The 288,358-nt window shown below is 45.8% G+C and overlaps 2 protein-coding genes across 6 annotated transcripts; both read right to left on the reverse strand.

The window, feature by feature from the left end:
• Positions 1-77,041: 77,041 nt before the first annotated feature.
• TRAPPC8 (trafficking protein particle complex subunit 8) lies at positions 77,042-203,367 on the reverse strand. 5 transcript variants are annotated; one of them, XM_069731249.1, is made up of 30 exons: positions 202,731-203,075; positions 198,780-198,974; positions 168,275-168,358; positions 165,474-165,563; positions 164,466-164,640; positions 162,651-162,804; positions 150,899-150,989; positions 144,372-144,616; positions 144,013-144,128; positions 140,632-140,782; positions 139,718-139,818; positions 138,695-138,800; positions 131,193-131,324; positions 122,738-122,959; positions 121,266-121,374; positions 120,710-120,904; positions 118,444-118,604; positions 101,748-101,822; positions 101,444-101,570; positions 100,561-100,718; positions 99,256-99,698; positions 98,947-99,094; positions 94,090-94,186; positions 89,347-89,418; positions 88,845-88,903; positions 88,525-88,698; positions 84,374-84,475; positions 83,771-83,916; positions 79,425-79,514; positions 77,042-77,907 (listed from the first exon to the last, which is right to left on the reverse strand). In XM_069731249.1, exons 1-30 carry the CDS (start codon positions 202,885-202,887, stop codon positions 77,673-77,675), a joined length of 4,410 nt encoding a protein of 1,469 aa, XP_069587350.1. In that variant the 5' UTR covers positions 202,888-203,075; the 3' UTR covers positions 77,042-77,672. The 5 variants fall into 5 exon arrangements, with proteins under 5 accessions (XP_069587350.1, XP_069587348.1, XP_069587353.1 ...); XM_069731247.1 differs by having other exon boundaries at positions 122,738-122,962; positions 202,731-203,008; XM_069731252.1 differs by lacking the exon at positions 202,731-203,075 and adding an exon at positions 199,889-200,026 and having other exon boundaries at positions 122,738-122,962.
• Positions 156,735-159,186, reverse strand: LOC138642779 (uncharacterized). Its single transcript, XM_069731246.1, has 2 exons — positions 158,356-159,186; positions 156,735-158,266 (listed from the first exon to the last, which is right to left on the reverse strand). Exons 1-2 carry the CDS (start codon positions 158,545-158,547, stop codon positions 157,514-157,516), a joined length of 945 nt encoding a protein of 314 aa, XP_069587347.1. The 5' UTR covers positions 158,548-159,186; the 3' UTR covers positions 156,735-157,513.
• Positions 203,368-288,358: the final 84,991 nt, after the last annotated feature.

Below are 288,358 nucleotides of genomic sequence, written 5' to 3' on the forward strand. Positions count from 1 at the left end.
TTGTCAAGCTCCCTCCTGTGGTCATGAATGTTACTTCGGCTAGTTCTGTCCATGAACTTCCTTTGGTGGCGGTGAGTGGTGCTGCTGCTTCTGAGTTTCCTTTCACAGGTGACGAGGCTAATTCGTTGGCTGGCTGCTCTATTTAACTCCACTTAGTTCATTGCTCCATGCCACCTGTCAATGTTTCAGTATTGGTCTAGTCCGCTCCAGGATCTTGCTGGTGACCTGCTACTATATCAGAAGCTAAGTTCCTGCTTGAATTTTACTGTTTGCTATTTTCCTGTCCAGCTTGCTATTTGATTTTTGTCCTGCTTGCTGGAAGCTCTGGGACGCCGAGGGGGCGCCTTCGCCCCGTGAGTCGGTGCGGAGGTCTTGTACCCTCGGCGTGGTTTTTTGTAGGGTTTTGTGTTGACCGCAAAGTTACCTTTCCTATCCTCTCTCTGTTCAGTAAGTTGGGCCTCTCTTTGCTAAATCTATTTCATCTCTGTGTTTGTGATTTTCGTCTTGTTTCACAGTCAATATATGTGGGGGGCTGCCTTTTCCTTTGGGGAATTTTCTCTGAGGCAAGGTAGGCTTTGTTTTCCTCCTTTAGGGCTAGCTAGTTCTTAGGCTGTGCCGAGTTGCATAGGGAGCGTTAGGCGCAAACCACAGCTATTTCTAGTGTGTGCGATAGGATTAGGGATTGCGGTCAGCAGAGTTTCCACTTCCCAGAGCTTGGATTGCTTTATGATGAACCTAATTCAGTGGATCAGGCAGAGAAAATCTTGCTGGCTTTGTGTCAGGGTCAGGATGAGGCAGAGATATATTGTCAGAAATTTAGGAAGTGGTCTGTGCTCACTCAGTGGAATGAGTCTGCCCTGGCAGCAATTTTTAGAAAGGGTCTCTCTGAAGCCCTTAAGGATGTCATGGTGGGATTTCCCATGCCTGCTGGTCTGAATGAGTCTATGTCTTTGGCTATTCAGATCGATCGACGCTTGCGTGAGCGTAAAGCTGTGCACCATTTGGCGGTATTATCTGAGCGTAGTCCGGAGCCTATGCAATGTGATAGGACTTTGACCAGAGCTGAACGTCAAGAGTACAGACGTCGGAATGGGCTGTGTTTTTACTGTGGTGATTCCACTCATTCCATCTCCGATTGTCCTAAGCGCAATAAGCGGTTCGCTAGGTCTGCCACCATTGGTACTGTGCAGTCTAAATTTCTTTTGTCCGTTACTCTGATTTGCTCTCTGTCGTCCTATTCTGTAATGGCATTTGTGGACTCAGGCGCTGCCCTGAATTTGATGGACTTGGAGTTTGCTCGGCGCTGTGGTTTTTCCTTGGAGCCCTTGCAGTATCCCATTCCATTGAGAGGAATTCATGCTACGCCTTTGGCCAAGAATAAGCCTCAGTACTGGACCCAATTGACCATGTGCATGGCTCCTGCACATCAGGAGGATATTCGCTTTTTGGTGTTGCATAATCTGCATGATGTGGTTGTTTTGGGGTTGCCATGGCTACAGGTCCATAATCCAGTATTGGATTGGAAGTCTATGTCTTTGTCCAGCTGGGGTTGTCAGGGGGTACATGGTGATGTTCCCTTTTTGTCAATTTCGTCTTCCACTTCTTCTGAAGTTCCGGAGTTTTTGTCGGATTACCGGGATGTATTTGATGAGCCTAAGTCCAGTGCTCTACCTCCTCATAGGGACTGTGATTTGATTCCTGGTAGTAAGTTTCCTAAAGGCCGTTTGTTCAATTTATCTGTGCCAGAACACGCCGCTATGCGGAGTTATATAAAGGAATCCTTGGAGAAAGGTCATATTCGCCCGTCGTCATCACCGTTGGGAGCAGGGTTCTTTTTTGTGGGCAAGAAGGATGGTTCTTTGAGACCTTGCATTGATTACCACCTTCTTAATAAAATTACAGTTAAATTTCAGTACCCCTTGCCACTGCTCTCTGATTTGTTTGCTCGTATCAAAGGGGCTAGTTGGTTCACCAAGATAGATCTTCGAGGGGCGTATAATCTTGTGCGCATTAAACAGGGCGATGAATGGAAAACCACATCTTCCGAGAGTATCTGGATAAATTCCTGATTGTATATTTGGATGACATTTTGGTCTTTTCGGATGATTGGGAGTCTCATGTGAAGCAGGTCAGAATGGTGTTTCAGGTCCTTCGTGCTAATTCCTTGTTTGTGAAGGGGTCAAAGTGTCTCTTTGGTGTTCAGATGGTTTCATTTTTGGGTTTCATTTTTTCCCCTTCTACTATCGAGATGGACCCTGTTAAAGTCCAGGCCATTCATGATTGGACTCAGCCGACATCTGTGAAGAGCCTGCAAAAGTTCCTGGGCTTTGCTAATTTTTACCGTCGCTTCATCGCTAATTTTCCGGTATTGCTAAACCGTTGACTGATTTGACCAAGAAGGGTGCTGATGTTGTCAATTGGTCTTCTGCGGCTGTGGAAGCTTTTCAGGAGTTGAAGCATCGTTTTTCTTCTGCTCCTGTGTTGTGCCAGCCAAATGTTTCGCTTCCGTTTCAGGTTGAGGTTGATGCTTCTGAGATTGGAGCAGGGGCTGTTTTGTCACAAAGAAGTTCTGACGGCTCGGTGATGAAGCCATGTGCTTTCTTTTCTAGAAAGTTTTCGCCTGCTGAGCGCAATTATAATGTTGGCAATAGAGAGTTGTTGGCCATGAAGTGGGCATTTGAGGAGTGGCGTCATTGGCTTGAGGGAGCCAAGCATCGCGTGGTGGTCTTGACGGATCACAAGAATTTGACTTATCTCGAGTCTGCCAAACGGTTGAATCCTAGACAGGCTCGATGGTCGCTATTTTTCTCCCATTTTGATTTTGTGGTTTCATACCTTCCGGGCTCTAAGAATGTGAAGGCTGATGCCCTTGTCTAGGAGTTTTGTGCCTGACTCTTCGGGTGTTTCTGAGCCGGCGGGTATTCTCAAAGAGGGGGTAATTTTGTCTGCCATCTCCCCTGATTTGCGGTGGGTGCTGCAAAAATTTCAGGCTGATAGACCTGACCGTTGCCCAGCGGAGAAACTGTTTGTCCCTGATAAATGGACTAGTAGAGTTATCTCGGAGATTCATTGTTCAGTATTGGCTGGTCATCCTGGACTCTTTGGTACCAGAGATTTGGTGGCTAGATCCTTTTGGTGGCCTTCTTTGTCACGGGATGTGCGTTCTTTTGTGCAGTCCTGTGGGATTTGTGCTCGGGCTAAGCCCTGCTGTTCTCGTGCCAGTGGGTTGCTTTTGCCCTTGCCGATCCCGAAGAGGCCCTGGATGCATATTTCCATGGATTTTATTTCTGATCTCCCTGTTTCTCAAAAGATGTCGGTCATTTGGGTGGTTTGTGATCGCTTCTCTAAGATGGTCCATTTGGTACCCTTATCTAAACTGCCTTCCTCCTCTGATTTGGTGCCATTGTTTTTCCAGCATGTGGTTCGTTTGCATGGCATTCCAGAGAATATCGTCTCGGACAGAGGTTCCCAGTTTGTTTCGAGGTTTTGGCGGTCCTTTTGCGCTAAGATGGGCATTGATTTGTCTTTTTCTTCGGCTTTCCATCCTCAGACTAATGGCCAAACCGAACGAACTAATCAGACTTTGGAGACATATCTGAGATGCTTTGTTTCTGCTGATCAGGATGATTGGGTGTCTTTCTTGCCTTTGGCTGAGTTCGCCCTTAATAATCGGGCCAGCTCGGCTACTTTAGTTTCTCCTTTTTTCTGTAATTCTGGTTTCCATCCTCGTTTCTCTTCAGGGCAGGTTGAGCCTTCGGACTGTCCTGGTGTGGATGCGGTGGTGGACAGGTTGCAGCAGATTTGGACTCATGTGGTGGACAATTTGACATTGTCCCAGGAGAAGGCTCAACGTTTCGCTAACCGCCGGCGTTGTGTTGGTCCCCGACTTCATGTTGGGGATTTGGTTTGGTTGTCATCTCGTCACGTTCCTATGAAGGTTTCCGCTCCTAAGTTTAAGCCTCGTTTCATTGGACCATATAAGATTTCTGAAGTTCTTAATCCTGTGTCATTTCGTTTGGATCTTCCAGCTTCTTTTGCCATCCATAATGTGTTCCATAGGTCGTTGTTGCGGAGATACGTGGCGCCTATGGTTCCCTCCGTTGATCCTCCTGCCCCGGTGTTGGTCGAGGGGGAGTTGGAGTATGTGGTGGAGAAGATTTTGGATTCTCGTGTTTCGAGACGGAAACTCCAGTACCTGGTCAATGCAAGGGTTATGGTCAGGAAGATAATTCCTGGGTTTTTGCCTCTGATGTTCATGCTGCCGATCTTGTTCGTGCCTTTCATTTGGCGCATCCTGATCGGCCTGGGGGCTCTGGTGAGGGTTCGGTGACCCCTCCTCAATGGGGGAGTACTGTTGTGAATTCTGTTGCCGAACTCCCTCCTGTGGTCGTGAATGGTACTTCGGCGAGTTCTGTCTATGGGCTCCCTCTGGTGGCTGTGAGTGGAGCTGCTGCTTCTGAGGTTCCTTACACAGGTGACGTGGTTTATCCTTTGGTTGACTGCTCTATTTAACTCCTCTCAGATCGTTACTCCATGCCAGCTGTCAATGTTTTTGCATTGGTTCAGTTCGCTCCTGGATCTCTCTGGTGACCTGCCTTCTCCTGCAGAAGCTAAGTTCCTGATAGTCATTATTTGTTCATTGTTTTCTTGTCCAGCTGGTTTTCATGATTTTGTCTTGCTAGCTGGAAGCTCTGGGATGCAGAGTGGCCCCTCCGCACCGTGAGTCGGTGCGGAGGTCTTTTTTGCACACTCTGCGTGGTCTTTTGTAGGTTTTTGTGCTGATCACAAAGTTACCTTTCCTATCCTCTGTCTATTTAGTAAGTCTGGCCTCCCTTTGCTGAAACTTGTTTCATTTCTGCGTTTGTGACTTTCATCTTTACTCACAGTCAATATATGTGGGGGGCTTCCTTTACCTTTGGGGAATTTCTCTGAGGCAAGGTAGGCTTTATTTTCTATCTCTAGGGCTAGATAGTTCTTAGGCTGTGACGAGGCACCTAGGTCTGGTCAGGAGCGCTCCACGGCTATTTCTAGTGTTTGTGATAGGATTAGGGCTTGCGGTCAGCAGAGCTCCCACATCCCAGAGCTCGTCCTGTATGAGGTTTAACTATCAGGTCATTCCGGGTGCTCCTAACCACCAGGTCATAACACAGTGGTCTTGTATGTCTTCTATTTTCTTATCATTGCTCCCACAGTTGATTTCATCACACCAAGCTGCTTGCCTATTGCAGATTCAGTCTTCCCAGCCTGATGCAGGGCTACAATTTTGTTTCTGGTGTCCTTCGACAGCTCATTGGTCTTCACCACAGTGGAGTTTGGAGTGTGACTGTTTGAGGTTGTGGACAGGTGTCTTTTATACTGATAACAAGTTCAAACAGGTGCCATTACTACAGGTAATGTGTGGAGGACAGAGGAGCTTCTTAAAATAGAAATTACAGGTCTATGAGAGCCAGACATCTTGCATGCTTTAAGGTGACCAAATACTTATCCTCCACCATATTTTGCTAAATAAATCTTGCCAAATCAGACAAGGTAATTTTCTGGATTTGTTTTCTCATTTTGACTCTCATAGTTGTGGTCTACCTATGATGTCAATTACAGGCCTCTCTCATATTTTTAAGTGGGAGAACTTGCACAATCGGTTGCTGACTAAATACTTTTTTCCCCACTGTAAATGGGGTTGCAGGATGGAGACATATGGGGGGCAGGATGGAGTTATATGAAGAAGGCAGGATGGAGATATATAAGAACAGGATGGAGACAGATGGAGGGCAGGATGGAGACAATGGGCTCCGGATGGAGACATGGGGAATGGATGAAAACATGGGGCAGGATGGAGACATATGGGGCAGGATGGGAGAACATATGGGGGCAGAACGGAGACATATGGGGTGAGGATGGAGACATAAGGTTTGGATGGAGACATTTGGGGCAGGATAGAAACATGAAGGCGCATGATGGAGACATATGGAGCAGGATGGGAGAAGATATGGGGGCAGGTTGGAGACATACAGCTCTGGCTAAAATTAAGAGACCACCACATCAAAACCCTGTCATGGCCAGCCCAATCTCCAGACCTGAACCCCATTGAAAACCTCTGGAATGTAATCAAGAGGATGATGGATAGTCACAAGCCATCAAACAAAGAAGAATTACATTTTTGTGCCAGGAGCAGTGTGAAAGACTGGTGGAAAACATGCCACGACGCATGAAAGCTGTGATTAAAAATCATGATTATTTCACAAAATATTGATTTCTGAAATCTTTCTGAGTTAAAACATTAGTATTGTTTCTAAATGATTATGAACTGGTTTTCTTTGCATTATTTGAGGTCTGAAAGCACTGTTTTTTTATTTTGACCATTTTTCTTTGTCAGAAAAAAAATACAAAATTTATTGCTTGGAAATTCTGAGACATGCTGTCAGAAGTTTATAGACTAAAAAAAACAATTTACTTTTTACTCAAAAATATACCTATAAAGAGAAAAATCAGACAAACTGAAAATTTTGTAGTGGTCTCTTAATTTTTACTAGAGCTGTATGAGGGGGCATGAGGGAGACATGGGTGGGCTGGATGGAGACATATGGGGCAGGAGGGAGGCATATGGGGCTGTATGAAAACATAGGGAGGCAGGATGAAAACATGAGAGGACATAAATGGGGGGCATGATGGAGACATATGAGGGGCTGAATGGGAGAACATAATGGGGGGCAGGATAAAGACATATGGAGGAAGGATGCAGACAAATGGAGGAAGGATGGAGACATATGAGGGAGGAGGATGGAAACATATGGGGTAGCAGGATAAAGACATATGGGGCAGAATGGAAACATATGGGGCGAGGATGAGAGGACATATATGGTGGCAGGATGGAGACATATGGGGGCAGAATGGAGACAAATGGGGGTAGAATGGAGAATTATTGGGCAAGGATGAGAGAACATAAATGGGGTGCAGGATGGAGACATATGGGAAGGCAAGATGGAGACATATGGTGGGCCAGTATGGATTCATATGAGGGGAAGGATGTATAGGAGGACATAAATGGAGCCCGGATGTGAGTACATATGGGAGCATTATTGCTGTAGGAGCTAATTAAGGGATATTATTACTGCTGTTATGCATTTTATTTTTTAGGATACTGTTTTCAGTGAGTGGGAGGGTTCTGTTACTGTGCAGGGTGGCACTATGTCGGTTTATTTTCTTCATGTGGCATAATGAAGAAGTGGAAAAATTGGGGAATGTACTATGGAAGCAATGCTCTAGATAACTGTGTTATTTTCTGCAGAGACAAGTCCTGTCTGGAAGATGTGATGGCGGTCTTCGCTGGATGAAGAAGCAAGGCAAAAACATTTTCAACTAGAGATGTCACTAGTAAGTCAGTATGTTACCTGTACACTAATGCTATACACTATATACTATCTATAGAGCTCCTGTGTGTAATTTCACTAGTGAGTCACTATAACCTGTACCCTAACACTATACACTATATACTATATACAGAGCTCCTGTGTATAATGGCACTTATGGTTATGTAAGTGCAGCGCCCCAGAGTCCTGGTTCGTTGCAGTAATGTTATTCTTCCACCAGGGGGAGTGATATTACGTCTGATGGCACTAAAGGAGTTCACCCTGCCAGGTATCACAAACCATACACTACACTTCACACTCCAGTCCACCAGGGGGAGCCTTGCTCCTATCTACTAGGGCACTCCTCACATTAGGGTAAAACTGGTGGGTTGGATAGAAAGTGAGTCAGAAGCTGACTGGGCTTGGCCCAGGCAACACCTTTCAGGCAGACAGTGGGAAAGGAGGAACACCACAAAGCTGCAGACAGAGGGCCCCAGACAGGGGTGGGATCTTGTCAGAGGCCTAGACAGAAAGATACGGTGCTGCGCCTGCCCCACGTGCGGCAGCATCCTAAGAAAGGATATGAAGATAATTGTATTGTAGAAAGTGAGACACGAAGTCATAGCACAAGGAGAAAACCAGAAGGAGTTCTGACCTGAGAGAGGCTGCCTCCTTCTGAGGCGCGTAGCCGGTGGCCAGAACACCGAGGGAGTAATAGACTCTACGCTTTACTTCAGAGACTGGCAGGACAGTCAATTCCAAGTTGGCTGCCCAACCTTAATACCTAAGAAGACACGGTGGCAAATTGTGGGAGTTGGGGCGTCTCTAGGGTCCCTATAAACAAGCCTCAGGCCATCAGTCATACGAGTTGTCCTATCCACACCATCTGGGGGACAGAGAGGAAGAAAGAACATCTACAACAGTTGTGAGGACCTTACCGAGTTGCTCAGCAGGGAGGTACTACAACACCCAGGCTCTAGTAGGAAGGCTACTGAATTCCACCTGGATAAGGGGACTCTGGATTTGCCTTCGGACCGGCCGGACTCTGCCTACCCTGTGGTCTGGTGCCCTGGAATGTGGATGCTGAAGCCTTCAGTAAAGGTAAAGAGACTGCAACCTTGTGTCCTCGTTATTCCCTGCACCTTACAACATCCACCATCTACCAACTACACTCTGGGAAGCCCTGGGGACACACTTCACCTGTGGGAAGGGGTACCATCTAGCTGCCATAACATCACCCCAGCGGACCCCTAAGCAGCGTCGGTCACCCTGACTGAATACCACAGGTGGCGTCACGAACATTATCCTATAAACTATTGTCCTTTTATTGGACGCCCCTCAAAGGGCCACGGACCGGGTCAAGCCACCGTTACATCCCCACCGAGAACAGAAGGGCCCGGATCCGAGTACCCCATTGCCCTGACGTGGGGGCGATCCATTAGTATTGTATTTTTTTATTTCTGATAAGTATTGTAATATTCAGTCACTATATGGTGGTAATATGTGGTCTGGTCATGGTGTGGAAGTATTTGTTCCTTGTTTGTAGTATTATTCGGTCATTATGTGGTGGTATTATGTGGTCTGGTCATGTTGTCAAACAATTCAAAATATTGAAGCAGTTACAGAAGAAGAAGTAAGCAGGCTCCTTGCATCTTCGCGCCCGACCACTTGCACCAGTGACCCCATTCCGTCACATCTCCTCCAGTCCCTTTCCCCGGCTATCACCTCTCACCTAACAAAAATATTCAACCTTTCCCTCACTTCCGGTATTTTTCCCTCCTCATTTAAGCATGCCATCATACATCCATTACTTAAAAAACCATCCCTCGATCAAAACTGTGCCGCTAATTATAGACCTGTCTCTAATCTTCCCTTCATCTCTAAACTCCTCGAACGCCTGGTCCACTCCCGTCTTACCCGCTATCTCTCAGATAACTCTCTTCTCGACCCTCTTCAATCTGGCTTCCGCTCTTTACACTCTACTGAAACTGCCCTCATTAAAGTCTCTAATGACCTACTAACAGCTAAATCTAATGGTCACTACTCCATGCTAATTCTCTTGGATCTCTCTGCAGCATTTGACACTGTGGATCATCAGCTCCTCCTCACTATGCTCCGCTCCATCGGCCTCAAGGACACCGTTCTCTCCTGGTTCTCCTCCTATCTCTCTGACCGATCCTTCACTGTATGTTTTGCTGGTTCCTCCTCCTCTCACCTTCCCCTTACTGTTGGGGTTCCTCAAGGATCAGTCCTAGGCCCCCTACTCTTCTCGTTGTATACTGCCCCTATTGGACAAACAATCAGTAGATTTGGTTTCCAGTACCATCTCTATGCTGACGACACCCAATTATACACTTCTGCTCCCGATATCACACCGACCTTTTTAGAAAACACCAGTGATTGTCTTACCGCTGTCTCTAACATCATGTCCTCCCTCTATCTGAAACTAAACCTGTCAAAAACTGAACTCCTCGTGTTCTCTCCCTCTACTAACCTACCTTTGCCTGACATTGCCATCTCCGTGTGCGGTTCCACCATTACTCCAAAGCAACATGCCCGCTGCCTTGGGGTCATCCTTGATTCTGACCTTTCATTCACCCCCTACATCCGATCACTGGCTCGCTCTTCTTACCTGCATCTCAAAAACATTTCTAGAATTCGCCCTTTTCTTAATTTCGACTCTGCAAAAACTCTGACTGTTTCACTTATTCATTCTCGTCTGGACTATTGTAACTCTCTACTAATCGGTCTCCCTCTTGCAAAACTCTCCCCGCTCCAATCTGTCCTGAATGCTGCAGCCAGGATCATATTCCTCACCAACCGTTACACCAATGCCTCTACCCTGTGCCAGTCATTACACTGGCTACCCATCCACTCCAGAATCCAGTACAAAACTACTACCCTCATCCACAAAGCACTCCATGGCTCAGCACCACCCTACATCTCCTCCCTGGTATCAGTCTACCACCCTACCCGTGCCCTCCGCTCCGCTAATGACCTCAGGTTAGCATCCTCAATAATCAGAACCTCCCACTCCCGTCTCCAAGACTTTACACGTGCTGCGCCGATTCTTTGGAATGCACTACCTAGGTTAATACGATTAATCCCCAATCCCCACAGTTTTAAGCGTGCCCTAAAAACTCATTTGTTCAGACTGGCCTACCGCCTCAATGCATTAACCTAACGATCCCTGTGTGGCCTATTTATAATAAAAAAAAAAAAAAAAAAAAAAAAAGGTTCCTCGCATCATGTTCTCATACACTTTATGCAGTATTAGCCCTCTGTGTCTGTACTGCTACATACTTAGGCAGGTAACTGGTTCATGCAGCTCTACATGAACACCTGAGCCTTACACTATAGCTGGTCCGAATAACTAAAGCAATTGTTACCATCCACCTCTCGTGTCTCCCCTTTTCCCCATAGTTTGTAAGCTTGCGAGCAGGGCCCTCACTCCTCCTGGTATCTGTTTTGAACTGTATTTCTGTTATGCTGTAATGTTTATTGTCTGTACAAGTCCCCTCTATAATTTGTAAAGCGCTGCGGAATATGTTGGCGCTATATAAATAAAATTATTATTATTATTATTATTATTATTGAAGGAAATCTAACTTAGTGTGTATATATATATTTCCATTAAAATTTAACCTTTAATCATTCAATAAAAGCACTAACCCAGTGTAAAAGGTATATACCAAAAAATATGTGACCTAACAATAAATTAAACTGCAGATATTCTACACTAGGCCTAGTTTATACCTGCCTAGCTGTGGAGGTCGGCACCCTAAAAAACGATTTTGGCGCTCCCACTCACCGTGGGCTATCCCTCACTGCCCTATTCTAACCCTTTTGATAAAGGTGGGAAAACAATTTAATGATAGTGCAGAGATGAAGAAATTTTCTTATACTAATCCCTGCAACTCATAAATGGGTATCCAAACAGGCAGCAAAATAGAGAAAATCATCCAATTTCATGATTAAAACTCCACAATCGCAATAATTTGCCACATGATGCTTTTGACAAATGGGCTCAGATGTATCTCCTCATTGGGTGACCATCACACATGATTGAGAGGAAAAAAAGTATAATAATATTATTTAGAGTCCCCTCAAAAACCGTTTTTTTTAATATACTTATAATACCCACAGCAACCTGCCATACAAACCATGCCATAAAAATAGCCCAGAAATCATTCAATGAACATGATAATACAGCTAAGAGTATACTCAGCATGAATCAGATGCACCCGATGCGTTTACCTGTCAGTAACATAGTTCATCAGGACCATGTCCTGCGTTCACAGGGGGATGTCACGGTGGCGACCCGGTCGGTGGCCCTGGGCACCCATGTACAAGGAGGAAAGGTCTTTAAAGGGAATAAAGTTTATGTTCGTGACACCACCTGTGGTATTCGGTCAGTGGGGACCGACGCTGCTTTAAGGGGTCCTCTGGGGTGATGTTATGGCTGCTAGATGGTATAAATTCCCACAGGTGAAGTGTATCCCCAGGGCTCCCGCTGTGTAGATGGAAGATGGTGAATGGCACAGTAAAGAACGAGGACACAGGGTTGCAGTGTCTTTACCTTGTTTACTGTCGACTTCAGACAGCCACAGTCCAGGGTACCAGATCACAGAGCAGGCAGGGTCCGGCCGGCTTGGAGGCAAGTTAGGAGTCCCCTTATCCAGGTGGAAATCAAAGCCTTCCTCTAGCGCCATGGTGTTGTAGTCCCTTACTGCCTATGGCTTCAGATAAGGTACTCACAGATGTTCTCTCTCTCTGTCCCCCGTATAGGATAGGACATAACCCATATGACTGGTGACTTGAGTCTGTTTATAGGGACTCTAGCACGCCCTGGGCTCTAAAGTTGTCACCGTGTCTCCTGGGTATTAAGGCGGGCAGGCATCGTGAAGCTCAGCTGTCCTGCCGGTCTCTGCTGTAAGTCATGGAGGGCTTTACAACCTCGGTGTCCAGGCTACCGGCCTCTGCGCCTCAGAACAAGGCAGCTTACTCGGGACTGGTCTCCACTGATATTCTTTCTTTTTATTTACTTTCTCTTATGCTTGCTGGGCCAGGAATTGCTGTTTCTCCATATCAGAGTTCTGGTCCCAGGGAATGTTATCATGGCCCCAACCAGGTCTGGGGACTGATGGTGCTGGAAGCTGGCCTATCAGTGACTCTTTGGCCTGCAGCGTGGCACAGTAAGGTCAGTCACAGGAGCAAGGTTAGTAGCTGGGGCAGGAGCAGTCGCTGGAGCGGGGTCAGTCACGGGGGCAGGGTCGTTCCTCATACCTGCTTCAAAGGCGTCCCTCCTGTGCCGGTCTGGTCCTGTGCTGGGGTCAGGGGTCAGGATCACTTGTTGCGGTGCCTGGTCAGCGGGCTGCAGGGCCCTGTGCTGTGATGTTGTCATCTCCGTGTGCAGCATCTCACTTTCCGGCGGTGTCTTACTTTCTGGCTCCGTCGGGGTTGTGAGCGCTGGTAGTAAGTTTTGTCGCTGTGTGGTCGTCATCTTTTTGATCAGGGACTCCTTCCGTGCGGTCACCGCTGTCATCTGGGTCCGCAGGAGTTGTCAGGCCAGCTCCTCCATCTCTCCCAGGAGGTCCGGGCTCATCGTCGGTGACGGGTGCAGTTCTTGCAGGTCCTGGCTGGGATAGTCCTCTTGCTCCATCCCACGCTCCGGGGTCCGCTCACATCCCTCCACCATCTTGATTACTGGTTCTGCCTCCTCCCTCACATCACTGTGCTGGCAGGGGGCAGGCATACTCTTCGTGCCGCTGTACTGGACCCTCCCACGATGGCACGCCGTCTCCGGCGCTCCTCGTGGCGCTGTAATGGCGGCGGTTTTGGCGGCAATTTTGGCGGTATTTTACAATGCACAGTCTCACAATTAAGCACAGTCTCTTAGGCGCACATGACCCGATTTGCTGGGTCAGTCCATCCTGTTCGTGACGCCAATATGAGTCACCCGCCAGGGCTGTGGGGTACTTGGAACCGGGTCCTGTGTTCACAGAGGGATGTCACGGTGGCGACCCGGTCCGTGGCCCTGGGTGCCCATGTATAAGGGGGAAAGGTATTTAAAGGGAATATAGCTTCTGTTCATGACGCCACCTGTGGTATTCGGTCAGTGGGGTCTGACGCTGCTTTAAGGGGTCTTCTGGGGTGACGTCATGGCAGCTAGATGGTACTGTATAACTTCCCACAGGTGAAGTGTATCCCCAGGGCTCCCGGTGTGTAGATGGAAGATGGTGAATGGCGCAGTAAAGAACGAGGACACAGGGTTGCAGTGTCTTTACCTTGTTTACTGTCGACTTCAGGCAGCCACCTCCAGGGCACCAGATCACAGAGAAGGCAGGGTCCAGCCGGCTAGGAGGCAAGTTAGGAGTCCCCTTATCCAGGTGGAAATCAAAGCCTTCCTCTAGCACCGTGGTGTTGTAGTCCATTACTGCCTATGGCTTCAGATAAGGTCCTCACAGATGTTCTCTCTCTCTGTCCCCCGTAAAGGATAGGACATAACCCATATAACTGGTGACTTGAGTCTGTATATAGGGGCTCTAGCACGCCCCGGGCTCTAAAGTTGTCACCGCGTCTCCTGGGTATTAAGGCGGACAGGTAACATGAAGTTCAGCTGTCCTGCCGGTCTCTGCTGTAAGTCGTGGAGGGCCTTACAACCTCGGTGTCCTGGCTACCGGTCTCTGCGCCTCAGAAGGAGGCAGCCTACTCAGGGCTGGTCTCCCCCTGGTATCCTCTCCTGTGCATTGCTCTCCTGCACTGATCCAGTCTCTTTCCTGGCAAGAACTGTTCTAAGCTTTCCCTCCTAAACTACTATATATGGGGAGTCACCTAGTAAATAGGATTAAAAGCTCCCCCTGGTGGCCTGGAGTGTGAATGTGCCGCATGCTTGTGTTTACCTGGTTCCAGTTATCCCTTTTTGCCTTCAAGCGTAACATCACTCTCCCCATGAGAAAAGCAATGCTACTGTGACGACCAGGACCCTGGGGCGCCACACTCACCTTTCTCCTCCGTGCCGAAAGTCCCTGCATCCCTGTCCCGGCGCAGCAGCTTCTTCCTGTGTGAACGGTCATGTGGTACCGCTCATTAAGGTCATGAATATGACCCGGGGTCTTACCACGGGTGTCTGGGACTCATGTAGTCACGCCCTCTTCAGAGCCCCCCCAGACCGTGGTCCCGAGGTTCCATGTTAAATTACAAACATAAATGAATGTGAACTTCAACATCTGTGCCTTCGTTTCCATTCATTACAGATTGCTCCGGCCATGGAACCCGCTGGATCCCAGGCACCTCCGGCCTTGGAGCTATGTCAAGAGGTTACCCATCTGAGGGGTCAACAGGACAAGATCACAACTTTTCTGCACAAGTTGTCTACTCGTATGGATACCCTGGTTTCTTCGTCTGCACTTGTCTCTGCCATCGGCATCCAGGTATCTAACTGCACAGCAAGTAAAGGTCCTCGTCCAGCGGCTCCCACCCGCTTCCTTGGTGATCCCGTTCAGTGTCGGGGGTTCATTAACCAGTGCATGCTGCACTTTGAACTCCTGGGGCATATCTTTTCTAGTGGCATTCCACAGGATCTTTGATGAACCTGGTCATGCTACGTCGACAGCTTCGGCTCTTCTTCGACTACGTCAGGAGGCTCGTACTGTGGCCCAGTATGAATTGCAGTTCCGTACCCTTTCATCTGAATTATCCTGGAACAATGAAGCCTTGGTGGCCATCTTCTGGGAGGGTCTTTCAGGAAGAATTAAGGATGACCTGGCAGGACGGGACGTGCCTTCTACTCTGGATGTCTTGATTTCCCTTGCAGTCCACATAGAACTACTTTTTCAAGAACGATCCAAGGATGGCATACACCCACGAGTACTAAAAGAACTAAGTAATGTAATAGATAAACCATTATTTCTTATTTTTAGGGACTCTATAGCGACAGGGTCTGTTCCGCAGGACTGGCGCATAGCAAATATGGTGCCAATATTCAAAAAGGGCTCTAAAAGTGAACCTGGAAATTATAGGCCAATAAGTCTAACCTCTATTGTTGGTAAAATATTTGAAGGGTTTCTGAGGGATGTTATTCTGGATTATCTCAATGAGAATAACTGTTTAACTCCATATCAGCATGGGTTTATGAGAAATCGCTCCTGTCAAACCAATCTAATCAGTTTTTATGAAGAGGTAAGCTATAGGCTGGACCACGGTGAGTCATTGGACGTGGTATATCTCGATTTTTCCAAAGCGTTTCATACCGTGCCGCACAAGAGGTTGGTACACAAAATGAGAATGCTTGGTCTGGGGGAAAATGTGTGTAAATGGGTTAGTAACTGGCTTAGTGATAGAAAGCAGAGGGTGGTTATAAATGGTATAGTCTCTAACTGGGTCGCTGTGACCAGTGGGGTACCGCAGGGGTCAGTATTGGGACCTGTTCTCTTCAACATATTCATTAATGATCTGGTAGAAGGTTTACACAGTAAAATATCGATATTTGCAGATGATACAAAACTATGTAAAGCAGTTAATACAAGAGAAGATAGTATTCTGCTACAGATGGATCTGGATAAGTTGGAAACTTGGGCTGAAAGGTGGCAGATGAGGTTTAACAATGATAAATGTAAGGTTATACACATGGGAAGAAGGAATCAATGTCACCATTACACACTGAATGGGAAACCACTGGGTAAATCGGACAGGGAGAAGGACTTGGGGATCCTAGTTAATGATAAACTTACCTGGAGCAGCCAGTGCCAGGCAGCAGCTGCCAAGGCAAACAGGATCATGGGGTGCATTAAAAGAGGTCTGGATACACATGATGAGAGCATTATACTGCCTCTGTACAAATCCCTAGTTAGACCGCACATGGAGTACTGTGTCCAGTTTTGGGCACCGGTGCTCAGGAAGGATATAATGGAACTAGAGAGAGTACAAAGGAGGGCAACAAAATTAATAAAGGGGATGGGAGAACTACAATACCCAGATAGATTAGCGAAATTAGGATTATTTAGTCTAGAAAAAAGACGACTGAGGGGCGATCTAATAACCATGTATAAGTATATAAGGGGACAATACAAATATCTCGCGGAGGATCTGTTTATACCAAGGAAGGTGACGGGCACAAGGGGGCATTCTTTGCGTCTGGAGGAGAGAAGGTTTTTCCACCAACATAGAAGAGGATTCTTTACTGTTAGGGCAGTGAGAATCTGGAATTGCTTGCCTGAGGAGGTGGTGATGGCGAACTCAGTCGAGGGGTTCAAGAGAGGCCTGGATGTCTTCCTGGAGCAGAACAATATTGTATCATACAATTAGGTTCTGTAGAAGGACGTAGATCTGGGGATTTATTATGATGGAATATAGGCTGAACTGGATGGACAAATGTCTTTTTTCGGCCTTACTAACTATGTTACTATGTTACTATGTTACTATGTAGATCAGACGCAAAAAGGGGTCCTACCACCCGGTTGCTAGTACTTCTAAACCAGCGACCTCCCCGATTTCGTTCCCCTCACCTATGGCTATGGAACTAGATCGAGTAAGCTTGGGTAACTGCCGCCAGGAGGCATGTCACCAGGAGGGGAGCTGTTTCTACTGTGTCAGTTCTGAGCATTTTATCCGCTCCTGTCCAAGGAAGTCGAGAAACTCCAGTGCCTAGGGTCTGTAGGAGAGGCAGCCCTAGGTAAGGATCATCTCTCTCCACCTCTGCAAATAGCAGTCTCCGTGGTCTTTGGTAAGGTAAAATTTTTGTAACTCTGTCACCTGGATTATGGAGCCGCTGGGAATCTCATTCAGCAGGCGGTCGTAGATCATTATCAGATACCAGTCCAGCGCCTTCCAGAACCGTTGCAGGTGACATCTGTGGATGGCAAACCCCTGTCCGAGTCAATTAGGTTCCAGACTGTGCCTATGGAACTCCAGGTAGGTTTAACGCATTCAGAAAAAATTTGCTTATTATGTGTTGCCTGGTTCGTCTCACCCCTTGCTTTTAGGTCTACCCAGGCTCCGGATGCATGAACCAGTCTTAAATTGGAAGACAGGAGAGGTTCTGCGCTAGGGAGACTCCTGCATGGATAGGTGTATCATCCCTGTTCAACCTGTACTTCCTCCAGCCCAGTCCACTGCCCTGCCGGGCCTAGCCTCCTCTTACTGGGCCTTCGCTGACGTCTTTGGGAAAAAGGATGCAGAGAAATTACCTCCGCACAAGTCGTATGTCTATCCTCTTTCTCAAGCAGAGACTCAGACCATGTCTGACTACATTCAGGAGAACCTGGCCATAGGATTTATCCGGAAGTCATCCTCGCCAGCTGGAGCAGGATTTTTCTTTGTGAAGAAAAAAGATGGATCTCTTCGGCCCTGTATCGATTACAGGGGGCTGAACAAGATTACGGTAAAGAATAGGTATCCATTGCAGCTTATCTCAGAGTTGTATGATCGTCTTAGGGGTTCTAAAATCTTCACAAAACTGGACCTCAGAGGGGCCTACAATCTAATGCGTATTCGTAAAGGAGATGAGTGGAAAACCGCTTTTAACACCCAGGACGGACACTACGAGTACCTGGTTATGCCCTTCGGCCTAAGTAATGCGCCTGCAGTTTTTCAGAAATTCGTAAATTATATTTTCAGAGATCTGCTCTATTCGTGTGTTATTGTTTACCTGGACAACATTCTGATCTCTGCAGATTTAGCCTCCCACCGGAGACAAGTACGTCTGGTCTTACAAAGACTCAGGGAGAACAGACTTTATGCTAAATTTGAAAAATGTCTCTTTGAACAATCCTCTTTGCCTTTCTTTGGTTATATTGTCTCATCCACAGGATTAAAGATGGATCAGGAGAAGGTATATGCCATCTTTAAGTGGCCTCGCCCATCTGGTCTGAAGGCCATACAATGGTTCCTGAGGTTCGCCAACTATTACCTTTTTTTTATACCACACTTTTCCACCTGAGTGACAGCCATCTCGGCCTTGACCCGGAAAGGCGCTAACGTCAAGAATTGGACTCCTGAGGCAGAGGAGGCTTTTGTTTCTCTAAAACAGGCCTTCTCCTCCGCACCAGTCTTCATCGACCGGATTCAGATAAACAATTCTTGCAAGAGGTAGACACGTCTTCCATAGGTGCTGGTGCGGTTCTCGCCCAGAAGTCATCCATCGGTCCAATGGTCACCTGTGGTTTCTTCTCAAAGGTCTTTTCTACCTCAGAAAGGAACTATTCCGTGGAAGATCGAAAATTGTTGGCAATCAAGTTAGCCCTGCAAGAGTGGCGACATCTCCTCGAGGGAACGGTCCATCAGGCTGTCATCTTCACTGATCATAAGAACCTCGCTTATCTCCAATCCGCACAAAGACTGAATCCTCATCAGGCCCGTTGGGCCTTGTTTTTTTGCCCAATTTAATTTTGTTCTTCATTTCCGTCCGGATGATAGGAACTTTTGAAGCCGATGCACTCTCTAGAGCAGGGGTGTCAAACTGCATTCCTCAAGGGCCGCAAACAGGTCATGTTTTCCGGATTTCCTTGTATTGCACAGGTGATAATTTAATCACCTGCACAGAGAATGATTCGAGCACCTTGCGCAATGCTAAGGAGATCTTGAAGACATGCACGGTTTGCGGCCCTCGAGGAATGCAGTTTGACACTCCTGCTCTAGAGCGTTCCTGCCTCCCGATTTTGAGGAAGAACTGCAACACATCATTGAACCGTCTAGGTTTGTGTCCGTAGCCGCAGTTAAACTTGCTCGACTTAATCCAGGAAAGACTCTTGTATCTACTTCATATCAGAGCCGTGTCCTCCGGTTGGGTCATTCTTCCAAGTTGGCTGGCCATGTTGGTCAGAAAAAGACTCTGCAACTCATCTCCCGTTACTACTGGTGGTCCATCATGGGCAAAGATGTCCAGGAATATGTTGCTGCCTGTCCTTCGTGTGCTCGCAACAAGACTTTTAAGCATCTGCCCTCCGGGCAGCTATTACCTCTCTCAGTTCCTTCAATTCCCTGGCAGCACATCGCGATAGACTTCATTACTGCTCTTACCGTCCCTTCCGGCTGTTCCGTCATCTGGGTAGTGGTGGATCGTTTCTCGAAGAAGCACCATTTCGTTACGTTACCTGGTCTTCCGTCTGCTCCTGAGCTCACTGACCATTTCATACAGCACATCTTCCGTCTTCATGGGTTTCCTCTCCACATTGTGTCCGATGGGGCGTCCAGTTCACCTCCAAGTTCTGGAGAGTGGTTTGTAAATCGGTTCAAGTGGAACTGGACTTCTCTTCTGCATACCATCCTCAATCCAATGGGCAAGTAGAGAGGATTAATCAAATCCTGACTGGATTCCTGCGTCACTTTGTCAATGTGCATCATGATGACTGGATCAAATTGCTGCCTTGGGCAGAATTCTCGTACAATAATCAAGTAAGTGAATCCTCTGGAAAATCTCCATTTCAGACTGTGTTTCGACTCCAACCCGGGATCCCTCTTCCCATCTCTGGGTCTTCAGGTGTCCCTGCAGTTGACATCTTTACTGGGGAATTCTTGAAGGTATGGAGCGACACCAAGGTCGCCTAGGAGAAAGCCCCACAATGTATGAAGAGGCATGCAGACAAAAGATATCTGGATGCACCTATCTTTTGGCCCGGAGATAAGGTGTGGCTCTCCTCCAGGTATATCCATCTGAAGGTGCCCTCATACAAACTGGTTCCCCGTTTCATCGGTCCATTTGAAGTCTTGAAACAGATCAATTCAGTTTCGTACAAATTGAAATTGTCTGCTTCTTTGCATGTGCCTCACTCTTTCCATGTTTCCCTCCTCAAACCAGTAGTTTTGAGCTCCTTCTTTAAAGACCCAGGTTCCACTCCTGAGCCCATCAGTGAGGAGGGTGTTTTTGAGGTAAAGAACATCTTGGCCACTAAAAGAGTAAGGGGTAAGATTTTTTATTTGGTGGATTGGAGAGGCTTTAGTCCTGAGGAGAGGTCATGGGACCCTAAAGAAAATATCCAGGCCCCTCTCCTTCCGAAAAGATTTTATGCAGGCTTGAAAAAGAGGGGGCATAAAGAGGGGGATACTGTTACACCCGGTCCGGTCCATGTACCTTTGCGAGGTCCTGGTCGGGACTCCCGCTCTGTGTCGGCTCCATGCTGTCCTGACAGGCATGAAGCCAGCAGGTCCTCGGACTGTGTGCTTAGGTCACGCTCGCTCCCGGTCTCTTAAAGGGACAGCGCACATTTTCCAAAAAGTGCTTCTGACTAATGGTATGTTAATGGATATGTATAGAGAAGGGGTGCACCCCTATGTCAATAATGATGCAGGGTGCAAAACCTAGTCTGTAGGGCAAACCTAGTACAACACAAAAGAAAAAAGACTAGACTAATAATGGCAAGCACACCCATGAATAGTATGAAAAAATAAAAAACATGTTTATTACACCTCAAGAAAAGACAGACACAGAATAAAACCATTTAACCCCTTCCCGACCTGTGACACAGCGTATGCGTCATGAAAGTCGGTGCCAATCCGACTTGTGACGCATATGCTGTGTCACAGAAAGATCGCGTCCCTGCAGATCGGGTGAAAGGGTTAACTCCCATTTCACCCGGCCTGCAGGGACAGGGGGAGTGGTAGTTTAGCCCAGGGGGGGTGGCTTCACCCCCCCCGTGGTTACGATCGCTCTGATTGGCTGTTGAAAGTGAAACTGCCAATCAGAGCGATTTGTAATATTTCACCTAAAAAACTGGTGAAATATTACAATCCAGCCATGGCCGATGCTGCAATATCATCGGCCACGGCTGGAAACACTTATGTGCACCCACCCCACCCCACCGATCGCCCCCCAGCCCTCCGATCTGTGGTCCGCTCCCCTCCATCCTGTGCTCCGCTCCCCCGTCCTCCTGTCCGCTCCCCCCGTGCTCCAATCACACCCCCCGTGCTCCAATCAAACCCCCCGCACTCCGATCCCCCACCCTGTGCTCCAATCCACCCCCCGTGCTCCAATCCACCCCCCGTGTTCCGATCCACCCCCCATGCTCCGACGCCCCCCCGTGCCCTGATCTCCCCCCCCTTATACTTACCGAGCCTCCCGGTGTGCGTCCGTCTTCTTTCCTGGGCGCCGCCATCTTCCAAAATGGCGGGCGCATGTGCAGTGCGCCCGCCGAATCTGCCGGCTGGCAGATTCGTTCCAGAGTGAATTTTGATCACTGAGATGGGTTATATCTCAGTGATCAAAATAAAAAAAATAGTAAATGACCCCCCCCCCCCCTTTGTCACCCCCATAGGTAGGGACAATAAAAAGAATAAAGAATTTTTTTTTCCACTAAGTTTGGGGTAAGAACTAGGGTTAGGGGTAGGGTTAGGGTTAGGGGTAGGGGTTAGGGGTAGGGGTTAGGGTTAGGGGTAGAGTTAGGGGTAGGGTTAGGGTTCGGGATGTGCACACGTATTCTGGTCCTCTGCGGATTTTTCCGCAGAGGATTTGATAAATCCGCAGTGCTAAACCGCTGTGGATTTACTGCGGTTTTTCTGCGCATTTCACTGCGGTTTTACAACTGCGATTTTCTATTGGAGCAATTGTAAAACCGCTGCGGAATCCGCAGAAAGAAGTGACATGCTACGGAATGTAAACCGCTGCGTTTCCGTGCAGTTTTTCTGCAGCATGTGTACAGCGATTTTTATTTTCCATAGGTTTACATTGAACTGTAAACTCATGGGAAACTGCTGCGGATCCGCAGCGTTTTCCGCAGCGTGTGCACATACCTTTAGAATTAGGCTATGTGCACACGGTACGGATTTGGCTGAGGATTCTCAGCAGTGTTTCATCAGGTTTACAGTACCATGTAAATATATGGAAAACCAAATCCGCTGTGCCCATAGTGCGGAAAATACCGCGCGGGAACGCTGCGTTGTATTTTCTGCAGCATGTCAATTCTTTGTGTGGATTCCGCAGCGTTTTACACCTGTTCCTCAATAGGAATCCACAGGTGAAATCCGCACAAAAAACACTGGCAATCCGCGGTAAATCCGCAGGTAAAACGCAGTGCCTTTTACCCGCGGATTTTTCAAAAATGGTGCTGAAAAATCTCATACGAATCCGCAACGTTGGCACATAGCCTTAGGGTTGGGTTGGAATTAGGGTTGTGGTTAGGGGTGTGTTGGGGTTAGGGTTGTCATTAGGGTTACGGCTACAGTTGGGATAAGGTTTAGGGGTGTGTTGGAGTTAGAATTGAGGGGTTTCCACTGTTTAGGCACATCAGGGGGTCTCCAAACGCAACATGGCGCCACCATTGATTCCAGCCAATCTTGTATTCAAAAAGTCAAATGGTGCTCCCTCACTTCCGAGCCCCGACGTGTGCCCAAACAGTGGTTTACCCCCACATATGGGGTACCAGCATACTCAGGTCAAACTGCGCAACAATTACTGGGGTCCAATTTCTCCTGTTACCCTTGAGAAAATAAAAAATTGCTTGCTAAAACATCATTTTTGAGGAAAGAAAAATGATTTTTTATTTTCACGGCTCTGCGTTGTAAACGTCTGTGCAGCACTTGGGGGTTCAAAGTACTCACCACATATCTAGATAAGTTCCTTGGGGGGTCTAGTTTCCAAAATGGGGTCACTTGTGGGGGGTTTCTACTGTTTAGGCACACCAGGGGCTCTGCAAACGCAACGTGACGCCCGTAGAGCATTCCATCACAGTCTGTATTTCAAAACGTCACTACTTCACTTCCGAGCCCCGGCAAGTGCCCAAATAGTAGTTTACCCCCACATATGGGGTATCACCGTACTCAGGAGAAACTGGACAACAAATATTGGGGTCAAATTTCTCCTGTTACCCTTGGGAAAATTAAAAAATTCCGGGCTAAAAAATTATTTTTAAGGAAAGAAAACGTATTTATTATTTTCACTGCTCTGTGTTATGAACTTCTGTGAAGCACTTGGGGGTTCAAAGTGCTCACCTCACATCTATATAAGTTCCTTTCGGGGTCTTGTTTCCAAAATGGGGTCACTTGTGGGGGGTTTCTACTGTTTAGCCACATCAGGGGCTCTGCAAACGCAACGTGACGCCCGCAGAGCATTCCATCAAAGTCTGCATTTCAAAACGTCACTACTTCACTTCCGAGCCCCAGCATGTGCCTAAACAGTGGTTTACCCCCACATATGGGGTATCAGCGTACTCAGGAGAAACTGGACAACAACTTTGGGGTCAAATTTCTCCTGTTACCCTTGGGAAAATAAAAAATTGCGGGCTAAAAAATCATTTTTGAGAAAAGAAATGTTTTATTTTATTTTCATGGCTCTGCGTTATAAACTCCTGTGTAGCACTTGAGGGTTCAAAGTGCTCACCACACATCTAGATTAGTTCCTTTGGGGGTCTAGTTTCCAAAATGGGGTCATTTGTGGGGGATCTTCAATGTTTAGGCACACAGGGGCTCTCCAAACGCGACATGGTGTCCGCTAATGATTGGAGCTAATTTTCCATTTAAAAAGCCAAATGGCGTGCCTTCCCTTCTGAGCCCTGCCGTGCGCCCAAACAGTGGTTTACCCCCACATATGGGGTATCTGCGTACTCAGGACAAACTGGACAACAACATTTGTGGTCCAATTTCTCCTATTACCATTGGCAAAATAGGAAATTCCTGGCTAAAAAATCATTTTTGAGAAAAGAAAAATTATTTTTTATTTTCATGGCTCTGCATTATAAACTTCTGTGAAGCACCTGGGGGTTTAAAGTGCTCAGTATGCATCTAGATAAGTTCCTTGGGGGGTCTAGTTTCCAAAATGGGGTCACTTGTGGGGGAGCTCCAATGCATAGGCACACAGGGGCTCTCCAAATGCGACATGGTGTCCGCTAACAATTGGAGCTAATTTTCCATTCAAAAAGTCAAAAGGCGCGCCTTCCCTTCCGAGCCCTGCCGTGTGCCCAAACAGTGGTTTACCCCCACATATGAGGTATCGGCGTACTCGGGAGAAATTGCTCAACAAATTTTAGGATCCATTTTATCCTATTGCCCATGTGAAAATGAAAAATTTGAGGCGAAAAGAAATTTTTTGTGAAAAAAAAAGTACTTTTTCATTTTTACGGATCAATTTGTGAAGCACCTGAGGGTTTAAAGTGCACACTAGGCATCTAGATAAGTTCCTTGGGGGGTCCAGTTTCCAAAATGGGGTCACTTGTGGGGGAGCTCCAATGTTTAGGCACACAGGGTCTCTCCAAACGCGACAAGGTGTCCGCTAACGATGGAGATAATTTTTCATTCAAAAAGTCAAATGGCGCTCCTTCCCTTCCGAGCCTTACCATGTGCCCAAACAGTGGTTTACCCCCACATGTGAGGTATCGGTGTACTCAGGAGAAATTGCCCAACAAATTCTAGGATCCATTTTATCCTGTTGTCAATGTGAAAATGAAAAAATTGAGGCTAAAAGAATTTTTTTGTGAAAAAAAAGTACTTTTTCATTTTTACGGATCAATTTGTGAAGCACCTGGGGGTTTAAAGGGCTCACTATGCATCTAGATAAGTTCCTTGGGGCGTCTAGTTTCCAAAATGGGGTCACTTGTGGGGGAGCTCCAATTTTTAGGCACACGGGGCTCTCCAAACGTGACATGGTGTCCGCTAAAGAGTGCAGCCAATTTTTCATTCAAAAAGTCAAATGGCGCTCCTTCCCTTCCAAGCCCTGCCGTGCGCCCAAACAGTGGTTTACCCCCACATATGAGGTATCAGCGTACTCAGGACAAATTGGACAACAACTTTCGTTGTTCAGTTTCTCCTTTTACCATTGGGAAAATAAAAAAATTGTTGCTGAAAAACCATTTTTGTGACTAAAAAGTTAAATGTTCATTTTTTCCTTCCATGTTGCTTCTGCTGCTGTGAAGCACCTGAAGGGTTAATAAACTTCTTGAATGTGGTTTTGTGCACCTTGAGGGGTGCAGTTTTTAGAATGGTGTCACTTTTGGGTATTTTCAGCCATATAGACCCCTCAAACTGACTTCAAATGTGAGGTGGTCCCTAATAAAAATGGTTTTGTAAATTTCGTTGTAAAAATGAGAAATCGCTGGTCAAATTTTAACTTTTATAACTTCCTAGCAAAAAAAAATTTTGTTTCCAAAATTGTGCTGATGTAAAGTAGACATGTGGGAAATGTTATTTATTAACTATTTTGTGTCACATAACTCTCTGGTTTAACAGAATAAAAATTCAAAATGTGAAAATTGCGAAATTTTCAAAATTTTCGCCAAATTTCCATTTTTATCACAAATAAACACAGAATTTATTGACCTAAATTTACCACTAACACGAAGCCCAATATGTCACGAAAAAACATTCTCAGAACCGCTAGGATCCATTGAAGCATTCCTGAGTTATTACCTCATAAAGGGACACTGGTCAGAATTGCAAAAAACGGCAAGGTCTTTAAGGTCAAAATAGGCTGGGTCATGAAGGGGTTAAAAGGCCTAAGTATAGGACCAGTGACCATCACCCCTACATAGGTCATACATAGTGTAACATAACCAAGGCATAAATCACAAATATAAAATAAAATGAGAAATACAGTTGGTTACACAGATGTAAATACAAAATATCTCTTGCTCATGGGCCTAATAGGTCAAATATCATGACGATATGCTAGAACAAACGCAAAAATGCAAATACAAAAGAGAAATTAAATAATAATATACAGTGCACTGCGGTCATGCATGGGCATTATAGTGGCCCCATATGATAAACACAGCTGTATGATAGATTGCAGTGTGATCTAAGCATGCTCAATGCCGAAAAAATCCTAAGCCCCAATATCAATATTGCAGTATAAACCCAAGATGTAAACACAGACCCCAAGAAGATCTGTGATGACTAGGTCCAATAAGGAACAAGGGTAATCTGCCAATTGTAATGAGAGACGCACAAACCCACAAAGTTGAGCGAGGTAACCCAAGGTATAAGATGCAGCGCCAACTGCTGGCTAAGGCGCCCAGAGGAGACAAGAGAGAAGGTAAGGGGTGAGGCAAGAGCCCTTTTCTTGAGGTGTAATAAACATGTTTTTGATTTTTTTCATACTATTCATGGGTGTGCATGCCATTATTAGTCTAGTCTTTTTACAATGGGATGTTAATGATCAATATTTCTAGCCCCTCCATCATAGGGAGGGTGCCGAAGCAACAAGTATCCTCAGTTGCTAACTTCCGGTTCCTGCTAGCATGTGCTTCTGTTTCTGAAGTTCTCTGCCAGTGCTCCGCTTACACAGTTACCCGTTACCTGGCTTTCCTAGACGACCTCCGATCTGCCTACACCAGTTCCGTCTCGTCCTGCCATTCAGTTACCAGAACCTCTGGACAACATCTGTATCACTGGAACCAGCTTCTACCCATACCCCCAGTACTCACCGGTTAGCTCTACGTCACCCGCTAACCCTGCTTGTCCATCTGTCCCGCAGGGTCAGCTACCACGAGTCCGGGGTCTGAGAGTTAGATTTTAATTATTGCACTTATGTCACTTTCACTTAAGGGTAGCTTTTATATAATTTGTGTATTAAAGGTTATGCTTTAATATTATCTCTTTGCTGGTATCCTACATATATGAGGGATTTTGACCCAATTGTGCTGGTTTACTACATGTCCATGCTTGACAGTGGGGATGGTGTTCTTTCAGTCATAGGCAGCATTTCTCTTCCTCCAAACACGGCGAGTTGAGTTAATGACAAAGTGCTCATCTGACTCTCATCTGACCACAGCACCTTCTCCAAACCACTTACAGAATCATCCAGGTGTTCACTGGCAAACTTCAGATAGGCCTGCACATGTGCCTTAAACCTTTAAGGCGTAATGTGTTAGCAATGGTTTTCTTGGTGACTGTGCTCCCAGCTGCGTTGAGATCATTAACCCCTTAAGCCCTGAGGGTGGTTTGCACGTTAATGACCGGGCCAATTTTTACAATTCTGACCACTGTCCCTTTATGAGGTTATAACTCTGGAACGCTTCAACAGATCCCAGTGATTCTGACATTTTCTTGGGACATATTGTACTTCCTGATAGTGGTAAAAAAATTTTGATAGTACCTGCGTTTGTTTGTGAAAAAAACGGAAATTTGGCGAAAATTATGAAAATTTCGCAATTTTCCAACTTTAAATTTTTATGCAATTAAATCACAGAGATATGTCACACAAAATACTTAATAAGTAACATTTCCCACATGTTTACTTTACATCAGCACAATTTTGGAACCAACATTTTTTTTGTTAGGGAGTTATAAGGGTTAAAAGTTGACCAGCAATTTCTCATGTTTACAACACCATTTTTTTTTAGGGACCACATCTCATTTGAAGTCATTTTGAGGGGTCTATATGATAGAAAATACCCAAGTGTGACACCATTCTAAAAACTGCACCCCTCAAGGTGCTCAAAACCATATTCAAGAAGTTTAACCCTTCTGGTGCTTCACAGGAATTTTTGGAATGTTTAAATAAAAATGAACATTTAACTTTTTTTCACAAAAAATTTAATTCAGCTCCAATTTGTTTTATTTTACCAAGGGTAACAGGAGAAAATGGACCCCAAAAGTTGTTGTACAATTTGTCCTGAGTACACCGATACCCCAAATGTGGGGGTAAACCACTGTTTGGGCACATGACAGAGCTCGGAAGCGAAGGAGCGCCATTTGACATTTCAATGCAAAATTGACAGGAATTGAGATGGGACACCATGTTGCGTTTGGAGAGCCACTGATGTGCCTAAACATTGAAACCCCCCACAAGTGACACCATTTTGGAAAGTAGACCCCCTAAGGAACTTATGTAAAGGTGTGGTGAGCACTTTGACCCACCAAGTGTTTCAAAGAAGTTTATAATGCAGAACAGTAAAAATAAAAAATCATATTTTTTCGCAAAAATTATCTTTTCGCCCCCAATTTTTTATTTTCCCAATGGTAAGAGAAGAAATTGGACCCCAAAAGTTGTGGTACAATTTGTTCTGAGTACGCTGATACCCCATATGTGGGGGTAAACCACTGTTTGGGCGCATGGGAGAGCTCGGAAGGGAAGGAGCGCCGTTTGACTTTTCAATGCAAAATTGACAGGAATTGAGATGGGACGCCATGTTGCGTTTGGAGAGCCACTGTTGTGCCTAAACATTGAAACCCCCCACAAGTGACACCATTTTGGAAAGTAGACCCCCTAAGGAACTTATCTAGAGGTGTGGTGAGCGCTTTGACCCACCAAGGGCTTCACAGAAGTTTATAATGCAGAGCCGTAAAAATAAAACAAAAATTTTTTCCCACAAAAATTATTTTTTAGCCCCCAGTTTTGTATTTTCCCGAGGGTAACAGGAGAAATTGGACCCCAAAATTTGTTGTACAATTTGTCTTGAGTGCGCTGATACCCCATATGTGGGGGGGGGGACCACTGTTTGGCCGCATGGGAGGGCTCGGAAGGGAAGGAGCGCCATTTGGAATGCAGACTTAGATGGAATGGTCTGCAGGTGTCACAATGCGTTTGCAGAGCCCCTAATGTACCTAAACAGTAGAAACCCCCCACAAGTGACACCATTTTGGAAAGTAGACCCCCTAAGGAACTCATCTAGATGTGTTGTGAGAGCTTTGAACCCCCAAGTGTTTCACTACAGTTTGTAACGCAGAGCCGTGAAAGTAAAAAAAAAAAATGTCCCCAAAAAATTATTTTTTAGCCCCCAGTTTTGTAGTTTCCGGAGGGTAAGAGGAGAAATTCGACCCCAAAAGTTGTTTTCAAATTTGTCCTGAGTACGCTGATACCCCATATGTGGGGGGGACCACTGTTTAGCCGCATGGGAGGGCTCGGAAGGGAAGGAGTGCCATTTGGAATGCAGACTTAGATGGAATGGTCTGCAGGTGTCACATTGCGTTTGCAGAGCCCCTAATGTACCTAAACAGTAGAAACCCCCCACAAAAGACCCCATATTGGAAACTAGACCCCCCAGGGAACTAATCCAGATGTGTTGTGAGAACTTTGAACCCCCAAGTGTTTCACTACAGTTTATAACGCAGAGCCATGAAAATAAAAAATCTTTTTTTTCCCACAAAAATTATTTTTTAGCCCCCAGTTTTGTATTTTCCCAAGGGTAACAGGAGAAATTGGACCCCAAAAGTTGTTGTCCTATTTGTCCTGAGTACGCTGATACCCCATATGTTGGGGTAAACCCCTGTTTGGGCACACGGTAGAGCTCGGAAGGGAAGGAGCACTGTTTTACTTTAGCTCGGAAGGGAAGGAGCACTGTTTTACTTTTTCAACGCAGAATTGGCTGGAATTGAGACGGACGCCATGTCGCGTTTGGAGAGCCCCTGATGTACCTAAACAGTGGAAACCCCCCAATTATAACTGAAACCCTAATCCAAACACACCCCTAACCCTAATCCCAACGGTAACCCTAACCACACCTCTAACCCAGACACACCCCTAACCCTAATCCCAACCCTATTCCCAACCGTAAATGTAATCTAAACCCTAACCCTAACTTTAGCCCCAACCCTAACTGTAGCCTTAACCCTAGCCCTAACCCTAGCCCTAACCCTAACCCTAGCCCTAACCCTAGCCCTAACCCTATCGGGAAAATGGAAATATATACATTTTTTTAATTTTTCCCTAACTAAGGGGGTGATGAAGGGGGTTTGATTTACTTTTATAGCGGGTTTTTTAGCAGATTTTTATGATTGGCAGCCATCACACACTGAAAGACGCTTTTTATTGCAAAAAATATTTTTGGCGTTACCACATTTTGAGAGCTATAATTTTTCTATATTTTGGTCCACAGAGTCATGTGAGGTCTTGTTTTTTGCGGGACGAGTTGACATTTTTATTGGTAACATTTTCGGGCACGTGACATTTTTAGATCGCTTTTTATTACGATTTTTGTGAGGCAGAATGACCAAAAACCAGCTATTCATGAATTTCTTTTGGGGGAGGCGTTTATACCATTCCACGTTTGGTAAAATTGATAAAGCAGTTTTATTCTTCGGGTCAGTACAATTACAGCGATACCTCATTTATATCATTTTTTTATGTTTTGGCGCTTTTATACAATAAAAACTATTTTATAGAAAAAATAATTATTTTTGCATCGCTTTATTCTCAGGACTATAACTTTTTTATTTTTTCGCTGATGATGCTGTGTGGCAGCTCGTTTTTTGTGGGACAAGATGACGTTTTCAGTGGTATGATGGTTATTTATATCTGTCTTTTTGATCGCGTGTTATTCCACTTTTTGTTCGGCGGTATGATAATAAAGCGTTGTTTTTTGCCTCGTTTTTTTTTTTTCTTACGGTGTTTACTGAAGGGGTTAACTAGTGGGCCAGTTTTATAGGTCGGGTCGTTACGGACGCGGCGATACTAAATATGTGTACTTTTATTGTTTTTTTTATTGTTTAGATAAAGAAATGTATTTATGGGAATAATATTTTTTTTTTTTCATTATTTAGGAATATTTTTTTAAATTTTTTTTACACATTTGGAAAATTTTTTTTTAACTTTTTTACTTTGTCCCAGGGGGGGACATCACAGATCGGTGATCTGACAGTTTGCACAGCACTCTGTCAGATCACCGATCTGACATGCAGCACTGCAGGCTTCACAGTGCCTGCTCTGAGCAGGCTCTGTGAAGCCACCTCCCTCCCTGCTGGACCCAGATGCTGCGGCCATCTTGGATCCGGGTCCAGCAAGGAGGAAGGAGGTAGGAGACCCTCACAGCAATGCAATCACATCGCGTTGCTGCTGGGGGCTCAGGGAAGCCCGCAGGGAGCCCCCTCCCTGCGCGATGCTTCCCTATACCGCCGGCAAATCGCGATCATGTTTGATCGCGGTGTGCCGGGGGTTAATGTGCCGGGGGCGGTCCGTGACCGCTCCTGGCACATAGTGCCGGATGTCAGCTGCGATAGGCAGCTGACACCCGGCCGCGATCTGCCGCGCTCCCCCCGTGAGCGCAGCCGATCGCATATGACGTACTATCCCGTCGGTGGGAATTAAAGCCCACCCCACCTCGACGGGATAGTACGTCATATGGGATTAAGGGGTTAACAAATTCCCCATGTGTAGTTTTAGGCTGATTTATCACCTTCCTCATGATCAAGGATACCCCATAATGTGAGATTTTGCATGGTGCCACAGATTGATGTCGATTGACAGCCTAAAACTACACGGGGGAAACTTGTTAATGATCACAAGGCAGCCGGGACCACAGTATGATCATTTTTGTAGACACAGAATATTCAGTGTTCCTGTGACGTATAATCCACTCTTTCACATCCACTTCTAACTGTGGCCATTTTGCAGCATGCCCACAAAAACATTTTTTCTCTTTACTCATTTTTTGCAGCTGATCCTCATGTTTCCTCCATTCCTGTATCATTTTTTTTAGCTGGAGGTGGCCTAAAGTGTCTCTCTGCTGCTCAGTTCCCATGTTCTCTGGCATACTTCACTAACTCCAGTTTAAAATAAAAATAGATTTTATATGAAATCCTTTTCAGTATTGACATCTTTCCAGGAGAGTCCGGTACACTATCATATCTTTCTGCAAGAAATTACAGAATTACAGTATCTGTATGGTACACTATTGTATCTTTCTGCAACAAAATACAGACTTACGGAATCAGTACGGTACTTTGCCCTGCTGCTGACACTGTTATGGGAGGGATCTGTTGCTGGAGGGCCACAGGTTGTGCAACACTGTTGTATGGGACAACATCCCAGCAAGGACAAGATGTGCAAGGAGTTTGTATGTTTGCGTGGGTTTCACCGGAGTTCTTCAGTTTTGTCCCACACTCCAAAGACATACTGATAGATTGTGAGCCCCAATGGGGACAGTGATGGTAATGTCTGTAAAATGCTGTGGAATATGATAGTGCAATATACCAATGTAGTATTGCCGCTATCGGTGGTGGATAGCGGTGTCGCCAGCCAGATGGGAACGCGGTGTCCACCGCTTGTTCCAGGGCCGCGTTCCCATCTGGCAGGTGACACCGCTATTCACCACCGATAGCGGCGATACTACATTGGTCCACTACCTAGATCCGAGCAATACATACAGTAATATAGGGTCCTATCATTCATAGGTGCATGAAGCCAATTTGTCTTCAACAAATTAATTTGGACTTCAATCCTCACATTCTATAGAGGATCAAGACTGGACCATTATATTAGGTTACCACTGACCAATACTAAGCTATAGGATTCAGTCTAGGTCCCTCTTCTATCCATGGTGTGAGCCACATACTCTCGGCCTTACTTCTCCTGTACTGCAATGAGTGTACTGAGGAAGGTCAGTTGTATTGACCAAAACGTTTACCAGTGACTGCCAATAAAACTCATTCATTCTACAATTCGAGTGCCAAAGTTTATTATGGGGTCTAAGGGGTATCGTTTCTCGTTATGCAGAGTGACATACCATCTCTGGCTTGTCAAGGTAAGGAGGCTTATTCGCCGTGCAATGCTCCTCTGGGAAATATAATATGCAAATTGCCTCTTCTGAGAAAAAGAGGACTTAAACTCTATAGCGCCACCTGTTGGAAGTAGCGATCCTACAAGTCACAATCAACCCTTTAACGATATCATCAGCTCCCCTGATAGCGACGCATGGTGGAACATTCTTTGTTACAAATTATTTTCATTATACTCACAAGATAATTACCGTACTTAAAACAGCACATATGAAAAACACAACATTATGAAAGTTATCCAAACGACTTCACAGCGGTGCTGTATAATTTCTTCCATGTTACTTCCGCTTCTTAAGATGAGCTACATGGAGACAGGATAGCAGGAATCCTTCATGTCTCTGTGGACTTTGTATTGGAGACATTACAGCAGCTAGTCTTCACCCACTAGCTCAGAGACAACTAGAAGTTATTCAAATTGGTAAAAATACAGGATACATAATGGTAAGATATTGCAATATTTCTCAAATATATGACTATTAATTTTGAAAAGCTGCCAAAACACAACAGTTACATTTTAAAAAGGTCTTTAGTTCGTGTCATATGGACTTTATTTGATGACATTTGTTTCTCAATAAGCTTGTTTTACAGATCCTTCAAGGATAAATTGAGCAAGCACCACGGCGCATCTTTGGGATTGCAGAGGTGATAGTCAAAACCACCCCCACTGACATTAGCACTTCTTGGCTATGGGCTGATGGCGCTGAACACTGACATGATCATTTCTGAGTTCACTCCGCACATGATAATAATGATCAGCGTTCAAAACAACTTTTGCTCTGAACCTGCTAGAAATTACTTAGGTGAAAGGGATATAAGATGATTCATTCGATACATAGTCAAAGTTAATCATTTATGGAGCTTCATGTTTAAGACTAACATGCCATATGGCATATGGGTGAGATCTGGTTTCACGTTGAGATGTATGTGCACTCTCAGACCAGGTATGCCTCGGATAAGCATGAGCAGAGGAGGACATGGACACATCTTGACTTGTGGCACTTTTGGGTGTAACAAATAAACATGACAATAGGCTAACTCAGCGTTCATGGCTTTGGTACAACATCTGGTACTAATGAAAACTCATGTTATTTGTAAAGCAATTAGGTGCAGCATGGGTGTAGCCACTTGCGAAGGCTTCTTGGGATAACTATGTATTGACAATCTTGCTTCAACATGTTTATTGCATTACACTCCGATTGTAGTTTGGCCTTTTATTCTGTACTAGGTCGGGCAGCTGATCAAAAGCCTATTGCCACTGAGTAAATAAATAGATGGTCCAGAAATTTGTACATTTGTGTGAATCTTACATTATCCCGTCCCAATATTGCAATCCTCATTATCCTCAGCAGTAAACACAGTATTCTGTCCTACCCTTGCTGTAAAAAAGAAGGGAGGAACATATCACATAAATGGGTAACACACTGTTACCACTAAGTTAACGGCACCCATCAAAGAGAAATGCTATTGTTTTTTATTTTGCCCAACCCAGGAAAGGTATAAACATCACCCGAGAGACAATGTCATGGGACAAAAGGCCCATATGCAGAATTAAATCATTTTTTTTTTAATTGGAAAATTTCTATTAAAAGTGAGCTTGTGACTCAAGCAGAGATATCAATCGGTAGGAAGTTACAGTGGACAGAATTCAAGTATAAATGTATACACGCTAAGGAGACACTGGAATAACATTTCATTATATTATTTATTATTTATTATTATTTATTATTATAGTGCCATTTATTCCATGGCGCTTTACATGTGAGGAGGGGTATACATAATAAACAAGTACAATAATCTTGAACAATACAAGTCACAACTGGTACAGGAGGAGAGAGGACCCTATAAAAGACACATACGAATGTTTTTCTCAATATTTGACATGAAATCAGAATAAACCTTTCTTATTTTAGGTCAATTAGGATTACCATAATTATTAATATTTGCCAAATGCCAGAATAATGAGAGAGACAGAATGTTTTAAGGCATTTTTATTACTTTTTTGTCCGGAGGGCCGTGTTTACTTTTTTCCATCTTAGCTTATGCTGCACTTAATAAACCAAGCACATTCTAAGGCTACTTTCACACTAGCGTCATACGACGCACGTCGCAATGCATCGTTTTGCAGAAAAGTTGGCTGCAGGATACGTTTTTCTCCATAGGCTTGTATTAGCGACGCATTGCGACGCATTGCCACACGTCGCAACCGTCATGCGACGGTTTCGTCCTGTTGTGGTAGACCGTCGGCAACAAAAAATGTTGCTTGTAACTTTTTTGGTGCATTGTGTCTGCCATTTCCGACCGCGCATGCGTGGCCGGAACACCGCCCCCTCCTCCCCGCAACTCACAATGGGGCAGCGGATGCGTTGTAATAATGCATCCGCTGCCCCCGTTGTGCTGCGTTGGCACAGGATGCGTCGGTACGTCGGCCCGACGCTAGTGTGAAATTAGCCTTAAAGAGACAGTTTTCGGCTTCAACCTGTGTGTCCAGCCGAGTGAGCTAAGGTTGTTACATCACGTGAGCCCCGCATACAATCAGCACTGGCTTCACTGTCTCCACCTTCAGACATATAAGTAATCAAGGGGAAGTGAGCGCTGTGGCTGGTTGCTCACATTTTTATTTTAACAGAGTCAAACATGCAGAATAAGAAGGGGCTGTCCAGGTTTTCAATAGCCGTTTGTCAACACAGGCATCATGTTGCCAGCAGTGGATCTTCATGATTTGTCAAAATGCATTTAGAGAGGCAGAACATTCTCGTTATAACCAATATTTGATAGCTGTTAAGACATACAAGTATGGGAATTTCTGTATGTGGCACTAAATTCTAAAACTCACCTGCCATTATGATACTCCAGGTCATTACGAATTTGCAGATACAAAACATGAATAGGTTCTTTCCTATTTACATAGTGAAAAAAAAATTCCAAAGTTTGAAAGAAAAAAAAAAAAAAGTGTCATTTTCTGAGACCCGTAGCATCTACACTTGCATACACTATATAAAAGACACATATGCATGTTTTTCTCAATATTTGACATGAAATCAGAAGAAACCTTTCTCATTTTAGGTCAATTAGGATTACCATAATTATTAGTATTTGCCAAATGCCAGAATAATGAGAGGGACAGAATGTTTTAAGGCATTTTTATTACTTACTGCAAAGTCAAAAGTTTATATACACTAAGAATACTATGCCTTTAAACAATTCTGGACTGCACATATGATGTCATGTGTTTGGATGCTTCTGATAGTTTTTTTTTTTTGTTGCAACATCTGAGCTAAATAGAGACACACCGTTGGATGTATTTTAATGCACACCTGAAACACACTGCTTGTGTAGCATCATTGGAAAGTCTAAAAGAATTAGCCAAGATATCAGGAAGAGAATTGTGGAATTGCTCAAGTCTGGCTCATCCTTGGGTACAATTTCAAGATGCCTGAAGGTGCCTTGTTCACCTGTTCAAATCATTATACACAAGTACAAACAAGATGGGAATGTCCAGCCATCATATCGCTCAGGAGGGAGAGACGGGTTTTGTGTCCCAGAGATGAACGTGCTTTGGTCCAACGTGTATATCAACCCAAGGACAAAAGCAAAATACCTTGTGAAGATGATGGCAGAAGCTGGTAAGATTGTGTCAATATCCACAGTGAAATGAGAACTGTGTCAACATGGGCTGAAAGGCCACTCTACCAGGAAGAAGCCATTACTCCAAAAGAAACATAAAAAAGCCAGATTAATGTTTGCAAATGCACATAGGAACAAAGACCTTAATTTCTGGAGTCATGTCCTGTGGTCTGATGAGACTAAAATTTGAACTTTTTGGGTAGAATTACCATCATTACATTTGGAAGAAAAAGGGAGAAGCTTGGAAGCCTAAGAACACCATCCCAACTGTCAAGCACAGGGGTGGCAACATCATGTTGTGGGATTGTTTTGCTGCAGGAGGGACTGGTACACTTCACAAAATAGATGGCATCATGAGAAAAGGAGATTAGGTGGCAATACTGAGGCAACATAATAATAATTTTATGTATATAGCGCCAACATATCTCGCAGCATTTTATATTATAGAGGGGACTACAGCCAATATATATTACAGCATAACAATAAATACAGATCAAAACAGTTACCAAGAGGAATGAGGGCCCTGCTCACAAGCTTACAAACTATGAGGAAGAAGGGGAGACACGAGAGGTGGATGGTAACAATTGCTTTAGTTATTCGGACCAGCCATAGTGTAAGGCTCGGGTGTTCATGTAAAGCTGCATGAACCAGATAACTGCCTAAATATGTAACAGTACAGACACAGAGGGCTATTAACTGTATGAAGCGTATGAGAACATGATGCGAGGAACCTGATTATGGTTTAAGTTTTTTGAATGGGCCACACAGGGATAGTTAGGTTAATGCGTTGAGGCGGTAGGCCAGTCTGAACAAATGCGTTTTTAGGGCACGCTTAAAACTGTGGGGATTGGGGATTAATCATACTAACCTGGGTACTACATTCCAAAGAATTGGCGCAGCACGTGAAAAGTCTTGGAGACGGGAGTGGGAGGTTCTGATTATTGAGGATTCAAGGCATTAGCAGAACGGAGGGCACTGGTAGGGTGGTACTCTGAGACCAGGGAGGAGATGTAGGTGGTGCTTTGTGGATGAGGGTAATAGGTTGGTACTAGATTCTGGAGTGGATGGGTAACCTGTGTAATGACTGGCACAAGGTAGAGGCATCGGTATAATGATTGGTTAGGAATATGATCCTGGCTGCAGCATTCAGGACAGATTGGAGAGGGGAGAGTTTGGCAAGAGGGAGGCCGATTAGTGGAGAGTTACATATCAAGCCATCAGCAAGGAAGTTAAAGCTTGGGTGGAAATGGGTCTTCCAAATGGCCAATGGCCCTAAGCATACTGCAAAAATGTTAACAAAGTGGCTTAAGGATAACAAAGTCAATGTTTTGATTTGACCATCACAAAGCCCTGATCTCAATCCTATTAAAAATGTATGGGCACAGCTGAAAAGGCAGGTGCAAGCAAGGCAACCTAAAAAAGTATTCTGGCATTAGGCAAATAATAATTATGGTAATCCTAATTGACCTAAAATGGGAAAGGTTATTCTGATTTCATGTCAGAAATTGAGAAAAACATATATTTGTGTCTTTTTATATAGTTTATGTAAACTTCTGGTTTCAACTCTATGTAAGATTAGAATAGCCAGATCAAACCAGTATCAAAAGTGTAAACAGAAAAATATACAGAATACAGGTATATACTGTATCCTCCATCCCATAGTCCCGTGCCCATATACCCATCATACACATTCTCCATCCCATAGTCCAGTGCCCATATAGCCATCATACACATCTTCCATCCCATAGTCGTGCCCATATACCCATCAGACATCCACCATCCCATAGTCCCGTGCCCATATACCCATCACACATCCACCATACTATAGTTCTGTCCCCATATACCCATCATAAATATCCTCCATCCCATAGTCCTGTGCCCATATACCCATCATAGATATCCTCCATCCCATAGTCCAGTGCCCATATACCATCACACATCCTCCATCCCACATTTCAGTGCCCATATACCCATCATATACATTCTCCATCCCATAGTCCAGTGTCCATATACCCATCATACATATTCTCCATCCCATATAGATGAGTGCCCATATACCCATCATACATATCCTCCATCACATAGTCCAGTGCCCATATACCCATCACACACCCTCTGTCCCATAGCCCTGTGCCCATATACCCATCACACATCCCCCATCCCATAGTCCTGAGCCCATATACCCATCATACACATTCTTCATCCCAGTCCAGTGTCCATATACTCATCACACACTCTATCCCATAGTCCCTTGCCCATATACCCATCATACATATCCTCCATCCCATAGTCCCGAGCCCATATACCCATCATACATATCCTCCATCTCATAGTCCTGTGCCCATATACATCACACATCCTCCATCCCATAGTTCAGTGCCCATATACCCATCCTCCATCCCATTGTCCGATGCCCATATACCCATCCTCCATCCCATAGTCTAGTGTCCATATACCCATCCTGCATCCCATAGTATAATTATTATTATTTTATTATTATTATACATTTTTATAGCGCCATTTATTCCATGGCGCTTTACATGTGAATACGAGGCAAATATAGACAAATACATTAAACATGAGCAGATAACAGGCACACGGGTACATAAGGAGGGAGGACCCTGCCCGCGAGGGCTCACAATCTGCAGGGGAGGGGTGATGAAACACTAGGAGAGGGTAGGGCAGGTTGCGCGGCGGTTCAGTAACTTCAGGATCACTGCAGGCTGTAGGTTTGTCGGAAGAGGTGGGTCTTCAGGTTCTATTTGAAGGTTTCTATGGTAGGCGAGAGTCTGATGTGTTGGGGTAGAGAGTTCCAGAGTATGGGGCAAGCACGGGAGAAGTCTTGGATGCGGTTGTGGGAAGAAGAGATGAGAGGGGAGTAGAGAAGGAGGTCTTGAGAGGATCGGAGGTTGCGTGTAGGTAGGTACCGGGAGACCATGTCACAGATGTATGGAGGAGAAAGGTTGTGGATGGCTTTGTATGTCAGTGTGAGGGTTTTGAACTGGAGTCTCTGGGCGATAGGAAGCCAGTGAAGGGCTTGACATATAGCCTCTCCCCTAATGCCCATATACCAATCATATGCATCGTCCATCCATGGTACCGTGCACATATACCCATCATGAACATCCTCCATCCCATAGTCCCATGTGATATGGAAATTTGGGCTGGATAAATCTACCCCGTGTGTGCTGCGGCCGTTCCCAATAAGACTGAGTATTTTAAGCGCTCAAGAATGAGTCTGTACACCATTGTGACAGGAAAGCATTCCATCAATACTGATCCTTTATTTCATGATACATAGTTTTATAATTGCGTATAGAAAGGAGTGGTTAGGGGTGGTTACTTAATTACCATATTGTCTAGCTCCTCTGTTATTGGTTATCTGAATATATATGGAATATTGTGATTAATGCACATATGATTGCTGATTAAGCAACTAAAATGTATCTCTGCATCTAGGACAAAGTTGAGACATCTCATCAGCACTTAAGACATCTGGAGTTCTTCCGCTTTTTTGGGTGGAAATCACCGAACAGTCTGTCTGGCTTATATCAGTTTATGTCAGCCATTTTAACCCCTTCATGACCCAGCCTATTTTGACCTTAAAGACCTGGCCGTTTTTTGCAATTCTGACCAGTGTCCCTTTATGAGGTAATAACTCAGGAAAGCTTCAATGGATCCTAGCGGTTCTGAGATTGTTTTTTTCGTGACATATTGGGCTTCATGTTAGTGGTAAATTTAGGTCAATAAATTCTGTGTTTATTTGTGATAAAAACGGAAATTTGGCGAAAATTTTGAAAATTTCGCAATTTTCACATTTTGAATTTTTATTCTGTTAAACCAGAGAGTTATGTGACACAAAATAGTTAATAAATAACATTTCCCACATGTCTACTTTACATCAGCACAATTTTGGAAACAAAATTTTATTTTGCTAGGAAGTTATAAGGGTTAAAATTTGACCAGCGATTTCTCATTTTTACAACGAAATTTACAAAACCATTTTTTTTTAGGGACCACCTCACATTTGAAGTCAGTTTGAGGGGTCTATATGGCTGAAAATACCCAAAAGTGACACCATTCTAAAAACTGCACCCCTCAAGGTGCACAAAACCACATTCAAGAAGTTTATTAACCCTTCAGGTGCTTCACAGCAGCAGAAGCAACATGGAAGGAAAAAATGAACATTTAACTTTTTAGTCACAAACATGATCTTTCAGCAACAATTTTTTTATTTTCCCAATGGTAAAAAGAGAAACTGAACCACGAAAGTTGTTGACCAATTTGTCCTGAGTACGCTGATACCTCATATGTGGGGGGAAACCACTTTTTGTGCGCACGGCAGGGCTTGGAAGGGAAGGAGAGCCATTTGACTTTTTGAATGAAAAATTGGCTGCACTCTTTAGCAGACACCATGTCACATTTGGAGAGCCCCCGTGTGCCTAAAAATTGGAGCTCCCCCACAAGTGACCCCATTTTGGAAACTAGACACCCCAAGGAACTTATCTAGATGCATAGTGAGCACTTTAAACCCTCAGGTGCTTCACAAATTGGTCCGTAAAAATGAAAAAGTACTTTTTTTTCACAAAAAAATTCTTTTAGCCTCAATTTTTTCATTTTCACATGGGCAACAGGATAAAATGGATCCTAGAAATTGTTGGGCAATTTCTCCTGAGTACACCGATACCTCACATGTGGGGGTAAACCACTGTTTGGGCACATGGTAAGGCTCGGAAGGGAAGGAGCGCCATTTGACTTTTTGAATGAAAAATTATCTCCATCGTTAGCGGACACCATGTCGCATTTGGAGAGACCCTGTGTGCCTAAACATTAGAGCTCCCCCACAAGTGACCCCATTTTGGAAACTGGACCCCCCAAGGAACTTATCTAGATGCCTAGTGAGCACTTTAAACCCTCAGGTGCTTCACAAATTGATCCGTAAAAATGAAAAAGTACTTTTTTTTTCACAAAAAATTTCTTTTCGCCTCAATTTTTTCATTTTCACATCGGCAATAGGATAAAATGGATCCTAAAATTTGTTGGGCAATTTCTCCCTAGTACGCCGATACCTCATATGTGGGGGTAAACCACTGTTTGGGCACACGGCAGGGCTCGGAAGGGAAGGCGCGCCTTTTGACTTTTTGAATGGAAAATTAGCTCCAATTGTTAGCGGACACCATGTCGCGTTTGGAGAGCCCCTGTGTGCCTATGCATTGGAGCTCCCCCACAAGTGACCCTATTTTGGAAACTAGACCCCCCAAGGAACTTATCTAGATGCATACTGAGCATTTTAAACCCCCAGGTGCTTCACAGAAGTTTATAACGCAGAGCCATGAAAATAAAAAATAATTTTTCTTTCCTCAAAAATGATTTTTTAGCCAGGAATTTCCTATTTTGCCAACGGTAATAGGAGAAATTGGATGATAAATGTTGTTGTCCAGTTTGTCCTGAGTACGCAGATACCCCATATGTGGGGGTAAACCACTGTTTGGGCGCACGGCAGGGCTCGGAAGGGAAGGAACGCCATTTGGCTTTTTAAATGGAAAATTAGCTCCAATCATTAGCGGACACCATGTCGCGTTTGGAGAGCCCCTGTGTGCCTAAACATTGGAGATCCCCCACAAATGACCCCATTTTGGAAACTAGACCCCCAAAGGAACTAATCTAGATGTGTGGTGAGCACTTTGAACCCTCAAGTGCTTCACAGAAGTTTATAACGCAGAGCCATGAAAATAAAAAAAAAAAATTATTTTCTCAAAAATGATTTTTTAGCCCGCAATTTTTTATTTTCCCAAGGGTAACAGGAGAAATTTGACCCCAAAAGTTGTTGTCCAGTTTCTCCTGAGTACGCTGATACCCCATATGTGGGGGTAAACCACTGTTTGGGCACATGCTGGGGCTCGGAAGTGAAGTAGTGACGTTTTGAAATGCAGACTTTGATGGAATGCTCTGCGGGCGTCACGTTGCGTTTGCAAAGCCCCTGATGTAGCTAAACAGTAGAAACCCCCCACAAGTGACCCTATTTTGGAAACTACACCCCGAAAGGAACTTATCTAGATGTGAGGTGAGCACTTTGAACCCCCAAGTGCTTTACAGAAGTTTATAACACAGAGCAGTGAAAATAATAAATATATTTTCTTTCCTCAAAAATAATTATTTAGCCCAGAATTCTTTAATTTTCCCAAGGGTAACAGGAGAAATTTGACCCGAATATTTGTTGTCCAGTTTCTCCTGAGTACGGTGATACCCCATATGTGGGGGTAAACTACTGTTTGGGCACATGCCGGGGCTCGGAAGTGAAGTAGTGACGTTTTGAAATGCAGACTTTGATGGAATGCTCTACGGGCGTCACGTTGCGTTTGCAGAGCCCCTGATGTGGCTAAACAGTAGAAACCCCCCACAAGTGACCCTATTTTGGAAACTAGACCCCGAAAGGAACTTATCTAGATATGTGGTGAGCACTTTCAACCCCCAAGTGCTTCACAGAAGTTTATAACGCAGAGCCGTGAAAATAATAAATACGTTTTCTTTCCTCAAAAATAATTTTTAGCCCAGAATTTTTTATTTTCCCAAGGGTTACAGGAGGAATTGGACGGCAAAAGTTGTTGTCCCGTTTCTCCTGAGTACGCTGATACCCCATGTGTTGGGGTAAACCACTGTTTGGGCACACGTCGGGGCTCAGAAGGGAAGTAGTGACTTTTGAAATGCAAACTTTGATGGAATGGTCTGCGGGCGTCACGTTGCGTTTGCAGAGCCCCTGGTGTGCCTAAACAGTAGAAACCCCCCACAAGTGACCCCATTTTAGAAACTATACCCCCCAAGGAACTTATCTAGATATGTGGTGAGCACTTTGAACCCCCAAGTGCTGCACAGACGTTTACAACGCAGAGCCGTGAAAATAAAAAATCATTTTTCTTTCCTCAAAAATGATGTTTTAGCAAGCAATTTTTTATTTTCTCAAGGGTAACAGGAGAAATTGGACCCCAGTAATTGTTGCGCAGTTTGTCCTGAGTATGCTGGTACCCCATATGTGGGGGTAAACCACTATTTGGGCACACGTTGGGGATCGGAAGGGAGGGAGCACCATTTGACTTTTTGAATAAAAGATTAGCTGGAATCAATGGTGGCGCCATGTTGCGTTTGGAGACCCCCTGATGTGCCTAAACAGTGGAAACCCCTCAATTCTAACTCCAACACTAACCCAACACACCCCTAACCCTTATCCCAACTGTAGCCGTAACCATAACCACAACCCTAACCCCAACACACCCCTAACCCTAACCACAACTCTAATTCCAACCCAACCCTAAGGCTATGTGCCCACTTTGCGGATTCGTGTGAGATTTTTCAGCACCATTTTTGAAAAATCCGCGGGTAAAAGGCACTGTGTTTTACCTGCGGATTTACCGCGGATTTCCAGTGTTTTTTGTGCGGATTTCACCTGCGGATTCCTATTGAGGAATAGGAGTAAAACGCTGCGGAATCCGCACAAAGAATTGACATGCTGCGGAAAATACAACGCAGCGTTTCCGCGCGGTATTTTCCGCACCATGGGCACAGCGGATTTGGTTTTCCTTATGTTTACATGGTACTGTAAACCTGATGGAACACTGCTGCGAATCCGCAGCAGCCAATCCGCTGCGGATCCGCAGCCAAATCCGCATCTTGTGCACATAGCCTAATTCTAAAGGTATGTGCACACGCTGCGGAAAACGCTGCGGATCCGCAGCAGTTTCCCATGAGTTTACATTTCAATGTAAACCTATGGGAAACAAAAATCGCTGTACACATGCTGCAGAAAAAGTGCACGGAAACGCAGCGGTTTACATTCCGCAGCATGTCACTTCTTTCTGCGGATTCCGCAGCGGTTTTACAACTGCTCCAATAGAAAATCGCAGTTGTAAAACCGCAGTGAAATGCGCAGAAAAACCGCGGGTAAATCCGCAATAAATCCACAGCGGTTTAGCACTGCGGATTTATCAAATCCGCTGCGAAAAAATCCGCAGAGGACCAGAATACGTGTGCACATACCAAACCCTAACCCTAACCCTAACCTAGTTCTAACTCCAACCTTAGTGGGAAAAAAAAATAATTCTTTATTTTATTATGGTCCCTACCTATGGGGGTGACAAAGGGGGGGAGGGGGGGGGTCATTTACTGTTTTTTTTTTTTATTTTGATCACTGTGATAGGTTTTATCACAGTGATCAAAATTCACATTGGAACGAATCTGCCGGCCGGCAGATTCGGTGGGCGCACTACGCATGCGCCCGCCATTTTGGAAGATGGCGGCACCCAGGAAAGAAGACGGACGGACCCCGGGAGGCTAGGTAAGTATAAGGGGGAAAACCAGGGCATGGGGGGGGGGGGGGGCGTCGGAGCACGGGAAGGTGGATCGGAGCACGGGGGGTGGATCGGTGTGCGGGGGGGTGGATCGGAGCACGGGGGGGTGGATCGGTGGGCGGGGGGGTGGATCGGTGTGCGGGGGGGTGGATCGGTGTGTGGGGGGGTGGATCGGAGTGCAGGGGGGGTGGATTGGAGCACGGGGGGTGGGATTGCAGCACGGGGGGAGCGGACAAGAGGACGGGGGAGCGGAGCACAGGATGGAGGGGAGCGGACCTCAGATCGGAGGGCTGGGGGGGGCGATCGGTGGGGTGGGGGCACATCAGTGTTTCCGGCCATGGCCGATGATAGTGCAGCATTGGCCAAGGCTGGATTGTAATATTTCACCAGTTTTTTAGGTGAAATATTACAAATTGCTCTGATTGGCAGTTTCACTTTCAACAGCCAATCAGAGCGATCGTAGCCACGGGGGGGGGGGGAGGTGAAGCCACCCCCCCTGGGCTAAAGTACAACTCCTCCTGTCCCTGCAGGCCGGGTGAAATTACAGTTAACCCTTTCTGTTGTGAGTTCTGTTTTTGGGCTCCCTCTGGTGGTTACTGATGGTACTGGGTGATTTGTGTTCTGCTGTCTCTGGTGTCCACCTGTTCTATTAGGATTTGGGAGTTTCCTATTTAACCGGGCTTTCTTGTCATTTCCCCGCCGGCTATCAAGGTTATCAGAGTGTTTTGTTACCTCAGCTTCTGGCTTCAGTAATCTTCAGGACAAGCTAAGTTTTTGATTTTCTTGTTCCACGTTTTGATTTATTTTTGTCTTGTCCAGCTTGCATATAATTGTTTCTTTGCTGCTGGTTGCTCTAGCGGGCTGTAATTGCTCCTCATGTTCCATGAGTTGGAACATGAGTTCAAGTAATTACAGGATGGTTTTTTGAAGGGTTTTTTGCTGACCACGCAGTTTACTTTTGTATCCTCTGCTATCTAGTTTTAGCGGGCCTCATTTTGCTGAATCTGATTTCATACTGTGTATGTGCCTTCCTCTCATTTCACCGTCATTATATGTGGGGGGCTGCTATTTCTGTGGGAGATTTCTCTGGAGGCAAGAGAGGTCTGTGTTTCTTCTAATAGGGGAAGTTAGATCTTCGGCTGGTGCGAGACGTCTAGGATCAACGTAGGCACGTTCCCCGGCTATTGTTATTTGTGTGTTCAGGTTTAGGGTCGCGGTCAGCTCAGGTTCCATCACCCTAGAGCTCGTTGGTGCTTGTCCTTTTGTGATTCCCTGCCATTGGAATCATGACAGAATAGCCGGCCCAAAATGTTTGGGCTGAAGTAGGAGGAAAAGTAGTCTGAGGAAGTTTTTTTTTTTTTTCTCCTCTGAGGTTGCTGCCTAGCCCTAATTGCAGCCTGGCTGATTTTTTTTTTTTTTTTCCTCCTCTTAATCCTTGAATGGCTCTGACCTTAGCTGTTTATCATGGACGTCCAGAGTTTAGCTTCCAGCTTGAATAATCTTGCTGCTAAGGTTCAAAATATACAAGATTTTGTTGTACATGCTCCTATGTCTGAACCTAGAATTCCTATTCCAGAGTTCTTTGCTGGAGATAGATCTAGTTTTCTGAATTTTAGGAACAATTGCAAGCTGTTCCTTTCTTTGAAATCTCGCTCTTCTGGAGACCCTGCTCAGCAGGTTAAGATTATTATATCTTTCCTGCGGGGTGACCCTCAAAATTGGGCATTTGCATTGGCACCAGGGGATCCTGCGTTGCTTAATGTGGATGCGTTTTTTCTGGCATTGGGTTTGCTCTATGAGGAACCTAACCAAGAGATTCAGGCTGAAAAAGCTTTATTAGCTCTCTCTCAGGGGCAAGATGAAGCAGAAATATATTGTCAAAAATTTCGGAAATGGTCAGTGCTTACTCAGTGGAATGAGTGCGCCCTGGCTGCAAAGTTCAGAGATGGCCTTTCTGAGGCCATTAAAGATGTTATGGTGGGGTTCCCTGCGCCTACGGGTCTGAATGAGTCTATGACTATGGCTATTCAGATTGATCGGCGTTTACGGGAGCGCAAACCTGTGCACCATTTGGCGGTGTCTTCTGAACAGGCACTTGAGACAATGCAATGTGATAGAGTTCAGTCTAGAAGTGAACGGCAAAACTATAGGCGGAAAAATGGGTTGTGCTTTTATTGTGGTGATTCAGCTCATGTTATATCAGCATGCTCTAAACGCACAAAAAAGGTTGATAAGTCTGTTGCCATTAGTACGTTACAGTCTAAGTTCATTCTGTCTGTGACTCTGATTTGCTCATTATCATCCATTTCCGTCGATGCCTATGTAGATTCAGGCGCTGCCCTGAGTCTTATGGATTGGTCATTTGCCAAGCGATGTGGGTTTAGTCTTGAGCCTCTGGAAGTCCCTATTCCTTTGAAGGGAATTGTCTCTACACCTTTAGCTATGAATAAACCTCAGTACTGGACACAAGTGACCATGCGTATGACTCCCGTTCATCAGGAGGTGATTCGCTTCCTGGTGTTGTATAATTTACATGATGTTCTAGTACTTGGTCTGCCATGGTTACAAACTCATAATCCAGTCCTTGACTGGAAAACAATGTCTGTGTTAAGCTGGGGATGTCAGGGGGTTCATGATGATGCACCTCCGATTTCTATCGCTTCATCTACTCCTTCTGAGGTTCCTGTATTTTTGTCGGATTATCGGGATGTTTTTGAGGAGCCTAAGCTCAGTTCGCTTCCTCCTCACAGGGATTGCAATTGTGCTATAGATTTAATTCCTGGTAGTAAATTTCCTAAAGGTCGTTTGTTCAATCTGTCAGTGCCAGAGCATACTGCTATGCGGGATTATGTTAAGGAGTCCTTGGAAAAGGGACATATCCGTCCATCTTCGTCCCCTTTGGGAGCAGGTTTTTTTTTCGTGGCCAAGAAAGATGGGTCCTTGAGACCTTGTATAGATTATCGTCTTTTGAATAAGATTACCGTAAAATATCAGTATCCTTTGCCTTTGTTGACTGATTTGTTTGCTCGCATTAAGGGGGCTAAATGGTTCACTAAGATTGATCTCCGGGGTGCGTATAATCTTATACGAATAAAGCAAGGTGATGAGTGGAAAACCGCATTTAATACGCCTGAGGGCCATTTTGAGTATTTGGTAATGCCTTTCGGACTTTCTAATGCTCCTTCAGTCTTCCAGTCCTTTATGCACGATATTTTCCGTGAATATCTGGATAAATTTATGATTGTGTATTTGGATGATATTTTGTTTTTTTCTGATGACTGGGAGTCTCATGTTCAGCAGGTCAGGAAGGTGTTTCAGGTCCTGCGGGCTAATTCCTTGTTTGTAAAGGGCTCAAAGTGTCTCTTTGGAGTCCAGAAGATTTCTTTCTTGGGGTATATTTTTTCCCCTTCTACTATTGAGATGGATCCCGTCAAGGTTCGGGCTATTTGTGACTGGACGCAGCCTGCATCTCTTAAGAGTTTGCAGAAGTTCTTGGGCTTTGCTAATTTCTATCGTCGTTTTATAACTAATTTTTCTAGTGTTGTTAAGCCTTTGACGGATTTGACTAAGAAGGGTGCTGATGTTGCTGATTGGTCTCCTGCAGCTGTGGAGGCCTTTCAGGAACTTAAACGCCGGTTTTCTTCTGCTCCTGTGTTGCGTCAGCCTGATGTTTCGCTTCCTTTCCAAGTTGAGGTTGATGCTTCCGAGATTGGAGCGGGGGCGGTTTTGTCACAGAGAAGCTCCGATTGCTCGGTGATGAAGCCATGTGCGTTCTTTTCTAGAAAATTTTCGCCCGCTGAGCGGAATTATGATGTGGGTAATCGGGAACTTTTGGCCATGAAGTGGGCATTTGAGGAGTGGTGTCATTGGCTGGAGGGTGCTAGACATCGTGTGGTGGTCTTGACTGATCACAAAAATCTGATTTACCTTGAGTCTGCCAGGCGTCTGAATCCTAGACAGGCTCGTTGGTCACTGTTTTTCTCTCGTTTCAATTTTGTGGTTTCATACCTGCCAGGTTCAAAGAATGTGAAGGCGGATGCTCTTTCTAGGAGTTTTGTGCCTGACTCCCCTGGAAATTCTGAGCCCACTGGTATCCTTAGGGATGGGGTGATTTTGTCGGCCGTCTTCCCAGACTTGCGACGTGCTTTGCAGGAGTTTCAGGCGGGTAAACCTGATCGTTGTCCGCCTGAGAGACTGTTTGTTCCGGATAGCTGGACCAGTAGAGTCATCTCTGAGGTCCATTCTTCTGCGTTGGCAGGTCATCCTGGAATATTTGGTACTAGAGACTTGGTGGCCAGGTCTTTTTGGTGGCCTTCCTTGTCTAGGGATGTGCGTTCTTTTGTGCAGTCTTGTGAGGTTTGTGCTCGGGCTAAGCCTTGCTGTTCTCGAGCCAGTGGATTGTTGTCACCTTTGCCTATCCCGAAGAGGCCTTGGACGCACATTTCCATGGATTTTATTTCGGATCTCCCTGTCTCTCAAAAAATGTCCGTCATCTGGGTTGTGTGTGACCGCTTTTCTAAAATGGTTCATCTTGTACCCTTGCCTAAGTTGCCTTCCTCCTCTGAGTTGGTCCCTCTGTTTTTCCAGAACGTGGTTCGTTTGCATGGGATTCCGGAGAACATCATTTCTGACAGGGGATCCCAGTTTGTGTCTAGATTTTGGCGGACGTTCTGTGCTAAGATGGGCATTGATTTGTCCTTTTCGTCTGCATTCCACCCTCAGACGAATGGCCAGACGGAGCGAACTAATCAGACCTTGGAAACTTATTTGAGGTGTTTTGTTTCTGCTGATCAGGATGACTGGGTTACCTTTTTGCCGCTGGCCGAGTTTGCCCTTAATAATCGGGCTAGTTCTGCTACCTTGGTTTCTCCTTTCTTTTGTAATTCGGGGTTTCATCCTCGTTTTTCCTCTGGTCAGGTGGAGCCTTCTGATTGTCCTGGAGTGGACATGGTGGTGGATAGGTTGCATCAGATTTGAAGTCATGTGGTGGACAATTTGAAGTTGTCCCAGGAGAGGGCTCAGCAGTTTGCTAATCGCCGTCGCCGCATGGGTCCTCGACTTCGTGTTGGGGACTTGGTGTGGTTGTCTTCTCGTTTTGTTCCTATGAAGGTCTCTTCTCCTAAGTTCAAGCCTCGGTTCATCGGTCCTTATAGGATCTTGGAAATTCTTAACCCTGTGTCGTTTCGTTTGGATCTCCCGGCATCGTTTGCTATTCATAATGTGTTCCATCGGTCGTTGTTGTGGAGGTATGAGGTACCTGTTGTTCCTTCGCCTGAGCCTCCTGCTCCGGTGCTGGTGGAGGGAGAATTGGAGTATGTTGTGGAGAAGATCTTGGATTCTCGTGTTTCCAGATGGAAACTCCAATATTTGGTCAATTGGAAGGGTTATGGTCAGGAGGATAATTCTTGGGTGGTTGCCTCTGATGTTCATGCTGATGATTTGGTCCGCGCTTTTCATAGGGCTCATCCTGGTCACCCTGGTGGTTCTCGTGAGGGTTCGGTGACCCTCCTCAAGGGGGGGTACTGTTGTGAGTTCTGTTTTTGGGCTCCCTCTGGTGGTTACTGATGGTACTGGGTGATTTGTGTTCTGCTGTCTCTGGTGTCCACCTGTTCTATTAGGATTTGGGAGTTTCCTATTTAACCGGGCTTTCTTGTCATTTCCCCGCCGGCTATCAAGGTTATCAGAGTGTTTTGTTACCTCAGCTTCTGGCTTCAGTAATCTTCAGGACAAGCTAAGTTTTTGATTTTCTTGTTCCACGTTTTGATTTATTTTTGTCTTGTCCAGCTTGCATATAATTGTTTCTTTGCTGCTGGTTGCTCTAGCGGGCTGTAATTGCTCCTCATGTTCCATGAGTTGGAACATGAGTTCAAGTAATTACAGGATGGTTTTTTGAAGGGTTTTTTGCTGACCGCGCAGTTTACTTTTGTATCCTCTGCTATCTAGTTTTAGCGGGCCTCATTTTGCTGAATCTGATTTCATACTGTGTATGTGCCTTCCTCTCATTTCACCGTCATTATATGTGGGGGGCTGCTATTTCTGTGGGGGATTTCTCTGGAGGCAAGAGAGGTCTGTGTTTCTTCTAATAGGGGAAGTTAGATCTTCGGCTGGTGCGAGACGTCTAGGATCAACGTAGGCACGTTCCCCGGCTATTGTTATTTGAGTGTTCAGGTTTAGGGTCGCGGTCAGCTCAGGTTCCATCACCCTAGAGCTCGTTGGTGCTTGTCCTTTTGTGATTCCCTGCCATTGGAATCATGACACCTTTCACCCGGCCTGCAGGAGCCCAATCCGGCCATGACGCATATGCTGCGTCACAGGTCGGATTGGCACGGGTTTTCATGACGCATACGGTGCGTCAAAGATCGGGAAGGGGTTAAGCAATTGATTATAGTGTATATATATATATATAGATATATTTGCGTTTATATGAGTATATATGATTATAGAGGAGTATACATGCAAGTGAGATCTACATGATAGAAATATTTATATCACACATGCCCATATACCCATCCTCCATCCAATAGTCGTGCCCATATACCCATCAAGCATCCTCCATCCCACAGTCCAGTGCCCATATACCCATCACACATCCACCATTCCATAGTCCCGTCCCCATATACCCATCATATATATCCTCCATCCCATAGTCCCATGCCCATATACCCATCATACATATCTTCCATCCCATAGCCCTGTGCCCATATACCCATCATATATATCCTCCATCCCATAGTCGCGTGCCCATATACCCATCATACACATCCTTCATCCCATAGTCCAGTGTCCATATATCCATCACACACCCTTCATCCCATAGTCTTGTGCCCACATACCCATCACACACCCTTCATCCCATAGTCCTGTGCCCACATACCCATCACACATCCTCCATCCCATAGTCCCAAGCCCATATACCCAGCATGCACATCCTCCATCCCATAGTGCAGCGCCCATATACCCATCATACACCCTCCATCCCATAGCCCTGTTCCCATATACCCATCACACATCCCCATCACACACCCTTCATCCCATAGTCCTTTGCCCACATACCCATCACACATCCTCCATCCCATAGTCCCAAGCCCATATACCCAGCATGCATATCCTCCATCCCATAGTGCAGCGCTCATATACCCATCACATATCCCCATCCCAAAGTCCGGAGCCCATATACCCATCATACACATCCTTCATCCCATAGTCCAGTGTCCATATACGCATCACACACACTCCATCCTATAGTCCCTTGCCCATAAACCCATCATACATATCCTCTATCCCATAGTCCAGTGCCCATATAGCCATTATACACATCCTCCATCCCATAGTCGAGTGTCCATATACCTATCATACATATTCTCCATCCCATAGTCCAGTGCCCATATACCCATCATACATATCTCCTCCATCCCATAGTCTAGTGTCCATATACCCATCCTCCATTCCATAGTCCAGTGTCCATATACCCATTACACACCCTCCATCCCATAGCCCTGTGCCCATATACCCATCACACATCCCCATCCTATAGTCCCGAGCCCATATACCCATCATACACATCCTTCATCCCATAGTCCAGTGTCCATATACCCATCACACACCCTCCATCCCATAGTCCTGTGCCCACATACCCATCACACATCCTCCATCCCATATACCCATCATACACATCCTTCATCTCAGTCCAGTGTCCATATACGCATCACACACACTCCATCCCATAGTCCCTTGCCCATATACCCATCATACATATCCTCCATCCTATAGTCCTGTGCCCATATACCCATCACACATCCTCCATTCCATAGTCCCGAGCCCATATACCCATCCTCCATCCCATTGTCCCGTGCCCATATACCCATCCTCCATCCCATAGTCCAATGTCCATATACCTATCATACATATCCTCTATCCCATAGTCCAGTGCCCATATACCCATTATACACATCCTCCATCCCATAGTCCAGTGTCCATATACCCATCATGCGTATCTCCTCCATCCCATAGTCCTGTGCCCATATACCAATCACACATCCTCCATCCCATAGTCCCTTGCCCACATACTCATCATACCCATCCTCCATCCCATAGTCTAGTGTCCATATACCCATCACACATCCTCAATCCCATAGTCTAGTGTCCATATACCCATCACACATCCTCCATCCCATAGTCCCTGTCAGGATTCCCCTGACCGCTGTCACCAATTGGTCCGGATTCACACCGTGACCGTCACCCCTACGTCACGGATTGAGGTGACTTTAGGCCAACAGACGGCTATCACATGTGCAGGGGGGCTTATCTTAGTTATCCCTCCACTCCACGATGTGATGAAAAACCACACACAAGGCTATTGACCTCTTAGTTTACAGCCGGGGCTTATTCTAGGTATCCCACTGCTTTTCTATATACCACGAACTGCAGGGATTTATGTATATCCCGCTTACAGTTCCACTTAACACTTGCAGCTCTCTGGCGCCCCCCTTACTCTCAGATCAGATTAGGTACTGCACCCTGGGTAATTAGTCGCCAGAAAGGCTGCCTGCTATGTATTGGCTATTGGGCACGCTGCAGCGACGTGATAACTACTCCCACTCAGGCAGGAACAATAATTATCAACGCCGCAGTCGCTACAGCATCACTCAACAGTCTGCACACGGTATCGCCGCCACCAGTTTCGATTAAACGGGTCTGAAGCTAACCCAACACAACAGTAACAGTAGCATATTTCCCTTCAGAAGACTTAGGGTACGGTTTAGAACAGGAGAACGAACTAATATTAAATATTATATCCCATAAAAAATTAGGCAGTGCTTTATCAAAAAATATTTTATAAAGATGTTACAAATGAGACAATTGCAAATATGTACAAGGGTAATTATAACATAAAGGGAATAAATGAGAAAAAGTAACACTCACATGTTCAAAGCATGACAGGCACCCAGGCTAGGGCAGTTTTCCATAAGTCCCAGTTCATGGGATGTACTCAGCTCTTCCAGGAAAATAGGACAAGAAGAAAGCTGGGGATGTGTGCAGACAGTTATAGCTTAAGCCTGTAACATCCCAGAAAGGGGTTGGATCACCTCGTCCCTCCTACCTCTTCAGTTAACTCATTTTTTCTAATCTATATCTAATTTCGATAACTCCGCTACAAAACATGTTATAGTCCTAACAAAGCCATCATTCATCTCGGATTAACGTGAGCATTCTAATGAGATCAAATATGTCCTATCTGGGATACATATTTACAGAGAAATCCCTACTTCTTTACCAGATGGAGTTAGAAGCCCGTGTTTCGCGGGATGGGTAGATACACCGAGTGAGAATAAGAATATATATTTTCGTATTTCTAGCTTAAATCGTTTGCCTAATATCTAACAAAAACTAAACAAAGAATCTTTCATGGATCCTCGAAGTTTCTACTTCACTTATAGCTGAACAAGAGCTTACACAGGAAATGCCGGTCGTAAATACTTTTGGCTCTCCTAACCCCCACACTCTCTGAGAAGGAAAGCCAGGAATTTGCAGCTACAAACTGTTGCAGTATCACTCCAAGAAGGGGGGCTTAGCCCACGCAGGCTAGCAAGAGAACTACTTATGATATTTCATACCATATCGTGACACCTCCCCCTTTTGGTGTGCGCTAGGGAGGCAGTACCCCACGGTATGCCTCCATGGGCACCTCAGTAGGTTCACCCTGGCGGGAGAGTCCATCTGCATTCCCATGCTCTTTGCCCGTTTTGTGTTCAATGGTGAAGTCAAACTGCTGAAGGGCAAGGCTCCAGCGTAGCAACCTGCCGTTGGTTCCACACATGGCGTTTAGCCAGCGCAGAGGGTCGTGGTTGGTCACCACAGTGAAGGGGCAACCGTACAAGTAGGGCTGCAAACGCTGCAGGGCCCAGACTATGGCCAGGCACTCCTTCTCGATGGTGGAGTAGGCCACTTCCCTCGGCAAATGCTTCCGGCTCAGGCATTACACGGGGTGCTCTTGGTCCTCCGAGTCAACCTGGCTGAGCACAGCACCAAGGCCAAACTCGCTGGCGTCGGTCTGCATCAAGTACGGTCGACTGCTGTCGACTGCTTTCAACACAGGGGCGTTGCACAGTGCGGTTTTCAACGCCTGGAAGGCCCCCTCACAGCCTTCTGTCCAGTTGACGATGTGGGGTAGCTTCTTCCTGGTGAGGTCCGTCAAAGGTTTTGCCAGGCTACTATAGTGCTGTACGAAGCGCCTATAGTACCCTGCAGTGCCCAGGAAGGAAATCACCTGTTTCTTGGTCACGGGAGTGGGCCAGTTCACGATCACTCCCACTTTGTCAGGCTCTGGCTTCAGGGTGTTCCCGCCTACCCGGTGCCCCAGGTAGTGAACCTCCCTCATGCCCATCTGACACTTTCCCGGCTTGATAGTCAGTCCTGCTTGGTGAATTCGCCTGAGCACCTCCTTGAGATGCTGCAGGTGTTCCTTCCAGGAGGGACTGAAGATGGCAATGTCATCCAAGTACGCCACAACGTACTTCTCCAGTCCCTGAAGCAGGAGGTTGACGATCCACTGGAAAGTGGCAGGGGCATTCTTCATGCCGAAGGGCATGACCGTGGACTCGTACAGTCCGAAGGGCGTGATAAAGGCGGACTTCTCCTGCGCCTCGGGGCTCAGGGGAATCTGCAAGTATCCTCTACTCAAATCCATTATTGTCAGGTATTTTGCGCCAGCTAACTTCTCAAGCAGCTCCTCGATGCACGGCATGGGGTGCGCGTCAGAGGCTGTAATGGCGTTGAGCCCCCTGTAGTCCACGCAGAACCGGGTGGTCCGGTCCTTCTTTGGCAGGTCCTTCTTTGGCACGAGAACTACAGGTGAGGCCCACGCACTCTTTGACCGTCGAATCACCCCCAGCTGTAACATCTCATCGATCTCTTGGCGCATAATCTGCTGCACCTGGTCAGAGATTCGATAGGGTGTTCGCCGTAGTGGGGCGTGATTCCCGGTGTCCACCTCGTGGACTGCTAACTGAGTCCTCCCAGGTCGGTTGGAGAACACGACCCGGAAGGGTTCCAGTGTGGTTTTCAACTGCAACCGCTGGGATTCAGTTAACGAGGCGCTTACCTCCACGTCCTCGATGGACCCATTGGCCTTGGCTTGGGCCAGCATGTCCAGGAGGGTGTCTTCCTCCCCGTCTTCGGGCAAGCTGCAGACCGGTAGGACGAAAGGTTCACGTTCGTGATGAGCCTTCATCATGTTGACGTGAAAGGCCTTTCGCCTACCCCGAGTGTGGTCAAGCGTGACCACGTAAGTGACCGGGTTGAGCTGTTGGTGGACGACGTACGGGCTCTCCCAGGCTGCCTGAAGCTTATCCGTTGGTACGGGGACCAGCACCCACACCTTTTGACCCACGTGGTAGGTCCGCTCCCGGGCGTTCTGGTCGTACCAGTGCTTCTGATCAGCCTGAGCCTGCGTCATGTTGTCATGCACCAACTGCGTCAAGGTCTGCATCTTGTCACGGAAGCGCATGACATACTCTACTATAGACACTTCAGAAGGGTTCGGCTCCTCTTCCCAGGATTCTCTTACCAAACCGAGGGGTCCCCGGACTCGCCTGCCATACAGGAGCTCGAAGGGGGAGAACCCCGTCGAGGCCTGCGGAACCTCTCGGTAAGCGAACAGCAAGTGTGGGAGGTACCGCTCCCAGTCGCGCCCTTGAGTCTCAACCAGCATGCGTAGCATCTGTTTGAGGGTACCATTGAAGCGTTCACACAGGCCATTGGTCTGTGGGTGATACGCACTCGATACCAGGTGCTTCACCTGCATTCTCTTACAGAGAGCCTCCATTAGGCGAGACATAAATTGGGTCCCTTGATCAGTAAGCATTTCCCTGGGAAACCCTACACGTGAAAAGATGGCCAACAGGGCATCCGCCACCTTATCTGCCCTAGTTGATGACAGAGCTACTGCCTCTGGGTACCGGGTAGCGTAGTCTACCACAGTAAGGATGTATTGCTTTCCAGAGCTGCTGGGGACGGCCAGCGGGCCCACAATGTCCACCGCGATCCTCTGGAAAGGCTCCTCTATCACTGGCAAAGGGATCAGGGGAGCCTTAATAGCAGGCCCCGCCTTCCCCACTCTTTGACAGGTGACACAGAAGCGGCAGTAGTTTGACACATCTGTCCCCATCTTAGGCCAATAGAAGTGTTGAGACAGCCGGGCCTTAGTTTTGCTGATCCCCAAGTGTCCAGCTAGCGGGATCTCATGGGCAATCCGCAACAACTCACCCCGGAATTGCTGCGGGACGACCAGCTGTCTTTCCCTCAACCAGTCCTTTTGTGATTCTCCGGGTACTGTCTCCCGGTACAACCTTCCTCGTTCCCAGAACACCTTCTCCTTATCAGTCTCGGAGAAGTGCCTCCCGGCAAGTTGTCTCAAACTCTCTAGGCTCGCATCTGTGTGCAGAGCGGCCTGAAACTCCTGGCTAGGGGAAGCCAGAAGCGACGTCAGGGTCCATTCCCCACAGGAACCCTCTTGGACCTGCTCTGGGTCCACCTCTGGTTCAGTCACAGTGATGACTGAGGAGGGTCCGGAAGGCAGACAGTTATCTGCGTTCCGGGCACTCTGACTGCGGGTGACAGCAGCTACGTAGGCTGTCTCCCCGGGGGTTTCTACAGACCCATCAGCCGGCGCTGCTATGGGCTCTACCTCCCCATCCACCCCCCAACACTCCAGGGGCAGCGCTACTTATGGGCCAGTTACCTTCCTCGGTGGCACTGGTCACTTTCATGGCGTCACCTTCCTCACGGTTCCCATGCATCTCCCCATTTCCTGTAGCACCAACACTTGCCCCTGTTAGGGGTTCCTCAGCCGTCTCACTCCGCAGAGCGACGTGGCTGGGCACGCCTGTACCTATAGACACATTACCCTTCACAGAAAAATCATTATCAGGTTCAGTTGGCACAGGTAAAACATTTTCACCATCAATCCTAGGAAAAAAAATGGTTATTGGATGCATCATTACAAGATAAAGCATGGTCAGGTAACACATGCGATTTCCCATCATTATCATCATTATCATCAGGGTTAACGTTACCCTTATTAGTAGATTGGGGAGGGGTGTCAGGGACATAGTATGCAACCAACCTCCCCAAATCAGTCCCCAACAAAACATCAGTGGGCAAATTATCAGACAGCCCCACTTCCTTCACCCCGCTCCCAGCACCCCAATCAATAAAAACCCGGGCCATCGGTAAGGGACAGCTGATGCCCCCAATCCCAGTGACAGTTAGGGTTTTCCCCGGAATGATTTCTTCAGGGGCTGCCAGTTCGGGTAGGATGAGGGTTCGTTCAGCCCCGGTGTCCTTGAGGCCTGTAGTAACATGGCCTCCCACAGTGACGTACTGTACGTTGTCACACACCCTCCCAACCACACCACCCACCAAAAGAACTGCTGCATTAGGCCCTGGGGCCTTGGCTGGGGTGTTCTTCTGCTTGGTTGGGCAGGAGGGACTGATATGACCAGTCTGATGGCAGGTGAAACACTTGCGAGGTTCGGTGGTAGGTTTGGTGCTGTTGGCTACGGGGCCAGGACCTCTGGTGTGTTGGCTGGCAGGGGTACTGGCGTTGGTTGCAGGCTTACCCCCTCTCCAGCTGGTGGTGACTGGCTTCGGCACTTCCGATCTACGGTTGGCCTCATAGGCATCGGCAATCTGCGCTGCTTTCGTCACGTCTTTGGGTTCTCTGTCCATCACGAACTGTCGCACCTCAGCTGGGCAAAGATGAAAGAACTGGTCTTGGATCATCAGGTCTCGCAGCTGTGCGAAGGTGGTCACTGACAGTCCTTGGGTCCACTGGTCAAAGTGGGTCCCCAGTCCATGCACCACATCACTGTAACTGTCGTGTGGGCCACGTTGGAGGGTCCGGAACTTTCTACGGTACACCTCGGGTGTAAGCTGGTACTTGGCTATCAGAGCCTGCTTGATGGCCTCATAGTCACCATCTTGTTCTTGAGGGAGGGCAGCAAACGCCTCCAGAGCTTTACCTCTCAGCCCTGGTGTCAGGTATCGGGCCCATTCATCTGTAGGCAGCCGGTACTGTCTGCAGGCTTTCTCAAAGGCCCGCAGAAAAGTGTCCAAGTCTCCGTCCTTCTCCATAACAGGGAAGTGATCGGGCCGGGGCTTAGGTATCTGAGCGCTGCTGGGCTCACGGCTGGACTGGGACGACCCCTGCATTTGCAGTTGGGCTAACTGCAGCTGGTACTCCCGCTCCGCTTGCCGCTCGGCTCGCTGGGCCTGGGCCTCTCGCTCATGGTATTGCTGAATCAGCTGCCGATGTCCCTCTAGGTCATCTGCGGCGCATTGTTGCAGAGCCAGCTGCAGGAGGAGGTCTGCACCCCCCTGGTTGCCAGTAGGGCCCGTATTCAGTGGTTGGACCTCTGCTGCAGCACCATGTTCGTTTGTGCTGGCTTCTGCGGCCTGGCTTGGTCTGCTTCAAATTACACCAGTTCTGCGACCATTTGAGTCTTGGTCTTACCCTGGGGGTTCAGGCCATGGCACATGCATATCCCAGCAAGAAAGTCCTTCTTCTGGTGGTTGTACCAGGCTTCCCCTTTCGCAGCCATGGTTGCCAAATAAAAGATAGGATAGAAAAACGAAGAGAAGGGAGGGGATAATTACCAGTACGCAATTGTCTCAAGACTAATAAAACACTGAGTTCGTTCTCCAAACTTATTTGCGCAGAGTCCTCGCAAGAACTTTCTGCAAGTTTTTAGTGAGAGGAATGATTGCTCAAACCAAATCACTAATGCTCTAATATCCCACCGCCTTGCCACCAAATGTCAGGATTCCCCTGACCGCTGTCACCAATTGGTCTGGATTCACACCGTGATCGTCACCCCTACGTCACGGATTGAGGTGACTTTAGGCCAACAGACGGCTATCACATGTGCAGGGGGGCTTATCTTAGTTATCCCTCCACTCCACGATGTGATGAAAAACCACACACAAGGCTATTGACCTCTTAGTTTACAGCAGGGGCTTATTCTAGGTATCCCACTGCTTTTCTATATACCACGAACTGCAGGGATTTATGTATATCCCGCTTACAGTTCCACTTAACACTTGCAGCTCTCTGGCGCCCCCCTTACTCTCAGGTCAGATTAGGTACTGCACCCTGGGTAATTAGTCGCCAGAAAGGCTGCCTGCTATGTACTGGCTATTGGGCACGCTGCAGTGACGCGATAACTACTCCCACTCAGGCAGGAACAATAATTATCAACGCCGCAGTCGCTACAGCATCACTCAACAGTCTGCACACGGTATCGCCGCCACCAGCTTCGATTAAACGGGTCTGAAGCTAACCCAACACAACAGTAACAGTAGCATATTTCCCTTCAGAAGACTTAGGGTACGGTTTAGAACAGGAGAACGAACTAATATTAAATATTACATCCCATAAAAAATTAGGCAGTGCTTTATCAAAAAATATTTTATAAAGATGTTACAAATGAGACAATTGCAAATATGTACAAGGGTAATTATAACATAAAGGGAATAAATGAGAAAAAGTAACACTCACATGTTCAAAGCATGACAGGCACCCAGGCTAGGGCAGTTTTCCATATGTCCCAGCTCATGGGATGTACTCAGCTCTTCCAGGAAAATAGGACAAGAAGAAAGCTGGGGATGTGTGCAGACAGTTATAGCTTAAGCCTGTAACATCCCAGAAAGGGGTTGGATCACCTCGTCCCTCCTACCTCTTCAGTTAACTCATTTTTTCTAATCTATATCTAATTTCGATAACTCCGCTACAAAACATGTTATAGTCCTAACGAATCCATCATTCATCTCGGATTAACGTGAGCATTCTAATTAGATCAAATATGTCCTATCTGGGATACATATTTACAGAGAAATCCCTACTTCTTTTACTTCGCGGGATGGGTAGATACACCGAGTGAGAATAAGAATATATATTTTCGTATTTCTAGCTTAAATCGTTTGCCTAATATCTAACAAAAACTAAACAAAGAATCTTTCATGGATCCTCGAAGTTTCTACTTCACTTATAGCTGAACAAGAGCTTACACAGGAAATGCCGGTCGTAAATACCTTTGGCTCTCCTAACCCCCACACTCTCTGAGAAGGAAAGCCAGGAATTTGCAACTACAAACTGTTGCAGTATCACTCCAAGAAGGGGGGCTTAGCCCACGCAGGCTAGCAAGAGAACTACTTATGATATTTCATACCATATCGTGACAGTCCCGAGCTGGGTGGCGCTGAGCAGGGAGTTCCTGGAGATGTGCTGTTGTTACCTGGCAGTGCAGCTGCTGATGATGCGATTTTCTACGCCGGTAACAATAGAGTGCGGCAGTAATAGAGGATGGGGTAATTCATTTCTGTCATGTCCGGGGGGGTGGGAGGATGGGGGCATACAATGGCTGGGAGCTTATGTTCCCGGGGATGCTTGATTTCTCCCACCTAGTCAGTCTGCTGAGGTGTTGTGGAGTGGGAAAACTGTTGCTCATAGCAACCAATCACAGCTCAGCTTCTTTTTAAACAGCTCTGGTGAAATGAAAGATGCTTAGTGATTGGGTCGGGCTGTGTGGAGTGGGCATGGCTGATACACAAACTCATTTTCATATACCATCTATATATATAATTGTCTAAGGGTTTGTCTGTCTGTCTGTCCTGGAAATCCCGCGTCTCTGATTTGTCGAGGCCTTGTGGCCACAAGGCCTCGACCAATCAGCGACGGGCACAGCATAGCGACGATGTCATAAAGGTTGCCTCGACCAATCAGCGATGGGCACAGTCTGCCGCGAATTCGCCTCGACCAATCAGCGACGGGCACAGTATCGACGTAGATGTCATAAAGGTTGCCTCGACCAATCAGCGACGGGCACAGTCTGCCGCGAATTCTGGAATCATCATTGTCCATATACTACGGGGACATGCATATTCTAGAATACCCGATGCTTTAGAATCGGGCCACAATCTAGTATATCTATAAATATAATTGTCTAAGGGTTTTTCTGTCTGTCTGTCCTGGAAATCCCGTGTCTCTGATTGGTCGAGGCCTCGACCAATCAGCGACGGGCACAGCATGGCGACGATGATGTCATAAAGGTTGCCTCGACCAATCAGCGACGGGCACAGTCTGCCGCGAATTCGCCTCGACCAATCAGCGACGGGCACAGTATCGACGTAGATGTCATAATGGTTGCCATGGCGACGATGATGTCATAAAGGTTGCCTCGACCAATCAGCGATGGGCATAGTCTGCTGCGAATTCGCCTCGACCAATCAGCGACGGGCACAGTATCGACGTAGATGTCATAATGGTTGCAATGGCGATGATGATGTCATAAAGGTTGCCCCGACCAATCAGCGACGGGCATAGTCTGCAGCGAATTCTGGAATCATCCTACGGGGACATGCATATTCTAGAATACCCGATGCGTTAGAATTGGGCCACAATCTAGTATATGTGATTATATATATATATATATATATATATATATATATATATATATATATATATATACACATACTAGATTGTGGCCCGATTCTAACGCATCGGGTATTCTAGAATATGCATGTCCCCGTAGTATATGGACAATGATGATTCCAGAATTCGCGGCAGACTGTGCCCGTTGCTGATTGGTCGAGGCAACCTTTATGACATCATCGTCGCCATGGCAACCATTATGACATCATCGTCGCTGTGCCCGTCGCTGATTGGTCGAGGCAACCTTTATGACATCATTGTCGCCATGGCAACCATTATGACATCATCATCGCTGTGCCCGTTGCTGATTGGTCAAGGCCGCCAGGCCTCGACCAATCAGAGACGCGGGATTTCCAGGACAGACAGACAGACGGAAAAACCCTTAGACAATTATATATATAGATATATATATATATCTATATATAGAGAGAGAGATTACTGGTGTACAATTATCAGCACCTCATATTTTTTACTTTTTTTTGGAAAATACGTAAAGTGTACGTAAAGACTCAATAGTTAGTATTGTCCATTATTATTATTTTTTTAAGACTTTTGCCCTTCTCACTACCATGCTGAATATTACATTCTGAGCCCAAGTCTGACTTATAGCCACCCATTCTTGCCTAATTAGTGCTTGGAGTTGATCACAATTCCCGTGTTTTTATTTGTTCATTCTGTTTTTGAGTATTCACCTCAGGTTCGCTATAGGCTTAAGATTTGAGGAGTTTCCTGCCATGGTCTCAAAATTTCAAGGTTTTGTTTCAACAAGCAACTTGGCTATCACTTTTGCCTTGTGACATTGTCACCATCATGCTTGACAAAGCATCGTTCATCATCACCAAATTGCTCCTGGACCCTTGGGAGAAGTTACTCTTGGAGAAGGTTGGATGAAAAGTAACCAGGCACAAGTAGTCTCTGGCTGCTTTAATGTTGGTGTGACAAGATTCATGGTAGTGGTCAGCCTTTTTTCTCCAGATATCCAATCTTCCAGATATCCCAAACAATCTAAAAGGCTGACTGGTATTCCAGTGTCAACCAAACCCCAAATTTCATTGTACGACCTCACAAATGTTCTTTAGGCTGAGGGGGCATACATTTTCAAAGACACAATCAAAAAGCCTGTGCTATCTCCTGTGTGGACAAGAGGCCTTCTCCTGACTTAAATACAACCTAGATAGACTCCTATAGGCCAGGGGTCACTCTTGCGTGTGTAATGGGCGAGTCTCATCAATTGCCGGCACTAGGGACCAGAGTGTGCGGCTGCATGCATTTCTATGCAGCTGAATGCTTCGGTCCAAACTGACAGCAGCAGTGCCAGGAATTGGCACAAGTTTCTCACATTACACACACAAGTGTAACTCTGGGCCATATAGTGAAAAGCAATACATTATCATTGCTATCATTAGAATACAATTTATTAAGACTTTATTCTGAAATTATTTACATATGAAGTCTGAAGCTACCTTCCCTTTTTGCACGTTTGCATTGCAGAGTTGTGTATTTATGCCAAGAAGCCGGATGTTGTAACACAAGTCTTATCTCACGTAACTGTAACCGGGCAGATGAGGCAGTATTCAGGTTCTACATCTGAAGTCCACTTTACGTGGTGGGTAAACCAACAGTGATCTAGCTGACTTTTCCTATAAGAGTATCAGCATCAGCACAAATGGAAGCTCTGCCAGGGCAGAAACCCGACAGCATAAATGATAGGATACATGGAATTATACGACAGTACAACATCACCCATGCTCCTGCCAACTCATACAACAAAGCTTCATTCTAAGCATTTGTTAACAAATGGTCTCATTAAAGTAGGAAAACACACAAACTCTTTCCTTCCTTTACATTAGACATGCTGTGTATATTGCCAAACACATTATTTCATAAAATCTCCATTATGTCTTTTATGATAATTGTCAATGACTAATCAGGAATATAAATTGCATTTCACAGTTGCTGGTGAAGATGGGAAAAATATCAGTTTAGGAGCTTCAGGATATAAGTGCATTTCCTTGACACTTTAAACTAAGTTATGAAAAGTGCATGCAGCAGGAATTCTGTACCCAATATACCTTCATTACAAGCAATATCTGCTTCCACCACATTCAGTGCCCTTCTCGGTGTGCTGGAACCTCAGCAGTACTTCATGGTTGGAATTCTTACACACTACTTGACCAAAGAGAAAATAATCAGCACCTACATTACCATGATTTAACCCCTTCCCAACCAGGCGATTCTCCATTTTCATTTTTCCCTCCCAATATTCCAGATGCTATCGACTGATATTGCTGTGTATAGTAAAAATGATTACATTATTGGTGTGTATAGCAAAAATCACAGTCTCCAATGAAGGCCAGTAATAGGCTTGCTTTAATAGGTGTACATCGTGTCAGGCACGGAGGTCTTCTACAGACAACCGGGGGATCATGGTAACCCATCAGCACCCCACGATTGAATTGTGCAGCCACCAATGGGTGGTTTGAACAACATTCCCTCCAGGAAAGAGATTGACAATGACATTTAACACATGCACAGACACAGACAGCGTTCCGTCCACTAGCAGCAGATGATGGCTAAATAACACAGCCATCTTCTGCTAGCAAATTTGTAGGCCCGGTTCATGAGCCAACATTAAACACAGGGAGCAGATATTCTATTGCACCGGTATGTCGAACATCAGAAAGGAGTCAGTCAGCAAAAAAGACTGTTCAAAGCAAGCGCAAGGTGCACCCATGGAGTGGCTGAGCAGTCCAGTGCTGCTCTCTTTCTACTCATTTTCCATCTCTTTGCGAGAGCAACGCTAGAGAGTAGATGGAAGGAAAATATTCAATCATGCCAAGAGTGCATTATGTTCACTTTTTAGCTTACATGCATACTTCACTTAGATAATCCCCCTAAAAAAACAAAATTTACAGAAAAAAGACAAACAAAGCTTAGGATAATCATTCTTCAATTGGTTTTCATTAAAAGTTTTGCACGTTTTATCTTTTGTAGTTCTGTGTTACACGGACTATAGGTGGCTGCAGGATGAGATATCTGAGAAGTGGTCTTTGACCTCGTTCTAATAGTCTGACAAGAGCGTTCACTCCTCTCAGCCCAAACATTACAACATTTTTAATGAAAACGAACTGAAAAAAAGTTAACTTAAAGGGAAGGTGCCATCAAAAAATTTTTTTTTTCAGAAATTGTAAAAATGTAAAGAATTAATGATTACATTTTCTTAAAAAATATTATCATTTGTTTATAATTTAGTAAAATATGAAAAATAATTTGAAAAGTTTTGGAATTTCCACTTTTCAACACTAGGGGGAGCAGCTGCTGAAATTTCAGAAAAACCTAGTGTACAAATAGCTCACATTACTGCACTGCAGTAATTATGGGCGGAGTCTACTGACCTGTGTGATGTCTCCTCTCCTCTCCTTCTGGGTGTTTGCTAAGGGATTAGAGAGGATGATATTCAGGAACCCAGTGAGCAGCCATTTTGTTGGTGACTGCAGAGTATGGCTGCCGTCACACTATCAGTATTTGGTCAGTATTTTACCTCAGTATTTGTAAGCCAAAACTAGGAGTGGAACAATCAGAGGAAAAGTATAATAGAAACATATGCACCACTTCTGTATTTATCACCCACTCCTGGTTTTGGCTACAAATACTGAGGTAAAATACTGACCAAATAATGATAGTGTGAAGGCAGCCTTATACTGACAAGTAGACAGTCACCGAGGATGGCAGGCAGCAAAAGGATTCTGGGAGATATATGGTGGAGGGAGCAGGGTGACAGCAGCACAGAGTATTTCAGGAGAGCAGTGTGCTGGTCTATAGGGGCCCCCTGTTTGGTGCGCGGAGCAGCCAGGGATTGTACATAGGGCGCGGTCTTTTATACACATGGATGGACCTTCTGCTCCACAGAAATCCAGGAAACATTTCTGCGGATTGATGGCCTGGTCTGATCCAGACTTTGCATGCAGACCCCACTCCCCTCCTCAGATCCTGTCTTCTCCATCCTGTCCTGGCGATGTGTGAAAGCGAGGCGACAGGCGCAGTCTGGGGTGACGCTGGGAAGGAAATGTAGCCATATAGTAACGATAAAAATGAGACCCCTCTCTTCAGCTGCCTCACCAGCCCTGACTGCACCTAACTGGAGGTCATGCTTTACCCTCTATTACCCCAGACCCGCGTGCAGGTGCTCAGCCAGAACCACCATAGAATGGGTCCGCTTTCTGAAGATAATACTGCCATAGTGTTCTCGCATAATACCGCCATATAGATCACACACAATACTATCAAATAGATCACACAATACTGTCATACAGTTCTCACATAATACCACCATATAGATCACACATAATACCGCCAGTGTTCTCACATACCGCCATATAGATCACACATAATACTGCCAGTGTTCTCACATACCGCCATATAGATCACACATAATACCGCCAGTGTTCTCACATACCACCATATAGATCACACATAATACCGCCAGTGTTCTCACATACCACCATATGCTTCTCACATAATACCGCCATATAGATCACCCATAATGCCGCCACATAGATCTCACATGTATTGTAAATAAAGACTCGGCCAGAATAAAGTCCTTTATTAATCTTTTTTATACCATACCGAACACATAATCCTCGACTCCCTCATCTCCCATAACAAAAATAATAAACCACAATGGGGAAAGACACGCAGGGGGGAGAGGAGTGCATAGGAGAGGATTAGATACTGACTGCTGAGCCGTGTATCTAATCCTATCTTGTGTGATACTGTACACAGGACAGGATTAGCTACACAAGACTAGATTAGCTACACAGGACAGAGGTAGCAGTGGTAGATGGTATATAGAGGCAGGCAGCAGTGGTAGATGGTATATAGAGGCAGGCAGCAGTGGTAGGTGGTATATAGAGGCAGGCAGCAGTGGTAGGTGGTATATAGAGGCAGGCAGCGGTGGTATACAGGGGCAGGCAGCGGTGGTATACAGGGGCAGGCAGCGGTGGTATACAGGGGCAGGCAGCGGTGGTATACAGGGGCAGGCAGCAGTGGTATACAGGGACAGGTAGCAGTGGTAGATGCATAAGAAAATAAAAACTCTGTACTTACCTTCAGTCCTCTCCCAGGAAGTGCTGAGTCATGTTCAGGGCAGAGCAGTGTGACGATCTCCCTGCTCTGCTCTGAACAGGTAGGCAGTGAGCAGTGATTGCAGCCTGTGCTGTAATAATAAGTACAGGCTGCAATCACAGCTCCTGGTTGCAGATACTCACCTCGAACCTCTCTTCCCAGCAGCAGCTTCTCCCTGGCAGCTCCTGATATGATCGCACACACTGAGCTGTGTGTGCGATGACAGAGGAAAAAAAACAAAATGGCCGCGATCTCCTCTCACAGCTGTGACGTAGCAGCCCAGGGGGCGTGCCCAAGTCACAGCTGAGAGGCAGGAGGAGCGGTCGGAGCCCGACTGTTGGCTCCTCTGCCCATGGCTGCCGTAAGTGAGGAGTGCAAGTGTCGTGCCCAGACACTTACACCCACACTAATGAAAATGGCGGCCTCCAGTGGCAAAAGTAAAAATGAATAAATAAAAAAGTATTAAAGTACTACATTTACATTTGTATTAAAAATAATTGATTACATAATCAATAATTATTAATACAAAAACTAAAATCACGGCACCCTCCCTTTAAGCCCGAAATATATACCGTACATATATACAGTGGGGCAAAAAAGTATTTAGTCAGTCAGCAATAGTGCAAGTTCCACCACTTAAAAAGATGAGAGGCGTCTGTAATTTACATCATAGGTAGACCTCAACTATGGGAGACAAACTGAGAAAAAAAAATCCAGAAAATCACATTGTCTGTTTTTTTAACAATTTATTTGCATATTATGGTGGAAAATAAGTATTTGGTCAGAAACAAAATTTCATCTCAATACTTTGTAATATATCCTTTGTTGGCAATGACAGAGGTCAAACGTTTTCTGTAAGTCTTCACAAGGTTGCCACACACTGTTGTTGGTATGTTGGCCCATTCCTCCATGCAGATCACCTCTAGAGCAGTGATGTTTTTGGCTTTTCGTTTGGCAACACGGACTTTCAACTCCCTCCAAAGGTTTTCTATAGGGTTGAGGTCTGGAGACTGGCTAGGCCACTCCAGGACCTTGAAATGCTTCTTACGAAGCCACTCCTTCGTTGCCCTGGAGGTGTGCTTTGGATCATTGTCATGTTGAAAGACCCAGCCACGTTTCATCTTCAATGCCCTTGCTGATGGAAGGAGGTTTGCACTCAAAATCTCACGATACATGGCCCCATTCATTCTTTCATGTACCCGGATCAGTCGTCCTGGCCCCTTTGCAGAGAAACAGCCCCAAAGCATGATGTTTCCACCACCATGCTTTACAGTAGGTATGGTGTTTGGAGGAAAAAGAATACTGAGTTGCATCCATCAAACACGACAAGTTGTGTTTCTACCAAACAGTTCCAGTTTGGTTTCATCAGACCATAGGATATTCTCCCAAAACTCCTCTGGATCATCTAGCAAACTTCAGACGGGCCCGGACATGTACTGGCTTAAGCAGTGGGACACGTCTGGCACTGCAGGATCTGAGTCCATGGTGGCGTAGTGTGTTACTTATGGTAGGCCTTGTTACATTGGTCCCAGCTCTCTGCAGTTCATTCACTAGGTCCCCCCGTGTGGTTCTGGGATTTTTGCTCACCGTTCTTGTGATCATTCTGACCCCACGGGGTGGGATTTTGCGTGGAGCCCCAGATCGAGGGAGATTATCAGTGGTCTTGTATGTCTTCCATTTTCTAATTATTGCTCCCACTGTTGATTTCTTCATTCCAAGCTGGTTGGCTATTGCAGATTCAGTCTTCCCAGCCTGGTGCAGGGCTACAATTTTGTTTCTGGTGTCCTTTGACAGCTCTTTTGTCTTCACCATAGTGGAGTTTGGAGTCAGACTGTTTGAGGGTGTGCACAGGTGTCTTTTTATACTGATAACAAGTTTAAACAGGTGCCATTACTACAGGTAATGAGTGGAGGAAAGAGGAGACTCTTAAAGAAGAAGTTACAGGTCTGTGAGAGCCAGAAATCTTGATTGTTTGTTTCTGACCAAATACTTATTTTCCACCATAATATGCAAAAAAAATGATAAAAAAACAGACAATGTGATTTTCTGGATTTTTTTTTTTTCAGTTTGTCTCCCATAGTTGAGGTCTACCTATGATGTAAATTACAGATGCCTCTCATCTTTTTAAGTGGTGGAACTTGCACTATTGCTGACTGACTAAATACTTTTTTGCCCCACTGTATATATATACACATTACATGTACTGCCTTTTGATTTCAGTAGGGACTATGGCATGCCGAATTTTATGAATTGGTACATCACAAAGGTAGTGAACACTAGCTGTTATTAAAAGTGGGAAACATTTTCTATATCCATCTATATATCCATACATCCATCTATCTATACATCCATCTATCTATACATCCATCTATCTATACATCCATCTATCTATACATCCATCTATACATCCATCCATCTATACATCCATCCATCTATACATCCATCTATACATCCATCTATACATCCATCTATACATCCATCTATACATCCATCTATACATCCATCTATACATCCATCTATACATCCATCTCTATCCATCTCTATCCATCTCTATCTATACTAGATGGCAGCCCGATTCTAAAGAATCGGGAGTCTAGAATCCATATATACTTTATTTATTCAAATGTAAGAATAATACAATTAATAAATAATAGTAAGAAAGAACAAAAATAATAGGCAGTATATGGAGAAAACACCAAACAAAAGTTCAAAATTGGTGTGAAAATGTCACTGAACCACTTCACAACTAAATATATATAGTTTTGGTAAATGGTATTATCATTTTTTTGACGAAATTCGGCAGGAGCTTGAAGAGCAACGTCACTGGGCCCGCCTCCACGCAGTAGAAACTTGCTGTGAGGTAAAAATTCAAAAATCACACCAAAATGGCGGGCGGAGTGTGTCACAGTACGGCACGTTTCTGATTGGTTGCCGCCTGCTGCGAGCGACCAATCAGACACTGGACACTGTTGACGTCACTTATCTCCAGACATTAGCTCCGGACAGGAAGTTGGCACAAATTGCAGGAAGTAGTATTCTAGGCAATTATATATTAGATATATTATAGAAAATGTTTCCCACTTTTAATAACTCACAGCTAGTGTTCACTACCTTTGTGATGTACCAATTTATAAAATTCGGCATGCGATAGTCCCTACGGATATCAAAAGGCAGTACATGTAATGTATGGACGTGCCAGCTATGGCTGGTGAATGTGCTAAGTAGGGGGGGGGGGGGGGGCACCCTTGCCTATTGAGTCTAAATCCCCTCATAGGCATTATTATAATTTTTTTTTTTTTTTTTAAGTAGAAACTTGCTTGCTTGCAGGTAGATATTTTATGATCGTTGACAATGACAGGATTTTTGGTTGCTTACCGTAACATCTGCTTCTCGGAGCCTTCATTGGGGGGCACAGGAACCATGGGTGTATGCTGCTGCCACTATGCACAAAAAAAGTTAGCTCCTCCTCTGCAGTGTACACCCCACCAATTGGCAATCTGAACCTCAGTTAGTGAGAAAGCAGTAGGAGAAAAATGATAAGGTTGAAAGAACATAACCACAACTATAAAAACTGTGAGCATGAGAACAGTCATAGAACACAGAACAACAGAAACTGAACAATCATGGGAGGGTGCTGTGTCCCCCAATGAAGGCTCCGAGAAACAGATTTCACGGTAAGCAACCTGTTTTTTCTATCGCCTCATTGGGGGACACAGGAACCATGGGACGTCCAAAGCCGTCCCTGGGGTGGGAAAACAGACTTCCATCAGGTCAGAGGACTCACCACTGCTGCCTGCAAGATCCTTCTGCCTAGGCTGCTATCCGCCGAAGCATAGGTATGGACCTTGTAAAATTTGGCGAACGTGTGGATGGAAGACTGGGTTGCCGCTTTGCAAAGCTGTAGGGCAGAAGCCGACTGCCCGGGTAGAGTGAGCCTTAATCCCAGAAAGGGGCACTCTGTTCTTGACCAGGTAAGCCTCCAAAAGTGCCGTTCTGATCCAGCGAGCAATAGTTGCCCTTGGAACCCGGCAGGCCTCTAAGCGTGCCATAAGGAATGATGAAAAGAGAATCAGTCTTCCGGAAAGAGGCCGTTCTAGCCAGGTAGATCCTCACTGCCCTGACTAGGTCCAGCTTGTTCAACGATCGCTCCAGAGGATGAGTCGGAGCTGGACAAAAGGAAGGTAGAACGATGTCCTCGTTGAGGTGGAAACCACCTTAGGAAGGAAGGCAGAGGCCTCAGGACCACCTTGTCCTGGTGGATAACCAGGAAAGGAGGTCGGCAAGAAAAGGCCACCAACTCGGAAACACGCCGGATAGAGGTGATGGCTACAAGAAAAGCCACCTTCCAGGATAGAACTGACAGGGAGACCTCCCTGAGAGGCTCAAAGGGGGAACCCCTCAGAACCTCCAGCACAAGATTAAGATCCCAAGAGTCTGCAGGAGCCCTGTAGGGAGGGACAGCATGGGCCACTCCTTGAAGGAAGGTCTTGACCTGTGGCCGAGAAGACAACGTCTTCTGGAAGAATATGGCGAGCGCAGAAACCTGCACTTTAGAGCAGAGGTCCCCAACTCCAGTCCTCAAGGCCCACCAACAGGTCATGTTTTCAGGATTTCCTTTGCATTGCACAGGTGATGCAATTATTACCTGGGCAAGACTAAGGAAATCCTGAAAACATGACCTGTTGGTGGGCCTTGAGGACTGGAGTTGGGGACCTCTGCTTTAGAGAACCAAGGGCAAGGCCAGCATCTAGTCCTGCCTGAAGGAAGGCCAAAATGGAAGGAAGAGAAAAGGACATAGGTGGAACGCGGTTGGACTCGCACTAAGAGAAGTAAGCCTTCCAGGTACGATAGTAGATCCTGGAAGACGAAGGCTTCCTAGCCTGGATCATAGTGTGAATCCCTTGATCCGAAAGGCCGGATGCTCTTAGAACTGCGGTCTCAACAGCCACGCCGTCAAACTGAGCGACCGAGAATTCGGGTGGCAGATCGGACCCAGAGACAGCAGATCGGGTCTGTCTGGAAGCCGCCAGGGGGCGTCCGCGAGAAGGTTGACGATCTCCGCAAACCAAGATCTCCTGGGCCAATCCGGAGCGATCAGAATGACCGGCACCCCTTTCGCCTTGATCTTTTTTTAACAGCTTGGGAAGCAAGGGCAGGGGGGAAACAGATAGGGTAGCACGAACTGCGACTAAGGAATAGCCAGAGCGTCGACGCCCACTGCGAACGGATCGCAGGATCTGGAGACCAACCGAGGGACCTTCCTGTTCATTCGGGACGCCGTGAGGTCCACATCCGGAGTCCCCCATCAAAGACAAATCTGATGGAAGAGCTCCTGATGCAAGGACCATTCCCCTGCCGCAAGGCCCTCACGGCTGAGGAAGTCGGCGGCCCAATTGTCCACGCCAGGGATATGCACCACGGATATCACCGGAACCGTTGCCTCTGCCCAAAGGAGGATCTTGGATACTTCGGCCAAGGACAGAGAACTCAGAGTCCCCCCCTGGTTTTTGACATATGCCACTGCTGTGGCATTGTCTGTCTGGATTCGAATTGGCAGACGCCTGAGAATCCTTTCCCAGTGAAAGGACAGAAAGATGGCCCGAATCTCAAGGACATTGATCGGCAGAGCTGATTCCTGCGCCGACCAACGACCCTGAACAGTCAGGTGGCGAAACACAGTACCCCAACCACCTGCCAGTGAACTGGAAGGAAGGACCTGCCCTGGGAGATGAGAGGTGACGTCAGCCACCAGTTGAGGGACCGTTTGACCCTGGGCGAAAGCAGAATCGGGCGATTCAGAGAAAGGACAGAACCTGTCCCACTGTGAGAGAATAGCCTGCTGAAGTGGTCTCGAGTGAAATTGGGCAAAGAGAATCGCTTCCTATGTAGCAACCATCCTTCCCAGAACCTTCATGGCCGATCGGAGGAGGGAAGTCGAGGGCCCTGGAGCAAGCGAACTTCCTGACAAAGGATGGATCTCTTGTCTTCAGGGAAGGAAGACTCTGGTCTGACGAGTGTCAAAGAGCATGCCCAGAAAAATGAGGCGCTGAGAAGGAATAAGGCAGGACTTCTTCTGGTTGACAAGCCACCCGAAAAGGGCTAGGGTGTCGAGGACGATGGACAGACTTTCGTGAGCCTGAGAAAAGGACGGAGCCTTGATGAGGATGTCATCGAGTTACGGAAAAAGAACCAGGCCTCTGACCCTCAAGATGGCCATCAGCGCTGCCATGAGCTTCGTGAAAACCCTGGGGGCGGTTGCGAGACCGAACGGCAGGGAGACAAACTGAAAATGCTCCTGATGTACTGCAAAATGCAGGAATCTGTGATGTCCCGGGAAGATCGGGACATGGAGGTTGGCGTCCTGGATGTCTATGGAGCACAGGAATTCCTGAGCCTCCATGGAAGCAATTACTGAAAGAAGGGATTCCATCCTGAAGTGTCTCAGACGAACACTCTTGTTCAGCAATTTTAGATCCAGAATGGGACGAACCTTGCAGTCTTTTTTCGGTACCACAAAAAGATTCGAATAGATACCTGTGAACTGTTCTTTTTCTGGGACGGGAACGATTACCCCGGATTTGAGGAGAGAAACGATGGCTGCAAAGAAACCTGGAACTAGAGCGGGATCTCTTGGAGGTCGGGATTCGAAGAGACGATCTTGGGGCTGTGAAATGAACTCTATTTTGTATCCTGAGGATACAACTTCCCTGACCCATGTGTCCTCTACTGAGGAGATCCAGACATCCCTGAAGAAGAGGAGACTGCCGCCCAGCCTGGGAAGTGGGCTGCGACCTAGACGAGAGTCATGCCGAGGTGGATCTTCCAGACCTAGACCTGGAGGATCTACCTGGGGGGGAAGTGGGAATGCCAGGAAGGGGTGGGTCTGAAGGATACCACTTTCCTCTCTTGACGTGCCTGCAGGCTGGTAAGGGACTTTTTTGAAGACAGATCCGCCTGCCAGGCCTTGAGCCAAACGGTGCGGCGGATGGCAACATTACTGGACGTCTGAGTAGCACAAGACGCGGCGTCCAGGGAAGCAGAAATCAAATATTCCCCAGCGTGAGAAATTTGGGTGGCGAGTTCCACCTGCTGTTCTGGTGGACCTTCGGCCAGGATGCCCAGAAGGAGTTGTTTGGCCCATTCGGATATAGACTTCGCAACCCAGGTTGAAGCAAAGGTTGGACATAGGGTAGACGTGGCTGCTTCGAAGGCCGACTTTGCAAAGGATTCTATGATTCTATCGTTGGAATCTTTCAGAGATGCTCCACCAGACAGCGAGAGGACTGTTGGTGGATAGTCTAGAAACTGGTGGGTCCACAGAGGGAGAGGAAGTCCAGTTGGCGATGAGATCCGGAGAAAAAGGATATAAGACGCCAAGGCGCTTTCCTCTCTGAAAGTGTCTGGTCAGATTCTCTCTTTCTCTGGCCAGAAGCTCATCAAATTCAGGATGAGGAGAGAAAACCTTGGGGGGTGGTTTGGACTGTAAACGAAACCGCCTGATCTACGGGTTCTGTAGAGGAATCTTTGATGCCAAATGTATGGTTGACCGCTAATGAGACTCTGAACCGTATCCCTCATGCTGGCGATTTGGTTTGAGTCCAGTTCCAAATTATACTCCGAAGGCGCATCAGAGAACGCCTCGCCTGATTTAGGGGAGGAGGACAGGGGGAAGCCGACCACAGAAGGACCGTGGGGCAAGATGGAACGGGAAGAGGACTCAGACCGGCGTTCCTGTCTGGATCTTTTGCGACCTACATTGGAAGTCTTGGATGGAGCCTGCTGCGACCCACTGGCAACGGCGGGAGCCTGCAGGGGCAACTGATTGAAAAGGACACAAGGGTCTGGGAAACCAGTGTTAGATCCGCTACCGATTGTGACAAGAGAGGAAGCCCAGCCTGGGATGGAGGCTTCAAGCGGAGCAGCAGGGGGAACCTGGGCAGTGGGCATAATGGGGTTGCTGCAGGCCTGACAGAGGGGAGAGGACTGACCTGAGGGAAGTTTGCAGTTACAAGACTAACACAGAAAGTGTTTGACTAAAGCAGAGGAAGAAGTAGGAGGACGAGAGCGACCTGCCTTAGAATTAGACATGATGAACGAGTCCCTGAGGAATGCCAGAAGGTTGGGGGACAGGAAGGCAGGGGAGAGTGTCAGTCTGCAGTGCAGAGCTACTCACAGCAGGCGAAGCATTGTCCAGATGGAAGGCTGCACGGTTTTAAAGGTGCTCTTCAGAAACGAGGGTCCTTCAGGCAGGGGTACAGGCAGTCAGGGAAGACTTCTGGGACACTCTCCAGTCCGGAGCTTACTGCAGGCCTGACAGAAGCAGGGGGGAGATGGCGACTGGAAGGGATAAGGACGCCAGGATTCGCGCTCTTGGAGGGGGAGAAGCAAGGCGTTCCTGGCGCTGAAAAGAAATCCTACAGCGGCACAGGAGATGGGCGGAGCTAACCGCCAGGCAGGAGCACCAATATGGCGCTGGTGGGCGGAGCTCACCGAGGAGGAGATAGTCAGGCGGGAGAAAAACCCGCCAGAGGGATAAGGAAGTGGGCGGAGTTGCAGAAGCCGGGGCCTAAATTAGAAGCCAGCGACCGCCGGAGAGGGCCGCAGAACCGGAAAGCGTGCGGCCACCGGGAAAAGCGGTGCGGCTGACTGCAGGGCCGCCACGCCGGGACAGAAACAGTGTGGCCGCAGGAAAAGCAAGGCCGAGCTCAGAAAACGGTGCGGCCGCCAGAAAAGAGACAGCGCGGCGGCCACAAAGGCTGCCCGGCGAATGGAGCGATGACCTCGTCCCCATGTGTCCGCCGATTGTCTGTAGACCGCACTCCTGCCTGCGGTCACAAAGGATGCCCCGGATTTGAGGAGGGACTAAAATGAACCTGAGGGTAGGGGTAGATGAAATACTCACCTAAAGCATCCCACGCCATCCGTTACTAACCTCAAACCAGGGAAGGTATCAGACGTTCAGGGAGCTGGTGATGGACGTCCTCGTCTCCGCAACCGACAGGCTCTGGTTGGCGTATGGGTGGGGGACGGAGCTAGGACCGATCTTCTAAGCACGCTTGTGTTCTAGGGTCTTGGTCCTGCTGTCGGATCTATGAAGATACGGGGTGGCAGTACACGCCGTACTCATAGTCTGTATTGTGGGATTACAGTTGTGACTTCACACTGTATCCCTCCGGAAAACCTGGAAGAAAAACGACGCACACTGAGGTAGATAAGGGTCTAATGAAAGACCCGTGTCCACCTCCTACCTGACACTAAGCTACACTGAGGTTCAGATTGCCAGTTGGTGGGGTGTACACTGCAGAGGAGGAGCTAACTTTTTTGTGCATAGTGTCAGCAGCATATACACATGGTTCCTGTGTCCTTCAATTAGGCGATAGAGAAAAACCATCTATGGGAACTATGTTCAAAGGTCTCCATTCTTAAATAAAAGATTTCCAATTGTCCAACTTTTTTTTTCTCCAAATTTGGCATCTACAAACAGCTTTACACTAAATCACAGAATCAGTTCAAGGAAAAACATACACCATAAAAAGGCAAAAATGTGAAAATAAAAATAAATTTGTTTACTCACGTACTTGTTAAAACTTTTAATGTAGTATGTACATTATATACTGTTAACAGAATGAAGCAACAAGTAGTATATATTATGGCCATTTGGACAGCCTATTATATGCAAGGAAAGGCTTTAAAACAGCAAATATGGCATATGTTTTATTCTATATACAATACATTTGTTATAAATATAATACATCATCCTCTATTCAAAAGTGTACTTTTCATCATACGGAAGCGATTTTAAATCGGTAAAGTTACACAATAGAGTGAATCGCTTGACTTGAAGGTTATGGTTGTGTAAAATAGTGCATTCTGTACTGAGATGAATCAAGTTGTTACAGACTTTAAGCAAAATTGTCATTAGCATTTTGCTTTCGTCCACATCGAATCGTAAAACACCCTCAAACAAATCTAGCTACGTTTTGGGAAATTAACAGCCATGAAGACCAAAAGTGCAAAAATTGACAGCAACACCTCACATGAATGGGCCTATAGACGATCGTTATTCTTCGGAAACACTTTTAAACGGACTATGAGAAAATATTTTTCTTTCCCCCTGGTAAAATTAAATGAGTTTTATATACAGAGCAGGTAGGTGATCGGTCAGTTCCAAATGTCTTGCATAAGGGAATATTAAAGGGAATATTAAAAGTCAATAGCCTAAGTGTTTCCTACTGGAATCTCACAGCATTATATGAGGAGGAAGGTGTTTTACACTCCAGACATCTGGGAACGTGGGAGTCTTCATGGTCATTTCATCCATTGGGTTGGACGTCACACGTTATTGATGACGATCAGTGCCGGCATGGAGCTCTGCTGATTGGTTTCGAACAGCGTGACTTGGTTGGCCAGCTTAGCAAACACTCTTGGAGTCCCGAGGTTATAGATTCCGGTGTGGACAAAACAAGCGTTTAGTTTCAGGCTAAATACTTCGTGGCTTTTCAGCTGGAGTTTGTACTGAGTCTGTCCCAGCCAAGTAAAAGAACCATGGATTTCTAAAGCTTCAGGACTGCAAAAGAAAAAAAAAAAGTGACTTCCCAGAGGCGGTACTGTTTTATAAAGCAGAAGACGTAAACTAGAGGATGGAGATAAGAGGGGGTTCTTCACTACCTGACAATACCTTCTTAAAACTTGAAGCACCCCAGTGAAAATGGCAAAAACACATTCACCTGCTGGACCAGTGCTATTCCAGCGATGTCGGCACTGTGCCTCCTGGCGATTACATGACTTTTGTGTGTCAGGAGAACACTAAAGTACTCCGTTTCATCTGATGGAAGTGTGAAGACTGCAATCGATCAGCGGCAACTGACTGGCTGCCGTGGTCACCGCCGAGAGACAATGCTGAAATTGCTTGAATGACGCTAGTCTGAGAGGCATTTGTTTTTATTTTATCTGGGATACTTTAGCATTTAAGAAGACATTGACCAGTTAGTGGACAACCCCTCTAAGAATCTTGAGTCTCAGAAAACCAAGTGAACAGGATTGTGTGAGCTGTAATAACAGATATTGATTGATTCTGTGCCCCAATATAGCAATATAGCTAAAGAAGATTTTAGCACTTCCTCCATTTTTGTTGCAGCTGCTCTTTAAAAAGAGTTCTGCATTACTGTAAGTTACAAAGTATCAACGCATCATGTCCATACTTGTGAAGATACCCACACATGAAGCAGGGCTTCTTCGAAAGGGCTTGGAAAGCAACGCATAAGGCCTCATTCACATGTCCGTGACAAAAATGGAACTGGCGTCATCAGTGTACGGCATGTGTGTCAGTTTTTACCATCAGTGTTTTTCACGGACGGATAAGTAAATTACGAAGCTTCTCCTATACTTTGCAATGTAAAACACAGATGGCACATGGATGTCACCTGTGTGCTGTACATGTTTTTCATGAACAGAATACCGTCTGAACGCTCTCTTAATCCAGAATACCCACCGCACCCCATGTACTCCTCTTCCTCTGTTTTAACTGACGGAACCTGAAAACCCATCTATTCAGGAAAGCCTACATCCTGCAATACCCATTCTGCCACCTCACCACCACCACCACCAGAGCTGCTGCTCCCCCGACCTCCTGTCTCTTCCCCATTATCCTGTAGAATGTAAGTCCGCAAGGACAGGGTCCTCTCCCCTCTGTACCAGTATGTCATCTTTAATTTGTTTACTGCAAACAATATCTATAACTCTGTACGTAACCCCTTTATCATGTACAGCACCATGGAATTAATGGTGCTATATAAATAAATTATAATAGTAATAATGAACCCATAGACATGTATTGGTTCTTTACATGCATGCAGCCAGAAAACAAAAAAAAACATGTGAACAGCCCATACATTATAATGGGTATGTGTTGTGTTCAGGATAAAGGTGGCTAGAGTATATACTTCCAAGAACGTCTGAATGAGGACCAATATGGAGTCTGGTGCACAAGGTTTTCTCATACAGTGCACTGGTATCAATAGATAGCCATGCTCAGTCTACACTACAAAGACCGGAGGTGAGAGCAGTGGATCTATACATACGTACCCTGTTGTCTTAAGTCTTAGATCAATTATTACTTCAACATCAGCCTGAGAACTATTGGAGAGCACAAGGGTTACCGGAACTACACAGAGGCTGCAAGAGAAAAAGGAAAATTATTTACACCGTGGACATATGTGACATGGATGATGATGATGATACGATACACAAAGCAAACCAATGCTAGCAAATGTGACTTGTTATTTGAAAAAATTACATTTTATAATTATATTTTCAGTTGTGCAAAAGTTTTGGGCAGGTGTGGAATACAAATGCTGTAACGTAAGAATGCTTTTAAACATAGAAGTGTTAATTAAGGGTTTATTTATATCAATTAGCAAAATGAAAAAGGGAATGAACAAAAAGAGAAATCCAAATCAAGACAATATTTGGTGGGACCGCCATGTGCCTTCAAATTAGCCTCAATTCTTCTCGGTTTACCACAGAGTCCAGGACTTTGGTAAAATTGGTTACTCATACACCTACAAACGGGTGAGAAATATCACTTTTCATATGTAGGTTGAAAAGCAGTAATTATCTGAAATAAACAGCTGTGTTGGAGGCATGATTCTGGGTGATAAAAAGCCAAGCTCTGCTAGAAAGGTGAGGTTGTGGAAGAAAGCTTCAAGTCACTCGTCACCATGGCAAGACTGAGAACAACCACAGGCTATTCCGCATCAGCAAGGTCTCTGCCAAGCACAAATTAACACAAAGATATGATACTAGCTAAAGTAATCATTAAAAGGGATATTCCCAACTCCACGCTCCTATCCCAATATGTAGTAGGTGTTCTGATATTAGCAAATACCGCCAATTACAAACATAGTATAGTTCTTCAGATTCACCATGTCTCTTTCCTCATGTGCAGGCATTGCAGGCCAACCACTGATTTAGTGACAGCTAGTTGTTAGTGGTCATAACCATGGATACCTCAGGTCCTCCAATGCCTGCACATTGAGGAAAGAGACAAAGGGAATCAGAAGTACTATATTACATTTCTAATTGGAGGTATTTGCTAATATTATTACATATACTACATATGGGGATAGGATCTTGAAGATGGGAATACCCATTTAAGTACAAAATAAACAATCTTTATCGTATGTATGTAAAAATCGACATGATAAAATGATTAAAAAAGATACATGATGGGGAAACGAACTTCATCAACGGAGGATGACTACAGTTAATGATGGACAAAACAATGAACCCTGGTTCAAATAAATGGAAGTATATGAAGTGCGTGATCATATTGCCAGACAAACAACTAATGGGCAGAATGCAAATGTACTGTGATAGTTGATATAATTCAATTAAATAGAGGCATAAACTGCGCTGTGCTCCTATCTACTGTCAGCAAACATCTACTCCTTTGGTGGTTAAACCTGGGAACCTGTCACCCCCAAAATCGACGGTGAGCTACGCCCACCGGCATCAAGGGCTTATCTACAGCATTCTGGAATCCATCAAGCATATCTTACACCAGCTAAATTAGCAAAAATGGGTTGTTCTCAGACCTCTGAATGCCCGAGGTGTCATAAGTTGGAGGCTGACGTCATACACATGAAGTGAGGTGTCCAGTAATACATACATTCTGGCAGGAGGTTACCACCTTCTTGTCATCCCTAACAGCAATACCAATTCCCCTGGATCCCTGGGTGTGCCCGTTTGGGGTTGGGGAAGAAGATAATTGGGACCATTATATTAAAATAGTTCTCCAAGAGACTATTTTTGGCCAGGAAATTAATTCCTCCGAGATGCATGGGTAGCTCACACCCAACACTGAGATCCTGGGTAGAACTTGTCAATTCCGTGATTCCATATGAAACCACAGTCTAATCAAAATAGAGGGTGCCCTGGGAAATTCTATAAAATATGGGACTTCTGGAATCAACACCCGTCACTATCTAACAAGTGCCTAAGAATATTGACGTGGGGGGAATGTGCCCAAACCACATTTACAGGTGCGTCAGTTTTTCCAGCAGAAATGTTAATTTTAGTTATTGTTATGTAAATAGTTATCGATCTTCAAGTTTCAAGGTCGACGTTATATGTGATCCAGTAAATGTATATCGAGATAAGTTATAACTAGCGATGAGCGAATATACTCGTTACTCGAGATTTCCGGAGCACGCTCGGGTGTCCTCTGAGTATTTTTTAGTGCTCGGAGATTTAGTTTTTCTTGCCGCAGCTGAATGTTTTACATCTGTTAGCCAGCATCAGTACATGTGGGGGTTGCCTGGTTGCTACATTTACTTATGCTGGCTAACAGATGTAAATCATTCTTCTGCGGCAAGAAAAACTAAATCTCCGAGCACTAAAAATACTCAGAGGACCTCCGAGCATGCTCGGGAAATCTCGGGTAACGAGTATATTCGCTTATCACTAGTTATAACGTGTGTTTAGATGTGAAATATATAACCACAGCGTAACATTGCTGGACGGTTAATGACCAGACATGGAAATGAAGACGTACTAATTCATACATTGTTGCTTTTAATTTTGTAAACCAGTGTAATAACAAAAGACACAAAAGAGAATAGTAAAACCAAAAACACTCGTTTGAAAAAATGTTGCAGTAATCCGCAAGTGCTAGTAAAAGATGTAAAAAACAGGGTATTTGGTTGATACGTTTTTTGCAAAAAATGTATACTAAGCTGCTCTACCAATCTTCACGGTATACCCTTATCAGAGCAGTCCTAACTAATGTATGCAATCCCTATCTGATGTATTTAAAAACCTGATCATCTGTATATAACCTGTGTGAACAGGGTTCAGAGAGGAAAAATCCATGTGTGCATACAGGGTAGAACAGCTTTTGTGCAGATAGCCCAAGAGGAGTGGTGGAACTCCCCAGTCTTGTAGACACAAGAGAACAATTATGGAAACAGGAACACATGGGCTACTTGCACAGTGAACAAGTCTGTATGATCATGTTCACACACCACCAAGAAACCTGAAGACACAAAAGAGAATAGTAAAACCAAAAACACTCAGTTTGAAAAAATGTTGCAGTAATCCGCAAGTGCTAGTAAAAGATGTAAAAAACCCTGAGTGTTTTTGGTTTTACTATTCTCTTTTGTGTCTTCAGGTTTCTTGGTGGTGTGTGAACATGATCATACAGACTTGTTCACTGTGCAAGTAGCCCATGTGTTCCTGTTTCCATAATTGTTCTCTTGTGTCTACAAGACTGGGGAGTTCCACCACTCCTCTTGGGCTATCTGCACAAAAGCTGTTCTACCCTGTATGCACACATGGATTTTTCCTCTCTGAACACTGTTCACACAGGTTATATACAGATGATCAGGTTTTTAAATACATCAGATAGGGATTGCATACATTAGTTAGGACTGCTCTGATAAGGGTATACCGTGAAGATTGGTAGAGCAGCTTAGTATACATTTTTTGCAAAAAACGTATCAACCAAATACCCTGTTTTTTACATCTTTTACTAGCACTTGCGGATTACTGCAACATTTTTTCAAACTGAGTGTTTTTGGTTTTACTATTCTCTTTTGTGTCTTCAGGTTTCTTGGTGGTGTGTGAACATGATCATACAGACTTGTTCACTGTGCAAGTAGCCCATGTGTTCCTGTTTCCATCAGTGTAATAACAAAGTGGACTCCTGTTTGTGGACATGGGAAATGTGTTTGTTCCTATGTATATTTTCAATAAACTAAGTTAAAAAAAAAAAAAACTGCGCTGTGCTAATCATATGAAGTAAATGGCAAAAATAAAGTATAAATATACAATAATAATGATGAAGCCAGTCTGAGTTATCAAATACAGAGCTGACACGTACAAGAGCATAGTATCTATAAATGTCCACAAGAGGGCAGTAGACTATTACACAGTGCAAAGTGCCTGACATGTTATAGTCGAGTCTCCGCCAGGGCTTGAAAGATTGCAAAGCAATCACGTACTGATCAGCGGGAGTCATTTACCTGAATGGGAGTGGCAGCAAATACCTGCATAACTTGGTGGTAAAGAATGGCGTTGTGCTGTGAACGATTACCAATACTGTGTCACCTTCATTCTCAAGACTGGTGTTGGTGCAAAAAATCTGGCCATCAAGAAGTGATGGTATAATTTCGTATGATAGGTGTTCATGATGAAAATAAGTGATAAACTGATTTTTAATCTGCCGTGACAGGGCGATGCTAAATTATGTGTCCATCTTTCTAACCTCAAATTTGTAAGTATAGCCTATATAGCACTAATGCTATTCCAAACTCACGTAGTCAATGTCTGCACGTAGCTTATAGCATGTAGAGTGCGGCATACATGCAGATCTTCACCAGTGTGTGGCCACAACCTGGAAGTGTGGGAATTATTAAACCTCTTCAGATTACCTCTTCTGATGGAACGGATGATTATACGACTCTGGGTAGTGAAGGCTTGTTTTTATCAGATTGGAAAGCTGTTCTGTGGATGGTCTCACAGCTACAGTCGTATGCTCGGCTCTGCTGAATCTTAGTAGAGTCATATCTGGCTGCTCCTAATTGGATAAAATGAGAAATAATGAAATGTAACAATGATTAGCGACCTACTACCAAACAAAAACTAAGGTCTATCCCAGACCCCCAAACACCGTTCACTGGCATCTTGGAAACCAGAACTACTCCAGAGGATAGAGTAATTACTTCTATTGGAAAGTGTGCACGATACATAGAAGAATACAATGATGCACCTAGATGACACAAGACATCAGACAGGCCAAAAAGGTCAATGGGGGAGACAAAGATTGGGCAAATGGCAGTTCAAAATGCCCCACATGCTTCATGTCAGCAGGAGATAAATTGTGGACACAGCAGATTATGATTTGTCTATTAGCTGTCCCATGTAGGTGGATGGTGTTACACAGGCCAATAGGTAACAGAAATATTAGGCATCAGGCTGAGCGAAGGGCTGGATGTGTCAGGAAACACTACTGTGGTCAGCAGACGGTGGATCACCTGCTTCTGTGGAAAAGACAAGGCCTCTGCCCCAATCGTGTTGAGCACCACGTGATGCTGGCCTTCTAAGATTAGCTGCTTGTTATCTTCTATTACATACGCCTGAAACGAGAACAGTCGAGACGTTAATCACCTCATAGCACCGATGACCATCACTGCCATTACTTATTGTTCAACAAGAACTGGGGCAAGGTAGAAAATTCTGTCCCAAGTTATCGACAATCGTTCAGCTACTTAAAGATTAACACGGATTCAGTGAGGTTAATATGTTGTTGTTTTTTTATGTAGCTTAACTTTAAATGATATAATTTCTGACAGGTCAAGTCACTAACATAAGCCACTGTTTTACGGTCCATGGTGGGGACCAATCATACTGATCATTACAATAGAGATAGTGGTCACACCACTAATATATTACAGCGTCTTCACAGATGTGTCCAGTCACAGAACACGGAATGGCAACAGAACCCAATGTAAGGGAACAGGGCAACAGCAGTTTCATAGAATCATAGAATGTTAGAGTTGGAAGGGACCTCAAGGGTCAGTCTCCAACCCCCCGCTCAATGCAGGATTCACTAAACCATCTCAGACAGATGTCTGTCCAGCCTCTGTGTGAAGACTTCCATTGAAGCAGAACTCACCACCTCTCGTGGCAGCCTGTTCCACTCATTGATCACCCTCACTGTCAAAAAGTTTTTTTTTAATATCTAATCAATATCTTCTCCCTTTCAGTTTCATTCCATTTCTTCTCATGTTTCCATGTGCAAATGAGAACAAGGATGATCCCTCTACACCGTGACATCCGTTCAGATATTTGTAGACAGCTATGAAGTCTCCTTTTAGCCTTCTGAAGGGTAAACATTCCCAGATCCTTTAACCATTCCTCGTAGGACATACAGGTGCTTCTCACAAAATTAGAATATCATCAAAAAGTTAATTTATTTCAGTTCTTCAATACAAAAATTGAATCTCATATACTATATAGAATCATTACAAATAGAGTGATCTATTTCAAATGTGTATTTCTATTAACGTTGATGATTATGGCTTACAGCCAATGAAAACCCAGAAGTCATTATCTCAATAAATTAGAATAATTAACAAAAACACCTGCAAAGGCTTCCTAAGCATTTAAAAAGGTCCCTTAGTCTTTCAGTAGGCTTCACAATCATGGAGAAGACTGCTAACTTGACCGATGTCCAGAAGGCAGTCATTGACACACTCCACAAGGAGGGTAGGCAACAAAAGGTCATTGCTAAAGAAGTTTTATATTCGCAGAGTGCTGTATCCAAGCATATTAATGGAAAGTTGAGTGGAAGAAAAAAAGCGTGATTAGAAAAAGGAGCACAAGCAACCAAGATAACTGCAGCCTTGAGAGAATTGTTAACAAAAAGCCATTCAAAAAAATTGGGGGAGATTCACAAGGAGTGGACTGCTGCTGGAGTCATTGCTTCAAGAGCCACCACATACAGACGTATCCAGAACATGAGCCACAAGTGTTGCATTCCTTGTGTCAAGCCACTCATGACCAACAGATGCCAGAAGCATTTTACCTGGGCCAAGGAGAAAAAGAACTGGACTGTTACTCAGTGGTCCAAGATATTTTTTTCAGATGAAAGTATATTTTGCATTTCATTTGGAAAATCAAGGTCCCAGAGTCTGGAGGAAGAGTGGAGAGGCCACAATCCAAGCTAATAGAGGTCTAGTATGACGTTTCCATAATCATTGATGGCTTGGGAAGCCATGTCATCTGCTGGTGTAGATCCATTGTGTTTTATCAAGACCAAAGTCAGCGCAGCAGACTACCAGGAAATTTTAGAGCACTTCATGCTTCCCTCTGCCGACAAGCTTGTTGGAGATGGAAATTTCATTCTACAGCAGGACTTGGCACCTGTCCACACTGCCAAAAGTACCAATACCTGGTTTAAAAACAACAGTATCACTGTGCTTGATTGGCCAGCAAACTTGCCTGACCTTAACCCCATAGAGAATCTATGGTGTATTGTCAAGAAGAAGATGAGACACCAGACCCAACAATGCAGACAAGCTGAAGGCTGTTATCAAAGCAACCTGGGCTTCCATAACACCTCAGCAGTGCCACAGGCTGATCGCCTCCATGCCACGCCGCATTGATGCACTAATTGATGCAAAAGGACCCCCCGACCAAGTATTGAGTGCATTAACTGAACATAAATTTCAGTAGGCCAACATTTTGGATTTTAAAATAATTTTTCACTTTTTGTATTGAAGAACTGAAATAAATTAACTTTTTGATGATATTCTAATTTCGTGAGAAGCACCTGTACTTTGCAGTCCGCTCACCATCCTGGCAGCTCTTCTATAAACTTGTTCCAGTTTTTCAATGTATTTTTTAAAATGTGGTGCCCAGAACCAGACACAGTATGGCTACGTTCACATTTGCGTTGTGCGATGTTGCATCGGAGACGCAACGCACAACGCAAACAAAAACGTAACAAAACGCACGCTAAAACGCAGCGTTTTACGACGCATGCTTCCTTTTTTGCGGAATTTTGGACGCAAAAAAAATGCAACTTGCTGCGTCCTCTGCGCCCTATGCTCGCGGCAAAAAAAACGCATGCGTCGCAAAACGCATGTCCATGCGCCCCCCTTGCTAAATATAGGAGCGCATGACGCATGCGTTGCCGCGGTTGCGCCTTTTCCAGATGAGGCCTGACCAAGGAGGAGTATCGAGATAATTACTTCATGTGATCTAGATGCTATGCTTCTCTTAACACGTCCTTGAACTGTTTGCCTTTTTTTGCTGCTTCATCACACTGTTGACTTATGTGCAGTCTGTGATCTATTCGTATACCCGAATATTTTTCACACGTGCTGTTGCTTAGTTCTATTTCTCCCATTCCGCAGATGTAATTTTTGTCTTTCTTGTCAGGTTGTAGAATCTTGCTTTTCTCCCTGTTAAATACCATTCTATTAGTTGTGTCCCATTGTTCAAGCTTATCTAGCTTTTTCTTTCTGAATCTTTTCTCTTTCTTCTCTAGTGTTCGCCATCCCTCCTAGCTTTGCATCATCTGCAAATTTGATTAGTTTACCTTCAGTTCCCTTATGTAGATTATTTATAAAAATGTTGAAAAACACTGGGGCCAGGACAGAGCCTTGTGGTACTCCACTTGAAACACTTCCAATTGGATGTGCAACCATTTATTACCACTCTGAGTATGATCACTGAGCCAGGTATGAATCCATCTAATCGTAGCCTTGTAAATCCCCATACTTGGACATTTTTTCAATAGGGTTAGTATCAGATACTTTATCAAATTCTTTGCTGAAGTCGAGATATACTATACCTACCTCATTTCCCTGATCTACCCAGTCAGTGATTCAATCATAGAAGGAAATTAGTCTGGCATGACCTGTTTGCTACAAAACCAATGTGTTCCTGTACAGCTGGGTGATCGGGAGCACTGCTGCGCAGGAAAACAACAGGATTGGCGGGGTTCCCAGAAGTCAGACTTCCACCAATCAAAGTAATAACATTCCCTAGATATATGCTGGTGTGAGTCCAGCCTAAAAGCTATGTGGTACAACATTCAAGGAGTAGCTGACAACACAACCAACAGCGGGATGCCCTTCCTAGTTCCACGGACCAAAGTGGAAATGTACATACCCAGAAAAAATGAAGGACAGCATCCAATCCAGGTGAAATTTGGCACAATAAAAAGGAGCGTTTTTTCACCTGGATTGGATGCTGTCCTTCATTTTTTCTGGGTAAAAGCTATGTGGTGTCATGTGACCATATTCATTGCTCCAGCTCATCTACAACAAAGGAGCGCAGGCCCGAGTAGGAGTGCGGTGGCAGACTATAAATACTATATAAAGGGATGCAGCAGATGTGTTACTTCAGCTCAGATCACATCATTTTCGTGACATCCGTTCTGTTCTTTTTAAATCAAAATGAGTTAGTGTCTCTCGGGAGAAGAGGAAACATTCCTTTCAGGTATATTAGGGAATGTGTCCCCTCTCCTTTGATCCGAGCTCCCTTCCCTCTTTCCATCTGAAATAAAATAGATCTCATGAACTTGAGCTGGTGATTTCTGACTTTTCATAGAATGATCTAACCATATAATTCTAGATAACACCATTACATGCAATGGGCCGGTCTGAAGACTCACCTTCCATAATACAATTATATTAAGGTTTACTTCACTGCACTTTTGTATTAACCGAACCGCTTCATCAGGTGAGGATTTTGCTGCTCCATTTGTATGAAGAAGCTGTTTTTTCTGAAATTTTAATAAGCAATTTCGGAAAAAAAAATCTGCACAGGGAGTGGTTGAGCTTATTATCTGCAAAATAAAAACACATTGTAATGAGCCGCTGTAAAGATAAATGCAGAGCAGACCGTATAAATATCAGGAAACATTCCCTCTCAGCTGCTGTAATCCCAACAAATAACCCCCCTCCAGATTATGTATACATCTAGAAGGCATACCTGTTCTCCTCCAAAAACTATGTCGCTGAAGGTGTATCTGTCTGAAGACTGTTCAGCACCTAAATGTATAAACAGTGATGTTCAGAACAACATATACAGCATTAGTCTACCAATTATAAAATGGCTTATCCAGGAGTGGGAAAATAAGTCAGATCAGTGGGTTCCGGCCCACGGCACCCCCATCAATCAGCTGTTGGCAGGTTTGGGTACAGCTAGAAATCTACCACTCCCATTCACTTCAATAAGAGCTGTGCTACAGCACTCGTAAACTTCCATTACACGGGCTGTACTGTTCAGACTCCATACAGCTTACTACTGGTGCTGTGGGATCTGTCCATTGACAACCCCTTTGAGTGATGCAGTGTTTGTATACTCCTTGGTTTTTTTTTTTTTTTTTTTTTTACGTTGCCTTCCCACCTTTAATGCCCATCCAGTAACAGTAGCAACCTAAAATAAAGGTGTCTAATGTAAATTGAGAATCTCTTATACAAGTGTTCCTTACCTAAAGAGGATTGTTTGCACCGGACCACTTTAAAGCACATTTTAGCCCTCTCTCTGCTGGTCAGTTTAGTATCTGTTATGGAACCAAAGAAAAAAAGAAAATATCAGTAAAGTCTTTGCTGAGCTCTCAGGGCCACTACAGAAAGGTCTGAATTGGATACTACACAGCTCTGGCAAAAATTAAGAGACCACCACATCAAATCCCTGTCAATGCCGGTCCAATCTCCAGACCTGAACCCCCTTGAAAACCTCTGGAATGTAATTAAGAGGATGATGAATAGTCACAAGCCATCAAACAAAGAACTGCTTACATTTGTGCACCAGAAGCAGTGTGAAAGACTGGTGGAAAGCATGCCAAGACCCATGAAAGCTGTGATTAAAATCATGGTTATTCCACAAAATATTGATTTCTGAACTCTTCCCGAGTTAAAACATTAGTATTGTTGTTTCTACATGATTATGAACCTGTTTTCTTTGCATTATATGAGGTCTGAAAGCACTTTTTATTTTTTTTATTTTGACCATTTCTCCTTTTCAGAAAAAAATTACAAAATTTATTTTTTGGAATTTCGGAGACATGTCAGAAGTTTATAGAATAAAAGAACAATTCACATTTTACTCAAAAATATATCTATAAAGAGAAAAATCAGACAAATTGAATATTTTGCAGTGGTCTCTTAATTTTTGCCAGAGCTGTTAATCTGACAGTTTTTTTTACTTCGAGCTCAGCAGAAGAAATCTTAGGCTTAGGCTGATATATTATAGGAGGTGGATTGTCATCAATGTTAATGCAGATTCTGCGGCCACTTTGCGTGACAAATTTCAATATGTGAACAAGCACTTACAGTGCAGATTACAGTGTCTGGTCTGATTATTACACTACTCAAGACAAAAATCACCAGTACTTGCTTTGTGTTGACAACCCCTTCAAAAGTGAGCTGGTCATAAAAAAAATGGTATTTATCTGCAGCCATAGTGGTAATCTCCAAGTAAATACTATTTAAAAACCTGTTGGCCGTCTGCACAAGAAAAAGGGAGTTGTATTCTCTGTGCAGCGACACAATCTTGCTCTACTCCCATGCTGCGGAGAAGGCTGTCAGTCATGGAGAAGAGGGTGTGATTACAACACTATCACTGCGTACTGAGAAGTGACTGCCCACCGTGCCCCCAGAACTGCCCACTGTGCCCCCAGTACTGCCCAGAGGACAGAAATAAAGCGGCTGCAGGGAGCCTCATATTAAAGCCTCATTTTCGCACTGCAGCAGAACCTCCACAGACGGCCACATACGGTAAATTTAAAACAACATTTACCCGCAAAATATCACTGTGGTTGCAAGAAAAAAACGTACTATTTAGGACAGGTTCCCTGCACACTTTCGTACTGCAGCTCCATTTTGTAGAGGACAGTAAGGCTCCTATTCAAGGGTATGGAGACTCTTCTGCTTCTTTGTATGCATCGGTTCGCAAAAAATGTCCTCACTGCATGCTATAGGTAACTTTTGTCACCCTAGAAGCACTACAACCGACACAGCCTGCCATACAGTACAGGGACGCTGTGTGGCTCAGCATTAGGGAGCAGGACACATGTTTGTGAGCACAGGGAACTCCATTTTTGAAAATTAAAAAAATATATGTTGCTTTGGCAGGACCATATCTAAATCACTGCCTAGGGGCATTCAGTGGGGAAGTAATTACTGCATAGATCACATTGGTCACATGTTTAAAGAGGCTGTGCGGTCTCGGAGTACAAGTCAGCAGTTACCCTACATCACTGCAGACATGAAAATCCTCACAGCGCATGCACTTCACACTAAGGAAGCTCAGATGCTGAGAGTGGTCGGTAATGTGACTGCAAGTATGTGATTTACAGGTTTCCAGACACATTCTGACTAGACGCGTCCAGCTTCACTCAATGTCTAGTTGGCATGTGACTGCATATACAGGTCCTTCTCAAAAAATTAGCATATAGTGTTAAATTTCATTATTTACCATAATGTAATGATTACAATTAAACTTTCATATATTATAGATTCATTATCCACCAACTGAAATTTGTCAGGTCTTTTATTGTTTTAATACTGATGATTTTGGCATACAACTCCTGATAACCCAAAAAACCTGTCTCAATAAATTAGCATATTTCACCCATCCAATCAAATAAAAGTGTTTTTTAATAACAAACAAAAAAACCATCAAATAATAATGTTCAGTTATGCACTCAATACTTGGTCGGGAATCCTTTGGCAGAAATGACTGCTTCAATGCAGCGTGGCATGGAGGCAATCAGCCTGTGACACTGCTGAGATGTTATGGAGGCCCAGGATGCTTCAATAGCGGCCTTAAGCTCATCCAGAGTGTTGGGTCTTGCGTCTCTCAACTTTCTCTTCACAATATCCCACAGATTCTCTATGGGGTTCAGGTCAGGAGAGTTGGCAGGCCAATTGAGCACAGTAATACCATGGTCAGTAAACCATTTACCAGTGGTTTTGGCACTGTGAGCAGGTGCCAGGTCGTGCTGAAAAATGAAATCTTCATCTCCATAAAGCATTTCAGCCGATGGAAGCATGAAGTACTCCAAAATCTCCTGATAGCTAGCTGCATTGACCCTGCCCTTGATGAAACACAGTGGACCAACACCAGCAGCTGACATGGCACCCCACACCATCACTGACTGTGGGTACTTGACACTGGACTTCAGGCATTTTGGCATTTCCTTCTCCCCAGTCTTCCTCCAGACTCTGGCACCTTGATTTCCGAATGACATGCAAAATTTACTTTCATCAGAAAAAAGTACTTGGGACCACTTAGCAACAGTCCAGTGCTGCTTCTCTGTAACTCAAAAGTGGCTTTACCTGGGGAATGCGGCACCTGTAGCCCATTTCCTGCACACGCCTGTGCACGGTGGCTCTGGATGTTTCCACACCAGACTCAGTCCACTGCTTCCTCAGGTTCCCCAAGGTCTGGAATCGGTCCTTCTCCACAATCTTCCTCAGGGTCCGGTCTCCTCTTCTCGTTGTACAGCGTTTTCTGCCACATTGTTTCCTTCCAACAGACTTACCATTGAGGTGCCTTGATACAGCACTCTGGGAACAGCCTATTTGTTGAGAAATTTCTTTCTGGGTCTTACCCTCTTGCTTGAGGGTGTCAATGATGGCCTTCTTGACATCTGTCAGGTCGCTAGTCTTACCCATGATGGGGGTTTTGAGTAATGAACCAGGCAGGAAGTTTATAAAAGCCTCAGGTATCTTTTGCATGTGTTTAGAGTTAATTAGTTGATTCAGAAGATTAGGGTAATAGGTCGTTTAGAGAACCTTTTCTTGATATGCTAATTTATTGAGACAGGTTTTTTGGGTTATCAGGAGTTGTATGCCAAAATCATCAGTATTAAAACAATAAAAGACCTGACAAATTTCAGTTGGTGGATAATGAATCTATAATATATGAAAGTTTAATTGTAATCATTACATTATGGTAAATAATGAAATTTAACACTATATGCTAATTTTTTGAGAAGGACCTGTATGTAAATCACATGCTTGCTGCCACACACCCGCCACTCCCGACATCAGAGAATCCTCACAACTCGCAGTGCGCATAGAATGACTGCAGACTTGTACCCCACGGACAGACAATCCCTTTAATGCTGGAATCACACATGCAGGTTTTGATGTGTTTTTTCAAAGTCAAAGCAAAAGTGGCTACAAAAAGAATGACAAATATAAAAGGAAGGTTTATTACTTCTTTCTGCTACATATCCTCCCGGCGCGAAAAAATCTCTCAAGTCCAACAAGAGTTTTCCTCCGCTGCCTGCCAATTACCCCCTTTTCACAGCTAACGCAGTTTTGGCTCCTTAGGCCACATTCACACGTTCCTTTTTGTCCCGCGGGTTATCCCGCAGCGGATTTGATAAATCTGCAGGGCAAACCCGCTGCGGTTATCCCTGCAGATTTATCGCGGTTTGTCCTGCGGGTTCCACTGCGGGTTCCGCTGCGGGATTTACCTCTACTATTGATGCTGCATATGCAGCATCAATAGTAGTGTTAAAAATAATAAAATCATGGTATACTCACCCTCTGACGTCCCGATCTCCTGGGCGCTGCAGGCGGCGGTCCGGTTCCAAAGATGCTGTGCGACCAGGACCTTCGGTGACGTCACGGTCATGTGACCGCGACGTCACCGAAGGTCCTGGTCGCATAGCAAACCTGAGACCGGACGGCCTCGTGCAGCACTGAGACTTCCGAGGGCGAGTATAACATGATTTTTTATTTTAATTCTCTTTTTTTTTAATACAAATATGGTTCCCGGGGCCTGGAGGAGAGTCTCCTCTCCTCCACCCCGGGTATAACCCGCACATTATCCGCTTACTTCCCGCATGGTGGGCACAGCCCCATGCGGGAAGTAAGCGGATCAATGCATTTCTATGGGTGCAGAATCGCTACAATTCTGCACAAAGAAGTGACATGGTCCTTTTTTTCCGCAGCAATTCTGCGCGTTTTTTTTCGGGTTTTTCCGCATCATGTGCACTGCGGTTTCTGTTTTCCATAGGGTAACATTGTACTGTACCCTGCATGAAAAACAGCTGCGGACCCGCAGCGGCAAAATCGCCGCGGTTCCGCAGTAAAAAACGCATATTGTGAACATGGCCTTAGACTTAGGGGCCATATGGGAGGCTGAATGTAACAATGGTTTCCCAGCTCTTTATACAGAAATCAATGTAAATTGTTATGGTCACAGAATATTATACCTTTATCCGCTGTGGGGTTTACTGACTTCTGCAGCTTCCAGTTTCTACTACTGCTGGACACTTGTACTATATGAAATTCCTTAATACCGGCTTCACTCTGGAATCCAAAAATTATATACAAAAATTAATTGTGTTACAATAATTACTAAATAACAGCAACGCTATACTATACATTTATACTAACCATAATCACAAATCTAAAAAACACAAGACTGCATTCCATGGCTGGCCATACACTTGGGATAGCTGTTTGTAGGACGCTTGCCTCCGGGGAATATTCCGAATGGAGGGGAACAGGTAGTAAAGACCCACATGCACATTAAAAATGTCTGAACCCACACATTTCGGCTGACAATGTAATGTGTATGGAGGATTCCCAACTCTCAATCTGACATTTTACTCCATTTAGATTTTTTTTCCGTCCCTTTATCTGCCTTCAGATCATGGAGGACTTTGTTCTGAGACACCCGTCAGTAAAGGTACCTTCACACTGAGCAACTTTACAACGAGAACGACAACGATCCGTGACGTTGCAGCGTCCTGGATAGCGATATCGTTGTGTTTGACACGCAGCAGCGATCAGGATCCTGCTGTGACATCGCTGGTCGTAGCTGAAAGTCCAGAACTTTATTTGGTCATCAGATCGGCGTGATTCGTCATGTTTGACAATAAAAGCAACGATTCCTGCAATGTTTTTTCACAGAGCTAACAACCATCGAGAACGATAAGTACGTCACTGGATCGCTCCTGCATCGTTCTGGAGTTGCTGTGTTTGACATCTCCTACCGACCTAACAGCGACGCTCCAGCGATCTAGTTTAGGTCGGATCGTTGTCTATATCGCTGGAGCGTCGCTAAATGTGACGGTACCTTTACTCAAAAGACCCCTGAGATGTGGACAGAGTGGAGTACAGTGTCAATAGAAGCATAGACTGTGAGCTATGGAGCTGTGCACTACAGGGGTCTTGAGCAATCACTGGGGGTTTCAGGACTTGGGCCTTATTCAATCTGCAGGCAAATTAAAAACAAAACAAAATTTTTTTTGTAGATGATCAGTTACTCTTTAAGAACACAAGGATGTAAAAAAAAAAAAAAAAAAATCACTTACCGTATTTTCCGGATTATAAGGCGCACCGGATTATAAGGCGCACTTTCTATGAGCGCCTTATAAGCAATCTTGTTTCATATATAAGGCGCACTGGATTATAAGGCGCAGCGTTAAATAAACCATTGCTCAGACTGCAAGTCAAAATTTATTACACTTTTTAACAATAACTTGCAACTGGTTCAGCTGTAATTGCAAATCAAAACGTTTACCGTACTTTTTCAGTTCATTCCAGTTCATTCCTCCACCAGAAATCCATCAAATCCGTCATCTTCAGTGTCGGAGTTGAACAGTTGGGCGATTTCGGAATCAAGCATGGGGTCCTCCTCTTCATTATCCGAGTCGGTCTCGTTGCTGCTGCTAGGCTCTTCAGTGGTGATTCCAGCCTTCCTGAAAGCTCGGATGACACTGGAGACTGATACATTCTTCCAGGCATCCACGATCCACTGGCACATAGTGGCATAACTCGCACGGCGTTGCCTCCCTGTGTTGGTGAATGTGTGGTCACCTTCTGTCATCCAATGCTCCCATGCAGCTCGCAATTTAACTTTAAATGACCTGTTGATGCTGATATCTAGCGGCTGGAGCTCTTTGGTTAATCCACCAGGGATGACAGCAAGCTCCGAATTAGTTTTCTTCACTTGGGCTTTGACAGTATCGGTCACGTGGGCGCGCATCGAGTCACAGACCAATAGGGATGGGGATTTGTGAAAAAAGCCACCCGGTCTCTTGACGTAGACCTCCCTCAGCCACTCACTCATCTTCTCCTCATCCATCCAGCCCTTTGGGTTAGCCTTAATGATGACACCAGCAGGAAAATTTTCTTTAGGCAAAGTCTTCCTCTTGAAAATTACCATGGGTGGTAGTTTCTGGCCATTAGCCTGACAAGCGAGAACTACAGTGAAAGATGACTTCTCATTTCCTGTGGTACGTATAGATATCGTACTGGTCCCTGTTTTCTCAACAGTACGGTTTACGGGGATATCGAAAGTGAGGGGAACCTCATCCATGTTAATAATGTGTTCTGGCTGGATATTCTTTTCATTTATCTTGGTTATGCAGTAGGTGCGGAAAATGGCCAGCTTCTCTTCATAATCCTTTGGTAATTGCTGGCACACAGTAGTTCTGGTGCGAATGGAGAGATGACGCCTTTTCATGAAACGAAAGCACCATGAAGGACTTCCTCGAAAGTCCTTGATCTCCATGTCACGTGCTAAAGCAGTGGCTTTGAGTCGAATAGAGACAGTGGAGACGCTTCTACCTGCGTTTCTCTGTTCCATAACCCACTGTTCTATTTTGTCCTCCAACTGTGGCCACCTTGCTTTGTTTCCTCGGAAACTCAGTTTGGTCTTCTTTACTTGGCGGAGGGCATCTTCTTGTTTTCTCCACTTACGCACCATGGATTCATTAATGTTGAATTCTCTTGCAGCTGCCCTATTTCCATGCTCTATTGCATAACTTATAGCTTTAAGCTTGAAACCTGCATCATAAGCATGTCTCTTAACAGGAGGCATTTTTTGGGGTAGTGGGTATAGTTAACGCTAAAGCACAGATATATTGCAAGGATCCTGCGCACAGAGCTGTAAGTATCACTCAGTGTGGCTCCTGACTACGGTGGCCGTAATGCTCAATCCATTTATGGATACTGTAAAAACCCAAGTGAAGAATAAATTCATAGGCGCACGGGGGGGAGGAGCATGGTGTGTGCTGTGGTATGCCGCCGCCGACCCCTGCCGCCCACGATAGAGGTAAAGGATCCTGTATGAACCTCTCTCTTTACTGTCGGGTTCATATATAAGGCGCACTGGATTATAAGGCGCACTTTCTATTTCTGAGAAATTCTCAACATTTTATGTGCGCCTTATAATCCGGAAAATACGGTAGTTGTGACCAGTTCTAATTCTCACCTTGTCTAATCAGTCAGACAGTACCATTTAGTTCCCTTACAATTTTTGCTGTTTTGGCAGAAAACAAAAAAGTCTGCCTAAAGGTACCGTCACACATAACGATATCGTTAACGTTATCGTTGCTTTTGGTGACGTAGCAATGATCCCGCTAACTATCTCGTTATGTGTGAGAGCGACCAACGATCAGGCCCCTGCTGGGAGATCGTTGGTCATTGGGGAATGATCAGGACCATTTTTTGGTCGCTGATCACCCGCTGTCATGGCTGGATCGGCGTGTGTGACGCCGATCCAGCGATGTGTTCACTTGTAACCAGGGTAAATATCGGGTTACTAAGTGCAGGGCCGCGCTTAGTAACCCGATATTTACCCATGCTACCATTGTAAAAGTTAAAAAAAAAAAAAAAAAAAAAAAAAACAGTACATACTCACATTCTGATGTCTGTCACGTCCCCCGGCGTCCACTGTGTCAGCGCCGGCCATAAAGCAGAGCACAGCAGTGAAGTCACCGTGCAGTGCAGGGAAGCTCTCGGCAGCAGCGCTCTTGCCGAAAGCAGTTTTAACCCTGTGGATGCCAGCGGGGGACGTGACAGACATCAGAATGTGAGTATGTAGTGTTTTTTTTTTTTACTTTTCCAATGGTAACCAGGGTAAATATCGGGTTACTAAGCACGGCCCTGCACTTAGTAACCCGATGTTTACCCGGGTGCTGCAGGGGGACTTCGGCATCGTTGAAGACAGTTTCAACTATGCTGAAGTCTTTCCCCTGATCGTTGGTCACAACGACTTACCAACGATCACGGCCAGGTCGTATCGCTGGTCGTGATCGTTGGTAAGTCGTTTAGTGTGAAGGTACCTTTAGCCAAATCATAGGGATAACGCCCAAGTATCCTGCATTTTTACGTTCGTAGCACAATAGTATAAATCAAAGGGCCCAGGAGAAATTTGAATTAATCAAAGGTTTCACCGTCGTTTCTGACAGAAAGGAAAGTCCCTGACTGGAGTAACATTTCTGGAGAAGCGCGTGGAGGTGCACACCACGGAAGATGAGCCGAATTCATTAAGTGGCATGGGCCTCTCTCAATAAATAGGGCACATTCCACTACACCATACACCTTAAGGCTGGCATGCAAGCTGTTATTCTTAATTAATCCACCCCTATAAGTCTGCAATTACTGAACATATTCAGGCATATATAGCCATTGTAATGGGCTGTCTTCCAGGCCATTAAGAGTAAGGAGTGCACTAATATAAGGGTCTGCTAATATTTAACTTCAGTAAGGGTATGTGTCCAAGACATGCTTTCCAGCAGCGGGTTGGCAAAACTTTTCAAGGTGAAGCCGCATCACTGATGGCATAACTCCTCTCCATTTTGCACTATAGTGGCGAGTGGCTTGCTACTAGCCAGGCCGAATAATTAACACGTTACTGCTGTAAATGGCTTCACAGTTCCTGAACTCTGAAGAAGTGGTTAAAAGAAGGGACATAAGCTTGTGCACAGCAACATTGTTTTTACACTGCTGTGAATTTTGTTCATCTCTTGCGGAGGTTCTGCGACACTTATTAAGGCGCATTCCAGGTGGCGTCTGCCTCAAAAAGACACCGTGTGCACATAATCTGTACAAAAGGATTCTCACTTCTAGGAAAAGGTGGTGCAATGATGGATTATTCCTCGCACAGCTACTTGTCGGCCACACACTGTGTCTGGGACAAGCAATCTACTGTCTATTCACAGCATGGCTATCTGCCTGCTACACAGTAAACTAAAGAGCAAGTCTACACACATACAACACTGTAAGCTAGACTCCCTTTGCCCTTCAGTAAGCGTGCACCTACATGAGTAACTTACAGTGTTCATGTTTTCCACATCCACAAAGACGAGCATGTTCTCTCCTTTGCTCTCCTCATCTTCTAGTGCATTGCTTCTGCAGACAGTAGCCCGAACATTCAGCGACTTGCTGGTGCATATGACTGCAGTGTGTCTCAACACTCTGTGCCTAAGGAGTAAAAATACATCATACAAAAATAATTTACTCGTTGTAACTAGCTAGTGATTTATCATATGTGCAAATCCACCGTGCTATAGTGGTACATGTACAATATATGCACCATACAGCATTAAACGCCACCTCTGATGAACCCCAGAAGAGAAACATACCGCATCCTTGACTTCTTTTCTGTGCTTTCATAGTAAAATAAAAAGTTTATCTCGTGAACTCCTTCTTCATCAGGTCCTCGTAGCCACAGTGGAAGCTGTACTGACGCACCAGGGGCTAGAACAAAGTCCGTAAGGGGAATGTCTACAACTTCTGGTTGTTTTCCACCACCAAAACCAAAGTCTACTGGGGTAACAGATGAGGTCAGCACCGAGCACCCAGAGGTAGAATCCGTAATAACCGTTTTATAGGCACTGCAGTTATCCGACGCTGCGGGACTCAGTGGTGTCAGTGCTGCCGTATTGCTGCCAAATGTAAAGAACTCCGGTCTCTTGGACACGACTTTGAGCCCTGTCAGCGGGCTTTTGCTTACATTCACAAATTCAACATGAGCTTTTCGGATTTCGCCACATAATAGTCCAGTGGGAAAGTTTATGAAGAACACCTGTCAGTGTAAGAAATCCATTAAATGATTAAGAGAGCATTAATATGGGCAGTAGCCACAACATCGCGCACTCGCATCAGTTCATCAATCCGGCAGTTTAATCTACTTGCCCATAATATTTAAAGGGTTTCAGTAGGTTTAGAGTTCATGCTGTAGAAAAGAAATGGAATGCCAATCTCAAGTCCCTGAAGGTCACCGTAAACCACGGCTTCTCCATCTCCTTCTGGGACAGGCAGAATAGATAGTGAGTTCCAGGGATTATCTATCACAGTCAATGCCACCTTTATTTTATTTTTTAGAAAATACCTCAATATATCTTACCATTTGTCTATAAAACCAAGCAGGACATTGTAATAGCCAGAAAAATGAGTCAGTCGTGCCGCTACGTCATAGACTGGTGTAAATATATACACAATATTTTTATGGCAAACAAAACAAAACATAGATAACCTTTTAAAGCAGGATACACTAAAAAAAATAGCCATGCTCAATGAGGCTTAAAGAGGGGCTGTGAGCTTTCCTGGCATATCTGACAACAGCATGTAAGCCGTAGGGTATGAGGGTGGTGGAGATTTGTGCCCTTTTCTGTGACCCAGCTCAGTCATGGGTACTGATGGTATGGTCAGATCATCCAGAATATGCCATAATATTACTCCAAATAAGGGTGGGCTTCACAGGAGACTGACAATTTTACAATATTCAATTGTACAAACCCCATAAAGTAGACTAATATATACACACATAGCTGGAAGGTGAAAGGAAAAAATGAAAAATGGTTGTGTGTCCAAGGAGTTACAGAAGAGACATAAAAAAAATTGTTTCCTCCTAATGATTATTTTTAAGAACAGGGAGCAAAATTTACCTCCAATAAAGGCATCTGTGGTGTGATAATCGGGTCCAGCCGGCGGTCAGGTCCATACTGAATGGATGTTTTTTCTTCTTTTGTACTATTAAGTCGAGGGCCCTGTATTTCTAAGTCCTGCCGTCCTCGGACTGACATCCCATTAGATATGAACTTCCCTAAAGAAAATATAATAGACATTGTAGTAACATGAAACAGAAAAACAATGAAGCAGTACACTATTAAATGTGTACTACTAAAGGTTTGGCGCCGATAAACTAAAACCACTACTACTCACCACCCATGCCAGTGTCTTTCCAGCGGTGTTGGCACTCATGCTCTCGGGGCTCACATGTGGTTGCAATACTCAGTCAGTGCTGGCGTCACTGTCCATGCTTTCGTATGGATGGAACATTAACAGGTGACCGGGGCTGTGGCGGCTCTGTAACTTCCTCGATGTTGAATAAATCTGAAGGTTAGGACAGTGACACCAACGCTAATTTGGCACAGGGCTCACATGTCATAACCTTACGAGAGCGAGTGCAGACACCGCTGGAAAGGCCCCAACACGGGAGGAGAGTAGAAGTGTATTTATTTTATTGGTGCCAAACATTTAGATCGAGAAGAGGTGGTCCTAGTTGTGTACAACCCCTTTAAAGATATTGTTCGCTGAGTTATTAATGAGCTCTAAGGTGGTTTTTGATATGTCCAGGCAACCTTCAGAGATAAAACCTTTAAGAACTACTGTTCTGTTTATAGGAACACAAAGTTTTATGAGAAAAACATTGCATATTTTGTTCCTGTGACATTCGTACAACCTTGCACGCAGTATGACACAATGTCACAATTTGCGTTAAACTGTGTGCAAATCATAAGACAGAACTGAACCTTACAAAGGTCTTACCTGTTGGTACATTGTTGGGTGGCGTGACTCCGTCGAGGCTGTTCGCACCCTGAATTGTACTGAGATTATAGACTATACCGAGGATGTGCAGCTCCCCAGGTTCCTTTGGAAATAACTTCAATCTTGCCTGGAAGATTAAAAAAGTAGCAGGGAGGAATGTTATATTACCAACTAATTAACTTACCGCTTCACATTGCAATTATCAGAGATCAACATTTTATTTGCACAAAAAATATGTAATCATCCCATTAATACACCATCTTTTCAAATCACATTCTACTTTTCATGATTAACAATAACTTACAATTTTGGTTTCCTCATTGTTGATTACAAACTCAGCAATCTCTTCTATGCCAATTACATCGCTAAAACTTCTCCCCTGAGGATATAAAGATAGTAGAGTAAGACTTACTTTCCAAAGACGTTTGTATTACCTAAACACATTTCAGATATTGTGCTTGATATCACCTATAATGATGGCAGAGGCCACACGGCCAATCCTCCGCCCATCTTCTTCAGGCCAACGGCTGTCTGACCATGAAACAAAATTGTGCGGCAATTGGCCATTGTGTGTTTCACCCCATAGCAGACCTCTAACTTTAATCATAGATTCATAGAATGTTAGAGTTGGAAGGGACCTCAAGGGTCATCGCGTCCAACCACCCGCTCAATGCAGGATTCACTAAACCATCTCAAACAGATGTCTGTCTGTCCAGCCTCTGTTTGAAGACTTCCACTGAAAGAGAACTCACCACCTCTCATGGCAGCTTGTTCCACTCATTCATCACCCTCACTTAAAAGTTTTTAATATCTTCTCCCTTTCAGTTTCATTCCATTGCTTCTTGAGTTTCCAGGTGCAAATGAGTATAAGGATGATCCCTCTACACTGACAACCGTTCAGATATTTGTAGACAGATATTAAGGCTGGTTTCACATTGGGCTTTGTGGAGGACTGCGTAGTTCCTCTGTTAAGCCTTGCCCACTGCCACGCCTCTTGCTTCAGCTTCGACTAAGTTGGCATGCGTCCGGAGTACCCTAATCTTTAACATTGGGAACACAGGCCATGCGGATGTATGCGGATGCCTCCACATGCGTCGTTTTCATGCTGCGACGCCATGCGTCGAACGCAACATGTGGCATTTTGTTGCAGTTGGCGCAGTGTGAAAACGACGCATGCAGAGGCATCCGCATGGCCTGCATACCCAATGTAAAAGATAGCATGCGTCCTGCGTACACTGACTTAGGCGGAGCTGAAGGAAGAGTGACGGCAGTGGGCGGGGGAACGGAGGAACTACGCAGTCCTCTGCAAAGCCCTCATTCGCAAATATGAAACTAGCCTAAGTCTCCTCTTAGCCTTTTTTTTTTTTTGCAAGCAAAACATTCCCAGATACTTTACAGTTCGCTCACCATCCTGGTAGCTTTTCTCTGAACTTGCTCCAGTTTTTCAATGTCTTTTTTTTTTTTTTTTTTAAATGTGGTGCCCAGAACTGGACACAGTATTCCAGATGAGGCCTTGCCAAGTAGGAGTAGACGGGGATAATTACTTTACGTGATCTAGACTCTATGCTTCTGCGTTTGGCTTTTTTGCTGCTGCATCACACTTGATTAATGTGCAGTCTGTGATTAATTAGTATACCCAAATCTATTTCACACATGCTGTTGCTTAGTTCTATTACTCCCATTCTGTCATTCTGTAGATGTAATTTTTGTTTTTCTTGCCCAGATGTGGAATCTTGCTTTTCTCCCTGTTAAATACCATTCTGTTAATCTATGCCCATTGTTCAAGCTTTTCTAGATCCTTCTGAATTGTTTTCTACAAACCCATACTGGCTCTCGTTAATTACTCTATTCTTATCCAAGTACTTACATACAGTCATGGACAAAAATTTTGAGAATGAGACAAATATTAATTTTTCCAAAGTCTACTGCTTCATTTTTTCTAATGGCAATTTGCATATACTCCTGAATGTTAGAGTGATCAGCTTAACAGCAATTACTGGACTTGCAAAGTCAATATTTGCCCAGAAAATGGACTTTAACCCCCAAAACACATTTCAACATCATTGCAGTCCTGCCTTAAAAGGAGCAGCTAACATCGTTTTAGTGATTGATCCATTAACACAGGTGTGGGTGTTGATGAGGACAGGGCTGGCGATCAATCAGTCATGATTAAGTAAGAATGACATCACTGGACACTTTAAAAGGAGGCTGGTGCTTGGTATCATTGTTTCTCTTCAGTCACCAATGACCTACTAACTGCCAGGAGCAAGCGACACTACTCTGTCCTCCTTCTCCTGGACTTGTCTTCTGCTTTTGACACTGTAGACCACTCCCTTTTGCTACAAATCCTCTCATCCCTTGGCATCACAGACTTGGCCCTTTCCTGGATCTCGTCATATCTGACAGACCGAACATTCAGTGTCTCCCTCCCCCACACCACCTCCTCACTTCGCCCCTTGTCAGTCGGTGTTCCTCAAGGCTCTGTTCTAGGACCCCTACTCTTCTCCATCTACACTTTCGGCCTGGGACAGCTCATAGAATCCCACGGTATGCAGTACCATCTCTACGCTGACGACACGCAGATCTACCTCTCCGGACCTGACCTCTCCTCCTTGCTTACCAAAATCCCGCACTGTCTGTCTGCCATTTCAGCCTTCTTTTCTGCTCGCTTTCTACAACTGAACATGGACAAAACAGAATTCATCATCTTTCCCCCATCTCACTCTACCCCTCCACCAGACCTATCCATCAATGTCAATGGCTGCTCACTATCCCCAGTCCCACACGCCCGGTGCCTCGGGGTGATCCTCGACTCTGCCCTCTCTTTCAAGCCACATATCCAAGCCCTTGCCTCCTCCTGTCGTCTCAAACTCAAAAATATTTCCCGGATCCGTGCTTTCCTTGACCGCAACACTGCAAAAACGCTAGTGCATGCCCTTATCATCTCCCGCCTCGACTACTGCAACCTCCTACTCTCTGGACTCCCCTCTAGCACTCTGGCACCACTCCAATCCATCCTACACTCTGCTGCCCGACTAATCCACCTGTCCCCCCGCTATTCCCCAGCCTCTCCCCTATGTCAAGCCCTTCACTGGCTTCCTATCGCCCAGAGACTCCAGTTCAAAACCCTCACACTGACATACAAAGCCATCCACAACCTGTCTCCTCCATACATCTGTGACATGGTCTCCCGGTACCTACCTACACGCGACCTCCGGTCCTCCCAAGACCTCCTTCTCTACTCCCCTCTCATCTCTTCTTCCCATAACCGCATCCAAGACTTCTCCCGTGCTTCCCCCATACTCTGGAACTCTCTACCCCAACACATCAGACTTGCGCCTACCATAGAAACCTTCAAAAAGAACCTGAAGACTCATCTCTTCCGACAAGCCTACAGCCTGCAGTGATCCTCAACCTACTGAACAGCCGCACAGCCAGCTCTTCCCTCTCCTAGTGTATCCTCACCCACCCCCTGCAGACTGTGAGCCCTCGCGGGCAGGGTCCTCCCTCCTTATGTACTCGTGTGCCTTGTTATCTGCTCATGTTTAATGTATTTGTCTATATTTGCCCCGTATTCACATGTAAAGCGCCATGGAATAAATGGCGCTATAAAAATGTATAATAATAATAGTTAACCATGGTTATCTCTAAAGAAACACGTGCAGCCATCATTGCACTGCACAAAAATGGCCTAACAGGGAAGAGTATCACAGCTACAAAGATTGCACCTCAGTCAACAATCTATCGCATCAGCAAGAACTTCAAGGAGAAAGCTTCCATTGCTGTCAAAAAGGCTCCAGGGCGCCCAAGAAAGACCAGCAAGCGCCCGGATCGTATCTTAAAACTGTTTCAGCTGCGGGATCGGACTACCAGCAGTGCCGAGTTTGCTCAGGAATGGCAGCAGGCTGGTGTGAGTGCTTCTGCACGCACTGTGAGGCGGAGACTCTTTGAGCAAGGCCTGGTTTCAAGGAGGGCAGCAAAGAAGCCACTTCTCTCCAGAAAAAACATCAGGGACCGACTGATATTCTGCAAAAGGTACAGGGAGTGGACTGCTGAGGACTGGGGCAAAGTCATTTTCTCTGATGAATCCCCTTTTCGATTGTTTGGGACTCCTGGAAAACAGCTTATTCGGAGAAGAAGAGGTGAGCGCTACCACCAGTTTTGACTCATGCCAACTGTAAAGCATCCTGAAACCATTCATGTGTGGGGTTGCTTCTCAGCCAAGGGAATCGGCTCACTCACAGTCTTGCCTAAAAACACAGCCATGAATAAAGAATGGTACCAGAATGTCCTCCAAGAGCAACCTCTCCCAACCGTCTAAGAGCAGTTTGGCGCCCAACAATGCCTTTTCCAGCATGATGGAGCACCTTGCCATAAAGCAAAGGTGATAACTAAATGGCTCATGGAACAAAACAGAGATTTTGGGTCCATGGCCTGGAAACTCCCCAGATCTTAATCCCATTGAGAACTTGTGGTCAATCATCAAGAGACGGGTGGACAAACAAAAACCAACAAATTCTGGCAAAATGCAAGCATTGATTATGCAAGAATGGACTGCTATCAGTCAGGATTTGGTCCAGAAGTTGATTGAGAGCATGCCAGGGAGAATTGCAGAGGTCTTGAAGAAGGGTCAACACTGCAAATATTGACTTGCTGCATTAACTCATTCTAACTGTCAATATAACCTATTGGTACTCATAATATGATTGCAATTATATTTCTGTATGTGATATAAACATCAGACAAACTAATAAAAACCAGAGGGCAGCAGATCATGTGAAAATATAATTTTGGGGTCATTCTCAAAAATTTTGGCCATGACTGTACATGATGTTTAATAATTTGTTCAAAGATCTTTCCTGGTATAGAAGAAATGCCCACTGGCCTGTAATTTGTAATTTCCTGGCACCACCTTATTACCTTTTTTGAAAATAGGGACAACATTTGCCCTTCTCCAATCTTCTAGTACTTCTCCTGTTCTTCTGGATTGTTCACAGATTCTGGCTAGTGGTTCTGCAATTTCCTCTGCTAACACTTTCAGGAGCCTAAGACCAGGAGATTTAACTTCATTTAAATTAGCTAAGTGTTCCCTCAGCATTAGTGATGAGCAAATATACTCGTTACTCAAGATCTCCCGAGCACGCTTGGGTGTCCTCCGAGTATTTAGTGCTCGGAAATTTAGTTATCCTCACCTCAGCTGAATGATTTACATCTGTTGGCCAGCTTGATTACATGTGGGGATTCCCTAGCAACCAGGCAACCGTCACATGTACTTATGCTGGCTAAAAGATGTAAATCATTCAGCTGCAGCGATGAAAACTAAATTTCCGAGCACTAGATCTCGGAGTAACGAGTATATTCGCTCATCACTACTCAGCATCTCTGTTTATGGATAGTGTGGATTATTTTATTCATTCGATTGCAGATTGAAGATCGGTTGATGTTATATTTGCATTCTTGGGGAGAACACAGATGCAAAATAGGAATATAAAATCTCGGCTTTCTCAATATCAAGGAAGGAAGAAAGGAACAGGCCTGAGAACTACCTTGTCCTGATGTAGAATCAGGAACAGGGAACGGCAGGTAATGCCACTAACTCGGAAACTCTCCTGATGGATGTAATGGCAACTAAGAAGGCAACTTTCCATGAAACGAGAGAAAACAAAATGTCTTGAATGGGCTCAAAAGGAGCGCGCCAAGGACAAGGTTAAAATCCCATGGATCTATCAAGAGGACGATAAGGAGGTGAAATTGGTGACTCCTTGAAGAAAGGTCTTTGCCTGGGAACGAGAAGCCAGATTTTGCTGGAAAAGAATGGACATAGTGGAAACCTGCCCCTTAAGAGTACTGAGCGATAGACCCGAGTCAAGAGCCGCTTTAGAAAACCAAGGATGGAAAGAAGAGGAAAGGACATAGGGACCAAATTGTTGTCCTTAATCCACCAGAAAAAGGCCTTCCAGTATCTGTTTTAGATACACGAGGATGCTGGTTTTGTCACCCTAATCATGGTCTCAATGACCTGATGGGAAAAACCAGCCTCCCTCAGGACAGCAGCCTCAACGGCCATGCCAAAAAGCTCAGAGACTGAACTCTGGTGGAAGAGGGGGCTTGCGAGACAAGATCTGGATGGTCTGGAAGCCTCCAGGGAGCGTCCATGAGCATGTTCACCAGCTCCGCGTAATAGGCCCGTCTTGGCCAGACCGGAGCTATCAGGATTAAGTGGATCCCTTCTGCCTTTATCTTTTTCACGACTCTCGGAATCAAAGGCAGTTGGAATTGTGACCACGTGATTACTAGAGCATCGCAACCGATGGCTAGCGGATCCCGGAACCTGGCTACAAACTGAGAAACCTTGTGGTTCATGCAAGAAGCCATCAGGTGGACTTCCGGGGTGCCCCATCTCTGGCATATTTGGTTGAAGACTGCGAGGCTGAGAGGCCACTTGCCCGATGCGAGACAGTGACGGCTCAGAAAATCGGCTGCCCAATTTTCTACCCCAGGAATGTGCACGGCTGATATGGTGAGAACGTGACATCTCAGAATCTTTGTTACCTTTATCTTAACTTGCTTGCTGCAAGTCCCGCCTTGATGGTTTCTGTAAGCCACGACCGTGGCGTTGCCTGACTGTATGCGGACCAGCTGGCCTGCGAGGAGGGTCTGCCAGCAAGGAAGGACAAAGAAAATTGCCCTGATCTCCAGGATATTGATGGGGAGAGCGGCTTCTTGGGCATTCCAGCGGCCCTGCACTGTGTGACGAAGAAAAACCACTCCCCAACCGAGGGCACTGGTGTCAGTGGTGATTACCTGCCACTTGAGAGGAAGGAAGTACTTACCCTGTAGGACTGATGCGGATAGCATCCACTAGGTCAGGGACTGCCTCACCTTGAGAGGCAAAAGCACGGGCCGCTCCAGGGAGACGGTCCTCGTCCCAAGCCGCCAAGAGGGCCAGCTGAAGAGGATGGGTATGGAACTGGGCAAAAAGAGCGGCTTCCATGGTGGCAATCATCTTCCCCAGAACTCTCATGTAGGACTGTAGGGGGAGAGGAGCTGGTCGCTTTAGAGTGTGGATCCCCTGTCAGAGGGATGAAAGCTTCTCCTTTGGAAAAAAAAGACACGGGTTTGGGTTGTTTTGAACCTCATACCCAGAAACACCAGGTGCTGAGCTGGGGTCAGGGAGGACTTCTCTCTGTTGATAATCCATCCGAGATGGACCAGAGTGATCTGGAAACTCTGGTCACAGTTTCGGCGGGATGGCCCCTTGATCAGAAGATCATCCAAGTAAGGGATTATGAGAATCCCCTTGGAGCGAAGGATGGCTATGACAGTTGCCATGACCTTCATGAATACTTTGGGAGCAGAGGCCAGGCCTAAAGGAATGGCCGTGAACTGATAATGATCCCCCTGGATAGCAATATTCGTAGGAATCTCTGATGCTGAACACAAACAGGAATGTGCAGATTAGCATCCTGTATGTCTACAGAACAAAGAAATTCTCTTGTTTCCATGGAGGCGATTACCGAATGTAGGGACTCCATCCTGAAATGGCGGATCCGAACGTGACTGTTCAATCGCTTGAGGTCAAAATAGGATGGAGCTATCAGTCTTTCTTCGGGACTACAAAAAGATTGGAGTAAAACCCTGAAAACCGTTCGTTCCAGGACACCAGTACAATTACCCCTGTGCGTAGTAGGGAAGAGACTGCCTGAACAACCTCTGGGGCCCGACACTGATGTCTTGGCAGGCGAGACAGATCGAAACATCTTCCTGGGAAGTCACTCTCTCTCTGACCCAGGCATCATCGACCATGGACGACCATGCGTCCCGGAAGAGAAGTCGGCCTTTCACTCTGGAGACTCCCGGTGGGGGCGGACCGATCATGCCGAGGAAAACCTGTTGGCACAAGACCCAGTAAGTAGCTGGTTTGATGGATGGCTTCTTCCTTTCCCCTTGGGAGGAAGAGCGGTCCTGTTGCGATGAAGTCCCTGAAGAAGAAAACGGCAGAAAGGAACGAAATTGAAACAACCTTTTCCTATTGAAAGGACATTTAGGCTTGGTCTGGGTAAGTGAGGTGCTTTTCCCGCCAGTGGCATCCGAAATTATTTGATCCAGCTTGGACCCAAAAACGCTAGAGCCTTGGAAGGGACTTTGACGATGAATCTGCATTCCACACGTTCAACCAGAGAATGCGGCGTATAGCAACGATGTTGCTAGTAGCCCTGGCGGAGCGCCCAGCCGCATCCAAGGATGCGGTCAAAAGATATTTGCTGGTATGGGCAATCTGATCTGCCAAATCTACCATCTCATCTGGAGGAGCTGCCGCTAGAATACCCTGACGAAGCATTCTTGCCCAAGCAGACATGGATTTTGCCACCCAGGTGGAGGCAAAAATGGGACAGAGGGAGGTACCAGTTGCTTCAAAGGCTAACTTAGCCAAGGATTCAATCTGTCTATTCGTAGAATCCTTAAGAGATGCACAGTCCGGAAGAGACAAGACCGTCTTGGAAGACAGGCGAGAAACTGGCGGATCCACATTAGGGGATTCTGCCCATTTACCAACAAGTTCAGGCCTAAAGGGATAGAGAATATCTAGCTGCATCCTTCATGGGAAGCGCTTTTCAGGGTGTTCCCCAGTGTTTAGACATAATCGCTTCAAAATCCCTGTGATTAGGGATATTCCGGGAAGCACATTTTACCCATTTGAAGGAAACAGTGGTCCTGAACAGGTGCCTCCTCCTCCTTTAGGTTCAGAGTTTGGGTAATTGCCAAGATAAGGCTATTGACCACGTCCTGCATCTCTGAGGTCTGGTCCGTATCAGACCCAGACTGGTAAACCACAGCCGACCCAAAAGCCGCCGTGGAGGGGGATTGGGGTGACGATGCATCCAGGAGGATGCAGGGGGACCCAGAAAACTAGAGGAAGAATTGGAAAGAGCCCGCTTCCTTTGCTTTTACCTCATTTGTCCCTGTGAAGGAAGAGGTCAGGTGCTTGCGAATCACCGTGAGAGGCATTGGGAGCACTGGTGGCAGTAAATGTGGAAGTCGCTCCAGGACCTGGGACCAGGAACTGTGAAACTTTTGTCAGACCTGAGACCGACTGACATGGCAACAGCCCACTCCAGAGGGAGGGGAGTGCTCTCATCCCAGGCATTAGAGGGATCCTGTGGGGCAGACATGGTGGAGGGGCTGCAGGACAGGCAGAAACAAGAGGGCTGGCCTGAAGACCACTTCCTTTTGCAGAGAGCACAGGCATAGTGAATTACAGTGGGCTTCGAGGGGCAAGAAGCAGCCCCTGTAGGGTTGGGCATAAGGTGAGCCTTGGGGATACTGCTGTGAAGGAGCCAAGACATAAAAGAAAAAAAAAAAAAAAAAAAAAGCGCCTACCCGATGCCAGAGACGACCAGCAGAAAGAGCTGTAGAAGCTGTATCCCCCTTTGTGCAGCATCCACAGGTCTGCAGAGAGCCCAGGATATAGCCGTGTCCCTTGTATGCAGAGCGCTAGCAGGTATGCAGAGCGCGCAGGAAATGGCTTTATGAAGAGGCTGATGCAATCTCAGCTTGTCCCCACACCGCTGCAATCTGCCAGCTGGCGAAAGAGAAAGCTAGCGTCCTATTGGCCGACACGCAGAGGGCGTCAAAAGCCAGGACAATCTGCTGGCCAGTGAAAATGGTCCCCTTCCGATTAGCTGACACGCCGGGGGCGTGAACAGCCGGGAAGGAGAAGCTCTGTGATTGGAGCGGAAAAAGCACGCAGAAAATAGGGCTTTTTGTGTTCACACCGTAAAATTATTTTCCCCGAGCCATTCATTGGGGGACACAGACCATGGGTGCATGCTAAGTGATACAAAGAAAGTTAGCTCCTCCCCTGCAGTATACACCCTCCTGCTGGCTCTCAGCTAACCAGTTCAGTGCAAAAAAGCCGACGGTTCCCATGAAGGAAAGGGACCATCTATATCGGTCCTGCGAGCACTCTGACACACAGAGGGTTCACGGAGGGATTCAATCTCTTGTCAGAGAATCCATGGGTTGAAGCAGTGACGAAGCCCACTCAGGGAACTAGGTAGTCTAGGATAAGCTGGGATCGGCAGCGGAGGGCTCCTGAGCTCATTTAGGGTGGCCGGCTTCGGACTGGTCATGTGCCTTTAAGACCAGGGAATACGGGTCATGTGCCTTTAAGACCAGGGAATACTGGTTATGTGCCCCTAAGACCGGGTAATACTGGTCATGTGCCCCTAAGACCAGGGAATACTGGTCATGTGCCCCCAAGACCAGGGAATACTGGTCATGTGCCTTTAAGACCAGGGAATACTGGTTATGTGCCCCTAAGACCGGGTAATACTGGTCATGTGCCCCTAAGACCAGGGAATACTGGTCATGTGCCCCCAAGACCAGGGAATACTGGTCATGTGCCCTCAAGACCAGGGAATACTGGTCATGTGCCCCCAAGACCAGGGAATACTGGTCATGTGCCCCCAAGACCGGGGAATATTGGTCACGTGCCTTTTAAGCACAGGGGGAAGATGCAGGGGAAGAGAGCAGTACTTCCTTACCCAGTTGCAGAGTCGTTGTGCCCCTTTAATGTAAAACCATAGCCAGTCTGTGTTTGTGCGCCGGTAGGGTGGACCAAGATGGCCACCGGGAGTTGCAGAGGTGGTAAAGTCTGCGAGAGGTGCCAGTTTGGGGGGCGGAGCCACATACGCGATGTGTGCGGGGCCTCATGACTTCCATGAATAGGCCCAAGCCGAGCCTAAATTTCTGCAGCCAGCTTGAGCAATACCAGAGGTAGAATAGAGAGAAGCGATCGCTCCTGTGACAGGTGAGAAGCGCCAGAAAAGGTGGGCGGAGCCGACTTCATTGCGCAATAGTGCGGTCGCGGCTTCCGGGATGCGGCCTACACATCGGCCGAAGCCAGGGGCTAAATTTTGCCGCGGACAGCCGGAGCGTTACCTCAGGGAAGCGGAGGCTGCCTGTCAGCAAGTGAATATCCCACTGCAGAGGCCCATCGCTGACTGGATCCCCTCACAATTGGTGCGCATCCCGGCACGGAGGCGCCGCGATGACTGGGTTTCAGCGCCGAGGAAGGCGCCTGCACTCTACTGTTCTGCTGCAGGTCAGGTATTGCAGCATGAACAGTGCAGGGATAAAGGGGTAAACCTCAATCCACCATCCCTTTGTTAGGGAGGTGGAGAGGAACCGTCCGCCTCCTTGCACCATCCGCTTTTACAGTGGTGGGACAGTGGGGGCCGTTCGGACGCCATAGAGAGGGGCCTCTGTACATCCACGGAGTTCAGCCCCCGGGTGGACAGGGCCAGTTGTCCGGCGATATGCCTGGCTGGGAAAGAGGATACGTGGAGGCGACACTCCATGTGCTCGTCCGTTCAGGGTGTGTGGGAGATCGGTGCCCCTGAAGGGACCCGTCACCCTTAACCCTGCTGTTCTGTTCGGTCTGGGGAGACCTATTTTGAACTTTGGTATTTTTTGGGGTGTTCAAGATGCGGTTCTGAAACTTGTGGTTGATTGACTTAAATGAGGATGGGTCGGTCGGCCACGGGTTTCAGAGCCGCATCTTGAATATTTTAAAGAATATTGAAGTTCAAAGTCGGTCATTTTTGACCAACAGAACAGCAGGGTTAAGAATCAGCTCAGGCCTGGCATTTCACGTCGCAGGAGAGGATACGGAGAGGCAACACTCTCCGTGTTCACCTGTTGATGGTTCAGGGAGATCGGAGCCTTGAAAGGATCCGTCGCCCCAATCGTCCGTGGAAAAAAAAATCTACAATCAAAAGTGTAAAAGGTAAAAATAAAATAATAGAGAGTTTGGGGTCTGAATAGCAGACCCGTCCGTGTGCCTCCTACGGACACTAAGCAAGAACTGGTTAGCGGAGAGCCAGCAGGAGGGTGTATACTGCAGGGGAGGAGCTAACTTTCCTTGTATCACTTAGTGTCAGCCTCCTAGTGGCAGCAGCATACACCCACGGTCTGTCACCCAATGAGGCGAAGGAGAAAAACGTGCACTGCGGGAGCGTGGCCAGCTCAAAAGAAGAGGAGGAAGATGCCTCCTAATGGATAGAAAGAGGGCGCGATTTAACCACATGGCGGTGAATGGCTAAAGGAAAACAAGGAAGGGTGCAGCCAGCAAAGGGAAGGGTAGTGTCCGCAAGTGATGAGCCCGGGTATGGAAAACAGCTGCCGGCTGTTCCCTACTACTAACGCCGCCCTATCCCCTTGCGATGAAGGGACAGTGTACCCTGGGATTATGCCTGCTGCTGCGGAGGGAGAAGAGGGAGACATTCCTGCAGTGAGCCCAGGTCCTTCTGCAGCAAGGAGTATCACATCAGGAGCCCTCGGGTGGGTGAGGGTCGCTGGAATCAGGGATCCTCCTTCCATTTCCATTACTATCTCAAGACGGTGCAGAAGACTGCATCAACCCCTTACAAGAAGGGGGGAGGCCACTGCAGGGGAACACTGTCTTCCTCCCAGCCTTCTCTGAGGAGAGGGGTGCGGAAAAATCAAAGGACCGGCCACCTGGAATCACCCTGAAGAACTCAAAAAGGTGACAGGGGATTAGGTCCTGCCTTGCAGGCCTGAGAGTGGGTGATGTGGTGTGACACCACACTGCTCTTTTGGTCGCATAGGTATGGGAAAACGGTGAGAAATTACACCGTTACACTAAGAAAAAAGGAACCTCAGAGATAAAGGGAACAGATTAATAAACACACACAGAGAACCTGAAAAGGAAAATGCGGATCTGGTAGCAAATCCAGGTCCGCCTCCTACAGACACTAAGCTTAAACTGAAGTGCTTTGTGCATGTCAGTGGGTGTATACAGCTGAGGAGGAGCTATTTTCCTTTTTTCCCCTAGTGTCAACCTCCCAGCAACATGTAAATAAGCTGCGGAGACACCATCACGTGTTTCTCGACGCAAGCAGTGAATAGCCAGGCCTTTCTCCGGGAAGGAACAACCACGGGAAGTGCAGCATCCTATGAAGGAAAGCCACCTATGCCAAGCATGGTATCCATCCACAGACAGCTGTTTTGGGGTTTTTGCCCCTCATCAGTGTGGAGTAGGAATCTGGCTATTAGGAGTAGTGCCGAGTAAAAAGGCTACAAAGGCACAGATGATTGGCCTCGGGGAGACCAAAACATCCAACACCGCGGAGACACCATCACGTGTTTCTCAACGCAGTGATTCCAGAACACTAGGGATGGGGGCAGTGTTCTGGAATCACTGCGTTGAGAAACACGTGATGGTGTCTCCGCGGTGTTGGATGTTTTGGTCTCCCCGAGGCCAATCATCTGTGCCTTTATAGCCTTTTTACTAGGCACTGCTCCTAATAGCCAGATTCCTACTCCACACTGATGAGGGGCAAAAACCCCGAAACAGCTGTCTGTGGATGGATACCATGCTTGGCATAGGTGGCTTTCCTTCATAGGATGCTGCCCTTCCCGTGGTTGTTCCTTCCCGGAGAAAGGCCTGGCTATTCACTGCTTGCGTCGAGAAACACGTGATGGTGTCTCCGCAGCTTCTTTACATGCATCTGCATATTTCCCATAAGGGATGGGGGCAGTGTTCTGGAATCACTGCGTTGAGAAACACGTGATGGTGTCTCCGCGGTGTTGGATGTTTTGGTCTCCCCGAGGCCAATCATCTGTGCCTTTATAACCTCCCAGCAACAGCAGCATACACCCCATGGTTACCTGTGTCCCCCAACAAAGCAATAAAGAAATGCTTTTTTATTGCATTTGGTCTACCTTGCAAGCCTCACTTCATTACTGGCTTTAGCTTTTTTCCTTGCACACAGATTATATTCTTCTTTAGATATGCCCCCTCTTTCCATTTAATATAAATAAACTTTTTCCTTTTTAACAAGTCATTAAGTTCTGTTTCCATCCATCCTGGTCTCTTTAAGTGCTTCCAATTTTTCCTTCTTTTCAGGATTGTTACGGATTGTGCAGTGAGAACTTCATTTAGCAAAATCTCCCATCATTCTTGGGACTTATCTGTCCTTTAGAACATCCAGACATTGGACCTTCCCTACCCTCTTTCTGAGTCCATTAAATAAATCAGTATTAAGAAACCTAGTTTTCTTTATCAATGTTGTCCTGACAATTATCTGATGGATGCAGACATATCCTCAGTCAGTTGCTGCACAGAATATGTAGCATTACATGCTGGGTTGGATGGGCTCAGTCCACCAGAATCACTCCAGTCTGTTGTAATAAACCTGCAGACCCTTTCATTATATCCCAATTACCAAATACAGCATGTGAAAAAAAGGTTCCAATTACAAATATTAGTCAATTTTGTATCAAAAATTCCAGGTCTCTGCTAAACATCTGAATATGAATTTCACCTTTCAGCACAATAACGACGCTAAGCATACCTCCAAAACTACAAGAGAATTACTTCAACCTGGGCTTCCATAACACCTCAGCAGTGCCACAGGCTGATCACCTCCATGCCATACTACATTGATGCAGTAATTAGGGCGGTACAGTGGCTCAGTGGTTAGCACTGCAGCTTTGCAGCGCTGTGGTCCTGGGCTCAAATCCCACCAAGGACAATATCTGCAAGGAGCTTGTATGTTCTCCCGTTTTTGCGTGGGTTTCCTCCGGGTACTCCAGTTTCCTCCCACATTCCAAAGAGATGCTGACAGGGAACTTAGATTGTGAGCCCCATCGGGGGGACAGTGCCAATAATGTCTGTAAAGCGCTGTGAAATTAATAGCACTATATAAATGAGTAAATTTAAGTAAAAAATAAAATTGATGCAGAAGAAGCCGAACCAGGTATTGAGTGCATTTACTGAACATACATTTCAGTAGGACAACATTTCAGATTTTAAAATAATTTTTCAAGCTGGTGTTATAAAGTGATCTAATTTACTGAGAAGATAACTTTTGCGTTTTCATTGGCTGTAAGCCATAATCATCAACAGAAATAAACACTTGAAATAGATCACTCTGTTTTATAATGATGATATAATATATTAGCTTCACTTTTTGCATTGTAGAACAGAAATAAATTAACTTTTTGATGATATTCAAATTTTGTGAGAATCACCTTTAGGTCTTGCATTGGTGGTTTAACACCTTGCATTGTTCATGCTTGTATGGTGGAGGCAAAGCTGAACTTTGCAATCATGAAAAACGTAGCAAAAAAGCCAGCAAAACCTGCATTTTGTCTGCAGATTTTTTTTTTTACTGCCAAGAGATCAGGTTGCTGAAAAAAGCAATGTCTAAACATAGCCTAAGGAAGAGTGGGCAAAGATTGCCAATTCTAGATCTGCCATACCAATATAGACTCCTACCCAAAAACGGGGAATGCTGTCAAATTAAATAAGTACCGTATATACTCGAGTATAAGCCGACCCGAGTATAAGCCGACCCCCCTAATTTTGCCACAAAAAACTGGGAAAACTTATTGACTCGAGTATAAGCCTAGGGTGGAAATGCAGCATTTACCGGTGAATTTCAAAAATAAAAATAGATCATTATTTCCCCATAGCTGTGCCATATAGTGCTCTGCACCGTTCATATTTCCCCATAGGTGTGAACCATATAGTGCTCTGCACCGTTCATTGTGCCCCCTAGCTGTGCCATATACGGTGCTCTGCACCGTTCACTGTGCCCCATAGCTGTGCCATATACGGTGCTCTGCACCGTTCACTGTGCCCCATAGCTGTGCTGTGCCATATACGGTGCTCTGCACCGTTCACTGTGCCCCATAAGGTGCTCTGCACCGTTCACTGTGCCCCATAGCTGTGCTGTGCCATATACGGTGCTCTGCACCGTTCACTGTGCCCCATACATAGCTGTGCTGTGCCATATACGGTGCTCTGCACCGTTCACTGTGCCCCATAGCTGTGCTGTGCCATATACGGTGCTCTGCACCGTTCACTGTGCCCCATAGCTGTGCTGTGCCATATACGGTGCTCTGCACCGTTCACTGTGCCCCATAGCTGTGCTGTGCCATATACGGTGCTCTGCACCGTTCACTGTGCCCCATAGATGTTCCACATAAATTTGTGCCGCCGCTGCCGCAATAAAGAAAAAAAAACACATACTCACCTCCCTTGATTGCAGCTCCCGGCGTCTCGTTCCGGCGCCTCCATCTTCCCGGCGTCTCTGCTCTGACTGATCAGGCAGAGGGCGCCGCGCACACTGTATGCGTCATCGCGCCCTCTGCCTGAACAGTCAGAGAGCAGAGACGCCGGGAAGATGGAGGCGCCGGCCGGGAAGATGGATCGGCGCCCGGCGGCTGGAACGAGGACAGGTGAATATGCTATACTCACCTAGTCCTGGCGATCCTCGCGCTGTCCCCTCCTGTCTTCGGTGCCGCAGCTTCTTTCTCTATCAGCGGTCACCGGCACCGCTGATTAGAGAAATGAATAAGCGGCTCCGCCCCTATGGGAGGTGGAGCCGCTTATTCATTTCTGTAATGAGCGGTCCCACGTGACTGCTGAAGAGGGGAAGAAACTGCAGCGCCGAAGCCCGTGGGACGGCAGGGACAGCGCGAGGATCGCTGGGACTAGGTAAGTATACCCCAGCGCCCTCAGCCCCTCACCCGCCGACCCCACCGCTACCGTGACTCGAGTATAAGCCGAGGGGGGCACTTTCAGCCCAAAAATTTGGGCTGAAAATCTCGGCTTATACTCGAGTATATACGGTACTTCAACAAAGTAACAATTTAAGGGTGTATATATTCATGCAACAAAAATGTTAGTGTTTTTTAACAAAGAATTAAAGCTTATTTTTCAATTGAACTGTGCAGATTATGGGGAACATTAAAATGTGGAAAAAGTTCTGAAAATTTTTTGGGTGTCAAAAACTTTGCATTTTAACAGGGGTCTATAAACTTTATATCTACTGTAGTATATAGGTCAGGTAACCGTAAATGCATGGCAAGAAAAAAATAAGGAGAATGCTCTTTCCACTGTGTAATCCTAGTGAACTCACTAAATGTAACACAAGACAGGTAAAGGTAACACAATCTCACGCCACCTTTGAGAGCAGATCTCTTTCATTGCTGATCGGTTCCTGTAGTTCTTCATTTTCCTTTTGGCTAAAATCTTTTGATTGAAATTTCCACAGGAGGGATAAGTCCGTCAATAAAAGTGGGACCTTCAATGGGTTTTTGAAGGACACCTCTACTGTTATTGGCTCTGTTAAAAAAAATGAAAGAAACCAATTATATTTAATGCATTATATAATAAGGCACAAATTATTTAATTCAGCTTGTGAGGTCACACAATATGTAACATTTATAAATAAAAATCATAATACAAAGAGCTCCTATATTTAGATATTGCTGATATATATACACTTTTTGTAGTAGAGTGAGATGCTTATCCCCATTACACAAATGTTCAAAATATCAGCAGGGGTGCTCTGACAGGCGAGTGTCACTGGTAGGCTGCTGCATGAACTAGGAAACACCTTTAAATATTATTAAAGTGTTTTCTAAAGCCCCATACACATAAATCGGAAGTCTTCAGTGCCCGATAATACGACAGTAATGTGTACATAGCCTTGAAAGGCTAAATTACAAGGAAGCCCCCTATTTCTGCACATAAGCAAGCACTGTGACTATATACAAGTCAGTTGTTGGGTTACTGCCAGCTCACGCAGGGCCAAAGCAAGCTGTATGGGCACAGAACAAGCCTTAGTATATTCTAAACTTACGCAGTGCACACTGTAATGGGGACATTCCCATGCTAAACGCAGCGTTGCAATGCAAGTGAGGAACACTGCCTTAGGAAGAAAGCGGTAAACAAAAAGGAAAAGCGATATTGGAAGAATGAAACTATGTGCCCACGTTGCAAAAATGCTGCGGAAAAGTCTGCAGCATTTCTGCAACTCCCTGACGCAGGTAAAAAGACATGCAGAATTCGCATGCGGTTTCCTGCAAAACACAAGCGTTTTGCAAGCGTTTTTAGCTTACACTTTTCCAAGCAATTTGAAGCATCGCTTGGAAAAGTGATTGACAGGTTGGTCACACTTGTCAAGCATAGTGCTTGACAAGTGTGACCAACTTTTTACTATTGATAGAATGTTAAAAAAAATAAAAAATATGGTTATTCTCGCCTTCCGACGGCCCCCGATCTCCTCAGCGGCACTCCTGATAAGTTCCGTTCCCAGGGATGCCGTGCGCGAAGGACCTCTGTGACGTCACTGTCGCGTGACCACGACGTCATCCTAGGTGATTCGCGCACTGCATCCCTGGGAACGCAAGCTGCCGCGTGCACCGCTGAGAGGCGGAAGGACTCCGGGGGCCATCAGAAGGTAAGTATATTCCAATTTTCTATTTTAATTATTTTTTTACAGGAATATGGTACCCAGGGCCTGGAGGAGAGTCTCCTCTCCTCTAGACCCTGGGTACCATCCGCACATGAAGCGCTCACTTTACGCATGGTGGGTATAGCCACATGCATAAAGTGAGCGTTTCAATGCAATCCTATGGTGGCGGAATTGCGGCGATTCTGCAGAAATAATGAACATGCTGCGGATTTTACTGCTATTCGATTCCGCAGCGGGAAAATCAGCACCATGGACACAGCAACTGCAGAATCCCATAGGATTGCATGTGAATGAGTTATTTTAAGTGTTTCCGCTGCGGCAAAAATGCGGCATAAAAAAAACACAACGTGGGCACACAGCTTGAGTAGAATTTTTAATTTGCAATTTTTTTTCCCAACGTCTTTCTTAACATACTCATGTAATATGGGTAGGGCTGTCCACTAAATAACAACCCCTTCTCAATCACCATGTCCACTCCTTCCAAATAACAGCTCCTCCGGCGTGGGCGCTGTTTACAGCGGTGTTGACACTGGCTCTCCCAGGGCTTATGTGACATTGTTATGTCACACAAGCCCTGCATCCAATAAGCAGCCGCTTCACTCACCTCCTTCAGATGTAACAGACATCTGGAGGATGCGACAGATGCAGCTGCATTCACCTCCTCCAGAAGTTTGATTTGTTCCAGGGAGGGTGAAAGTGAATCGGCTGATGATTGTAGGGCTCAGTAGGCCTCAGGAGAGCCAGTGCCAGAAAAAATGGGGCAGCACCAGCACTGGAGGCGAGCATAGCCATTATTAATTTATACGGTGGAGGGGTGATTGTGACAAAGAAGGGGTTGTCCAAGTAGTAGACAACCCCTTAGAGAGATTCACTAACCATTTTCCATGTTCACAAGGCATCATCAAATACATTCCCCTTAAAATGTCTCTTTATTTTGCTTTTCATGCTGTATTTGTAGTTTCTACATTACCTTGTACAACAGCAAGAGGAAATTTGGAGTTATCTGAATTGCTGCTTAAACAATACTGCGTTGGCTGAAAGTTGAGGGGAAGGGCTCCTCTGTTAACTACTGCGACCACTTGTTCTTCCAGCTCCTTCCACTGCTGAGAAGAATCACCATCATACTCCTGGTCAAGACTGACATGGGTAGCCGCTTGCTTCTCACCTTTATCCACAAAGAAAAATAGTCTTATAAGGGTTATATTCAATAATAACCCTTAATTAAATATATTAAATAATAATACTAAAAGGGAAAACAAAAATCAAACAAACAACAAAAAAAAACGACAACTTTCCTTTGTCAAACGACTAAACAAAAACATTTGAAAAAGAAAAACAAACGCTGCAAGAAAAATCTAGCAAGATATCTAGATTATTTTTTTTGGGCACTCCAGCATGGTAAACATTTTCATGAATAGGGTGTTCTAAAAATCTAAGCTTACAGAATACCCAATGCAGGAAATGTGCTACCATTTTAGGAGTCATCCAATATAACTAGCGGAGATGTCAATACTATGGACACTGACCTTCAGCTGGCCGTCTATCATGGCCGAAGAAGACGCGAGTCTCCGAACTATTGATATATGGTAATGGGAGCTGAGGTAAGGGGCTATCCGGAGCCTGGTGACACACATTCTGGAGCAAAACAAAGCACATAATTATAGTCAGGAAGCGCTCATCAATCAACAGCTGAAATGGTTATTCGTATTAAAAAAGGAAATGATAGAATATGCCATAACATCCTGAATAATGGAGGCCTGGCTGCAGAAAAACTGAAGGGGTCACATCACTAGAGCAGCTGTGACCCCTTTAATCTCATGATGGGGTCCCAGCATTGCATCTCACTGGTTAGTGATGGCAAAACCTCGTTCTGTGTAGCAACAGACGCAGAAAAGGACTCAACAGGATGTCCGGTCACATGATATTGCTGCCCTATTCTCATTAGATCGCTGGAGGTCCGACATCCGAACTGATCGACTCTTTAGCTCCGGCAGGGCCAGATGTGAACACAAAGGATCTGAACAGTCCTCTTGCTGCTGTACAGCTCCATTCACTGATAATAAGCTAATACAGCTAATAAAGGCTCATCAGTGGGGGTGCTGGGTGTAAGACCCCCAACCATCTGAAACGGATTGCCCATTCCAAGTATACACCATAAATATACGATCAGATCTTTTTAAACCTGAGAATAATAAATGGCATCCCAATGACAAGTGCCTTGCAGAATCTACAATACTTCTCATTGATAGCTGCCTCCATCTAGAGTTGATGAAATGAAATGTTCAAAGGAAGACAATTCTCCAAGAGTCATGGTCTATCCTTAAGATATGTCAGCAATATCAGATTGGGGAGGATGTACGTTGTGGCACCGTTATAAGTCAGCTGATTGAAGGGGTCATGTCGGTCTTCATAGTATGGCAGGACAGCCTTTACTATCTGTAGTAGAAGCTGTGCGGGATACTGCAGCACAGTCCCATCACCTGCCATGAGCAGAGTCAGACCCCCCAAACAATCGGACATGGCTGGCCTTCGCCTATCCCAATTATAGGAGATCGAAGGGATTTGTCCAGTTCTACAAATCCCTTCTACGGTATTTTAACCTTCATATCCCACTTTACACAAATGTATTTCCTACTGTTTGTATAGCACCAACATATTCCACAGCGCTGTACAGTGTCGCTATCTAATTACATAAGACAATTTCAAAACATTTTTACAATTGATCCATCCGTACTTTTTCTCTAGTTTGGGAAGAACCTAATGCAAGCATCAGAACATGATATTAGGTTCAGCAAAAAAAAGTGACTGTTTCTTTCACAGACAATGATAGTTTCATGTAGTTTTATTTCCTTTTCCTGCTGTCTCAATACTTTGAATACTTGTAACACATATTGAGCGTAATAGTCTGTTGTATCACAATAACTGCAAAAAGTTACTAGGGACATGACATGCATTATTACCAACAGGACCATGAATGCATGTCAAAACGAAGACTTACCTTATAGACATAGAGATACTCCCGGAGAAAAGTTCCTTGTTGCAATGCTGGTTGTTTGCTGTCATTGATTAAAATATGCCTGAATGCAGATACTGCATTGTCCAGCTGACGTAATGTCACCGACTGTCGGCCAATTGTAAAGTTTATGTGGTCCTCCGCTAAGGACCAGCCTTTTCCTTTGTACACTTGCATTGCCTGGCAATAACACCTAAGGGCATGTTTCTTCTGGGCACAAAAAGAAAAAAGAAAGAAGTGGAAATTTTAGAAAACTGGGTATCAATAAAACGATTCGAACTGTAATGTTTTTCCTAATTGCTTTTAGAAATTTGGAAAAACTTTGGCTATGTCTACTGTTTCTGCAATGTATAGAAAAAAAGCAGTAAGGGCGCAATAAGATCTATTTATTCGGACTCCCATGACAGCACTACGAGAGAGGGGATCCGCCCTTCAGGAACAGGAAACCTACAGATACAAAAGGGCGGCACCTCTCCCCATGCATCAGTTGGTTTCCTGTTCCTGAAGGGACAGGTTCCTACAGATTTCTCGTAAGGAGCCCAGGCCGGCCGGTCGAATCTGGTAGCGGGGGGGTCTCCTACCTCGACCGGTGCGGAAAGTCCTGGAGACGCCACGGTGGTCCAGGCTGGACTGCACGTCAGTGGCGTTGGCAGCAGGGAGCAGGGTCCGGAGGATTCCTTGTCTCCGGAAGCCGGCGTTGGTAAGTTCATTTCCCCTTCCTGAGCAGCGGCGGCAGTGAGGTGCGGTGGTGTGGTTGCGGCGTCGGATGTGGAGCGCCGTCCGGAGCACTGCTGGGCATTCCCGGCGTCCTGCATCGCTCACTGAGCGTTTCCGGAACGCTGGGGCGCCGGGGGTGGAGCCGGCAGGCGCTTCCGGTTTGCGGGTTGACTGCGCATGCGCGGTCTTTCCAAAATGGCGGCGCCCATGGTCCGGTCGCCGGTTCTTCTGTGCTACCACCGCTAACCTCCCAGCTGCAGCCTGATCATCAGGAACCAATGGGGAACACGCCAGGTGGCCTGCTGACCGGAATACAAGGGGATATAAGCAGGTGTTGGCGATAGAACCCTGCTTTTGGCCACAGCTTCATCATGGCAGATGATGGTGAGCAGCAGCCTCAACTTCTGGATAAAGTACGGCAGGAAGCCGTGGGAAAGGAGCATATCAGAAGTGACCAGTCCAGCCGTAAAAGCTCGTCCAGGTGCGGTCTATGTCCCAGGCGGGAAGTTCAAAACAGAGAGCCTCGGTGATCTCTGATTCGTCAGAGGAAGATAAAGAGGAAGGTTCTTTTTGCTCAAATCTCTCTTCCTCGTCATCAGAAGAGGAATCTGGCCGATTCTGTCTGCCTCTGGACCGGGTGGATAAGTTAGTCAAGTCGGTCAGAGGTACGATGGGCCTAGAAGAGCCTAAGACTCAGCTTTCCCGTCAGGAGCTAATGTTCAGCGGCTTGGAACACAAGAAACGCAGATCCTTCCCGGTGATTGATAAGATTCAAGACCTGATTCTCCGGGAATGGAAAAAACCGGAGAAGAAAGGTTCTTTGCCACCGGCTTTAAAGCGCAGGTATCCCTTTGAAGATACGGATGTGGATACCTGGGACAAGGCCCCTAAATTAGATGCGGCGGTGGCGAAGGCATCTAAGAAAGCAGCTTTACCTTTCGAGGACATGGGGTCCCTTAAAGACCCTCTTGACAGGAAGGCGGAGATCTTCCTTAAGGGTACGTGGGAGATGGCAGCCGGATCCTTGAGGCCAGCAGTGGCTGCGACTTGTACAGCCAGATCCCTAATGGTCTGGTTGGAACAGTTGGAATCCCAGCTTAAAGAAGGCGCCTCCAGGAATTCTATTCTAGGTGCGCTTCCAGTGATTCAGGATGCTGCGGCTTTCTTGTCGGACGCGTCGGTGGACTCGGTCAGAATGGCGGCCAGAGCAGCAGGACTCTCCAACGCGGCTCGTAGAGCCTTATGGTTGAAGTGTTGGTCGGGGGATATCCAGTCAAGATCCAAATTATGCGCTATCCCATGTAAAGGGGAATATCTCTTTGGGCCAACCTTGGATGAGCTGCTCGAAAAGGCTGGAGATGATAAGAAGAAATTTCCTAATTTGTCATCAGCCTCTTACCGGCGTCCATTTAACAGAAGGAGATTTGGTCGTGGAAGGAAGCGCGCATCCTCACCCTCTAGAGAAAATTTTAGATGGGAGGATAGACGCAGGAGAGGTACGGGTTACATGTTTCGCCGTTCCTCAAAAGAACGTAAGAAACCAGACCAATGACTAGCAATCCCTGTGGGAGGGAGATTGTCAACCTTCTCTTCCGCTTGGACTAACATCACGAATAGTGTCTGGGTCCGAGGTATTGTATCGGAAGGCCTAAAATTGGAATTTGTTCATTGGCCTCGTGATAAGTTTATGCTAACCCCCTTGCGTTCCTCCACTATTGAGCAGACGGCCTTAGAGTCAGAGGTCATGACTTTATGCCGTAAAAATGTACTGATTGAGGTTCCGGAGTCAGAGAGAGGAAGAGGATTCTACTCTCCTCTTTTTTTGATTCAAAAACCAGACAAGTCGTTCAGGACTATTATCAATCTTAAATCCCTTAATGAATACCTGGTTAATAACACGTTTAAAATGGAGTCAATCAGTTCCGCAATAAAGATGTTGTTTAAACACTGCTTCATGGTAGTTGTGGACTTAAAGGATGCATACTATCATGTTCCTATCCACGAAAACTTCCAGAAGTTTCTACGTGTGGCGGTGTCTATGGGAGGTATTGTTCGCCATTTTCAATTTAGAGCCCTTCCCTTCGGCCTCTCAATGTCTCCCCGGGTATTTACTAAAGTAGTTGCGGAGGTTATGGCGCACTTACGTGAATCCGATATTCTCATTGTTCCTTATCTGGATGATTTCCTAATAGTGGGGAACTCAGCAGACCATTGCCTGGCTCAGGTTAAAACAGCTATATTTAAACTGGAAAATCTGGGCTGGATCATAAATTATGATAAATCCCGATTGCAACCCCTAAAGACCCAGAGGTTCCTAGGGCTGCTGTTAAATTCCGAGTCCCAACAATGCTGTCTTCCGCCTGATAAATTGCTTCATATCCAACAACAGGTGTTAAAAGCAATTAATAAACCATCCATGACCCTTAGACAGGCTATGTCTTTGTTAGGTTCCCTAACTTCCTGTATCCCCGCCGTCCGTTGGGCCCAGTTCCACTCCAGGCCTTTACAGTTTGACATACTACATTATGATAGGGTCTTACAGGGTTCCTTGCAGGGTCAGATGACATTGAGTCCAGGGGTTCTTACATCTCTTAGATGGTGGCTAGAGGAAGACAATCTGTCAGCAGGAGTTCCCTGGGTGACTCAGGTGACTCGGGTAATCACAACAGACGCCAGCCCCATGGGGTGGGGGGCTCACATGGGTGACGTGGTAGTCCAGGGTCTATGGGACCCCCAAACATCAGCCTCTTCCAATCAGAAGGAGTTGATGGCAATTGAATTCTCAATTAAGGAACTCCTCGTGTATCTACAGGGTCACCATGTCAAAATCCTCTCCGACAACCAGGTGGCAGTGGCCTACGTGAATCACCAAGGTGGAACACGCTCCGAGTTCCTGATGGAAATAGCGGACCGCCTGCTCCAGATAGCGGAAAACCATTTTCTATCTTTAACAGCAGTGCATATAAAAGGGAAGGAAAATATAAGGGCGGACTTTCTAAGTCGAAACACCTTAAGACAAGGAGAATGGTCTCTGAACTCAAAAATCTTCAACCAAATTGTCCGCAGGTGGGGTCATCCAGAGGTGGACTTATTTGCCAGCAAGGACAACAGAAAAACGAAAATATTCTGTTCCTTGAATCCCAGGGAATATTCGCTGGCAGTGGATGCCTTCCTGATCAGATGGGATTTCCGGTTGGCTTATGCGTTCCCCCCGCTAAACCTGTTGCCTCTGGTGGTCAGAAAGATAAGGGAGGATCAAGCGAGAATCATACTGATCGCTCCGTTCTGGCCCCGAAGAGCTTGGTTCTCCTGGCTCAGGACCATGTCGGTGGAAGACCCCTGGGTACTGCCGGACATCCCGGACCTACTTCATCAAGGTCCGATCAACCATCCACAAGTGAAGGGTCTCCATTTGACGGCATGGTCTTTGAGAGGTCACTGTTAAAAAACAGAGGATTTTCTCCAAATCTCATTGATACCCTTATGAAGAGTAGAAAACTCATAACAACTAAGATCTACTCTAGAACTTGGAGGAAGTTTCTGGCCTCTTCAAATTTTAATATCGAAGAGGGTTTACCAATTAACCAGATTCTAGAATTCCTGCAGAGAGGGCTAGAGCTAAATCTATCCACGAGTACGCTAAAAGTACAAGTCTCAGCCCTAGGGGCCCTATTTTCTTGTAACATTGCTGGTAATTATTGGGTAGCAAGGTTCATCAAAGCAGCTAGTAGGTCCAGACCTATACACAGGAATAGGTCAATGCCTTGGGATCTCAATCTAGTCCTCTCTGCTTTGACTAAAGAACCGTTTGAGCCTTTACATTCAGCCTCACTTAAATTACTATCCCTCAAAACAGCATTTTTGGTGGCAATTACATCTGCTCGTAGGGTAGGAGACATACAGGCTCTTTCTAGGCTCTCCCCCTATACAGAGTTTCTACAGGACAGAGTAGTCCTCAGACCAGATCCAGCTTATTTACCGAAAGTGGCCTCAGATTTTCATAGATCTCAGGAGATAGTTCTACCATCATTTCTCCCTAATCCTTCTAATTCCAAAGAAGAGTTACTCCATACGTTAGATGTTAGGAGATGTCTCTTAGAATATATATCAGTCACTGATGCTTGGAAGAGAGAGGAGGCTTTGTTTCTATCCTTCCAAGGTCCCAGAAAAGGTCTTAGAGTGTCAAAGTGCACGTTAGCGAAGTGGACTAGGGAGGCTATCTCTCTGGCTTATACTGCAGGTGGAAGTCCTGTTCCGCAGAATCTGAGGGCACATTCCACCCGGGCCATGGCTACATCCTGGGCTGAAAGATCTGGAGTTTCCATCGACCAGATATGTAAGGCGGCTACGTGGTCATCCCCTTCCACCTTTTTCAAGCACTATAGGTTGGACTTGGGGTGCTCTTCTGATCTCACCTTCGGGTTAAGGGTGCTACAGGCTATAGTCCCTCCCTAAGGCAGTTTACATCTCTGTAATTCTCTCGTAGTGCTGTCATGGGAGTCCGAATAAAGCATTAAGCTACTTACTGGTAGCAGCATTTTTCGGAGGCCCATGACAGCACCCTTAGTTCCCTCCCTATTCACGTGGGGGTTGCACTTCCTATAGTATATATAATGAGATAGATAGATCTCACGTGTGGTATATAGTTCAATATGATGGATTATTTTTGTACATAAACTGTATATAATGTATGTTTGTGTGCTACTAACCGCGGTAGTCCTCTCAGGCTCTAATATACAACTGATGCATGGGGAGAGGTGCCGCCCTTTTGTATCTGTAGGTTTCCTGTTCCTGAAGGGCGGATCCCCTCTCTCGTAGTGCTGTCATGGGCCTCCGAAAAATGCTGCTACCAGTAAGTAGCTTAATGCTTTTCCTAGAAAAGCCACTCCTAGAGCACCCACTTGATATTTGCACAATCTACTGTTGATTGGTGGGCAGTAGACTGACCACTAGCAGGCATTTCCCTTCAGCCACTGTGAGCAGGGACAAGATGATCCACCAGAAAATACAGAAGCACCTGGAGAAGATACTAGTGAGAGCCATGATGCAGGGCCCAGCAAGGACTAGGGGCCAAGAAGGATAGGAGGTTAAGATGTGTGGGCAGGTGTGGAGGTATCGGAAGCATTTGCAGGAAGTTAAAGGGGCGATCTGGCAAAAATAAGATTTATTCACAAGTGATAACATTGTTTGTGGGAGTCCAACTGTTGGGTCCTACACCGATCTGCAAAACGTAGAATTTTTATCACTGCCCGGGCACTTTAATCCCAGTTATAGTGGAGCAGCCGGGTATATGCCCGAACGCAATGCCATTCATTCTCTATGGAGCTGCTGGGAAAGTCGAGAGCAGTGAAGGTGAGCAGTGAAACTTCCACCGGTAAATAAGACATCATCTATTCTGTGCATAGGCAGTAACCGGTTTTCGCTGATAGGGATGAGGAATTAACCAGTAATGAATTATAATAATGTGAAGGGCAGAATCTCAGAGAGAAAAAATAACAAAGGTACCACCAACAAGAAAGAAGGCCCGAATTACACTAAAGGTTCCACACTTTTAGGAACCTCATGGGGCATTTTCTGTGCATGAAAAAAAATATTCACAAAATACGACAGCACGTATGAGGCTCCTCCAAGTGGTAATAGAGAACATCTATCCACTTTAAAGCCAGGAATTTTTCCCCTGAGGAATATACTGGAATGACCACATCATCAACTACAATACCCAGATAGATTAGCGAAATTAGGATTATTTAGTCTAGAAAAAAGACTGGAATGACCACATCATCAACTACAATACCCAGATAGATTAGCGAAATTAGGATTATTTAGTCTAGAAAAAAGACGACTGAGGGGCGATCTAATAACCATGTATAAGTATATAAGGGGACAATACAAATATCTCGCTGAGGATCTGTTTATACCAAGGAAGGTGACGGGCACAAGGGGGCATTCTTTGCGTCTGGAGGAGAGAAGGTTTTTCCACCAACATAGAAGAGGATTCTTTACTGTTAGGGCAGTGAGAATCTGGAATTGCTTGCCTGAGGAGGTGGTGATGGCGAACTCAGTCGAGGGGTTCAAGAGAGGCCTGGATGTCTTCCTGGAGCAGAACAATATTGTATCATACAATTATTAGGTTCTGTAGAAGGACGTAGATCTGGGTATTTATTATGATGGAATATAGGCTGAACTGGATGGACAAATGTCTTTTTTCGGCCTTACTAACTATGTTACTATGTTACTATGTTACTATGATGCAAAATAAACAAGTCATTGGGTCTTTATGAATCCCCCAGTTGATACAGGTGTAAAGAAGCACACCCATCAACATTTTTATCCTTTTAATATATTGCAATCATCATACTATATAGAACTGTGTACTTGCAATTGCTCATTCTGTCTTTCTACCCAAATAATTTTGCCTTTTTCTATTAGGTAATTAAAAACAGACTATTTGAATCCTACTATGCTCCATGTAGAAACAGGAAGTCTCTTTCCCTGCAGGAGTCATTACTAGAGATGGGCGAACCTGAACAGTAAAGTTTGGCGTCCATACTGAACATCTACTGACAGTAAAGTTTAGCGTCTGTACCGAACACCTACTGTTCGGGCACGGACATCAAACACAGACTTCAATAGGAAGTCAGTGTTAGGCTATGTGCACACGATGCGGATTTTGCTGCGGATCCGCAGCGTTTACGCAGCTGCGGATCCGCAGCAGTTTCCCATGAGTTTACAGTACAATGTAAACCTATGGGAAACCAAAAACGCTGTGCCCATGCTGCGGAAAAAACATGCGGAAACGCAGCGTTTTATTTTCCGCAGCATGTCAATTCTTTTTGCGAAATCCGCAGCGTTTTTACATCTGCTCCAATAGAAAACTGCAGATGTAAATCCGCAGCGGAATCCGCAATAGAAAACGCGATAAATCCGCAGTAAAAACCGCAGCGGTTTTGCACTGCGGATTTATCAAATCCGCTACGGAAAAATCCGCAGTGGACCATTCTACGTGTGCACATACCCTAATTGTTCGGGTTCGGCTCCCCGAATACCAGGTGTTTGTCATGCTGTCATGTGCATGACAGTGCGGCAAAAACTGCTTCGGATCGGCGGTAAAATCATCACCGCTGGTCAGACAGCCGCGGTTCCCAAGCTGTCAATTTACAGCATGAGCCCGCAGCTGTGATCGGGGGTATAAAGTTTACCTCCAGTCATTGGCGCCAGCTGATGGGACTACAGCTCCCATCAGACTATGAATGCTGCTGCTAATAAAAGTGGGAGTAGGAGCGGCTTATGGGAGCACTCACCAGCAGCCGCCTGCGCTGTAAATAATTAAAAACAGCATGGGAATCGCGGTTCTCTGACCGGCGGTGATTATTTTACCGCCGATCAGAAGTGGTGTAGGCCGCTCTGTCATGCACATGACAGCATGGCAAACACTAGACGTTCGGGCCCCGGGTTCAGGTACCCAGACATCATGATGTTCGCCCATCTCTAATCATTACTGTAAAAGGAGCAGCTGGGTAAGTATGTGAAGAGGGGGATGATAAATGCAGGGACAAAAGACTTCCTGTTTCTACATAGAGCAGAGAAGAATTAACTGGGTAGAAAAGCAAAATGAGCAATTGCAAGTACACGGTGCTGTATGATGATTGCAATACATGAATATAAAAACTATGATGAGAGTGCTTCAATAACACACGTTTTGTTGTGTCTTTCATGTACCCACCTGGCCTGCTTTACTAAAACGATGGCCAGCCAGAATCATATGAAAAGCAAACTTCCGCACCATAGGGCTCTTCATGTTGATAAAGCAATGAGCTGCCTGCTCAAGAAGCAGTGCACTCCGGAGATCCGAGTCCTGTGGTAAGGAAATAGTCAAAGATATTTACCATAATTGAACAGCACGGGGCTTTAGGTCTGAGGACCCATATTTCCTAAGTAAAAATCACACTCAATGTTACTACTAGAACGAAAACATCATAAATGTGAGAAAAGCCCAGCACAGTATGCAGAACTAAAAACTCTTCTGAAGATCTTAGTAATAAGTGGACTTCCTCCACAGATGAGGCCAGCCCCCAAGTCTCAGCATTTGCTACGGCCAGCTATTAGATCACAGATGTAACCCACCCACTAACGGCTTACATGGCAGAGGTCAGTGGTGCTCTGCCGAGTGCGGGATCACCTCAGCTTCGTTAGCCAGAGTTTAACGAGTACAATTAAAGGGACTTTCCAAGCTCAATATGCTGAGGAGCTGCTCATCTGCTTCCCTCAATAGAACATTGAGAAGCGGTAAATAGGGATTTTTGTGTGTACTCACCGTAAAATCCTTTTCTCCGAGCCACTCATTGGGGGACACAGGACCATGGGTTATGCTGCTGTCACTAGGAGGCTGACACTAAGCTGAGACAAAAAAAGGTTAGCTCCTCCCCTGCAGTATACACCCTCATGCTGGCTTCCAGAGACCCAGTTCAGTGCAAAAGCAGTAGGATAGTAACAACAATATATCAAGTAACATTAGAATATAACATGTCAAACAAACAGTCAAAGACCAAAAAAGGTAACGAGCTGTAAGGCTACCAGGGTGGGTGCTGTGTCCCCCAATGAGTGGCTCAGAAAAAAGGATTTTACGGTGAGTACACACAAAAATCCCTATTTCTCCTTCGCCTCATTGGGGGACACAGGACCATGGGACGTCCCAAAGAAGCCTGGGAGGGAAACAATACAACCAAATAACTCCGTGTACCATCTGACTACAAATGCGCCACAGCCGCTTGCAGGATACGCCTGCCAAGGGCCGCGTCCGCAGAGGAGTGAATGTGGACATTGTAATGCTTTGTGAAAGTATGCAGGCTGGACCACGTTGCGGCCTTGCAAACCTGCTCCGCTGTTGCCTGGTGCCGGATGGCCCAGGAAGCACCCATCGAACGAGTGGAGTGAGCTCTGATCCCGGCCGGGATAGGACTGCCCCTGACCCGATAGGATTCCTGGATAGCGGATCGGATCCATCTGGCTATCATGGATTTAGACGCAGCCAAACCCTTTCTGTGACCCTCCGGGAGCACGAAAAGGGTGTCCGATTTTCTGAAATGAGCCGTTCTGGAAATGTACCTCCTGAGGGCCCGTACCACGTCCAGAGTATGGAGAGCCTTCTCGACCCTATGTTTGGGCTGCGGGCAAAAGGAGGGAAGAATGATGTCCTCGTTAAGGTGAAAAGATGAGACCACCTTCGGAAGAAACGCCGGGGAAGAGCGTAGTACTACCTTGTCCTGATGAAAGGCAAGGAAAGGTGCCCGGCAGGATAAAGCGGCAAGCTCTGAAACCCTTCTGATGGACGTCACCGCTACCAGGAAGGCAACCTTCCATGAGAGGACAGAGCGGAACGTCTTGAAGGGGTTCGAACGGAGGTTCCTGAAGAACCCCCAGGACCAAGTTGAGATCCCAGGTCTCTAACGGCATCCTGTAGGGGGGAACCACATGGGAGACTCCCTGAATGAAGGTCTTGACCTGAAGGTTGGCGGCGATCCTACGCTGGAACAGCACGGATAACGCTGAGATCTGACTTTTGAGGGAACTCAGAGTCCAGACCAGACTGAAGGAAATTCAAGATGCAAGGGATAGAGAAAGCGAGCGGAGGGTGCCCTCGGAGCCTGCACCATGAGAAGAAAGTTTTCCAGACGCGGTGGTAAATGGAGGCGGAAGACGCCTTGCGAGCACTTAACATGGTGGGAATGACCTGCTGAGAGAAACCGGCACGAGTTAGAATCCAGGTTTCAACAGCCACGCCGTTAAACGTAGGGCCCCTGAGCTCTGGTGGTAGATCGGACCTTGGCGAAGCAGGTCTGGGCGGTCTAGTAACCGCCAGGGAACGTCGGCTACGAGCTGAACGAGTTCCGCGTACCAAGCGCGGCGAGGCCAGTCTGGGGCGACCAGAATGACCGGAACTCCCTCCGTCTTGATCTTTCGGATCACCTTCGGCAGTAAAGGAAGGGGAGGAAACACGTATGGGAGCTGAAACTGATGCCACAGAGAAATCAGCGCGTCTACTCCTATGGCCTGGGGATCCCGAGAACGTGCAATGAAGTTGTGGACCTTGGCGTTCAATCTGGACGCCATCAGATCCACGTCCGGGGTCCCCCAGCGAAGACAGATCTGACGAAATACCTCTGGGTGGAGTTCCCACTCCCCCGAGGCAAGGCCCTGGCGGCTCAGGAAGTCCGCCGCCCAGTTCTCGACTCCCGGAATGTGCACCGCAGAGATGATGGAATGGTTGGTTTCGGCCCAACGAAGGATGTGAGAGACTTCCTGTATCGCCGCCCTGCTGCGGGTACCCCCCTGGTGGTTGATGTAAGCCACCGCCGTGACGTCCGATTGGACTCGTACTGGGTGACCCGCGAGCAGGGCGTGAAAGCGACTCAGTGCAAGTCTGATAGCACGAATCTCCAGGATGTTGATGGGGAGTCTGGATTTCCGAACTGTCCAACGGCCCTGGGCAGAGTGGTGAAGAAACACCGCCCCCCAGCCGAGAAGACTGGCGTCGGTGGTTACCACTAACCAGCGGATCGGGAGGAAGGACTTCCCCTGGAGAAGAGATGGACCCAGGGTCCACCATACGAGAGATTGTCTGACCCGCGGGGACAGGGGGCAAGGGCGGTCGAGAGATGAGAGACTGCTGTCCCAGTTGTCCAGCAAAGCCTGTTGCAAGGGACGGAGATGGAGTTGAGCAAAAGGAACCGCTTCGATTGCTGCAACCATCTTTCCCAGGATCTTCATGGCGAACCGAACGGTTCGCGGACGAGGATGGCAGAGCGTTCGGGCTCCCTGCTGAAGCGCTTGGGCCTTGGACCGAGGAAGCAAGACCAGCCCCCTCGAAGTGTCCAGGATCATTCCCAGAAAGGAGATCCGACGGGCAGGAACGGGAGAGGACTTGTTCAAGTTGATCAACCAGCCCAGGCGCGAAAGAGAATCCAGGGTAATGTGGACGCTTGACTCGCAGGCCTGAAAAGATGGGCCCTTTATGAGGAGATCGTCTAAGTAAGGTAACACGACGACTCCTCGAGAATGAAGGATGGCCATGACAGCCGCCATGACCTTGGTGAATACCCTGGGCGCCGTGGCAAGACCGAAGGGTAAGGCCGTGAACTGGAAGTGGTCCTCCAGAACGGCAAAGCGGAGGAACCTCTGATGAGGCGGGAAAATCGGGATGTGAAGATAGGCATCCTTGATGTCTATCGAGGCCAAGAATTCCCCTCTTTCCATCGAAGAGATGACCGATCTGAGCGATTCCATCCTGAAGTGCCGGACTCTTACGCACTTGTTCAGGAGTTTCAGATCCAAAATGGGGCGCACTTTTCCGTCCTTCTTTGGCACGACGAAGAGGTTTGAGTAGAAACCTTTGAACCTCTCGTGTTCCGGGACCGGAACAATGACCCCGCTCTGGCGGAGAGAGTGAATGGCGCAAAGGAGGGCGCGAGACTGAGCTCCCGAACTGGGGAGACGAGAGGGGAAAAACCGAGTTGGAGGAAGAGCGGAGAACTCTATTTTGTAGCCAGACGATACCAGATCCCTGACCCATTCGTCGTGAACGACGGAGAGCCAGGCTTGCTGAAAAAGGAGTAGACGTCCGCCTACTCTGATGGTATCGACTGGCGCCGTTCCCGAGTCATTGAGACGGGAATCTGGGGGGTCTGGAACCTCTGGTTCTGGGCTGCCTCGGTTTTCCGCGACAGGAAGGATTCTGCCTGAAGGAGGGACGAGCGTCTCTGTCTGTGCGAGCGGATCGGTCCGATCTGGAAAGACCGGTAGGATTGGACAAGGCTGGGCTGGTATGAAAGGGCTGAAAGCGAAAGTAAGGCTGGCGCTGGAAAGCCGCCTTGGGCCTCTGTTGAGGAAGGAACTTGCTCTTTCGCCCTGTGGCGTCGGAAATAAGCTGGTCAAGCTTTTCGCCGAAAAGGCGCCCGCTTTGAAAAGGGAGAGAGATCAGAGATTTTTTAGAGGAGGAATCTGCGCGCCACTCTCTGAGCCAAAGAGCCCTTCTGATAGCGATGGAGTTAGAAGCCGCCCATGCTGCGCAATTCGCCGCATCGAGGGATGCGTACATCACATAATCACTAGCCATGGCTAACTGCTTAGCCAGGTCCGCCATCTCAGACGGGAGGTCCTGTTCATGAATGGATTTCGCTAGAGCATCCGCCCAGGAAACCATTGCCTTGGTCACCCAAGCCGCGGCGAAGGAGGGGGACAGGGAAGAGCCTGAGGCTTCATACACTGAGCGAGCTAGAGAGTCTAGCTGGCGTTCAGTGGGACTCTTAATTGAAGCGCCGTCCGGGACTGAAAGAAGCGTTTTAGAAGCCAGGCGCGAGACCGGAGGATCTACTATAGGGGGATCCGTCCAGTCTTTCACGAGATCTGCTGAGAAGGGATACTTCGATACCAGGTCCTTCTTACCCGAGAAACGCTTATCTGGACGCTCCCTGTGTCGCCTGACTATATCCAGAAAAGCTGGGTGAGAGGCAAAAGTTGTGGGAACGCTTGGTTCTGGTAAAAGAGACCACGTGTTCCGGAGCGGAATTAGAGTCATCATCCACCTTAAGTGCGTGATTGACTGCTACAATGAGGGAGTCAACCGTAGCTCTGAACTCCGGAGCCTCCGGGTCCAATGATACCTCGGACTCATGTTCAGAGTCGTGAACGCTGCGAGCCCCCAAAGAGGGTGAGCGAGAGGTGGAGCTGCCAGAGTCTGAGTGGCGAGGTGAGCGCTCAGGAGAGGTAGTGCGGATCCGTTTTCTGGATGACCGGGCCTCTTTATGGGGAGAGCGGCCCCTGCTGACCGATTATTCCCCTGCTATGGAGGGATCTCTTAACACCTGTAACGGATTGCCCCGTTCCCCGGGAGGATTTTGAATGGATTTGATGGCGTTGGCTAAAAAATCCACGGACTGCGAAATTGAAGCAACCCACGGGGGGGGGGGGGGGGGACTAGGTACGCCGGAGTCGGTGGCGGTGGAGGGCTCCTGGGCACATGGGGCATCGCAGGCAGAGCAGAGGGGAGAACTTTGAGGCCTAGGAAGTGGGGCCTGGCAGGCGGTACACGCAGAAAAAAAGGTCGTATGCACCTTAGAGGATTTTTTAGACCTTGACTGGGACATGATTCTAATGCAAAAAAATAGACCACAGGGTCTATAATGTAGGGAAGCAGAGGGCGACGCTGCAGAGGAGAGGCTGACGAGGTCTCCTTACCCTGGTCCTGTGTCCCGCTGTCCTGAGAAGACAAACTGTGTTGCCCGAGTTGAAACCGGCTGCACGTGGGCGCTGTGACACCTAGACGCTGCGGCAGAGCTGAGGCGTGCAGTGAGGGACCAAGATGGCCGCCGAGATCAGGAGAGAGATCTCGGAGGCTGCGAGAAGCGCGAGGACCGGGGGGCGGCGCCGAAGCCGGGGACTAAATTTGCGGCTTTGGTCCGGCGCGCGGCCGCAAAGTGCCGAAAAATGGGGAATGATTCAGCCCACGATGTGCCGCTACCTAGGAGGAGCCCTCCGGACCGCAAAACCGGCGACCCCCCCCATCCCCCACGAGACACTTACCCCGATGAGGTGAGAGGTGCCTTGGAATGGCAGGGACGGTGCAGGGGTTGGGAAGCCTCTATCCACCAGCCCCAGACAGGGGGGTGGAGAGGAACCGTCCACCACCTGAATCAAGCAGAGCATTGGTGATGCAGTGTGGTCTGCACGGACGCCACGGAAATAGAGCCTCTGTACAGCCGAGGGTAAAACCTGGTGGACAGGGCAGATGTCCGGCAATAAAAAGCCTGGCTGCAGAGGAGGATACTGGAGGTAAAAAACCAGTGCTCGTCTGTATAAAGTGGGGAGATCGGCGCCCATTTAGGGAAAAGACAGTCGCCCAAAAAAGGTCAGCTCAGGCAGTGGCTCCCACGTCGCAGGAGAGGATACGGTGAGGTGAAACTCCCGTGCTCGCCTGTTGCTGGTTCGGGGGAGATCGAACCTTGAAAGAATCCGTCGCCCCCTTCGTCCGGAATAGGAAAGTTAAAAAGGAAAAAATCCGTGAGATTAAAAATCAGTGTGCCTCCTACGGACACTAAGCTTGAACTGGGTCTCTGGAAGCCAGCATGAGGGTGTATACTGCAGGGGAGGAGCTAACCTTTTTTTGTCTCAGCTTAGTGTCAGCCTCCTAGTGACAGCAGCATAACCCATGGTCCTGTGTCCCCCAATGAGGCGAAGGAGAAAAGTTGTTAGTCGGCACGCGACTGCCAGAATGCAAATCACATAATTGTAGTCACATGACCGGCTGTCCAAACTGGAAATACAGGTGAATCCTGACAGTGTGTACATTGCACACTGACAATTTAGCAATCACCAGTCACAGATTGACTGTAGAAATTCATGCTAAGCTTGGAAATCCCCTCTAATGTTCATACTCCATCTTTACTTCTGAATGCAGCTGATGTGTAGGGGAAAATAAAGGACATGTCAATCAAAAGTCCAGCAAGTTCAGATTCAATCAGAAGTCCAGCAAGTTCAGATACAATCAGATTCTTGTGTTAAATGTCTATGCACTAGTGCGATTTATTAATTTTTTTCCGGATAGCACAAGGACCCATAGAGTTTAATGGATCTATTCAGACATTGGTGAAAATCATGGGTCGGAGTGCGAGGTCCGTGAGACTCGGAGTAGGTCCCAATCTGACTCCTGTTTCTGGATCACGTCCAGCCATTCAAATGAATGCGGCTCCATGAAAGACTGATGCAAATTGTAAATCTAAATGCTTCCAATTTACTTGCGTGTCTCATTGATCTGCTGCTTAGTGATACATTTAAATAAAAATCATTTGACCTTCTAGAGGTCTTTTTATTGGCTTGAAAGCAAGTATACCTCTTACAAGATAAAGTTAGACTGCTCTATAATAAATGGAGATACAGAAACAGCCATGTGTTTCCATACGGTGACGTTACAAGACCACCAATACTGGGAATAGAGGGGAGAGGACTGGCAACATCAATACACTGTAAGTGCCATTCATGGGAAAGTAGCTCATGTGCTCCGCTATACACACAGATACAATAAATCCTGGATAGCCAGTGCGGATATTATCTAGAAGAAATCCTGGTACTTTTTACAGTTCTTGCTACCTCTTTTAGCTAGACACCCCAGCCTTCTGTGTAATACGAGCAAGGAATAATATTCAGCAAAACTACAGACGACTATGTACTCACCTCACTTGTAAGACGGATCAGAAGGCCGGCAGATTCTGAATATTTACCCTGACTTTTCAATATTTCAGCACTCAGTAAGACACACCTTTCTGCCAGAACCATATTCCTAGAGTAAAAGGAAATATGAAATTGAAGAAACCACTGCTGGAAAAATTAGCGCTTTCAGCCAGATTTGTTTCACAACAGCACTACAAAAATAAAAGGAGCTTTCTTGGCTGGAAACAAGTTTTTGCAGTCACCTTATACGTGACTACACCTTACACACGGCCAGGATTCTCCTAACACAATGTTATTGAGAAAGTGAATGAGAATCTAGTCGGGCAAGTGGCGGCGACTATGCTAATCGCATAGTTGTGTTCATGTGACCGCCCACACGTGCTGAGAATATAGGGGAATCGTGACAGTGTGCACTCTGCACACCATCATAATGCAATCTGGAAGCCAATAATGTGACAGCAGAAACTCTTCTCGAGTCCATGAAACCCCTTTACCTCCATGTGTCAATAGCACTGAATATATATTAAGAGACCTTTCCAAGATTTTGGCCAAAAAATAGTCACAAAGCAAGAAAGGTGCAACAACAACTTATACAGCCTCAGTGGATTCTCCAACGCTGTGGGGGTCTTTGAACAATCTGGCCATGAGGTTAAGGCCGAATACAATCAACATCCTGAAAATGTCACTGCGGAGGCCAGCGACTGGCTGACGGAAACTACACAAGGGAGAAGCACCGAAGATACAGGGGACTGACAAGAAATGATTCATGTACTGAGTATTATCATTTAGTCCCCTGCTTTGTGACCATTTTGAGAAAAAAATACATATATTAATTAAAGTCTTTGACTAATTAAAGGATCTCGGCTCTTTTAGTTGAGATGAATCTGTGCTGCACTTTATGCACATGCTCAGTAGTGAGGTAGGGCTGAGGAGTTGGAGCCAGGGAAATTGAGGAGTCGGAGGTTTGGCTTACTGAAGCCACAGCCCTGGTTCAAACAAAATACGATCAGCAAATCAGTTTCTCACTTGCATATGTCCCTGTACGTCTGTATTGCAGTGTCCATGTAATGAGCTGGGTACGGTCTGGGAGCACCCGGTTGCAGAAAAGCAGCTACTGCAGCCATTTCCTTGAAAGGAAAGTAATACATAATTAAAAGGACGAATTGAATGTTGAGACACTTCATGCAAAAGCTGGACGATTGTAAGAATGCACCATCTTTGTCTAGTGCCAGCGCACATCAGAATAATCTCCAGATAAATATTTTAGTAATAGTTCACATTAGGTTTTTACCCTATATTTAGCGTGTACCCCCACATCCACAAAAAAAATGTCACTAAGGCTCTATTGCTTAAAAAGTCTGTGGGTGACTAATGCGTTCACCACATGTTTAACAGTGGCGTCTCATCCATAGGCTATAATGGCATCTGGTAAAGGATATCGAATAAAGTAGAGCATAACGTATGCACTAATCCATAAGTCTATGGGTGAGCGTGGCAGATAGGCATCCATACGGCCTCTGTTTAAAGCATTTGTCAGTGGCCAAAAATGCAGTGCCAGTCAGCAAGGCCGGAGGATAATTCCGTGGCAGTCAAGTGCAGAATATGCCCATGTGGCACAACGTCTGTGGCTGAAAATCAGTTCCATTCATGTGAATCAGGATGTTTTGGTGGTTATAATTGTATTTCTGCAGGTTTTAGTCAGATAAATGGGAAAGTAATAAAAATGTATGTAACAAACGGGTCCCTATGAACCCTAAAAAAGAGAGTAACATCTAGATCAAGTCTTGTACAGGAAAACGAGCATGACAGACATAATAGACTATGGACAATGTGCAGGACATCCATACTAAAGAGGGAAAGAACAGGAAGTAATGAGATTATAATGTTATAGAAGACAAAACTACAGCACGATTAGATGTAACATGTGATCCAACACCTACCAGCGACCCTGCAGCATAGAGCATGGCTTGGTCATTCAGGAAGTCCTTTTTTGCAGTATGATAGCAGCTGTATGCCAAGTCATAATGCTGCACCAAAAAACACAAGTCAGCCATTTTCCTAATCTGAAGCTCAGGAGCCTCCGGTGGATACCTAAAACAGAAGACGAAACTCAAAAAGATTATTACATCGATGTTGGGGACAATGTCAGTAAACCTAAGGTGCATTTACGATCGGCCCATTGTGTCCTAATAAAAAAACAAACATTATAAATGTTTTATCTAGATGGCAATTTAGAAAGTTTTTCAAAATATCCACAGTCACATTAAAGGGAACCTGTCACCCCGAAAATCGCGGATGAGGTAAGCCCACCGGCATCAGGGGTTTATCTGCAGCATTCTGTAGTGCTGTAGATAAGCCCCCGATGTTACCTGAAAAAGGAGAAAAAGACGTTATATTATACTCACCCAGGGGCGGTCCCGCTGATGGTCAGGTCAGATGGGAGTCTCTGGTCCGCTGCGGCGCTTCCCATCTTCATTACAAGACGTCCTCTTCTGATCTTCAGCCACGGCTCCGGCGCAGGCGTACTTTGCTCTGACCTTTCCGGCGCCTGCGCACTGCAGTACTATCCTCTGCCCTCAAGAGCTTTATAAAGTCAGCTTTATTTTTTGGGTCAATATGATTACAGTGATACCAGATTGATCTAAATTTATTCATGTTTTGCTGATTTTACACAAAAACTATTTTATAGAGAAAAAAAAATTGTTTTTGCACCGCTATATTCTGAGAGGTACAGTGCCTTGCAAAAGTATTCTGCCCCCTTGAGCTTTTCAACCTTTTCCCACATATCATGCTTCAAACATAGATACCAAATGTACATTTTTGGTGAAGAATCAACAATAAGTGGAACACAATTGTGAAGTTGAACAAAATATATTGGTTATTTTAAATCTTTGAGGAAATTCAAAAACTGAAAAGTGGGGCATGCAATATTATTCAGCCCCTTTAACTTAATACTTTGTTGCGCCACCTTTTGCTGCGATTACAGCTGCAAGTCGCTTGGGGTATGTCTAAATCAGTTTTGAACATCAAGAGACAAATTCTTGCCCATTCTTCCTTGGCAAACAGCTCGAGCTCAGTGAGGTTTGATGGAGATCATTTGAGAACAGCATTTTTCAGCTCTTTCCACAGATTATTCGGCCCCTTTACTTTCAGTGCAGCAAACTCACTCCAGAAGTTCATTGTGGATCTCTGAAAGATCCAATGTTGTCCTAAATGCCCAATGATGATAAATATAATCCACCTGTGTGTAATCAAGTCTCTGTATAAATGCACCAGCTCTGTGTTAGTCTCAGGGTTCTGTTTGAAGCACAGAGAGCATCATGAAGACCAAGGCACACAACAGGCAGGTCCGTGATACTCTTGTGGAGAAGTTTAAAGCCGGATTTGCATACAAAATTATTTCCAAAACCTCCCAAGGAGCACTGTGCAAGCGATCATATTGAAATGGAAGGAGTATCATACCACTGCAAATCTACCAAGACCCGGCCGTCCCTCTAAACTTTCATCTCAAACAAGGAGAAGACTGATCAGAGATGCAGCCAAGAGGCCCATGATCACTCTGGATGAACTGCAGAGATCTACAGCTGAGGTGGGACAGTCTGTCCATAGGATAATAATCAGTCGTACACTGCACAAATCTGGCCTTTATGGAAGAGTAATTAAAAGTTTGCAACAAGCCACCTGGGAGAAACACAAAACATGTGGAAGAATGTTCTCTGGTCAGATGAAACCAAAACCGAACTTTTTGGTTAACAATGCCAAACGATATGTTTGGAGTAAAGGCAACACAGCTCATCACCCTGAACACACCATCCCCACTGTCAAACATGGTGGTGGCAGCATCATGGCTTTGGTCTGCGTTTCTTCACAATGGACAAGGAAAATGGTTAAAATTGATGGGAAGATGGATGGAGCCAAATACAGGACCATTCTTGAGGAAAACCTGTTGGGAGTCTGCAAAAGACCTGAGACTGGGATGGAGATTTGTCTTCCAACAAGACAATGATCCCAAACAAAGCAAAATCAATGGAATGGTTCACAAATAAACGTATCCAGGTGTTAGAATGGCCAAGTCAAAGTCCAGACCTCAATCCAATCGAGAATCTGTGGAAAGAGCTGAAAACTGCTGTTCACAAACCATCTCCATCAAACCTCACTGAGCTCGAGCTGTTTGCCAAGGAAGAATGGGCAAGAATTTCAGTCTCTCGATGTACAAAACTGATAGACATACCACAAGCGACTTGCAGCTGTAATCGCAGCAAAAGGTGGCGCAGCAAAGTATTAAGTTAAAGGGGCCGAACAATATTGCACGCCCCACTTTTCAGTTTTTGAATTTCCACAAAAATTCAAAATAAGCATACATTTCGTTCAACTTCTCAATTGTGTTCCAGTTGTTGCTGATTCTTCACCAAAAAATTACATTTGGTATTTTTATGTTTGAAGCATGATATGTGGGAAAAGGTTGAAAAGTTCCAGGGGGCTGAATACTTTCGCAAAGCACTGTATAACTTTAATTTCTCTGCTGACGGGAGTTGTATGGCTGCTTGTTTTTTTGCGGGACAAGATGAGGTGTTCAGCGATACCATTTTATTTACATTCGACTTTATCGCGTTTTATTCCACTTATTAGGCGGTACAATGTGAAAGCACAGTTTTTTTGCCAATTGATTAATATTTTATGGAGTTCACTGAAGGTAGTGTTTTTTATTTTTATCCCTCTATGAAATTCTAACTTTTACAAGTCCAATCGCTGGTACAATGCATTATACCTGTCAGTGCTGCACTGACAGAAGCCTCTTAGACTATGCTGCTGGCAAGATCCAACAAGGCTTGCCATAGCTGGTTGACCTGGAGGTTGTCGTGATGAACTCAGGTTGCCATGGCAACAATGGGCCCTCATGATTATGTTACGGAGCACCAAGCCTTCTAAATGCTGCGATTGATCATGTGCATTTAGGGGATAAATGGTCCAGGGCAGTACGGGCACCACTCCTGGCAATGACACACAGGTCTTGGCTGTAACATAAGCAGAGTTCCCGGCGGTGATTGTACGGGCTATGCTCATGTGCACGCATGATCGACATGATGTAAATTTACATCAAATGACTTGAAGGTGTGAAAAAAAATGAAGCTCCCAGTTGAACAATAAGAAAATTAGTTCCAGAAAGTTTTGCATCCTGTACCTCCACAACGAAGGAGGGGAAAAAAAAAATTAATCTCCATTCCTGCTACTTTATGCAGAAATGTACAGATTATATTACTTAAATCCGTGAAAGGTCCTCTAAAGTACCTAGATCATTACCAAATTACAATTAAACTTACAATAATCCTGAGGTATTCTTCAGCTCGTTAACGCTCTTCTCTGGCACTTTACCACCAGTGAACCACTTCTTCGTAGCAGAAAGTAATGACCGACTCAGTCCTTTCCTGGATATTAACTGAAATGAAAAGTATTGAGAACCAAGAGAGATTTATGCTATAAAAAACAAAAAAAAAAACAGAAAACTATGCACAGCGACCAGATACTAAGATACTACAGTCTTGTTATATGCTGATGACTAATACATTTATATCCATTTTCATTAAATCTCAATAGAAAATTTACAGCTTAAAAAAAGAAAAACTGCGCAGACGTAAAGTGGCAAACACCTAGGAATGAGGTGAGGATAGAGCGGTCTCACCTGATCGTTCAGCTGTCTTACTGTCTTTTCTACGTGGGGTATAAGTCCTCGGAAGGTGAATTCTTGTATGAACTGCCGAATGCGATCATGGTCAGTAAGGGTCAAGCAGCTGCCATGGGGCGTTCCACTCATTGCCTTCTTTGCCTCAGTACCTGGCGGCCTTCCATTATCGAGCCCATCAAAACTACCACCGGCATCACTGAGCTGGTCAAGTGGGTGAGTTTTTAAATTATTTGACAAAGCCTCTAAGGAAAAAGCCAGAAGAAAAGTCCAGTGATATATAACAGAAAACCATTACCGTAGTTTAAAAAATAAAGCACAGCCGATTGTAGGAACAGTCACGGGGCGGTTGTCCCTCAGCTAGTATAACAAGTAATAAAAGTCACCCATAAGTAATTATAGGGAAGCTAAAACCACACAGAAAAAGAGTTAAAAATAAAGCAAAACAAAGTTTAGATGATGAAATGCCAAATGGAATTTGCACTAAAATTGTGGAGAGAATCTGCAGCAAAATCCACATATATGGTGCAGATTATGCACTTCACATCATCAAGGAATTATGTAACAATACATGTGCTCAGGGTTAGGAAAATATCTTCTAGACGTAGCAAAAATCAGAAATATGGAGCATGGTGCAACCATACAGCCGGTTATTTATATTGTAGATTCTGCTGTTGAATTGTTGCAGATTTGCATTGAGATCTGCTTCCGAGAAAATCCACCTCACGTTAAGGCTGGGTTCACTGGAACGTATGCAAAATCCTCTGTTTTGCATCCAGAAAATAAAACAATTTTTCATCCATATGTAATCGTATGTTCAGTGTACACTCCATTTTAGGGCTTCTCAATGTGATTTAACCCCTTCCCGACCCATGACGCCACGTAGGCGTCATGAAAGTCGGTGCCATTCCGACCCATGACGCCTATGCGGCGTCATGGAAAGATCGCGTCCCTGCAGATCGGGTGAAAGGGTTAACTCCCATTTCACCCGATCTGCAGGGACAGGGGGAGTGGTAGTTTAGCCCAGGGGGGGTGGCTTCACCCCCTCGTGGCTACGATCGCTCTGATTGGCTGTTGAAAGTGAAACTGCCAATCAGAGCGATTTGTAATATTTCACCCATTATAACGGGTGAAATATTACAATCCAGCCATGGCCGATGCTGAAATATCATCGGCCATGGCTGGAAATACTAGTGTGCCCCCACCCCACCCCTCCGATCGCCCCCCCACCCCCCCGATCTGGCCGGTACACTGCTCCGGCTCCCCTCCGCCCTGTGCTCCGCTCCCCCCCGTGCTCGTGTCCGCTCCCCCCGTGCTCCAATCACCCCCCCGTGCTCCAATCACCCCCCCGTGCTCCAATCACCCCCCCTGCACTCCGATCCACCCCCCCCGTGCTCCGTTCCACCCCCCCGTGCTCCATTCCACGCCCCCCGTGCTCCATTCCACGCCCCCCGTGCTCCATTCCACGCCCCCCGTGCTCCGTTCCACGCCCCCCGCGCTCCGTTCCACCCCTCCCGCGCTCCGATTCCCCCCCCCCCGCGCTCCGATCCCCCCCCCCCCGTGGTCCCCCCCCACTCTATCATACTTACCGATCCAGCCGTGGTCCCGTCCGTCTTCTCCCGGGCGCCGCCATCTTCCAAAATGGCGGGCGCATGCGCACTGCGCCCGCCGAATCTGCCGGCCGGCAGATTCGTTCCAAAGTGCATTTTGATCACTAAGATATAATCTCAGTGATCAAAATAAAAAAAATAATAAATGACCCCCCCCCCCCCCCTTTGTCACCCCCATAGGTAGGGACAATAAAAAAATAAATAAATTTTTTTTTTTTTCCACTAATGTTAGAATAGTGTTAGGGTTAGGGGTAGGGTTAGGGGTAGGGTTAGGGGTAGGGTTAGGGGTAGGGTTAGGGGTAGGGTTAGGGGTAGGGTTAGGGGTAGGGTTAGGGTTAGGGGTAGGGTTAGGGTTAGGGTTAGAGTTAGGGGTAGGGTTAGGGCTAGGGTTTGGGTTAGGAATGTGCACACGTATTCTGGTCCTCTCCGGATTTTTCCGCTGCGGATTTGATAAATCCGCAGTGCTAAACCGCTGCGGATTTATGGCGGATTTACCGCGTTTTTTTCTGCGCATTTCACTGCTGTTTTACAATTGCGATTTTCTATTGGAGCAGTTGTAAAACCGCTGCGGAATCCGCACAAAGAAGTGACATGCTGCGGAATGTAAACCGCTGCGTTTCCGTGCAGTTTTTCCGCAGCATGTGTACAGCGATTTTTGTTTCCCATAGGTTTACATTGAACTGTACACTCATGGGAAACTGCTGCGGATCCGCAGCGTTTTCCGCAGCGTGTGCACATACCTTTAGAATTAGGCTATGTGCACACGGTGCGGATTTGGCTGCGGATTCGCAGCAATGTTCCATCAGGTTTACAGTACCATGTAAACATATGAAAAACCAAATCCGCTGTGCCCATGGTGCGGAAAATACCGCGCGGGAACGCTGCGTTGTATTTTCCGCAGCATGTCAATTCTTTGTGCGGATTCCGCAGCGTTTTACACCTGTTCCTCAATAGGAATCCGCAGGTGAAATCCGCACAAAAAACACTGGAAATCCGCGGAAAATCCGCAGGTAAAACACAGTGCCTTTTACCCGCAGATTTTTCAAAAATGGTGCGGAAATATCTCACACGAATCCGCAACGTGGGCACATAGCCTTAGGGTTAGGGTTGGAATTAGGGTTGTGGTTAGGGTTAGGGGTGTGTTGGGGTTAGTGTTGTGGTTAGGGGTGTGTTGGGGTTAGGGTTGTGATTAGGATTATGGCTACAGTTGGGATTAGTGTTAGGGGTGTGTTGGGGTTAGTGTTGGAGTTAGAATTGAGGGGTTACCACTGTTTAGGCACATCAGGGGTCTCCAAACGCAACATGGCGCCACCATTGATTCCAGCCAATCTCGTATTCAAAAAGTCAAATGGTGCTCCCTCACTTCTGAGCCCTGACGTGTGCCCAAACAGTGGTTTACCCCCACATATGGGGTACCAGCATACTCAGGACAAACTGCGCAACAATTACTGGGGTCCAATTTCTCCTGTTACCCTTGTGAATCTAAAAAAATGCTTGCTAAAACATAATTTTTGAGGAAAGAAAAATGATTTTTTATTTTCACGGCTCTGCGTTGTAAACGTCTGTGAAGCACTTGGGGGTTCAAAGTGCTCACCACATATCTAGATAAGTTCCTTGGGGGGTCTAGTTTCTAAAATGGGGTCACTTGTGGGGGGTTTCTACTGTTTAGGCACACCAGGGGCTCTGCAAACGCAACGTGACACCCGCAGACCATTCCATCAAAGTCTGCATTTCAAAAGTCACTACTTCCCTTCTGAGCCCCGACGTGTGCCCAAACAGTGGTTTACCCCCACATATGGGGTATCAGCGTACTCAGGAGAAACTGGACAACAACTTTTGGGGTCCAATTTCTCCTGTAACCCTTGGGAAAATATAAAATTCTGGGCTAAATAATTATTTTTGAGGAAAGAAAACGTATTTATTATTTTCACGGCTCTGCATTATAAACTTCTATGAAGCACTTGGGGGTTCAAAGTGCTCACCACACATCTAGATAAGTTCCTTTCAGGGTCTAGTTTCCAAAATGGGGTCACTTGTGGGGGGTTTCTACTGTTTAGGCACATCAGGAGCTCTGCAAACGCAACGTGACGCCCGCAGAGCATTCCATCAAAGTCTGCATTTCAAAACGTCACTACTTCAATTCCAAGCGCCGGCATGTGCCCAAACAGTAGTTTACCCCCACATATGGGGTATCAGCGTACTCAGGAGAAACTGGACAACAACTTTTGGGGTCAAATTTCTCCTGTTACCCTTGGGAAAATAAAAAATTGCAGGCTAAAAGATCATTTTTGAGAAAATAATTTTTTTTTTTTATTTTCATGGCTCTGCGTTATAAACTTCTGTGAAGCACTTGGGGGTTCAAAGTCCTCACCACACATCTAGATTAGTTCCTTTGGGGGTCTAGTTTCTAAAATGGTGTCATTTCTGGGGGATCTCCAATGTTTAGGCACACAGGGGCTCTCCAAACGTGACATGGTGTCCGCTAATGATTGGAGCTAATTTTCCATTTAAAAAGCCAAATGGCGTGCCATCCCTTCCGAGCCCTGCCGTGCGCCCAAACAGTGGTTTACCCCCACATATGGGGTATCAGCGTACTCAGGACAAACTGGACAACAATATTTGGGGTCCAATTTCTCCTATTATCCTTGGCAAAATAGGAAATTCCAGGCTAAAAAATCATTTTTGAGGAAAGAAAAATTATTTTTTATTTTCATGGCTCTGCGTTATAAACTTCTGTGAAGCACCTGGGGGTTTAAAGTGCTCAATATGCATCTAGATAAGTTCCTTGGGGGGTCTAGTTTCCAAAATGGGGTCACTTGTGCGGGAGCTCCAATGTTTAGGCACACAGGGGCTCTCCAAACGCGACATGGTGTCCGCTAACAATTGGAGCTAATTTTCCATTCAAAAAGTCAAATGGCGCGCCTTCTCTTCCGAGCCCTGCCGAGTGCCCAAACAGTGGTTTACCCCCACATATGAGGTATCGGCGTACTCGGGAGAAATTGCCCAACAAATTTTATGATCCATTTTATCCTACTGCCCATGTGAAAATGAAAAAATTGAGGCGAAAAGAATTTTTTTGTGAAAAAAAATTACTTTTTCATTTTTACAGATCAATTTGTGAAGCACCTGAGGGTTTAAAGTGCTCACTAGGCATCTAAATTAGTTCCTTGGGGGGTCTAGTTTCCAAAATGGGGTCACTTGTGGGGGAGCGCCAATGTTTAGGCACACAGGAGCTATCCAAACGCGACATGGTGTCCGCTAACGATGGAAATAATTTTTCATTCAAAAAGTCAAATGGCGCTCCTTCCCTTCCGAGCCTTACCATGTGCCCAAACAGTGGTTTACCTCCACATGTGAGGTATTGGTGTACTCAGGAGAAATTGCCCAACACATTTTAGGATCTATTTTATCCTGTTGCCCATGTGAAAATGAAAAAATTGAGGCTAAAAGAATTTTTTTGTGAAAAAAAAAGTACTTTTTCATTTTTACGGATCAATTTGTGAAGCACCTGGGGGTTCAAAGTGCTCACTATGCATCTAGATAAGTTCCTTGGGGCGTCTAGTTTCCAAAATGGGGTCACTTGTGGGGGAGCTCCAATTTTTAGGCACACGGGGGCTCTCCAAACGTGACATGGTGTCCGCTAAAGAGTGGAGCCAATTTTTGATTCAAAAAGTCAAATGGCGCTCCTTCCCTTCCAAGCCCTGCCGTGCGCCAAAACAGTGGTTTACCCCCACATATGAGGTATCAGCGTACTCAGGACAAATTGGACAACAACTTTCGTGGTTCAGTTTCTCCTTTTACCATTGGGAAAATAAAAAAATTGTTGCTAAAAGATAATTTTTGTGACTAAAAAGTTAAATGTTCATTTTTTCCTTCCATGTTGCTTCTGCTGCTGTGAAGCACCTGAAGGGTTAATAAACTTCTTGAATGTGGTTTTGAGTACCTTGAGGGGTGCAGTTTTTAGAATGGTGTCACTTTTGGGTATTTTCAGCCATATAGACCCCTCAAACTGACTTCAAATGTGAGGTGGTCCCTAAAAAAAATGGTTTTGTAAATTTCGTTGTAAAAATGACAAATCGCTGGTCGAATTTTAACCCTTATAACTTCCTAACAAAAAAAAATTTTGTTTCCAAAATTGTGCTGATGTAAAGTAAACATGTGGGAAATGTTATTTATTAACTATTTTGTGTCACATATCTCTCTGGTTTAACAGAATAAAAATTCAAAATGTGAAAATTGCGAAATTTTCAAAATTTTCGCCAAATTTCCGTGTTTATCACAAATAAATGCAGAATTTATTGACCTAAATTTACCACTAACATGAAGCCCAATATGTCACGAAAAAATCTCAGAACCGCTAGGATCCGTTGAAGCGTTCCTGAGTTATTACCTCATAAAGGGACACTGGTCAGAATTGCAAAAAACGGCAAGGTCTTTAAGGTCAAAATAGGCTGGGTCTTGAAGGGGTTAAAAAAAACAAAAAAAAAATTAAGAAACTTGTTCCCCAAAAGAATTTTTGGCATGGATTACTTCAACATAAGGATGAGTGCACAATCCGTACAGTCCTGTGGGATGCAGATATCAGCACACATCCTATTCTAATGACTAGGACAGGTACCCAATACCTGGCAACACGCGTCAAAGTAGGTATGGGGCGACGGCACGTAATGTCACGGGCACCTAATGCCCAAGTCTAAAATATGTCCGATTCTAAGGAGGTGTCAGAACATAACATCACGGAAAACACCACCACTGCGTGGAGGAAGAGGACTACTGCCGGGGACAGAGGCCTCCTTTGTACCTTTGATTTTCACGCTGAGTTCGCTTCACTTATGCGCCATAATAATTAACCAAAGCAATAATAAAGCGCTACAGAATTATCATTCATTAAAACAAACATTTTAGACGTATTCCAACCTCTCTCATAGTTTTCCAGCCCATCAACAGGAACAACATGGTCTGTAATTTTATTTAGGACTGCAGCATTAGAACCATCTTCATAGGAATCCTGGGAGGGAAAAAACAAAAACAAAAAAAAACAGGATTTTTGGTTGCTTACCGTAAAATCTGTTTCTCTGAGCCTTCATTGGGGGACACAGGAACCATGGGTGTATGCTGCTGCCACTAGGAGGCTGACACTATGCAAATAAAAAAGTTAGCTCCTCCTCTGCAGTGTACACCCTACCGACAGGAAGTAGGATATTCAGTTAGTGAGAAAGCAGTAGGAGAAGCAACGTGTAAAAGAGAAAGAATAATAATAATATAATAATAATAAACTTTATCTACATAGCGCCAACAAATTCCACGGCGCTCCATAGATTTACAGTTTCAAACACTCAGAGTGTTCAAAGAACTCAAACGTAAACAGTAAACAGAGCTGTTCAACTTGGGAGGGTGCTGTGTCCCCCAATGAAGGCTCCGAGAAACAGATTTTACGGTAAGCAACCAAAAATCCTGTTTTCTCTATCGCCTTTCATTGGGGGACACAGGAACCATGGGACGTCCCAAAGCAGTCCCTGGGGTGGGAAAAACAGACTTCCATCAGGTCCAAGGACTCACCACTGCTGCCTGCAGGATCCTTCTGCCCAGGCTTGAGTCCGCCGTAGTTCGGCGAAACGTGTGGATGGAAGACCAGGTTGCCGCTTTACAAAGCCGTCGGCAAAAGCCCCGTGACGTACCGCACTGGAAGCGCCGACTGCCCGGGTAGAGTGAGCCTTTATCTCAGGAGGGGGCACTCTTGTTCTTGACCCGGTAAGCTTCCAAAATTGCCGTTCTGATAGAGCGAGCAATAGTCGCCTTGGAAGCCGGCAGGCCTCTACGCACGCCATCAGGGATGGCAAAAAGAGAATCCATCTTTCGGAAAGCGGCTGTGCTAGCTAGGGAGATCCTCACTGCCCTGACGAGGCCCAGTCTGTTCAACGATCACTCCAGAGGATGAGTCGGAGCTGGACAAAAGGAAAGGTATAACGATGTCCTCGTTGAGTTGGAAAGATGAAAACCACCTCGAGAAAGGAAGGAAGGCAGAGGCCTGGGACCACCTTGTCCTGGATTAAAATTAAGAAAGGAGGTCGGCAAGAAAAGGCCGCCAACTCAAAAACGCGGCGGATCGAAGAGATGGACCCGAGAAAAGCCACCTTCCGAGATAGAACTGACAGGGAAAACTCCCTGAGAGGCTATAAGGGGGGAACCCCTAAGCACAACCAACCCAACCTTTAAATCCCATGAATCCACAGAGGCCCTGTACGGAGGGACAGCGTGGACTACTTGGAGGGAGGTCTTAACCTGTGGCTGAGAAGAAAGTCTTCTTAAAGGGAAGAAGAGCGCAGGAACCTGGCCCTATAGGGAACTGAGAGCGAAGCCCGAATCCAGTCCTGCCTGAAGGAAAACCAAATGGAAGGCAGGGAAAAATGACATAGGTGAAAAGTGGTTGGACTCGCATCAACGAAAGTAAGCCTTCCAGGTACGATAGTAGATCCTGGAAGAAGACGAAGGCTTCCCAGCGTGGATTATAGAGTGACTCATCTGGCCCGAAAGGCCGGACGCTCTTAGAACTGTGGAGTCCACAGCCACGCCGTTAAACTGAGCGACCGATAATTCGGGTGGCAGATCGGACCCTGAGACAGCAGATCGGGTCCGCCTGGAAGACACCAGGGGTGTCCGCGAGAAGATTGACGATGTCTGCAAACTGAGACCTCCTGGGCCAATCTGGGACGATCAGAATGACCGGCACCCATCCAGCCTTGATCTTTTTCAACAGCTTGGAAAGCAAGGGAAGGCGTGGGAACCGATAGGGGAGCCCGAACTGCGACCGGGGAATGGCCAGAGTGACAACACCACTGTGAGAGGATCACGGGACCCTGGGCCGACCCGAGGGACCTCCTGTTCAATCGGGACGCCATGAGGTCCACCTCTGGAGTCCCCCATCGAAGAGCAATCTGATAGGAAACCTCCTGAAGCACCATTCCCGTGCCGCGAGGCCCTCGCGGCCGAGGAAGTCGGCGGCCTAAATGTCCACGCCGGGGACATGCACTGCGGAGCTCACCAGGACCGTTGCGCCTCTGTCCAAAGGAGGATCCTGGAATCTCGGCCGAGGCCAGCGAACGCCGAGTCCACCCCTGGTGGTAGACATATGCCACTGCTGTGTCATTGTCTGTCTGGATTCGAATTGGCAGGCTGCTGAGAATCCTTACCCAATGAAGGAAAGACAGAGAGATGATCCGGAACTCGAGGACATTGATCGGCAAAGAGGGCTCCTGCGCCGACCAACAACCCTGAAAGAACAGGAGACAAAGCCCCGCGCCTCCGCCGAGCGGACTGGCGTCAGTCGTCACCACCTGCCAGGGAACTGGAAGGAAGGATATGCTGTGAAGGATCTGCTCTGGGATAAGAGAAGTGACCTCGGCCATCAGTCGAGGAACCATTTGACCCGGGAGAAAGCCGGATCGGACGATGCAGGGAGAAGACAGACCTGCCCCCTGTGATAGAATAGCCTGCTGAAGAAGTCTCGAATGAAACGGGTGAAGGGAAAATTGCTTCCGATCTTGCAACCAACCTCCTTAGGGCCTTTAAGGCCCATCGGAAAAAAAGGGGAGCTGAGAACCCTGGAGCAAGCGAACTTCCTGACAAAGGAGGGATATCCTGTCTTCGGGAAGGAAGACTCTGGTCCGACAAGTGTCGAAGAACATGCCCGGAGATACGAGGCGCTGAACAAGACGGAACTTCTTCCTGTTGACGAGCCACCCGCAACGGTTAGAATGTTGGGAAATACGTACGCTACTCACCTGGTAGCAGTGTTTTTTCAGGAGCCATGACAGCACAACGAGAGAGGGGATCCGCCCTTCAGGGACAGGAAACCTACAGACATAAAAAGGGCGGCACCTCTCTCCCACGTCAGTTGTTTCCAGAGCATGAGAGGACCACCTTGGTTAGTAACACAGATGCAGTATATACAAAAATACTTTTTATTATGCAAGTGAATATAAACTTTAACTCAAGATTAACAGGGTGTTGAATTATCCAAAACATAGGGTAGGGAATCTAAGGGTGCTGTCATGGCTCCTGAAAAAACACTGCTACCAGGTGAGTAGCGTACGTATTTATTCAGTCGCCATGACAGCACAACGAGAGACTTTCAGAGACGAAAGGTTTTAGGGGGGGATAATAGCTTCTAGCACTCTTCTCCCAAACGTAAGGTCTGAGGAACTACCCAGATCTAATCTGTAATGTCTAAGAAAGGTAGAAGGGGAAGACCATGTGGCCGCCTTACATATGTCTTCGATTGACACTTCTGACCTCTCCGCCCAGGAAGATGCCATGGCTCGCGTGGAGTGTGCCTTTATACCATCTGGAACTTCGTTGCCACCTGCGGTATAAGCGAGAGAGATTGCCTCCCTAATCCATCTGGCTAGAGTGTTTTTAGATACTCTAAGACCTTTCCTTACCCCTTGATAGGCTACAAATAAAGAGTTATCTTTTTTCCAGGAATCTGAAACTGTAATATATCTAAGGAGGCATCTCCTCACATCTAAGCAATGGAATTTACGTTCTTTATCGTTAGTAGGATTGGAGCAAAAGGAGGGAAGGACTACCTCCTGAACCCTGTGAAATTTAGACGCAACTTTAGGCAGATATAGGGGATCGGGTTTTAATATGACCCTATCCTCCCTAACTTGCATGTATGGTGGATGTCTGGAGAGTGCCTGCAGATCACTAACCCTCCTAGCAGATGTGAGAGCAACTAACAGGGCTGTTTTGATTGACAGGATCTTCACAGGAATAGTATCAATGGGCTCGAATGGGGCTTGCGTCAGGGCTGAGAGTACCAAATTTAGGTCCCATGGGACTAACCTTTGTTTAATAATTGGTCTAGACCTGGTGACTGCTTTAAAGAATCTAGCAATCCAGTGATTACTGGCTAAATTAAGATTATATAACGCTCCCAGCGCTGACACCTGAACTCTAAGAGTACTTGTGGCCAAGCCCATTTCCAGGCCTTTTTGTAAAAATTCAAGAACCTGGTTAATACATGGTTCTTGGTCAATTTGAGCCCCTGAAAAAGATAAAAATTTTCTCCATACTCTCACATAAATGCCCGTTGTAGATGGTTTTCTACTTTTAAGGAGAGTATTAACCAGATTCTGAGAGAATCCTTTCCCCCTCAGTAAGGACCTCTCAAGTTCCATGCCGCTAGGTGTAAGTTGGCTACTTGAGGATGGAGGATTGGTCCCTGGGAGAGCAGATCTGGTAGCTCTGGAAGAATCCATGGTTGGCAGACAGACATCTTTCTCAGCCAAGGAAACCAAGCCCTCTTGGGCCAAAATGGAGCTACCAAGATTACCCGGGCCTTGTCCTCCCGAATCTTCCTCAGGACTAGGGGAATTAGATTTAGAGGGGGAAAAGCATACGCGAGCCTGAAGTGCCAAGATATCAGCAGAGCGTCCACAGCGTATGGGTTGTCTTTTGGATTTAGGGAGCAGAATTGATGTAATTTTTTGTTCCCTCTGTTGGCAAAAAGGTCTATCTCCGGACAACCCCATAACTGGATGATCTGACTGAAAATGGCTGGATTTAACGACCACTCCCCCTGTCTGAGCATGTTGCGGCTTAGATAGTCGGCTTTGGTGTTGATACTTCCTTTTATATGAAGCGCCGTCAGGGAGAGAAGATGTACTTCGGCCACCTGAAAGATATGATTTGCGACCTCCATCAATGTACTGGATCGCGTGCCACCTTGACGATTAATGTAGGCCACAGTTACCCGATTGTCTGACAAAAGCCTGACGTGTCGACCCTGTAGGGGTACAAGGAATCTATTTAAGGCATGTTTTACTGCCAACAGTTCTTTCAAGTTGGAGGAAGAGTCCTGTTCAGACAGAGACCATAGTCCCTGAACCCAATCCTCCCCTAAGTGAGCCCCCCACCCTTTGGGGCTAGCGTCCGTAGTCAGCACCCTAGATATGTGATTTATCCAAGGGACCCCCCTGTGTAAATTCGAAGTGTGAGTCCACCAACCAAGCGAATGTACAGTCTCCGCAGAAAGTGTGAATTTACTGTCGAGGTGAGCATTTAGGCGACGGGAATTGTGTAACACGTCCCACTGTAAAGCCCTCGTGTGGAACTGTGCCCAGAGAACTGCCGGGATGCAGGACGTAAGAGAGCCCAAGATTGACATCGCACCCCTGACTGATACTAAGGGATTATTTATTGCCCTGGTGACCAAATGCTTAATCTTAGCAACTTTTGTGTCCGGCAGGCGACATTCCTGCTGACTAGAGTCTATAACATATCCCAGGAATTCTTGTACTTTTAGGGGCTGAAGGCGCGATTTTTTTATATTGATCATCCAGCCCAATTTGTGTAACGCATCCATAACTTTCTGTAGTTGGTCTGAGCAATGCGACTCAGAATGACCCACAATTAGCAAATCATCCAGGTACGGGACTATTAATATATCCTGTTCATGCAAGTGCGCCATAACCTCCACCATGATTTTTGTGAACACCCTGGGTGCAACTGCGACTCCGAACGGAAGTGCCTGATATTGAAAGTGTTCTACTGTGCCAGCTAGTGAGACCGCCACCCTAAGAAATCTCTGATGATCAATATGAATTGGTACATGGTAATAGGCGTCAGATCTAAGACAACCATAAAACAGTGGTGAAAGAGTAATTTTATTGCTGTCTTGACCGACTCCATTTTGAAGGAGGGTATGAACAGAAAATTATTCAGGCCTTTTAGATTAATAATGGTGCGATATGAACCATCAGGTTTTTTGACCAGGAACAGAGGGGAATAAAACCCCCTACCTTCCTCGCCTGCAGGGACTCTGACTAGAACATTCTTCTGTTGGAGCTCCCGGACCTCAGACTCTAGTGCCAACTGCTCTGTAGAGGAGGAACGAACAGGTGTTAACATAAATTTGTCCCGAGGAGTATGGTGGAAGTCTAAGGTTAGGCCTTTCTCCACAATGCCTAGAATCCATGGATTGTTTGTAATCTGCACCCAGGCTGGGTAGAAGGCCGAAAGCCTACCCCCCACCTGGTCCGCTAGTCATTGTGGTTTCTTAACCTCTCGTGAAGGATTAAACATAAATCCTCTACCCCTTCTTCTGCTGTTGTCATATCTAGTAGATTCTCTGTTGGAGTCTCTATATGGTCTTCTGCGGTTGGACCATCCTCTATTATAGTCCCGTCTGTAGAAGGGTCTTCCTAGGAAGGGAAAGCGTTTTTTACTATCCCCTGCTTTTTCCAATAGCTCGTCTAGGACTGGTCCGAACAAGTGAGCCCCTTCACAAGGAATGCTACATAATTTTGTTCTAGCTTGTAAGTCCCCTGGCCAGCATTTTATCCATAGTGCTCTCCTGGCTGCATTGGATAATGCCGAGGACCTGGCGGCCAACCTGACCGAATCTGCTGAAGCATCTGAGAGGAAGGCTGCGGCATCCTGGATTGTGGACATAGAGGACAATATTTCCGACCTAGGGACTTTATCTCTGAGCTGATCTTCGAGGTGACCCAACCAAACCATCAAGGATCAAGCGGTACAAGTGGCTGCAATGGCTGGCCTCAGAGACCCCGCTGAAGTCTCCCAAGCTCCCTTAAGGAAGATGTCGGCTTTCCTATCTAACGGGTCTTTCAAATTTCCCAAGTCGTCGAAGGGGAGAGACGACTTTTTGCATGCCTTAGCGACTGCTGCATCCAACTTCGGGACTTTATCCCATGAGGACGAAGCCGCTTCTTCAAAGGGATACCGTCTTTTAAAGGCTGGCGGAAGCGACCCCTTCCTTTCTGGTTTCTTCCATTCTTTTGAGATTAACGATTTGATCTTGTCAATCACTGGAAAGGCTCTTCGGGATTTTCGCTCAATACCCCTGAACATAACATCCTGAATGGAACATTCCGATTGGGTATCTTCTATCCCCATTGTGCTGTTAACTGCTTTGACCAGATGGTTAACCCTTTCTAGGGACAAACAGGCTCGAGCAGACTCCTGATCCTCAGAGGAGGAAGTGGACGGAAGAGACCCTGAGCTCAGCTCACCCGAATCCGAATCTACCTCAGATAAAGGGGATGACCTTTTAGCTTCTGCCCCCCGAGATTTGGATCTCTCGGCACCTTTAATTTCCTGTCTCACCATCTCTCTTATTGTAGAGGTTAGATCAGGCGCCTCCTCCTCCAGTAAACGTTGAATACATATTTTACATAACTTCCTCAAATGTCCATCTGGAAGCGGCTCTGCACATTCGGCACACTGCCTATGTTTGGCTTTGGACAAACTTTTCCTCCCCTGATAGAGGAAAAAAGACAAGGGGAACACAACCATCACTAAGTGGACTTTCACGAAGCTCACTTACCCCGTCCAGTAATGAGTGGTACCGTAGATGGGGGATCCTTCGAAGCCGGCAAATCTTTACGGGCTGAGGATTTTGGTATAGAGATCCGTGCCTCCTTAGCTCCACCAGCGCGGCTACTGCCACTAGACCGACGCTGGGAGCTTCTACGAGGCTTATCTGACAGCTGCTGCGGCTCCTGCTGCTGCTGGCTGGTAGTTCCTTCTGGCGACTCCATTATGGAATGGGTGAGGAACTCTGATTATCCCAGCTTGCCGCATTAAATACCCCCAAGGTACCGCCCCCGGATGGGGGCCAGCAGGGAATCCCAGGTGGCCATTAAACCGTCTGCCGCTGTGCTGCGCTACCCCTCCCTGAAGCCCAGACTGATCCCGCAGCTGGGCGCCGCCATTAGCCGGAGATGACGCTACTGCGCATGCCCAGCCGCGTCATCCGGCCGCGCCGCCCGCCGCGTCATCCGGACACGCCCCCTTCAGGACGCGGCGGCGGCGCCAAGCCGACACGCGGACCAGGACGCCAGCAAACCCCCCGGACCAATGCCGCGTCCCCGCCCGGACCAGCGTGACTCCCGGGACCCTGAGTAGCCAAGCACCTCCATAGGTATGTGCGGTTGCCTGAGAAGCTAGCCTATCAGAGGCTGCTTCCTCCTGCTGTCACCTACACCGCGCAGTGCCCCTGCCGTGTGGTGCTTCCTGCCCCCTGGACGGGCCGAGGTAGGGGACCCCCGCTACCTGTACCGGGCCGCCAGGAGTGGGGAGTCTTCTTACTTCGACCCTCTTGTCAGGGCCTGTCTGCAAGAGGTTCCGCTGTCAGGGACAGGAAACCAAACTGACGTGGGAGAGAGGTGCCGCCCTTTTTATGTCTGTAGGTTTCCTGTCCCTGAAGGGCGGATCCCCTCTCTCGCTGTGCTGTCATGGCGACTGAATAAAGATGGATAGACTTTCGGGAGCCTGAAACCGAAATTCCTGAGCCTCCATGGAAGTGATTACTGAACGAGGGAATATCATCCTGAAGTGTCTCCGACGAAACTTCCTGTTCAGCAAATTGAGATCCGGACTGGAACGAACCTTGTTGTCCTCTGTCAGTACAGAAAGATTCGAAAAGAAGACTGTGAACCGTTGAACCGTTCCTGTTCTGGGATGGGAACGATTACCCCGGATTTAAGGAGGGAAACAATGGCTGTAAAGAAAACGATCCCAGGACCGTGAAATGAAGATTTTGTATCTAGAGGATACAAGTGCCCTGGCCCATGCGTCCTCTACTGAGGAGACCCAGACGTCCCTGAGGAACAGGAGACGGTTGCCCAGCCTGAGAAACGGGCTGGGGTCTAGTCGTGGGTCGTGCCTAGGTGGAACTTCCAGTCCTGGACCTGGAGAATCCACCTTAGGAGTAGCGGGCACGCCAGGAAAGAGTGAGTCGAAGAATACCTTCTCTTAACGTGCCTGTGGCCTCTGCTGTTGCGAAGAGGAATCTAATGCCGCGAAACTACGAAAAAGGTCTAAAAGACCGAAGTAGCCGCCTAAGGGGAAGTAGGCGAGGTCTGGAGAAGGGGACTGGTGCCGCCAGTGGCGTCCTTAATAATTTGGTCCAGCTTGGAACCGAAAGGACGTGAACCTTGAAAAGGCAGGCTCGTAAGGGACTTCTTCGATGACTCTTGAGCCAAACAGTGCGACGGCTGGCAACAACATTACTGGGCGCCTGTGCGGCAGAAGACGCGACGTCCAGGGAACAAATTATTCCCCGGCGCGAGTAATCTGGGAGGCAAGTTCCGCCAGCCGGGCTGATGGAGCTCCAGCTTGAATGCCCCAACGGAGTTGTTTAGCCCCTCGGATACAGACTTCGAAACCCAAGTGGAAGCCAAAGCCGGGCATTGGGATGATGCGGCAGTTTTGAAAGCCGACTTCACGAAGGATTCCATGATCCCATCGATGGAATCTTTCAGAGCCGCCCACCGGACAGCGTAAGGACTGTGGTGGTGGCAAGTCTAGCAGCCGACGGGGGAGAGGTCGTTCTCTAACGCCTCTCATTCCGGTTGGCAATGAGATCCGGAGGAAAGAGATATGAGACTCCAAGACGCTTGTCTCTTTGAGAACGTCTGGTCGAATTCGCTCTTTCTCTGGACAGAGGCTCCTTGAATTCAGGATGAGGAGCAAATACCTTGGGAGGTAGTTTAGACCGTCTAAACGAAACCGCCTGATCTGCGGGTTTCGTAGAGGAATCTTTGATGCCACAGGTCTGATTGGTCGCTCCAAAGAGGCTTTGAACCATATCCCTCATGTTAGCAATTTGGTTCGAATCCGGCCCCAAATAATCCTCCGAAGGCGCATCAGAGAAAGCCTCGCCTGACTCAGGGGAGGAGGATCGGGAGGACGCCGACCGCAGAGGAGGACCGAGTGGCGAGATGGAGCGAGAAGAGGACTCAGACTGGCATTCCTGTCTGGACCTTTGCAGCTAGCCTTGGAGGGCTCAGACGGAGCTTCCTGCGACCCGGTGGCTACTGCGGGGGTCTGCAGGGGTAACCGATCCAGCACAGACACCAGGGTTTGAGACACCCGTGTTAAAGGACTGACATAGCGGAGACCAGTAGGTTAGGGGACAGAAGGGCGGAGGAGAGTGTCAGACTGCAGAGCAGAGCTACTCACGGCAGGTGATGCGCTTCAGTGGTCCTTAAAGGCAGGGGTGCAGGCAGAAGGAGCAGACCTCTGGAACTCACCTGTCCGGGACCAGCTGTGGGGCTGAGGCGACCGCAAGTGAGGAGGACGCCGGTATTCACGTACTTTCGGGGGGAATAAGGCGTTCCTGGATCGAGAATATGGAGGTGGTGGGCAGGGTTAATTGCCTGGCCAGGAGCACCAAGATGGTGCCGGGGGGGCGGAGCTTGTTGAGACAGACGGGCGGGAAAAAAGCCCGCCCGAGAACTCAGGAAGTGGGCGGAGTCACGGCCGAGAGTAGGCCCCGGGAGAAGCCGGGACCTAAATTAGAAGCTGGTGGGCGCCGGAGAGGGCCACAGGACCGGAAAACTGTGCGGCCGCCGGAGAACGCTGTGCGGCCGCCAGAGAACGCTGTGCGGCCGCCGGAGAACGCTGTGCGGCCGCCGGAGAACGCTGTGCGGCCGCCGGAGAACCCTGTGCGGCCGCCGGAGAACACTGTTCGGCCGCCGGAGAACACTGTACGGCCGCCGGAGAACACTGTGCGGCCGCCGGAGAACACTGTGCGGCCGCCGGAGAAAAACGGCACGGCTGCCTGTAGGGGCTGCGCTGCATGGGACAAAGGTACGGCCGCAGACAAGGCAGTGCCGCTGCCTGTAAAGGTGCGGCCGCCAAGCATGGAGAAGCGGCGCAGCTGCAGCGCAAACCGCCAGGTCAGGGGGAAAGTGCAGCCGCAGAAAAGGCAGCGCGGTTGCCTACAGGGCGCCGCACAGAGCAAAAATGTGCCGCAGTGTGGAAAACTTTCCAATAAAGAGACGTCCAACGATCGCCCAGGGAATCAGGGACCCCCCATGACTGTCTTTGAAGAGAGACCGAAGGTTAGGGGGATTGGTGGGAAGGGAATACTCACCTAAACATCCCACGCCGTCCGTTACTAACCTCGTGAAGATATCAGACGTCCGTGGAGCTGGACGTCCTCGTCTCCTCCAACCGACAGGCTCTGGTGGGCGAGTGGGTGGGGGACGGAGCCAGGACCGGACTTCTAAGCACGCTTGTGTGCTAGGATCTTGGTCCTGGAGAGGGATCTATGAGGATATGGGGTGGCAGTACACGCCGTACTCATAGTCCGCATTGTGGGAGTACAGGTGTGACTGTTCACCCTGTATCCCTCCGGAAAACCTGAAAGAAAACGACGCACATTGAGGTAGATATGGGTCGAATGAAAGACCCGTGTCCACCTCCTACTGACACTAAGCTAAACTGAATATCCTACTTCCTGTCGGTAGGGTGTACACTGCAGAGGAGGAGCTAACTTTTTTATTTGCATAGTGTCAGCCTCCTAGTGGCAGCAGCATACACCCATGGTTCCTGTGTCCCCCAATGAAAGGCGATAGAGAAAAACACATTAAGGTACATTACTGATATTGACTGGCATAATCTAGGCTACTTTAGTAATGCAAATATGGCTGAGGAATATTATATGTACTAGCAACTTCATCACAAAGGAAGGGGGCAAATGGTAGCCCAGGAGCACAAGTGGGAGGGTTTGGTTTCATTTAGGGCCGCAGTGCAGCATGTGAACCACAAGCGGTGAACTACTACATCTGTACAGTATTGGTGAAGAGAGGGCTGATAGGGATCTTTTTGCCCCTTACATTCTTTCTGTACACACCTGACTGTGAATGCTGTTCTTCTGGATGTACTGACTCCAGGGGTCCGGTATCTGTTCATCTGCTCCTTTACTGGATGCTCTAGAATTAATTTTGAGTAAGTAGCATCCCTGAGTCCCGTAGCGTTGAATCATTTCTTCATAGACTGAATCAGCCCTTGACAGATAGAGATGCCATATCAAAAATTAATGATTAAATACTTGTAGCCCATAATAAAAAGACCAAATAAAGACATGAAAGATACATGTTAAAATACTAGATCACTGCAGGATGCAGACAGGTCCCAATGGTCGATGACTGAGGCAGCATAGGTGCAACATACTGAACCATTCATAAACCCATCATCCATGAAGGCATGAACAGGTAAGGCTTGTACAAGTAGGTGGTCTCTAAATTGGAATTTCCTTGAACGTGCCAGCTTGTGAGGCAGTGACACGCTGACATACAGAATCTAGCGTGGTCCGATCAGTTACATACATTTCCATGTGTGAGGGTCTTACAGCTATGACAATTACAGATCTCACCAGACGTTGCTTTACTAAGGTACAACGTACGGTCAGTATTTTACACTGACAATTACGGATACCAGAGAACATCCCTATTACTTCCAGTGGCCATGCTTCAGCATAAACCACATCAATCAGATTCCCCTGATGCAGGAGGGAGTGTGACTGGTTACATAGCTGCAATGATATACAATTCAGTATATGCGTTAGGTGCTTTCACACTGCGTTCAGGCAACTGTTCGTTGGCCCCATCTGGGTTTGGACTAGAGCGCATGTGTTAATGGGGCCACAAACTATAATGGTGCTGACAGAGCAAACATGCTCAGACGTGCATCTTTTTCAGACATCTACGCCTACTGGAGACGGACACAAGGACGCAGTTGGTACTTGCTTTACCTTTCTCCATCCTACGCTTGGCATTGTGCTTACTCATTGTAAGACATACATGTGGGCTTTTGGCCATGGAAAACCATGCCATGAAGCTCTAGAAGAATAATTTTTGCACTGACAAAAGTCAGAGGAGAACTGGACTCTGCAGTCAGCAGAACACTAGTGACTTCTATGTACTCTGTACTTCAGTACACGGCGACTGCAAACTAAGTGGTCTCTACTTTGTGGCAGAGTTGCGGGGGGTCCCAAAAAGCTTCCACTTTTCAATAACTCCACTCAGTTTGAGGAATATTTTAGGCAGGAAGAAATGACATGAGGTGACTTGTTACAACAGTGTCGCCCTACTACACGACCCGTGAGCATTTTAGAACGACCCCCTCCTTCACAGATGTTAGTAAAAGCAGACTATTTCTAAGTGGCTGATTTTATATATCTGGGCAATGGGACTGAACAAAACACCCAAATTTAATGATGAAGTGATGTGTCCTAGAACACTACGTAGACAATAGTATATACTACTGACTATACACCGCTTGCAGTGGGGAAGCAAAGGGCACACACTGAATTTTGATAAAGGGGGAAGAAAATCAGGGTCACAAAATAGTCAACCTGTTAAAATAAAGAATCACGGATTTGAGATAGGGTTGTTGTCATTATATCAAATACCAGTAGCTCCTTCACTGCGGTCAGGGATAGATACGTCTGCCTGCCAGCGCCCTGCCCGTATATGCCCCTGTAATACGTCCTATGGGGAAACTCATATGAATGAAGCAATGAGGAGCAGATCCCTGTGCTAAACCCACTACACTCCGCATACACGGCTGTGGATGGACGGAGCAGTATTAGGACACATTCTGCACTCACCACACTTATTTTGTACACATTTCACAACAAAACACTTTGTCCAGTTTCATAACTCACCTTTTCTCATCTCCACCGCTGACATCATGTAGCAGCACATAATACTTCAATGTGTTGGGTGTAAACCATTTGGGATAGGAATAGTCATTACTGTGCTGAATCCGATGCTGCTCTTGTGATAGCTTTAAAAATTGGTCCACAGGTTCAGGCTCATGTGAAGAAACAACCAGCATGCCTAAAGAGCTTGTTAAGTCAATGATTAAAGTACAAGGGGCAATTGCAGGACACAAGAAAACAAGAAGTGGTCAAGAAAACTGCACTTTACACCTATAATCAGTGAACGCTCAAATTACATTTACAGCTAGTTAGCTGGTCCTGACAAAGTGTGAAAAGACATGCTGTAGATGTTTTGGACTTTATATTTCCATGAGTACTGTAATTTGGGTACCAGTCAAGTACGACTGGTGCTTAAAAGGGTGGGTCAATTGTTTTGGGGGAAGGTGGGGTTCAAATGTTCTGATTTAGACATCCTGTTTTTTTTCTTTCTGTAAAATTATTTAAAATTAATTAAAGTTTACCCAATTAAAAAAAAAAGTTTACATTTACAGAACGTCATGGTCACAGTGACAAGAGTGGCACTTTTCCATTTCTCTCTATCTGGAGAGACATCACAGTTGGATGCTGCAGCGCACAGACATTGGAGACAAGCTGCCAAAAGGACACTTCTGGTTGTCTCTGAAATGTTGTTTCAGCAGAAAACCTAAATATCTATATGGAAGGATCTTGACGGGATAAATTATTTACTCATTTGTCAATACCTGGCAGCTCTTCCAACGAACTCACACACGTCGTTCTCAATAAGGGGGGTAAAAATGAGCAACTGCCCGTCACCTGTCGGAGACTTATCAACCATGAGAAGAAAAAACTGGGAATGTTGAAATCCAACAATCCAAATCTTCTGTCCCTAACATCCGCTGACAGATGGTCAGCCTGTGCCTTCCTCCCCCCAATATTCATCCGATACCACAGTAGTTATCCACACCAAAAAAGACACATTAAATAGGATACAAGCCAAGTAGTGGTTTAAAAATTCATGATCTGAGGCTGGCATGGACTGAAAAAAGCTCTCCCGATAGGACTCAAACCAAGGTGTAGTAGCTGTAAAATAAACAGAAGGCATCAATAAGTCAGTGTGCACATATATAGCGGTATCTAAGCTGTACACCAGTGAAGACACAGACTAAGGAGAGATATGGATATACGAGTGGGGTGAGGAATAAGAATGAAAATACCTTTTCTACCCACTTTATATTGATAAATTGTAAAGCCATGTTCACATCTGCGCACTTGCTTAGGTTACATTTTCTAGTCTTTTGCTACAAAAATAGAGCGGACTGTAGGGAATAGTCTCCCTGGTGGCACCTATTGGATGTAGGCCCCCTATAAGCTAATGCGGACTCTTTAACGAGCCTCGAAATATGACTAGTTCTTACTCAAAAGGAATGGAAGCGTATTCTTTATGGAGAAAACGGTTTTAGTTAAACATCCCAAGTTATGCGGTAAGGCTCCTTAAAAAGGGTTGACATTGACTTCTATAGTATGGTTCCCTCAAGTAGGTGACACAAGAGAACCGACCTTCTTGGACAAGAGCTAATTTGTGCTGGAGTACAATTATACACAATGATCTCCCCCAACATTATCTTCACATCAGGTTGTTGAGGGCCTGGAGGCTGACTGACAGGTCCATGCATCTTGGGACTGAGCGTTTCCTCCGTGATATGGAAGACACAAGGCACTGACTTACAAAATAACAGCGTGGCAGGGTCCAATCATTCATTTTCATTTCATTCCCCTGCTGATCAGATGACTGGTTGGTGATTCGTCAGCGACCCTCTTTTGTTCCCCTCTGCATAGTGCAAACAGTTACAAGGGCAGTAGTTTTGCATGGACCCTGGCAAAGAACTACAGACTGTGAAAATGACTGAGGTATATAGGAACCACTGCACATGTGGTCTAACAGTGTCCGGATAGAGAGCAGAGAAATATCCAGGGCACAAACACTCGCAGGGAGGCTCAGGCTATAATGTTATTTGAGTCCACAAAAAAGCATAAAAATGATCCGCACTGCTGCAGCACCTATGTTCACACACCGGCTATGGTGTCAGAAACACTGCAAGCATCCGTGCCCGGGCTCTCAGGTGCCAACCCAATCAGAAAAACAAAACATGTGTCCGTGCAAATAGAAAATGAGGGTGGCACTCACCGTCCCATAAAATCCACTTTATTGAGGCAATTTAAAACATCCAAGACAGAGGAGTCCCTTGTTGAGTGTGAAGTACGACGGCCGTTTCGGGCAAATGCGCCTCTGCGGGACCCATAGAAGCACATTTGCCCAAAACGGCCGTCGTCCTTCACAATCCACATGGGACTCTCCTGTCTTGGATGTTTTAAATTGCCTCAATAAAGTGGAGGTTATGGGACGGTGAGTGCCACCCTCATTTTTCTATTTGCACGGACACAATGTTATTTGAGCAATCAAAAAGAATGACACATTTAATACAAAAATTCTTCAAATATCTTCACACAACTGTCTTCTAGTATAAAAATGAAAAAAAAAATTGCGACTCATAGCAACCAATCACGATCCATCCTTCATTTTATCCACAGTATTGGGATAAAGTGAAACGAATGGCTGTTCTGGAGGATGTCATCAGTCGTTACTCATACAGAGGCTCAGAACTGGTTACTATGATTGCAGAGTTTCTGGTTTTCGGCTCAGCATATACTTCTTGATGCTCATCAGAACTGGTCACATTCAATGCTAGACCCAGGAAACACAGTTATGGAGGGGAATATGGAGACACAATCCGACTAAACCAGATTATTTTACCAATATTGCAAGTTATGTCCTATGAATCAGATTGGGGATAACTTAACGGATTGCTGGGAGGTATATATTGTGGGGAAGAGCTAACTTTTTTTTTTTTTGCATAGTGTCAACTTTCTAGTGGCAGTAGCAAACACATGATTTCCTGAGTCCCCCAATGAAGCAAGAAAAGGTAAGACACCCCAGAGAACAGGGGTCCCAACATGAATGAACCAGAGGTCCAGATGCTTCTGCTTCATTCCAGATGGGGGAACTAGAGAGCCCTAGTCTTCAGATTGCTGGGGGGTCTTTCCTTTGTACCCCAATCTCAGGATTGCTGGGGGGGGGGGGTCTTTCCTTTGCACCCCAATCTCAGGATTGCTGGGGGGGGGGGGGGTCTTACCTTTGTCCCCTCCCAGCAATCAGTAAGTTAGCCTTTATACCATCAATGTTGAATAACCTGCAATGTTTGGAAAACCTCTTTAAATGCTTGAAGTCATGATGTTGAAGAACAGACATTTTTATACACCAAAAGCAGAACATTCAGACATAATTTAAGTCAAAACATTTTTTTTCCTTTATTTCTTCACAGGTTTTGTTAGTAAATTAAGATAAAAAGTCAGATTGTAGTTAACCACCACCAATTCTCGTTTTGGACATTGGGTAAATTTTGGAATAAAAGTATGTTCACACATGGCAGACAGGCTGCAGATCTGCCAGATTCGAAAGAATTAAATCTGCAGCACGTTACAGTAGCAGAAATGACGATAAAATGTCATCTCTGTCGTTAACAGCAGAAAAAAATCTGCAACAATTCACATGTAACATGTGGATATGTGGTGGATTTACGACAAAATCCACGGTGGAAAATCTGTACATGTGAACGTACCCTTAGAGGTTGCTAGATAGTCCCAGCACAACGACAAAGGGAAAAGTGACTGAAAAAAATTTGACATGGATTAAGTAGAGGGCAATTTTTTTTCAGTCCCGGTGACAATACTACCTGAATAGAACTTGGACTTGTTGAGATCCGTCAATGTTTCTTTCCAATTATTGTACCAAGGGACACTAGCTTTAATAGAGCGATCTGATAGAAAGAACATGGTGTTATTCAGCTCAACTGTATACATCAGGATCTAATCTATAATGGAAAGACCAGTGCTTACGGGAAGGGACGAGCACACAGGGCAAAACAAAAATATCTCTACATGTGTCATTACAAAATGTCCCATTATCTAAATCAGGTTTTAAATCTTAAATGTATTGTTTATCATTTCATTACCATATCACTACGCAATCACAAAAATAAAATCTTTACACCGTCCACTGGGCCCAATATTCTCAGCCCCAAGGGAATCGTACTGAAGCATTTATGGAGCATGTGCTCCCCAGGGCAAAGGCCACTGTGCAGAGAGGGGGAGGAGGTGAGCTGTGACCACCCATTGTAAGCAGTGGATCCTGTGTTATCTTCTGTGTATAGAAATGCTACCTTTCATAGTAATCCTGTCTAATTGATAATGAGACTTCTGAAAAGTTTACTACACAGGACTGCAAGTGTGACTCTAATGAAAGACCCAATGGCGAGTGTGACTATTTCGGTTTTAACAAAATATTATGGAAAACAGAAATTAAATATTAGCAAAAAAAAATTATGCAAGAACCTGATTTAAACAAAAAGGGGACATTTCCTAATAACACATTTCCTTTAAATAAATACAGTGAAAAGCAAACAAAAGCAAAGTATACACATGTGAAAAAAGCAAGCAATGAAGTGATCAAACACACTAACATTTATTGGCGCCTTCTACCCATGTTCATTTTACATCAATAATTGAGGGGGGTTATCCAAAATAACAAATACTCATTAGATAAATCCCCCAACACTTCTGCACCGAGGTCGCTGCCAATCTTTATTTTCCTGCACCTGTGATGACATACTGTACAGCCACATGACCAATGCAGCCTGGACTCAGGGGTAAAGCACAAGCATCAATGAAGCTAAAGATTGGGTGCAGTGGTCAAGTGGATACATGGCATGTCACCTCTGTAGGAAACAGCAGCAGAAATTGGCACCAACAGATTTTTATTTATTTATTTTTACATATGGCTGGACATACAGTGGAGGAAAATACCGTAAGTATTTTATACACTGACGATTTTGCAAGTTTTCCCACCTACAATGAATGGAGAGGTCTGTAATTTTATCATAGGTACACTTCAACTGTGAGAGACAGCAAGAATTCTGCCTCACACTTTTTTTTTTTTTTTTAAGAAGCCCTCCTACTCTGCACTCATTACCTGTAGTGTCCACACATACAGTCACACTCCAACCTCTCCACCATGGTCAAGATCAAAAACCTAAAGGGAACCAGGGACAAAATTCTTGACCTGCACAAGGCTGGGATGGGATACAGGACAATAGACAGGCAGCTTGGTGAGAAGGCAACAACTGTTGGCACAGTTATTAGAAAATGGAAGAAACACAAGATGACTGTCAATCTTCCTCGGTCTGTGGCTGCATGCAAGATCTCGCCTCGTTGGGTAAGGATGATTCCGAGAAAGGTCAGGAATCAGCCCAGAACTACACAGGAGAACCTGGTCAATGACCTGAAGAGAGGTGGGACCCCAGTCTGAAACATTACAGTTAGTAACACACTATACTGTCATGGATTAAAATACTTCAGGTCACACAAGGTCCCCCTGCTCGCACCATCCCATGTCAAGGCCCTTTTGAAGTTAGTCAATGACCAACTGGATGTTCCAGAGGAGGAATGAGAGAAGGTCATGTAGTCAGCTGAGACCAAAATAGAACTATTTGGTATCAATTCCACTCAGTGTGTTTGGAGGAAGAAGAATGAGTACAGCCCCAAGAACACCATCCCAACCGTGAGGCATGGTGGGGGAAACATACTTTAGGGGTACTTTTCTGCAAAAGGGACATGACGACTGCACCATATTGAAGGGAGGATGGATGGGGGTCTGGGGGTCATGTATCACGATGTTTTGGCAAGGAACCTACCTCCCTGAATAAGAACATATCAGAACCAATGAAATGCATAATACATATTCCCAAAACAAAAGAAGGGGGATCCTCTCAAAAATCTAATGAGAAATACATACAAGACCACAGAGAGCTTTTTAGATCCGTATCAATGAATATAGTACAAAATGGGTCCAGGTTGTGGGTAAGTCATCACAGACGATTTTTGTAAAGTTACAAAATGTCTTAGTACAAAAAAATTACTTACAACCATTTCATAGCACAAATAATTCAAATCCATATAAAAAAAATTCTATTTATATTAAAAAAGAACAAGCGGGCAGCAATACTAAACCATGAAAGGCAATGGAAGGCGCACAATGCGAACACATGGGAGCATCCCAGACATGCACACAAAAAAAGTTGTTCCTTAATAAAATGCAGTAAGAGCATTGAAGATGGGTTGTGGCTGGGTCTTCCAGCATGACAATGACCCGAAACACTCAGTCAGGGCAACTAAGGAGTGGTGCTGTAAGAAGCATTTTAAGGTCCTGGAGTGGCCTAGCCAGTCTCCAGACCAGAACCCAATAGAAAATCTTTGGAGGGAGCTGTAACTCAATGTTGCCCAGTGACAGCCCCGAAACCTGAAAGATCTGGAGATCTGCATGGCGGAGTGGAACAAAATCCCTGCTGCAGTGTGTGCAAACTTGGTCAAGAACTACAGGAAAAATCTGACCTCCGTAATAAAGGTTTCTGTACCAAATATTAAGTTCTGTTTTTCTATTGTATCAAAAACTTATATAATGCAACAAAATGCAAATTAATTATGTAAAAATCATACAATGTGATTTTCTGCTTTTCATTTTTAGATTCTGTCTCACAGTTGAAGTGTACCTACGATAAAAATTACAGATCTCTCCAATCTTTGTAGGTGGGAAAAGTTGAAAAATCGGCAGTGAAGCAAATACTTCTTTTCCCCCCACTGTATCAAGCAATATCTAGGGGCAACAAAGAGTGCACGGCAAATCCACCTGATCAAAAATATGATGTTCCTTAATTTTCTATTCATTAAAAAAAAGACAGTTTTATATGGTAGAAAGAAAAGCTGAAGCGTTTCTGGTGTGTTCGTGCCCGTAGTCGGGATGAGCAGACCCGTGCAAGTTCGGATTCTGGTACACGACCAGAGCTTTAGTCCAAACTTCAGTTTGGGTACCACAACTATACCCGAACTTCAACCAGAACCCCAATGAACTTTGGATCAGGAAAAAAAAAATCTCTCTATAGAAAATACATGAAAAATATGATAAAATTACTTATTTTTATGAAATAAATGATCATTTTTGAATGTCATGCCATTAGCGTATTTTATTTCCAAAATTAAAATCCATAAAGCCTTTCTTCACAAATGGTTCCTTTGCCTCCTCTAATAGGAACATTAAAAGTAAAAAAAAAAAAAAAAAAAAAAAAAAAAAAAAATTTACAAGAGGAAAAATATCCACTCAATTGAGATTAGATATTTAAGCCCATTTTAAAGTTGTTAATCAGTAAAAAAATATATTTATAAATTTGTCAATTTGATAAAAACACGGTACATAGTCATTGATGCTCATCTATTTTAGATCATAACATCACGTACTGATATTATCAGGGGATCCAACTAACTTGTATGGGAGTTCTTATGCAGCTATTGGTAGAAGGTTTGTCTATGCTACGGGTAACTGACCATAAAATAAATAAAAAAATGTTTGTTCAAAGAACACCCCATCATTCCAGCCTTTCATGGGTTACCTAAAATCCATAAGGCTATGTGCACACGTTGCGGATTGGTGTGCGGATTTTTCCGCACTGTTTTTGCAAAATCCGCAGGTAAACCGCACTGCGCATTACCCGCGGATTTACCGCAGTTTTTGTGTGGATTCCACCTGCGGTTTTACACCTGTGGATTCCTATTATGGAGCAGGTGTAAACCGCTGTGGAATCCGCAAAGAATGGACATGCTGCGGAAAAAACACTAAAGCGTTTCCGCGCGTTTTTTTTCCGCAGCATGTTTACTGCAGATTTTATTTTCCATACGTTTACATGGTACTGTACAATGCATGGAAAACAGCTGCAGATCCGCAGCGTCAAATCCGCAAGGTGTGCACATAGCCTAAAGATTTGTTTACCCCAACATCATGTCCCATCATTTGGGCCATTGATTCCCTCAACTAGACCCGAGTATGTGAACTGATTGATACCTTCAACTATTAGCACACATAAAACCGCTTTTTTAAAAACCCATGGTTTTACTTACCGTATTTAAAGGGAACCAGTCATGTAAAAAATTAAAAAAAAAAAAACAACAATTCTGGCGGTTTTAATTTTTTACTCATTATGCCGTCTACAGATTAGATCAATTCTTTTTATATTTTGATAGATATTGTTTTACTGTTTTATTTTAATGGGGCAAAAGGGCAGTGAACTATTTTTATAATTTTAATATTTTTTTTTAGAAACAAAACACTTTTTACTTGTTTCAATAGTCTCCTCAGCAGACACTTGAAGCTGTGATCTTCTGATCGCTTGTGCTACACATAGCATGGCTGAAGCCCTGCTATGTGTAGCAGAAATGCTCATCTGCTATGAACGTCGGCCATGGGACGGCGCTCATAGCAGTTCGGCAATGACAAACACAGGGGTCTCCTGCAGACCTAAGTTAGTGACGCATGTCCGTCATTGTCATGTTAAATGCCGCTATCAAAGACTGTCAGTGGCATTTAACATGTTAATAGCCACAAGAGGATTGTGATTTCATCAGTGGCTGTTAAGGGCACATGACAACTAATCAAATCAGCATTCATCTGCTGGAAAACATGCGGGCTCAGCGCCGGAGTCCGCGTCAAAGTGGGAGACAATATATGACAAATATAGTCATTATTCTTGTTTCATTTATTATTCTCCTTATTTCATATGTCGCGAAGGGGTTAAAGAATGTGCACAAAGGGGAAATAAGGAGAACTAGGGAGAATAATAAATGAAACAAATAATCTGCCACCATCCTAACTGAGGAGAAAGGGAAGGTGCTGGGAAGGCAGAAAGCAGAACTACAAATGGTGTTTGACCAGCAGAAAAAAATCCCTTCACTGAAGGGCTAGAACTCATTAGCACTAATCCACACTAAGTATAGCCAGCAAGGAAGTGCAGTGAAGGTAGAATATATATAGTCCAACCAAATGTGTGATAGGGCAATCAAAATGGAACAATGGGAAACACCTGAAGAGGAGTACACCCAGAGAGGGGAAAAAAGCCAATAGGAACCATCAGCATAAAGACAGGGAAGAAAAGAGCAATAGCACAGCAGACAGGAGAACTGACCACGGAGCCAGGGGTCATACAGCATCATCATAACTAATACAGTTCATAATCTAAAGATTTGAAACAGCGTATTCTCATGGCTGTTCATTACCCATTACAGTATAATTACTTCATGCAGAGTTTTTCTTCTTATGGTTAGAAGGTGCTCATATGGAGATCAAATTGTAGCCTTCTTTAGATGTTATTTTCCTTGCATGATGGGAGGAACAATTTTTATATGTTACACACACACACACGTTAAATCAGCATCCCATTCTAAAATACAATTTAGAATGCATGTAGATGTGTGGCCAAAAGATGTTAACACCTAGTCTTTTAGTGAATAATCCATCCATAGAACTCAGTGGTCAAAAGACTTCTTTTACATAGGCCCATTTTCCTTCTCGTAATTTTTAATATGTAAAATATGGAGAGATATATATATATATATATATATATATATATATATATATATATATATATATATATATATATATATATATATATATATACACACATACATATACATACATATACATACACACACACACATACATATATACATGTATATATATACACACACATACATATATACATATATATATATATATAATTTCGCAATGCACTGTGTGTGTATATATATATATATATATATATATATATATATATATATATATATATATTATATATATATATATATATACACACACACATTATATATATATATATATATATATATATATATATATATATATATATATATATATATATATATATATATATATACACATATATACATACATATATACACACACACATATATATACACATATACACACACATATATATACACACACACATACATATATACATATATATATATATATATATATATATATATATATATATATATATATATATATATATATATATATATATATATATATATATATATATATACACACACACACACACAGTTAGGGCCAGAAATATTTGGACAGTGACACAATTTTCGCGAGTTGGGCTCTGCATGCCACCACATTGGATTTGAAATGAAACCTCTACAACAGAATTCAAGTGCAGATTGTAACGTTTAATTTGAAGGGTTGAACAAAAATATCTGATAGAAAATGTAGGAATTGTACACATTTCTTTACAAACACTCCACATTTTAGGAGGTCAAAAGTAATTGGACAAATAAACATAACCCAAACAAAATATTTTTATTTTCAATATTTTGTTGCAAATCCTTTGGAGGCAATCACTGCCTTAAGTCTGGAACCCATGGACATCACCAAACGCTGGGTTTCCTCCTTCTTAATGCTTTGCCAGGCCTTTACAGCCGCAGCCTTCAGGTCTTGCTTGTTTGTGGGTCTTTCCGTCTTAAGTCTGGATTTGAGCAAGTGAAATGCATGCTCAATTGGGTTTAGATCTGGAGATTGACTTGGCCATTGCAGAATGTTCCACTTTTTGGCACTCATGAACTCCTGGGTAGCTTTGGCTGTATGATTGGGGTCATTGTCCATCTGTACTATGAAGCGCCGTCCAATCAACTTTGCAGCATTTGGCTGACTCTGGGCTGAAAGTATATCCCGGTACACTTCAGAATTCATCCGGCTACTCTTGTCTGCTCTTATGTCATCAATAAACACAAGTGACCCAGTGCCATTGAAAGCCATGCATGCCCATGCCATCACGTTGCCTCCACCATGTTTTACAGAGGATGTGGTGTGCCTTGGATCATGTGCCGTTCCCTTTCTTCTCCAAACTTTTTTCTTCCCATCATTCTGGTACAGGTTGATCTTTGTCTCATCTGTCCATAGAATACTTTTCCAGAACTGAGCTGGCTTCTTGAGGTGTTTTTCTGCAAATTTAACTCTGGCCTGTCTATTTTTGGTATTGATGAATGGTTTGCATCTAGACGTGAACCCTTTGTATTTACTGTCATGGTGTCTTCTCTTTACTGTTGACTTAGAGACAGATACACCTACTTCACTGAGAGTGTTCTGGACTTCAGTTGATGTTGTGAACGGGTTCTTCTTCACCAAATTAAGTATGCGGCGATCATCCACCACTGTTGTCATCCGTGGACGCCCAGGCCTTTTTGAGTTCCCAAGCTCACCAGTCAATTCCTTTTTTCTCAGAATGTACCCAACTGTTGATTTTGCTACTCCAAGCATGTCTGCTATCTCTCTGATGGATTTTTTCTTTTTTTTCAGCCTCAGGATGTTCTGCTTCACCTCAATTGAGAGTTCCTTTGACCGCATGTTGTCTGCTCACAGCAACAGCTTCCAAATTCAAAACCACACACCTGGAATCCACCCCTGACCTTTTAACTACTTCATTGATTACAGGTTAACGAGGGAGACGCCTTCAGAGTTAATTGCAGCCCTTAGAGTCCATTGTCCAATTACTTTTGGTCCCTTGAAAAAGAGGACGCTATGCATTACAGAGCTATGATTCCTAAACCCTTTCTCCGATTTGGATGTGGAAACTATCATATTGCAGCTGGGAGTGTGCACTTTCAGCCCATATTATATATATATAATTGTATTTCTGAACATGTTTTTGTAAACAGCTAAAATAACAAAACTTGTGTCACTGTCCAAATATTTCTGGCCCTAACTGTATATACATACATATATACACACACAGTGCATTGCGAAAGTATTCAGCTCCCTGGAACTTTTCAACCATGCTTCAAACAAAGATACCAAATGTACATTTTTGGTGAAGAATCAACAACAAGTGGAACACAATTGTGAAGTTGAACGAAATTTATTGGTTATTTTAAATTTTTGTGGAAAATCAAAAACTGTAAACTGGGGCGTGAAATATCATTCGGCCTCTTTAACTTAATTGTTGCTCCACCTTTTGCTGAGATTACAGCTGCAAGTCGTTTGGGGTACGTCTATCAGTTTTGTACATCGAGAGATTGAAATTCTTACCCATTCTTCCTTGGCAAACAGCTCAAGCTGAGTGATGTTTGATGGAGATAGTTTATAAACAGCAGTTTTCAGCTCTTTCCACAGATTCTCGATTGGATTGAGGTCTGGACTTTGACTTGGCCATTCTAACACCTGGATATGTTTATTTGTGAACCATTCCATTGCAGATTTTGCCATTATGTTTGGGATCATTGTCTTGTTGGAAGACAAATCTCCATCCCAGTCTCAGGTCTTTTGCAGACTCAAACAGGTTTTCTTCAAGAATGGTCCCGTATTTGGCTCCATCCACCTTCCCATCAATTTTACCCATCTTCCCTGTCCCTGCTGAAGAAAAGCAGGCCCAAACCATGATGCTGCCACCACCATGTAAGACAGTGGGGATGGTGTGTTCAGGGTGATGACCTTTGTTGCCTTTACGCCAAACATATCGTTTGGCATTGCTGCCAAACAGTTCGATTTTGGTTTCATCTGACCAGAGCACCTTCTTCCATGTTTGTTGTGTCTCCCTGGTGGAGTGTTGCAAACTTTACACGACACTTTTCATGGATCTCTTTGAGAAATGGCTTTCTTCTTGCCACTTTTCCATAAAGGCCAAATTTGTGCGGTGTACGACTGATTGTTGTCCTATGGACAGACTGTTCCACCTCAGCTGTAGATCTCTGCAGTTCATCCAGAGTGATCATGGGCCTCTTGGCTGCATCTCTGATCAGTCTTCTCCTTGTTTGAGATGAAAGTTTAGAGGGACGGCCGGGTCTTGGTAGATTTGCAGTGGTATGATACTCCTTCCATTTCAATATGATCGCTTGCACAGTGCTCCTTGGGAGGTTTTGGAAATAATTTTGTATGCAAATCCGGCTTTAAACTTCTCCACAACAGTATCACGGACCTGCCTGTTGTGTTCCTCGGTCTTCATGATGCTCTCTGTGCTTCAAACAGAACCCTGAGACTAACACAGCAGGTGCATTTATACGGAAACTTGATTACACACAGGTGGATTATATTTATCATCACTAGGCATTTAGGACAACATTGGATCATTCAGAGATCCACAATGAACTTCTGGAGTGAGTTTCCTGCACTGAAAGTAAAGGGGCCGAATAATATTGCACGCTCCACTTTTCAGTTTTTGAATTTCCACAAAAACGTAAAATAATCAATACATTTCGTTCAACTTCACAATTGTGTTCCACTTGTTGTTGATTCTTCCAGAAAAATTAACATTTCGTACCTTTACGTTTGAAGCATGATATGTGGGAAAAGGTTGAAAAGTTCCACAGAGCGACGCATCCGGGGATGAGAATTGTGGATGGGAGCAGCACATGACAGAATAGGGGCGCAGGATGGGAGCTGCACATGACAGGATAGGGGGCACAAGATGGGAGCAGCACATGACAGGATGAGGGCGCAAGCTGGGAGCACATGACAGGATGGGGGCACAAGATGGGAGTACATGACATGATGGGAGCACATGACAGGATTGGGGTCCAGGATGGGACCACATGATGAGGGCACAGGAAGAGAGTAGCACATGATAAGATGGAGGCGCACAGAACAGGATGAGGGCGCAGGATGGGAGCAGCACATTACAGGATGGGGGGCACAAGATGGGAGCAGCACATGACAGGATGAGGGCGCAAGATGGGAGCACATGACAGGATTGGGGCCCAGGATGGGACCACATGATGAGGGCACAGGAAGAGAGTTGCACATGACAAGATGGAGGCGCACAAAACAGGAGGAGGGCGCAGGATGGGAGCAGCATATGACAGGATGGGGGCGCAAGACGGTAGCGGCACATGACAAGATTAGGGCTCAGGATGGAAGCAGCACATACCAGGATTGAGACCATATACCAATATAATAATAAATAATAATAATAAGAAGAAGAAATGCCCGCCACCGGGGCATAGAGCGGGTTTAATAGCATACATACATATATACATGCTATGGAAGAAGAGTGAAGAACGCTGAGGAGCCTTACGTCCCTTACATGGGAGCACTTATGGAAGTTCTCCAGGTAATACACCACGCTCTCACACCCCGCACTACACCAGTGTTCCGCTAACTGCATAACCTACATTATTTGTGGCTGTTCTCTACTTGCTCCTTACAACAGTAAGAGGCGTTGGGATGCCATAAAACGGTTTCAAGCACTCCTTTCATACGACTGCTTCCAGGGCACCAATCCATAAAAATCTTAAAAGGGATTTTCCAGAACCTTTTCAAAATTTGCTAGATTGAAGGATCTATAGAAATAAGGGTTTGCTAGCACTCCGAGCGAATTCATTAGTCATTTAACCAAGGAGATCACTTCTAAACCCAGCAGAGACCACAAAAGGAATTCAGGGTGGCAAGTAATTCTTTCTTCCTTTTATAAAGATTGTGTCTCTTGCATCCTTTCACCCTACATTATGCCCTAAACGCTGTATACACAGAGGTTGGCATTTACCATGCAGTGTTGCTCTGAGGCAGTTTTATTGACGGGATTATATTCTGCACAGCCCTTTCTTTAACTGAGGCAATCTTTAGACTTACATAACTGACCAATACTGCACCTAATCTTAAACTGGTAACAGGAGACAAAAAAAAAAAAAAAAACATTTTTAAATTCAGGCATCGACTTCCACTACAGATGGGGAGGCCAAGACAGTTTGGTTTGTCTTACGAGACTCCAGTAGAAAAGGTTTGAGAAGCCCTGAAGAAGCGAACTGACCACTTTTCTTCAGAAAACTAAGTTTGCATTGATGCAACATTATAAAGTGGCAAACGGGACACAGGCTGCTGTGTTATGCGAAAGCGTCTACAGTGAACAATCCTTTAAATATGCTTTAGCCTAAAATTCTCAGGAAAACGCACTATTGTAAACCTAAAGACTTACCAAATCCAAATGGTGCAGAAAGAAAATACAAAAGTGTTAAGCGCAGTATGGGTACTAGTGATAAAGATTACATGTAAAAACAAACAAAAATGGATATTAGCAGGGTGCAGCCAAAGGGTCACTTCCGTCTTTCTGTCTGTCCTTCTGTAACGGAAATCCCAAGTCGCTGATTGGTCGTGGCTGTTTTGCCGCGACCAATCAGCGACGGGCACAGTCCGGTGACAAAATGGCCACTCATGTCGCGGTGTAACGCACTCCGTTAACGCTGCTATTAACCAGGTGTGACCAACTTTTTACTATTGATGCTGCCTATGCAGCATCAATAGTAAAAAGATCTAATGTTAAAAATAATTTAAAAAAATAAAAAATCATTATATACTCGCCTTTCGGATCCAGCCCAGGCCTTTCCCGCTCCTCGCAACGCACCGGTGACCGCTCCATGAATTGCAATCTCGCGAGACCGCAATGCACTCTTGGGACTGGAGCGCGCGAGGAGCATCGGTAAACGCTTCGCCTGGATCCGGGGGCCAACGGCAGGTGAGTATATAACTATTTTTTATTTTACTAAAAAAGAAAGTAAAAAGCACTGGCGCTCCTGATAGTCCCTAGTGGGGAAACAAAATTGCTGAATGTAGCGTGCTGCTGGTGATTGTGACAGGTTCTGTGTAGACCTGTAAAGTATATAAAATGAAAAAGAGTGGTATTCACCTGCGCGGTCTACAAAAACGAACAATAAAATGAAAAATAGATGAATAAATGAATAAGAGAGCACTTACTTAATGAGTAATCATTGGTTATGCAGTGGATGTTGCAATGGGTCCTTAAAGTACTACCAGAATCTTAGGGGAATGAGGAGAGAAAAAAAAAAAAAAAGGGGGTAAATGTTTGTATTGGTGAATATAGTGAGACTAAATAGATTTATAATATATACTCACTCAGATATTAAATGGAAATATGCAATGAAGAGACGTGATCCCTGTGTATCTGCAATTGATGCGGGTATTGTGATGACCACGGTTGCTTAATCTTCAGAGGTTTATAGTAGATGCCCCTGCTTAGATAAATGTACAACCTTTATAGGTAATGGTGGTTTTAAATAAATGTGGTATAGTTTTCCCAGTACACAATAAACTTACTGCTGGTGGGAGTAGCGCAGGATTCCGTTAGGTTAAGGTAGTAAGATGACCATCAGATGCCATTTCAAGGGCTCAGGCCCTCTTCATCAGGGTTAAGCCCTTGAAATGCATTGGTTTGCTGACTAGCTATACTAGCACACCTGTCCTCTTTAGCCCCGTAGCGTGGTGACGTCACCAGCAGCTCTGCCCACCCTCTCCGACCGCTACCTCAGCGCTGCATCCGGCCGGGGCACGCAAGGTTTCGCGGTCGCACGGCTTCTGCCGCCACTCTCTCCTTAACCCACCGCTCTGTCATAGTGGTACACCTAGCGGTGGCTCAGACTTTCCGGAACCGCTTCCCTCCGCACTCAGCACCACAGTGAGTATAGCATATTTTATGTGCACATAGCAATTGTGGCATATTAGTGCTCCAACATACTAGGGGAGCATTTCTCCTCATCTCAACATATGGGCAATCAATTCTAATCACAGTAATCCTTGTCAGCCAGCATCTGATGGTCATCTTACTACCTTAACCTAACGGAATCCTGCGCTACTCCCACCAGCAGTAAGTTTATTGTGTACTGGGAAAACTAGACCACATTTATTTAAAACCACCATTACCTATAAAGGTTGTACATTTATCTAAGCAGGGGCATCTACTATAAACCTCTGAAGATTAAGCAACCGTAGTCATCACAATACCCGCATCAATTGCAGATACACAGGGATCACGTCTCTTCATTGCACATTTCCATTTAATATCTGAGTGAGTATATATTATAAATCTATTTAGTCTCACTATATTCACCAATACAAACATTTACCCCCTTTTTTTTTTTTTCTCTCCTCATTCCCCTAAGATTCTGGTAGTACTTTAAGGACCCATTGCAACATCCACTGCATAACCAATGATTACTCATTAAGTAAGTGCTCTCTTATTCATTTATTCATCTATTTTTCATTTTATTGTTCGTTTTTGTAGACAGCGCAGGTGAATACCACTCTTTTTTATTTTAATTCTTTTTTTTTTTTCTTAACAGGGATATGGTGCCCGCTGCGCCCTACACTCCGGGGGCTGCGCCCTACACTCCGGGGGCTGCGCCCTACACTCCGGGGGCTGCGCCCTACACTCCGGGGGCTGCGCCCTACACTCCGGGGGCTGCGCCCTACACTCCGGGGGCTGCGCCCTACACTCCGGGGGCTGCGCCCTACACTCCGGGGGCTGCGCCCTACACTCCGGGGGCTGCGCCCTACACTCCGGGGGCTGCGCCCTACACTCCGGGGGCTGCGCCCTACACTCCGGGGGCTGCGCCCTACACTCCGGGGGCTGCGCCCTACACTCCGGGGGCTGCGCCCTACACTCCGGGGGCTGCGCCCTACACTCCGGGGGCTGCGCCCTACACTCCGGGGGCTGCGCCCTACACTCCGGGGGCTGCGCCCTACACTCCGGGGGCTGCGCCCTACACTCCGGGGGCTGCGCCCTACACTCCGGGGGCTGCGCCCTACACTCCGGGGGCTGCGCCCTACACTCCGGGGGCTGCGCCCTACACTCCGGGGGCTGCGCCCTACACTCCGGGGGCTGCGCCCTACACTCCGGGGGCTGCGCCCTACACTCCGGGGGCTGCGCCCTACACTCCGGGGGCTGCGCCCTACACTCCGGGGGCTGCGCCCTACACTCCGGGGGCTGCGCCCTACACTCCGGGGGCTGCGCCCTACACTCCGGGGGCTGCGCCCTACACTCCGGGGGCTGCGCCCTACACTCCGGGGGCTGCGCCCTACACTCCGGGGGCTGCGCCCTACACTCCGGGGGCTGCGCCCTACACTCCGGGGGCTGCGCCCTACACTCCGGGGGCTGCGCCCTACACTCCGGGGGCTGCGCCCTACACTCCGGGGGCTGCGCCCTACACTCCGGGGGCTGCGCCCTACACTCCGGGGGCTGCGCCCTACACTCCGGGGGCTGCGCCCTACACTCCGGGGGCTGCGCCCTACACTCCGGGGGCTGCGCCCTACACTCCGGGGGCTGCGCCCTACACTCCGGGGGCTGCGCCCTACACTCCGGGGGCTGCGCCCTACACTCCGGGGGCTGCGCCCTACACTCCGGGGGCTGCGCCCTACACTCCGGGGGCTGCGCCCTACACTCCGGGGGCTGCGCCCTACACTCCGGGGGCTGCGCCCTACACTCCGGGGGCTGCGCCCTACACTCCGGGGGCTGCGCCCTACACTCCGGGGGCTGCGCCCTACACTCCGGGGGCTGCGCCCTACACTCCGGGGGCTGCGCCCTACACTCCGGGGGCTGCGCCCTACACTCCGGGGGCTGCGCCCTACACTCCGGGGGCTGCGCCCTACACTCCGGGGGCTGCGCCCTACACTCCGGGGGCTGCGCCCTACACTCCGGGGGCTGCGCCCTACACTCCGGGGGCTGCGCCCTACACTCCGGGGGCTGCGCCCTACACTCCGGGGGCTGCGCCCTACACTCCGGGGGCTGCGCCCTACACTCCGGGGGCTGCGCCCTACACTCCGGGGGCTGCGCCCTACACTCCGGGGGCTGCGCCCTACACTCCGGGGGCTGCGCCCTACACTCCGGGGGCTGCGCCCTACACTCCGGGGGCTGCGCCCTACACTCCGGGGGCTGCGCCCTACACTCCGGGGGCTGCGCCCTACACTCCGGGGGCTGCGCCCTACACTCCGGGGGCTGCGCCCTACACTCCGGGGGCTGCGCCCTACACTCCGGGGGCTGCGCCCTACACTCCGGGGGCTGCGCCCTACACTCCGGGGGCTGCGCCCTACACTCCGGGGGCTGCGCCCTACACTCCGGGGGCTGCGCCCTACACTCCGGGGGCTGCGCCCTACACTCCGGGGGCTGCGCCCTACACTCCGGGGGCTGCGCCCTACACTCCGGGGGCTGCGCCCTACACTCCGGGGGCTGCGCCCTACACTCCGGGGGCTGCGCCCTACACTCCGGGGGCTGCGCCCTACACTCCGGGGGCTGCGCCCTACACTCCGGGGGCTGCGCCCTACACTCCGGGGGCTGCGCCCTACACTCCGGGGGCTGCGCCCTACACTCCGGGGGCTGCGCCCTACACTCCGGGGGCTGCGCCCTACACTCCGGGGGCTGCGCCCTACACTCCGGGGGCTGCGCCCTACACTCCGGGGGCTGCGCCCTACACTCCGGGGGCTGCGCCCTACACTCCGGGGGCTGCGCCCTACACTCCGGGGGCTGCGCCCTACACTCCGGGGGCTGCGCCCTACACTCCGGGGGCTGCGCCCTACACTCCGGGGGCTGCGCCCTACACTCCGGGGGCTGCGCCCTACACTCCGGGGGCTGCGCCCTACACTCCGGGGGCTGCGCCCTACACTCCGGGGGCTGCGCCCTACACTCCGGGGGCTGCGCCCTACACTCCGGGGGCTGCGCCCTACACTCCGGGGGCTGCGCGCAAACAATCAGCGACAGGCGCAGTCCGGCCACGAATTGGCGTGGGATTTGAACCACGCTTCGCAAATTGGTCGCGGCCGGCTGAATCCTGTGTATTCAATGTATTATTCTAAAACCTTCATAAGTAAACTACATACATAATAATACCTGATGCATTAGAATCTGGCCACCATCTAGTATGCATGCATGTATACACCCATATATACAGGGGTTGGACAAAATAATGGAAACATCTGGAAACAAAACTAACAAACAAAAGTTACTAACAAAAGTTAGTTTAATATGGTGTAGGTCCACCTTTTGCAGCGATTACAGCCTCAATTCTCCGAGGTATGGATTCATACAAGGTGTGAATTGTTTCCAAAGGAATTTTAGCCCATTCTACAGTTAAAACACACTCCAGTTCTTTGAGCGACGATGGCGGCAAAATTTGACGTCCAACTTGAATCTCTAAAATCGACCATAAATGCTCAATAATGTTGAGGTCTGGGGATTGTGGGGCCAGATGAGATGCTCAACTTCATTAGAATGTTCCTCTTGCCATGCTTTATCGATTCTAGTTGTATGAATTGGTGCATTATCATCCTGAAAGATGGCGTTCCCCTCCGGGAAAAATGCTTGAACCATTGGATGCACCTGGTCGCCCGAAATGCCTAAATAATCTTGGCTGTTAATTCTTCCATGAAGGGATATCATTGGCCTAGCGGATCTCCACGAAATAGCACCCCAGATCATCACAGAACCTTCGCCATGTTTTACGGTTGGGAGAAGGCAGTTGGGATGGAATTCTTCTTTCAGCTGTCTCCAAACGTACACTCGGCCGGAGGTCGGAAATAGGGTAAACGATGATTCGTCTGAGAATATCACATGTTTCCATTGCTCGAGGGACCAATTCTGGAGGTTTCTACACCACTCTAAACGCTTGGAAACATTTGTCATTGAGAGCAGCGGTTTTCTAATTGCAGCTCTTCCATGGAATCCAGATTTGTGCAGCTCCCGGCGACAGTTTTCGTGGAAACTGGGTTCTGTAGGTGTTCATTGAGCTCAGCGGTGATTTTCGGAGCCGTGGTCTTGCGATCCTCTCTCACAATTCTCTTTAGAGTTCGATGGTCTCTCTCAGTCAACTTCGACTTTCGGCCGGACCTGTGCTTTGCTGCGGACGTTTTTCCTTCTCTTTCAAATGTAGCCATTACTTTGGAGACAGTACCTCTTGACACGCCAAGCATTCGGGCACTTTCTGTTACACTAGCGCCTGCCATACGAGCACCAACAATTTGGCCTCTTTGAAAATCCGAGAGGTCTGCCATTGGTATCAAGTTCTCATCAATGTTCTTACAATTATGCAAAACAAACAGTTAATTTACATACACATATCACATAACAAATAATCAACTATAAAATGTTACCATATGTCACCGTTTGCATGTTTATTACATGTTCGAAGATTATGATGCCAAAACGTTAGGTGTTTCCATTATTTTGTCCAACCCCTGTATATACAGTGGGGCAAAAAAGTATTTAGTCAGTCAGCAATAGTGCAAGTTCCACCACTTAAAAAGATGAGAGGCGTCTGTAATTTACATCATAGGTAGACCTCAACTATGGGAGACAAACTGAGAAAAAAAAATCCAGAAAATCACATTGTCTGTTTTTTTAACATTTTTTTTGCATATTATGGTGGAAAATAAGTATTTGGTCAGAAACAAACAAACAATCAAGATTTCTGGCTCTCACAGACCTGTTTTCAGGATTTCCTTAGTCTTGCCCAGGTAATAATTGCATCACCTGTGCAATGCAAAGGAAATCCTGAAAACATGACCTGCTGGTGGGCCTTGAGGACTGGAGTTGGGGACCCCTGCTATAGAAAACCTTTGGAGGGAGTTGAAAGTCCGTGTTGCCGAGCGAAAAGCCAAAAACATCACTGCTCTAGAGGAGATCTGCATGGAGGAATGGGCCAACATACCAACAACAGTTTGTGGCAACCTTGTGAAGACTTACAGAAAACATTTGACCTCTGTCATTGCCAACAAAGGATACGGTATATTACAAAGTATTGAGATGAAATTTTGTTTCTGACCAAATACTTATTTCCCACCATAATATGCAAATAAAATGTTAAAAAAACAGACAATGTGATTTTCTGGATTTTTTCTTCTTCTCAGTTTGTCTCCCATAGTTGAGGTCTACCTATGATGTAAATTACAGACGCCTCTCATCTTTTTAAGTGGTGGAACTTGCACTATTGCTGACTGACTAAATACTTTTTTGCCCCGCTGTACACACAATATTATCAGCCCATTTTTTTGGGGCTGAAAGTCCCCCTCTCGGCTTATACTCGAGTCATATACCCGGGTGTCAGCAGGGGAGGGGGAGCGGGGGCTGTGTAATCATACTTACCTGCTGCGGCGCGGTCCCTGCAGTCCCTGGCTTCTCCGGCGCTGCAGATTCTTCCTGTACTGAGCGGTCACATGGCACCGCTCATTACAGAAATGAATAGGCAGCTCCACCCCCATAGGGGAGGAGCCGCATATTCATTGCTGTAAATGATCGGTGCCATGTGACCGCTCAATTACAGGAAGAAGCTGCAGCGCCGGAGAAGCCAGGGACTGCAGGGACCGCGCCGCAGCAGGTAAGGGGAGCGCAGCGCTATAATTACCTGCTCCTCGCTCCGGTGCGGCTCCGTCTGCAGCGTCCTCTAGCAGTGACGCTCAGGTTAGAGGGCGCTGTGACGTAGTCAGTGCGCGCCCTCTGCTGAGCGTCAGTGCTGGAGACGGAGCCGCATGAGGAGCAGGTAATTATTGAAAGCGCCGGCGTCCTGAGAAGAGAGGTGAGAATGTGATTTTTTTTTTTTTATGGCAGCACCAGCAGCATTCTAAGGAGCACCTATGGGGCCATAAAGGTGCAGAGCATATAAGGGGCACAGCATTATAAGGAGCACCTATGGGGCCATAAAGGTGCAGAGCATATATGGGGCACAGCATTATAAGGAGCACCTATGGGGCCATAAAGGTGCAGAGCATATATGGGGCACAGCATTCTAAGGAGCACCTATGGGGCCATAAAGGTGCAGAGCATATATGGGGCACAGCATTCTAAGGAGCATCTATGGGGCCATAAAGGTGCAGAGCATATATGGGGCACAGCATTCTAAGGAGCACCTATGGGGCCATAAAGGTGCAGAGCATATATGGGGCACAGCATTCTAAGGAGCACCTATGGGGCCATAAAGGTGCAGAGCATAAATGGGGCACAGCATTATAAGGAGCACCTATGGGGCCATAAAGGTGCAGAGCATATATGGCACAGCATTCTAAGGAGCACCTATGGGGCCATAAAGGTGCAGAGCATATATGGGGCACAGCATTATAAGGAGCACCTATGGGGCCATAAAGGTGCAGAGCATATATGGGGCACAGCATTCTAAGGAGTACCTATGGGGCCATAAAGGTGCAGAGCATATATGGGGCACAGCATTATAAGGAGCATCTATGGGGCCATAAAGGTGCAGAGCATATATGGGGCACAGCATTATAAGGAGCACCTATGGGGCCATAAAGGTGCAGAGCATATAAGGGGCACAGCATTATAAGGAGCACCTATGGGGCCATAAAGGTGCAGAGCATATATGGGGCACAGCATTATAAGGAGCACCTATGGGGCCATAAAGGTGCAGAGCATATATGGGGCACAGCATTCTAAGGAGCACCTATGGGGCCATAAAGGTGCAGAGCATATATGGGGCACAGCATTCTAAGGAGCATCTATGGGGCCATAAAGGTGCAGAGCATATATGGGGCACAGCATTCTAAGGAGCACCTATGGGGCCATAAAGGTGCAGAGCATATATGGGGCACAGCATTCTAAGGAGCACCTATGGGGCCATAAAGGTGCAGAGCATATATGGGGCACAGCATTATAAGGAGCACCTATGGGGCCATAAAGGTGCAGAGCATATATGGGGCACAGCATTCTAAGGAGTACCTATGGGGCCATAAAGGTGCAGAGCATATATGGGGCACAGCATTATAAGGAGCATCTATGGGGCCATAAAGGTGCAGAGCATATATGGGGCACAGCATTATAAGGAGCACCTATGGGGCCATAAAGGTGCAGAGCATATAAGGGGCACAGCATTATAAGGAGCACCTATGGGGCCATAAAGGTGCAGAGCATATATGGGGCACAGCATTATAAGGAGCATCTATGGGGCCATAAAGGTGCAGAGCATATATGGGGCACAGCATTATAAGGAGCATCTATGGGGCCATAAAGGTGCAGAGCATATATGGGGCACAGCATTATAAGGAGCACCTATGGGGCCATAAAGGTGCAGAGCATATAAGGGGCACAGCATTATAAGGAGCACCTATGGGGCCATAAAGGTGCAGAGCATATATGGGGCACAGCATTATAAGGAGCATCTATGGGGCCATAAAGGTGCAGAGCATATAAGGGGCACAGCATTATAAGGAGCACCTATGGGGCCATAAAGGTGCAGAGCATATATGGGGCACAGCATTATAAGGAGCATCTATGGGGCCATAAAGGTGCAGAGCATATATGGGGCACAGCATTATAAGGAGCACCTATGGGGCCATAAAGGTGCAGAGCATATATGGGGCACAGCATTATAAGGAGCACCTATGGGGCCATAAAGGTGCAGAGCATATAAGGGGCACAGCATTATAAGGAGCACCTATGGGGCCATAAAGGTGCAGAGCATATATGGGGCACAGCATTATAAGGAGCATCTATGGGGCCATAAAGGTGCAGAGCATATATGGGGCACAGCATTATAAGGAGCATCTATGGGGCCATAAAGGTGCAGAGCATATATGGGGCACAGCATTATAAGGAGCATCTATGGGGCCATAAAGGTGCAGAGCATATATGGCACAGCATTATAAGGAGCACCTATGGGGCCATAAAGGTGCAGAGCCTATAAGGGGCACAGCATTATAAGGAGCATCTATGGGGCCATAAAGGTGCAGAGCATATATGGGGCACAGCATTATAAGGAGCACCTATGGGGCCATAAAGGTGCAGAGCATAAATGGGGCACAGCATTATAAGGAGCACCTATGGGGCCATAAAGGTGCAGAGCATATATGGGGCACAGCATTATAAGGAGCACCTATGGGGCCATAAAGGTGCAGAGCATATATGGCACAGCATTATAAGGAGCACCTATGGGGCCATAAAGGTGCAGAGCATATATGGGGCACAGCATTATAAGGAGCACCTATGGGGCCATAAAGGTGCAGAGCATATATGGGGCACAGCATTCTAAGGAGTACCTATGGGGCCATAAAGGTGCAGAGCATATAAGGGGCACAGCATTATAAGGAGCACCTATGGGGCCATAAAGGTGCAGAGCCTATAAGGGGCACAGCATTATAAGGAGCATCTATGGGGCCATAAAGGTGCAGAGCATATATGGGGCACAGCATTATAAGGAGCATCTATGGGGCCATAATCAACGGTGCAGAGCATTCTATATAGCACAGTTGTATATGGAGCATCTATGGGGCAATAATGAACGGTATGGAGCATCTATTTTTATTTTTGAAATTCACCGGTAAATGCTGCATTTTCTACCCTAGGCTTATACTCGAGTCAATAAGTTTTCCCAGTTTTTTGTGGCAAAATTAGGGGGGGTCGGCTTATACTCGGGTCGGCTTATACTCGAGTATATACGGTATATATATATATATATATATATATATATATATATATATATATATATATATATATATATATATATATATATATATATATATATAACCTGACAGAACACAGATGTGTGAATGTGACCTAAGCCCTCAAAAATCTTTAGAGACATTAAGAATGCTCTTTGCCAATCCCCCACCAGAGCCGCAGCGATGCAGTCATGCACACAGATCATGTGAATGCTGAGGACAGTGCTGTAGTGTGCACCATGTGCAGCACTTCAGAGCAGCTGAGGATTCAAGAAGAGAGTTAGTTATTTTATAAAAGGGATCACCAGCAACACGTCAGTCAGTAGTTTTCATCTCATTTGGGAGAGCTATGGATGTGTACAGACTTTAGTGTACAATTATGATATACTGAGCAGCTGTAAGCAAACTGTTCAGTTCTCGGTTTAATCAAGTATGTGCAGCAGGAAGCCGGAGACGTTCCGAAGGCTTCTACTTACATAGATATGCTGCATTTAAAGTAGGAGTCTGTAAAATACATATGCCGAATGGGTCCCCATTGCAACCAGTATAGGGCAAAGGAGTGCAAGGCCGGTAGTGGTCTGTATTCTTACAGGACACAAATGGAGCACATTTCCAGAAGGAATATCCACTGCATTTTTCAGTACCAGCATTGTGCAGGACAGTGTAAGCTCATGCTGTGGAGACAGCCCTGTGTAAAGTGACCAGCATAGTAGATTTGAGATATCACTTTATGCTGCAGATTTCACCTTTTGCCATGTACAATTTTGAATACAATATATGACACATACGGGCCGGCTGTGGTTTTGCCGCCCGAGATCCCCCGTGAAAAGCTCATTGGGAATGTCCTCTTAGGTTAGTCATTTTCTTACTGTCCAGGAATAGCTGTGCTTGGCTTATACAGGTGGATACAGTAGTAAAACATCCATATAATCTAAAAACACTAATTTTGCACACTATACTTTTTTGGTGTGGGGGTGTCAGTGTGAATCAAACGTGGCAGAAGTCACAGAACTCTATAAGTAAGGCCACTGATGCATACCTCCAACAAAGGAAAAAAGGGAATAAAAGCTGTAAATATAGGTGCAAAAACTCAAAACTGTCCATATTGTTAAGCTTTGGTCTCACCATCATAAAACATTAAACAGTAACAAAGGAAATAGAAACAAATGCAACTGTCAGCTATGAAGGTGCATAAAGCGTCACCAATACGCACCAAGTGACAAACAGCCGGTAACTGTAATACAAAGTATCACAATGCAAGCATATGGATGAGACAGCGTCAGTCAGGTCAAATAATCAAAAGCAGGGGAAAACGACCTAAGTGCACATATCTGGATGCCAGATAACACCGGTACAGTAGTGATTCACTAATGCCTAGTGTCACAGGTGTAGGGTACAAATCAGCAAAAACATAGAAAGGATGGATCTTTTATCGCTGCCGTTTTGCAGCGTTAGCATAACAATTTTGCTACACGTGGAATAGGCAAATTAGAGATATAAAGGGAACTTGTCACATGATTCACACGGACCAAACCATGGGCAGAACTGCGGCCACGTATTTCTCTCTGAAGCACGGCGGCATTTTAGAGAGAGAACAAAGTTTGAATAATCGGATTCCAGTGAGAGACCTGACTGTGCCGTCGGCTGACCTGTCACTGCTCGGCTTTAGATGATTATCAGGTCTTGGCCATGTGAGTTCATAGGAAGAGACATTGCAATCATCTGGGGTGAGGCAGGAAAAAGCTGGCCGACCGGACTAGTCCGTCGTCTTCCTATAGTCCCAGAGTGGCCCTGAATACCATGTGTTCTCTGAAATGCCGCAATGTTGCAGAGAGAAGTACCTGGCTGCAATCATGTTGCCGGTCAATGGTCATGCTGTCGGTGAATGGTCATGCTGCCGGTCAATGGTCACGCTGCAGCACACTGTTTTCCTGAGGCTTTTTTTTTTTTTTTTTTGGGGGGGGGAGAGGGGGGAGGGTTGTTTTTTCTTCCGTGTGGACAGTTCACAAAACCACATCTGCATCTTCTGCAATTACCTGTGGATTTGCAGTGAGGCATCTGAGTACAGCCATATACATTTTGGTTTTGCATTTAATTCTACTTTTGGTAAAAAAAAAACCCAGACACATGGAATATCCTTATCAAACCATATAAACCAAGACACACCTCTAGTGCACCTGACATACAGCCTATGCAGTAAACTAGAAGTAGTATCTGTTAAATTAATGGTTAAGAAAATGTTATTTTTAAGATACAGCATTTTTATTGCTTCCAATTGCATTTTTTGCTGTGTTGGGCCATGTTCCCACGACAAGCTTGTGACACTGCAGAGTTTTTGCACTTATTATTTTAATTAGTTTACGTGCCTTTTAGTGTGCGTTTTTATTGCTGCATTGTTTCGTCTCTTGTTGGTGTCTTGCTTTAATTAAAGCTTATTTATTTTAATACTGTTTTTTTGCTTTAAAAACACTGATATACTTGGGTGCGGATTACATGCATTTTTGATGCGTTTCCGCTGCAGAAAACACTAAAGACTCATGTCCATTTTTTTTTTTTTTACCAGCAGATTTTCCACATCTAATGCAAGTCTATGTGAAAAATCCAAACAGAAAACTCAGCGTATCCACAAGAGAAATCAACACATTGCGGATATGAGAAACGCACCAGAGGTCAGTTTACACTGAATAAAAGCATGATGGCCATGAGGTTTCTATCAATCCCATCCGCTTTGCTGGAACTGTACGACACTGCGGTTTTGATGCAGCAAAAATATGCACCGATAAAACCTCACCAAAAGCTCATCGTGGGATGATCGGGTTAATTTTACATCTTGATATGACATTTAAGGACACAGAAATACCATGCCAATTTATGTATTTTTACGGAAATAAATTGGGCGATGATTTACTTTTTTATTTATTGGAATATTTGTAAAACTTTTTTTTTTTATTGAAACGGTGATTGTCCAATGGCTTATACTATACCCACTTAAGTATTGCAATACATAGTAAATATTAGGTCTACTATTGAATGCCAGCCATAGGTTGGTTGTCACATGAGGAACATTGCGGCAGGCAGGGAGGCCGACCGCAGACCCATCATCAGCCCACGAATACATCAGTGATTGACAACAGCATTTAAGGGGTTAACAGCAGCCAGTGAAGTTCAATGCCACTCGCTATTGGCAAGAGTCAAATGATGGCTGTATATGGGTGTGTGCACACGTTGCGGATTGGCCGCTGCAAATTCGCAGCAGTTTCCCATGAGTTTACAGTACCATGTAAACCTGTGGAAAACCAAATCCGTTGTTCCCATGGTGCGGAAAATACTGCCCAGAAACACTGCGCTGTTTATTCCGCAGCATGTCAATTCTTTGTGCGGATTCCGCAGCGAATTACATCTGCTCCTCAATAGGAATCCGCAGGTGTAAAACCGCAGGTGAAATCTGCACAAAAACGCACACGAATCCGCAACATGTGCACACAGCCTAATACAGCCATCATATGCCAGGAACAATGCAGGCTCATCAAAGATGGGAAGATGGGAACCTGACATATGAAGTAATTAATAAGTCATATCGGGAATGGGTTATGAATGATTTAAAAAAAAAAAATCTATAAAATTAAAAGCCAATTATTAATAAGTGTCGAGACTAACACTAATACTGACGCAATAAAACACCCCACAATAGTCAAGGAAACCAGAAATAAACTGATAAAATACCCTAAGACTTTAATCACCATACATTTTTCATTATTCATTTGATGTACAGTGGGGCAAAAAAGTATTTAGTCAGTCAGCAATAGTGCAAGTTCCACCACTTAAAAAGATGAGAGGCGTCTGTAATTTACATCATAGGTAGACCTCAACTATGGGAGACAAACTGAGAAAAAAAAATCCAGAAAATCACATTGTCTGTTTTCTTAACATTTTATTTGCATATTATGGTGGAAAATAAGTATTTGGTCAGAAACAAAATTTAATCTCAATACTTTGTAATATATCCTTTGTTGGCAATGACAGAGGTCAAACGTTTTCTGTAAGTCTTCACAAGGTTGCCACACACTGTTGTTGGTATGTTGGCCCATTCCTCCATGCAGATCTCCTCTAGAGCAGTGATGTTTTTGGCTTTTCGCTTGGCAACACGGACTTTCAACTCCCTCCAAAGGTTTTCTATTGGGTTGAGATCTGGAGACTGGCTAGGCCACTCCAGGACCTTGAAATGCTTCTTACGAAGCCACTCCTTTGTTGCCCTGGCGGTGTGCTTTGGATCATTGTCATGTTGAAAGACCCAGCCACGTTTCATCTTCAATGCCCTTGCTGATGGAAGGAGGTTTGCACTCAAAATCTCACGATACATGGCCCCATTCATTCTTTCATGTACCCGGATCGGTCGTCCTGGCCCCTTTGCAGAGAAACAGCCCCAAAGCATGATGTTTCCACCACCATGCTTTACAGTAGGTATGGTGTTTGATGGATGCAACTCAGTATTCTTTTTCCTCCAAACACGACAAGTTGTGTTTCTACCAAACAGTTCCAGTTTGGTTTCATCAGACCATAGGACATTCTCCCAAAACTCCTCTGGATCATCCAAATGCTCTCTAGCAAACTTCAGACGGGCCCGGATATGTACTGGCTTAAGCAGTGGGACACGTCTGGCACTGCAGGATCTGAGTCCATGGTGGCATAGTGTGTTACTTATGGTAGGCCTTGTTACATTGGTCCCAGCTCTCTGCAGTTCATTCACTAGGTCCCCCCACGTGGTTCTGGGATTTTTGCTCACCGTTCTTGTGATCATTCTGACCCCACGGGGTGGGATTTTGCGTGGAGCCCCAGATCGAGGGAGATTATCAGTGGTCTTGTATGTCTTCCATTTTCTAATTATTGCTCCCACTGTTGATTTCTTCACTCCAAGCTGGTTGGCTATTGCAGATTCAGTCTTCCCAGCCTGGTGCAGGGCTACAATTTTGTTTCTGGTGTCCTTTGACAGCTCTTTGGTCTTCACCATAGTGGAGTTTGGAGTCAGACTGTTTGAGGGTGTGCACAGGTGTCTTTTTATACTGATAACAAGTTTAAACAGGTGCCATTACTACAGTTAATGAGTGGAGGAAAGAGGAGACTCTTAAAGAAGAAGTTACAGGTCTGTGAGAGCCAGAAATCTTGATTGTTTGTTTCTGACCAAATACTTATTTTCCACCATAATATGCAAATAAAATGTTAAAAAAACAGACAATGTGATTTTCTGGATTTTTTTTTCTCAGTTTGTCTCCCATAGTTGAGGTCTATCTATGATGTAAATTACAGACGCCTCTCATCTTTTTAAGTGGTGGAACTTGCACTATTGCTGACTGACTAAATACTTTTTTGCCCCACTGTATATGCTGGAAAAGGCTCAGGGCATATCCCACACAGGGGTATAGGCTTCAATTTAAAAACAATAATTACAAATAATAATTTTGTTTGCAAACAGATAATCTACTACACTAACCCATACTATTATTTGCAGTATACTGACCGGTAGAGGCCCCACAGAGGTCCCCTGTTGGCCTCCTGTAGGTGATTGGTGCCCTATGGATAGGCGTAGTGTGAGCAGCGGGTTCTTAACAGCTCCACATCACAAGATTAGAGGAAGAATCCATTCCACGCCTGCACTACATCCGCTATGAGCCCACATGTCCAGATTCACCACTGGGCACTACAAAGCTCCCGCTTGTGTATGTGCAATTTAGACCTGTGCAGGTTCTCGTCACACAGTTCTCTATGTCTTTGGATACCAGTCCCAGATGGGATTGCAGGAAAGTCTTTAAGAGCTCTGATCACACGTTCATATCACTGGGTAATGGAAAGCAGCCTCCGACATGACTTATCCCATTACAAACAATCTAATATATAAAGGTGTGTGTGTGTGTGTGTGTGTGTGTGTGTGTGTGTGTGTGTGTGTGTGTGTGTGTGTGTGTGTGTGTGTGTGTGTGTGTGTGTGTGTGTGTGTGTGTGTGTGTGTGTGTGTGTGTGTGTGTCCGGGACTGGCATCTGCACCGTCGCAGCTACAGCCACAGCATTTTGCACAGTCACACGTCTGGACCCCGAGAGCGTCATAGGCTATGTTGTGAGGCGAAATTTTAACCCCGTGCATTCTAATTCACCAAACAATTTTACCTTTATCTACATAATGGGGATAAAGTGAAAGGAAAAGTGTTGGAGGCAAATTGACAGCTGCCAGATGTGAACAAGGGGGACTTAAAGAATGAGAGCGATGGCGCCAAAGAGTATATACCGTACAGTTGCTAAGGTGGGGCCCCGACATGGGATACTCACCACACACGGGGATATGAACACACACACACAAAATGCGCCACACACTACCACGTGCTTGAACACATATACCACCTTCAGCACACATTTCACCACACATACACCAACCTCGCCACATAAAAGTAAAAACACAAAAGTCGCCGCTCAAAACTCGCCACATGCAAAACTAGGCTCACGCAAAACTCACAACACGTGCAAAACTCACCTAATGGAAAACTTGCACACGCGGAAAAATTGCCACATGCACAAAAGTTGCAACACATGCAAAAGTTGCCTCACACAAAACTTGCACATACTCAAAAGGCACCACACATAAAACTCCATGCGCAAAACTTGCTGCACAGAACCTCCTACACTAACCTGTCACATGCAACTAAACACACAAAAAGTTGCTACACGCATGTCACCACAGAAAACTCATCTCACAAAAGTCGCTACATGCATGTCGCCACACGCAACTCAACACACACAACTTGACACATGAAACTCGCCCTAAAACACACACAACTCTGGTATTATCCTTCAAAAATAAAAATCTGATTAACAATCAGACAAACTACAAGAGCAACAAATGTCCCATATAGGAAATACGGCAGCTGTCAGTCACATGAGCTGTCTATTATGTGTATGTGTGAGCTAATATATACTGCCAAGGGGGAGGGCTTCCTGTTGGCTGGGGATTTATCAGGCTGCCAATTTAGCTTACAAATACTGAGGTAAAAATACTGAGCAAATAACGTGTGAACGAGGTCTAATACAGGAGGAGATGACACAGGTATATACTATATACAGGGGAGATGACACACAGGTATATACTATATACAGTGGAGATGACACACAGGTATATACTATATACAGGGGAGATGACACACAGCAGGTATATACTATATACAGGAGGAAATGACAAGTATATACTATATACAGAAGGAGATGACATACAGGTACATACTATACATGGGAGATGACTTACAGGTATATACTATATACAGGAGGAGAGGACACACAGGTATATACTATATACAGGAGGAGATGACACAGGTATATACTATATACAGGAGGAGATGACACAGGTATATACTATATACAGGAGGAATAATAAATCAATAAACCTACAAAAAGGGCACCGGAGGTAGAAGCTCCGCCATAATATATAATATAGAAACCCAAAAGAAGAATGGACACTAAAAGCTAAAATATAACAATTTTATTGAAAAACCATATAAACAAAATACAAATATAAAGATTAGAAACCAAGTAGCGGGATGCAATGAAAAAAGATAAAAAAGGCGACACTAGTGCCACACACGGAACAAGTAATATATTTGTAGAGCAAAAAATAGGTCAGTTAAACTGATACCATAAGTACAAATACCATACAACACTTAATAAGATCAATATATTTTGCGTAGTGCATATTGTAGAGGTCAAGCTGATGTATTATATGTATAAGTATATGCGCATATGGCAACCAGAGGTAATTAACATATGATATATGCTCTCAAATAAAGTGCAGATGCAGGGAGATACACAGTATGCAGGAAAAATTACAGTAAAGTACCTAGTGCAAAGTAATATATACTAAGTAATATAAAGTAATGTCAGTGAAGGACTTAGTATAGGTTAAATGTGGCAGAGTATACTGTATGGCACAGAAATTGCCAAGACCCCCGAGGAAGCAGTATATGCGAAACGCGCGTCGGGGCTCCCTCTCCCGTACACGGCCGCAGGTTGGTACTCTGTTTATGCACTGTCTTATCTACATTTTGCAGGCAGACTCTAGGCTCCATTCACTCTATTGTATGGGACTCTCCCTTGATGATTTACTCATGCCTTCGGTCTTGGCAATTTCTGCTTGACCTCTACAATATGCACTACGCAAAATATATTGATCTTATTAAGTGTTGTATGGTATTTGTACTTATGGTATCAGTTTAACTGACCTATTTTTTGCTCTACAAATATATTACTTGTTCCGTGTGTGGCACTAGTGTCGCCTTTTTTATCTTTTTTCATTGCATCCCGCTACTTGGTTTCTAATCTTAATATTTGTATTTTGTTTATATGGTTTTTCAATAAAATTGTTATATTTTAGCTTTTAGTGTCCATTCTTCTTTTGGGTTTCTATATACAGGAGGAGATGACACAGGTATATACTAAATACAGGGGAGATGACACAGGTATATACTAAATACAGGGGAGATGACACAGGTATATACTAAATACAGGGGAGATGACACAGGTATATACTAAATACAGGGGAGATGACACAGGTATATACTAAATACAGGGGAGATGACACAGGTATATACTAAATACAGGGGAGATGACACAGGTATATGCTATATAAAAGGAGATGACATACAGGTACTATATACAGGAGATGACATACAGGTGTATACTTATATATAAGGGAGATGACAAACATGTATATACTGAGGTGAAAATGAGAGGTGTGAGGTGAAAATGAAAAGGTGTGAGTGCAAAATGAGAGGAGTGAGGGAAAATAGTGGAGTGATCGGAAAATGACAGATGTGAGGTCGAAATTACAAGTGTTAGGGGGGAATGAGAGGAATGAGAGGAGTGAGAGGGAAAATAAGAGGAGTGAGGGGGAAAATGAGAGGCGTGATGGGAAAGAGAAGTGAGGTGCTATAACTAACCATAGATATTAACTATGCCCAGGCAACGCCGGGCTCTTCAGCTGGTACACATTAAAACAGAAAAATACAAAAGAAATACATGACAATTACACGGCCAATAGCTTCCAGAGATTATTCTCCTGGAAAAGAAGAAACCAGTTGTGTTCTTACCACTGATATTCAGGTCATAATCTCCGGCAGTGATCACATTTGGGACTAATCCTTCTGCAGGTTGATTGGCGGCGACCACGTCATTCAGGAGTTTACGAACTGCTGCTTGCAGTGGAGGCTGCGGAACAATGCTGTTAACAACGATCTTCAGGTTCTTTATCACGTGGAGCTGATTGTTGGGGTCCCGCATGTGAACTTGGGAAGGAATTCATAACAAGTATAATAAATATTATTGGTTTTATGGCGAGCACAAAAACATTTAAGAAAGAAAAAAAGAATTATAGCCTAGATTTAAAGAAAGTACAATAAGACATTTCCTGTTTCACAAGGATTTCCATTTGCAAATACTCAGTCAGACATTTATACTATTTTCTCGAACTATCTGTATCAATTTTGCACACTTTCTAAGATCTCTGCTTGCAGTTATTGAATGGAAACCTGGGTTTACTCTCCGAGGCAGCTCGTTACTGCTGCATGCACACTGCGCTCACAGGTCGTCAATTAATCACCTGGTACATTTTCAGGTGTTTTTTTCCTATGTGGAAAATTAAAGCTTCATTCAGACATCAGTTTTCAGGGAAGCAAAAGCGGTCCGAGATTCATCAGTGCTTGGGTCTTTACCATCAGTGATTTTCTCATATGAAAAAATAAATACGGTGAAACTGGATCCATTACAATGTTAAAAACGGATGGCATGGTCCACAAAAGCAAAACAGTCCTGTGACATTGCCTTTAATACACGTTCTATCCCTGAATAAAGCGTATGAGAGACACGTCTGAATGAGGCCCAACAGCGCTAGTTTTTTCTTATTCAATTAATTTTGGAGCGGTGCGTTGGGTCTAACTTTTGACAGAAGAAAATGAGCACAGGGAACTTTGGGATCTGCATTTTTGAGACGGGTCCAAGGTCATAAATGCTGTTTAGGAGATGACCCCTTATATGCCATTGTGCAATGGGAAATGCTTTATCTGTTAAATTGCCGGTGATGAAACGTGACAATCTACAAGTCTGCAAGTAAGTCTGCAGTTAACACTAAGGCTAGTGACTGGCGCAGCGGCACATCAGCAGTACCAGGGGGAACACAGACAGGAGGGGACCATAAACATACCTGCACGGGCTCAATGGGGGAGAGAGAGGAGCAATAGGTTTTGTGGTCCTAAGGTAGTTACATGATAACACGCCACAGGGAGGAGCCCGCAACCAGGCATACTGCCACGCCGAGGGGGGGGCCCGCAACAGGAACACTGCCATGCCGAGGGGGCGGGGGGAGCCCGCAACCAGGCACACCACTACGCCGAGGGGGGGAGCCCGCAACAAGGAGCACCGCCACACTGAGGTGGGGAGCCCACAACCAGGCACCTCGCTGTGGGTGGAAGGGAGCACAGCGCCTAGCTGAGCTCAGTGATCAGGCGCACCACCTCACTGTGGGTAGAAGGGGCACAGCGCCTGGCTGAGCTCAGTGATCAGGCGCACCAACTCGCTGTGGGGTAGAAAAGGTACAGCGCCTGGCTGAGCTCAGTGATCAGGCGCACCACCTCACTGTGGGTGGAAGGGGCACAGCGCCTGGCTGAGCTCAGTGATCAGGCGCACCACCTCGCTGTGGGGTAGAAGGGTGCACAGCGCCTGGCTGAGCTCAGTGATCAGGCGCACCACCTCGCTGTGGGGTAGAAGGGTGCACAGCGCCTGGCTGAGCTCAGTGATCAGGCGCACCACCTCGCTGTGGGTGGAAGGGGCACAGCGCCTGGCTGAGCTCAGTGATCAGGCGCACCACCTCGCTGTGGGGTAGAAGGGTGCACAGCGCCTGGCTGAGCTCAGTGATCAGGCGCACCACCTCGCTGTGGGGTAGAAGGGTGCACAGCGCCTGGCTGAGCTCAGTGATCAGGCGCACCACCTCGCTGTGGGTGGAAGGGGCACAGCGCCTGGCTGAGCTCAGTGATCAGGCGCACCACCTCGCTGTGGGGTAGAAGGGGCACAGCGCCTAGCTGAGCTCAGTGATCAGGCGCACCACCTCGCTGTGGGGTAGAAGGGGCACAGCGCCTAGCTGAGCTCAGTTATCAGGCGCACCACCTCGCTGTGGGGTAGAAGGGGCACAGCGCCTGGCTGAGCTCAGTGATCAGGCGCACCACCTCGCTGTGGGGTAGAAGGGGCACAGCGCCTGGCTGAGCTCAGTGATCAGGCGCACCACCTTGCTGTGGGGTAGAAAGGGCACAGCGCCTGGCTGAGCTCAGTGATCAGGCGCACCACCTTGCTGTGGGGTAGAAGGGGCACAGCGCCTGGCTGAGCTCAGTGATCAGGCGCACTACCTCGCTGTGGGTAGAAGGGGCACAGCGCCTGGCTGAGCTCAGTGGTCAGGCGCACCACCTCGCTGTGGGTGGAAGGGGCACAGCGCCTGGCTGAGCTCAGTGATCAGGCGCACCACCTCGCTATGAGTATAAGGGACACAGCGCCTGGCTGAGCTCAGTGATCAGGCGCACCACCTCGCTGTGGGGTAGAAGGGGCACAGCGCCTGGCTGAGCTCAGTGATCAGGCGCACCACCTCGCTGTGGGTAGAAGGGGCACAGCGCCTGGCTGAGCTCAGTGGTCAGGCGCACCACCTCGCTGTGGGTGGAAGGGGCACAGCGCCTGGCTGAGCTCAGTGATCAGGCGCACCACCTCGCTATGAGTATAAGGGGCACAGCGCCTGGCTGAGCTCAGTGATCAGGCGCACCACCTCGCTGTGGGGTAGAAGGGGCACAGCGCCTGGCTGAGCTCAGTGATCAGGCGCACCACCTCGCTGTGGGTGGAAGGGGCACAGCGCCTGGCTGAGCTCAGTGATCAGGCGCACCACCTCGCTATGAGTATAAGGGGCACAGCGCCTGGCTGAGCTCAGTGGTCAGGCGCACCACCTCGCTATGAGTATAAGGGGCACAGCGCCTGGCTGAGCTCAGTGGTCAGGCGCACCACCTCGCTGTGGGGTAGAAGGGGCACAGCGCCTGGCTGAGCTCAGTGATCAGGCGCACCACCTCGCTGTGGGGTAGAAGGGGCACAGCGCCTGGCTGAGCTCAGTGATCAGGCGCACCACCTTGCTGTGGGGTAGAAAGGGCACAGCGCCTGGCTGAGCTCAGTGATCAGGCGCACCACCTTGCTGTGGGGTAGAAGGGGCACAGCGCCTGGCTGAGCTCAGTGATCAGGCGCACTACCTCGCTGTGGGTAGAAGGGGCACAGCGCCTGGCTGAGCTCAGTGGTCAGGCGCACCACCTCGCTGTGGGTGGAAGGGGCACAGCGCCTGGCTGAGCTCAGTGATCAGGCGCACCACCTCGCTATGAGTATAAGGGGCACAGCGCCTGGCTGAGCTCAGTGATCAGGCGCACCACCTCGCTATGAGTATAAGGGGCACAGCGCCCGGCTGAGCTCAGTGATCAGGCGCACCACCTCGCTATGAGTATAAGGGGCACAGCGCCTGGCTGAGCTCAGTGATCAGGCGCACCACCTCGCTGTGGGTAGAAGGGGCACAGCGCCTGGCTGAGCTCAGTGATCAGGCGCACCACCTCGCTGTGGGGTAGAAGGGGCACAGCGCCTGGCTGAGCTCAGTGATCAGGCGCACCACCTCGCTGTGGGTAGAAGGGGCACAGCGCCTGGCTGAGCTCAGTGATCAGGCGCACCACCTCGCTGTGGGGTAGAAGGGGCACAGCGCCTGGCTGAGCTCAGTGATCAGGCGCACCACCTCGCTGTGGGTAGAAGGGGCACAGCGCCTGGCTGAGCTCAGTGATCAGGCGCACCACGTCGCTGTGGGTAGAAGGGGCACAGCGCCTGGCTGAGCTCAGTGATCAGGCGCACCACCTCAGGGGCACAGCCCGCACCCCAGCAGCACACCCCGGCACACAGCTGCAGCACTGGACGCCTCTGCCGTCGGACTATGACCCCGCACCGGGGCTGTCAGTGATGGACGCTGCCGGACACCCCGCACTCACCCTCCGTGCTGAGGCGGCAGAAGGGCCGGACTAACTCGCAGAAGGACAACTGGTTCTTCCGGGCGAGCTTCTCGGCCTCATCGCTGCAGAGGGCCGCCACCTGCGGGATGAACGAGTCCTGGAGGAACTCCTGCACGGAGAGCAGGCACTGCGCCATCCCGGCCTCCACACACTCCCTCCGTGCGCTGGGACGCGCTGTCTTTCGCCTCCGGTACAGCGCAACCTTCTCCGCCCTCCCTCGTCAGCCGGTCACTGCTAGTCACGTGACTTCCGCGCCTGTCACCAGGGCAGTTGAGAGCGCGCTCCCGGGATATCCAGCTGCGCTGTCTCGCCACCGCGATGGGCGGGGCCGGGCTGATCGTGACGTCACTTTAATGCGGCGCACAGTGATGGCGTCACCGAGTCTCCAACGGTAGAGCTGCGCGGTGTGCAGCCTATGGGCAGGAGGAGCCGGTGCTGCTGGCCTTTCCGCCGGCACCACGGCCATCACTATCCGCTGCAGTGCTCCCACAGAATGTCCCCAGCGTGGCACAGACCCTCTCAGGTGACAGCGCTAGTGTGAGATCGGTGGGGTCCAGCACCGGCCCTGCCACCGATCAGCGGTGACTCCAGCAGTGGCCGGATAGAGCGCCGCTCTGCACACCGCCTGGTGGCGCTGCCCGGTACTGCAGAGTATCTCCAGTGGGCGACGGACCCCAGCGATCTGCCTGTACAGGTCATTATAGATCCCCTCACAGGGAATCACGTGTGGATGGCGGACATTGGTTTACTGGTTAGTTTAAGTAATTATTCTCTAATGTTTTCTAAAAATAATAAAACCTGAGACAAGTCTCTCATGCTTGTGTTTGTGGTGTGTAAATGGAGGGGAGGATAAGCTGCATTTCCACTGATCCCTTGTTCCTAGGAGAACTCACTTCACAATAATATTTCAGTGTAAGAAAACTGCAGAGGAACAAGACAAACGCTCGTTCTCAGGGAAAGATCGTCATAAAAGATCATCGTCCTCGGCAGCACATCATCCTGTGTAAACAATGGCGGCCTACGTGCTCTGAGCAGTCTGATACTGATCGTCCGTGTGTGTCAACTGTTGAGTCCTCTTCCGTCCCTGGCTTCCTGGATTGAGGAATCCAAGTAAATGACACGCAGCACAAAGGTTGTGTGCGCGCGTGATTACTTCTATAAAAGGAAATGTCAAGTTTGCTGTGCAGAAGCAGATTTCATCTGGGAGACAAAATGGATCCTTTGGTTCAGTCTGGTCTCCACACAACTAAGGCTGGTTTCACATTTGCAGTTGTGTCCTCATGCGTCTTGATTTCCTATCTTTAACATTGTAGATGCAGATGCATGCGTTTGCTTACGCATGCGTCTTTTCGCGGGGCGCAGCTAACGCACCATGTTGCAATTTTTGAGGCGGCAAATTTCCATAAAATATGCGCATTCATGTCTATGGGAACGTTCGATGCGCTTGCGTACTTCGGACTGCGCATGTCCAGGAACTGATTTAGACACACCCTCCTGGAAATATCAACAGCATGCGCATAAAAAGCGCAAACAGTCAAAAAACGCATACAAATGCGTTTTTTGCCATCATGCTGATGCGGATAAAAAACGCTGCGTAATCCTGCTTTTTTGCATGTGGTTGCGGACGATACGCTGCGGACTCAACCGTAAATGTGAACCGAGCCTAACACATAAGCGGTGGCACAAGTCAGTGGGTATCGGGGAGGACATGTCATTAGTGGAACCTGTGCCCTCTGCACAGGGGCTGAAACAGTAAGGCCGGCGTCACACACAGCGTATGAAAATACGGTCCGTATATTACGGCCGTAATACGCTGAAAAGTCCCGAAAATAGTGGTCCGTAGCTCCTCCGTAGGCAGGGTGTTTCAGCGTTTTTTGCGCATGGCATCCTCCGTATGTAATCCGTACTGCCTGTTTTTCTCGCAGGCTTGCAAAACCGACATACGGCTATACAAGGGATCCATGTGTAAAAAAAAACAAACATATATACTGTATATATATATATACATATATATATATATTATATATATATGTCAGTAGACACATATATGTATACGAGGGGCGATCCAAAAGTAATGATAATCAATACTAAACACAATGAATATAGTCAAAAAATAAATTTATTTTTCTACATAGTCTCCTAACAAGTCTATACATTTAGTCCATCTCTTTTCTAAACTTAGAATTCCCTTTGAAAAAAATTCTTGATCTTGACCCTCAAAAAAATCCCCAACAGCGGTTATCACGTCACTATTGTCGTCAAATTTCTTGCCCCGGAGGTGTTCCTTGAGCCGAGGAAAGAGAAAGAAGTCACTGGGGGCTAGATCTGGTGAATAGGGGGGGTGTTCCACCAGTTCAATGCCCGCTTCTTGAATGGTAGCCATGACAACTGCAGCTTTGTGAGCCGGCGCGTTATCTTGGTGAAACACTCTAGCCCGCAGTTTGCCGCGCCTTTTCTCCTTGATAGCCTCCCACAATCTTATTTGTTCTGCGTAGTAGGAGCCCGTAATAGTGGCTCCCTTCTCCAAATAGTCCACCATAATAATTCCTTCAGCGTCCCAAAAAACGGACGCCATAACCTTCCCTGCTGAGCTTGACACTTTGAATTTCTTCGGCGTCGGTTCGTCGGCTCGTTTCCATGTCATCGATTGTTGTTTAGTTTCGGGATCAAAGTGGTGGATCCAGGTCTCGTCCATGGTCAAAAAACGTGACAAAAAATTTTCCTTGTCTGCTTGGAACTTTTCAAGATTTGCTATTGAAATGTCAACTCGATTCTTCTTTTGTTCGTCGGTTAACATTTTTGGCACCCAACGCGCGGAGACCTGTCTCATATGCAATTCTTTTGCAAGGATTCTTTGAATACTGCCATATGAGATCCCTGGGACCTCAGCTACATGCCTGATAGTCACTCTTCGATCTGCCAATACAACTTCTTTAACTTTTTTCACGTTTTCTTCATTGAGGGACGTGGATGGGCGTCCTTCACGATGTTCATTTTCCGTCGATGTTCTTCCCAGCTTAAATTCCTTGGCCCAGCGTGCAACTGTGCAATATGGAGGAGAAGAGTCCCCCAATGTTTCCACCAAGTCACTGTGTATGTCTTTGGTAGTCATTTTTTTCAAGCAGAGGTATTTGATGACAGCTCTGAGCTCGTTTTTTTCCATTTTGATGTTCACTCCTCGGCAGTTCATATTCAAATGAATGTAGCTCCCGGGAATCGTGGTCTATTTAAGTGATTTTTTTTTCCTGGACTAGTGGGTACCTAAGAGAGAAGAAAACATTTTATTTTAAATTCTGTGTGCAATAGAAATAACCGATTATCATTACTTTTGGATCGCCCCTCGTATATATTAATATTTCATCCAGCGCGATATAGCAGAAAGCCGGTAATTCAATTACCGGCTTTTGCTATCTCCTTCCTAAACCCGACAGGATATGAGACCTGGTTTACATACAGTAAACCATAAATCACATAGTTTTGGTGATAATACTACACAGCAATCCCAAAACAAAAGGTACTTTCTAATAAAATATAGTTTATTATACAGAAATAAAACATACATAGACATCAAATGACAATATATATAAACACAAAATCACAAAAATTCACAAAAAAAGGGTACAAAAGACCATTAAAAAGAGGGACATATCCATAGGAGAACCACTAAATACTATGATGCTGCGGTGCTGTAAAGTAAAGAGAGGCAAAATACCTCACTAATAGAAAAAGGTCATAGTCTAGTATGGACCATATGTAGTATCATGTGTTCCTGTCTAAGTTTTTAGACCATCCTATATTGTACAAGTGACACATATGGTACTCTAAGGGGAGAAGCCCCTATGACTAAAGTGATAAGTGCCGATATCGGCATAAAAAGATGCTAGTTACCCGCAGTATGCAGTGTAGTCTCTCCTCGGCGTCCCTCTGCCCCAACGCGCGTTTCACTGACGGCTTCTTCAGGAGGCGTGTCTAGGCAGGGGGATAGCCGGTTTATATACGCAAGGGAGCTATTCTCATTGGAGAAAACATGAGCAATAGGTGGGTCCTTGGTGCAGTCACTTCCGCTTTAGCCCTGCTACCAGTGCACATCGCGCGTGCGCGGAAAAGTCCCCGCGAACATAAAGGTGCATATATACATAGTGACAGTCTGATCACCCCAGTTAAAATGCAGCTGGCGTTGCGCATGCGTGGGAAGTTACCGCACGCACCAATATATGTGCGCGGAAATCCCCGTAAATACTATAACAGGCCATAGCGCGTGCGCACTTAATGCCAAAAGGTTTTTTTCCCTGTGGATTATGCAAAGGGTGCGCAAACATGCACAAAAGCCTTTCTTTCTATAATCAAGAGGGTACTAGAAAATTTGAAATCAGGGCCAATATTACGTGCACCACAAGGGGGGTCATATATTATGCACAGTGTCCGTGCAAGAAAATCTACATTGGCATGACCAGCCGGGAGTTGAAAATTAGGGTAAGAGAACATTGCTTGGATATAGAGAAGGCCAAAACTAACAATGATGATAGTGCGCTCAAAACCCTTCCAAGGCATTTTAAGAGATTTCATCAGAGTAATTCCAGACTACTTGAAATTAAGGGTATCGACTCCATCAATTTGGGACCTCGAGGGGGAGACATTGGAAAGAGACTAGCAAAAAAAGAATGCCAGTGGATATATAGACTGGGCACTCTCACACCAGAGGGGCTTAACGAGAGCTTCGGGTTTGGAGCATTCTTATAGGTACCTTGATTCACCTTCAATTATGAGTATTATGTTATTGCTGGTAGTTTTAGGTAGGGGTTTTATTAAATGTATTATTAAGTGTATTTGTAGTGTATGTTTACTAATTATGTGTTTTTTATTCTAGTAATTTCATCTTGTTTGTTACGCATGTGGATGTTTTGATTGATATGGAGTATATCAGGAGCAAAGTACAATTCTGGAAAAGGAGGACTATCAGATCCAACTATTATCGTATCCAACTACTATCGGGTTCAAAACATCATCTACAGTTACCATGGAAGCAATAAATTGACGTTGTGAGATAATTTTTGTATCTCACTTATGGGTTTCCTTTAGCCCTTTTTAGTTTATTTTTTCTTCTCTTTTCTTTTTGTGGTTGTCTTTTTGTACTGTTGCTAATTATTAATCATATGTTAAAATAGGGTATTAATATGTTGTCTACCCAGCACTGTATGTAAAAATAGGGCACTAATATGTAATTTACCCAGCACCTATATGTCACATCTGAGTGCACTAATTAGGTGCCATTCTCTTATATATATGTACCATCATATGATGGCTTGTATGGATTATATCACTAATCATTCAGCTTAGTACAGTTTAACCTTGAGTAAGATATTTAAAGCACTTTAGCACATGGCACTTTTTGCATTAATTGCTCTTATATAACGGCAAAAGATTGGTTTTTACGTTATCATCACTAATCATGAAATTATTGCGTTATGTCGGTCTTATTTGGCCTTACAATCTAATTCAGTTTTTCTTATTAGGAGTGGAGCACATGCCTTGATGTGTGGACTTTGGTAGGAGATGGGGGACGGACACTGGCGCTTCCATGGTCCTTGTCATCATTTTGATGATGGGTCCTGGATACCGCTTGTCTGCGACTCATCTCCATTTTTTCACCAGTCTACCATTGGTACATGTGCCGTTGTATCTCCTCCTTTTATTATCCGTAGCTTAGTTATGCACTTTAAATATTTTTAGTTTGATCCATTAGTTTCACATTATGATATCCTTCCAGGTAATTTTTACTGTAGCCGTGACATAGTCATATGGACTGCTGTATTTCCTCCCTTTTATTATTTTCAGTTTTGATATTGCTCCTTATACATTTATGGGTTGGTCCATTGGTTGTATATTATGGTTTCCGCTGTAGTCACCTCTAGTGTAGCGGAGCTGAATCACATTTATAGCGCTGTATCACATTTTTAGCGGTTGTGCTGCTAAACATCTCCGTGGTTAATCCTCTATACTCACCTTATAAGCATACTTCGATGTACGGCATTCGGCGCGTGCGTGATATACGGGTGCTATTTATATGGTGGGGATTTATTGCGCATGCGCAATGCCTGTTACATTTTGGCATTAAGTGCGCACGCGCTATGGCCTGTTATAGTATTTACGGGGATTTCCGCGCACATATATTGGTGCGTGCGGTAACTTCCCACGCATGCGCAACGCCAGCTGCATTTTAACTGGGGTGATCAGACTGTCACTATGTATATATGCACCTTTATGTTCGCGGGGACTTTTCCGCGCACGCGCGATGTGCACTGGTAGCAGGGCTAAAGCGGAAGTGACTGCACCAAGGACCCACCTATTGCTCATGTTTTCTCCAATGAGAATAGCTCCCTTGCGTATATAAACCGGCTATCCCCCTGCCTAGACACGCCTCCTGAAGAAGCCGTCAGTGAAACGCGCGTTGGGGCAGAGGGACGCCGAGGAGAGACTACACTGCATACTGCGGGTAACTAGCATCTTTTTATGCCGATATCGGCACTTATCACTTTAGTCATAGGTGCTTCTCCCCTTAGAGTACCATATGTGTCACTTGTACAATATAGGATGGTCTAAAAACTTAGACAGGAACACATGATACTACATATGGTCCATACTAGACTATGACCTTTTTCTATTAGTGAGGTATTTTGCCTCTCTTTACTTTACAGCACCGCAGCATCATAGTATTTAGTGGTTCTCCTATGGATATGTCCCTCTTTTTAATGGTCTTTTGTACCCTTTTTTTGTGAATTTTTGTGATTTTGTGTTTATATATATTGTCATTTGATGTCTATGTATGTTTTATTTCTGTATAATAAACTATATTTTATTAGAAAGTACCTTTTGTTTTGGGATTGCTGTGTAGTATTATCACCAAAACTATGTGATTTATGTTCTAGTATCTAGTGGTACTTATATCCCCAATTCAGGGGTATTCTACTGAGGGGCAACCTATGTGAATTATACAGTAAACCATCTCATATCCCCATTTTTTTTGCATATTCCACACTACTAATGTCAGTAGTGTGTCTATGCAAAATTTGGCCGTTCTAGCTAGTAAATTAAAGGGTTAAATGGCGGAAAAAATTGGCGTGGGCTCCCGCACAATTTTCTCCACTAGAGTAGTAAAGCCAGTGACTGAGGGCAGATATTAATAGCCTGGAGAGGGTCCACGGTTATTGGCCCCCCCCCCTGGCTAAAAACATCTGCCCCCAGCCACCCCAGAAAAGGCACATCTGGAAGATGCGCCTATTCTGGCACTTGGCCACTCTCTTCCCATTCCCGTGTAGCGGTGGGATATGGGGTAATGAAGGGTTAATGCCACCTTGCTATTGTAAGGTGACATTAAGCCAAATTAATAATGGAGAGGCGTCAATTATGACACCTATCCATTATTAACCCCTTACCGGCATCGGACGTACTATACCGTCCGATGCCGGCTCCCCTGCTTTGATGCAGGGCTCCGCGGTGAGCCCGCACCAAAGCCGGGACATGTCAGCTGTTTTGAACAGCTGACATGTGCCCGTAATAGGCGCGGGCAGAATCGCGATCTGCCCGCACCTATTAACTAGTTAAATGCCGCTGTCAAACGCAGACAGCGGCATTTAACTACCGCTTCCGGCCAGGCGGCCGGAAATGACGTCATCGCCGACCCCCGTCACATGATCGGGGGTCGGCGATGCTTGTGAATGGTAACCATAGAGGTCCTTGAGACCTCTATGGTTACTGATTGCCCGTCGCTGTGAGCGCCACCCTGTGGTCGGCGCTCACAGCACACGTGCAATTCTGCTACATAGCAGCGATCAGCAGATCGCTGCTATGTAGCAGAGCCGATCGTGCTATGCCTGCTTCTAGCCTCTCATGGAGGCTATTGAAGCATGGCAAAAGTTAAAAAAAAAAGTTTAAAAAAATGTGAAAAAAATAAAAAAAACATAAAAGTTTAAATCACCCCCCTTTCGCCCCAATCAAAATAAATCAATAAAAAAAATATCAAATCTACGCATATTTGGTATCCCCGCGCTCAGAATCGCCCGATCTATCAATTAAAAAAAAGTATTAACCTGATCGCTAAACAGCGTAGCGGGAAAAAAATTCGAAACGCCAGAATTACGTTTTTTTGGTCGCCGCGACATTGCATTAAAATGCAATAACGGGCGATCAAAAGAACGTATCTGCACCGAAATGCTATCATTAAAAACGTCATCTCGGCACGCAAAAAATAAGCCCTCAACCGACCCCAGATGATGAAAAATGGAGACGCTACGAGTATCGGAAAATGGCGCAATTTTTTTTTTTTTTTTTTAGCAAAGTTTGGAATTTTTTTTCACCACTTAGATAAAAAATAACCTAGTCATGTTTGGTGTCTATGAACTCGTAATGACCTGGAGAATCATAATGGCAGGTCAGTTTTAGCATTTAGTGAACCTAGCAAAAAAGCCAAACAAAAAACCAATGTGGGATTGCACTTTTTTTGCAATTTCACCGCACTTGGAATTTTTTTCCCGTTTTCTAGTACACGACATGCTAAAACCAATGATGTCGTTCAAAAGTACAACTCGTCCCGCAAAAAATAAGCCCTCACATGGCCAAATTGACAGAAAAATAAAAAAGTTATGGCTCTGGGAAGGAGGGGAGCGAAAAACGAACACGGAAAAACGAAAAATCCCCCGGTCATGAAGGGGTTAATCCAAATACTAGTAAAGGGTTAAAAAAAACACACATTATTAAAAATTAATTTAATGAAAAAATCACAAAGGTTGTTGTATTAATTTATTCTACTCTCAATCCACTCACTGAAGACCCTCGATCTGTAAATAAAAAAAAAAAAATAAACCAACAATATACATACCTTCCGAGGATCTGTCACGTCCAACGATGTAAATCCATCTGAAGGGGTTAAAATATTTTGCAACCACGAACTCTGCTAATGCAACGTTGCTCATGTCTGCAAAACCCCGGAGAATGTAGGTAAAGTAGGTCAATGACCTATATTTACCTGCATTTGCGGTGAGGCGCCCTCTGCTGGCTGTTCCTAGATCGTGGGAACTTTCCTAGAAAGCTCCCTGGCTCGAGTTCATATGAGGACAACCAGCAGAGGGCGCCCTCTTATGATCTCGAGCCTGGGAGCTTTCTAGGAAAGTTCCCACGATCTAGGAACAGCCAGCAGAGGGCGCCTCACCGCAAATGCAGGTAAATATAGGTCATTGACCTACTTTACCTACATTCTCCGGGGTTTTGCAGACATGAGCAACATTGCATTAGCAAAGCTCGTGGCTGCAAAATATTTTAACCCCTTCAGATGGATTTACATCGTTGGACGTGACAGATCCTCGGAAGGTATGTATATTGTTGGTTTATTTTTTTTTTTTTATTTACAGATCGAGGGTCTTCAGTGAGTGGATTGAGAGTAGAATAAATTAATACAACAACCTTTGTGATTTTTTCATTAAATTAATTTTTAATAATGTGTGTGTTTTTTTTTAACCCTTTACTAGTATTAGATTAATAATGGATAGGTGTCATAATTGACGCCTCTCCATTATTAATTTGGCTTAATGTCACCTTACAATAGCAAGGTGGCATTAACCCTTCATTACCCCATATCCCACCGCTACACGGGAATGGGAAGAGAGTGGCCAAGTGCCAGAATAGGCGCATCTTCCAGATGTGCCTTTTCTGGGGTGGCTGGGGGCAGATGTTTTTAGCCAGGGGGGGGGGCAATAACCGTGGACCCTCTCCAGGCTATTAATATCTGCCCTCAGTTACTGGCTTTACTACTCTGGCGGAGAAAATTGTGCGGGAGCCCACGCCAATTTTTGCTGCCATTTAACCCTTTAATTTACTAGCTAGAACGGCCAAATTTTGCATAGACACACTACTGACATTAGTAGTGTGGAATATGCAAAAAAAATGGGGATATAAGATGGTTTACTGTATGTAAACCAGGTCTCATATCATGTCGGGTTTAGGAAGGAGAAAGCAAAAGCCAGTAATTGAATTACCGGCTTTCTGCTATATCGCGCTGGATGAAATAATAATATATATACATATATGTGTCTACTGACATATATATATATATATATATATATATATATATATATACCTATTCTATGTGTCCACATTTATTCTACCTATTCTAATGTAAGCTGTCAGTGTGATTTTACTGTACACCGCACTGAATTGCCGGCTTTTCTCTCTAACAGCGCTGCGTATTCCTCGCAAGTCACACTGCTGGTCTGTGTGTAATCCGTATTTTTGGGGCTTCCATAGACTTTCATTGACGTTTTATTTGCGCAATACGGTGACAAACGCAGCATGCTGCGATTTTGTACGGCCGTAGAAAGCCGTATAATACTGATCAGTTTAATACGGCAAATAGGAGCAGGGGCATAGAGAATAATTGTGCCGTATGTTTTGTGAGTTTTACGGACGTAGTTTCTGCGCTCTTACGTCCATAAAACTCGCAAGTGTGACGCCGGCCTAAGGGGCCACTAACCCCACCATAACACGTGGAATTGTTCATTATGAGGAGCTCATTCAATGCATAGGGCCCATATACTGGTCATGCACAGGGCCAGCTTCTGTCTGAGTCCGCTCCTGAGCGGGTATGATGTCATTAATTATACAGGATCCAACATGGAAGACGTCCTTATCAGTGTCGGACTGGGGTGCCAAGGGCCCACCAGGAACAATGACTTTGGGGAGCCCACTTTAGTTAACTAGATGGTGGCCCGATTCTAACGCATCGGGTATTCTAGAATATGTACAGTGGGGCAAAAAAGTATTTAGTCAGTCAGCAATAGTGCAAGTTCCACCACTTAAAAAGATGAGAGGCGTCTGTAATTTACATCATAGGTAGACCTCAACTATGGGAGACAAACTGAGAAAAAAAAATCCACAAAATCACATTGTCTGTTTTTTTATCATTTTTTTTGCATATTATGGTGGGAAATAAGTATTTGGTCAGAAACAAACAATCAAGATTTCTGGCTCTCACAGACCTGTAACTTCTTCTTTAAGAGTCTCCTCTTTCCTCCACTCATTACCTGTAGTAATGGCACCTGTTTAAACTTGTTATCAGTATAAAAAGACACCTGTGCACACCCTCAAACAGTCTGACTCCAAACTCCACTATGGTGAAGACCAAAGAGCTGTCAAAGGACACCAGAAACAAAATTGTAGCCCTGCACCAGGCTGAGAAGACTGAATCTGCAATAGCCAACCAGCTTGGAGTGAAGAAATCAACAGTGGGAGCAATAATTAGAAAATGGAAGACATACAAGACCACTGATAATCTCCCTCGATCTGGGGCTCCACGCAAAATCCCACCCCGTGGGGTCAGAATGATCACAAGAACGGTGAGCAAAAATCCCAGAACCACGCTGGGGGACCTAGTGAATGAACTGCAAAGAGCTGGGACCAATGTAACAAGGCCTACCATAAGTAACTCACTACGCCACCATGGACTCAGATCCTGCAGTGCCAGACGTGTCCCACTGCTTAAGCCAGTACATGTCCGGGCCCGTCTGAAGTTTGCTAGAGAGCATTTGGATGATCCAGAGGAGTTTTGGGAGAATGTCCTATGGTCTGATGAAACCAAACTGGAACTGTTTGGTAGAAACACAACTTGTCGTGTTTGGAGGAAAAAGAATACTGAGTTGCATCCATCAAACACCATACCTACTGTAAAGCATGGTGGTGGAAACATCATGCTTTGGGGCTGTTTCTCTGCAAAGGGGCCAGGACGACTGATCCGGGTACATGAAAGAATGAATGGGGCCATGTATCGTGAGATTTTGAGTGCAAACCTCCTTCCATCAGCAAGGGCATTGAAGATGAAACATGGCTGGGTCTTTCAACATGACAATGATCCAAAGCACACCGCCAGGGCAACAAAGGAGTGGCTTCGTAAGAAGCAATTCAAGATCCTGGAGTGGCCTAGCCAGTCTCCAGATCTCAACCCTATGGAAAACCTTTGGAGGGAGTTGAAAGTCCGTGTTGCCAAGCGAAAAGCCAAAAACATCACTGCTCTAGAGTAGATCTGCATGGAGGAATGGGCCAACATACCAACAACAGTGTGTGGCAACCTTGTGAAGACTTACAGAAAACGTTTGACCTCTGTCATTGCCAACAAAGGATATATTACAAAGTATTGAGATGAAATTTTGTTTCTGACCAAATACTTATTTTCCACCATAATATGCAAATAAAATGTTAAAAAAACAGACAATGTGATTTTCTGGATTTTTTTTTCTCAGTTTGTCTCCCATAGTTGAGGTCTACCTATGATGTAAATTACAGACGCCTCTCATCTTTTTAAGTGGTGGAACTTGCACTATTGCTGACTGACTAAATACTTTTTTGCCCCACTGTATGTCCACGTAGTATATTGTCCAGCCACGTAATATATTGCCCAGCCACGTAGTATATTGCCCAGCCACGTAGTATATTGCCCAGTGATGTAGTATATTGCCCAGTTACGTAGTATACAGCATAGAGCCACGTACTATATTGCCCAGTGACGTAGTATACAGCACAGAGCCACGTAGTATATTGCTCAGTGATGTAGTATATTGCCCAGCCACGTAGTATATTGTCCAGCAACGTAGTATATTGCCCAGTGACGTAGTATATTGCCCAGCCACGTAGTATATTGCCCAGTGACGTAGTATATTGCCCAGTTACGTAGTATACAGCATAGAGCCACGTAGTATATTGCCCAGTGACGTAGTATACAGCACAGAGCCACGTAGTATATTGCCCAGTTACGTAGTATATTGCCCAGTTACGTAGTATACAGCACAGAGCCACGTAGTATATTGCCCAGTTACGTAGTATATTGCCCAGTTACGTAGTATACAGCACAGAGCCACGTAGTATATTGCTCAGTGATGTAGTATATTGCCCAGCCACGTAGTATATTGTCCAGCAACGTAGTATATTGCCCAGTGACGTAGTATATTGCCCAGCCACGTAGTATATTGCCCAGTGACGTAGTATATTGCCCAGTTACGTAGTATACAGCATAGAGCCACGTAGTATATTGCCCAGTGACGTAGTATACAGCACAGAGCCACGTAGTATATTGCCCAGTTACGTAGTATATTGCCCAGTTACGTAGTATACAGCACAGAGCCACGTAGTATATTGCCCAGTTACGTAGTATATTGCCCAGTTACGTAGTATACAGCACAGAGCCACGTAGTATATTGCCCAGTTACGTAGTATATTGCCCAGTTACGTAGTATACAGCACAGAGCCACGTAGTATATTGCCCATTATACTGCCTCTGTACAAATCCCTAGTTAGACCGCACATGGAGTACTGTGTCCAGTTTTGGGCACCGGTGCTCATGAAGGATATAATGGAACTAGAGAGAGTACAAAGGAGGGCAACAAAATTAATAAAGGGGATGGGAGAACTACAATACCCAGATAGATTAGCGAAATTAGGATTATTTAGTCTAGAAAAAAGACGACTGAGGGGCGATCTAATAACCATGTATAAGTATATAAGGGGACAATACAAATATCTCGCTGAGGATCTGTTTATACCAAGGAAGGTGACGGGCACAAGGGGGCATTCTTTGCGTCTGGAGGAGAGAAGGTTTTTCCACCAACATAGAAGAGGATTCTTTACTGTTAGGGCAGTGAGAATCTGGAATTGCTTGCCTGAGGAGGTGGTGATGGCGAACTCAGTCGAGGGGTTCAAGAGAGGCCTGGATGTCTTCCTGGAGCAGAACAATATTGTATCATACAATTATTAGGTTCTGTAGAAGGACGTAGATCTGGGGATTTATTATGATGGAATATAGGCTGAACTGGATGGACAAATGTCTTTTTTCGGCCTTACTATGTTACTATGTTACTATGTATATTGCCCAGTTACGTAGTATACAGCACAGAGCCACGTAGTATATTGCCCAGTTACGTAGTATATTGCCCAGTTACGTAGTATACAGCACAGAGCCACGTAGTATATTGCCCAGCCACGTAGTATATTGTCCAGCCACGTAGTATATTGCCCAGCCACGTAGTATATTGTCCAGCAACGTAGTATATTGCCCAGTGACGTAGTATATTGCCCAGCCACGTAGTATATTGCCCAGTGACGTAGTATATTGCCCAGTTACGTAGTATACAGCATAGAGCCACGTAGTACATTGCACAGCGACGTAGTATACAGCACAGAGCCACGTAGTATATTGCCCAGTTACGTAGTATACAGCACAGAGCCACGTAGTATATTGCCCAGTTACGTAGTATATTGCCCAGTGACGTAGTATACAGCACAGAGCCACGTAGTATATTGCCCAGTAACGTAGTATACAGCATAGAGCCACGTAGTATATTGCACAGCGACGTAGTATACAGCACAGAGCCACGTAGTATATTGCCCAGTTACGTAGTATACAGCACAGAGCCACGTAGTATATTGCCCAGTTACGTAGTATATTGCCCAGTGACGTAGTATACAGCACAGAGCCACGTAGTATATTGCCCAGTTACGTAGTATATTGCCCAGTTACGTAGTATATTGCCCAGTTACGTAGTATACAGCACAGAGCCACGTAGTATATTGCCCAGTTACGTAGTATACAGCACAGAGCCACGTAGTATATTGCCCAGTTACGTAGTATACAGCACAGAGCCACGTAGTATATTGCCCAGTTACGTAGTATATTGCCCAGTGACGTAGTATACAGCACAGAGCCACGTAGTATATTGCCCAGTAACGTAGTATATTGTCCAGCTACGTAGTATATTACCCAGCCATGTATGTCACAGGTTAAAAAATAAACATACTCACCTAACGATCCGAATGCCCCTAGTAGTTTAACATACTCACCATTCTGGTTGCTGCTCCTCAGCGTCCCGTCTCTCCGCCTCCTGGGTTCCAAAGGCGCTGTGCCGATGGGCGCGCGGCTGCCGCCATCTTGCGTTCCCAGGATGCATTGCGAAATTACCCAGATGACTTAGCGGTCTCGCGAGACTGGTAGGTCTTCTGGGTAATTTCGCAATGCATCGCTGGGAAAGGAAGATGGCGGCAGGCGCGAGTGCCTCAGTGGACAACGGAGGGTGAGTATAGCAGGTTTTTTGTTTTTTTACTATTTTTAACATTACTTTTTTTTACTATTGATGCCGCATAGGCAGTATCAATAGTAAAAGGTTGGGGAATCAGAGGGTTAATAGCGGCGGTAACAGAGTGTGCTACCCGTGGCATAATGCGGTCCGTTACTGCCGGCATTAACCCCGTGTTAGCGGTGACCAGAGGGGAGTATGGAGCGGGCGCCGGGGACAGTGACTGCGGGAAGCATGGAGAGGAGCGCCGGGGACACTGCGGGGAGTATATAGCGGAGCGCCGGGGACACTGCGGGGTGTATATAGCGGAGCGCCGGGGACACTGCGGGGAGTATATAGCGGAGCGCCAGGGACACTGCGGGGTGCATGGAGCGGGCGCCGGCCACTGACTGCGGGGAGTAAGGAGTGGCCATTTTCTTCCGGACTGTGCCCGTCGCCACGTAGTATATTGCCCAGTGACGTAGTATATTGCCCAGTTACGTAGTATACAGCATAGAGCCACATAGTATATTGCCCAGTGACGTAGTATACAGCACAGAGCCACGTAGTATATTGCCCAGTTACGTAGTATATTGCCCAGTTACGTAGTATACAGCACAGAGCCACGTAGTATATTGCCCAGTTACGTAGTATATTGCCCAGTTACGTAGTATACAGCACAGAGCCACGTAGTATATTGCCCATTATACTGCCTCTGTACAAATCCCTAGTTAGACCGCACATGGAGTACTGTGTCCAGTTTTGGGCACCGGTGCTCATGAAGGATATAATGGAACTAGAGAGAGTACAAAGGAGGGCAACAAAATTAATAAAGGGGATGGGAGAACTACAATACCCAGATAGATTAGCGAAATTAGGATTATTTAGTCTAGAAAAAAGACGACTGAGGGGCGATCTAATAACCATGTATAAGTATATAAGGGGACAATACAAATATCTCGCTGAGGATCTGTTTATACCAAGGAAGGTGACGGGCACAAGGGGGCATTCTTTGCGTCTGGAGGAGAGAAGGTTTTTCCACCAACATAGAAGAGGATTCTTTACTGTTAGGGCAGTGAGAATCTGGAATTGCTTGCCTGAGGAGGTGGTGATGGCGAACTCAGTCGAGGGGTTCAAGAGAGGCCTGGATGTCTTCCTGGAGCAGAACAATATTGTATCATACAATTATTAGGTTCTGTAGAAGGACGTAGATCTGGGGATTTATTATGATGGAATATAGGCTGAACTGGATGGACAAATGTCTTTTTTCGGCCTTACTAACTATGTTACTATGTTACTATGTATATTGCCCAGTTACGTAGTATACAGCACAGAGCCACGTAGTATATTGCCCAGTTACGTAGTATATTGCCCAGTTACGTAGTATACAGCACAGAGCCACGTAGTATATTGCCCAGCCACGTAGTATATTGTCCAGCCACGTAGTATATTGCCCAGCCACGTAGTATATTGTCCAGCAACGTAGTATATTGCCCAGTGACGTAGTATATTGCCCAGCCACGTAGTATATTGCCCAGTGACGTAGTATATTGCCCAGTTACGTAGTATACAGCATAGAGCCACATAGTATATTGCACAGCGACGTAGTATACAGCACAGAGCCACGTAGTATATTGCCCAGTTACGTAGTATACAGCACAGAGCCACGTAGTATATTGCCCAGTTACGTAGTATATTGCCCAGTTACGTAGTATATTGCCCAGTTACGTAGTATACAGCACAGAGCCACGTAGTATATTGCCCAGTTACGTAGTATATTGCCCAGTTACGTAGTATATTGCCCAGTTACGTAGTATACAGCACAGAGCCACGTAGTATATTGCCCAGTTACGTAGTATACAGCACAGAGCCACGTAGCATATTGCCCAGTTACGTAGTATACAGCACAGAGCCACGTAGTATATTGCCCAGTTACGTAGTATATTGCCCAGTGACGTAGTATACAGCAAAGAGCCACGTAGTATATTGCCCAGTAACGTAGTATATTGTCCAGCTACGTAGTATATTACCCAGCCATGTATGTCACAGGTTAAAAAATAAACATACTCACCTAACGATCCGAATGCCCCTAGTAGTTTAACATACTCACCATTCTGGTTGCTGCTCCTCAGCGTCCCGTCTCTCCGCCTCCTGGGTTCCAAAGGCGCTGTGCCGATGGGCGCGCGGCTGCCGCCATCTTGCGTTCCCAGGATGCATTGCGAAATTACCCAGATGACTTAGCGGTCTCGCGAGACTGGTAGGTCTTCTGGGTAATTTCGCAATGCATCGCTGGGAAAGGAAGATGGCGGCAGGCGCGAGTGCCTCAGTGGACAACGGAGGGTGAGTATAGCAGGTTTTTTGTTTTTTTACTATTTTTAACATTACTTTTTTTTACTATTGATGCCGCATAGGCAGTATCAATAGTAAAAGGTTGGGGACTCAGAGGGTTAATAGCGGCGGTAACGGAGTGTGCTACCCGTGGCATAATGCGGTCCGTTACTGCCGGCATTAACCCCGTGTTAGCGGTGACCGGAGGGGAGTATGGAGCGGGCGCCGGGGACAGTGACTGCGGGAAGCATGGAGAGGAGCGCCGGGGACACTGCGGGGAGTATATAGCAGAGCGCCGGGGACACTGCGGGGTGTATATAGCGGAGCGCCGGGGACACTGCGGGGAGTATATAGCGGAGCGCCAGGGACACTGCGGGGTGCATGGAGCGGGCGCCGGCCACTGACTGCGGGGAGTAAGGAGTGGCCATTTTCTTCCGGACTGTGCCCGTCGCTGATTGGTTGTGGCTGTTTTGCGGCGACCAATCAGCGACTTGGATTTCCTTGATAGACAGAGGCCACGACCAATGAATATCCGTGACAGACAGAAGGACAGACGGAAGTACCCCTTAGACAATTATGTATATAGATATATAAGTTAGGTAATTTGATTAATGAATTATTATGAGATGCTGTTTTTTTCTGTACAGAGTAAATCATGAGAATTATGCCAAGTACTGCCCATATAGTAGGGTTGGGACCTTGAGTCTGTACAGGGGCCCCCGCTCCTCGACGACTGGCCCTAGTAGCCCTAAATCAACCCTGTGTTCCCTAAAAGAGACATACCAAATACCAATACCCCAAAAAATGAAAGAAATATAAAAAATAAAAAAAATGCAAAAATTAGAATAGAAAAAATAAAAAAATGAACATAGCAAAAAAACACAAATTTGTTATTTGCCACCAGACAAAAAGGTCCCGAAAAGGGAATAGTAGAAAAATCACAACCCAATGGGTAAAAATATAATACCAATGTCTCGTTTATCCAAGATATAAAGATATCAGCGGGCCACTCCATCCCATATTTATACTTTAAGATAAACATGTAGTTCTGTAAATCCAAAGGTTTTTCAATAGTCAAATGACTCCCAGATGTACGATGTTCTCAATAGGACAGCGGCCCACAGAAGCTGCACCTTTATATTTCTGTGGCATTGTTCCATGTCCCCTGATGAACCCCCAGGATTCCCACGGGGGGGAAACGCGTCGGGAAGAATAGGGAGAATATCCCGACAGGAGACCAACGGAGCTGTATGATTGTATAACCACCCACAACGCCTCTGGGATGCAGATGAGTAGAAGCGTTTACCACAGTATTGAACTATGGGGTGGTTCCTGTACGGTTGTTTAACCTGCTCTGGTGGTCCCCTGTTCTTTGTTGGGATGTCTCTGTGCTGATGTGGGCCACTGTCCTATTGAGAACATCGTACATCTGGGAGTCATTTGACTATTGAAAAACCTTTGGATTTACAGAACTACATGTTTATCTTAAAGTATAAATATGGGATGGAGTGGCCCGCTGATATCTTTATATCTTGGATAAACGAGACATTGGTATTATATTTTTACCCATTGGGTTGTGATTTTTCTACTATTCCCTTTTAGGGACCTTTTTGTCTGGTGGCAAATAACAAATTTGTGTTTTTTTGCTATGTTCATTTTTTTGATTTTTCCTATTCTAATTTTTGCATTGTTTTATTTTTTTATATTTCTTTCATTTTTTGGGGTATTTTTATTTGGTATGTCTCTTTTAGGGAACACAGGGTTGATTTAGAGATACTAGGGCCAGTCGTCGAGGAGCGGGGGCGCCTACCGCAGAAACTTAGGGTGCCAACCTCCGCTGTCAGGTAGGGACCAGTAATAGGGCACCTGACAGGGTAAGTTAGTTTGTATTTGGCTTTTTGAGCTGTATGTATATTTCTCTTAATATTGATGTTTCTTATATTGGAACAAACAGTTTTTAGCTTTAATTATTAAAAAGTATATTTTAGGGATCCTTGTTGTGTTTGGTTTTTTGGTCGTTTCTAGGATCCTGAAATTATTTGTTTTGAGTGGTTCTTTTCTGCACAGCGGTCATCGGGGGAATTCCCCTGTTCCCCTATGGGCCAGTCCAAGCCTGGTCGTTATGGAGAATGAGGAAAGTATCAGTGAGGCACCCGGTTCTCATCACTCCAAAGGACCTCACCAGTGTGAAACCTCAGTGTGTAACGCAGACATAGAAGGGGCTACAGATGGTCCACACGTTGGTATGAGGAACTATAAGGCCTGAGACCTATCTGCCTGGGAGCCGGTGCAGGCATGGACACTGGGACACTTGGGGAGCTGGAGGCCGGGAGCTATTTACCTGTTGGGCTACGTTCTCACAACGAGTTTTTGATGTGCAGATTTTCTGCATCATTTCTGAACATATTTGGTTACACTTGTGTCACACTTGTGTTGGGCAGGGCTGCAGAGGGCTGCGTACTTCCTCCGTTAAGCCCCGCCCACGGCCGCACCTCTTCCATTCAGCTCTGCCTACGTCGGCATGCGTCCTGCGTACCTATCTTTAACATCGGGTGCGCAGGCCATGGTGATGTATGCGGATGCCTCTGCATGCGTCATTTTGACGCTACGCCGAACTGCATCGAACGCAACATGTTTCATTTTGTTGCGGTCGGTGCAGCATCAAAACAACGCATGCGGAGGCATCCACATACATCGGCATGGCCAGCTAATGGTAAAGATAGGGTACGCACGCCGCTTGCCGACGTAGGCGGAGCTGACCGGAGGAGGTGCGGAGGTGGGCGGAGCTTCACGGAGGACGTACGCAGCCCTCCATCCACAAATTTGAAACCAGCCTAAGGCTACTTTCACACTAGTGTCGGTACGGGGCCGTCGCCATGCGTCGGCCCAACGTACCGACGCAAACTGCGAAAGAAATGAACAACGGGGGCAGCGGATGCAGTTTTTCATCGCATCCGCTGCCCTATTGTAAGGTCCGGGGAGGAGGGGGCAGAGTCCCGGCCACGCATGCGCGGTCGGAAATGGCGGACTCGATGCACAAAAAAAGTTACATGTAACTTTTTTTGTGCCGACGGTCCGCCAAAACAAGACACATCCGTCGCATGACGGATGCGATGTGTGGCAATATGTCGCAATGCGTCGCTAATGCAAGTCTATGGAGAAAAAACGCATCCTGCGGGCACATTGCGACGTCCATCACACGACGCTAGTGTGAAAGTAGCCTTAGAGGGGCCTCAGATAGCCTGAAGCAATTACCTCATAATAGTAAATAGGTGTTCATGAAACATATGACATCAGAAAAGGGATGAGAATTATCCAAAAGACACCACTTCACAAAGAGATAATTAACCCCTTAATGACCGCCGATAAGCCTTTTAACAGCGATAGTTAAGGGGACTTAAACCACAGCGCCGTTAATTAACGGCACTGTGGAAAAAGTCTATAGCGCCCCCAAGAGTCGGATTGTTTCCGGGGTCTCGGCTGCCGAGACATGAGAGAACATGATTCGGTCGGTATTTACCAACCCCGATTTTGCAATCGCCGTTATTAAAGGGAACCTGTCTCCTGAATTTTCTGTCCTCCGTAGTACACGCCTGCGCAAGGCAATCTTGCCTTGCGCAGGCGTGTACTACGGAGGACAGAGAATGAACTTCAATCCAATATTGCGGCCAGCATGCAGCCAGCGGGTAAGGAAAGGGTGAATCAAACACCAGAAAACTCCGCCCATATGACCGAAAACCGGTCCCGCCAAATTCAGGTGACAGGTTCCCTTTAAATGTACAACGGCGACCGCAAAACAAAAAAAAATCTGATGTGCCATTTAATTTTTCTCTTCTCTGATGTGATCGCACATCAGAGAAGAGAGAAATAGGGTCCCCGATCCCCCACAGTACCTCCCGTTGCTACCCAGCCCTCCCGCTTTCCCCCATGGGCACTGCCATCTTTCTCCAGGAAGAAAAGGGCAGGCGCAGTGTGCCCGCCGAGATCTGCCCCCCCTTCCCCCCGGGACAAAGTAAAAAAGTAAAAAAAAATAATTTCCAAATGTGTAAAAAAAAATATTCCTAAATAATGAAAAAAAAAAATATTATTCCCATAAATACATTTCTTTATCTAAATAATAAAAAAAAAAAAAATAAAGGTTCTGCATTATAAACTTCTGTGAAGCACTTGGTGGGTCAAAGTGCTCACCACACATCTAGATAAGTTCCTTAGGGAGTCTACTTTCCAAAATGGTGTCACTTGTGGGGGGGTTTCAATGTTTAGGCACATCAGTGGCTCTCCAAACGCAACATGGTGTCCCATCTCGATTCCAGTCAATTTTGCATTGAAAAGTCAAATGGCGCTCCTTCGCTTCCGAGCTCTGTCATGCGCCCAAACAGTGGTTTACCCCCACATATGGGGTATCGGTGTACTCAGGACAAATTGTATAACAACTTTTGGGGTCCATTTTCTCCTGTTACCCTTGGTAAAATAAAACAAATTGGAGCTGAAGTAAATTTTTAAACATTCCAAAAATTCCTGTGAAGCACCAGAAGGGTTAATAAACTTCTTGAATATGGTTTTGAGCACCTTGAGGGGTGCCGTTTTTAGAATGGTTTCACACATGGGTATTTTCTATTATATAGACCCCTCAAAATGACTTCAAATGAGATGTGGTCCCTAAAAAAAAATGGTGTTGTAAAAATGAGAAATTACTGGTCAACTTTTAACCCTTATAACTCCCTAAGAAAAAAATATTTTGGTTCCAAAATTGTGCTGATGTAAAGTAAACATGTGGGAAATGTTACTTATTAAGTATTTTGTGTGACATATCTCTGTGATTTAATTGCATAAAAATTCAAAGTTGGAAAATTGCGAAATTTTCATAATTTTCGCCAAATTTCCGCTTTTTTTCACAAACAAACGCAGGTACTATCAAAGAATTTTTACCAATATCATGAAGTACAATATGTCCCGAGAAAACAATGTCAGAATCACTGGGATCCGTTGAAGTGTTCCAGAGTTATAACCTCATAAAGGGACAGTGGTCAGAATTGTAAAAATTGGCCTGGTCATTAACGTGCAAACCACCCTTGGGGGTAAAGGGGTTAAAATTTAAAAAAAAAAATAGTAAATTACCCCCCCCTTTATCACCCCCTTAGTTAGGGAAAAATAATAAACTAAAGAAAATGTATTTCTTTCCAATTTCCAATTCGTGTTACAGTTGGGCTAAAGTTAGGGTTAGGGTTAGGGTTTGGGCTCAAGTTAGGGTTGGGGCAAAAGTTGGGGTTAGGGTTGGGATTAGGGTTAGGTTTGGGACTAGGTTTGGGATTAGGGTTAGGTTTGGGATTAGGGTTAGGGGTGAATTGGGATTAGGGTTAGGGGTGTGTTTGGGATTAGGGTTCTCATTAGGGTTAGGGGTGTATTGGAGTTAGGGTTGGGATTAGGGTTAGGGGTGTGTTGGGTTAGTGTTGGATTTAGAGTTAAGGGTGTATTGGGATTAGGGTTGGAGTTAGAATTGGGGTTTTCTGCTGTTTAGGTACATCAGGGGGCAGGGGGTCTCCAAACGTGACATGACTCCACCATTGATTCCAGACAATTTTGCGTTCAAAAGGTCAAATAGTGCTCCCTCCCTTCCGAGCCCCGTCGTGTGCCGAAACAGTGGTTTACCCCCACATATGGGGCATCAGCGTAGTCAGGACAAATTGGACAACTTTTGGGGTCCAGATTCTCTTGTTACCCTTTGGAAAATAAAAAAATTGGGGGCTAAAAAATAATTTTAGCCTACAGCATGGGTAAGATCAATTGATGAATTACTGCTCCATTTGGTCGGGGGGGGGGGGGATTCTGACCTGCTGGAGCATTACTATGATCATTTAACTATGTTGCAGCCTGAAGTTTGCTCTGTTCCACTATACACTGTGTTCCAAATTATTATGCAAATGATATTTTTCTCGGATTTTCCTAAATGGTCGGTGCAAATGACAGTCAGTGTAATAAAAGTCATCACCCATTAGAGTATACATCAAATTTTATTGAAGAAACCTCCCAATGATAACAGTATAATCTCCAAAATAAATAAAAACTCAAAATGCACTGTTCCAAATTATTAGGCACAGTAGAATTTCTATACATTTGATAAGTTTTAGAGAACTGAAAATGCTCAATTGTGGAATTTTCAGCATTAGTAGGTCACATTCTCTGAACAAAAAAGCTATTTAACTCCAAAACCTCCTAACAGGCCAAGTTACATGTTACTCAATACAGCGCAAGTGGAAATAAAACATAACTTTTACTAGAAATGGATAAAAGTCAAAACAAAAAGTCACCCAAAAGTGATATAAAAACACATGGGGTAAGGTCTCAGCTATGAAACACAAAAACTGGGACTGACCACAGGGAGAGTGCAGGGCATGTTGATACAGGGGTAGCTGTGGACTGCCCTTGTAAGGGCAGGAGCTTTAGGGATAGACTATTGTTAGCCCCATAGGGAATGACAGGGCATTGTCAGTTCTCTTCATCAAACTCCGGAGTGTTCCCTGACCAGAGGTCTTCCGGTACTCCTGCTCATGCATCCTGGAATTGGTGAGATCGTTCCGTTTTCCAATTCTTATTCTTATTGGTGACACCGTGGTATACAGTTAGGGTCAGAAATATTTGGACAGTGACACAATTTTCGCGAGTTGGGCTCTGCATGCCACCACATTGGATTTGAAATGAAACCTCTACAACAGAATTCAAGTGCAGATTGTAACGTTTACTTTGAAGGGTTGAACAAAAATATCTGATAGAAAATGTAGGAATTGTACACATTTCTTTACAAACACTCCACATTTTAGGAGGTCAAAAGTAATTGGACAATTAAACATAACCCAAACAAAATATTTTTATTTTCAATATTTTGTTGCAAATCCTTTGGAGGCAATCACTGCCTTAAGTCTGGAACCCATGGACATCACCAAACGCTGGGTTTCCTCCTTAATGCTTTGCCAGGCCTTTACAGCCGCAGCCTTCAGGTCTTGCTTGTTTGTGGGTCTTTCCGTCTTAAGTCTGGATTTGAGCAAGTGAAATGCATGCTCAATTGGGTTTAGATCTGGAGATTGACTTAGCCATTGCAGAATGTTCCACTTTTTGGCACTCATGAACTCCTGGGTAGCTATGAAGCGCCGTCCAATCAACTTTGCAGCATTTGGCTGAATCTGGGCTGAAAGTATATCCCCGTACACTTCAGAATTCATCCGGCTACTCTTGTCTGCTCTTATGTCATCAATAAACACAAGTGACCCAGTGCCATTGAAAGCCATGCATGCCCATGCCATCACGTTGCCTCCACCATGTTTTACAGAGGATGTGGTGTGCCTTGGATCATGTGCCGTTCCCTTTCTTCTCCAAACTTTTTTCTTCCCATCATTCTGGTACAGGTTGATCTTTGTCTCATCTGTCCATAGAATACTTTTCCAGAACTGAGCTGGCTTCTTGAGGTGTTTTTCTGCAAATTTAACTCTGGCCTGTCTATTTTTGGTATTGATGAATGGTTTGCATCTAGATGTGAACCCTTTGTATTTACTGTCATGGAGTCTTCTCTTTACTGTTGACTTAGAGACAGATACACCTACTTCACTGAGAGTGTTCTGGACTTCAGTTGATGTTGTGAACGGGTTCTTCTTCACCAAATTAAGTATGCGGTGATCATCCACCACTGTTGTCATCCGTGGACGCCCAGGCCTTTTTGAGTTCCCAAGCTCACCAGTCAATTCCTTTTTTCTCAGAATGTACCCAACTGTTGATTTTGCTACTCCAAGCATGTCTGCTATCTCTCTGATGGATTTTTTCTTTTTTTTCAGCCTCAGGATGTTCTGCTTCACCTCAATTGAGAGTTCCTTTGACCGCATGTTGTCTGCTCACAGCAACAACTTCCAAATGCAAAACCACACACCTGGAATCCACCCCTGACCTTTTAACTACTTCATTGATTACAGGTTAACGAGGGAGACGCCTTCAGAGTTAATTGCAGCCCTTAGAGTCCATTGTCCAATTACTTTTGGTCCCTTGAAAAAGAGGACGCTATGCATTACAGAGCTATGATTCCTAAACCCTTTCTCCGATTTGGATGTGGAAACTATCATATTGCAGCTGGGAGTGTGCACTTTCAGCCCATATTATATATATAATTGTATTTCTGAACATGTTTTTGTAAACAGCTAAAATAACAAAACTTGTGTCACTGTCCAAATATTTCTGGCCCTAACTGTAGGTGCCATGTTTTGCCATTCTGTGATAATTGTTTATTCACATGCAAACAACTGTATGAAATATTGCTCTGTGATTCATATGCATTTGTTTCTGGCAGCTAGTGTTTGAATCATACGTTGGTCTGCCTTTCATCCGCAAGTGCCTCTGCAGGCGGAGTTTTTTGAATCCTATTAGGGTTTTTTTTGTGTTTCATAGCTGAGACCTTACCCCATGTGTTTTTATATCACTTTTGGGTGACTTTTTGTTTTGACTTTTATCCATTTCTAGTAAAAGTTATGTTTTATTTCCACTTGCGCTGTATTGAGTATACCTTTTTTAGTGGGTACATCTGTTGAGTATAACTGGCATACAGATTTTGCTATTTTGTGCAAGTTGCATGTTAACATAGGACGCCTTCTTTGATATCACCTTCACAATTCTTGCATCCATTGAACTTGTGAGTTTTTGGAGAGTTTCTGCTTGTAGTTCTTTGCATGAAGTCAGAATAGCCTCCCAGAGCCGCTGTTTTGATGTGAACTGCCTCCCACCCTCATAGATCTTTTGCTTAATGATACTCCAAAGGTTCTCTGTACGGTTGAGGTCAAGTTAAGATGGTGGCCACACCATGAGTTTATCTCCTTTTATGCCCATAGCAGCCAATGACTCAGAGGTATTCTTTGCAGCATGAGATGGTTGTTGTGAATTCCGCTCTTGGGCTCCCTCCGGTGGTTGTAAGTGGCACTTTTGTGAGTTCTGCTCTTGGGCTCCCTCCGGTGGTTTTAAGTGGTATGGCTTATTCGTTCTGTGCATTCTATGTTTTGTCCAGCTTGTCAGTATGGATTAATTCAGTTAAGCTGGAAGCTCTGGGAAGCAGATTTACCCTCCACACCTTTAGTCAGGTGTGGAGATTTTTGTAAACTCTGTGTGGATTTTTGTAGTTTTTAATACTGACTGCACAGTATTCTATCCTGTCCTATCTATCTAGCTAGACTGGCCTCCTGTGCTACATCCTGGTTTCATTCTGTGTATGTCTTTTTCCTCTCCACTCACAGTCATTACTTGTGGGGGGCTATCTATCCTTTGGGGATTTTCACTGAGGCAAGATAGTTTTCCTGTTTCTATCTTTAGGGGTAGTTAGTTCTCAGGCTGTGATGAGGTACCTAGGGAGTGACAGGAGCATCCCACGGCTACTTCTACTGTTGTGTTGAGCTTAGGGACTGCGGTCAGTACAGGTACCACCTCCTTCAGAGCTCGTCCCATGTTGCTCCTAAACCACCACATCATAACAGTACAAGTGGCCAAAAATGAATTAAATGCATCTCAAAAGAAGGGAAAAAAAATTCTGAGCCATTTTTTTTTCTGTGCTCTGTTTTGTCTTTTTTTTTCCTCTTGATCTCTGGGTGGTTCAGGATTTATGCTCTGGCATGGATGTTCAGGGTTTGTTTTCTCATGTGGATCAACTTGCTGCAAGAGTACAAAGTATCCAAGATTATGTTGTCCAGACTCCGGCTTTGGAGCCTAAAATTCCTACTCCTGATTTGTTTTTTTGGGGACAGATCCAAGTTTTTGAACTTTAAAAATAACTGCAAATTGTTTTTTGCTTTGAAACCCCGTTCTTCTGGTGATCCCATTCAGCAAGTTAAAATCATCATATCCTTGCTGCGTGGTGACCCTCAGGACTGGGCATTCTCGCTTGAATCAGGGGATCCGGCATTGCTGAATGTAGACGCATTTTTTCAAGCGCTCGGATTATTGTATGACGAACCTAATTCTGTGGATCATGCAGAAAAAACCCTGTTGGCCCTGTGTCAAGGTCAGGAAGCAGCAGAATTATACTGCCAGAAATGTAGGAAATGGTCTGTGCTCACTAAATGGAATGAGGATGCTCTGGCTGCTATTTTCAGAAAAGGTCTTTCTGAAGCCCTTAAAGATGTTATCGTGGGCTTCTGTCATGATCCCAATGGCAGGGAATCACCAAAGGACAAGCACAGATACAAACAAGCTCTAGGGCGATGGAACCTGAGCTGACCGCGACCCTGAACCTAACACACAAATAAAAGTAGCCGGGGAACGTGCCTACGATGATCCTAGACGTCTCGCTCCAGCCGAAGATCTAACTTCCCCTATTAGTAGAAACACAGACCTCTCTTGCCTCCAGAGAAATCCCCCACAGAAATAGCAGCCCCCCACATATAATGACGGTGAAATGAGAGGAAAGCACATACGCAGTATGAAAACAGTTTCAGCAAAATGAGGCCCGCTAAAGCTAGATAGCAGAGGATACAAAAATGAACTGCGCGGTCAGCGAAAAACCCTTCAAAAAACCATCCTGAAATTACTTGAACTCATGTGCCAACTCATGGTACATGAGGAGCAATTTCAGCCCACTAGAGCAACCAGCAGCAAGAATCACATATCTGCAGGCTGGACTAAAAACCAAATAAAGCAAAACACCAAAACAGGAAAATCCAAACTTAGCTTGACCAGAAGGTTCTAGGAGCAGGGAGCAGAGGTAACAAGACACACTGGATACATTGATAACCGGCGAGGAAATGCCAGCAAAGCCAGGTTAAATAGGAAACTCCCATATGCTGATAGAACAGGTGGAACCCAGAAACCCAGGAAAGACAAGTCACCCAGTACCATCAGTAACCACCAGAGGGAGCCCAAAAACAGAACTCACAACAGTACCCCCCCTTGAGGAGGGGTCACCGAACCCTCACAAGAACCACCAGGGCGACCAGGATGAGCCCTATGAAAAGCGCGAACCAAATCATCAGCATGAACATCCGAGGCAACCACCCAAGAATTATCCTCCTGACCATAACCCTTCCACTTGACCAAATATTGGAGTTTCCGTCTGGAAACACGAGAATCCAAGATCTTCTCCACAACATACTCCAATTCTCCCTCCACCAGCACTGGAGCAGGAGGCTCAAGCGAAGGAACAACAGGTACCTCATACTTCCGCAACAACGACCGATGGAATACATTATGAATAGCAAACGATGCCGGGAGATCCAAACAAAACGACACAGGGTTAAGAATTTCCAAGATCCTATAGGGACCGATGAACCGAGGCTTGAACTTAGGAGAAGAGACCTTCATAGGAACAAAACGAGAAGACAACCACACCAAGTCACCAACAAGAAGTCGAGGACCCACGCGGCGACGGCGATTAGCAAACTGCTGAGCCTTCTCCTGGGACAACTTCAAATTGTCCACCACATGACTCCAAATCCGATGCAACCTATCCACCACCATGTCCACTCCAGGACAATCAGAAGGTTCCACCTGACCAGAGGAAAAACGAGGATGAAACCCCGAATTACAAAAGAAAGGAGAAACCAAGGTAGCAGAACTAGCCCGATTATTAAGGGCAAACTCGGCCAGCGGCAAAAAGGTAACCCAGTCATCCTGATCAGCAGAAACAAAACACCTTAAATAAGTTTCCAAGGTCTGATTAGTTCGTTCAGTCTGGCCATTCGTCTGAGGATGGAATGCAGACGAAAAGGACAAATCAATGCCCATCTTAGCACAGAACGTCCGCCAAAATCTAGACACAAACTGGGATCCCCTGTCAGAAACGATGTTCTCAGGAATCCCATGCAAACGAACCACATTCTGAAAAAACAGAGGGACCAACTCAGAGGAGGAAGGCAACTTAGGCAAGGGTACCAGATGAACCATTTTAGAAAAGCGATCACACACAACCCAGATGACGGACATTTTTTGAGAGACAGGGAGATCCGAAATAAAGTCCATGGAAATGTGCGTCCAAGGCCTCTTCGGGATAGGCAAAGGTGACAACAATCCACTGGCCCGAGAACAGCAAGGCTTAGCCCGAGCACAAACCTCACAAGACTGCACAAAAGAACGCACATCCCTCGACAAGGAAGGCCACCAAAAAGACCTGGCCACCAAGTCTCTAGTACCAAATATTCCAGGATGACCTGCCAACGCAGAAGAATGGACCTCGGAGATGACTCTACTGGTCCAATTATCCGGAACAAACAGTCTCTCAGGCGGACAACGATCAGGTTTACCCGCCTGAAACTCCTGCAAAGCACGTCGCAAGTCTGGGGAGACAGCAGACAAAATCACCCCATCCCTAAGGATACCAGAGGGCTCAGAATTTCCAAGGGAGTCAGGCACAAAACTCCTAGAAAGAGCATCCGCCTTCACATTCTTTGAACCTGGCAGGTATGAAACCACAAAATTGAAACGAGAGAAAAACAGTGACCAACGAGCCTGTCTAGGATTCAGACGCCTGGCAGACTCAAGGTAAATCAAATTTTTGTGATCAGTCAAGACCACCACACGATGTCTAGCACCCTCTAGCCAATGACGCCACTCCTCAAATGCCCACTTCATGGCCAAAAGTTCCCGATTACCAACATCATAATTCCGCTCAGCCGGCGAAAACTTTCTAGAAAAAAACGCGCATGGCTTCATCACTGAGCCATCGGAGCTTCTCTGTGACAAAACCGCCCCCGCTCCAATCTCGGAAGCATCAACCTCAACCTGAAAAGGGAGCGAAACATCTGGCTGACGCAACACAGGAGCAGAAGAAAACCGGCGCTTAAGTTCCTGAAAGGCCTCCACAGCCGCAGGAGACCAATTAGCAACATCAGCACCCTTCTTAGTCAAATCCGTCAAAGGCTTAACAACACTAGAAAAATTAGTTATAAAACGACGATAGAAATTAGCAAAGCCCAAGAACTTCTGTAGACTCTTAAGAGATGTAGGCTGCGTCCAGTCACAAATAGCCTGAACCTTGACGGGATCCATCTCAATAGTAGAAGGGGAAAAAATATACCCCAAGAAAGAAATCTTCTGGACTCCAAAGAGACACTTTGAGCCTTTTACAAACAAGGAATTGGCCCGCAGGACCTGAAACACCTTCCTGACCTGCTGAACATGAGACTCCCAGTCATCAGAAAAAACCAAAATATCATCCAAATACACAATCATAAATTTATCCAGATATTCACGGAAAATATCGTGCATAAAGGACTGGAAGACTGAAGGAGCATTAGAAAGTCCAAAAGGCATTACCAAATACTCAAAATGGCCCTCAGGCGTATTAAATGCGGTTTTCCACTCATCACCTTGCTTTATTCGTATAAGATTATACGCACCCCGAAGATCAATCTTAGTGAACCATTTAGCCCCCTTAATGCGAGCAAACAAATCAGTCAACAATGGCAAAGGATACTGATATTTTACGGTAATCTTATTCAAAAGACGATAATCTATACAAGGCCTCAAGGAACCATCTTTTTTGGCCACGAAAAAAAAACCTGCTCCCAAAGGGGACAAAGATGGACGGATATGTCCCTTTTCCAAGGACTCCTTAACATAATCCCGCATAGCAGTATGCTCTGGCACTGACAGATTGAACAAACGACCTTTAGGAAATTTACTGCCTGGAATTAAATTTATAGCACAATCGCAATCCCTGTGAGGAGGAAGCGAACTGAGCTTAGGCTCCTCAAAAACATCCCGATAGTCAGACAAAAACACAGGAATCTCAGAAGGAGTAGATGAAGCGATAGAAATCGGAGGTGCATCATCATGAACCCCCTGACAACCCCAGCTTAACACAGACATTTTTTTCCAGTCAAGGACTGGATTATGAGTTTGTAACCATGGCAGACCAAGTACTAGAACATCATGCAAATTATACAGTACCAGGAAGCGAATCACCTCCTGATGAACGGGAGTCATACGCATGGTCACTTGTGTCCAGTACTGAGGTTTATTCATAGCCAAAGGTGTAGAGTCAATTCCCTTCAAAGGAATAGGGACTTCCAGAGGCTCCAGACTAAACCCACAGCGATTGGCAAATGACCAATCCATAAGACTCAGGGCAGCGCCTGAATCCACATAGGCATCGACGGAAATGGATGATAATGAACAAATCAGAGTCACAGACAGAATGAACTTAGACTGTAAAGCACTAATGGCAACAGACTTATCAACCTTTTTTGTGCGTTTAGAGCATGCTGATATAACATGAGCTGAATCACCACAATAAAAGCACAACCCTTTTTTCCGCCTATACTTTTGCCGTTCACTTCTGGACTGAATTCTATCACATTGCATTATCTCAGGTGACGGTTCAGACGACACCGCCAAATGATGCACAGGATTGCGCTCCCGTAAACGCCGATCAATCTGAACAGCCATAGTCATAGACTCATTCAGACCAGCAGGCGCAGGGAACCCCACCATAACATCCTTAATGGCCTCAGAAAGGCCATCTCTGAACTTTGCAGCCAGAGCGCACTCATTCCACTGAGTAAGCACCGACCACTTCCGAAATTTTTGACAATAAATTTCTGCTTCATCTTGCCCCTGAGAGAGGGCCAACAAAGCTTTTTCAGCCTGAATCTCTTGGTTAGGTTCCTCATAGAGCAAACCCAATGCCAGAAAAAACGCATCCGCATTAAGCAACGCAGGGTCCCCTGGTGCCAATGCAAATGCCCAATCCTGAGGGTCACCCCGCAGGAAAGATATAATTATCTTGACTTGCTGAGCAGGGTCTCCAGAGGAGCGAGATTTCAGAGAAAGAAACAACTTGCAATTGTTCCTAAAATTCAGAAAACGAGATCTATCTCCAGAAAAAAACTCTGGGACAGGAATTCTAGGTTCAGACATAGGAGCATGTACAACAAAATCCTGTATATTTTGAACCTTAGTGGCAAGATTATTCAGGCTGGAAGCCAAACTCTGGACGTCCATGATAAACAGCTGGGATCAGAGCCATTCAAAGATTAAGAGGAGGAGGAAGTAGCCAGGCTGCAATAAGGCTAGGCAGCAAACTCTGAGGGAAAGAGAAGGAAAAAAAAAAAAAAACTTCCTCAGACTACTTATCCTCCTACTTCAGCCAATACAATTAACACTTTGTGGGCCGGTTATACTGTCATGATCCCAATGGCAGGGAATCACCAAAGAACAAGCACAGATACAAACAAGCTCTAGGGCGATGGAACCTGAGCTGACCGCGACCCTGAACCTAACACACAAATAAAAGTAGCCGGGGAACGTGCCTACGATGATCCTAGACGTCTCGCTCCAGCCGAAGATCTAACTTCCCCTATTAGTAGAAACACAGACCTCTCTTGCCTCCAGAGAAATCCCCCACAGAAATAGCAGCCCCCCACATATAATGACGGTGAAATGAGAGGAAAGCACATACGCAGTATGAAAACAGTTTCAGCAAAATGAGGCCCGCTAAAGCTAGATAGCAGAGGATACAAAAATGAACTGCGCGGTCAGCGAAAAACCCTTCAAAAAACCATCCTGAAATTACTTGAACTCATGTGCCAACTCATGGTACATGAGGAGCAATTTCAGCCCACTAGAGCAACCAGCAGCAAGAATCACATATCTGCAGGCTGGACTAAAAACCAAATAAAGCAAAACACCAAAACAGGAAAATCCAAACTTAGCTTGACCAGAAGGTTCTAGGAGCAGGGAGCAGAGGTAACAAGACACACTGGATACATTGATAACCGGCGAGGAAATGCCAGCAAAGCCAGGTTAAATAGGAAACTCCCATATGCTGATAGAACAGGTGGAACCCAGAAACCCAGGAAAGACAAGTCACCCAGTACCATCAGTAACCACCAGAGGGAGCCCAAAAACAGAACTCACAACAGGCTTCCCAATGCCTGCTGGTTTGAGCGAATCTATGTCTCTAGCCATTCAGATTGATCGGCGTCTGCGTGAGCGCAAAGCTGTGCACCATATGGCAGTGTCCTCTGAGCAGACTCCTGAGCCTATGCAATGTGATAGGATTTTGACTAGAACAGAACGGCAGGAATTCAGACGTCAGAATAGGCTGTGTTTTTACTGTGGTGATTCTGCTCATGTTATTTCTGATTGCCCTAAGCGTACTAGGAGGGTCTCTAGGTCTGTTACCATCAGTACTGTACAGCCTACATTTCTTTTATCTGTGACCCTGATTTGCTCATTGTCGTCCTTTTCTGTCATGGCATTTGTGGATTCAGGCGCTGCCCTGAACTTAATGGACTTAGAATTCGGCAGGCGCTGTGGTTTTTCCTTGCAGCCTTTGCAGAGCCCTATTCCTTTGAGGGGCATTGATGCTACACCATTGGCCAAGGATAAACCTCAGTACTGGACGCAGATGACCATGTACATGGCTCCAGCACATCAGGAAGATTGCTGTTTTCTGGTGTTGCATAACCTGCATGATGTTGTTGTACTGGGTTTTCCATGGTTACAGGAACATAATCCGGTGCTGGATTGGAAAACTATGTCTGTGACTAGTTGGGGTTGTCAAGGGGTACATAGTGACGTTCCTTTGATGTCAATTTCCTCTTCCCCCACTTCTGAGGTCCCTGAGTTTTTGTCAGATTTCCAGGATATATTTGATGAGCCCAAGTCCAGTTCCCTTCCTCCACATAGGGACTGTGATTGTGCTATTAACTTGATTCCAGGTTGTAAGTTCCCTAAGGGACGACTTTTCAATGTGTCTGTGCCAGACCATGCCGCCATGCGGAGTTATGTTAAGGAATCTTTGGAGAAGGGGCATATTCGGCCATCTTCGTCACCATTGGGAGCGGGTTTTTTTTTTGTTGCTAAGAAGGATGGCTCCTTGAAACCCTGTATAGATTATCGTCTTCTTAATAAGATCACGGTCAAATTCCAATACCCCTTGCCTTTGCTTTCTGATTTGTTTCCTCAGATTAAGGGGGCTAGTTGGTTCACTAAGATTGACCTCCGAGGGGCATATAATCTTGTTCGTATTAAACAGGGCGACGAATGGAAAACTGCATTTAATACGCCCGAAGGCCATTTTGAATACCTCGTGATGCCATTCGGGCTCTCTAACGCTCCATCTGTGTTCCAATCTTTCATACATGATATTTTCCGCAATTATCTTGATAAATTCATGGTTGTATATTTGGATGATATTTTGATTTTTTCCGATGATTGGGAGTCTCATGTGAAGCAGGTCAGGATGGTTTTCCAGATCCTTCGTGATAATGCTTTATTTGTGAAGGGGTCTAAGTGCATATTCGGAGTTCAGAAGGTCTCTTTTTTGGGTTTTATTTTTTCTCCCTCGTCTATGGAAATGGATCCTGTTAAGGTCCAAGCTATTCATGACTGGATTCAACCCACATCTGTGAAGAGCCTTCAAAAATTTTTGGGCTTTGCTAATTTCTATCGCCGTTTCATTGCCAACTTTTCCAGTGTGGTTAAGCCCCTTACTGATTTGACGAAGAAAGGCGCTGATGTGACGAATTGGTCCTCTGCGGCTGTTGAGGCCTTTCGGGAGCTTAAACGCCAATTTACTTCTGCCCCTGTGTTGCGTCAGCCGGATGTTTCTCTTCCTTTTCAGGTTGAGGTTGACGCTTCTGAGATTGGGGCAGGGGCCGTTTTGTCTCAGAGGGATTCTGATGGTTCTTTGATGAAACCGTGTGCTTTTTTTTCCAGAAAGTTTTCGCCTGCGGAACGCAATTATGATGTCGGCAATCGGGAGTTGTTGGCTATGAAGTGGGCGTTTGAGGAGTGGCGACATTGGCTTGAGGGAGCTAAGCACCGCGTTGTGGTCTTGACTGATCATAAGAATCTGATTTACCTCGAGTCGGCCTAGCGGCTGAATCCTAGACAGGCTCGATGGTCCCTGTTTTTCTCCCGTTTTGATTTTGTGGTCTCGTATCTTCCGGGATCTAAGAATGTTAAGGCTGATGCCCTCTCTAGAAGTTTTTTGCCTGATTCACCTGGAGTCCTTGAGCCGGTTGGCATTCTTAAGGAAGGGGTGATTCTTTCTGCCATCTCCCCTGATTTGCATCGGGTGCTTCGGGAATTTCAGGCTGGTAAGCCCGACCGCTGTCCAGTGGGGAAGCTGTTTGTTCCTGATAGATGGACAAGTAAGGTAATTTCTGATGTTCATTGTTCAGTGTTGGCTGGTCATCCTGGGATTTTTGGTACCAGAGATTTGGTTGCTAGGTCCTTTTGGTGGCCTTCCTTGTCGCACCATATGCGTGCTTTTGTGCAGTCCTGTGGGACTTGCGCCCGGGCCAAGCCTTGCTGTTCCCGCGCTAGTGGGTTGCTTTTGCCTTTGCCGGTCCCTGAGAGGCCCTGGACGCATGTTTCCATGGATTTTATTTCGGATCTTCCTGTTTCCCAGAAGATGTCTGTTATCTGGGTTGTTTGTGACCGGTTCTCTAAAATGGTCCATCTGGTACCTTTGCCTAAGTTGCTTTCCTCCTCAGATTTGGTTCCATTGTTTTTTCAGCATGTGGTTCGTTTGCATGGCATTCCGGAGAACATTGTGTCTGACAGAGGTTTTCAGTTTGTCTCTAGGTTTTGGCGGGCCTTTTGTGCTAGGATGGGCATTGATTTGTCTTTTTCTTCGGCGTTTCATCCTCAGACTAATGGCCAAACTGAGTGAACTAATCAGACCTTGGAAACCTATTTGAGATGCTTTGTGTCTGCTGATCAGGATGATTGGGTGGCTTTCTTGCCGTTGGCCGAGTTTGCCCTTAATTATAGGGCTAGTTCGGCTACTTTGGTTTCACCTTTCTTTTGTAATTTTGGTTTTCATCCTCGTTTTTCTTCGGGGCAGGTTGAGCCTTCTGATTGTCATGGTGTGGATTCTGTGGTGGACAGGCTGCAGCAGATTTGGACTCATGTGGTGGACAATTTGACGTTGTCTCAGGAAAAGGCTCAACGTTTTGCTAACCGCCGTCGGTGTGTTGGTCCCCGGCTTCGTGTGGGGGATTTGGTTTGGTTGTCTTCTCGTCATGTTCCTATGAAGGTTTCTTCCCCTAAGTTTAAGCCTCGGTTTATTGGTCCTTATAAGATTTCTGAAATTATCAATCCGGTGTCTTTTCGTTTGGCTCTTCCAGCCTCTTTTGCCATTCATAATGTTTTCCATAGATCTTTGTTGCGGAGATATGTGGTGCCTGTTGTTCCCTCGGTTGATCCTCCTGCCCCGGTGTTGGTTGAGGGAGAGTTGGAATATGAGGTTGAGAAAATTTTGGATTCTCGTTTTTCGAGGCGGAGGCTTCAGTATCTTGCCAAGTGGAAGGGTTATGGCCAGGAGAATAATTCTTGGGTTGTTGCCTCTGATGTCCATGCCGCCGATTTGGTTCGTGCTTTTCACTTAGCTCGTCCTGATCGGCCTGGGGGCTCTGGTGAGGGTTCGGTGACCCCTCCTCAAGGGGGGGGGGGGTACTGTTGTGAATTCCGCTCTTGGGCTCCCTCCGGTGGTTGTAAGTGGCACTTTTGTGAGTTCTGCTCTTGGGCTCCCTCCGGTGGTTTTAAGTGGCTTCCACTGATTGTCTTTCTGCTCGGCTATTTATGCCTGGCTCTTCCCTTCAGCCAGTGCCACTTGTCAATGGTTCCTGGTTGGATTCACATCTCTTGGATTTCCCTGATATCCTGACCAGTTCAGCAAAGATAAGTCCTTGCTTTGCTCTTTTCTGTCCACATGTTGTGGACTTATTCGTTCTGTGCATTCCATGTTTTGTCCAGCTTGTCAGTATGGATTAATTCAGTTAAGCTGGAAGCTCTGGGAAGCAGATTTACCCTCCACACCTTTAGTCAGGTGTGGAGATTTTTGTAAACTCTGTGTGGATTTTTGTAGTTTTTAATACTGACTGCACAGTATTCTATCCTGTCCTATCTATCTAGCTAGACTGGCCTCCTGTGTTACATCCTGGTTTCATTCTGTGTATGTCTTTTCCCTCTCCACTCACAGTCATTACTTGTGGGGGGCTATCTATCCTTTGGGGATTTTCTCTGAGGCAAGATAGTTTTCCTGTTTCTATCTTTAGGGGTAGTTAGTTCTCAGGCTGTGACGAGGTGCCTAGTGAGTGACAGGAGCATCCCACGGCTACTTCTAGTGTTGTGTTGAGCTTAGGGACTGCGGTCAGTACAGGTACCACCTCCTTCAGAGCTCGTCCCATGTTGCTCCTAAACCACCAGATCATAACAGATGGTGCATTGTCATGCATGAAGATGATTTTGCTCCTGAAGGCACGTTTCTGCTTTTTAGACCATGGAAGAAAGTTGTCAGTCAGAAACTCTACATACTTTGCAGAGATCATTTTCACACCTTCAGGAACCTTAAAGGGCCCTACCAGCTGTCTCCCCCATGATTCCGGCCCCAAATCATGACTCCTCCACCTCCTTGCTGACATCGCAGCCTTGTTGGGACATTGTGGCCTCAACTAACCATCCACTACTCCATCCATCTGGACCATCCAGGGTTGCTCGACACTCATCAGTAAACAAGACTGCTTGAAAATTAGTCGTCATGTATGTCTGGGCCCACTGCAGCTATTTCTGCTTGTGAACACTGTTCAGGGGTGAACCAAAGCAAGGCTTTGAAGGATCCTACACCTTGAGATTCGAGGGACTTCAGAGGCACCAGCAGCTTCAAATATCTGTTTGCTGGTTTGTAATGGCTTTTTAGCAACTGGTCTCTTAATTCGATGAACTTGCCTGGCAGAAACCTTCCTCATTCTGCCTTTATCAGCACAAACATGTCTGTGCTCAGATTCAGCCACAAATCTCTTAACAGTACGATGATCACGCTTAAGTTTTCGGGAAATATCTCATGTTTTCATCACTTGACCAAGGCATTGCACTAGTTGATGCTCTTCAGCAGCAGAGAGATCCTTTTTCTTTCCCATGTTACTTAAAAACTGTGGCCTGCTTAATAATGTAGAATATCATTTTTAAGTAGTTTTCCTTTAATTAGAATCACCTGGAAAACTAATTATCACATGTGTTTAAGATTGATTTCAGTTATCCATTGAGCCCTGACACACAATAACATCCACGAGTTTATTTTAAAAACAAAAAAATTAAATCTTTATGAAACTTACCGTATATACTCGAGTATAAGCCGAGATTTTCAGCCCATCTTTTGGGCTGAAAGTCCCCCTCTCAGCTTATACTCGAGTCATGCCCGGGGGTTGGCAGGTGAGGGGGGGCGGTGGCTGTGTAATTATACTTACCTACTGCTGGCGCGGTCCCTGCTTCTTCCAGCGCTGCAGATTCTTCCTGTACTGAGCGGTCACATGGTACCGCTCATTACAGTCATGAATATGCTGCTCCACTTCCTCATTACTGTAATGAGCGGTAACTGTGACCGCTCAATACAGGAAGAAGATGCAGCGATGGAAGAAGCAGGGGCTGCAGGGATCGCGCCAGGAGCAGGTAAGTATACGGGGAGGGGAGCGCTGCGCGATATTTACCTGCTCCTCGTTCCGGTGCGGCTCTGTCCCCAGCGTCCTCTGGCTGTGACGCTCAGGTCAGTGCTGGAGACGGAGCCGCACGAGGAGCAGGTAAATATTGAAAGCGCCGGCGTTCTGAGTGAAGAGAGGTGAGTATGTGATTTTTTTTTTTTATTGCAGCATTATATATGGCACAGATTTATATGGAGCATCTATGGGGCCATAATGAACGGTGCAAAGCATTCTATATGGCACAGCTTTATATGGAGCATCTATGGGGCCATAATGAACGGTGCAGAGCATTATATATGGGGCACAGCTTTATATGGAGCATCTATGGGGGCATAATGAACGGTGCAGAGCATTATATATGGGGCACAGCTTTACATGGAGCATCTATGGGGCAATAATGAATGGTATGGAGCATTATATGTGGCACAGCTTTATATGGAGCATCTTATGGGGCAATAATGAACACTATGGAGCATCTATTTTTATTTTTGAAATTCACCGGTAGCTGCTGCATTTCCTACCCTAGGCTTATACTCGAGTCAATAAGTTTTCCCAGTTTTTTGTGGCAAAATTAGGGGGTCGGCTTATACTCGGGTCGGCTTATACTCGGGTCGGCTTATACTCGAGTATATACGGTAAATCCAATTTGCATAATAATTTGGAACACAGTGTATGTATGGACTTGATTCCCTATTTTTTCTATATCTCATACATGTCTCGTGGTACACACGATTCATGCTATCTTGATATTTGTGTATTGATATTTCTAATAAAGATTGATGTTTTTTATTAATTAGGGCAGCACGGTGGCGCAGTGGTTAGCACTGCAGCCTTGCAGCGCTGGAGTCCAAGGACAAAATCTGCAAAGAGTTTGTATGTTTGTATGTTCTCTCCGTGTTTGCGTGGGTTTCCTCCGGGTTCTCTGGTTTGCTCCCACATTCCAAAGACATACTGATAGGGAATTTAGATTGTGAGCCCCAACGGGGACAGCGATGATAATGTGTGTAAAGCGCTGCGGAATATGTTAGCGCTATATAAAAATAAAGATTATTATTATTATATTAATTATCTTTTTGTGAAGTGGTGTCTTTTGGATAATTTTTATCCCTTTTCTGATGTCATTAAAAAAAAAGCACAGAGGGCATGAGATTTTTATCAGCCCCATTCACTTTGCTGGAACAGTAAGGCTATGTGCACACGTTGCGGATTTTGATGCAGATCCGCGCGGAATTGCATCAAATCCGCAGTGTAGTGCACAACCAATGTTAGTCAATGGGAAATCTTTCCTATCCTCGGTCTATTCAGTAAGTCGGGCCTCACTTTGCTAAAATCTATTTCATCTCTGTGTTTGTATTTTCATCTTAACTCACAGTCATTATATGTGGGGGGCTGCCTTTTCCTTTGGGGAATTTCTCTGAGGCAAGGTAGGCTTATTTTTCTGTCTTCAGGGCTAGCTAGTTTCTCAGGCTGTGCCGAGTTGCATAGGGAGCGTTAGGAGCAATCCACGGCTACCTCTAGTGTGGTATGATAGGATTAGGAATTGCGGTCAGCAGAGTTCCCACGTCTCAGAGCTTGTCCTATGTTATTTGTAACTATCAGGTCACTTGTGTGCTCTTAATCACCAAGTCCATTGTGTTTCTGAATCACCAGTTCATAACAATTATGGTCTTCAATGTAGTATGTAAAAGAAGAGGTTGGACAAAGAAATAACATCACAATTTTGTTTTTTGGTAAATTGTAGATCTTTATTTAGCTTTCAAAAATGCATACAATCTGCATGAAAATTTGCACCAAATCCGCATCAAAAGATACATCAAATTTGCGAGGATTTTCAACTGCGTTTTCTGCCAAGAGAGGAAGAATCCGCACAGAAAATTCCACAGGCAAATCTGCAAAGTGTGCACGTGAGCATTGTTTGAGCTGTGAAAATATGCAGCATTAAAAACTCATCATGGGGACTTAGCTGTAGGCCTAATTCACACATACGTGGTACCGGGGTCGTCAGTTTATCAGTGTGTCCGATTTTACCATCAGTGTTTGATCCGTGTGTCCGATTTTACCATCAGTCATTAGTGTTTTTCATGGATCTATAAAGAAACAAATAAATGACGATGCTTCTCCAATACTTTGCAGTGTTAGACATGGATGACACACGGACTGCACACTGATGACATCCGTGTGCTGTACGTGCTTTTCACAGACCCATAGACTTGTATTGGCCCTCTTCATATTTGCTGTTGGAAAGGAACAGACATGTCTCCATGAGTTTTCCATGGACACGCGATCCATGAAAAACACGGACATGTGAACATCACCATAGGTTATAATGGGTACGTGTGGTATCCGTGAAAGAAAAACTTATACGATATGGACATCTGAATGGACATCTGAATGAGGCCTTAGAGAGGTTAGCAAGAGGCGACAGCTGGAATGCGAGACCTGATGAAGCTGCCTGGCGGAGGTTTACCTGCTGTTGGGTTTGGGTGAAACTCTAGAAACATGCGGGCTGAACAGGCGGCTGAGTAAGCCACTATTGGCTAGTCTGGGGCTAGGAGAGTCTGGCCATGGAGCACGGCAGTACACGGAGCTATGTGCAGGCCTCTTCTCCGAGCTGTAACATCTGAGTGCTGTCAGTACCACAAAAGCCATAATAAATCACTTTTCATCATGGCAAAACACTGTAGATTTAATTCTGTGACACTCATCAATGTTGTAAAAAACATGTAATCGCTGCTTCCATACAAACTGAAATGACATGAATAGGATACCGAAATATTCAGAAACAATAGGACAAAAGCCCGAGAAATGTACAAGGTAGAGCAGAATGTATAACTGATGGAGAGAGGCTGAACTTGATGGATGTCTTTTTATATAACTATGTGATGTCTAATCCATTAGTCATAACCCCGAAGAGATGAAATTCGTGTCAGTATGCTTCTGTTCTTAGCAGGAGGTTATATTGATCACATCTAGGAGAATTCAAATATGTTTTACGACTTCATGGTGTTATATAACATAAGTAACCTATAGATACAAACTATAGAATATGTACACCCCTACCCCCGGCAGGTAACAGTCCTGGGCTAACATCTGCTCTTTTCCAGAGATGAAGCTTATGTTCAGATTTCAGACCCAGAAACAGCAAGTATGACAGGTTTTATGCTGGGTTTTGAATGTCCAGATTACACACCTCCATTAATCAATGAACAGCGCTCAGGTCACTGCTGTTACAAGCATCTACTGGGTACGGTGTGGGTTCAGCTGCCGAGCCTGCTTCATACATGAGGACTCAATGGGAAGTGGTTTTGCAAGGTGGCTCAGTGGTTACAGTGACTCAGTGGTTAGCACTGGTGCTTTATAGCACTGGGGTCCTGAGTCAAATCCCACCAAGGACAACATCTGCAAGGAGTTTGTATGTTCTCCTCATGTTTGGGTGGGTTTCCTCCGGGTTCTCCGGTTTCTACCCACATTCCAAAGGCATACTGATAGGGAATTTAAATTGTGAGTCCAAGTGGGGACAGTGATGATAATGATGGCTGTATCTACATTGGATTATGCTTCTACCACCCATTGCAACAACTTCATATTCCAAATAAAGTTTCATGTATGGAGATTCAATCAGAATATCATCGACATATGAAATGACTCTTCCAGAGTTTGAAAACGTATTGATTACATCTTTGAAATGCAACTTATTTATTTTTTAGAAAACCATTGATTCCATGCTGCTGTACATTAGAAGGAAGAGGACCCTGACCTTGTGGGCTTACACTCTACAGGGTGATGGGGAAGGAGACGGTAGGCCTGGAGATTGCCGCTCCGGTGGTGGTGAGGTGGCAGCTGGATCATTGCAGGCTGTAAGCTTTATTGAAGAAATGGGTTTTCAAGTTCATTCTGGAAGATCTCAGTGTGGCCGATAATCTGACATGTTGGGTCACAGAATTCCAGAGAATGGGGATACTCAAGAGGAGTTTTGGAGGCAATTGGGTGAGGAAGGAAGTCTTGTCAAGACCAGAGATTACATGTGGGAAGATATTGGGAGATTAGTTTGGAGATATATACAGGAGACAGATTATGGATGGCTTTGTGGGTCCAATGCTAATAGTTTGAACTGGATATGCAGGAGAATTGGGAGCCAATGAAGGAATTTGTATAGGGAAGAAGTGGAGGAGTAGCGAAGAGAGAGGTGGATTAGTTGGGCAGCAAAGCTAAGTTAAGGATGGACTACAGGGGTACGAGACATTTAGCAGGAAGGCCACAGAGGAGGATATTGCAGTAGTCGAGGTGGGAGATGATGAGGGTGTACACTAACATTTTAGTTGGTTCAGGGTTGAGGAAAGGATGGATTCTGGAAATATTATTGAGCTGGAAGTAGCAAGAGCTTGGATGTGTGGTTTGAAGGACAGGGCAGAGTCAAAGGTTACTTCGAGGCAGTGAACATCCGATGCAGGGGAAAGCAGGATGTCATTTATTGTGATGGATAGATAGATGAAGTAGAATTAAGTGGGACGGGGAAAGATGATGATTTGAATATGATTGCTCTGTCTTTGTACCCTGGTGGCAATACTGACCACCATCCCCAAAATATTAAGTACCATCCCCAGTGAAAGCAGTTCTATACTGACATTTTGACATTCCAAACGCTGTTACCTATATCGATGATTGTGAAGACTTTCATATTTGGTGATAATTTGCAATAATTTCAGGGTATGCTGCAACAATGGGTGCCATAATGTTTTCATATTTATTCAAAACACTATAATCTATATACTTTATTTGAAAGACTCATCTGGTTCGATTACTTTCCAGGCAAGAAAATTACAAACAGATTGTTGTCCCATGCCCCTCCAATCGTCCTATCACTTCAAGAACCTGCTTTCCAGCTTCTCCCCCACGGCGCTGTTTTTGAGGTGGTGGATCATTTCCCGTTACCAATATCATACTATTCATCCACTGTCCTATTTATGATCTGGAATTACATAATCAAATTCCCTTATCAAGCTTTCCCATCGGGGGGCCCAACGTCCGAAAATCTCACAGACAGGCTGTTACCACCTCCATGGAATCATACCACACATGACTCGCACTGTTATTTGCACACATTTTCCAGAGTTTCATGTTTGCAAGCTCAACCCCACGACACTGTTCAACACAAATATTACCACCAATCTTGTCCTGATCCCCACAAATGATTTCACACCTCTACTGCTCGCCATGCACATAATGGAACGTTCAGAGACACCAGTCATTTTGATTTTCTTTTGGCACAAACTACGTGCTTGCTGAAACTGACTGCTGGCCTACTTCCTAAGGCCGGTTTCACACGTCAGTGGCTCCGGTACGTGAGGTGACAGTTTCCTCACGTACCGGAGACACTGACTCACGTAGACACATTAAAATCAATGTGTCTCTGCACATGTCAGCGTGTTTTCACTGACCGTGTGTCCGTTTGAAAAACACGGAAACGTGTCAGTGTTTGTGGGAAAAGCACGGATCACACGGACCCATTAAAGTCAATGGGTCCGTGTAAAACACGTACCGCACACGGATGCTGTCCATGTGCAGTCCGTGTGCCGTGCAGGAGACAGCACTACTGTAAGCGCTGTCTCCCCCGCGTGTGGTGCTGAAGCCGGAATTCATCCCTTCTTCCCAGCAGCGTTCACTGGAGAGAAGGAATGAATAATCTTTTTTTTTTTCCTTTCCCCTTAAAAATAAAGTTTGTGCGTCCCCTCCCGCCTCCCATCCCCTGTGCGCCCTCCCACCCCCCGCTTGCCAGGAAATACTCACTGACACCCAGCTCCAGTGATGTCTCCTCTCAGCGGCTGCAGCCTGTGCTGTGTGAGCGGTCATGTGGTCCCGCTCATTACAGTGAGGAATATGCGCATATTCCTCACTGTAATGAGCGGGACCACGTGACTGCTCACACAGGGCCTGCTGCCGGCGCTGAGAGGAGACATCGCCGGAGCTGGGTGTCGGTGAGTATTTCCTAGCAGGCGGGGGGTGGGGGGGGGGCGCACAGGGGATGGGAGGCGGGAGGGGACGCACAAACTTTATTTTTAAGGGAAAAGAAAAAAAAAAAGATTATTCATTCCTTCTCTCCAGCGAACGCTGCTGGGAAGAATGGATGAATTTCGGCTTCAGCACCGCACGCAGGGGACAGCGCTTAACTGTAGCGCTGTCTCCTGCACGGTCCATGTGGTCCTCAGTCAGCACACGGGTGGCACACGGCTGCCGCACGTGTGCCACACTGATGTGCTACGTAAGCACACGGACACGGATAATTCCGGTACCGATTTTTCCGGTACCGGAATTATCTGGACGTGTGGGACAGGCCTAACAGACTTTTACCTGTGCACCTCATAATGTTGCATTAAAGAGCGAGCACCCGTCATCACTTTTATGGCCAGTTCTTAATCTAAGGTTATATACGAGGCTGAAGTTGGTTTCTTATTCGTTCAGTTTCTTATTCGGAGCTGAAGTTGGTTTCTTATTCGGCAAATTTTCTTTTCTGTTTTTTATAGGTTTAACAACAAAAAATAGGCATCACAATAACAAAAGACAATGCAGTGAGGTGCCCGGATGTGACTACGCTTAAAAACGGCTACAAAAACAATAAAACTGGCACAAAAATGGGCATAAAAGTGGGCACCAAAGAGCGCTGAAGAAAGGGTTAAATGCCTTTGGACCACTGATCTCACACTGCAGACATGTAGAACTGGGTGCCCCACATTCAAACCAGTTATGTCCAGCCTGGCCCAAATGGGTTCTGGGCATCAGAACTGGCATCAAAGTGGGCAGACAGTCAATTTTTGCCATTTGAATAAGTAACTGATGTTTTTAAGGGGTTAAATGCCTTTGGGTCACTGATACCACAGTGCATACATATAGAACAGTGAGCCCCACATCAAAAACAGGTCCCTCCAGACATGCCCAAATGGGTTCTGGGCATTAGAACTGGCATCAAAATGGGCACACAACCCATTTTCACACATTTGAATAAGTAACTGATGTTTTTAAGATGTTAAATGCCTTTGGGCCACTGTTCTGACACTCAAAATACACAGATATTGATGCCCTGCATCAAACCCAGGTCCCTACAGCCTGGCCCAAATGGGTTCTTGGCACCAGAATTGGCATCAAAGTGGGCAAACAGCCCATTTTCACACATTTGAATAACTGATGTTTTTAAAGGGAAGGTACCGCGTTTGTAGGTCATTAATAAATCACTGTAATGTAGCATAACATGCTGCTATAAGCAAGTTTGAAATGCATGTGAAACAGATTTCATGTGTTATATGAGTTTAACCCCTTCATGACCCAGCCTATTTTGACCTTAATGACCTGGCCGTTTTTTGCAATTGTGACCAGTGTCCCTTTATGAGGTAATAACTCAGGAACGCTTCAACGGATCCTAGCGGTTCTGAGATTGTTTTTTCGTGACATATTGGGCTTCAGGTTAGTGGTAAATTTAGGTCAATAAATTATGCGTTTATTTGTGATAAAAACGGAAATTTGCAATTTTCACAATTTGGATTTTTATTCTGTTAAACCAGAGAGTTATGTGACACAAAATAGTTAATAAATAACATTTCCCACATGTATACTTTACATCAGCACAATTTTGGAAACAAAATTTTTTTTTGCTAGGAAGTTATAAGGGTTAAAATTTGACCAGCGATTTCTCATTTTTACAACGAAATTTACAAAACCATTTTTTTTAGGGACCACCTCACATTTGAAGTCAGTTTACGGGGTCTATATGGCTGAAAATACCCAAAAGTGACATCATTCTAAAAACTGCACCCCTCAAGGTGCACAAAACCACATTCAAGAAGTTTATTAACCCTTCAGGTGCTTCACAGCAGCAGAAGCAACATGGAAGGAAAAAATGAACATTTAACTTTTTAGTCACAAAAATTATCTTTTAGCAACAATTTTTTTGATTTCACAATGGTAAAAGGAGAAACAGAACCACGAAAGTTGTTGTCCAATTTGTCCTGAGTACGCTGATACCTCATATGTAGGGGTAAACCACTGTGGGCGCACGGCAGGGCTTGGAAGGGAAGGAGCGCCATTTGACTTTTTGAATGAAAAATTGGCTCCACTCTTTAGCGGACACCATGTCACGTTTGGAGAGCCCCCGTGTGCCTAAAAATTGGAGCTCCCCCACAAGTGACCTCATTTTGGAAACTAGATGCCCCAAGGAACTTATCTAGATGCATAGTGAGCACTTTGAACCCCCAGGTGCTTCACAAATTGATCCGTAAAAATGAAAAAGTACTTTTTTTTCACAAAAAAATTCTTTTAGCCTCATTTTTTTCATTTTCACATGGGCAACAGGATAAAATGGATCCTAAAATTTGTTGGGCATTTTCTCCTGAGTACACCGATACCTCACATGTGGGGGTAAACCACTGTTTGGGCACATGGTAAGGCTCAGAAGGGAAAGAGCGCCATTTGACTTTTTGAATGAAAAATTATCTCCATTGTTAGCGGACACCATGTCGCGTTTGGAGAGCCCCTGTGTGCCTAAACATTGGAGCTCCCCCAAAAGTGACCCCATTTTGGAAACTAGACCCCCCAAGGAACTTATCTAGATGCCTAGTGAGCACTTTAAACCCTCAGGTGCTTCACAAATTGATCTGTAAAAATGAAAAAGTACTTTTTTTTCACAAAAAATTTATTTTCGCCTCAATTTTTTCATTTTCACATGGGCAATAGGATAAAATAGATCCTAAAATTTGTTGGGCAATTTCTCCCGAGTACGCCGATACCTCATATGTGGGGGTAAACCACTGTTTGGGCACACGCCAGGGCTCGGAAGGGAAGGCGCGCCATTTGACTTTTTGAATGGAAAATTAGCTCCAATTGTTAGCGGACACCATGTCGCGTTTGGAGAGCCCCTGTGTGCCTAAACATTGGAGCTCCCCCACAAGTGACCCCATTTTGGAAACTAGACCCCCCAAGGAACTTATCTAGATGCATATTGAGCACTTTAAACCCCTAGGTGCTTCACAGAAGTTTATAACGCAGAGCCATGAAAATAAAAAATAACTTTTCTTTCCTCAAAAATGATTTTTTAGCCTGGAATTTCCTATTTTGCCAAGGGTATTAGGAGAAATTGGACGCCAAATGTTGTTGTCCAGTTTGTCCTGAGTACGCTGATACCCCATATGTGGGGGTAAACCACTGTTTAGGCGCACGGCAGGGCTCGGAAGGGAAGGCACGCCATTTGGCTTTTTAAATGGAAAATTAGCTCCAATCATTAGCGGACACCATGTCACATTTGGAGAGCCCTTGTGTGCCTAAACATTGGAGATCCCCCACAAATGACCCCATTTTGGAAACTAGACCCCCAAAGGAACTAATCTAGATGTGTGGTGAGGACTTTGAACTCCCAAGTGCTTCACAGAAGTTTATAACGCAGAGCCATGAAAATAAAAAAAAAAATTATTTTCTCAAAAATGATCTTTTAGCCTGCAATTTTTTATTTTCCCAAGGGTAACAGGAGAAATTTGACCCCAAAAGTTGTTGTCCAGTTTCTCCTGAGTACGCTGATACCCCATATGTGGGGGTAAACTACTGTTTGGGCACATGCCGGGGCTCGGAAGTGAAGTAGTGACGTTTTGAAATGCAGACTTTGATGGAATGTGTTGTGAATTCTGTGGCTGAGTTCACTTCTGTGGTCACAAGTGGTATTGCAGTCTCTGGGCTTCCTCCCTCAGGTGTTTTGGTGAGCTCGTTGGCTGCCTTGCTATTTAGCTCCACCTGAGTCTGTCTTCCTTGCTCCTTGTCAATGTTCCAGTGTTGGATCTGAGCTACTGCATCTTTCCTTGGGCCTGCTGCTCTGCTAGATAAGTGCTTCTAGTTTGTTTTCTGTTTTTTCTGTCCAGCTTGCTATTAACTTTTGCTGGAAGCTCTGAGAAGCAAAGGGGTGCACCGCCGTGCTGTTAGTTCGGCACGGTGGGTCTTTTTGCCCCTTTACGTGGTTTTCGTTTTAGGGTTTTTTGTAGACTGCATAGTTCTCTTTGCTATCCTCGCTCTGTCTAGAATATCGGGCCTCACTTTGCTGAATCTATTTCATTCCTACGTTTGTCTTTTCATCTTGCTAACAGTCATTATATGTGGGGGGCTGCCTATTCCTTTGGGGTATTTCTCTGAGGTAAGTCAGGCTTGTATTTCTATCTTCAGGCTAGTCAGCTCCTCAGGCAGTGCCGAGTTGCATAGGTAGTGATAGGCGCAATCCACTGCTGCTTATAGTTGTGTGAGGATAGATCAGGTACTGCAGTCTACAGAGATTCCACGTCTCAGAGCTCGTCCTATTGTTTTTGGTTATTGCCAGATCTCTGTATGTGCGCTGATTACTGCACGCTGTGTTGCCTGATTGCCAGCCATAACAGTACAAGGAGCCAGCCAATGATTCCCAATAGAGGGAAAAAAGAAATCATAGTAACATAGTAACATAGTAACATAGTTAGTAAGGCCGAAAAAAGACATTTGTCCATCCAGTTCAGCCTATATTCCATCATAATAAATACCCAGATCTACGTCCTTCTACAGAACCTAATAATTGTATGATACAATATTGTTCTGCTCCAGGAAGACATCCAGGCCTCTCTTGAACCCCTCGACTGAGTTCGCCATCACCACCTCCTCAGGCAAGCAATTCCAGATTCTCACTGCCCTAACAGTAAAGAATCCTCTTCTATGTTGGTGGAAAAACCTTCTCTCCTCCAGACGCAAAGAATGCCCCCTTGTGCCCGTCACCTTCCTTGGTATAAACAGATCCTCAGCGAGATATTTGTATTGTCCCCTTATATACTTATACATGGTTATTAGATCGCCCCTCAGTCGTCTTTTTTCTAGACTAAATAATCCTAATTTCGCTAATCTATCTGGGTATTGTAGTTCTCCCATCCCCTTTATTAATTTTGTTGCCCTCCTTTGTACTCTCTCTAGTTCCATTATATCCTTCCTGAGCACCGGTGCCCAAAACTGGACACAGTACTCCATGTGCGGTCTAACTAGGGATTTGTACAGAGGCAGTATAATGCTCTCATCATGTGTATCCAGACCTCTTTTAATGCACCCCATGATCCTGTTTGCCTTGGCAGCTGCTGCCTGGCACTGGCTGCTCCAGGTAAGTTTATCATTAACTAGGATCCCCAAGTCCTTCTCCCTGTCAGATTTACCCAGTGGTTTCCCGTTCAGTGTGTAATGGTGATATTGATTCCCTCTTCCCATGTGTATAACCTTACATTTATCATTGTTAAACCTCATCTGCCACCTTTCAGCCCAAGTTTCCAACTTATCCAGATCCATCTGTAGCAGAATACTATCTTCTCTTGTATTAACTGCTTTACATAGTTTTGTATCATCTGCAAATATCGATATTTTACTGTGTAAACCTTCTACCAGATCATTAATGAATATGTTGAAGAGAACAGGTCCCAATACTGACCCCTGCGGTACCCCACTGGTCACAGCGACCCAGTTAGAGACTATACCATTTATAACCACCCTCTGCTTCTATCACTAAGCCAGTTACTAACCCATTTACACACATTTTCCCCCAGACCAAGCATTCTCATTTTGTGTACCAACCTCTTGTGCGGCACGGTATCAAACGCTTTGGAAAAATCGAGATATACCACGTCCAATGACTCACCGTGGTCCAGTCTATAGCTTACCTCTTCATAAAAACTGATTAGATTGGTTTGACAGGAGCGATTTCTCATAAACCCATGCTGATATGGAGTTAAACAGTTATTCTCATTGAGATAATCCAGAATAACATCCCTCAGAAACCCTTCAAATATTTTACCAACAATAGAGGTTAGACTTACTGGCCTATAATTTCCAGGTTCACTTTTAGAGCCCTTTTTGAATATTGGCACCACATTTGCTATGCGCCAGTCCTGCGGAACAGACCCTGTCGCTATAGAGTCACTAAAAATAAGAAATAATGGTTTATCTATTACATTACTTAGTTCTCTTAGTACTCGTGGGTGTATGCCATCCGGACCCGGAGATTTATCTATTTTAATCTTATTTAGCCGGTTTCGCACCTCTTCTTGGGTTAGATTGGTGACCCTTAATATAGGGTTTTCATTGTTTCTTGGGATTTCACCTAGCATTTCATTTTCCACCGTGAATACCGTGGAGAAGAAGGTGTTTAATATGTTAGCTTTTTCCTCGTCATCTACAACCATTCTTTCCTCACTATTTTTTAAGGGGCCTACATTTTCAGTTTTTATTCTTTTACTATTGATATAGTTGAAGAACAGTTTGGGATTAGTTTTACTCTCCTTAGCAATGTGCTTCTCTGTTTCCTTTTTGGCAGCTTTAATTAGTTTTTTAGATAAAGTATTTTTCTCCCTATAGTTTTTTAGAGCTTCAATGGTGCCATCCTGCTTTAGTAGTGCAAATGCTTTCTTTTTACTGTTAATTGCCTGTCTTACTTCTTTGTTTAGCCACATTGGGTTTTTCCTATTTCTAGTCCTTTTATTCCCACAAGGTATAAACCGCTTACACTGCCTATTTAGGATGTTCTTAAACATTTCCCATTTATTATCTGTATTCTCATTTCTGAGGATATTGTCCCAGTCTACCAGATTAAGGGCATCTCTAAGCTGTTCAAACTTTGCCTTCCTAAAGTTCAATGTTTTTGTGACTCCCTGACAAGTCCCCCTAGTGAAAGACAGGTGAAACTGCACAATATTGTGGTCGCTATTTCCTAAATGCCCAACCACCTGCAGATTTGTTATTCTGTCAGGTCTATTAGATAGTATTAGGTCTAAAAGTGCTGCTCCTCTGGTTGGATTCTGCACCAATTGTGAAAGATAATTTTTCTTGGTTATTAGCAGAAACCTGTTGCCTTTATGGGTTTCACAGGTTTCTGTTTCCCAGTTAATATCCGGGTAGTTAAAGTCCCCCATAACCAGGACCTCATTATGGGTTGCAGCTTCATCTATCTGCTTTAGAAGTAGACTTTCCATGCTTTCTGTTATATTTGGGGGTTTGTAACAGACCCCAATGAGAATTTTGTTACCATTTTTCCCTCCATGAATTTCAACCCATATGGACTCGACATCCTCATTCCCTTCGCTAATATCCTCCCTTAAAGTGGACTTTAGACAAGACTTTACATAGAGACAAACCCCTCCTCCTCTCCGATTTTTACGATCCTTTCTAAATAGATTGTAACCCTGTAAGTTAACTGCCCAGTCATAGCTTTCATCTAACCATGTCTCGGTTATTCCCACTATGTCAAAGTTACCTGTAGATATTTCTGCTTCTAGTTCTTCCATCTTGTTTGTCAGGCTTCTGGCGTTTGCGAGCATGCAGTTTAGAGGATTTTGTTTTGTTCCAATCTCCTCACTGTGAATTGTTTTAGAAATGTTCTTACCTCCCTTCTGAGTATGTTTTCCTGGGTCGTCTTTGTTCGAGTCTAATGTTTTTCTTCCCGTCCCCTCTTCTTCTAGTTTAACGCCCTCCTGACATCATTTTTTTTTCTTAGCTCTGTCTTCAGTCTTTTTTTTCCCCTAGACATTAGAGTGCTTCAGGACACAGCTGTGGACATGGATATTCAGGCTCTGTGCTCCTCAATGGATAATCTCGTTGTAAATGTACAAAAGATTCAAGATACTATTGATCAGAAATCGATGCTAGAACCAAGAATTCCGATTCCTGATTTGTTTTTTGGTGACAGAACTAAGTTCCTGAGCTTCAGAAATAATTGTAAGCTATTTTTGGCCTTGAAACCTCATTCTTCTGGTAATCCTATTCAACAGGTTTTGATTATTATTTCTTTTTTGCGCGGCGACCCACAGGACTGGGCGTTTTCTCTTGCACCAGGAGATTCTGCATTGAGTAATGTTGATGCATTTTTCCAGGCGCTGGGATTGCTTTACGATGAGCCTAATTCAGTGGATCAGGCTGAGAAAAATCTGCTGGCTTTATGCCAGGGTCAGGATGATGTAGAAGTATATTGTCAGAAATTTAGGAAGTGGTCAGTACTCACTCTGTGGAATGAATCTGCACTAGCGGCTTTGTTCAGAAAGGGTCTCTCTGAAGCTCTTAAGGATGTAATGGTGGGATTTCCTATGCCTGCTGGTTTGAATGAGTCTATGTCCTTGGCCATTCAGATCGGTCGTCGCTTGCGCGAGCGTAAATCTGTGCACCATCTGGCGGTATTGTCTGAGAGTAAACCTGAGCCTATGCAGTGCGACAGGACTATGACTAAAGTAGAACGGCAAGAACACAGACGTCTGAACAGACTGTGTTTCTATTGTGGTGATTCTACTCATGCTATTTCTAATTGTCCTAAACGCACTAGGCGGTTCGATAGCTCTGCCGTTATTGGTACTGTACAGTCCAAATTCCTTTTGTCCATTACCTTAATGTGCTCTTTGTCATCGTATTCTGTCATGGCGTTTGTGGATTCAGGCGCTGCCCTGAATCTGATGGATTTGGATTATGCTAAACGTTGTGGATTTTTCTTGGAGCCTTTGCGGTGTCCTATTCCGTTGAGAGGAATTGATGCTACACCTTTGGCCAAGAATAAGCCTCAGTACTGGGCCCAGCTGACCATGTGCATGGCTCCTGCACATCAGGAAGTTATTCGCTTTCTGGTACTGCATAATTTGCATGATGTGGTCGTGTTGGGGTTGCCATGGCTACAAACCCATAATCCAGTATTGGATTGGAACTCTATGTCGGTAACCAGCTGGGGTTGTCAGGGAGTACATGGTGATGTTCCATTTTTGTCTATTTCGTCGTCCATTCCTTCTGACATCCCAGAGTTCTTGTCGGACTTTCGGGATGTATTTGAGGGGTCCAGGTCTGATGCCCTACCTCCGCATGGGAATTGTGATTGTGCTATCGATTTGATTCCTGGTAGTAAATTCCCTAGGGGTCGTTTGTTTAATTTGTCCGTGCCTGAACACACCGCTATGCGCAGTTATGTGAAGGAGTCCCTGGAGAAGGGACATATTCGCCCATCGTCGTCACCATTGGGAGCAGGGTTCTTTTTTGTGGCCAAGAAGGATGGTTCGCTAAGACCGTGTATTGATTACCGCCTTCTTAATAAGATCACTGTTAAGTTTCAGTATCCCTTGCCATTGATTTCTGACTTGTTTGCTCGGATTAAGGGGGCTAGTTGGTTTACTAAGATTGATCTTCGTGGTGCGTATAATCTGGTGAGAATCAGGCAGGGAGATGAATGGAAAACGGCATTTAATACGCCCGAGGGTCATTTTGAGTATCTGGTGATGCCGTTCGGACTTGCCAATGCTCCATCTGTTTTTCAGTCTTTTATGCATGACATTTTCCGTGAGTATCTGGATAAATTCTTGATTGTTTACTTGGATGACATTTTGATCTTCTCAGATGATTGGGAGTCTCATGTGAAGCAAGTCAGAATGGTTTTCCAGGTACTGCGTGCTAATTCCTTGTTCGTGAAGGGATCAAAGTGTCTCTTCGGTGTGCAGAAAGTTTCATTTTTGGGGTTCATCTTTTCCCCTTCTACTATCGAGATGGATCCGGTTAAGGTTCAGGCCATCCAGGATTGGACTCAGCCGACATCTCTAAAAAGTCTGCAGAAATTCCTGGGCTTTGCTAATTTTTATCGTCGCTTCATCTGTAATTTTTCTAGCATTGCCAGACCACTGACCGATTTGACCAAGAAGGGTGCTGATTTGGTTAATTGGTCTTCTGCTGCCGTGGAAGCTTTTCAGGAGTTGAAGCGTCGTTTTTGCTGTGCCCCTGTGTTGTGTCAACCTGATGTTTCTCTTCCGTTCCAGGTCGAGGTTGATGCTTCTGAGATTGGTGCAGGGGCGGTTTTGTCACAGAGAGGTTCTGGTTGCTCAGTGTTCAAACCATGTGCTTTCTTTTCCAGGAAATTTTCTGCTGCTGAGCGTAATTATGATGTGGGCAACCGAGAGTTGCTGGCCATGAAGTGGGCATTCGAGGAGTGGCGTCATTGGCTTGAGGGTGCTAAGCATCGCGTGGTGGTATTGACTGATCATAAGAACCTTACTTATCTTGAGTCTGCCAAGCGCTTGAATCCTAGACAGGCCCGTTGGTCGTTATTTTTTGCTCGTTTTGATTTTGTGATTTCATACCTTCCGGGCTCTAAAAATGTGAAGGCGGATGCTCTGTCTAGGAGTTTTGTGCCCGACTCTCCGGGGTTATCTGAGCCGGCGAGTATCCTCAAGGAAGGAGTCATTGTGTCTGCCATCTCCCCTGATTTGCGGAGAGTGTTGCAGAAATTTCAGGCTAATAAACCTGATCGTTGTCCGGCCGAGAAACTGTTCGTCCCTGATAGGTGGACAAGTAAAGTTATCTCTGAACTTCATTGTTCGGTGCTGGCCGGTCATCCAGGAATCTTTGGTACCAGGGAGTTGGTTGCTAGATCCTTCTGGTGGCCATCTCTGTCACGGGATGTGCGTGCTTTTGTGCAGTCCTGTGGAATTTGTGCTAGGGCTAAGCCCTGCTGTTCACGTGCCAGTGGGTTGCTTTTGCCCTTGCCGGTCCCGAAGAGGCCTTGGACACATATTTCGATGGATTTCATTTCTGACCTTCCCGTTTCTCAAAAAATGTCGGTCATTTGGGTGGTCTGTGATCGCTTTTCTAAAATGGTCCATCTGGTGCCCTTGGTTAAATTGCCTTCCTCCTCTGATTTGGTGCCTTTGTTCTTCCAGCATGTGGTTCGTTTACATGGCATTCCTGAGAATATTGTTTCTGACAGAGGTTCCCAGTTTGTCTCGAGGTTCTGGCGAGCCTTTTGTGGTAGGATGGGCATTGACCTATCTTTCTCCTCGGCCTTCCATCCTCAGACTAATGGCCAGACCGAACGAACCAATCAGACCTTGGAAACATATCTGAGATGTTTTGTTTCCGCTGACCAGGATGATTGGGTGTCATTTTTGCCGTTGGCTGAGTTCGCCCTTAATAATCGGGCCAGCTCGGCTACCTTGGTCTCTCCATTTTTCTGCAATTCTGGGTTCCATCCTCGTTTCTCTTCAGGACAGGTTGAGTCTTCGGACTGTCCTGGTGTGGATTCTGTGGTGGACAGGTTGCAGCAGATCTGGACTCAGGTAGTGGACAATTTGACCTTGTCCCAGGAGAAGGCTCAGCTTTTCGCTAATCGCAGACGCCGTGTGGGACCCCGACTTCGTGTTGGGGATGTGGTTTGGTTATCTTCTCGTCATATTCCTATGAAGGTTTCCTCTCCTAAATTTAAACCTCGTTTTATTGGTCCGTATAGGATTTCTGAGATTCTTAATCCGGTGTCTTTTCGTCTGACCCTCCCAGACTCCTTTTCCATACATAATGTATTCCATAGGTCGTTGTTGAGGAGATACGTGGCACCTATGGTTCCATCTGTGGAGCCTCCTGCCCCTGTTTTGGTGGAGGGGGAATTGGAGTATATTGTGGAGAAGATTTTGGATTCTCGTGTCTCTAGACGGAAACTCCAGTATCTGGTCAAATGGAAGGGTTATGCTCAGGAAGATAATTCCTGGGTTTTTGCCTCTGATGTCCATGCCCCAGATCTTGTTCGTGCCTTTCATGTGGCTCATCCTGGTCGGCCTGGGGGTTCTGGTGAGGGTTCGGTGACCCCTCCTCAAGGGGGGGGTACTGTTGTGAATTCTGTGGCTGAGTTCACTTCTGTGGTCACAAGTGGTATTGCAGTCTCTGGGCTTCCTCCCTCAGGTGTTTTGGTGAGCTCGTTGGCTGCCTTGCTATTTAGCTCCACCTGAGTCTGTCTTCCTTGCTCCTTGTCAATGTTCCAGTGTTGGATCTGAGCTACTGGGCCTGCTGCTCTGCTAGATAAGTGCTTCTAGTTTGTTTTCTGTTTTTTCTGTCCAGCTTGCTATTAACTTTTGCTGGAAGCTCTGAGAAGCAAAGGGGTGCACCGCCGTGCTGTTAGTTCGGCACGGTGGGTCTTTTTGCCCCTTTGCGTGGTTTTCGTTTTAGGGTTTTTTGTAGACTGCATAGTTCTCTTTGCTATCCTCGCTCTGTCTAGAATATCGGGCCTCACTTTGCTGAATCTATTTCATTCCTACGTTTGTCTTTTCATCTTGCTAACAGTCATTATATGTGGGGGGCTGCCTATTCCTTTGGGGGTATTTCTCTGAGGTAAGTCAGGCTTGTATTTCTATCTTCAGGCTAGTCAGCTCCTCAGGCAGTGCCGAGTTGCATAGGTAGTGATAGGCGCAATCCACTGCTGCTTATAGTTGTGTGAGGATAGATCAGGTACTGCAGTCTACAGAGATTCCACGTCTCAGAGCTCGTCCTATTGTTTTTGGTTATTGCCAGATCTCTGTATGTGCGCTGATTACTGCACGCTGTGTTGCCTGATTGCCAGCCATAACAGGAATGCTCTGCGGGCGTCACGTTGCGTTTGCAGAGCCCTTGATGTGGCTAAACAGTAGAAACCCCCCACAAGTGACCCCATTTTGGAAACTAGACCCCGAAAGGAACTTATCTAGATGTGTGGTGAGCACTTTGAACCCCCAAGTGCTTCACAGAAGTTTATAACGCAGAGCCGTGAAAATAATAAATACGTTTTCTTTCCTCAAAAATAATTATTTAGCCCAGAATTTTTTAATTTTCCCAAGGGTAACAGGAGAAATTTGACTCCAATATTTGTTGTCCATTTTCTCCTGAGTGCGGTGATACCCCATATGTGGGGGTAAACTACTGTTTGGGCACATGCCAGGGCTCGGAAGTGAAGTAGTGACGTTTTGAAATGCAGACTTTGATGGAATGCTCTGCGGGCGTAACGTTGCGTTTGCAGAGCCCCTGATGTGGCTAAACAGTAGAAACCCCCCACAAGTGACCCCATTTTGGAAACTAGACCCTCCAAGGAACTTATCTAGATATGTGGTGAGCACTTTGAACCCCCAAGTGCTTCACAGACGTTTACAACGCAGAGCCGTCAAAAAAAAAAATCATTTTTCTTTCCTCAAAAATGATGTTTTAGCAAGCATTTTTTTATTTTCACAAGGGTAACAGGAGAAATTGGACCCCAGTAACTGTTGCGCAGTTTGTCCTGAGTATGCTGGTACCCCATATGTGGGGGTAAACCACTGTTTGGGCACACGTCGGGGCTCGGAAGTGAGGGAGCACCATTTGACTTTTTGAATACAAGATTGGCTGGAATCAATGGTGGCGCCATGTTGCATTTGGAGACCCCTGATGTGCCTAAACAGTGGAAACCCCTCAATTCTACCTCCAACACTAACCCCAACATACCCCTAACCCTAATCCCAACTGTAGCCATAACCCTAATCACAACCCTAACCGCAACACACCCCTAACCACAACCCTAACCCCAACACAACCCTAACCCTAACCACAACCCTAATTCCAACCCTAACCCTAAGGCTATGTGCCCACGTTGCGGATTTGTGTGACATTTTTCAGCATCATTTTTGAAAAATCCGCGGGTAAAAGGCACTGCGTTTTACCTGCGGATTTACGTGGATTTCCAGTGTTTTTTGTGCGGATTTCACCTGCGGATTCCTATTGAGGAACAGGTGTAAAACGCTGCGGAATCCGCACAAAGAATTGACATGCTGCGGAAAATACAACGCAGCGTTTCCGCGTGGTATTTTCCGCACCATGGGCACAGCGGATTTGGTTTTCCATAGGTATACTTGGTACTGTAAACCTGATGGAACACTGCTGCGAATCTGCAGCGGCCAATCTGCTGCGGATCCGCAGCCAAATCCGCACCGTGTGCACATAGCCTAATTCTAAAGGTATGTGCACACGCTGCGGAAAACGCTGCGGATCCGCAGCAGTTTCCCATGAGTTTACAGTTCAATGTAAACCTATGGAAAACAAAAATCGCTGTACACATGCTGCAGAAAAACTGCACGGAAACGCAGCGGTTTACATTCCACAGCATGTCGCTTCTTTCTGCGGATTCCACAGCGGTTTCACAACTGCTCCAATAGAAAATCGCAGTTGTAAAACTGCAGTGAAATGCGCAGAAAAACCACGGTAAATCTGCCATAAATCCGCAGTGGTTTAGCACTGCGGATTTATCAAATCCGCAGCGGAAAAATCCGCAGAGGACCAGAATACGTGTGCACATACCGAAACCCTAACCCTAACCCTAGTTCTTACCCCAACCTTAGTGGAAGAAAAAAAAAAATCTTTATTTTATTATTGTCCCTACCTATGGGGGTGACAAAGGGGGGGGGGGGTCATTCAGTATTATTTTTATTTTGATCACTGCGATAGGTTTTATCCAATAGTATTCCAATAAGCAACATTGGTGGTGCAAGGGATTAGTACACATATAGATGAAAAATAAGAGTCACTCAATATGCACCCACCATGCATGGACGATATGGATAACTGCCAATATACTATAACAGCTCAAGGAAATCACAGTCACTGAATCCAATTAAAAATATGTCTTTATTAATATAAAGTCTAAAAATACATACAACAAACCAGACAATCAGTGCAGGTAAAACCAGCAGATGACAATAGCCATGCCACAAACAGCATGTAAGGCAGTCACCCAAGGTACGGTGACCCCTGCAGAGGAACGAAACCCATCAACTAGCACAGCACAGCACCCATCGCCTCATAACGGTTTTCACCACTAATACAGTTATCAGCAGTGCCACATAGAAGAGGGGGTTCTTTAACTAGTAGCATTAGTAATCCATAAGACAGTAGAGCGAGGCATATAGACACAATGGGCCACCGTGCATATTACCTGCCGTGATGAGTCCGGACCAACGCAGAGGACACCGGGACACCCCGACGCGCGTTTCGGTGGCTATACCTTCCTCAGGGGGCGCACGGTGTCATATGGGCAAGGACCGATCTTATATAGAGGACCGTAGGGGAAAACGCGCCATGCGGCACGGTCACCGTCCGCCCACAGCGTCCGGCAAGCAAAACCGGAAGTGCGCGGGCCCACGCAAACCGGAAGTGCATCGCCATTGGCCGGGGTGTCAGGAGCCAAGCAGCGCATGCGCACAGGGATATCACCTATATGGCGGCCATTACAACGATGGGCAGGAGAAAGGGCAAAGATATAAAGCGGCAAAGGGTACATCACAATCGGCACAGTATGCAAAGATACCGCAACAGGCAAGAACGGCCCTATTGCACAAGGAGTACACAATTACATAACTAATCATAGGGCATAAACGTAATAGATACATAGCAGAGTTGAATCATAGCTAAGCCACTGTATGATGAAGCCATATTGTACAGCATATATAAAACATATCAAATACATTGCCTATACAGAGAAACATATATTTAATTATACTAGATCAATACCATATATCAATACAGTAATGGTAACACTACATCGAAGGGCATAGAGGAACACAAAATAAGTCACATATAAACAGCAGCACAATATAGAAAAAGATGCTCTGACAAAATTCTGTGCACTCCTTCACGTTCACTTGTATAGAGACCCTTCATTCTTCATATATGTGCCCAATGGAATATACGCCATCAGAGTCCAAAAGTAAATAATAAAACTACGAGTCCTACATAACACAAACATAGAATAAAATTAAAACATAATATAAAAACAAAACAAAATGCAGCAGGGCATGACACGGCACAGCAGTATGGTGATCACAGATATGGGGCATAACTAATGTTCTCGTTCAAGCCCATAGGGCACACTGTATTTAGTAACCAAATCCAGCGTGTCTCTAGTTGGCCAAGGCGTTTAAACAGATTACCCCCGCGGATATTCACGTTTAATGTGTCAATACCACGGACTCTAAGGAGAGAGCTATTACTTTGATGTAGAGCTAGGAAATGCCTAGGGATAGTCTTCAAAAGAGATGTATCATTTTGAGTAGCAGCTGCCTCAATCCCTAGGACATGCTCTCTAATTCTGACCTTCAGCTGCCTTGTGGTCATCCCGACATAGATCAATCCACACGGGCAAGTTGCGTAATAGATTACATAACGGGAGGTGCATGTAATGCGTCTCCTAATAGTGTACTCTTTTGACCCGTTGGAGTTCAGAAACCTATCGCACCTATCCATATTAGGGCACGCAACGCAATGGCCACAAGGTACGGACCCCACCGGAGCCGGTATATCATCCAGTAAAGTTCTAGGGCCATGACTCTCATAATGACTCCTCGTCAAGAGGTCTCTCAAGTTCCTCGCTCGCCTGAAGGTGAGAAGCGGTCTATCTGGGAGAAATTTACCAATGATGGGGTCGGTTAATAGAATGGGCCATGCTTTAGTCAATGCCGATCTCACCCTATAAGCCTGAGGGTTATAGGTAGTAATAAACCGAGGTTGATTACCACCGTTAGTTCTATCCTCACCCTGGGGTTTATATAGTAATCGATTCCGCGTGGAATATTTGGCCCTGTGATAGGCTTTTTTAATATTCCGCTTACTATACCCCCGTTCCCTAAACCGGGTGGACAGTTCCACAGCACGTGTCTCAAAATCGGAGTCTGTAGAACAGATCCTCCGTAAGTGGAGAAACTGGCCAACCGGTATAGAGGATACCATGTGTCTGGGGTGACAAGATGATGCATGTAGCACCGTATTCGTGGATGTAATTTTCCGAAAAATATCGGTGTGTATAGCCCCAGACTCATCCTTCCCAACCAACACGTCAAGAAAGCTGATATTAGACTTATCCCAGACACACGTGAGCTTGATGTTAAGGTCATTGTTGCCGAGAAGCTCGATGGACTGTCCCAGGTCGATGGCCTCACCCTGCCAGACAAAAAGGATGTCATCAATGTACCGCACCCAGAAGGGGATGCGGTCCATCGATGACAACCTGTCCGACAGGAAGAGGTCCCTCTCCCACAGCCCCAGGAACAGATTCGCATAGGCCGGCGCAAAGGCCGCACCCATGGCTGTCCCCTGGAGCTGCAGGTAGAAGAACCCTTTAAACACAAAGAAATTGTGTGTGAGGGTGAACTCCAGTAGTCTCAGCAGGAGTCCCCTAAGTCCAATAGACATAGTAGATGTCCCCAAAAAGAACTTAACAGCGGCAATACCATCCTTATGTCGAATGCTGGTATACAGGGACTCCACATCTGCTGAGACCAGTAGAGATTCACCCTCAAAGTGGAGGCCATCGACCCGACGGAGCAGCTCACCGGTATCCCTAAGGTACGACGGAAGAGCCGTCACTAGGGGCTGGAGGTGGAAATCAATCCAGGAGTTGACGTGCTCAAGAAAGTTTCCCCTCCCTGAAACTATAGGACGGCCGGGTGGTGACTTCAGGTCCTTATGAATATCTGTTCCTGGGGCTGTGGGAGAGGGACCTCTTCCTGTCGGACAGGTTGTCATCGATGGACCGCATCCCCTTCTGCGTGCGGTACATCGATGACATCCTTTTTGTCTGGCAGGGTGAGGCCATCGACCTGGGACAGCTTTCTTGACGTGTTGGTTGGGAAGGATGAGTCTGGGGCTATACACACCGATATTTTTCGGAAAATTACATCCACGAATACGGTGCTACATGCATCATCTTGTCACCCCAGACACATGGTATCCTGTATACCGGTTGGCCAGTTTCTCCGCTTACGGAGGATCTGTTCTGCAGACTCGGATTTTGAGACACGTGCTGTGGAACTGTCCACCCGGTTTAGGGAACGGGGGTATAGTAAGCGGAATATTAAAAAAGCCTATCACAGGGCCAAATATTCCACGCGGAATCGATTACTATATAAACCCCAGGGTGAGGATAGATCTAACGGTGGTAATCAACCTCGGTTTATTACTACCTATAACCCTCAGGCTGATAGGGTGAGATCGGCATTGACTAAAGCAGGGCCCATTCTATTAACCGACCCCATCATTGGTAAATTTCTCCCAGATAGACCGCTTCTCACCTTCAGGCGAGCGAGGAACTTGAGAGACCTTTTGATGAGGAGTCATTATGAGAGTCATGGCCCTAGAACTTTCCTGGATGATATACCGGCTCCGGTGGGGTCCGTACCTTGTGGCCATTGCTTTGCGTGCCCTAATATGGATAGGTGCGATAGGTTTCTGAACTCCAATGGGTCAAAAGAGTACACTATTAGGAGACGCATTACATGCACCTCCCGTTATGTAATCTATTACGCAACTTGCCCGTGTGGATTGATCTATGTCGGGATGACCACAAGGCAGCTGAAGGTCAGAATTAGAGAGCATGTCCTAGGGATTGAGGCAGCTGCTACTCAAAATGATACATCTCTTTTGAAGACTATCCCTAGGCATTTCCTAGCTCTACATCAAAGTAATAGCTCTCTCCTTAGAGTCCGTGGTATTGACACATTAAACGTGAATATCCGCGGGGGTAATCTGTTTAAACGCCTTGGCCAACTAGAGACACGCTGGATTTGGTTACTAAATACAGTGTGCCCTATGGGCTTGAACGAGAACATTAGTTATGCCCCATATCTGTGATCACCATACTGCTGTGCCGTGTCGTGCCCTGCTGCATTTTGTTTTGTTTTTATATTATGTTTTAATTTTATTCTATTTTTGTGTTATGTAGGACTCGTAGTTTTATTATTTACTTTTGGACTCTGATGGCGTATATTCCATTGGGCACATATATGAAGAATGAAGGGTCTCTATACAAGTGAACGTGAAGGAGTGCACAGAATTTTGTCGGAGCATCTTTTTCTATATTGTGCTGCTGTTTATATGTGACTTATTTTGTGTTCCTCTATGCCCTTTGATGTAGTGTTACCATTACTGTATTGCTATATGGTATTGATCTAGTATAATTAAATATATGTTTCTCTGTATAGGCAATGTATTTGATATGTTTTATATATGCTGTACAATATGGCTTCATCATACAGTGGCTTAGCTATGATTCAACTCTGCTATGTATCTATTACGTTTATGCCCTATGATTAGTTATGTAATTGTGTACTCCTTGTGCAATAGGGCTGTTCTTGCCTGTTGCGGTATCTTTGCATACTGTGCCGATTGTGATGTACCCTTTGCCGCTTTATATCTTTGCCCTTTCTCCTGCCCATCGTTGTAATGGCCGCCATACAGGTGATATCCCTGTGCGCATGCGCTGCTTGGCTCCTGACGCCCCGGCCAATGGCGATGCACTTCAGGTTTGCGTGGGCCCGCGCACTTCCGGTTTTGCTTGCCGGACGCTGTGGGCGGACGGTGACCGTGCCGCATGGCGCGTTTTCCCCTACGGTCCTCTATATAAGATCGGTCCTTGCCCATATGACACCGTGCGCCCCCTGAGGAAGGTATAGCCACCGAAACGCGCGTTGGGGTGTCCCGGTGTCCTCTGCGTTGGTCCGGACTCATCACGGCAGGTAATATGCACGGTGGCCCATTGTGTCTATATGCCTCGCTCTACTGTCTTATGGATTACTAATGCTACTAGTTAAAGAACCCCCTCTTCTATGTGGCACTGCTGATAACTGTATTAGTGGTGAAAACCGTTATGAGGCGATGGGTGCTGTGCTGTGCTAGTTGATGGGTTTCGTTCCTCTGCAGGGGTCACCATACCTTGGGTGACTGCCTTACATGCTGTTTGTGGCATGGCTATTGTCATCTGCTGGTTTTACCTGCACTGATTGTCTGGTTTGTTGTATGTATTTTTAGACTTTATATTAATAAAGACATATTTTTAATTGGATTCAGTGACTGTGATTTCCTTGAGCTGTGATAGGTTTTATCGCAGTGATCAAAATGCACTTGAAACGAATCTGCCGGCCGGCAGATTCGGCGGGAGCACTGCGCATGCGCCCGCCATTTTGGAAGATGGCGGCGCCCAGGAAAGAAGACGGACGGACCACGGGAGGCTCGGTAAGTATGATGGTGGGGGGGGGGAGGATCGGAGCATGGGGGTGTAAATCGGAGCACGGGGGGTGGATCGGAGCACGGGGGGTTGCATTGGAGCATCGGGGGGTGATTCGGACTGCAGGGGGGGTGGATCGGACTGCAGGGGGGGTGGATCGGAGTGCAGGGGGGGTGGTTGGAGCACGGTGGGGTGATTGGAGCACGGGGGGGAGCGGACAAGAGCACGGGGGGAGCGGACAGGAGGACGGAGGGGAGCGGAGCAGTGTAAAGGACAGATCGGAGGGCTGGGGGGGAGATCGGTGGGGTGGGGGCACATCAGTGTTTCCAGCCATGGCCGATGATATTGCAGCATCGGCCATGGCTGGATTGTAATATTTCACCAGTTATAATAGGTGAAATATTACAAATCGCTCTGATTGGCAGTTTCACTTTCAACAGCCAATCAGAGCGATCGTAGCCACGGGGGGGGGGGGGGGGGGGTGAAGCCACCCCCCCTGGGCTAAACTACCATTCCCCCTGTCCCTGCAGATCGGGTGAAATGGGAGTTAACCCTTTCACCGGATCTGCAGGGACGCGATCATTCTGTGACACAGCATATGCGTCACAGGTCGGATTGGCACCGACTTTCATGACGCATACGCTGTGTCACAGGTCGGGAAGGGGTTAAAGAATGCACTGGGGGTTGACATCTTAGTTTTGCAGCAGTAGCAGGGCCCTATCAGTGTCAGATTACGGCACCCCATGGACATAGGAGATAATAGACCAGCATGGACCCTATCTGTAACATTGCAGCAGCATTAGCAGTGAGCTGGGCACGCCTCTGTGGGCTGCACAACTCACTGCTGTAGGTGTGACTAGCTGCCATTTTATTATAGCCCTGTGCTCTCTATCACAGGACAGAAGAAGCCCTCACTGCTCCTCTGTACTCCAAGCAGGCACGTCCTCTGCTCCTCACAAGCTGCCCTGTGTGTTTCTCCTCGCATGTCTCCCCCTCACACACAGTCCCTGTGATCTCCAGTAAGCTGCACTCACAGCCTGCAGAGAGGAAGGTGACAACTGGAGAGAGCAGGAAGGGCAGCTGACAGGACAGGGATTAAGGTGGGGGAAGGGGGATGGCAAGAATGTTATTCACAAAAAATGCTGCTGAGCCCACTGTGTTCTGCTCCTCTGTAAACAAGCTGTGCCTCTGATGCAGTAACTGTTGGTGATAGCAGATCACAGGGCAGTCACACACAAAATGGTGCTGCCCTGTGATGCTGCTTTTCATTCTTACTGTTAGAAGCAAAATTGGGGCAGTAACTGCTGACATCACCATTTCCCTCCCCTTTTGGGTGGTCTAATATCCCTGGGGCACAGCTGCTAAATCTTACTATATCTGCTTGAGGTCTAAAACGGAAAATGCTCCCCCTAGTGGTAAATATGTATATTTGTAGAAAAATATATAATATTTTTCATATAGAAATGTTTGCAAACATTGCATTAATACATTTTAATTACTATTTTAAGCTTAATTTCACAAAAAAACAAAATGCAAGAAAACTGGTGGCACCTTCCCTTTAAGGGGTTAAATGCCTTTGGGCCACTAATCTGACACTTAAAATACACAAACAGTGATGCCCTGCATCAATCCCAGGTCCATCCAGCCTGTCCCAAATGGGTTATGGGCACCAGAACACGCATCAAAGTGGGAAAACAGCCCATTTTCGCAGATTTGAATAAGTAACTGATGTTTTTAAGGGGTTAAATGCCTTTGGGCCACTGTGTTATGATCAGGTGACCTTGGAGCAGCATGAAAACTTTCACTGGAGTAGGTGGTAACTATACTGACAGCAAACCCTGATCTTATCACCGCAACTAGAAGTAGCCGTGGGGTGTGCCTAACAAAACCTAGACACCTCGACACAGCCGGAGGACTAAATACCCCTATAGATGGAAATAGGAATTCTACCTTGCCTCAGAGCAGAACCCCAAAGGATAGGCAGCCCCCCACAAATATTGACTGTGAGTAGTAGAGGAAAAGACACACGCAGGAAGGAAACAGGATTTAGCAAATGAGGCACACACTAGCTAAATAGGAAAGGATAGGACAGGATACTAAGCGGTCAGTATTAAAAATCCTTCCAAAAATATCCACGGCAGAAAATACAAGAACTCCACAATCTAACTAAAGATGTGGAGCGTATATCTGCATCTCCAGAGAATCCAACAAGACTGAGAAAACACTGACACAGTCTAAGCTGGACAAGAGAAAAACAACAGAATAACACAGAATATAAGCAAACTGCATGTGTGCCACAGAAACAAAAACCAGACTGTTATGATACGGTGGTCTAGGAGCAACATGGAACGAGCTCTGAAGGAAGTGGTAACTGTACTGACCGCAGTCCCTAAGCTCAACACAACACTAGAAGTAGCCATGGAATGCTCCTAACTCTCCCTAGGCATCTCGTCACAGCCTAAGAGCTAACTACCCCTAAAGAAAGAAGCAGGAAAGCTATCTTGCCTCAGAGAAAATCCCCAAAGGATAGATTAGCCCCCCACAAATAATGACTGTGAGTGGAGAGGGAAAAGACATACACAGAATGAAACCAGGATGAGCACAGGAGGCCAGTCTAGCTAAACAAACAGCTTCCCCACAAAACAGCGGTCAGGCCTATCAGCCTGAAGTTCCTGAAGCACCCGCTGCAAATCAGGGGAGATAGCTGTTATGAAAGGCAATTCAGAATCACAATGGACATGGAGGTCAGAGCACATACAGTGAACTGACAATAACCCAAAATAATAGAACGAGCTCTGAGACGTGGGAACTCTGCAGACCGCAATCCCTAAGCCTATCGAACCACACTAAAGGTAGCCGTGGAGCGCTCCTGACCAGAACCTAGGCGCCTCGTCACAGCCTGAGAAACTAGCTAATCCTGAAGATAGAAAAATAAGCCTACCTTGCCTCAGAGAAATTCCCCAAAGGAAAAGGCAGCCCCCCACATATAATGACTGTGAGTAAGATGAAAACACAAACAGAGATGAAACAGATTTAGCAAAGTGAGGCCCGACTAGCTGAACAGAACGAGGATAGGGAAGATAACTTTGCGGTCAGCACAAAAACCTATAAAAAACCACGCAGAGGGGACAAAACGACCCTCCGCACCGACTAACGGTACGGAGGTGGTCCCTCTGCGTCTCAGAGCTTCCAGCAGGCGAGAAAAACCAAAAAAGCAAGCTGGACAGAAAAATAGCAACAAAATAACATAAGCAAAACTTAGCTTTGCAGAGCAGCAGGCCACAGGACTGATCCAGGGAAAAAACAAGTCCCACACTGAAACATTGACAGGAAGCATAGATCAAAGCATCAGGTGGAGTTAAGTAGAGAAGAAGCTAACGAGCTCACCAGATCACCTGAGGGAGGAAACTCAGAAGCTGCAGTACCACTTTCCTCCACAAACGGAAGATCCCAGAGAGAATCAGCCGAAGTACCACTTGTGACCACAGGAGTGAACTCTGCCACAGAATTCACAACAGTACCCCCCCCTTGAGGAGGGGTCACCAAACCCTCATCAGAGCCCCCAGGCCGACCAGGATGAGCCACATGAAAGGCACGAACAAGATCGGGAGCATGGACATCAGAGGCAAAAACCCAGGAATTATCCTCCGGAGCATAACCCTTCCATTTAACCAGATACTGGAGTTTCCGTCTTGAAACACGAGAATCCAAAATCTTCTCCACAATATACTCCAATTCCCCCTCCACCAAAACCGGGGCAGGAGGCTCAACAGATGGAACCATAGGTGCCACGTATCTCCGCAACAATGACCTATGGAATACGTTATGTATGGAAAAAGAATCTGGAAGGGTCAGACAAAAAGACACAGGATTAAGAACCTCAGAAATCCTATACGGACCAATAAAACGAGGTTTAAACTTAGGAGAGGAAACCTTCATAGGAATATGACGAGAAGATAACCAAACCAGATCCCCAACACGAAGTCGGGGACCCACACGGCGTCTGCGATTAGCGAAAAGTTGAGCCTTCTCCTGGGACAAGGTCAAATTGTCCACTACCTGAGTCCAAATCTGCTGCAACCTGTCCACCACAGTATCCACACCAGGACAGTCCGAAGACTCAACCTGTCCAGAAGAGAAACGAGGATGGAACCCAGAATTGCAGAAAAACGGTGAAACCAAGGTAGCCGAGCTGGCCCGATTATTAAGGGCGAACTCAGCCAAAGGCAAAAAGGACACCCAGTCATCCTGATCAGCAGAAACAAAGCACCTCAGATATGTTTCCAAGGTCTGATTGGTTCGCTCGGTCTGGCCATTAGTCTGAGGATGGAAAGCCGAGGAAAAAGACAAGTCAATGCCCATCCTACCACAAAAGGCTCGCCAAAACCTCGAAACAAACTGGGAACCTCTGTCAGAAACAATATTCTCTGGAATGCCATGCAAACGAACCACATGCTGGAAGAACAAAGGCACCAAATCAGAGGAGGAAGGCAATTTAGACAAGGGTACCAGATGGACCATCTTAGAAAAGCGATCACAGACCACCCAAATGACTGGCATCTTTTGAGAAACGGGAAGGTCAGAAATAAAATCCATAGAGATATGTGTCCAAGGCCTCTTCGGGACCGGCAAGGGCAAAAGCAACCCACTGGCACGAGAACAGCAGGGCTTAGCCCGAGCACAAATCCCACAGGACTGCACAAAAGCACGCACATCCCGCGACAGAGAGGGCCACCAAAAGGATCTAGCCACTGACTCTCTGGTACCAAAGATTCCAGGATGACCAGCCAACACCGAACAATGAAGTTCAGAGATAACTCTATTCGTCTACCTATCAGGGACAAACAGTTTCTCCGCTGGGCAACGATCAGGTTTATTAGCCTGAAATTTTTGCAGCACCCGCCGCAAATCAGGGGAGATGGCAGACACAATTACTCCTTCCTTGAGGATACCCGCCAGCTCAGATAAACCCGGAGAGTCGGGTACAAAACTCCTAGACAGAGCATCCGCCTTCACATTTTTAGAGCCCGGAAGGTACGAAATCACAAAGTCAAAACGGGCAAAAAACAACGACCAACGAGCTTGTCTAGGATTCAAGAGCTTGGCAGACTCGAGATAAGTCAATTCTTATGATCAGTCAATACCACCACGCGATGCTTAGCTCCTTCAAGCCAATGACGCCACTCCTCGAATGCCCACTTCATGGCCAGCAACTCTCGGTTGCCCACATCATAATTACGCTCAGCAGGCGAAAACTTCCTGGAAAAGAAAGCGCATGGTTTCATCACTGAGCAACCAGAACCTCTCTGCGACAGAACAGCCCCTGCTCCAATCTCAGAAGCATCAACCTCGACCTGGAACGGAAGAGAAACATCTGGTTGACACAACACAGGGGCAGAAGAAAAACGACGCTTCAACTCTTGAAAAGCTTCCACAGCAGCAGAAGACCAATTGACCACATCAGCACCCTTCTTGGTCAAATCGGTCAATGGTTTAGCAATACTAGAAAAATTGCAGATGAAGCGACGATAAAAATTAGCAAAGCCCAGGAACTTTTGCAGACTTTTCAGAGATGTCGGCTGAGTCCAATCATGGATGGCTTGGACCTTAACAGGATCCATCTCGATAGTAGAAGGGGAAAAGATGAACCCCAAAAATGAAACCTTCTGCACACCAAAGAGACACTTTGATCCCTTCACAAACAAAGAATTAGCACGCAGGACCTGAAAAACCGTTCTGACCTGCTTCACATGAGACTCCCAATCATCCGAGAAGATCAAAATGTCATCCAAGTACACAATCAGGAATTTATTCAGGTACTCTCGGAAGATGTCATGCATAAAGGACTGAAACACTGATGGAGCATTGGCAAGTCCGAACGGCATCACGAGATACTCAAAATGACCCTCGGGCGTATTAAATGCAGTTTTCCATTCATCACCTTGCTTAATTCGCACCAGATTATACGCACCACGAAGATCTATCTTTGTGAACCAACTAGCCCCCTTAATCCGAGCAAACAGATCAGATAACAATGGCAAGGGGTACTGAAATTTAACCGTGATCTTATTAAGAAGGCGGTAATCTATACAAGGTCTCAGCGAACCATCCTTCTTGGCTACAAAAAAGAACCCTGCTCCTAATGGCGACGATGACGGGCGAATATGCCCCTTCTCCAGGGATTCCTTCACATAACTGCGCATAGCGGTGTGCTCAGGCACGGACAAATTAAACAATCGACCTTTTGGGAATTTACTACCAGGAATCAAATTGATAGCACAATCACAATCCCTATGCGGAGGTAGGGTATTGGACTTGGGCTCATCAAATACATCCCGGTAATCAGACAAGAACTCTGGGACCTCAGAAGGAGTGGATGACGAAATTGACAGAAATGGAACATCACCATGTACCCCCTGACAACCCCAGCTGGACACTGACATGGATTTCCAATCTAATACTGGATTATGGGCTTGTAGCCATGGCAACCCCAACACGACCACATCATGCAGATTATGCAACACCAGAAAGCGAATAACCTCCTGATGTGCAGGAGCCATGCACATGGTCAGCTGGGTCCAGTATTGAGGCTTATTCTTGGCCAAAGGCGTAGCATCAATTCCTCTCAATGGAATAGGACACTGCAAGGGCTCCAAGAAAAACCCACAACGCTTAGCATATTCCAAGTCCATCAAATTCAGGGCAGCGCCTGAATCCACAAATGCCATGACAGAATATGATGACAAAGAGCAGATCAAGGTAACGGACAGAAGAAATTTTGACTGTACAGTACCAATGGTGGCAGACCTAGCGAACCGCTTAGTGCGCTTAGGACAATCAGAGATAGCATGAGTGGAATCACCACAGTAGAAACACAGACCATTCAGACGTCTATGTTCTTGCCGTTCAACTCTGGTCAAGGTCCTATCACACTGCATAGGCTCAGGTTTAAGCTCAGGTAATACCGCCAAATGGTGCACAGGTTTACGCTCACGCAAGCGTCGACCGATCTGAATGGCCAAAGACATAGACTCATTCAAACCAGCAGGCATAGGAAATCCCACCATGACATCCTTAAGGGCTTCAGAGAGACCCTTTCTGAATATTGCTGCCAGCGCAGATTCATTCCATTGAGTGATCACTGACCACTTTCTAAATTTCTGACAATATACCTCTATGTCATCCTGAGCCTGACAAAGAGCCAGCAAATTTTTTTCTGCCTGATCCACTGAATTAGGCTCATCGTACAGCAACCCAAGCGCCAGGAAAAACGCATCGATATTACTCAATGCAGGATCTCCTGACGCAAGAGAAAACGCCCAGTCCTGAGGGTCGCCACGCAAAAAAGAAATGACGATCCTAACCTGTTGAATTGGGTCACCAGAAGAGCGAGGTTTCAAAGCCAGAAATAGTTTACAATTATTTTTGAAACTCAGAAATTTAGTTCTATCTCCAAAAAACAAATCTGGAATAGGAATTCTCGGTTCAAGCAAAGAATTCTGGACCACAAAATCTTGAATATTTTGAACTCTTGCCGTGAGCTGATCCACACATGAAGACAGACTTTTAATGTCCATTGCTACACCTGTGTCCTGAACCACCCAAATGTCTAGGGGAAAAAAAATACAAAACACAGTGCAAAGAAAAAAAAATGGTCTCAGAACTTCTTTTTTCCCTCTATTGAGAATCATTAGCACTTTTGGCTTCCTGTACTGTTATGAAAGGCAATTCAGAATCACAATGGACATGGAGGTCAGAGCACATACAGTGAACTGACAATAACCCAAAATAATAGAACGAGCTCTGAGACGTGGGAATTCTGCAGACCGCAATCCCTAAGCCTATCGAACCACACTAAAGGTAGCCGTGGAGCGCTCCTGACCAGAACCTAGGCGCCTCGTCACAGCCTGAGAAACTAGCTAATCCTGAAGATAGAAAAATAAGCCTACCTTGCCTCAGAGAAATTCCCCAAAGGAAAAGGCAGCCCCCCACATATAATGACTGTGAGTAAGATGAAAACACAAACATAGAGATGAAACAGATTTAGCAAAGTGAGGCCCGACTAGCTGAACAGAACGAGGATAGGGAAGATAACTTTGCGGTCAGCACAAAAACCTATAAAAAACCACGCAGAGGGGACAAAACGACCCTCCGCACCGACTAACGGTACGGAGGTGGTCCCTCTGCGTCTCAGAGCTTCCAGCAGGCGAGAAAAACCAAAAAAGCAAGCTGGACAGAAAAATAGCAACAAAATAACATAAGCAAAACTTAGCTTTGCAGAGCAGCAGGCCACAGGACTGATCCAGGGAAAAAACAAGTCCCACACTGAAACATTGACAGGAAGCATAGATCAAAGCATCAGGTGGAGTTAAGTAGAGAAGAAGCTAACGAGCTCACCAGATCACCTGAGGGAGGAAACTCAGAAGCTGCAGTACCACTTTCCTCCACAAACGGAAGATCCCAGAGAGAATCAGCCGAAGTACCACTTGTGACCACAGGAGTGAACTCTGCCACAGAATTCACAACAGATAGCAGAAAGAATCACCCCCTCCTTAAGAATGCCAACCGGCTCAAGGACTCCAGGAGAATCAGGCGAAAAACTGCTAGAGAGGGCATCAGCCTTAACATTCTTAGATCCCGGAAGATACGAGACCACAAAATCAAAACGGGAGAAAAACAGGGACCATCGAGCCTGTCTAGGATTCAGCCACTTGGCCGACTCGAGGTAAATCAGATTCTTATGATCGGTCAGGACCACAACATGGTGTTTAGCTCCCTCAAGCCAATGTCGCCACTCCTCAAACGCCCACTTCATAGCCAACAACTCCCGATTGCCGACATCATAATTGCGTTCCGCAGGTGAAAACTTTCTGGAAAAAAAAGCACACGGTTTCATCAAAGAACTATCAGACTCCCTCTGAGACAAAACGGCCCCTGTCCCAATCTCAGAAGCGTCGACCTCAACCTGAAAAGGAAGAGAAACATCCGGCTGACGCAACACAGGGGCAGAAGTAAATCGGCGTTTAAGCTCCTGAAAGGCCTCTGTATGTGCTCTGACCTCCATGTCCATTGTGATTCTGAATTGCCTTTCATAACAGTACAGGAAGCCAAAAGTGCTAATGATTCTCAATAGAGGGAAAAAAGAAGTTCTGAGACCATTTTTTTTTCTTTGCACTGTGTTTTGTATTTTTTTTCCCCTAGACATTTGGGTGGAAAAAATAAAACCCAAAAAAGAGACCTTCTGAACTCCAAATAGGCAGTTAGACCCCTTCACAAATAAGGCATTATCACAAAGGATCTGGAACACCATCCTGACCTGCTTCACATGAGACTCCCAATCATCGGAAAAAATCAAAATATCATCCAAATATACGACCATGAATTTATCAAGATAATTGCGGAAAATATCATGCATGAAAGACTGGAACACAGATGGAGCATTAGAGAGCCCAAATGGCATCACAAGGTATTCAAAATGGCCTTCGGGCGTATTAAATGCAGTTTTCCATTCGTCACCCTGTTTAATACGAACAAGATTATATGCCCCTCGGAGGTCAATCTTAGTAAACCAACTAGCCCCCTTAATCTGAGCAAACAAATCAGTAAGCAAAGGCAAGGGGTATTAGAATTTGACCGTGATCTTATTAAGAAGACGATAATCAATACAGGGTCTCAAGGAGCCATCCTTCTTAGCAACAAAAAAGAAACCCGCTCCCAATGGTGACGAAGAGGGCCGAATATGCCCCTTCTCCAAAGACTCCTTAACATAACTCCGCATGGCGGCATGCTCTGGCACAGACGGATTGAAAAGTCGGCCCTTAGGGAACTTGCAACCAGGAATCAAGTTAATAGCACAATCACAGTCCCTGTGCGGAGGAAGGGAACTGGACTTGGGCTCATCAAATACATCCTGGAAATCCGACAAAAACTCAGGGACCTCAGAAGAGGGGGAAGAGGAAATTGACATCAAAGGAACGTCACTATGTACTCCTCGACAACCCCAACTAGTCACCGACATAGTCTTCCAATCCAGCACCGGATTATGTTCCTGTAACCATGGAAATCCCAGTACAACAACATCATGCAGGTTATGCAACACCAGAAAACAGCAATCTTCCTGATGTGCAGGAGCCATGTACATAGTCATCTGTGTCCAGTACTGAGGTTTATCCTTGGCCAAGGGTGTAGCATCAATACCCCTCAAAGGAATAGGGCTCTGCAAAGGCTGCAAGGAAAAACCACAGCGCCTGGCAAATTCTAAGTCCATTAAGTTCAGGGCAGCGCCTGAATCCACAAATGCCATGACAGAAAAGGACAACAATGAGCAAATCAGGGTCACAGATAAGAGAAATTTAGGCTGTATAGTACTAATGGTAACAGACCTTGCGACTCTCTTAGTACGCTTAGGGCAATCAGAGATAACATGAGCCGAATCACCACAGTAAAAACACAGCCTTTTCTGACGTCTGAATTTCTGCCGTTCTATTCTAGTCAAAATCCTATCACATTGCATAGGTTCAGGACTTTGCTCAGAGGATACTGCCATATGATGCACAGCTTTGCGCTCGCGCAGACGCCGATCAATCTGAATGGCTAGAGACATAGATTCGCTCAAACCGGCAGGCGTAGGAAAGCCCACCATAACATCTTTAAGGGTTTCAGAAAGACCTTTTCTGAAAATAGCAGCCAGAGCCTCTTCATTCCATTTAGTGAGCACAGACCATTTTCTAAATTTCTGGCAGTATAACTCTGCCGCTTCCTGACCTTGACACAAGGCCAACAGGGTTTTTTCTGCATGATCCACAGAATTAGGTTCGTCATACAATAATCCGAGCGCTTGAAAATATGCATCTACATTCAATAATGCCGGATCCCGTTTCAAGAGAAAAAGCCCAGTCTTGAGGGTCACCACGCAGCAAGGATATGATGATTTTTACTTGCTGAATGGGATCACCAGAAGAACGGGGTTTCAAAGCAAAAAACAATTTGCAGTTATTTTTAAAGTACAAAAACTTGGATCTGTCCCCGAAAAAAACAAATCAGGAGTAGGAATTCTAGGCTCTAAAGCTGGAGTCTGGACAACATAGTCCTGGATACTCTGTACTCTTGCAGCAAGTTGATCCACACGAGAAAACAACCCCTGAACATCCATGCCAAAGCATATATCCTGAACCACCCAGATATCAAGAGGAAAAAAAGACAAACCAGAGCACAGAAAAAAATGGTTCAGAACTTTCTTTTCCTTCTTTTGAGATGCATTTAATTCATTTTTGGCCATTTGTACTGCTATGATTCGGTGGTCTAGGAGCAACATGGAACGAGCTCTGAAGGAAGTGGTAACTGTACTGACCTGTTATGACCTGGTGGTTAGGAGCACCCGGAAAGACCTGATAGTTAAAACTCACACAGGACAAGCTCTGGGATGTGGGAGCTCTGCTGACCGCAATCCCTAATCCTATCACACACACTAGAAATAGCCGTGGAACGCTCCTGACACTCCCTAGGCGCCTCGTCACAGCCTAAGAGCTAGCTAGCCCTAGAGATAGAAAACAAAGCCTACCTTGCCTCAGAGAAATTCCCCAAAGGAAAAGGCAGCCCCCCACATATATTGACTGTGAGTAAAGATGAAAGTCACAAACGCAGAAATGAAACAGGTTTCAGCAAAGGGAGGCCAGACTTACTAAATAGACAGAGGATAGGAAAGGTAGCTTTGCGATCAGCACAAAAAACTACAAAAGACCACGCAGAGTGTGCAAAAAGACCTCCGCACCGACTAACGGTGCGGAGATGCCATTCTGCAACCCAGAGCTTCCAGCTAGCAAGACAAAATCATGATATCCAGCTGGACAAGACAACAATGAACGAATTAGATACTATCAGGAACTTAGCTTCTGCTGGAGTAGACAGGTCACCAGAAAGATCCAAAAGCGACTGAACCAATGCAGAAACATTGACAGCTGGCATGGAGTAACGATCTAAGTGGAGTTAAATAGAGCAGCCAACCAAAGGATAAACCACGTCACCTGTGTAAGGAACCTCAGAAGCAGCAGCTCCACTCACAGCCACCAGAGGGAGCCCACGGACAGAACTCACCGAAGTACCATTCACGACCACAGGAGGGAGCTCGACAACAGAATTCACAACAGTACCCCCCCCTTGAGGAGGGGTCACCGAACCCTCACCAGAGCCCCCAGGCCGATCAGGATGAGCCAAATGAAAGGCACGAACTAAATCGGCAGCATGAACATCAGAGGCAAAAACCCAGGAATTATCTTCCTGACCATAACCCTTCCACTTGACCAGGTACTGGAATTTCCGTCTTGAAACACGAGAATCCAAAATCTTCTCCACCACATACTCCAACTCCCCCTCGACCAACACCGGGGCAGGAGGATCAACGGAGGGAACCATAGGCGCCACGTATCTCCGCAACAACGGCCTATGGAACACATTATGGATGGCAAAAGAAGCTGGAAGGTCCAAACGAAATGACACAGGATTAAGAACTTCAGAAATCTTATATGGCCCAATGAAACGAGGCTTAAACTTAGGAGAGGAAACCTTCAAAGGAACATGACGAGATGACAACCAAACCAAATCCCGAAGTCGGGGACCAACACAGCGCCGGCGGTTAGCGAAACGTTGAGCCTTCTCCTGGGACAATGTCAAATTGTCCACCACATGAGTCCAAATCTGCTGCAACCTGTCCACCACAGTATCCACACCAGGACAGTCCGAAGGCTCAACCTGCCCTGAAGAGAAACGAGGATGGAAACCAGAATTGCAGAAAAAAGGAGAAACCAAAGTAGCCGAGCTGGCCCGATTATTAAGGGCGAACTCAGCCAAAGGCAAGAAGGACACCCAATCATCCTGATCAGCAGAAACAAAGCATCTCAGATATGTTTCCAAAGTCTGATTAGTTCGTTCGGTTTTGCCATTAGTCTGAGGATGGAAAGCCGAAGAAAAAGACAAATCAATTCCCATCTTAGCACAAAAGGACCGCCAAAACCTTGAAACAAACTGGGAACCTCTGTCCGAGACGATGTTCTCCGGAATGCCATGCAAACGAACCACATGCTGGAAAAACAATGGCACCAAATCAGAGGAGGAAGGCAATTTAGACAAGGGTACCAAATGGACCATCTTAGAGAAGCGATCACAAACCACCCAAATGACCGACATCCTTTGAGAAACAGGGAGATCAGAAATGAAATCCATGGAAATATGCGTCCAGGGCCTCTTCGGGATCGGCAAGGGCAAAAGCAACCCACTGGCACGAGAACAGCAGGGCTTAGCCCGAGCACAAGTCCCACAGGACTGCACAAAAGAACGCACATCCCGTGACAAAGAAGGCCACCAAAAGGATCTAGCCACCAAATCTCTGGCACCAAAGATTCCAGGATGACCAGCCAACACCGAACAATGAACCTCAGAGATAACTCTACTAGTCCATCTATCAGGGACAAACAGTTTCTCCGTTGGACAACGGTAAGGTCTATCAGCCTGAAACTTCTGCAGCACGCGCCGCAAATTAGGGGAGATGGCAGACAAAATTACCCCCTCTTTAAGAATACCCGCCGGCTCCGGAACACCCGGAGAGTCAGGCACAAAACTCCTTGACAGGGCATCAGCCTTCACATTCTTAGATCCCGGAAGGTATGAAACCACAAAATCAAAACGGGAGAAAAAGAGCGACCATCGAGCCTGTCTAGGATTCAACCGTTTGGCAGACTCGAGATAAGTCAAATTCTTGTGATCCGTCAAGACCACCACGCGATGTTTAGCTCCTTCAAGCCAATGTCGCCACTCCTCGAATGCCCACTTCATGGCCAACAACTCTCGATTGCCAACATCATAATTGCGCTCAGCAGACGAGAATTTTCTAGAAAAGAAGGCACATGGTTTCATCACCGAGCCATCAGAACTTCTTTGCGACAAAACAGCCCCTGCTCCAATCTCAGAAGCATCAACCTCGACCTGAAACGGGAGCGAAACATCTGGCTGGCACAGCACAGGGGCAGAAGAAAAATGACGCTTCAACTCCTGAAAAGCCTGTACAGCCGCAGAGGACCAATTGACTACATCAGCACCTTTCTTGGTCAAATCAGTCAACGGTTTAGCAATACTAGAAAAATTAGCGATGAAGCGACGGTAAAAATTAGCAAAGCCCAGGAACTTCTGTAGGCTCTTCACAGATGTTGGCTGAGTCCAATCATAAATGGCCTGAACTTTAACAGGGTCCATCTCGATAGTAGAAGGGGAAAAAATGAAACCCAAAAATGAAACCTTCTGAACTCCAAAGAGACACTTTGACCCCTTCACAAACAAGGAATTCGCACGAAGGACCTGGAACACCATTCTGACCTGCTTCACATGAGACTCCCAATCATTCGAAAAGACCAAAATGTCATCCAAATATACAATCATGAATCTATCTAGGTACTCTTGGAAGATGTCATGCATAAAGGACTGAAACACAGATGGAGCATTAGAAAGCCCGAATGGCATAACCAGGTACTCAAAATGGCCCTCGGGCGTATTAAATGCTGTTTTCCATTCATCGCCCTGTTTAATTCGCACAAGATTATACGCCCCTCGAAGATCTATCTTGGTGAACCAACTAGCCCCCTTAATCCGAGCAAACAAATCAGACATCAGCGGCAAAGGATACTGAAATTTGACTGTGATCTTATTAAGAAGGCGGTAATCAATACAAGGTCTTAAAGAGCCATCCTTCTTGGCCACAAAAAAGAACCCTGCTCCCAATGGTGACGACGACGGGCGAATATGACCCTTCTCCAAGGATTCCTTTATATAACTCCGCATAGCAGCGTGCTCTGGCACAGATAAATTAAACAGTTGGCCCTTAGGAAACATACTAGTGGGAATCAAATTAATAGCACAATCGCAATCCCTATGAGGAGGTAGGGCACGGGATTTGGGCTCCTCAAATACATCCCGGTAATCTGATAAAAACTCAGGGACTTCAGAAGGAGTGGAAGGCGAAATTGACAACAATGGAACATCACCATGTACCCCTTGACAACCCCAGCCGGACACAGACATAGATTTCCAATCCAATACTGGATTATGGACCTGTAGCCATGGCAACCCCAAAACGACCACATCATGCAGATTATGCAACACCAAAAAGCGAATATCCTCCTGATGTGCAGGAGCCATGCACATGGTCAATTGCGTCCAGTATTGAGGTTTATTCTTGGCCAAAGGCGTAGCATCAATTCCTCTCAATGGAATAGGATACTGCAAGGGCTCCAAGGAAAAACCACAGCGCCTGGCAAACTCCAAGTCTATCAAATTCAGGGCAGCGCTTGAATCCACAAATGCCATAACAGAATAGGACGACAGAGAGCAAATCAGAGTAACGGACAAAAGAAATTTAGACTGTACCGTACCAATGGTGGCAGACCTAGCGAACCGCTTAGTGCGCTTAGGACAATCGGAGATAGCATGAGTGGATTCACCACAGTAAAAACACAGTCCATTCCGATGTCTGTGTTCTTGCCGTTCAGCTCTGGTCAAAGTCCTATCACACTGCATAGGCTCAGGCCTATTCTCAGAGAACACCGCCAAATGGTGCACAGCTTTGCGCTCACGCAAGCGCCGATCGATCTGAATGGCCAAGGACATAGACTCATTCAGACCAACAGGCGTGGGAAATCCCACCATGACATCCTTAAGGGCTTCAGAAAGACCCTTTCTGAAAATTGCCGCCAGGGCACATTCATTCCACTGAGTAAGCACAGACCACTTTCTAAACTTCTGACAGTACACCTCCGCTTCATCCTGACCCTGACACAATGCCAGCAAGATTTTCTCTGCCTGATCCACTGAATTTGGTTCATCATAAAGCAATCCAAGCGCCAGAAAAAACGCATCAACATCACGCAATGCAGGATCTCCTGGCGCAAGGGAAAATGCCCAGTCTTGAGGGTCACCACGCAACAAAGAAATAATGATTTTTACTTGTTGAGCGGGGTCACCAGAGGAGCGGGGTTTCAAAGCTAGAAACAGTTTACAATTATTTTTGAAATTCAGAAACTTAGATCTATTCCCAGAAAATAAATCAGGAGTAGGAATTCTAGGCTCTCTCTAACATCGGATTCTGAACCACAAAATCTTGAATGTTTTGTACCCTTGCAGTGAGATGATCCACACAAGAGGACAGACCTTGAATGTCCATATCTACACCTGTGTCCTGAACCACCCAAAGGTTTAGGGGAAAAGAAAGACAAAACACAGTGCAAAGAAAAAAAAAATGGTCTCAGAACTTCTCTTATCCCTCTATTGAGATGCATTAATACTTTGGGCCAGCTGTACTGTTATGACCTGGTGGTTAGGAGCACCCGGAAAGACCTGATAGTTAAAACTCACACAGGACAAGCTCTGGGATGTGGGAGCTCTGCTGACCGCAATCCCTAATCCTATCACACACACTAGAAATAGCCGTGGAACGCTCCTGACACTCCCTAGGCGCCTCGTCACAGCCTAAGAGCTAGCTAGCCCTAGAGATAGAAAATAAAGCCTACCTTGCCTCAGAGAAATTCCCCAAAGGAAAAGGCAGCCCCCCACATATATTGACTGTGAGTAAGATGAAAGTCACAAACGCAGAAATGAAACAGGTTTCAGCAAAGGGAGGCCAGACTTACTAAATAGACAGAGGATAGGAAAGGTAGCTTTGCGATCAGCCCAAAAAACTACAAAAGGCCACGCAGAGTGTGCAAAAAGACCTCCGCACCGACTAACGGTGCGGAGATGCCACTCTGCATCCCAGAGCTTCCAGCTAGCAAGACAAAATCATGATATCCAGCTGGACAAGAAAACAATGAACGAATTAGATACTATCAGGAACTTAGCTTCTGCTGGAGTAGACAGGTCACCAGAAAGATCCAAGAGCGACTGAACCAATGCAGAAACATTGACAGCTGGCATGGAGTAACGATCTAAGTGGAGTTAAATAGAGCAGCCAACCAAAGGATAAACCACGTCACCTGTGTAAGGAACCTCAGAAGCAGCAGCTCTACTCACAGCCACCAGAGGGAGCCCACGGACAGAACTCACCGAAGTACCATTCACGACCACAGGAGGGAGCTCGACAACAGAATTCACAACACTGACCGCAGTCCCTAAGCTCAACACAACACTAGAAGTAGCCGTGGAATGCTCCTAACTCTCCCTAGGCATCTCGTCACAGCCTAAGAGCTAACTACCCCTAAAGAAAGAAGCAGGAAAGCTATCTTGCCTCAGGGAAAATCCCCAAAGGATAGATTAGCCCCCCACAAATAATGACTGTGAGTGGAGAGGAAAAAGACATACACAGAATGAAACCAGGATGAGCACAGGAGGCCAGTCTAGCTAAATAGATAGGACAGGATGGAATACTGTGCGGTCAGTATAAAACACTACAAAAATCCACGCAGAGTTTACAAAAAATCTCCACACCTGACTAAAGGTATGGAGGGCAAATCTGCCTCCCAGAGCTTCCAGCAAGACAGAAATAATTCACACTGATAAGCTGGACAAACATAGAAAGCACAGAATGGATAATTCCACAATCTATGGACAGAAAAGAGCAAGCAAAAACTTAGCTTCGCTGAACTGGTCAGGATAACAGGGAACTCCAAAGAGATGTGAATCCAACCAGGAACCATTTACAAGTGGCACTGGCTGAAGAAAGAGCCAGGCCTAAATAGCCGAGCAGAGGAGACGATAAGTGGAGGCAGCTGAAGACAGCTAACTCCAAGGAGCAGCCATACCACTAGAAACCACAAGAGGGAGCCCAAGAGCAGAACTCACAAAAGTGCCACTTACAACCACCGGAGGGAGCCCAAGAGCGGAATTCACAACACCAGACACTTATCTTTGCTGAATTGGCAGCGAAGCAGGAGAAGCCAGAAAGTGAACCAACACTTCAGAAGAAACATTGACAACTGGAAAGGACTAATGAATCCTGCACACCTAAATATCCCAGTCAGAACTGCAATAATCAGATACACCTGGCCAGGACTGCGACTTAGAGACAACTGCATTCCCACCTACAACCACTGGAGGGAACCCAAGAGCAGAATTCACAACACCACTGATACCACAGTGCATACATATAGAGCAGTGAGCCCCACATCAAAAACAGGTCCCTCCAGACTGGCCCAAATGGGTTCTGGGCATCAGAACTGGCATCAAATTGGGCACACAGCCCATTTTCACACATTTGAAAAAGTAACTGATGTTTTTAAGGAGTTAAATGCCTTTGGGCCTGGGCCACTGATCTGACACTTAAAATGCACAGATAGTGATGCCCTGCATCAAACCCAGGTCCCTGCAGCTTGGCCCAAATGGGTTCTGGGCACCAGAACTGGCATCAAAGTGGGCAAACAGCCCATTTTCGCAGATTTGAATAAGTAACTGATTTTGTTTTGGGTTAAATGCCTTTGGGCCACTGATCTGACACTTAAAATACACAGACAGTGAAGCCCTGCATCAATCCCAGGTCCCTACAGCCTGGCCCAAATGGGTTCTTGGCACCAGAATTGGCATCAAAGTGGGCACACAGCCCATTTTCACATTTGAATAAGTAACTGATGTTTTAAGGGGTTAAATGCCTTTGGGCCACTGATACCACAGTGCATAGATATAGAACAGGGAGCCCCACTGTTGTGAATTCTGTTATTGAACTCCCTCCTGTGGTCATGAATGGTACTTCGGCGAGTTCTGTCCATGGACTCCCTCTGGTGGCTGTGAGTGGAGCTGCTGCTTCTGAGGTTCCTTCCACAGGTGACTTAGTTTATTCTTTGGCTGGCTGCTCTATTTAACTCCACTTAGATCGTTACTCCATGCCAGCTGTCAATGTTCTTGTACTGGTTCAGTTCGCTCTTGGATCTTTCTGGTGACCTGTCTACTCCAGCAGAAGCTAAGTCTCTGCTAGTTTATTATTTGTTCATTGTTTTCTTGTCCAGCTTGCTATCATGATTTTGCCTTGCTAGCTGGAAGCTCTGGGATGCAGAGTGGCACCTCCGCACCGTGAGTCGGTGCGGAGGTCTTTTTGCACACTCTGCGTGGTCTTTTTGTAGTTTTTTGTGCTGGCCGCAAAGATACCTTTCCTATCCTCAGTCTGTTTAGTTAGTCTGGCCTCCTTTGCTGAAACCTGTTTCATTTCTGTGTTTATGACTTTCATCTTAACTCAGTCAATATAAGTGGGGGGCTGCCTTTTCCTTTCGGGAATTTCTCTGAGGCAAGGTAGGCTTTATTTTCTATCTCTAGGGCTAGTTAGCTCTTAGGCTGTGAAGAGGCGTCTAGGCAGAGTTAGTTACGCTCCACGGCTATTTCTAGTGTGTGTGATAGGATTAGGGGTTGCGGTCAGCAGAGCTCCCACTTCCCAGAGCTTGTTCTGTGTTAGTTTAACCATCAGGTCATTCCGGGTGCTCCTAACCACCAGGTCCATAACACCCCACATCAAAAACAGATCCCTCCAGACTGGCCCAAATGGGTTCTGGGCATCAAAACTGGCATCATAGTGGGCACACAGCCCATTTTCACACATTTGAATAAGTAACTGATGTTTTTAAGGGGTTAAATGCCTTTGGGCCACTGATACCACAGTGCATACATATAGAACAGGCAGCCCCACATCAAAAATAGATCCCTCCAGACTGGCCCAAATGGGTTCTGGGCATCAGTACTGGCATCATTGTGGCCAAACAGCCAATTTTCAAACATTTGAATAAGTAACTGATGTTTTTGAGGGGTTAAATGCCTTTGGGCCACTGATCTGACACTTAAAATACACAAACAGTGATGCCCTGCATGAGTCCCAGGTCCCTCCAGCCTGGCCCAAATGGGTTCTGGGCACCCTTAAAAACATCAGTTACTTATTCAAATCTGCGAAAATGGGCAGGCTGGAGGGACCTGTTTTTGATGTGGGGCTCACTTTTCTATATGTATGCACAGTGGTATCAGTGGCCCAAAGGCATTTAACCCCTTAAAACATCAGGTACTTATTCAAATGTGTGAAAATGGGCTGTTTGCCCACTTTGATGCCAATTGTGGTGCCAAGAACCCATTTGGGCCAGGCTGGAGGGACCTGGGTTTGATGCAGGGCATCACTATCTGTATATTTTAAGTGTCAGATTAGTGGCCCAAAGGCATTTAACCCCTTAAAAACATCAGCTACTTATTCTGATGCCCAGAACCCATTTGGGCCAGGCTGAAGAGACCTGTTTTGATGTGGGGCTCCCTGTTCTTTATGTATGCACTGTGGTGTCAGTGGCCCAAAGGCATTTAACCCCTTAAAAACATCAGTTACTTATTCAAATGAGTGAAAATGGGCTGTGTGCCCACTTTGATGCCAGTTCTGATGCCCAAAACCCATTTGGGCCAGTCTGGAGGGACCTGTTTTTGATGTGGGCCTCACTGTTCTATATGTGTGCACTGTGGTATCAGTGGCCCAAAAACATTTAACTCCTTAAAAACATCAGTTACTTATTCACATCTGCGAAAATGGGCTGTTTGCCCACTTTGATGCCAGTTCTGGTGCCCAGAACCCATTTGGGCCAGGCTGGAGGGACCTGTGTTGGATGCAGGGCATCACTGTCTGTGTATTTTATGTATCAGATCAGAGGCCAAAAGTCATTTAACTCCTTAAAAACATCAGTTACTTATTCAAATGGCAAAAAATGGACTATCTGCCAACTTTGATGCCAGTTCTGATGCCCAGAACCCATTTGGGCCAGGCTGGAAATAACTGGTTTGGATGTGGGGTGCCCTGTTCTATATGTCTGCAGTGTGAGATCAGTGGCCCAAAGGCATTTAACCCTTTCTTCAGTGCTCTTTGGTGCCCACTTTGATGCCCATTTTTGTGCCAGTTTTATTGTTTTTGTAGCCGTTTTTAAGCGTAGTCACATCCGGGCACCTCACTGCATTGTCTTT

This window comes from Ranitomeya imitator, chromosome 6 (genome assembly GCF_032444005.1).
Source record: "Ranitomeya imitator isolate aRanImi1 chromosome 6, aRanImi1.pri, whole genome shotgun sequence".
NCBI lineage: Eukaryota > Metazoa > Chordata > Amphibia > Anura > Dendrobatidae > Ranitomeya > Ranitomeya imitator.

Excerpts from the sequence above, each read along its gene's own strand:
- LOC138642779 (XM_069731246.1), bottom strand. The coding sequence starts at position 158,547 with ATGGAGTCGCCAGAAGGAACTACCAGCCAGCAGCAGCAGGAGCCGCAG. Across the intron at positions 158,267-158,355 it reads CGAAGGATCCCCCATCTACG|GGGAGGAAAAGTTTGTCCAA; the intron begins GTACCACTCATT and ends TTCCTCTATCAG.
- TRAPPC8 (XM_069731247.1), bottom strand. The coding sequence starts at position 202,887 with ATGGCGCAGTGCCTGCTCTCCGTGCAGGAGTTCCTCCAGGACTCGTTC. Across the intron at positions 144,617-150,898 it reads GCTGGAAAACTATGAGAGAG|AGGCTTTGTCAAATAATTTA; the intron begins GTTGGAATACGT and ends CTTTTTCCTTAG. Across the intron at positions 139,819-140,631 it reads TCTATGCTGCAGGGTCGCTG|GAAATGGCTGCAGTAGCTGC; the intron begins GTAGGTGTTGGA and ends TTTCCTTTCAAG.